Source organism: Centropristis striata, chromosome 3, assembly GCF_030273125.1.
Source record: "Centropristis striata isolate RG_2023a ecotype Rhode Island chromosome 3, C.striata_1.0, whole genome shotgun sequence".
NCBI lineage: Eukaryota > Metazoa > Chordata > Actinopteri > Perciformes > Serranidae > Centropristis > Centropristis striata.
The window spans coordinates 38052666-38341023 of NC_081519.1; the positions used below are offsets into that span (position 1 = coordinate 38052666).

Genomic DNA, 288358 nt, shown 5'->3' on the forward strand with positions numbered 1-288358 from the left:
GTAACAATGTGTTGCATTATGCACAGTGTTGTTGAAAGATGCATGAGAAACGAAACCGCATACGTGCAAAAATAACCTCAACACTGGTTTGACATTCATCCTCCTAACTGTCACCCCCTGACATTTAGATCCTCTGACCACCCATAAAACTCTCTCTCTCTCTCTCTCTGTCTCTCTCTCTCTGTCTCTCTCTCTGTCTCTCTCTCTCTCTCTCTCTCTCTCTCTCTGTGACTGTGTGTCTCTCTCTGTGTCTCTTTGTTTCTTTCCTTCCTCTGAGGTCAGAGAACCACAGTGTTAGTGTTTTCAAGCCGCCCTTACATGTCTTTGTGGTTGCATCACTTCCTCCGCGCAGGTCCCTTCGGCGCTGCTGCATTGACACGTGAAAGTCTATGAAACAGCAATCAAGACATCAGTAGCACCGGGGCCAGAGCCAAGTGAACCCAGTCCCAGAGATCGGGACCCAGAGATGGCCCGTGAAATGAGTTGGAGTTGGAAAATCACCGGGGGGATATTCCACGCTCCGCTGCCAATTTCACTATCATAATCAACCTCAGCTTGTAGAACGATATTAAAGGGCCAACTATTTTCGCTGACACTCTAACTGTGCATAGATTTTTGTGGGTGAGAAGATAAGAGAGCAGATAAGAAATATTGTGGGGGCTGAATTGTAGATGGTGCAAAAAAAAGAAGTGCTGAATTTTTGGCTATCTGATCTTAAATGTTCTGTTAAAATTTGTAAATTAGTTTTATGAGATTGAGGCTTGGTTTTCATGTGTTAATTGCATCCATAGATGCTGACATTGTGCAAAACAGTTTGAGGGAAATGGTATACTGACAGATTTTTTTGCCCATCATTAGTGTCTTTACATCTAAGAGGCCATCTCAACATTTTAAAATTCTGCCCACTCTTACATACACAATAATATACTACAGTAGTCAGGTATCTAGGCATTCCAATTTCAAATGGGGATGGGGAACGAGGTGTCCAGGCTGCAATCTTAGGAGCAATCAAATATATTGGTGTTCTACATCTTCTGACCGCTGTATGAAGCTAGATTGTGGTCGTAAAGTTTCATGAAGCTGTGATTATCTTCAAGGTCACAACAGGTCATTTTATACAGTGAGGTCAAGATTCAATAGTCTCACAATAATCAAGTGGTTACTACGGGGACCAACTGCATCATAGATGAAAACAACTGAGCTCATTGAATCCACAAGAGTCTCACCTTTTCACTTATACACAATATATGTAATTCCAAGACTGTTAAGGGACCCCAGTATGCAGAAATATTCAAATACAATAAGGAAAAATGTTGTACTGCATGAGAAAAACTGACTGTTTTTACCCCATACAGCGTGGGATTAGCATAAAGTGGGCATGTATGTAAAGGGGGGACTTGTAGGTACCATTTTTTTTTCAGAATAATGTAAGGGCAGAGGTCAATGGACACTTTCCATGTCATTTTTTCCTCTGCCAAAACACTGAAGCATTATATCGCCCACTTCCTGACAAGAAATGACATGGTTGATGTCTTCTGGTTTCATATGCTAGAAATATATTCTAAATATCTCACTACAGCTGTATCTCAGGCAAGGCAATACATAACAATGTATATTTGTTCATATGTATCTGCAACCACCATCTAAAAGAAATATTGAAGCTAAATATAGATTCAGGTTTATTGGCACATGTATATCCTGGGACTGACAAAAACATATAAGTGTGATACATCCAAGGCCACCCAACAATAAATATTTTTTTATCAGTCATGGTTGAATTCTAGAAGTAGTTCCTTAATGGAAATATAAATGTTAGATCCCACACTCAAAAAGTACCTTGAAAGTGGTTTGTTTTTCTGTGATGGTAATTCTTACAGCTCTGAGATTTTTTTGTAAACCACAACTGGGTAAAGTTTTAGTTATGATTTCTCAGATTTTAGATTGTTTTTGTTTGACTGAACTCTTGAATAGTTTTCTTAGAATGGGGAAAAACATGGGGAAAATCCCTAAAACATCATCAAGCAGTCCCTTATGTTTCTGGCCCTGATTTAAGAGACTACAGAGGGCTATGTTGCTGATTATGTGACACATGGATGTGAATATTAATGTGAATGTGCTCTGAAAATGGTAATTAAAAGACACGCTTTTTTTAGAATTCAGCTGTCATGGACATTTATAATGACTAATGGTGCATTTTGACCTAAAACTCAGAGGGACACAAAGAAGTAATGGTAAGGTAATTGTGAGTTAATAATGTCCCTAATTGTAAATCAGGATGTTGCACCAATTTTACCTGCAGAGACACAGTAAGCAGTAACTAATTAGTTATTGTTTTTGTGCCAATAGAAGCTTCTGCAGATTATTCAGAGGGAATCTGATGAGAAATTGCTCAGTATGTAGATTCACAGATTTTCAGGAAGTGAACGTGAGATGCTGGTTCATTAAAATTATATCCAACTGTTTGTTTTCAAGAAACTCACCATTATGTCATTAATTATTAATAATAGCTTTGAATTTATCAGAATTTAGCTTCTGATTTGTTCCTTATTCCACATGCTGTATCTGCAAATTGTATGAAATTCTGCTAAAATGTAATTCTTATCTATCCCTCCGAACTCTAAATGTTGTGTTTGATCTACAGGTTTTGTGTTTTCAACTGACCGAAATGAAAAATATAGCTTGATTTTGTGCTGGATTTACAGACACTGGTGATATAAACACACCTTGAATAGCATCTTGGTGGGGATGTGTCTAATTTTAGTGCCTGCACTATAGCAGACCTGTCAATCAGTTTGACAGTGACAGCAGGTTCCAAACATGCTGGTGGATTGACCCATTTGTTTACACTTTAAACCATCAACCTTTTCCTTTTCTTCAATATATATAAATACATATTTTAAAGGTTTTTTATTTTCATCAATTTACATACAACCTCCCTCTATTATCAGCTTTCCATACTGTCACATCCTTTTTGTCATTTGTTGAGCTTTTAGCCACGTCTTAATCTCCACATTGGGTGTACTGTTGTCTTGCCCAACAGAAGTAATGGGACATCCTTTATTTGGACCGTGAATAAGACCTTCATCCTGTGTCTCATCTAGAGCTGTTGAGTCTGAAAAATTAATAGGTTTTCCTCAACTGCTGAGTTCAACTTTAAAGTTTTTTCACCTGAATGGTCGAGAAATCTACTTGCCCTTTACAAATAGATTTATCTACTACTAAAGTGAAATGGCTGAAGTTTATTGTCATGCGTGCAACACATGGTTGGAGTTTCGTTCATATCCTCTAACGTCACCCAACTAAATTTTTGTTCCCAGGTTAATTGAAATGCTCACTTGCACTTCAGCTCATAAACTTGTCTGATCAGTACTGCAACTCTCAACAGAGGTGAGAAAGAAACAAGATGGCTCACTCCTTAACTACTTTCATCATCAGCTCCGTAAAAAAACAATATGTTTAATTCAAGTGAGTTTCTAGATTTACTTGCCTAGCATTTTATCTGACAATCCTGAATAGGCCTTAGATATATGGTGTAAATGCAGATCTTTTGTACTAGCCCAGGGTTTTATACTTCCATGAAAACTGTTTTGTATTTAAACATTGTATCACAAGACTTGAGAATTAAAAAAACATCAAGGCCCAAAAACATCTCCCTGAAATTCCTAAAAAGTTTTCACTATTGATTTGAAAAGGACAAAGATCGGTGTGCGCAGAGAAAATCCAGATCAATATATGTCTATTATAGACTGCAGCAGGAGACCTTTGAAAATCTATGTATACCAGGGAATAAGCTCCTGCCTCAGTGTGTGTCTGCATGTTAGAGAATGGCCTTTCTTACTGTAAATCTCCGGGACATTGCACAGATCTCTCAGACAGCCAAAGCCAGTCATCTTCATTCATTTGCAATGTACATCTGCCTTTGGTATGAATATGGCTGTCAGTCCCATAAAGACCATCACAATAGAACACGCTCATTAGTATTGTGTTGCACTGTGCTTCCGCATCAAGCGCATACCACCCTTGACTAATTTTCTGTTTGTATCGAGAAACAAAAGCTCTCCAAATCCCCCCGTGGGCTCCGGAGTGGCTTTACTGCACATCAAACTATGCTAATTACCTTTTGCATGATTAATTGGACCAATTAGAATTAGCAGAGGAAGAAAATGATTCTTGGCAAGGTGCGAAACATTAATTAGTCATAAAAAACGTTTATTAGTGTTCAAATTTAATCTCACAGAACACAATGGGATTAAGAGGAAAAGACAGTTAATATGTGGCGTGTTCAATCACTCTCGGCTGCAGATGGAATAATGAGTGTCACTGCTTGCATTGTGCTCCATCACACACACACACACACACACACTGACACAGCCTCCATCCCCTACCACAGTTACTGTACTGTTAGAAAACACCCATCTTCATCCATCATACAAAGTGGCAGTTGTAACACAAACATTCCAGCTCTGATTGATGAGTCAAGACCATACAAACGACTTATACACAGTAATCCCATACAAGATTTATGGCCCGAAGGCGATGCATTACGAATTTGCAATAACAAAATCAACAACAATAGCAGCAGCAGCAGCACCGGCAGCTAATGGCGATTTAGCTGTGGCAGCATTTATAATGGTATGGCATGGCATCGGTAATAACAACGTTGTGTTACACTAGTTTACACGCTGTGTCTGTAGCATGGGAAAAGACAGCCGCAGGGCAGTTGTTTATGAGGGTGAAAAAAACAAGCAGGTACTGGATGGCCAGTGAGTGAGGAGCGTGTGGGTGTTTTTCTCACAGTTTGAACATTCATGCAATAAAATAACACAGGGAGTGGCTTCACACCAAACCAAACCTTGACCAATAAAATATAACTGTAATCTGCAAGCATGATATAACATGGTTGCAGACTAAGTGTATTAGAAAATGACTCCAGACATTTCATTTTTAAGTTGTCAAACATCTGCTCACAATCCGTTGTCATCCTCTTTCTCTCTTTGTCTTTCTCCATTGTTCTATCTCTCTTTTTGCTTCATTTCAGGGGAAACACCCAAACAACATGTAAATGAAAAACTGAGAGTTAGAGGTGAAATGTGAAACTTATTCACACTTCAACAAGACACAATCTAACAAGGCAGCAGCTTCCTTCAGTAATGGCAATGTTTCGCTGGCTTATAACCATCATAAGTTTATCAGCAGAATGTGTGTGTGGTTTTGTCAGTTTTTATACTGTACCACAAAAGCAAAATGTTCCCACATTGACGAGGTAACTGTTATGCATGTGTTATATACAGCATGTGACAGAAACATTGTTGTTTTTTTGGGGTGATTATTTGGTATCATAGAGTAAGAACAATACCTTGAACACAAAACTTTTATTTTGGAGGGTGAAGCTTCTATGTGGTCATTGTGAGGTGGAGTGCTTCTGTAATAGAAATCATACACAAAATCTAGAGAAATCAACAAAAAAATGTATCATGAATACATATATTTTATGAATGTCAAATATCAGAAAAGTAACGAATAATGTGCTGCTCAGTGTTTATCTAATTAAAGGCACACTATGCAGGATTTGTCGCCTACTGTTTGTAAACACAACATTGAAACCTGGCCCCTCTTACCATTTCAACCCCAAATACATTCTCATTTTTAGAATGAGCTTAGTCCACTGTCACCTTGCTGTGCTTGCAAAGCGTGAGCAGAATCTCTGCATACACAGACACCACCACACACTTCTAGTAGGACGATGGAGAGGCATTATTCATGTCTGTATATTGTTTTATTCAGAAAATCTGGGATAGTATATCTTTAAATGTCTAAAAAAAACTTTTCTTGAGGGTATCTTTAAATCATGTTTGTTTCCCAACAAGATCTCCAAGCTAAACGACAGAAAACGACTCACATGATCATTCGTGGTACGGAGTGGAGCAGGGCGTTCTAAAAATAATGCACATGTCATTATACATACATATACAGTTCATGGTTATAAAAGGCTGCAGTTTCCTTGAATTTTGGCTCCAAAACCACTGACCTAGGTTTAGGGCCAAAAACTTCATGTGTTATAAAAGAAAGTAGATAGAAGAATGTAAATGCTAGAAGTGATATATTTACATAAAAACATGATGCAGAAAGTGTGAGGCACGGAAGTTCCGTGATGGTTAAATAGCATCGTTCACTTTGTTTCACATGGGACACAAACCCCGTTCTCCTGGGTGAAAGTTTGACGTTTGTTCGACCCGTCCACCACTCCTACCTGCCACAAGAGCAAATTTCGCAATTTAAACTCCTCATCTCCATCAATCATTACTACTACAGCCCCTAGAGGGAAGTCTAAAATGTAAATATGGGTCGTATTTTGCTGCCTGTACAAACAACCTATATGATCGTTTTTCGGGGAGGACAAGTCTCTTGTTTCCTCTGATGTTAACTGCATTCACTTCAGTCCTCATACTGCATCATTAACAAGACCACGAGGAGCAGCCTCATTTTCTTTCATCAGCTCTGGTACAAAATGGACACAAAGAAAAGCAGCCACAGCTTTAAGACTTTTGTCACAAACTAAGATATGACACTTGTCAGGGTGAATAAACAGTTGTTCATTAAACTTGTTTTTCTCAAGTCCAGTGAACTTAACGTAGTTTGTTTTGCATAATAACACCTCATGTGTCAACTTGAACACATTTTCAAGTGGCAACTAGCAGCAATCTTTAACATTGTGGTGATTCTTCACTATAATTTGGTACATTTTGTTATCGATGTAAGTTGTCTTACCGCCTGCATTTGCTCTTTCTTGAATTAATGAGTTCATGTTTTAAAAATGTTTTGGAATATATTTAACACAACTCGAGCTACAGAGAATTTATTCTCTAAACAGACAGCTTTAAGAAGTCCTTTTGGTAAATTGTTTTTCTCTACATAAATAGTCTGGTTTTGAACTAATATGATGGACAAGTAAGAGTTATTATACCCCAATGTAAAAAATACTCCATTACAAGTAAAAGTCCTGAATTCTAAATCCTTATGTGAAGTATTGTCAGCACAAGATACAAGTACAAATACACAAGTATCAAAAGTAAAAGCACCCCTCACATAATAAATATGTCTCCTATTTGACCTTAATACTACTGATGCATCAACGCATAAGCTGCATTTTGCTGTTGGCTTCTTGATGTAAAGCTACTTTACTCCAGTGGTTTCTAACCTAGGGGTCGAGCTCCTCCAAAAGGTCACGAGACATATCTGAGGGGTCGTCAAATGAGTTTGGGAGAAAAAACAAGAAAAGAGAAAAGACGATTTTGTACATATTTCTCTTTTATTTTATTTTTGGACTAATGACTTGACCTCTTTAGTCCTCATCAGTTATTGAAATGAAATGCGAGAAGATGCTTTCTTTGTCAGAGGTCACAAGCCAAAATGGTTTGGAGCCATTCAGTAAAATTTAAAGCTTTTAAGATTTTAAAACATAATTATCTTACATCCATTACACTTTTATTCTGAAAAGGAGTTAAAAAAAAAGGACAATATTTCCCTCTCTGATGTAGCAAAGTAGAAATAAAAAAACAGCATAAAATGGAAATACTTAACTACAAGTACTGGGTGCAGTATTTGTGATTGTACTCACTTTCTTAGCTCCACTGATGACAGAGCCAACAGTGGCGTGATTAAACACTGGTCCAGTTCAGAGTTTTCAGTGAATTTGAATGTGAATGGTCAAATATTATTCCAAATGAAGAAGTCGCTGGTATAGCCCGCCAGCAAATCAGTTCTAAAATCTCATTCCTTTTTCTGTTTTATGTGACTTATATGAAAATCTTTTGAGCAGAAGTGATATAGTAGAGCAATAATGTCCAGCACTAATTTAATACCTTATTACCATAAGCCTGGTGCAATGCATGCATAATAAATTGTTGTATCTTTTACACGGCTCAGGCATATGGTTGGGAGACCGGATTCTCTTCAAACTGCACCAAATTTGCATGATAGGATGTGAGAGTTGGATGGATTTGGGGATTATATGAAACACAGCTTCCATTTCCAGTTCATTGTACTAAGGAGAGGTATCACATTTACACAGATGGCAAGGAACTTGGAAATGCACAGCTTCTGTGAAACACAAAATGTGCACAGGAGAAAAAAAATCCCTTCAAAGACAGAATCTATACTGTTTTTTTTTCCCTCCAAAAGATTTTTTTTTTTTTTTTTTTAGTGCTCTGTATTTTTTAAATGGGCTGCAGCTTTCCACAGCTCAGATGGAGCTGATCAACGTTGTTAGTAGTCTTTAAGCCGCATGGCCACAGTCTCACAATGTGTTTCATGGGAGGTTCTAGAGACTCTGCTTGGACAATCATGATGTCTATTATAGTTAGATCATTCCAGAGGTCAGTCCAGAGAGCGTATTACTGCACGGTTGAGTGGCATCACCCACACAGTCCACAACCATCTAACTCTATTCTGATATTACAGTAGGCACTGATATGCATTGTATAAAAGCAGATAGCTTTCTTTAGGGTGGGTGGTGGGGATCAGTGTTATTCATTCACTGTCCTTAACCATTTATCCCAACTAGTCTTTCATTTGTTAGTGTTAAAACCTTAGATTGTCTAGAATGAGTGCATGTAATGTGAAGCCAATGCAGAAGTGGCCTAAACCTGCATTCTTTCTAACGGCCAGCAGGAGGCGACTCCACCGGTTGCAAATGGAAGTCAGATTGTGTAGACGTATATAAGAAAATTATTCTACTTCTCACTTGATTTGTTACCTCTGTAAACCTTTTTCTAAGGAGTTTATCGTCTCATTTGCTAATTTCAAGTTTTCTTCAATACAGCATGATGTTCATTTAGTAAATTATGGTCCTTTTTAGAGTAAAATAGATGATAAAGTAAGGCAGTGACGATGACCTGTCAGTCAAGACATAGCAGTGCATATCCATGGCACTGTGTACATTTAAAGATTTGTCAACTTTTTTTTTGTCTTACCTAAAACTATTGAAGTTCACTTTGTTAGCAGCAACTTTGCACTGTGTGTCCAGGAGCCAGGTACATTTAGGTTGCTGGTATAGGTTTGGCGAGTATAGCGTCCTTGGGTTCTCAGTCAGATCCTCCCTCTCGTCCAAATATGGTCACTTTTGGCACCAAAAAACCAAGATGATGACGGCTAAAATGCCAAACAAGTCTACAAACGAATAGGTGACATCAGTTTGGCTTGTCACACTTCTATTATAGTCTGTATCTCAAATTACATATTTGTATTGTTTGCTTCAACTAGATTACATAATATGCTTTGCTTCAATGCTGTCAATCAATGAGAAGAATGTCAGCAAATAAAGATGCACTGATTGCCTTCCTTCCATACACTGTAAGAAAAAAGAAATCATTAAAAAAAGCTTTCTACTTTGTTTGCCTGTTATCATGGTTTGTGTTTTCAAAGTAACTGTACTGTGGAATATTTTTATCACACCAAGCAAAAGGGGAGAAAACAACACTGACTCAATTAACTTGCAGACACTTCAGATAGATTTTATCGCTGGGCTTGAGGAGTATGATCTTTACTCTGCCCCAGATTTTTGTTTCATGTTAAGTAAAATAAAGGACATGAATATAAAAAGGTAACCTCTCCCCCACATGCTGTCAGTTTAAATCTTGTTGTTTCTGACATCTGACTCAGTATTCAACCACAAATACCAGTGGCCAGGTAACATTGATTCGGAGTGACGTCAGGGACAGAGGATTAGCCGTGTTAATCAGCAGGGTTTCTGCAGGTGACACTTACGTGTTTCGTTTCGCTGCTAAAAGGTCAGACGCACAGTGGTGGAACTAGCTGCGGTTAAATTTGTTGTTGTTTTTTCCGTTAGCATCCAACAGCCATCGCTTAAAGTTTCTGCTGTGCTGTCAGAGATGGTTGTGTTTTAATGCAAATGCTGTGACTAACTCAAAGCACATATGTGTTGAATTCATCTGAATATAAAAAAAGTATTTCCACTGCTCCTCTCGCTCCTGTTTCTCTGTTTTTTGTTCTGCAATGGAGTCTATGGCAGCCCACACACATACAATTTTAATGAACACATTAATTGGCACATAAATACTGTTCAGCCCAATATAATGCAATCATTTCTTGTAATTGCTTCCTTAGAACAAATATAAACTCATGTTTTGGACTATAACCCTTGAACCTTTTGACACAAATAAGATCAACTAAAACAATGGGGTCATTGTCAGCCGGTAAATTTGGCTGTTTTTTTTTCTTCTCCTTCACTTGTACGTACATGCATTCTCCACAATAAGTAAAAGGTGTCTTTGGGATGCTTTTACAATCAGTAATTGCATCGAACCAGTAGTTTAAATCATCTGGCTGTTAACGGATATACCAAAATCTTGAAAAATATGAGTTATATAACTACATGTTTGTACAATAGCTCAAAAGATGCTTAAATACTTAAAGTGCATGTGGGCATGTGATTATTAATCGTATTTATTTATTTATGTTTTAGTAAAACCATACGTAACTCACACTGGCAATTAAAATGTGCATTAGTCCAAAGGATTAACACTCAACATGTGCAGTTGTGTGTGTGTGTGCATTTGCTCATTATCTCTTATGCACACACACACACACACACACACACACACACACACACACAAACACAAACAGTTTGACCTTGTGAAACACTGACTTCGTATAAATTTGCTTATATAACTGCAACTGTGTTCATTTTTATAACATTAATAATAATAATAATAATAATAATAATAATAATAATAATAATAATAATAATAATAACAATAATAATAATAATAATAATAATAATATTTATTATATAGAATCTTTCAAATTAGTTACAGTATGATTTACAATAAAAACAACAAATTTAGAACACAAAGAGAATGGGATGAACTACCACATAAAAAATACAAAGACTAAAATGAATTTCATTGTGATAAAGCATTAATAAAAAAAAAAGTGGGAGTGTAAAAACAATATACAGGCTTGACTTTCTCAGGCAGGTCTTAAACATGCAGTTTTGTTTTTTTATTTTAATATAATAGAATCAAAACAAATGAATCACATACAAAATTGGACTGTAAACTATCAGATAATGAGCTACTTTATTTGAACCAGTAGCCAGTTGTTGGTTATTTTCAAACCTGACCTTTTTTGGCAAATCAACACAAGAGTTGAATGAAATGAAAGAAATGAGAGAATGAATCAGAGCTTCATGACTGGGCTGCAGCTACACTCAACACATAAACTTACAGTTAGATATTTATTCTACAGACACAGGTCGAGCCAGGGAAACATAAACCAGCTCCAAATAAGCAGCGTGAGACAAACCTGTAGCTGGTGGTGTAGTCCTGATCAAGACATCTTGTTCGTGGGAATAAAACTCTTTATTCCACTTCAATTATGCAGATGACATTGTCATAGTTTCATTTCATATCTACCTCTTCTTGCCATAAGCACTTAGGGTGGGGGTTGGTCTTTTTACATCTGTCTTAAATTACTGTCAGTAAAGGCCACACAGACCCACCATCCAAATCATCAAATTTCAAATTCTACATATGGGTGTTAGGTCGACATAAAAATGTAGTAAAACCGCTGAGCAGTCAGGAACCATGCAGAAGTGTAAATCATGTCAAGCAAATCTAAATATTCAAAACTTGCTTTTAAATTCAAGGCTGTTTTCGCCTCCTTTTTCCGTTGAGACTGAACATGCGACTATCGTTGTGAACAGCAGCTGAGTGTGTCTCTTTCTTTGTCTGTGTCACTGCGTTTCATGTTTTATAATTGTGTACTTCAAGGCCAATCTAAAGCACAAAGCCCTCTAAAATTAGCTTGCCTATGAGTCATCTTTGAAACCATCCCATAAAGGTTACATGATTCTCAACAGCAGCAACTGCAATCAAGGCCTGCTGACTGTGATGGAGGACTCAGACCACAGAGACCCAAGTGCTATCGTGTGTTCTTTCGTATTCTCAGTCAAACCTGGTCAGGTTCTGTGAATGGAGTCAGGTCCCTTCAAGAAAACGGTTTAAAGTGAAGGTTTGTGAGTCAGTGAACTGTTGTATCTGTCATCTGGTGTTATTGTTGTGGTGTGGAGAAGATCTGTGGCAAGGCTTTAATATCTGAAAAAATGGGGGAATGGATTGCTATAAAATTTTGTACAGAAAGGTTGCCAGGGGATAAATCATTCTAAATTTAGTGTTCTACTCACTTTTTACCTACATTTTTAGAACCTGACACCTGACAAAAATCTGTTTATGCCCAAATAATTGAAAAACTAATGAATTCCCATCAGTCTCAGTTGTATTTTATGTTTAGTGTGAAAGCAAATGTCACTGTAGCATCTAACACACTGAACTAAGATGGTTAACATCCCATGCTAGCATTAGCATTAGCTCAAAGCACCTCAATACAGTCTCACAGAGCCATTTGCATGGCTGCAGCATCTTTGTCTTGCTACTTTAAGCATATCTGAGGCTTTATTTTAAAGTGAATGGAGCACAAGTTAAGAAACAGAATCAAGTCAAGTCAATAGGGGAGATTTTACACTGATATTTGTTTGTGTTTCAGTATTAGTACAGTTTCAGTGACAGGGTGAATCAATAGCTCATTTGAGCATAAAAACATGTCTCTGTATTATGTTTTTCTTTGAATTTGTACATTTTGTCCCCCACACTTGTGTCCACTCATCACAATAGCTAAAAAGTGTGTTTGGGAGGCTTTTATGATAAGTGATTAGTGATGTCTAAACCATCTGTCTCTAGTCTGTAAACACATCTGGCTAAAACCAAGGGAAAATAAAGCTGAAATATCATGAAAATAATGACTGGTGTCTAAACTCTATCAAAATGACTTGGAAAGCATAGATTCTCAATGTACAAATGGCAATGGCAATGTGAATGTTCTATGTGTGCGTAGGTGTCCATACACTCATACAAAACATTATTTGTCTATTTAACAAGCCTTAAATATAAACTGTACGTGATGGCAACAATCTTGCCAATATGATGAATATTTTTTGATATTGTAATTTAATTTAATTAACACAGTATAATCTTTAGTTGTTTCATTTTAGTCTGTTGCTTCATGAAAGTGATGAAGATCTCAGAGAAACAGTCAACCTGTAACAATGCCTGTTTTTTCACCATGTTTGTGGCAAGACCCCTGATTGGTTCAGGCTATCTCAACCATTGTGAAATAGATTGCTATGAATTTTTTTCAGACATTCATAGTTCCCAGAGGATACTTTCTACTAACTTTACTGTTACTATACTACTTACTGTACTACTGTAAAGCTGAATTTTGTGCTTAGTGTGGTAGCAAAAGGTAGCATGCTAACGCACTGAACTATGAAAATAGCATGGTAAAGATTCCGTGCTAGCATTATCATATAGCTCAAAGTGCTTCTGTTACTATGTACAGCCTCATAGACCATTTAGCATAGCTATGGAATTGTAGTTTTTTTTTTAAGCATATAGCTGACACTTGTGTTTAAAGTGTATAAGACACCCCATAATAAAAGATAAATAGGACTAGAATAAAAAGTAATTTACAGTATGGGTCTTTTTCACTTGTTTGCGAGAGTCAACACCGTGACAGGGTGAATGAATTGCTCGTTTGAGGGTAAAAAAATGTCTCTGTATCATGATTTTCTGCTGTTTGGGCTATTATTTTGTTTATATTGGGCAGAACTGCCTCTTCAACAATGATGAGCAAAACAGATTTCCTATTGAGTTTAGACAATCTGCGTTTAAAAGAAAAAAGCTATGGGAAAGTAAAGAGAGATTTTGAACGCCTCAACTTGCCAATGACATCAGACATGTCCTCGCAAAGCACAACACAAGCAATCTTATTAACGTAAAAAATACAGGATTAGCTCTATCTATGCAGCTATAATTTAAAGTGCACACAAACTTCCAATACTCGTGTTGTTTGCAGTTCCACACTATTTAACACCTTTCAGAAAGTACTGTAACACCTTTCAAGCTCCTGCAACTATTGGCACACTGGCGTTCCCTCACAGTACCTGCTGTTTTTTTAACTGTGCACCTTGCCTTTTATTTTATTGTTTCTAAAAATGATGTTCTTGCAGCAGAGGGGAGTGGGAAAAAAAAAGACTCGCTGCATGAAGGTAATTCATATGTATTATTCATCTCTGCCTCTTCCATTTATACTTACAGTTGGCTGGCGTTGTATACGATGAAAAAGCCAGCATTCACACTGGATGAAAAGCTGCTTGCTGCACTCTTAAGCTGTTATTCCATGTTTTGCATTTTCATTCCCATGTTACCAGTGCTTGTACTAATAATGATGATGATTACGCTTTATGTTTTATAGGTTTTATATGACATCCAAAGGGATTAATAAGATTTTACAGATACATTATATCCCTTTCTATCCAAATGAGGACTTTGCAGGCGTATATAAAGTGTGTGTGTGTGTGTGTGTATGTGTGTGTGTGTGTGTGTGTGTGTTGTATCTTCCTTGTTGCTGTTTTAATGGTGGCTAACCTCTCTGCTGGAGCATAATGTGGTGTAAATTAGTCATTATTGTAGTTACGAAACAGCAGCAGAGCATGTCCACTTGTTCTTACGGATTTACAGAGAAAAAGGGTCCAAATGTTGCTGCATGGTCTCTGAGCCTGTCATGGAGGAAGTCATTTTTCTGCGGCACCATTGCTTTCAGATGTGGTCAAACGGCACGGTCTCCTGATGCAAAAAAAGAACACACATTTTCTGAAAATGAAGTGTTTCGAGAGAAATGACTTGTGGGGGGAGAGTCCCTTCGTGGAGACAAGTAATATAAACTCACAGAGAGAAAGCAGTGTGGGAGACGAGAACCAGTTTCATAAAGTTTAAAGTTTTCCATCAGCAGGGACCACCAAATACAGAGCTGGCAAACGACCAGTCACATAGCATGTACGTATGCAGCACACTATAGTTCTCAGAGCAAACTTTATTACTCATTAAAATTGTATTGTATCTAAATCTCTGCTCAGGTTATACTAAAATGTTCCACTTACATCAAGCAGATTTAATTAGATTTTTTATGTGAAGTAATGAAATTATGACATTTTGCCTTTAATGCTCTAAAATATTAATACATGTTTTTGTATATTTTTAGTCTTATACATCCTCATTTGTTGTAACAGCTGGCTTTGGGAACAATATGATCAACAGAGCGCTGGGTATTTTCAAGCCTTAAAGAGCAGCCTCTTAAGTAATAATGAGAGTGAGAAATGCAGTGCATTTAAGTGAAAACCCTGATTAATTATGTATGATTAGAGGACTCTTAAAAGCTTTGGGGAGAGAAAAGAAAGAAACTACATAAACAGAACATGAAGTCCAGAATGGCTGGATGGATACGAGATGTGAAATTGTAAATGAACCTTAAGTATACAGGTGACTGCAGAATGATGAGAGATATTGCTTCTGCATGGCTGGACCCTGGCTGACCGTTTGTGTACAGGTCATGTCACACTTAGTAAGGTACTGTCCATTGCTTTCAATTTTTACATCAGTATTGTGTTTTATACTTACAACATTTCTGTCCTATGCTCTAATAAATCATTTTTAATTAAAACGTGTAATTTAATTGCATACAGATATTCTCCAAATGTCCTTGCATTTATCTGAATATACAACTTATATGACGGCTGTTGAGATGCAGTGGATATAAGTGGTGCGGTGTAAGAAGATAACACTGTTTACACGGTGTATTCTTGGAAGCTACATGTATGTTTTATCAAAGAATGCGTCACTGAGCAGAGGTCATTTGGAAATACCATTTCAGCTGGAAACGCATTTAGACATGCAGGTCGTGCTATACGCCCCCGATAACTTCTACAGACCTCTGTTGCTTTTATTCTCCCTTTCTTTTTCCCACTCTTCCTCCCTGTCAGTGGCATCATGCATGTTTTCACCTCTAAAGTGATTGTACCTGATTTATATGACAGGCCTTTAACCCTGCGTGTGCTTGTCCATCAGCATCAGGCAGAAAACACCCAAGGGCATGTGTGAGCAGGACCAAATCTGGCTCTCTGTCATTCAGTGGCTGTAACCTCCAACTAGAATGCACTCCAACAAATCACATTTATTCCTACACTGTTAGGATGTGAGTCAATTGCACAAGGTGAGAAGTGCTGCGGGATGTGTGCATCTAAAAATATACTTCTATGTGAGAGCAACAATCTTACTAAATTGTTTATTTTTAAAAGGAATAATTTCTATATTTAATCTATGTAAATCATGGGACTTGAGAGTATTTTGAATGTAAAATGAGTGGCAGTTTGAACAAGGTCCAACTCTTATCCGTAGATGAGGCACGCAGAAAACATTTGCAAATGGAAATATGGCCTTAAAATAAAAGAGTACACTTGCATGCATGCAATCATTACATTTCTTAAATATTGTAATGAATATAGAGGCCACAAGAGAGTAAATAAAAATGAATGTTGTCTCCATCTGCAGTCAGAAGACGGTAACAGAAGTGAATGCATTAATGCTGTAAGGGCCCCACCTACTGCTCATAAATAGTAGTGCAGGCTAAAATAAGCTTAGGAGGGGTAATTATCATTAATGTTATATCATGTTTAGTAATGTTGAATAAATTAATGGATGATCAACACAAAAAATGGCTGTAGCATCTCAACTGTGGGGATTTTGCCATTTTACTGTGTTTGATACCATTATGTTGATTATCTTTTGGATATAAAGTGCTGGTTGCACAAAACAAGCAAATTGAAGACATCACCATGTGCTTTTGGGAAACTATTATGCAGATTTTATAAATTCAATGATTACTTGGTTAAACAAAATATAATACAAAATCTAGATAATTATTAGCTGGAGTCCTAATATTATAAAACAAGTACACATGACTCACTACTCACTTAAATAAAGCAAAAACTAAATTAAACTCATATTACCAAATATCATATACATATATATTATATTATATTATATTATATAAAAGTACCAGCAATATATATATATATGTATATATATATATATATATATATATATATATGTGTGTGTGTGTGTGTGTGTGTGTGTGTGTGTGTGTCAAAAGTAAAAGTACTCATTATGCACAGTGGTTTATATAACATTACATGACATATTTAATATATTATAGTACATCTATATACTGTGCTACTGTTTGGTAGTTACATTTTAAAAATGCATCATAATTTTAGTTTTTGTTTGTTTTTGGTAAAATATAGAATATTCATAGTATCCTATATTACGATCGATGGAATGAAAAGTACAAAATGTAAGTGTTTGTATAATATACAGATCGGTCCAAAATAGATCCAACTCACTCAGGGAGACTATAGTGGACCAAAAAAATTATTAAAATTACATCTTGTTTCGTTAATTAAACAGTGGGCTCCTATGTAAATAATGTCTCTTCGTATATTTATTAATTTCCTATTTTATTAATTTAATTTATATTTTTTGGCATATTCTGTCTCTAACTCCAGAAAAGAGCAAAACTCGTTTGCATGACGTTTGTATGAAACCGATTATTTCTACCCTCTAACTATTTGATTTAGTTTAGATGATGAGTAAACGACACTGTTCGTGTAGCAAAATATAAATATATTTTTTCTGAAGTCGCCGGAAATGGATATTTGCAGAGATTTCAAAATAGAAGTCCTCGCACTTCGTGATCACGTGACTCCTCTGTTTACAGGCATCCGGAGAAACATGGAGGACACCGCTGGCAGTAATCCCCAATCTCTCGGATTTACAGAGAAATTAAAGTCTTGGCTCTCTTGGTCATGGACCTACGTGTGCTTCATTTGGTTCGGCATGGTGCTGATCATGATCTACGTCCTGTGGAGCCCGCTGAAACTGCAGGAAACTCTTACCTCAGGTGAATTAATGCAAATGCTAGCTAGCTATTGTTAGCCTCCGGGTATCTGGCTTTAGCTGACAGCAAGCGGGAGCTGTTGGTTTGACAGTTCGGCGTTTGACTAATTCAAGCGCAAATAGAGGCGACTCTCTGGTTTAATTAAGCTCGAGTTTTTACATATATATGGTCAGCTTCTAGTTAAATAATTTTCTAGCAGCAGCGTGTATTGTATGTAGTCAGAAATTGGTACTTCATTGCTGTTGCTGCTCATGTTATCGAAAGAATGAATGTAGCTACATACCACCTACTTAACTAAACCCACTGCCAATGTTTTTCTGTTGGCATGTTTTTTAATGTATGGTCACAACAGGAGGACATTAACTTCTCACACCTCTGGTTGCATTATGGCACTACACTGACTGTCTCCTCTTCTTTTCCTTTCAGCCTCAGTGTTTCTGAATACACTGACCCCCAAGTTCTATGTGGCTCTCACTGGAACCTCCTCTCTCATCTCTGGACTCATCCTTGTGAGTTTCCGCATTAGTTATGTCTCGCACCATAAAAAGATATGTTAAATAGTCATCCTTGTGCCAAATTACATGCTTGTGTTATATTGCTTGTGCGTCACAGAGAGGACACATGCCTGGTCTTGTAGAAATGTCTATATTAAATGCAAGGCTGCACCCAGAGCAGTGGTTCCTACTGTGGGGAGGATTAAGCCATTGCAAGGGTTGAATTAATCAGAATCATTTGCATAGCAAGATGTGTGCAGACACATAAATAGCATGTAATATATAAGGCAGATTTTATGACACGGAAGAAAAAATAGTACCCACTATAGGTGGGAATCATCAGAGGCTCCACAATATAATATTATGTTGATACTTAAGTCATGATACAATATTATGGTGATTTTATAGCTATACCTTATATTGCATTATGTTGCAGTACATGCTTTTGTTTTCAACTGCAAATTATGTCCTCAAAAGAAAACTTTGTCAACATAGGTTTTGTCTAATAAGATAAAGTTTTCAGTCTGTTCTTCTCACTTTATTTATTGTTATTGCACAAAAATGTTATAATAATTTAAGTAACAAAAATTGATACTTGACATCAGTGTATCAGTTCAATATCAATTGCATCCCCCACCCCTATTACTCACCAAACAAAAAATTAACTCAACTCAGAACTAAGTTCTTTGTCATTATAGCAAAAGAGGTATGCATCTTTTGTGTGGAAACATTGAAGGACTAGTGATATAATAACTGAGTAACTGGTGTCTTATCATGTACTTTTTTTACCATATGTCCTCGCTGCAGATATTTGAGTGGTGGTATTTTCGTAAATATGGGACCTCGTTCATTGAACAAGTGTCGGTGAGCCACCTGCGTCCTCTTCTGGGGGGAGTGGAGAGCAGCTCCACGACTGGGCTATTTGCATCAGTTAATGGAGAGGCAGAGCCGAGGCCCAGTGTTTCAGGTAAATAAATGCAAACTATCACAGCAATATCACTTATATTCACTTCTAGCACTAATAAGAATATATTCCATTTGGTAGAGTGTAAGGTCTGGAGGAACCCTTTGAATCTATTCAGAGGAGCAGAATACAACAGGTATGTGTATTTAGATATTTACCTGTTTCAAAAGCTTCGAATAGTTGCAGTAGTTAAAACTATTTATAGGGCTGCAAACTGTGTCTTTGGTGCAAGAAAACGTGTTTGAATTTATTGAATTCATTGTGGATCTGTGTATTTAATATTTTACACTACAGGTACACCTGGGTAACAGGGAAGGAACCCTTAACATACTATGATATGAACCTGTCTGCTCAAGACCATCAGACCTTCTTCACAGGAGACACTCCACAGTTAAGACCAGAAGATGCTGGTGAGTGTTAACCACAAACTGACTAAATTTCCAGGCTGGTAAAAAGAGAAGAAAACAGAGTTGTGAAATGTATTTGTCTTTACAAGCGTACAACAAAAGACTGCTAGCATATTGAATTGAAAGAGATTTCTCTGGTTCTTTGTAAATGTTTAGACCAAAGCTGTTTTTTTTGCTGTGGTGCTTTTGATAATTATTAATGTTGATAAGGTCACGTCTGCAATACACTTGAATTCATCATCTCTCATTACAGTGATGCAGAAAGCCTGGAGAGAGAGAAATCCTCAAGCCAGGATCAGAGCAGCTTACCAGGCCATAGAAATGAACCATGAGTGAGTCCTACTCTTTCTCAATTACACATTTCCCCCTGAAATTCTGTATCTTTTTTCCATTTTTTCTTTTTTCTAAACATCTACTGCTGTAGGGCTCCACTGTGGTGTAGTGGTTAGCACTCTTCCCTCACAGCCTGCGGCTCTTCCTTTTGTTTGCATGTTCTCCCCGTGTCAGCGTGGGTTCTCACTGGGTACTCCGGCTTCCTCCCACAGTCCAAAAACATGTACTTAGGTTTAATTGGTGACTCTAAAATTGCCCGTAGGTGTGAATGAGAGCGTGATTGTCTTTATTATATGTCAGCCTGCGATAGTCTGGCAACCTGTCCAGGGTGTACCCCTCATGGATACGCTCCAGCCCCCCCAACCTGAGTGTGGTAAACGAGAATGAATGATTGAATGAATCTACTGTTGTCAGGTAGTTCAAATAGGAGTTCTCAAATTAAGTTTCTGTGACTGTGCATGCTTCAGTTAGGAGCATAAATACACTTATACATTCATATTACAGCCTTTTTTATTTGCACTTTCATACCTCAAATTATTTCCTTGACTTTATGTTTTTATATGTGCATGCAAATTGAAAATCTATGTGCAGATGTGCTGCAGCCTATGTGCTCCTAGCAGAGGAAGAAGCCACGACCATCACAGAAGCTGAACGCCTCTTCAAGAAAGCATTAAGTATTGGTAAGAATGGATCGATATAAACCATTATATCAAGGAATATTTCAAGTTCTCCATGAGGAGTAATCCATCAGGCACAGTAGCAGGAAGATGGCTAACTAATTAAGAACTAACTACACCCACTTTTGGACCTGACTGTGCAACCTGATCCACCGCACCCTGTCTAGTGCAGCACTTCAGAATGTGCAACTGAACAATTTGACATCACAGTCATCTGTAATTGTGGTTATAAATAGAATAGACCACATCTGTTCACACCCACCTGTGATGAATGATGTTATCCCAAGAGCAATATTCTATTAATGCTTTTCCCCTACACAAAACCACAAGATGTAGAATGAAGTCGTATCCTAGACATTAATACAATTTGATCCATGTTATTCATGTTTAACATGTCCGTGGAGTGACACATGTTTGTTTATTAATTGTTTCTGTTTGCCATCCACAGCGGGAAAAGATATCAACTTACTGGTGTACATTAAACGCAGACTGGCAATGTGTGCACGCAAACTGGGCCGGATTAAAGAAGCAGTGAAAATGATGAGAGATGTGAGTTTCTATCGAAAAGCTATTTTGCCAGATAAACACCTCAAAGTGCTTACTGCTGCTATAGTGTGTACATTTCTAACTACTCATGCATCTGAGGCAATGTGTTCACGGTTTTCACAAATGCAATACAGTAGTATTAATGACTGATATTTCCTCTCTTTACAGTTAATGAAGGAGTTCCCACTTTTGGGAATGTTAAATATACACGAAAACCTCTTGGAGGCACTTCTAGAGCTTCAGGCATATGCTGATGTCCAAGCAGTTCTCGCCAAATATGATGGTAACACAATACATTTCATTTTTCTGAAGACATCACACAACATTTGGAGCTAAATTACCTCAATGTCATTTTATCAGTCTTGCAATTGTATGACATATATGTAACCCTAGTGTCTTCTGCCATTTTAGACATCAGCTTGCCAAAATCAGCCACTATATGCTACACATCTGCATTGTTGAAAGCACGGGCTGTATCAGATAAGTATGTGTCCTTTTGGTTCTTATAGTTTGGAAGACATGACATTTGTACACACTATTACTTTGTGTGCAGCAACAGTGTGTCATATTAAGTGTTTTTCCTCAGGTTTTCACCAGAGGCCGCGTCACGGCGAGGGCTAAGCACAGCAGAGATGAACGCTGTGGAGGCCATACACAGAGCTGTTGAGTTCAACCCACATGTGCCAAAGGTCAGTGATAAGACTAACGAGTCTCACATAGAGTCTGACAGATTTTGTGAGCCACGAAAACCCAATTTTCACCTCATGATGTGATTTTGTCAGGGTTCTACGAGTGCTAGAAATCCTTAAAACACTTGAATGCTAATGTTGTGTTTTCAAGGTTAGAATATATTATATTGTTGGTCTGATCACAGAACAAACAGGAAAAGACTTCAGGCAGGTAAACAATCCATCAGACAATTATAGGTTACCTCAGCAGGAATAGGTGAGATCGAGCAGTTTCTTCATTCCAGACATGTTGTACACTGGCTCACCAGCAGGTGTCAGTAAAGGTCTTACTACAGGGGCTCTAAATTCATTTTATTACACCTCAAGTGTCATATTTAGACTCCAAACCTTGGTAGCTATTTGTCAGGTCTTACTCTATATCTGTGATTTGGGTAATTGTTGTATGTTATTAAGTATTAAACAATTCAATACAGTTAAATTGGACACATGTGTATTTGATGTGACCATTCAAGCAGTATTCTTGGAATCATACATGCATTATGTTTTTTTATAGGTAGTTTAGATATAATTTTACATTTGGGTCCAAATACAAACAGTGAACATGCAAAAGATTAATCACAGTTTTGCATAAAAAGAGAGTAGCTCTACATCCAGCTGAGCCAGGGAGAACATGGGACTACAACTGGATATCTCTTTGGCCTTTCACATCAGTTCCCACAGGATTAGATGTCACACATGCACACAGAGTCATACACAACTTGTTGCAGCAGAGTTTTGTCTCAGTTTAGCCTTTGTAGTGTGGTGTTGTTTCATCTCACAGGCTCCTTTTCTGAGAGAGAGAGAAAGAGAATCAGTGTGTTTGGGTGTATGTGTTTGGGGGGTGGAGGTGGGTGCGGGGGTGTCAGCCAGCACTTTGATCCAGCCTTTGATTTTAAAGTGAAGGCCCTCATTTTCAATGTCTTTCCAACTGCTCCCTCCCCACTGTGCCCAGAGGCAGCCATCCTCCCTCCTCTCATCACGTACCCTCATCCTGTTTCTTATCCTCTCATGTTCCCTCATCCCCCTGTTTGAGCCAAACAGAGAGCCTGATGTTGGCCACCACTGCCAACTTTATGAAATATGTAAAACACCTTTCACAGAGGATTATTGGCAGGCTCATCTTTCAGCATTTGACTGGCATCTGGTACTTACTCAGGCCTCATAACAGAGTTGTGTTACATTTCTGACTCTCTGGATGTGAAAATGTAACAGTGGGGAAGGAGGGGGTTGTTGCTTTGTGTTGTTTGGCATGATGAGTGCACCTGTGACTGCAGCCTTTTTAGACACAGGCTAGCCCCTTTAATGAGGATCTGCAAAGGGCTTTTATCCAAAACTTCACTTTATCCGATCTCTGTATTCTAGTGTAGGTTTGACTCCAGTTTCCCAAATAGTGGAAAAAACTTGTTTGAGCCTATTTTTAAGAAAGTCATGAGCCACTATGGGTACTGAAGTCAGTAAGGGTACTGGCAGAACTAGGTAGTGATTCACGTTTAATCAGTTGGTCCGAAACTTTTGGTATCTGAGTGAGAGAATAACTCGGCCACCCTTGCAACCTGTTCAAGTCACTGTGAGTCAGGCCAATTCATAGCTGTTTGTCTGTCTTTAGGCAGAATTACGGAAAAAAAATTGGGCCAGTAGTTGTTGTTTTTTTGAAAGATGAAAAAATCCAATGTTGGAGCCAATCAGAATCATCATCAGTACACAAATTATTTTTTTCACTTTCCTTAACAGTGCGAGATTGGGTGTTTGTGCTGCATTCGTGTGCTGTCTGAATAATCAAAATATAATAATTTCCAATCATATTTCATGGCTCACCCTTTCAATTTGTTCTGCTCTTTGATCTCATGCAAATGCTGGAAAACTGCTATCAACGTGTAGTTTCAACACCTTGAGCAATAAAAAACACATACTATGAAATAAAAATAAAATACAACTTCCCAACTCGGGAAATGGGACTATCCAAGTTGCATGTGAATGCAGCATTGGCCTTAGTGGGGGTCTGTATCATTGTAGTTTACAACTAAAAAAATGCCTTTTTGCTTCTACAAAGAGATTAAAGTACCAAGAAAAGAATTCCAGGTACAGGTCTCTTTTAAATAGGAAGTGGTGTGGGGTTTTTTTTTACACTGCTTAATTTCTACTAAGAGGCAGGAGATCATCAAAGGTAACTCAGTTACAAAGTTACAAAGCTTGTCTGTGTTTGTGTTGCTATAGAGAAGTCATAACAGATACCAGTGTTGCACTGAACTGGAGATAGCAGAGTATAGCAGCTTGAGCAAACGCCTGTGTAAACTTTTCTCAATTCCTGAACCATTATCACTGTACTAGTTGGCTGTGGTGGCCCAAAGTTCAGAGAAATGTGCTTAGGACGTATCCAGTTTCATCCCTGGACCAGCAGGATCAATCTCTGTATGGAAAAGGTGAAAAAGAGTGTTTCCCGTCCCTCATTAGGTGCACTGAGGTGCCCTCGAGCAAGACCTTTAACCCTCAGACTGTGGTTGCTGTAAGTAGCTTCTGGGTGTGAACATGGTATTTTTGTGTGTGTCTGTGTGTGTGTTATCAAGCATGCCAGGGAGATTATATATGAATATTATACTAGGCTATATCACATGAGCTTATTCAAACAGCTCAAAAAGCTCCACACACTAAACCCACACCCACACACTCACACTTCAGTCTGTTGCAGACTGTTTTCCCTCCCTAGTGGGACCTTTTCTCTTTCCCTCACCAGCCCTCCATCCTGCCCCTATTTACCTCCCCCTCTCTTTAATTTTCCTCTCTTCCTCATCTTCTTGTCCTTCTCCATTTCTCCTCCACCCTTTTCTCCTTCTGGCTGTCCATTCCAATCAGCATCTCCACCAGCCGGTGGTTAAGAACCTGACAGTTTGCTGAACGCTTGCACAGCTGATCAAGTGCCCCGGCTATCTGAATCTGTTGTACATTTACATTTACCACCACTTTGGTCCGTACATGGTCGTTTTGAAGCATTCTGGTTGACCCGATCCCATCTACCTTGCTAGTTTACTCCACTTTGGAAGGCGGTTTCTCATCTCACCCCATTTCGGTTGACATGTTTTCATCTAGGTCGCCCATCAAGGCTCAGAAATGCAGACCTGTGCATAGTTTACCTCTGAAATTGGCTTTTTGGTTTGTAAATTGAGACAGAGCGGAGGTCCTGGGTTTGTTCTGAATTAAGATGGATGAGGTTTGACTTAGACGAGGCAAAGGGAGTAGTTGGAAATTGCTTGACCCCGGCCCATGTTCGAATAAATGCTGCAAGACGTCTGCAACTGTCCTCAGTAGAGGTTGGAGCTGCTAGTAGCAGTGTTTACTGACTGAACAAAATTCTTAATCTGCAACACCTGTTTGTCTTTATGCTCTTCGCCGTACACGTGTACGTTTGTCCAACCCTTACTGAGCAACTACAGGGCTGATGTCATTGTTGCCTGTGTGTGCCATTGTGAGAAGCAAAGTGTTGCAGATTAGAATCAGAAGGCAGCTTATGAGTTATGCTCCGGGCTTATGACTGGCCAGGGATAAAAGGAGAACACATGAAACTCAATCCCTTCATCAAAGAGGCGACAGGGAGTAGAGAAGCGAACCGAGGAACGAGAGGGGTGGAGGGCGGGCGGCCAGCACAGAGGACTGAGGTGTCACCAGGTCTAATGCTGTGGCATGCGAGGAAGGACAGCTGAGCAGCCGGCCTCTCTAAATGGTTAATCTTAAAACTCAGAGGACCCAGGCCAACATGGGTGCCATATACCAGTCATTCAGTATCAGCCACAGAGGTAGAAATACAGATTGTTTACAGATTGTCATGATTATCAATTCTGAAGTTCAAAATTCCCCCCAAATTAATACCACTGTACTACTTACACTGAATGTATGTTATTTTATCAGTTACTGTTGTTTGTTTTTGTTTTCTCTTGAGCTGGCTAGCTGCCTCAACACCGGTGTCGGGGGAGTAGAGGATGGTGTAAGGTTTGTGCTCAGAAAAAAAATAGGAGACCAAAGTGGTGAGGAGAATGAAGGCAGACAGTCAAATGTCTTGGCTGGAGCAGAGAGAGCTGATTTAAGTAAGTCAGACAGGATAAGTGAGAAGGTCAAACAAGCAGCTTCTGGTTGTCTCGAGCTGCCGATCCTTGTAAAGACTACAGAGGATGTGGGGATGGAAAGAGAAGTAGCTAGAAGACAGGACGGACTCCACAAGAATGTGAAGCGAAGTGTTCACGCCTGTTGGGTGGTTGGATTGAGCTTTTACCCATGAGGGTTAGAGATTCAGGAGGTTGCGAGTGAGAAACAGACAGCAGAGAGATGAGCTGGGCCTGGCAAACTGAGAGGACAGTGATCTGTGTGCATAGATGCGTAAACTGTCCACAGTAAACAGATTTTCACATCGTCTTTTTTTTTTTTCTGCTGACCCGAGGGAGGCTCCATAGGTTTCTACCTTTTATTCCAAAGAAAAAAGAGTTGATGTGCTTAATGGGATATGGAAAGGGCTTCAGATGTAAAAACGCCTTTAAATAACATGACTGGTCAGCTTTTTTTTGCTGTTGGCGTCTTATCAGATATTCCTTAATTTTCCTTTGTCTCTGGACAGCATGAAACAAGCCATTACTAGCTGACATAAAAGAACAATTAAAACTTAATTTCACCAATTTCTTGAAGACCTCTCTTAATTTTTTTCTCTCTCGTACATGGGTTAGATCGCCATGGTGATTGAGACTCTGCTTTTTAACCTCTACTTCTTCTACTGTATACTGGCAGATTACTTTACTTTATTTTCATCCCTCCTGCGGGGACGAATAAAGTTGTTTGAATTGAATTGAATGACAGCCATATCTAGCCTCTAGCGCCACCTTCTGAAAAAAACTAAGCTTTACATTACATTACATTACATTACATGTCGTTACGTTACATTACGTGCTTTTGTCCAAAGCGTCTGCTAAATGACATGTAATGCTGTAGCCCAGTGTTTCGCTCCAACCCAGTTGATTGAAATGTGCCTAATTCCTATTTCTTTTTCTGCAACATTTCAAAGGTTTCCTTCAATTTGCCTGTCAGTTGAACGTAAACACGACCACTGAGGCTGCAAAAGAGGGACAACATTGACGTGATTGACACGGCCAAATAAGTGAGACAGATAACCAGAGGACATGAGTCCCAGGCTCGTATCTTAAGAGCCAAAGCATGAAGAAGTGTTTGAGGAAGACGGGGATGAGCCAGGTCGAAGAGCCTGTGCAGACTGTGATCATGAGGGTGAAAGTGGAGAGGGTAAGGCAGGGGGAGATGGGTGAGACAGCATGGTCTGGCTGGCTGGCTGGATAGATGGATGGATGGTTGGCTGGCTGGCTGGCTGGCTGAGCCTGTGACCATGGAAGGGATTAGACAGGATTAGCTGTGGGGTAACCTTCCCAAAGTGTCAGTCTGAGATCCAGAGCGCTGTGAAGCTGGCCGCCTGGGAATCCAGCCCAGGGGGCCCCCAGCCCTGCACATGGGCTTTGTTTAACACAGACCCCTGCCACACTGGACACCACAGACATAACGTTCATAGAGTGGCATGTTCATCAAAGTCACTATACACCTGTTAATAACTTGTCTTTTGACACAGCTAGGCCTTAATTAAGTATAGATGGCAGAAAAGCAGCACACAATATGCACATGTTGTTATTTGCAGATTGAGGTTTTCTGTTATTTCAGAGAGCATACCTGTTCTATAGGTTGTAACTCTGGGATGTGGGCCTTTGTCAGCACAGTGAACCGACTGACTCACTGGGACAAACTTACACAGTAGGGGGACAAGAGGAGGGGCGAGCGGGGGATGTTACACATTCATGGAATGAATGTACTGTACTGTAAGAATAACACACACTCAGAGAGCTTTGGAAAGCTTTTCCCTCCCACCTTGAACAATTGCAAAATAAGGCTGTCAACAAATACCTCACATGAAGAAAATATGTGTTCAGTCTGCAGGGAGTTAGCCAGTGGGAATTTCACAATAGAATAAGTGCAGTGCTGACTGAGAAACGAGGAAAAGATGTGAATGAAACCATTTAAAGCTGTATAAATGATGTTTTGACCACAAGGGGCAGACTTTTAAACCAAACGTACATCAGCAGAATTTAGAAGTTACCTGCCTACTCTGCCTTCAGCACACAGCAACAAGAATGCAAATATTCACTTATATTTAAGTTGTGGTTTGGTTTACCAAGGAAAAAACATTTGGGTCTCTTTTGCTTGCTAAATGTTACATATATGCCAGCATTTTGCATTTATAAAATAAAAAAATATAGGGAGAAGGTGCAGGAAGACAAATGTCTTCCAATGCAAACAATGGAGGTTGTAATTACATGGTATTCATCTCTCAGCCCACGTGTGTCTGAGCCAGTTTTCAACATTATTTCACATCTGCATATAGAACTATACTGAACTACTACTATTACTATATACTACTATTTCACAAAAATATATTTGAGTCCACTCTAGCTGACTGCTGGTTTTATAAGAGGACAATAAACAAGCATTCAAAAGACACTGCACTACATATCACAGTGTTTGATGGCAGTATAAAGTGCAGCTTCAAATACAGCCACTGAGAATTTAGCAGTGCTCGGTGACGGGACCTAGGCTTTTAAGTGCCATGTATGGATACCAATTGCAAAAAAAAAAATTCTAACCACTAGGGGGAGCAGTGATGATAGAGGATGAAGTGGTGTACTGCGCATGCAATTAGCTGTATAAGGGGTGATCTTCCCATGCAGAGCATTCTTTCACTTAATTTTGTATCATAATCATGATGATTTGTTGATGATGATGATTAGGTTGTGAAAATATTATGTTTAAGCATTTGGTAAAACATACAGATTGTTGTTTTTATGACATGGTCTAGCTAATGATTATACCTTCTTTTGTGTCAAATAAGATCTGAGAGATGTGTTATTCAACAGAAGCGCATGAAAATAAATGCAATTACAGGTGCAAAATTAATGACTGTATGCTGCATTAATCTGAGCAGCTGACTCTGTTTGCAGTGGTACCATAACAGGCCAAAGGGACAAAGTGAAGCAATGGTTTTCCCTCAAAGAAACAAATGTCTTGACGTGTTAGATTTGCCGAATTTACAACAATGCGCAAATAATTACAAATTACGATTTAATAATTATTTGTGCGAATTTGTTTAGAAAATGAATTCCTAACTTATCAACTCACAAAACATCACACCTCTAATGGATCAAATTGGGTTTGCTGATTACTGTGTAAAATTTGATGGGTTTAATCTCACTAAAATTGTCTTTTTCATAAATGTACTGTACATTATACAGACTTTCTTTACCAAGCTCAGCGACCAGAAAGCATTAAGGTACTGTAGTGTACGCTCATCAGAAACCTTATTTAGTATTTCTTCCTCTTCTTCCCTTTCTGCAGTACTTATTAGAGATGAAGAGCCTGATCCTCCCTCCAGAGCACATCTTGAAGAGGGGAGACAGTGAGGCAGTGGCATATGCTTTCTTCCACCTGCAGCACTGGAAGAGGGCAGAAGGAGCCTTAAACTTACTACACTGCACCTGGGAGGGCAGTATGTATAACTATTACTTCTTCTATTGAGTACTACTACTTTGCATATAAGGACTTCTTTGTGCTTGTCATTTCAGTTTTGAAAACATACTTTTTTCTTTGTTTCTGTTGAAAATCATTACACATAATTCTAAGTCATGATTATACAGTATTGTGATAGAGCCGTGCTATATTAGACTCAAAGTATCTTCGTCATGTGCTGCTCTTCATTTTGAAATTGTTTTGTCACGGGTCATGTATGCACAGCACGCCCACAAATACTCTACTTGTGATTATACAAGGATGAGATCATTGCTCGCACGAAGCCCAGGAAGAATGTTATTGTTATATTTTATTAGGAAGTTAGTAACTTGTCACTGTATATTTTGCTACTTGAATGCTTTTCGGGAAATGGTGGCATCTGTTTAAGTAATGCCACTTCTATTATTCATCTTCATTCAATTTCCTATCTGTGCCTTTGTCTGATTGTACAGCCTTCCGGATAATTCCCTACCCACTGGAGAAGGGTCACCTGTTTTACCCCTACCCAGGATGCACAGAAACAGCAGACAGGGAACTGCTGCCCTGTAAGTACAATAGCTAAAGCTGCTCCCTGTTTGATTGTGTAATTAATCATCCTTAATCATGGCAAGTATTCCATGAGGCTATGATTATCCTAGAGGTCACAAAAGGTAATCTTATACAGTGAGGTCAAGTATAATAACACTAATAACAATAATTTAGGGGCCCAATGTGCAAAATACATGATTACATGAACCAAAAGGCATGTTTTTAACCCATTCAGACATAAGTCTGCCTCAAAAAACATCCTATTAAACCTAAGCATTGTTTCAAAACAATGTCCTCAGGATTTTCTGACAAACTACACAGAATATCAACGTTTCTTAAATCATCTATTTCTCAGCCGCTGTTGCAGATAGAGACATGAAATAAAAACTGTAGAAAGCTTAAAACCTTGGCTTTAACTGTAGAGAATTACCTTTGTCCTAAAATACAATAAAAAAATGTAAAACATGAATAAACAACTAAATTATTACACTGTGTGGCACAGTAAGAAAAAGTTGACAGCCATATTTTCAATAAAACAAACAGTCAGTAGTAGTGAAATAACTATATCACAGTTTGTTCACAATGTACACATTTAATGTATGTCATCATCCTACAGTAAGTACAGTCAAGTCAACAGATTCAGATATCTTCAGGTCAGAGGTCAAGCGAACCCTTTTAAAAATGCCCATTTCAGTTTTTCCCCTCACCAAAAGTAAACATAATTAAGCTTCTGTCTGACAAGATATTGCGTGAGTGTTGGCACCAATGGATTCCTTTGGTCTATTAGTTTTTATATATAATACCAGTACTTTCAACTAGGTTAATGTACCTATTTGCTCCTCATTTGATTCTGTAATTACATCATTCTCTGCTGTTAATCTGCACTTTTTACGACTTTTTTTGCTTCTTTTCTGCTCTCATTTTTGTCCCAGCATTCCACGAGGTGTCTGTGTACCCAAAGAAAGAGCTTCCCTTCTTCATCCTCTTCACAGCAGGCCTTTGCTCCTTCACTGCCATGCTGGCCATGCTCACACATCAGTTCCCTGAGCTCATGGGTGTCTTTGCCAAAGCAGTAAGTACTCCAACCAAACATCTCCAATTCGTCTCAAAAGATGCCGATGCAGACAGTTTACGTTTGATCAGTACACAGGTTTAACTTGTGTGTGGTTTGGCTGACTGGTTTCATCTTCAATTAATCTCTGAATGGGTTTGTGTTTAAAATGCATGTTGTTTGTAACCTGAACCTTTTAACCCCTGTGGTAATTGCTGCGTTCCATCACTGTCAGGAACACTGGAGGCTCATGGGAGTCGTAGGCCTGCGAAGTCGGTGTTTCCCGCCAAAACAAGCTGTAGCTCGACTTCAGCTATCAGTGACCACAGCTGTACAATGCAAGCTCGCCGCCATAGCAAACACAACAGTTTAGTTTACGGCCCTGAAGGTTTAGAAACTTTGTATGCGTGCACGACTTCCTTTTACTGTTTTTTTTATTTATCATAGAAGTGCTTTGTTATCTGTTTTTAGCCAGCTTGGCAAACTCCTCACTTTGGCTTATCCTTTGTTTATGGTCACCCTGTTTATTAGGGCCTGCCTTTACACAGACTTGAAGCAAAAACAAGGCCACAGAGAACATCTAGTGCTCTTCCTTTTGTTATGGGAAAGATTGGGGGCCAGATAGGATTTTTACAGCAGCTCCAGCGAGCCTGGTTTGTGTAATGTTCAGACCAGTGCATGAAAACCATTGAGGGAGGAACACAGAGGACCTCTCTGCCTTCTGAGGAAAAACAGATTCTCTGAGTCTGCTGCTGCTCTTGAACAGAAGATCTAAGCAATGCAAGACAGTGGTGGTGGTGGTGGAAGGCTGCCTCGCCTTTATTTATAGACGCCAGACATGTATAGCATAGTAGTTGAATATGTTTCATGTATTAAATGGGATTAGAGGAGTACTTGATTTGCACTTGTCTGGCCAGGCTGATACATCCACTTATGAGACTATTAAAGTGTCAAGTGTATCAAGCTCACCTCAAGTAGTTTCAGAGAGAAACCATATTGTAATATTTTAGAGGACATTTCACTGTTACCAGCTTACTTTAATCACTAACATGTGCTCTATTATACACATACCCTCTATACCGCATATTATAGATCTTAATCTGAGATCTAAGTGGATATATATCCCCGCTGCTAATCATAAAAATGAGAGCTTGAGTTGCTCATTTTAGGTTCTGATTATGAGCAGATTTTGTCGCATTTGGTAGAGACAAACTTGTTGTTTTATAACTGAAATTAAACAATGTCAAAGAATACTTAATACAATATATGTTACCTTGACTTAAAATCCATCAGTTAACCCACATAAACCCATTTTAGTCTTTTTTTAAGGGTTGGGAGTCGTGGTGACTTTTACGGGGAGATAGCAGGTCAACAGCAGATGCCATATAGGATTGGTATATATATATATATATATATATATATATATATATATATATATATATATATATCATTTGAAAGCTTGGAACCTGAAGATTGATTTGAGATGCAGCTCAGCACTGTTTCATCATAAATCTGAAATAAACATGTTTTGGTTAGGCACCTATTCAAATTTAGAGTGTATAAAGGCTTCAAACATTAAAATGCAAGCATGTGATTGTCTTTCCCGTGCTAAGTTATGTTTCATGAATAGGTTTTGGGTTGGGGCCATTTGTTCCACGGATTTTGTGCAAAATGTAACCATTTGACCACTCTAGAATACCACATTAAGACGTAGAACTAGGAGAGCCACACATCCTCTTAAAGCCCAGGTTTGTTGGATGTTTAAAGGTTGCATAGTTGATCCATTCAACTCCTGTGAAAGTACAAAAGAATCAGCATCAAAATGTACTTTAAGTATAAAAAGTAAAAGTACTCGTTATGCAGAATGGCCCCACTCAGACTGTTTTATACATTACTGTATTATTATTATTATTATTATTATTGATGTATTTGTGTAAGTAGCATTTTACTGTTCTCAAGGTAGGTCTCAACTACTTGACAACTATGAGGTTTAATAGAATAAAAAAAATGTCTACTCACTTTAAATGTATCAAATTTTATGTTCATCTTTATCGAAAAAATATCTTAAGCTGTTGGCTAAATGTAGTGTAGGGTAATAAGTTCCACATTTGCCTCAAAATGTAGTTGAGTAGAAGTATAAAGTTACATAAAATGGAAATACTTAAGTAAAGTACAAGCACCTGAAAATTGTAATTAAGTACAGTGCATGAGTAAATGTACCTAGTTACATTCCACCATCGGTGATAATAGAGTTATGTGAATGCCACAGCATTGAGTTATCCCATTGGTTTATGCTGTGGCCCACCTGCTATTGTTATATGTTAACATTTGCTCTGGGAAGTGATGTGTGATAATGGGCAAAAATGTACAAATAATTGTAAATACATCATTTGTGATGATCATCTTATCATTTATGACAAAGTCACGTTCAGTATTCATTCCTCCATGATTATCGTGTGAACAACTAAACACAGAGGTAAAAAGTACTGAAAGGAAACAGAACTAGACCACCACCAACACACTCACAGGCCTCTGCCAAGGCCGATTCACATCATTTAATGGCTTCTTGCTTGGCCGACAGTGCTTCTGTAATCCTGCTGACAAACAGACAAACAAACCAAACTGAAAACAGAACCCTCGGAGGAGGAAGTGAACATGATTGATTTGATGTATAAAAGTGTGTTGACGTGATAATATAAAGTTTATCCCCAAATCAGAGAAGTGTATTGAACTGTCAGCGCAGTTTCTACAAACAACATTTTAACAATTATAAAACTTGGATAATGCTGCTTTGTTTTTTTCTTGCCTTTACTCTGGGAAGCTTCTGCATCTCATGTATAAATATGTTCAGATGTGGACCGCCCTGCTGCAACTCAAATACACTTTGCATCTAAACTGCATCCTGTCAGACTTTGAGACAGACTATGAAAGTTCCATAACATAGTTTTAGTGTTTTACTACTAAGAATTAGCGGCAAGAAGTTTTACAGACATTTATCTGAAAGCTCATTCTGCTTTTTCTCTCTCTTCCAGTTCTTCAGCACACTCTTTGCACCCCTGGGTTTTTTCGCAGACAAGATGGAAAGCTTCATGCCGTCCAGTTTTTGGCACCAGCTGACTAGAATCTGACCCCATCTCACACACATACACACACGCACACACATACACACACATACACACACATATACATACACACACACACCAATACCACTCCAAACCCTGAGACAAAAAGTGTTTGCTCTCCTGTCTTCAGCATTACTGTCCACTTGCTGCATTGTTACTGATTATGTTGGCTGAGGTTGTATCAACACGGCAATGCCGCTCTTAAGATGCTCTCCCACACTGTTCCAGCAGCCACAGTCTTTCCAAGAGCACATTTAGTGAATGCTGTGTGCAACGATTTCACAGGGTCGTTCATTTGTCATCATGTTAGCACTGGGCAAATGGAAGTATCCCACAAAGCCTGGCTGCAGAATATTCTTTTGTTCAAAAATTAAAGGAATTAAGGGGCACTCCTCCGTTCCACCACAGTAGTGATTAAATCAAGAAGAAATGCTAAAAATGATGTGTTTTTAATAATTCCTTGACTCTCTAGTCAGATGAGTTGGTTTTAACCAGTATTTTAAGGACCACAGGAACCAGAAACAATATGAAATATGTGAACATTAAGAATGTCTTTTGGCGAATATGTTCACCAATATGATCCTATTTTCCCATTTTCACAAAAGATCCCATCAGGTATTTGGGATGGGAACCTTTGTGTCCTATGTCAACCCTTAGCGCCCTGCAGACCTCCTAAAAACAGAGCTGTGATTTACAGCCTCGAAGTGCCTGCAGTGTATACAACGCCTCTGCAGTTCAACAGTTGTTACCATGGCATGACACCTCAGCACTATATCACTCGGGAAACCGCCGCCCCCGCAACATCGAAATGTAAATGGGATCATCACTGGTCACAGTTCGGTCTCTCATGGCATCACTCATTTCTGCTGATTGCACTACAGAAAATCGACCGGCACGGGCAACGTAACTGTAGCTGTAAAACATCAAATTACAGCAGGTCGAAATACACTGATGAGCCTTTGGAGAAGCCTGAGGGGATAGCGGGCAAAATTAGCAGACATGCGCAGAAAAAATTGTACAAAGTAAGAAGGATTTTACTTTTTACAGCATGTACAAAACCACTTGCTATGCCTTAGACTGTGTCCGTTCATGTTGCCAGAAGTGGTACATGTGTTGATCCTACTCTAACTGGTTTAGTTCTGACTTTCTGGTTCTTTTGTGAAAGATTTACTCCACTTGGTTTTAGACTGAGATTCCAGTATTCCCTTTGTTGTGTCGTAAAATGCAAAAACTGACCAATAATGTAAAAACCTGACAGAAACAAATGTGCCTGGTTTGAAATTGTAATCGACGTCTTTAAATGTAATGTAAATTCTTATTAACTACGTAAAATGTAATGATTGATGTTTATTTCAAAAAACAAAAACAGTTCAAAATATGTTGCATCACTTCGTCAAGGATGATGAGAATAAAATGCCACCCAAAATTGTATGAAATAAACAGGTTTATTACATTTTAAAGCATTTACAGGGACAGTTTACCCTTGAATCAAAAATACATAATATTTTCTTCCACCTATTGTGCTATTTATCAGACTACGTTTTGATGTGAGTTGTCAAGTGTTGGAGATATTGGATGTAAAGATGTCTGCCTTCTACCCAATATAATGAAACTATATGGCACTTTTCTAACCCAAAAACTCAACAGAAATGTCTCTTTCCAGATATTACACAAACCTTGTTGTGAGAAGTTTCATCAGGAACTATTTTCTTTCTCAATCATACTTCATCACGGCAGGATGCTTCCTTCTGCATGGTGATTTGCTTGGTGGGGGTAGTTGGGTAGAAATAATCAAATTCCTGCATAAAACTGCTCACAACAAGGTCTGTGGGATATCTTCAGTAACCGAGTCTTGATATCTAGAAAGAGACATTTCTGTTGAGTTTTAGCTTTGAGCATCAACAAGCGAAGTTTCATATAGTTCCATTATATTAGAGAGGCAGACATCGATAGAGCCAATATCTCCAACACTCACCAACTCACACCAAAACAATCTAGATTGATTAATAGCACTACAGGTAACAAATAAAGTGTGTATTTTTGATTTTTGGGTAAACTGTCCCTTTAAGTGCCTTAAAAACTTTACAAGCTGACTTAATTAAGTTATTAAACTTGACATTTTCTAAATTATGGCGGCTAAAATAACACACTGCGTTCATGCCCCAGGATATACTGTTACATCATAATGACAACACTTCATTCTACATATAATAAAAAATTGTGATAATAAAGTGCCTTTTAGTACATCATCACAACAGCTAAACACTCCAATCTGGCTTTTACTGCACAAACAATATTGATGTCAAGTTTAGTGGCAACTTTGTTTCAATTTTGATGGATTTAATTTGATAAATAGATGCCTTCAAATAATGTAATTTGTAACAGAATTGTTGATTGTCCAATGATAAGCATTACTATGTACAGCAACAAAGCGACACTGGCAGAAGCATAAAGGGCAAGCTGGTTATGATGAAGTAGCAAATTAAATGTGTGTAAGTACGGTATGTTGCAAATTTGGGTCATATTTTTTAATAACCTCGATCTTTAAACTACAAAGATTCTGTTTTTCTTCCCACTATGGTCTGTAATCTGTCTGTTTAAATTAGTGACACTTGAAATGTGAACTTTTAAGTGTGCAGCTGAAATGTAAGAGTACATGCTGAAGACAGGAGAATGTTTGAAAAAATTGTAACTACCCTTGGATGAGTTTGAAAGCAAAACTCAGAATAAATTTCTCTTTCAGTGGAATTTGCTTCTGTGATTTTTGTTTGTTGTTGTTGCGACACTCTGTTTTATTGTTTTTAAAAATGCTAAATTGGTATTTTGTAGAAGCAGTGGTGGAATTTAACTAGTATATCTACTCAAGTACTGTACTTAAGTACAATTTTGAGGTGCTTGTATACTTCAATTGAGTATTTCCAATTTGTGTAACTTTATACTTCTACTCCACTACATATTGAGGCAAATATTGTACTTCTTACACCACTATATTTAGCTGACAGCTTAAGTTACTTTCAGGTCAAGATTTAATATAAAAACATTATATTAGACAGACATTTTTTAATTACACCTCATCACAGTGTATTAAGTAGTTAAAATGAGCCCCACCTTTATGAAATTAGAATGCTGCTTAAATATATGCAACAATAATAACAATCCAATAATATATTTTGGGTTATATAAAACAATCTGAGTGGGTCCATTCTGTATATCAAGTACTTTGAAACTTTAAGTACATTTTAATGCTGATACTTTTGTACTTTTACTGAAGCAAGTTTTGAATGCAGGACTTTTACTTGGAGTGGAGTAATTTCAGTGTGGTATTAGTACTTTTACTTAAGTAAAGCATCTTCCACCACTGTGTAGATTAAAGTGTAGTACCGAATGCTTCACTTTAGTGAAAAAGACTGTAAAGCAATTTTTTTTCTCTAATCAAAATCTTTCCAGGCACGGATAAACACGTAATCTCCAAAGGGAATATTTCCCTTTTCAACATAAAGTGGGAGACATATTTAAATACTTTCCTTTTGTCTGGTGGATACAGTTTCCCTTCATATTTTAAAATCACTTTTGTATTGATAGGAAGTTGGTATCTTGTTCAAGGACAAACCGCTCACTCTGCCACCCCGCTGCTGCTCGCGGACTATAAAAAGCCAAGAGCCATCGTTATGATTACACCACTCCACCACCATCAGCGGATGCTTTTATGTGGCATGTTCCGAGTGAACTGCTGGTGCCATAATCATACTCCATACACTCATGCTCAAGTGGCGAGCAGCAGTAATGAAAATCGATGTCTAGGACTATTGACGGGTGCTCAAGTGTTTGCACTCAGTGCCGTAGCGCGGTTTCATGCTGCATGTTGAAACATGAACTGTTCACTGACCTCCGGAGTGCATCAAAGTCAGCGAAAAAGAAAATAACAACAAATACCAACCTGGTCTCACAGAAATCTGTGAAATAGCCACGGAATCGCTCAAATTTCCGTGAAACTGACAAGGATTTCGCTACAATGCAAGTTAATGACAGTCATATCCCGTGGCTATTGGTTTGTTCCAAGTCACGTGACTTTCAAGGTCCCAGCGGTCAGAACAAAAAACATGGCGGACAGTTCTCTCATTTTTAGTGAAAAATCAATATTTTGACTTAGTTTCTGCATAAAAATGGATTTTGATCACATTTCTAGCGAGAAATATATGTTTTATTTTCTAAATCTTCACTCAGTGAATGTACATAATCACTTTGTATGTTGGAATAGCCACGGGATATGACTGTCATTAACTTGCATTGTAGCAAAATCTGTGTCAGTTTCACGGAAATTTGAGCGATTCCGTGGCTATTTCACAGATTTTGAGTTAAGCGAAATCCGTGGTTATTTCACGGATTTCTCTGAGACCATGTTGACAAATACATGATGGAGACAGAGAACAGAGAAGTTTAATTTCTCCTCATGCCCTTAAGACAAAAGATAATACTTCAATGAAGATTTAGAGCATATATACTTATACAAAGCCCTGCAGGTGGTAAATTATGTCCCATACACACTTAAAATCTCCAGTGAAAAGATGCAGTTCTAACCCATAAAATAAGAGTTTTTATGTGCTAATGCCGTGCTGCCAGCCAACTGAGCTCACCACAACGATGAATTAACAAACTCTTGAGGCCGGAGATCTTTGCCAAGCGTGTCCCTAAAGGTTTCTAGTAGCAAAATTAGAATTACCGCCTGGCAGTTGTATGCCTCTTCCAACCAGCCGAGTTGTGTTTTACATCCATTTCTTTACAGAGAAACAACCTACAAATTCTAAAAGGTGGATGCTTCAGAAGCATCTTTGACCTGGCAGCACGGAAGATCTTTACAAGCTCCACAATTTCAAGGTCCCAGGACTAGTCAACTCAATTTCTGACCAAATGTCTCCCCTTCTGTTACTGGGTAATGGCGTTGAATAATGCTGTTTTGCAGAATACTATGATGTCACAGTGAAGTTGACCTTTTCCATTGTTGGATATAAAATGTCATCACTTCATAATTTTATCCTATTAGACATTTGTGTCATAATCTGCATAGAAAATCTTGAGTTAGGTGATAAGATAATGTCAATATATAATGAGTGGGTGATGAAATGTCAATCAATTCATCCTTGAGTCACAGAGGAGTTTTTTTCAATTTCAAGAAATTCCATCAAGGCGATCTTTAAATATCACATTCATGAAAATGGGATGACCGGTCCGACAGACAGACAACAGGCATAAAGCTGTCACCTACATGGATGCATCAGTCCATGGATCATGGATCTGTTTTAGAAAGATCCTTCAGAAAATGAGGTTTGCAATGTGGTGTTATTACATGTCAGTCTGATATATTTTAGGAGATTTAATGTATTTATATTTCCTAATGACCACCCAGTGAGCTATCCTGCCTGTATCTAAGTCCTTTTCTAAAAATCAGCTTACAGACAGAATTAGATGACAAAGATAGGCTCATGAAACGCGCTGCTCTTTTCTCTTTCTCCCACACATTAACTAAAACACTTAAAAGATCCATATACGTATGTGTGAAAGATTTTGAGGAAACTGTAACAAAACAAAAAATACAATTAAAATTAGATTACATTATTTGTAAGACTAGACCACCCAAGTTAAATTGAGCTGGTTCAGGCAGACGGAGAGACAGTGCTATACATTTTATCTGCTTTAATATTGCTTTTATCTTGTATTATTGTTGGTTATTATCTTCCATCTTATTCTGGTGTTATTTTAATAGTCTAATTTAATTTGCCTCACTGCAGTCCTTGTGTTTTAATTCAGGGGCGCAGATGGGATTTTTGAACTGGGGGGATGAAGCTCACCAAATGATTTCAACTCAATTAGTTATTTTTCCACTCCATGCCTTAACCCAAATATGTTTTATTTAAGCATTTTGAAATTATCTGTTGTGTAAACAACAACCAACATATTTACATAAAAGAAGTTTGTACGTGAAATTCCCAAAATATCTCACCTCCTTTCATTACCCTGAACATAGTGCTGGGCATTTTCTTGTCTGTCAGGATTTTCTGACACTATAATGGGGGGACCCAAACAAAGTCCAGGTGTCCGGGGGCATGCTCCCCCAGGGAACATTTTTGTCTTTAAAGCGCCATTATTCCATCTTAATCATTGCATATTTTTAATGAATAATTATAAAGGACAATAGGGTTCTTTTGACAGTCTTTTTGCAAATTCTGTGGTGGACTCTGCTAACACATCCATGTGATCGTTTAAAAAAAAAAAAAAAAAAAAAAAAAAAAAAGTGCCATTTGCTCTTATGTTTTAATCGTGGCTGTACCATGGAAAGCACTTTGTTACTTTATTTTGAAAAGTGCTGTATAAATAAAGTTTATTATTATTATGATTATGCGGATGAGGGCTATAATTATTCTTGCTACACTGTCACATGACATTCTCTACCGGCTGAAGCACAAATCAAACGCAACCCTGTGTGATGGGCGGGTATTTGAACTGTCAGAGCCCTGCACACCTGTTTGATCTAGCAGCTAGCTACCTGCAGCTAATGCCGTGTTTCATTATGAAGCTCACCTGCAAACAGTCAAGTCCTGTTTATGTTTGCCTGGAGAAGTAAACTCACCCGTTAAGCTGCTCCTGCTGGAATTAAACAACCCCAGTTATTAAACGCCATTTTAAGCCGGAAGCTGTTTCCCTGTCAATCAACGACACCATGGCAACTCCGTAGCTGCGTAGCTGCTTCGTTAAAACTGCGTCACTTTACAAAGGTACGTGCTGCTTTGACTATCATGCTAATCTCCAGTGATGTCTTGGCTCGCTTGTTTTTATTAACCTGTAAAAGTGATGATGCTGTTGTTTCCCTGCAGATTTGTGCTTTTATGCTGCTTTCATCTACATTTGAGCTTGCTTTGTTGATGTTGTTTGACACTGTCAGTTATGATGCTTTTATTCTGAAAAATGTCATGCTTGAGTGATTTGAGGGCTGATTGGTTTTGTGGCATTTTTCTCCCCTCTGCTTCTGCTGTTTTGGAGGGGTTTTTTTTGTATCTATTATTATCACCCTGTATGGTCTATAAAGCATGATATTGTATATTGGCTTTAAGAAAATAGCCATTCCTTTGCACACATTGTTTCTGTGTATTATAAGTTGCAGTAGTCTTCACAGTAATGTTAATGTGTATTTTTTCATACATTTTAGGTCATTGCATTCACATTTTCTCCAAACACACTTCTTTCAGCTGAGTTATAGTAAACTTCTTTAAGTCAAAACAATGTGATGAGTTGTGCTTTGCTGTGTTTTCTGTCATGAGCTCCTGTGCTTTGGTTTATGCATCTGCCACACTAAAAAGTTTGCTTCTCTGTGTGTATTTTATAAGAAAGGCTCACACCATTCATTTTTGTCAGTTTGATATGCAAAGCCTGTCTTAATCTGCTGCTGCACATCAAGTGGTTTTTGGTGCTTTTACTACTAATCTTGGTTCACAAGATAATATATTCTCTTCATGGTCTGTGGTGGCCAGCAGGAAAGTAGCCACACGGCAGCTCGTGCTTTGTGGTTTATATCGAACTAAAATGGAAATCTCTGTCTGTCTGATTTGACTTCTTTTTAGATAAATATTCATCCCATCCATTTCCCACTTACCGGGTGTATTGCTGAGGATGTGCAGTGTCCAGAGCGAGTGCTTGAGATCAATGGGACATATTTATTAGTAGTGTGTTATTTACACATTGTGTGGTGTATTGCATGCTGGGTATAGCTCAATCTTTGTTGCTTGCAGTACATTCAAGAACAGAAGAAGAAAGTGAGCCCGGGGATGTTGCGTTGTAGCAAACTTGGAATGAACACCTTTGTTCCAAGAAATAGCTGGCTCCCAAATAGCTAGTTGTTAACAAATGGCGCGTATACCCTAACATTGCTGAGGAAGCAGCTACTTTATGGCAGGTGCATTTCTCAGGACACAAGGAAGCACAGCGTTGAGTGTAAATTCTTGAGAAAGCAGCTTTCAGCATGTTTTGAGTGGGTAAAATGAATTTCACATAATGGCTGGTGCAGTCTGTAATACAGCTCTTAGGGGAAGAATATATCACCACCCCCAATCTCTGCTGTGCTGATCTTGGTGTATAGTTGTGGGGAGTCGAGCCGCGTCCAGATGCCAAGTATCAGTTCTGTACATACTCAGTATTCACATGATAAATCCTTTGCATGTGAGTTGGCTAAATTAAGGATTATGCATTTGATCATTTAATAGTGTGTCAAATGCTTGAGAGAGACACTGAACCCCAATATGCTCATTTATTATGCGTCACCGAGGACATAAGCTTCACAGACATAATCTTGGGTATTGCAATAAAAAGATAATATACATTGAATCGTTTTTAGTTTGTGGGAGTCAGAGACATACAGTATGTGAGCTTTATAGCTGGGTTCTCCCAATAACAAATAGGTATGATGTCACTTGGCAAGGACAATAAATACACTATAGCAGCGATAGTCAAGTCCAATTTCATGTCCACATAAAGCTCTTAATTACTGCTGATGGGGCACCCTGCCTTCCAAGAAAAACAGTGAAACTACTTGGACAGATTTTCAACACTTTTTCTAAATAGTCTGGAGAGCAACAATTTCACAATGTATACATATCAACATATTTCCCATATTGCTGTACATTATAGATATTAATCATATGATTAGATTGAGTACAGTGTTTTTGGACCAGTCAGACGAGTTCAAGTGAAATATTAAACATGTTTAGTACAAAACTGACACAACACTGAATCGTTTTTGACTCATTACGAGCATGGATTACAACATGCCTCCCTTCTGGTTTTCCTGAATGTGAAACATCCGTGTGGACCACACGGTAAGTCTCTCCCTCGGGCCAATTTTAGCTCTGAAATGTTGTCAAATTGAGATGCCCATTTGATATCACTATGATGGCAGAGAATGCCTGCAATGCAGCTCCTGTTATTTTTACAGAGTTCAACTGCATGAAACATTGTGTCATGGATACTCTGACATATTTAGAGATCAGTAAAGTATTATTTATCTACTCTCTGTGTACAGCTTAGCTAATGGCCTCAATACATTTTTTTCTTTATAAAGACAGTCCCATGAATGTAAGATTCCTTTAAGAAAATGTTAAATTTAAACTTTGGAGATGTTTTATGATGTAATTTCTGTTGCTATCTATGCTCACCATCTGCTGCTCCAGTTATGTTTCAGGAAAATATACTCCGGACTTACCTGACTTTGACCTGACTGAACTTTAAAGATGGTTGGTAGCTTTATCCCTTATCCTCTCCCTGCCATGACTGAATCTGGGTTAAAACACAGGAGTGCATAGAAGCTGGAAGAGAACGGAAGACCTCTAATAGGAGTGACAGAGGGTGGATCAACAAGGTTTAATATAGAGCCAGGAAGTTATTTTAAGACCTGCGCTTCAAAGGTGAAAATACCTCCCATAGACAGTAATACAAACTAGGACACTGTTGCATCAAATGCTGACTGACAAAAAGATTGACTTGGAAGGTAACCTCAATTGAACATTCGAAATTGATCCAATGCAAATCCACAGTACAGGTCACTGCAGGCCCAGTGGTTTCCAATATGCACTTAGGAATAATATCAGCTCCTATTTAGAGAGCTAGCAAATAAATAAAGCGTTGCATGGGGGGAAAAAATGCAGTTGCGAGTTGATTTAAAAATGCTAACTTTACCCAACAGCACATGCAACAAGTCACTTTTTTAGTCATTCCTACCTTGTCAGATGCTTGTTTGAGGGGCAGAGTTTGACACAGAAGCCAAGTAGTGTATATTTGAAAATATTGAGGATTAAAATATAATGTGTTCATTTCATGTCACATTTGGGGGCCTCACAAAATGTTTCTGAGGCAGGGTTCAGTGTTAATGCTTTTGGTTGTTTTGTTTTTTTTGTTTTTTTTTAGAAATCTACCCGCCCAGAGTGAATTTTCACTTGACCCTTTACAAGTGTTTTGGGAGTTATCAAATAAAATCAGTGCAACCACACTGTAAAACTTGATGTGCCTTTGAAATACAAGTTTAATTTGCTTGCTTTCAAACTTGCAGCATCCTCTGATGCTTACATACTAAAGCATTTTCAGGATCATTTAAATGCTCGCTTTTGTTTTTGCTCATGGACTTTACCTGCCTGTATCTCTCTGTACTGCATGTCCATAGATTATCAAAAAGTGAGATGGCTCATTTTTAGCTTCTTCCATCATCAGCTCCAGAAAAAAAACTATATGTTTAAATCTGTTTAGGGGTTTCCTAGATTTACTAGCCCGACTTGGCATTTCATTCGTCCCGGGAAATCATGCAATCCTTATTTTTGAGCCCTTGGCCCCATGGGCCGCACTTAAACAACTATGAATTAAATGTTAAATTTCTCTTAAATTTTTCAAAACGGCCGAGATTGTCGGTGTTGTGCTTTATCACACTCAGTAGAACTGGGGAATGGAAATTAATGCATGCCCAGGTTGGCCCACTCTGTATGTGAACAGCTCTCACCTTTCTAATCTTTTAGAAAAACACAGCCAACGTGCTCTTCATTTACATTCAAAACAGACTCTTTTGTTTGCAATTAACTTTTGACTTGTGAACGTTTGACACGGTGTGTCATTTGGCCTTGTTCAAAGCACTCTGCTTTGGCTCCCCTCCTCATTACGTGGACTTGAAAAAATTTGTTGACTCTCAGCATCCACAGCTTGTTGTCAGATTCATTTAGATCTAGAAAGCCCTCTGAGGGTTGTGTCTCCAACTGCCTAGCATGATGTCTGGCTGCATTACCAGATGTTGAAAAGTCAAATTCAGAGTCCGTAGCTACTTCACCGCTCTTTCCGCAATGTCTTGGCCCAGTTTCATGAAATACTTCTCACAAAGCAGCCAGAGCCGGGAAATGTGTGCACAAAGGACTGAAAGCACGGTTGCTTAAGATTGCACTGTAAAATGTTCTGTCACAATATGATGACGGAAGAAATATGCTGTGCAATGAAGACCAAGTGATGAAAGCTGCACTCACAACCTTCAGATCCAACCCACCACTCAGAAGCATACATTGGAGACAGAAGCCAAATATGCACTGAGACACAGTTTTTTACAGTGTGTGTAATAACAACTGGTTTAACAATGGAATCAGGTAAAGATTTAGGCTCTCATAAACAGAAACTTTGTGTTTTAATATTTCCTGTATAATAAGGATCGTCAGCTTTACAGTATCTTGCTGTTCAGTTTAGTTAGAATCTATGACAATATAGCAGCATATACATTTGTTTAATGTACAATCTTAAGCCTGCTAGTTTGAAGGAAGTTGCATGACGTCATCAGCAGCGTTTGTGGTGTCTGTTAAAGCTGGCTGTAATTACAGTGAGGCTAATTAAAATTAGCTCCATGCACCACCATAAGTTACTGACATTATGAAGCTTCATCACATTAACAGAATGAATCAGTAAAGTTTCAGTCCATCAACTGAGACCCAGCAGCAACCAGGGAAAACACAACACATTTACTTGGGCAGAAAGCTCCTGGACAGTGATCTAAATGGAAGTACTGGGTCCAATACCATCTTAACAAAATATAAAGTGTTTTGCACCATCAGTGATTCATTACTTTAAAAGCTAACTTGAACTTTGCACAGAATGTACTGTGTTGTTTAAAAGAGACACAATTAAAGAGTTGCATCTGATAAAGCTTTTAAAGATTTCACCAAAACATTTCCATTTCATTCTGAAGTTTACTGCCATCAAAGTAGAGGCATGAGGGGTGGATGAAAACAAGCAAACAACTATCACCAAGACAAACTGCAGTAGTTAAATCTTGGCGAACAACAAAGGCTGCAGGGATGATGCTAAGCGGGTGTTCAGATCGAAAACAGCTGCAGTGGTTGGGGCAAGTTGTTTAAAGGTGCAATGTGTAACATATTATGGCCCGATTTTTAGTTTAAAAACATTCAAAAAGTTGACAAACAAAGAAGTGACAGTGTTGAGGTTATGTGATAGATGTCTATGTATTGTGTCCTGTCTTGTAATATGTAATGCCACCTCAAGAGATAATACTTAGAAGTTGCTCTTCAACAGAAGCTTTGCATCTGAAACTAAAATGAAAGCCTACACATGGACTGAGATTCTGAGTTTGGGAGACTGTTGTAATGGACGGTTGTGTGGCTGCATTCTGGTGGAGATTACTCGCTCAGCTGAGCGTGCAGAGCCCAAAAGTAGATGATGCAGCCTGCTAGCTCCATGCTATGTCGTGGATGTTTTTGTGCAGCCAGTTACCATAACTCAGCGATCTGTGCGGTGGGCCGCTGGGTCCAGCCGGTTTATGCAGGGCCCTAGCCAGATTGGATCTAAGCTCGCTTGCCTAGTTTCTAGTTCCTCTCGCATTGCCTCCTGAGCCTCCTCTCTTCCAGGCTGTGCACCATGAACTTGACTTAGGAGATGATAACAGGAAATGAGGCCAGATTGGCAATTTGTAAAGTTTGCCATACATTTTTGAGCATATTGCAAGGTTTTTTGCTGTCTAACTGACAGTTACTAACTGTTTCTAACTGTCTAACATAAACATTTTATTCGCTACAAATAGAAACTCTTTCACAAGGTGAAAAGCTGCCCCCTTTTTTTTGGAGCAAATGGCCAGAGTTACACATTGCACCTTTCAAGATACTGGATGTATAAGGTCAAGGAGGGGCCGTTTTAAAGCGAGAATATGAAGACTTACCAGACACCAAATTACTGCACAGCAGTTTGGAATATTATGATACTGGATTTAACAACTCAACACGTCAGAAATAATTTTATCGTCAGTAGACGATCATCAGGTAGAGTACAGTAGAATTTTGTCATTTATATTAATTCATCTAAATTGAATATAGACCTGCATGTATTTAAATTGGCCTACACGGTGCATTGTGTTGCAGCAAATGAAATGAATAAGGGGGCTGTGTTTTTGACGCAGTGAAAACTGTTTGTCTGTTTGACCTAAAGACAATTACTTGAAGCTGTTGGTGATAGCACTGAAACTAGACATGGAAACAAAGACAGAGAACCAGAGGTAGAAATGATACAGTTGTCCATAAGGCAACACAGCCAGAATGAGTTAGACCTTTTCCAGATAGCCAAATATATCGGATATTGTAAGAAAGAAGTATAAACAGTCCATATGAAGCTTCATTCTTCCTGTTGGTGTGTCCTTTACTCCCAGGAAGCTCTGCGGCCACTCGAAGTGAAAGTCCTTGCTTGTTCTCCTGTTTGCCGTTCTTTCAGTTCAGTGTGATTGTCTGATCTTATTCAAGTAGGAACCTTTTCATTAGCTCCCTCTTTTTAGTTCATTAGAGTTACACTCATTCGCAGCAACTGTCTTTTGTACTTGAAATTATTTGTTGCAGTTCGATACAATGACTTGATATCATTTTAAATGACAAGTCAGTGTGTTTACAATATCGCCATCAAATCTTTCTCTTCAGGCTAAATACTACTTTAATTATGATCATCAGTATGAGCATTATGTCATGTTCTCACACAGACTTTACATACAGTAAAATTACCTCATAAATCTGCTTTAAACAAGGGTGCTTTTACAACAGAATAATACGATATTCAGCAATTTTGTATCAAAGATTCAAAGTTTGTCTTAAAAAAAAAAAGCTCAACAAATTTTAGAAACATTTTAAGCAGCACACGCTCAGTAACTGGGCCTACTTTCCAGTTTAGCATCAGAGTTTGTGAAGTCTCTGCTTCCGGAAGTGTCAAAGGATCAAAAGCCAGAGGTATTACAGTTAAAGAGATCCCAATTATATATCCCATAATAAAATGCAGTCATTGGAGCGCAGGTTATTGAGTCAGTGGTGACTTGTGATTGGTCAGGTCTCCTCGTTAGGTTATGTCCAGCCAATCGGGTCGCTTGTGGGGCTTGCAGGTGTGAACGTCGACCACGTCCTCGCAGTCTTTGCACTCCACGGCGCAGCACCACTTGAACTTGCACTCGCACTTGGTGACACGCTTGACCCGCATGGTGTCGTAGCCCCGCCCACAGCACATGACCTCGCAGCCGTCTGTGCCTCTGGAGGACTTGTTGCACACTCTGCCCGCTGTGCCCAAGGAGCCTGCAAAGAAATGTGTATACAGATCTGCATTATAGGGAAAATCATTGTTTTCTTTGCATAATGACTATTAGCCAGGGAAGCTGGTTGACTTGGTGATAAAGATTACTTTTCTAACATCTTAGTTAGTTAGAATTGCCTTAATATCCCCAGTTGCTGGTGTATGATTTATTGTAGTTTGAACGACCTGTACCCTTTCTATTCCACATACAGTAACGCTATAGTCACTCTTGTTCTTCTTCAGTGGTTATTTGTTGTCTTGGTCACATATCAGCACTTAATTCCACTTTGGAAAACCTTCAGGGATGACATACTGTCAGTGGTGGAAGGTAACTCAGTAATTCACACTTTACTTGAGTAAAATTTTGAGTTACTTGTACTTTTCTTGAGTGCTTCCACATATGTTACTTTTTACTTTTACTTCACTACATTGTAGGGGCAAATATTGTACATACTAACTTGCCAGCTTTAGTTACTTTGCAGGTCGAATTCAACATGAAAAGTTATGATAAATTTAAATGATTGCAATGAATGTTTATAAATGAAACCAAATAAAAGTGCATAAAGTAGTTAAAATGAACCCTACCTTGAAGACAGTAAAATGCTCCTTACATAAATGCAATAAAAACATTATAATACAATAATGTGTGTATATAAATATATATATATATATATATATATATATATATATATATATATATATATATGTATATAGATAGATAGATAGATAGATACTTTAAGTACATTTTGATGCTGATCATTTTGTACTTTTACTGAAGTAGGTTTTGAATGCAGGACTTTTACTTGTAGTGGAGTAATTCTACAGAGTGGTTTTAGTACTTTTACTAAAGTAAGCGATCTGAATATTACTTCCACCACTGTATACTGTAGATGACCAGAACTGTTGGCAGTTGACCACCAACTCCAGTGAATATTTTGATGCTGAAAACTGAAACTGAATCATTCCAAAGCAAAATATCACTTTTCCCACACTGCTCGGCGGGGTATTGTCTTACAGACGCGCTGACAGAAAAGTCTCACACACAAACACAAAGGTGTCCATGTACTAGGGTGTAAAATCTAAGCCTGAGATCAGATGCCACGTCTAATAACAGAGCATCCCTGAAGTAAAGACAAAAAGGATAAGAGGAGATATTCCCCTCAGGCTCTAGGGAGTGGAGCCTAATACTGACCAAAGGAAGGATTTGAAAAATAAGCCTGCGTGTATCCTTAGGCTATGAATTCCTGTACAATGGAGATTAGTGGCAAGGAGTCCTAAGCTCCTTTTAAGATCACCTTTTAACAAGGAAAGGCAGCCGTTCCTTTGAGGGAAGACACCTTCATTACCCTTCAGTTGTCAAACTGCGACCAAGCTAACAGAATGGAGGAGTGGAGTAATCTGGTCGTCCCATCCCGTCACCTGCACATATGCACTATTCTGTCTTACATTGTATTAATAGTGAGCTGGTGAGCTGCTTGATGCTCTACTGAAGGGGCTGGGTTGGAGGAGAGAGACCAAGCTTAACAAGGTGGTAAAGCAAACACTAGGAATTAAAGGAGATGTTAAAGGTCAAATCATTGAACGTTAAGCTGTGAAGGAATGCAAGCCTTCAGTTCTCTGAAGTCACAAAACCACCTGTTTGACTCACAGCAATATTGTCTTTCAAGTGAAAACTGCTAATTTGGTGTTACCATATTTTTTGATTAATTAGCATAAAAGTGCTTCATTGAATCTCAGAATGTAGACTGACTGTGATATATTGGTAGGCCAATGCCGAATCTGATCTGGCATCAATGTTTATTTTGCCACAGAAATTATCTTTTGGATCGGGACATCTCTACCACATATAAGTGTGTGAAATGAAAGCAGTTCATAGCAAGGTCTGTACCGGGACATTGTGTTGGTAAAGGGAGGTCTACAGAGTCATAGAGTTCATCAGATAACATGTTTTGGTGCTTTAAAGGCCGTAATCCAAATACTGATAACCTATAATGTTATTCGGTGACAGAAATCTGGTAGGAAACTCAAAAACAATAAATCACCCAGGCCAATATATCTGGTGGTATTGTCCTGTTTCATGTGTTGAAGGATTGGGGATGGGAAGAAAAAAAAACATTGCATAGTTTTTCTCCACCAGAGAGCAAAGCAACTTTTTTTATTATTATTAGAAGTGTCTCACTGAGTATATATCTTGGTCAAAACCAGAAACAAGGCACATTTAAAAGTTCTTGATCCAACATTTTTAACTTAACCAAGAGTGTTTTCAGTTTGTTTGCTGGCCCAATACCACCCTGGTGAAATGGTGTAACATGGACCAAGAACCCATGAACCCATTCATGTTTTTACTGGATTCGAATCAGGGGGCAGATGCATATATTATTTTTCAGTGGCCTTTTAATTTGTTCATGTAACAAAATGAAATGGGCTGATACATATTTGAAGGTTTCCTAAGTGCTCACTCATGGCTACATACCAAAAGGGGTGCGATAGCCATATGTTTGTATCTGATTTGGTGGAACTGACCATTTGAAAATATAATAATTCAAAAGTGAAGAGCACTGTACTCAATATGTGCCACCTTTGTCTTACAGTCTATAATTCCCTCTGTTTATTTATGTGCATCTAAATATTCACTCCGCTGTCATGCATCTGATTCTTGGTTCATTCACTCACCTGCTGTGCGGTCCGTGAGACAGTAATCTGGCGAGTTCTCAACATACACCAACTCGTTCTTGGTGCTTCCATTGAAGTCCTTGTCGGCCACCATGAAACTCGTCCCTCCCTGGTGAATGTTCACCTCGATGGCTGTGTTGTACTTCTTGCGGAGGTAGTCTCCAGTTCGCCTGAAGTCCGACATCGCCAGCCAGCAGGTCCTCAGAGAACAGGAGCCACTGACCCCGTGACACTTGCACTCCAGCTTCATAAAGCGCTTCACTGCCTGGAGCAGAGGTCAAAGGTGACAGGGTGTTAAGCCTATGGTGTCGCCCATGTCATGATGTAGGTGTGACCAGCCCTGCTTCACTCTTACTGGAGATAACTCTGAGCGTGTCTGTCTTGAACCTAAAACTTAAATTTACCACTAAAATGGTTGCCTACACTTACTTTGTTGCCTTCACAAGAAGAATATTGTACTGTAAAGTAACTTTAGCACAAAACCTTACATCATATGTGGACTGCACAGTTAAAATGTTTTGTCATGTTATATGTACTTTACCATATATATTTACCATTAGAACATATTGTCAAATAGTGAAATTTATGGAAATTCAATGGGAGATTGGACCCGCTAAATTACTTGATTAGTCAGTCAACATCTGATCAGCAGTCATGTTGATAATTGGTTAATTATTTAAGCCATTGTTCAAGCAAAAATCATGTAAAAAAAAAAACATTTTAAGGATATCTAGCTTCCTAAATGGGAAAAATAATGTAAACTGAATATCTTTTACTTTAGACGCATAAAACAAGACATAAAACATTTTTGAGTAACTTGCAATTTCATTTGAATTGTGAGCTTGTAGGGACGACACAATAATCAGTAAATTAGGAAATGTATTATTTTTTCCAATCCTGATTGAGATATAGATTTAAAAAAAACTTGTTTGGAATGTCTATTCTTGTGTAATCCAGTTAAATGAATACCAAACAAATAAATGTTGTTCATCACATAAGTGCAAAACTCTTCAAAAATGAACTTAAATGCTGAAGTTTTATATGCAAGATCACCTACTGTACAATGGTCTTAATCAAACCTAAGGTTCACAGGGATGTTTAAAGTGATACTTGATGGAAAATGTATAGAAAACCCACAGTTCACATGACATTCTATTTTGGTGATATGATAGAAAACTGTCTACTGTATGCAACTTTTTATATTGTTTTTATTGCGATGTTGAAAACCAATCCAAACGGCATTTTGACAATATTTACATAGTTTGGACAAACCTTTACGTTCTGTTTAGTATAAAAAAAAGTATATAAAAAAACATGTGGGTATTCCAAATTGATTATTTATTGAATAAGCAAAAAACATGCTATTTTGCGACATGTATAAAGATAGGAAATTACCTATATTGTGATCAAAGATTTTGGCCATATTGCCCAGACCTACATAATAAAGTTTGTAAATAATTGAGTCTTTTAAAAAATTGCGGTAAAATGTGCTCTCGTCTCTCTCTCGACTCGGACACAGGCTAAAATGTCTTTGAATAAATTTTTATTGCAACGGCAAGCAGTGCTAAATCTCAAGTATCAACATTAAAGCAGCTGCTCACCATCCGACCGCACCGGTTGTTGTGCAGGTTCATCAGTGCGCGAGCGTCTTTCACCATCCTCTCTCTCGCGTCTACGAAAGCCTTGGCAAATTTAATGCCGTAGTTGATGTTGTCGCTGCATCCCCCCCAGTCGAAGTTGCCCCGGTCGTCGCTGGCTCGCCCTCGCTTTTGGCCGTCGCAGTTGCAGATCTTTAGCTCCCCCTGACTGCAGGCCCTGGTAATGGCATAGACCACTCCCGCTGAAGAGATGGCGTACACGAACGCCGCCTCACGGCTGCCTGGGTACACGGGGGACAGAGATGAGAAAATAATGCTCTTGCTGCTACTTTATATTGACAGTGTTCAAACATTGTCGGAAACCATGCTGCAACTGTTTTTGTCGGTTTCATTGATAGAACTCAAGCTGTTCAAGTTCGTGTTACTGCTCAATAAATCAGCCTTTTCTCCAGGATGTTCCCGGCAGCAGGAGAACAGAAATGAGTCCATTTATGGTGGAAGGTCCAGACAGAGGTAGCAGCATGTCAGCTATAACATCACAGTCCAGCTGACTCTCCTTTCACCTTTTATTTTGCACAGATGGCAGCTTTCTCAGTCACTGCACTGTGTTTTCATTTCAGACAAGAGGAGATTTTGGGGGTTATTTGGTCTGGCTTTCCCACCCACCTCCTGTTCTCATTCCTACTCACGCAATGAAGCAGAACACAGGCGATATGTCAGGGACTAAAGCTTTGTCTGGCTGCCAGAAACATCTACCCAAATATTTACATCTCCTATTACTGTTTATACATCACCAGTGTGGATCTCTCGATCTGCTACTTGTTTTCAGAGAACATCCACTTTCCCAATCTTGCCTCATTCCAGAGAAGGTAAAAAACCCCACAACACTTTCTCTTTCTGTTTGTATTCTAGGGCAAAGTTGATTTAATAAGACACCTATTAATTCTCTGCTTATCTGGTAACAGCGGAGACATTTACGAGGATGATTAACTCGAGTGTCACTGACATAAACAACCGCTGTCACGCACGGACAAAGAACCACACAGATAGAACTCCCAGCCGGACATGTGCAGACTCACTTCGCAGCATCACCCTGCCAAACACGGTGTGGTCCCGGTCCAGCGTGCTGCAGTTCCAGCGGTGGTGTCTGAACTGGTGCTGGCACTCTTTGATCCACTCTTTGGCTCCCTCGCCGATGGACTGCATCAGGTCCGGGTGCCGCTGGCACAGCTGCCGCTGCTTGTTGACCAGGCCGGGAATGTTGTCGCAGATTACCCGAGCACCCAGCGCCCCGATGTACCTGCAGACACAGTATTGATCATGATAGGTTAAAGGGACACGCCACCAATTTATGTAAAGTTATACAGAGTGTTCTGTGGCTCTGGAGCAGCATGTAAAGTCTGAGAAAATAACCTATGGTGATTAGAGCCCAACCAATATATCTTTGACTAATATTATCAGCAGATATCTGCCTATCAAAGCCATATCGGTATCACTGTATATGATGTCCAATATGTGCTGTTTGTATATTGTATAACAATGTTTTTTAATAAAGTTTTTATGTTCGAGAAAGTATCTCACTATACATTTGCAGAGTGGTGAAAACTTGGTGCACAAGCTACAAAAAAATAGTCTATTTTCATTCCAGCTAAAAAAAGATTACTACATCAGCCGCCATATTGGTTATCAATAAATTTTCCTCTATAATCAGTATGGTCATTGGTCTCAAAAATGTCATATCGGTCGGCCTCTAATGGTGATGTCATCAGGGTTATGTATCTGTTTGTGATGGTAGATTTGCAGCCATTTTGACACTGGTTTGTTGACTTTTGTAGTTCTTTTGACCAAGTGGAAGATAGTATAAAATTTGAAAAATGATAATACCTAAAAGAAAATGGCCTACTTACTAAATTTAAGTGGGATGTTTTTTTTCAATGGGTTTTTTTTTGCTACTAATTACAGTTTGAATGATATGACAGGAACACAGCAGTAGAAACTACACATTTATAACAGGGAGTTGTTTGGCGTTTGAAAGATGTAGTAGTTTCCCAGGCAGGGAAGGTGTAATATCACCAAAGAGTTGCATTATGGGTATTGTAAGGTTGTTGTATTCTAGAGACTTAAAACGTCTGTTTTTAAGATTGCATTACATACCGTCTGCTACATAATCAATGTGTAATGCATACTGCCTACTAAACTAAATGGGTATTCAAGGTTGACATTACCAACAGACTGTTCACACTAAAGTATGTCCTGGATCACATGACTGCATGTGACTGACAGCCCCAGCAGCTCTCATATCTCCAGAAACATTGCAGCACAGTCATTATTTGGATAAACTGACCATATATTGGGAATATAAAAGATGACTTTCTTGTCTGAAATAATATAGAAACTTGATAAAGCACATTTAGCTGTGCTCAAAATCCACAGTTTGGGAAATATGCTCAAAACTCATAAATTGAAACATTTAATATCAAGCCATATCAGTCTTGTCATTGACCTCTCACAGAGAAAATGAAGTATCGTATTTCCCAAAAGTTTCGACCTTTTGCTATCGATCAAGATTCCTTCCTGTTAACATTGCTGCTTTCTTCACATCCATACTCCTTGTCTACTTGAGACTCAGATATTCGGGACATAGAAGAGATTATTAAATTCCTCACGTTCAGTGAAAAGCACGTCTTTCCCTGTGACAGGCCTTTACTTCCTGCTCCATTCAGACATAATCCCTTACTTTGTAGCAACTCTTAAAAGGGCGGATCACATGCTGCTGGTATTGTGACACTGGGGGGGCCTCTTATCAACAGGACATGAGGACAGTCATCTACAGTGCAAGTGACCGCTCAGGCTTTTCCCTCCCAGCCGCACAGATCAACCGTATGCAGACCCCCCTCTCCTCTCCTCTCCTCCCTCCCTCTCTAAGCCTGCACGCTCCACTCTCCATCCGGATATCATTATAGTCCCTAATCGCAGCCACATTTGTGTCGCCTGGCCACCGAGACAGAAACGGACGTAGCAGGCAGTTTCCACTCCCGTTATGGCTTGTCCCATTCCCGTTCTAACTGCGACTATCTGCCTGAGCAGTAAAGCAGAGCAGAAGCACTTCTTGTGTTTATTGTGTGTCGTACATACCGGCTGTGCCAAAAGACCCCTGACTGTCTCCAAGAGGACACACACATAGAAAGAGGGAAGGGGGTCCAGTGCAGCAGCACACATGGTGCTCATCTAAATTATCAGTTGAAAATATGCCCTAACAATACAAACCAGGATTTAATAAGTATTAATCATCTGGATGCAGTACTTCCAAACCTCCCCTGCTCTGTCTTTCCCTCTCACAATGTATTTGCATAAGACAGCAAATTGATTACACAATGGAAAATAGGATAACATATGCTTTAGGCTCTCTTGGGAAATTACCATTCATAACATTATTTACAAAGGGTGCATTTTTAATCTAAATCCATCTGTAAAACAGAGGATAATTGTTACGGGCTGCAGATAAAAGAAGAAAATGTTGAATTAGTGCTGCTTCACTTCACTGCAGTCAGTTAAATATAAAGTACACATCAAATACATTTTGTGACTTGACACATGAGAACAACTATTTCAGGTGGGTGGGATGAGAAGAGGGAGGGGGTGCTTACATCCCTCCATGTTTTTTCTCTCCCTCCTCTGAGCATTTAAAACCTCAAGAGAAATCATCAAGGGGCATTTATTCATGCACCAGCGCCTGCACCTGCCACTTGCTCTGGGCAAGATGGATGGATAGGGGGGATTCCCCCCAACATCATTAATCTTCATACACACATGACACACATTGCTGTGCTTAACATCTCACTTTGCATTGATGTAGTTCTTTTTTCATAAAACATCAGCACAAAAAAAATTCCCATGCAGAGGTGAACTCAGATCTATGTTACCTTTCATTGGACTACAAAGGTTTAAAGTATGGACATAAATTAATTTATGTATATTTTTGGCAGAAAATCAAGCAAATTACTTTATCAGGATGAAAGTTTTAAACCATGTTATTAAAAATAAGCAGAATAAAGTTGGGTATTTATTCCCTTTTGCCTTTTTTGCAGGAATATTTTCCATCTTTATGGAGAAAAACTGGAGAGAAAAAAATCTTTTCTACGTTTGAATCGATAACTTTACTTGATTGCAATTAAAACTGATCAGTTTAAGGATGTCACTCACCACCACGATGAATCCACTCTCGGTGTGAAAATGAGCAGCAGCAAAATAAAAACGAAGTATATTTTCGAGATGGGTCTGGAGTGATGTTGGATCTTTGTCCCATGTCTGATCCCCATAGCCCTGCTGCTGTCTGATGAGCGAGATTTCATCAGACAAAACATGTTTCTTCCTTTCATGTGTTGGCTAAAGCTGCACAATCAGGTGTGAAAGTCCTTGACGACTGTCTGCCGTCCATCATCGGGGAACTAAAAGAGCTTCACAAGGAGGAAAAGTGCTTAAAAACTCCACCAGATTTAATAATGCAGATTCTCTATCAGTACATCCATAATATTCACTGGCGATTGTAGTTAAAGTGTGGCAGAATAAGTCCCCAGACGTCTCGATCAGTCCTGCATTTGAGATAAATTCTCTTTTTCGTCTCAGTTGTTGCGCACCGAATTTAATATCACTCCAGCTGCGGGTGGTAACGCGCAGGATCCGCGGCTGCAACACGTTAGCGAAAGAGGTTAAAGTCGCTCAGAGTGGAGTGGAAGACTCGTTTCCGAGGATGTGACTGACATTGTGCGCACCTTTCCTTCTGCAGCCGGGAATGAAGATGCGCACCGGAACGCGCAGCGCTCCGCTAAGGTGCGTCAGCTGTCTGTGACCCCCCTCCCTCCCTCCCTCCACCCACAGCCCCATCCCTTTGTCTGAATATTACAAATAGCGGTATGTGGATCAACAGACAGCAGGAGAGGAGATGTATATATTTAGTTTGATGGAAAGTAATCTCTCCACTGGGTCAGAATCAACGGATCCAACTTTTTGCCACTTTAGAATCCAACCCAATCCACTTTATTTGTATAGCACATTTAAACAACAAAAACGTCTTCAAAGTGCTGTACATAGGATCATAGAAACAATAAAACAAACATTTCCATAGAACAATCAGCAATAAATAATCTAATAAGTGCATGAATATAAAATTATGCTATAAATAAAACAATAGAATCAAACAGATAAACATAATAGAATAAATAAAAGATGTAGTTAAACTTATTAAAATAAATAAAAGACACAGAGGACCACAAAACTCACACAAAGTCAAAAAGCCAGGGAATGAGAATTTGTCTTGAGACGAGAATAACCACTATAGCACAGCCTTGCTGCTTTGTGATATTGTATATTCATATGCCTGCACTTTTATATATTGTGTATGCAATAGAATTGTGCAAAATTTTCCGAGAGACCTACTGTCTGTGTTACACTATAGGATTTTGTTGATTAGGCTTTCTGACCAAGTATTACCAGGAGTTCAGAACCATTAAGGACTGTGTTATAACCGTGGATGGATACAGAGAGACACAAAGGGACAAATAGCTGTAAAGAGACACAAGACAACTACAGAAACTGCTACAAAATGGGGTAAAACAACCACAGACCAAAGAGCACTACAAAAAGACAAAATAACTACAAAGAGACACAAAACCACAGTAACGACCACAAAAAGACTAAAAAAATAACATCAAAAAGAAGCTAAACAACTTTAAAGTTTGTTTTGCTCCTATGTAGGAAAGATGGTGGGGCCCTTATGATGTTCATGGGGCCCATTGTGTCTTAATCCGCCCATGGTTATAGCACACTTAATGTTTGGAGGTCGTGCAACTGAACCAAGAATCCTCCTGAGATTATAAACAGCATTAATATGAATGGAAACACAGGAGCTAGTTTGGGTGTTTCCAATTAGTAAAAATGAGGCAGGTAGCTTTATTGTCCGTTGGTAGAGAAGAGAAAGTTTTGCTTGGGATCCTTCAGCTATGAGAGGTCAAGCTTTCATGCTTTGACACATCATTAAACAGGAACTTGGCGTCTCCATAGAGATGGGTAATCCTTCCCAGGGGGCATTTTAGACATTGTTTCGTACTGTATGCCTGCTGGTCCGGTGTGATTGCTTCCGATGCTATTGCAATCACTTAAAAACATGTTTTTCTGTTGCGTGGAACCCTCGTAACTAGTGATTTCAACACTTTCACAATCGTTAACGTCACAAATAACGTCAGAAGTTGCACAAAGGTTTTATTAGCCCCTGTAAAACCTTTCAGGCAAATTTGTGATATTGGGCTATATAAACAAAAGTGACTTTAAAACTGTACAACATATGACACAACCTCTTCCTGGAGCATCTGTTTGGAGAAATAAAAAACACATGTCCTCCAAACCATACAACTACATGATGTGTTTTGTTCCTACTCTAAAAAGACCCACAGGAGCATCTTCTAAATTAGCGCCTTTAGCAGTTACCAGGAGGTTAACACGTCCTCATACCTAAATGTAAAGGTTGTCATTTTGAACACTTTTTCAAGTTAGGTTAGGTTTAGGCAACACAACTACTTGTTTAGGTTATGACTAGGAGGTTGGTCTAAGGAGTTAGGATAGTAAATTTGGTGCAAAAGAACTACCAGAAGTGAGATAGTTACGTTGATGACAATGGATACTTACTACTCAGCGACTTAGCTATGCACAAAGTTACTTATGTAACTTAAAATAACAATGATTCCCTTGTTCTGTGTTTGTTTGATCCATCCACCCCTCCTGCTTTCCCCAAGTGAACTTTGTCCTTCTTTATACCCCCATATCCTCACTTCAACCTTAGCTTTAACACTTTGTGACCTGATTTCTGCCTCTGATCCTGTCGTAAATACTATGACCACTAGAGGCTGCCAGCTAAAAATACAAGTAAATATGGGTCTGCTGTCGTTATTGGGAGATGATGGTCTCCTTTAACAGGGAAAAACAAAAACTAAACAGAGGATGGGTTACTTTTCCAGGATGGATAGGCATGCAGTTTATGTTGTATGCACAGAAAATATAGAAAATACAGTCTTCTGGCTTCTGAGATGAGTTTACGTCAAAGCTGAGAACCACAATGGATCGGCAGATATAGTTTAAGCAGATATTTTGCACAAAGCAAATATGCCATTTAAATTTCCTTTTTTTTATTTTTTTAAAGGTGGAGACAACTCCACATATAGTAGAAGTCCTCTGGTTTGCATAGTGGTTGACTTTAAGACATGACTCATATCTATAACGCATGAGTTCGCCAAGTTTGGTATGAGGCCCGATATAGTCCTTTGCCAAAAATGATTAACAAGTTCTAAAAAGTTGCCTTCGTGCCAATGCGACTCAGGGCGGGAGAGTAAATATCTTCCTCCTGGCTCCAAGCACTTGAACCCCTCCTGTAATGCCATCGGGGTGCATGTTTGTAGTTCATCTCATATCAACAGTCTCATCGAGCCAATGTGGAAACTTATGACCCACTTCAAGGACACTTGTGGCTTGTATCCCTGCGACTTCAGTGAGTGGTGGGTGCTGTGTGTGTGTCCAGCAGGTAGAGAAAGACGCTGACAAGATGCAATGTGCATACAGTGTGTGTGTATGTGTGTGAGACAGAGTGTGAGGTCATTCTAATCAGTGCAAATCCAGGGGTGTTAGTTAGAGACCTACGTAAAGGTCAGTAACAATGTGGTGGCCTAAAAATAGCGCAGCACAGACAGTGAATGTAATAGTGTCATCTGTAGGATTTTACAAAGGAAATTGTGTTTTTGTCATTCTTTTTCAAAACAACAAATGCATTAACATATATTTGTGTACTTTACATGGAATAAAGTTTTGCAGGCTTCATTGTGTGTGTCCTTTCTGTCTCTGGACGTTCTCCTGTCTTATTCCATATCACACACACAGACAAAGACACACACAGACCAGCTGTTTGTCCTTCAGTTATGTCATATCTGGATTTGGAGCGACACTCGAATCCTCATTACATGTGACCCTGTCTTTCTTTACCCCAGGACAAGCTATGGATTTTACAGTGACAACTCTATAACAAATTGCTTTACAGGGAGCAGGTGATGGTGGCGATAACACTCATCATCCGGCCCTCCCTATCCTTCTGTCTCGCTTTGAGCCAGCTCCAGCTGTGGTCTTTAAGAGGCTCAGTGTGGGGGCCCGAGCTCCTATTCTAGGCCCATCTCATGGCCTCGGCTAATTTTGGATCGAGAAGAGGGGACAAGAGGGTTGAGAAAAGAAAGAGCGAGAGGATAAGAAAAAGATTGGGCCGCTACACGCCTCAGCACAGATGAGCGCTCGTATGTCAGCGATTATGACGTTGTGGAACCAGTGCAGTGACAGCAGTCATCACTGATACAGACAAGAAAACGGATGGCTCAACGGGCTGCATTTTGCTTTTGTGCAACACGCCTGAAGGTCGTAAATTTGCGGTTTAACTCCTGACAGGTTACGTGCTCCCTCCTTGACATCTCATCTCATTCACACAACATGACACTGCAGCCACGACACCATGTGTCTTATTGTGTGTCGGCTTTTGTGCAGCACGGTCATAAAGTACAGCTCTTACTGGATCCGCCCAGGAGAGACATGTGGCGGCTGCAGCAAGTTCAAGTTCATTTATTTATATATAGTGCTTTATCACAAGCATGTCCCGCACGACCTGACAGAGAAAAGATCCAATAAATCTACAAACTGCAACAACATAAAATATCATGAAAGTCCACTCCAGGAAAAAAACAGGATTCGCCAACTTTCTGTGGTTGGGCACTTAAAAAGAAATGTAATCCACTGCTCTGAAATTTATTCTAAGGGGGAAAAAAGTTAATTATTACCCCTCTTGTCATGTGGAATCCTAACAGAAGAAGAGCCAAGATCCATTCTGGGTCATGACCCGTAGCTTAAGTAAAAAGTTTTTCTGAAGACATCATTTTTTGTCCAAGTCATGCAGCGTTAAGCCTGTATCAGAATTTGAATATTAAGTCAGCACTGGAATATTAATGCGTACAAATAAATTCCAGGTCAGCGCAGGAATATGACGTCCAACTTTTAAATGAAAGGCATAAGTTGCATTCGAACAAAGCCAAAAGAGAAAACAGAATATGTTCAGTGTAAAAGCTGTCATTGATTTTTAGGGTTTCTAACAACAATCACACATGGTTTTAAAAATATGTCTCCTGCTCAGTGTTGTCGATTGTCTCCCAGCTGAGGACAACAGTGGAGCGCAGTGAGTGAGCAGCCATGCTGGCAGTGACAGCAGTGAGGACGTGGCCCCTCACAGCTCATCAACCTGAGCCTGTGTTTATGGAGGCTGGGAAAGATGAGGCTTTGCTGGAGGACCAGGCGTGCCTCTGCTGGATTTGGGATGTGGCCCTGCTGTCCTACACTGGAATGTTAATTAGGTGAGCTGAGCGGAGACGAGGTGACCCGTCCCGTTAACCAGCCAACCCTTTCCCAACAACCAGGAGGGGGATTTAGTGTGACGAAAAGCACAGTCAGTCAGTCCGCGCTCTGCATGAATCTGCTGGTTGTGAATCACTCTACACCAAGGTTATAATAGTTTTGGATTTTTTCATTAGTTTTAGTTTTAATTTCGTTGTGAATTTTTGTTTTCAAATTCAGTTAGTTTTAATTAGTTTTTAGAGTGAGTTTGCTAGTTTTAGTTTAGTTTTTATTTTTTGAAAATGCTTAGTTTTAGTTTAGTTTTTATTAGTTTTAGTGTTAGTTTTTGTTTTTTTGTAATGGGTATGTGCCTTCATTTCCTTTGGTTTATCCATCTTAGCCTCAATAAGGTTATTAATTCTTACAGTTCCGGGTGTTTTGTATTTGGGTTGGAATGTAGACATCCCAGTCTCAGTAAACATATTTACCATGTGTTCCTGCATGTTGAAATAGAAACACTGAATTATGTATGAAAAAAGTTATGAATTCAGTTAGTTTAAGTTAGTTTTGTAACCACACAATACAGTTTCAGTTAGTTATCGTTTTTTTAAAAACTCTTGTTTTTATTTTTATTTCAGTTAACGAAAATGTTTTTTCAATTTTAGTTTTCGTTAACTATAATAACCTTGCTCTATACACTGTGACATTATAGAACACAGAAGATATTTTCTTCATTTCTACTAAATGCATCTTTCTGAAGTTTCTGTGCACTTTCACAATTCACATACTCATTACCACCGCCCAGTTGCATCACTTAAACAGCATACCACTCGAGCTCTGTTTATAGTTGAAGCAACACACAGGGTGCAAAATAACAAACAGTTCAGTCCACTTAAGTTATGAAACCCTTATCTTTGCAACTAAACAGGAGCAAAAGTTGAGATTCTTCTTTTCAGCGACCAAAGATGTCAAAGACCCAACACACACATACCGAAATCTTAAACATACATTCATAAAATGCACAGAATAGTATAATTATGCCACATATACTGTTCTGACTAAATGTCTTTAGTTTATGTATGTGGTCTTTAATTCGTAGCTTCTCAATTAAAAAGTTGTTAAAAAAGATAGCTTCTATTTAAAGTGACAATAAGGAGCTGTACATAACTCGTCTTTTTCAGACATTTGTAGATTCATAAATAATCCAAAGTAAGAAACAAAATAGGGTTTATAAACATTACTTACTTACTGCTGCATTTGTCAGCAGTAAGACAGTAATGTTTATAAGACAGTATGGTGCTAACATATTTTCTGCTGGAAGCTACTTATCAAACTCTGACCTCTAGTGGACATTCTTTGGCAGTACAGCACTAAAAACTTTTCATATCTGTAAAACAGAAATTCATGAAATTCAAAACTTCATGTTTAAAATTCCACTAATGTATTATTCTGCCTGAATATGTAAATTATTATCTGAAGATGATCTGTTAAAAGAATATTTCTGTCCAGGTGCATTTATTAATTTGCAAGAGACTCATTAGTTTCACTTTACACACATTCTCACTATCTATTAGTATACAATTTATAGAATTTCACCTTGAGGCTGCACAGATGAAACAACCAGGAAGAAAATCAGCTGTGTATGTTCATTAAGTTTGTCCTGTACAGATTCTTCAATATAACACAGAGAGGTCAAATATCCTATTTTGTGTGATTAGGATCTTCTTTTTTGCTGTGGTATCAAAAGATTGATCAAGGTGTGTTTTTTTAAAATACTAGTATTGTATCTGTATTCTGCTTTTGTGACAACCTCCTATTACTTTAAAAAAAATGTCTAAATGTATTTTTTTTCTCCAAATCTTAATATATTAAGTTTTCATATATTACTTAAATAATACAAATATATTTTAAATTAATTAACAATCTGTTGTTCTGTTGATACTATTGAACGTGGAGCTCATATCGTTTTAACTGTGTGGTATCAGAAAAGTATCAAAGTGTCAATACTTTTGACAACACTAAATATTTCCAGGTTGCAGACTGAGCAGCTTTAGGGTCATAGAACAATATAAATAAAAATACAAACACATGACACTCTTTGGGATAAATTTATTGTATCTGTCACTTTCCAGCATTTACAGTACTGTAAAGGATCTGATCAAATAAAACATAACCAACACGGCATCTGCGTTATGAAGTGAATCAAAGCCGTGACTGACTATAAAATACTTGAGCGTTTTATAATGATTTCTTATAAATGAAAAAGGCATGACATTCATTAGAAACAAGAGTACAATGGTACCTGCATATAATCTGAGCATAGATTATCATAACAAAGCAACATTAAAGTATTACATGAACAAAGCTCAGTATAACACTGATCAGATTATCTGCTTTGTAAACTATTATACAATAACTAAAGAACATTTATAAAATAAACTATACAGGCTTTTTTTTTTTCAATATAAAGATGACAGCTACGTACATACGAATTCACTGAAATGAGACATACATTGTAACATACATTGGTCCAAGCCTACTTGTTACATTTGGTCTGAAGATTACAGTTTTTGTTGTAATAACAAGCAACATACTAGAAAAATAATATTACATCTTCAGGTGATGAACTGATTTCTTTGGAAATATGACACTTTAAAAAAGACTTGATATATTGTAACAGTACGGTGTGCCAAACATACCGTATCGGCACTTTTGAGGCTAAAACTATGAATGCAACTCTTCATTAGTACCAGCCTGTTGACCACTACCTGAAATAGTGCCTCAGCGCATTAAAAAAAACAAACATCTAATAAATACAATTACAACAGTGTTTGAAGGGACCTCTGTTCAGATAAGGATATAAATCCTGTCATGTACAAAAATATCTCAACAATCATAACAAGGAGATGTACACTACCGGTCAAAAGTTTTAGAACACCACAATTTTTCAATTCTTTATTGAAATTCAAGCAGTTCAAGTCCAATGAACAGCTAGAATGGGTACAAAGGTAAGTGTTGAACTGCCAGAGGTAAATAATAAAAGGTAAGGTTAACCAAAACTGAAAAAGAATGTACACTTCATAATTATACAAAAAGGCCTTTTTCAGGGAACAAGAAATGGATTAAAAACTTAAAGCAGTTCTGCAGCAACGGAGGTTGATCAAGCCTTGAAAGTTGCTAAGTTGCTACCAATTCCTACAGGTGTCCCAACTTTTCTTGATCACTTACAACTTATAGGTTGCTCCACATTTATGGGAACTTCTGCAACAGAGTTGGGAAGAACTTTCTGAAGAATATTTGATTTCCATTGAGTGTGTTCAGCTGTTCTATCTGTTAAGGTGGCTACTTCGATGAGTCAACAGTTTAGAATACATTTTCCTTTCTAAACTGATTCTATGATTTATTTTTTAACTTCAGTTGTTTATTTGTTACATGCATTAATTTCAGAGTACGCTGAGACATTAAACTGCATCATTTTCAATAAAATTCTGGAAAAGTTGGAGTGTTCTAAAACTTTTGACCAGTAGTGTAGATTGCTGACTAATTTATTGACCAGTTAATTAGAAGAGACCACCATGTCCAGTTCTTTGACTCCCTCCTGGCCGGAGGTGAGGCCGCAGCTGCCTGACAGCGGGCTGTCGGAGAAGTGGCTGGCTGACCTGGGGAGCGCTGCCGGGGAGGGAGGGGCCTGGGCCAGACCGGGCTTCTTAGGCGGGATGGGTGGAGGGTTGCCCCTGTCAGCTCTGGGGATGGTGGGTGATCTGATCCCCTGTGGAAGAATTCCCGCGGCCCTCCCGATGATCGGAGACAAGGGCGCCGCCAGGCTGCGGTAGTCTGTACCGAAAGGGGAGTTGTTCGCTGCCGCGAGCTTCGGTGTGGCGCTCTGCTGCACGGTGGTGAAGCGAGACAGCACCTGAGTGACGGTGCTGCGGGCCATCTGCTTGACTGGGCTGGGCTCTGGGGAGGAGCTGCTGGTTGCAGGAGGGACGTCCTTTGGCGAGGGGGGTAGGGCAGGCTTTTCAGCAGGCTGGGACTGAGGCTCTGGGTCCAGCGTACCCTGAAACTTATGACGAGCAGCGTGGAAGCGCTGGTTGATCCCGGCCTGGTAGGGAGACTGGTAGCTGCCGGGGCTCGGGCTGCCTGGCGGGCGTTTGGCGAGGACAGGCGAGGCGCAGGGGGAGGAAGGAGGGATTGTCTGGGTTTGATGAACTGGAGAATTCCCGTTCTGTACACAGATGTTATCTGATAGGGTGCTCTCCATCGGACAGTGATGACCGTTCACTTTTGGCTGCGCAGGTTGCTGCCTTCTGTCTTCTTCAATGTCCTCGACCATTATAGTGTCTACTGCTGTTTTTCCAAGAGGAACTTTTGTGGCCCACTCCTTTTTTTCTGCCTCCACGGGAGCTGTGACTGCCTCCCTAACATCTCTCGTCATATTCACCTCCACCAGTTTCCTCTTCAGCTCTTCTACCTGATCACGAAATGGAGAAAGAGATTAATTTCGACGCAATCTAATTTTCTTCTCACATTTAAATGAGATGAAATAATGTAAGGTAGTTATATTATGCAACATGTGCTGCCACCTGCACGGTGAATGTGTTCAAGTGTTCACACCTGTTGTTGTAGCTGACAGCAGTGAGCTTCCTCCTTCTTCAGACGTGAGCGGAGCTGCTCTCGCTCCGTGTCGAACTCAGCCAGCTGCTCCTCCACCCTCGCCTCCATCCTCAGAGCTCGCCTCCTCTCGTCCTCCAGCTCGTTTCTGAGGGCCTGACAAGCCTCCTTTTCCTGCAGGAGGAAAAAAAAAAAAGTTTGTTCACCCAGAGGGCTAAAATATATCTAGGCCCAACATTCGTAACAACAAAATTAGAATAAATCGGCTAACTTGGATTAGAAGTGTTAATACCTTGTCAAGTTTGCGGCTCAGCTCGGTCAGCCGGTGACCCTCCTCCAGAGCTCTGGTGCTGGCCCACTTGCATTCTTTGGCTAAAGCGCAGGAGAGCTGTTTGTGCTGAGCCCGTTCTTCTTCGAGCTGGTCAGTAATCCGTCGCTGTTCCTTTTCCAGCCGCCGGACCTGGCTGCGCTCAAACTCCAGCTACAAACACGGACACAAGACACAGAGTTAACAAAGTGAACAATGTTGGACAGTGTAGACAGGTTAAGTCATGGTCACCTAACAGATATATTTAAAAAGAAACTCTTATTCTTTTCTCTTCTTTTCTTCTTTAACATATAGCACTCCTTTAGCGATGACAGTTAGCTCTTAAAGTTATGTACTTACTTGATTCCTGTGGTCTATGTCTAGTACCATCAGGCTGAATGCACTTATTGTAAGTCGCTTTGGACAAAAGCGTCTGCTAAATGACATGTAATGTAATAATGTAATGTAATGTAGATGGTTATGGTTTATTTCAAAACTCACTCCTCAACTCTTTTATAATTAAAACCACAAAATATTTACAGTGCAGCCCACGCCACTTTTAATTAGAGGGCACCTGTTGTTGTAAGCGCTCCCTCTCCTTCTCCAGGATGTAAGTGACATCATCTCCCTCGGCCGTGTCCTCAGCGTGCCTCCTCTTCTCCTCCTCCAGATCTGCAATGACCTGAAGCAAACACAGCGGGGAGACAGAGAGTCAGCGATGAAATGATCTCACATAAGTTTGGTCTGCTTGGTATTACGGCCAATATGTTATTATGAAGCAGTATGATTACTACATTGTAAGAAAAAATGTTTATGGTAATTAGGCTAAACAGCAACATAGTTAAGCTCCTCTAGATGAGTTACATGTTCAGTCTGCCTGCCTGCAGAGAAAAGTACAGTCTTCACTCTGTGGTGTTACAAAGAGAGTGCTTTGTGTTTGTACAGTTCCAAAAGATGCAAATTATTATTTTCAGCAGTAATTTGAATATATACCAAAACAATAAAAGGCTTACATGACTGCTTTGATATTCTAACTATTTAGTATAATTCAAACTGTTTATCTTCGGCTTTATATTCTACAAATGTTATTTGTTGAGGTCTTTGTGTTCAAATACTGACATAATACTGATACAAAAGTGGGTCAATCAGCTGTTTTTTTGCTCTCATTAAGCACAGCATAGCTTTAAAATCTACCTCTAGTTACTAATGTGTTTCACATTAAACTAATTTGATACTAACATGAATTTTGTGATTGCACAGATTGGGCATATTGTCCTTGTACAGGCTATATATTAAACTCATAATGACATCAGGTGACAGTATCAGTACTTCAGCTACATTAGTCTATAAATATGAGTGTTTTAACCTCAAGCTCAAATGAAACAAAAGGGGGAAAAATGATGTCATGACCTCAGAGTGCAGCTATTTTATATTTCTTTGTTCGTGTCTGTTGCCCTGCACCTGTGAAGTACTTTGGGATGTGCGTGTGTGTGACTCTTGGAAATAGTTAACGCTGAAAACAATGCTGTTGTTGATTTGTTATTCTGCCAGTCCTGAAAAAAAACAACACATTTTGGAAACAAAAGGTTTTAATGAACAGGAGTGATTTAATCCCATTAGTTTTGTGTACTGCTCTTTTGCTGCCAGCAGTTTTTATTTAAAAAATAGTAATTGCACTTTGCTGGTTCATTCATGTGTGTTTCCATGTTTTCCGACACTGAGGCCAGCTTTTATCTTTCATGTTTCCCCAATTGATTTTTTTTTTTTTTTCAAATCTGCATGAGGAACCAGCTAATTTCTGCCTACACTAATTAAGAACCACACATCCACACCCACCCTTCTGTGCCTGCTTTCCGCTGCAGCCAGCTGGGCCAGCATTTTCTCCTGCATCCTCCTGCAGTGGCTCACCACCAGTTTGAGAACCACCAGAGGGTTGGAGGTAGAGGAGGAACAGCCCGGGTCCTTGTTCTGGTCCCCGACGGCCTCGCTGTCCCTCTGCAGGGCCAGGAAGGGGTCGCTGAGGTTGTACCTGCCGTAGCGCTCCTGGATGAACAGCTCTTTGCGCTGAGCCTGAAGAGGAGAGGAGAGGAGGAGATCAGGACAAGTGGAGAGATGGATTAACTAGTTACATGAGGTCTGAAGGTTATGTGGTAGGAAATGTTACTAAGTGGAACTGCCTGGCTGATTTATGCTGTTGCATGAATGCCTTTGTTTACAGAAGGATTGGCTGTAGTCTGTGAACTCTCTCTTGGATCACTTTTCTGGCTCCTCAGCTGTTACTGGATGCTGACTCCTGCTTACACATTTTCAAAGAGACATCTTTAGCTTTAGAGACTCGTTCACTCCAATGCTTTGGTCCGGACTGAAATATCTCAATAATTATTGGGAGCAATGCTATCAAACTTGGAAAAGACATGCATTTTCCTCAGATGATTAATCGCAATAACATAAGCCATGTTTCGAATGGAAATTTCAAGCGAAATTTTGAAATGTCGCATTAAAGAAAATGCAAGTTAGGGATGTTTCCATCGGCTGGTTTACAGTGAATAAACAAAGCTACATAAACATACTTTCATCTGAAGATGACAGTGTAATGTGTTGCTAATCTGTCAAGAAGTTGCTAATCCGACAACTTTAGCCACCAGCAAGAGATAATGGAGAGAAGTCTTCAGGAATTGGATTCAATTGGGCAACTTAAAATTGTTACGTAATATACGTTGTATAATCGCTACGTCAGAACTGATTCGTAAAAAGTGTTTCCATCTCCCATTTAGCAAATTTTTTCGAAAAAAGATTAAAACCACCTCAAGTGAAACTTTTATGCACACTTTCAAAAGTTTTATCGAATTTTGGTGTTTCCATCAAGCTTTTGTCATGCGAATCTTTGTGTGTAGAAAATTGTAGATGGAAACATGATTAGTGGTATTGACTTGGAACACACATTCATATGGGTGTCTCGATTTAAATTCTGAACCCAAAATCATTGAACTGAGCTTTCAATTTTATTTATCGCTGTCAAAAGCAGGATCTGAGATTCTGTTAAGTTTGACCATATGGCTCTAGTATAGTACATAAAAAAGGTGGCAGTTATATCACACTTTCCATCTACATAGCATATTGCCTTTTTGTGTATGAATCCAAAAATTACATTTTTCAGGGCTAAAAAAAAAGGTCTCTTGATCTCATGAATCAAGTCTTTAGCAAGAGACAAAAATGTAAAGAAAATTTTAAATCAAATTGTGACCTAAAATCAAAATTCCTATTGTATTGAGGAACTATACATTTGTGGCCCCCTCAGGACAGAGTATACCTTTGATAATCCTCTTCTGCTGTCATTTATCTCAAATTTCAACAGGGAACTGAATAGTGAACTCAACACAATGACCAGTAAACTCTGATTCTAGAGAGGTAAATGATCTGTAGATGAAGAAGGGGAAGAGAGGGAGAGGAAATTCATAAAAATGCAAGAAAAGGAGTACTAGCAGGAGGAAGCAGCAACAGATGGTGTGTGTCTGTCTATCTTTAGCAGGACAGCTGCTCTGGATTGGTCCTTGGCCAAGGCAGGACCTGTTCTCTGTTTAACTCATGACAAAGGAGGGATAATAGCAGCAAGACATTTCAGGTTCAGCAGATGCCTTTGGGCCTGCCGTGAAAAGAGGCTGAAGTGTGAGAGTGAGAGAGAGAGAGAGAGAGAGAGAGAGAGAGAGAGAGAGAGGAGGAGGGCCACAGCAGAGTTGGCAATGTGTCTCCGTGAGGTTTCAACAAAGAGGATCAAAAGATTAGAGAGAACAGTATCCACTTTGGCAGGGCGAGGACACAGCTCCGGATGACTGATACCAAGATTACTCCGAGTGTAAAGTGTAGTCATGAGTGTGGATGGGCCTGCACAGCAATATTCAGCCAACTCACCGTTCTCCCACAGCATTTAACGGCTGACAGAGAGTGGGGGTATTACAGCTGTACACATGGCCCTTACCAAATGGCACTTTATTGGCTGAGATCTCCTGCTGTTTTAACTAGGGATGCCCTAATCCAAGTTTTCCTCATCCCTCAGCTCCCTGTATCTACCAATACTGAGTGCTGAGCCAACACCATGCCTTATAGCAGTAGTTCTCAACCTTTTTGAGTCGCGACCCCCAATTTAACATGCATGTTGTCCGCGACCCCCACTCACTGAACACAATCTCACACGCACAATTCAGATCACCCAAAAAAGAAACAAAATGACCAAAAAAGACTCAAAATGACAAAAAAAAAGAAACCAAATGACCCCAAAAGACACAAAATGACCCAAAAAAGAAACAAAATTACCCAAAAAAGACAAAAAATTACCCCAAAAAGAAACAAAATTACCCAAAAAATGACCAAAAATAGAAACCAAATGACCCCAAAAGACACAAAATGACCAAAAAAAGACACAAAATGACCAAAAAAGACTCAAAATGACCAAAAAAAGAAACCAAATGACCCCAAAAGACACAAAATGACCCAAAAAAGAAACAAAATGACCCAAAAAAGACACAAAATGACCAAAAAAGACACAAAATGACCAAAAAGACTAAAACACATTAACACATGAACACTTTATACACAGTGGAGACAGAGCTGACTTCCAAAGTGATTTGGCGACCCCCAGAAATCATCTTGCGACCCCAATTGGGGTCCCGACCCCAAGGTTGAGAATAGCTGCCTTATAGAACCCGACAGATGTATCAGTTAACAGGTATTATCAGTATTGGTTTTCATGATGTCCAATATGTGCTTGTTAAGCAAACTTTTTTACACAATATATAATGCAGAAAATGTTGCTTGGTGTGATTTAGAAATGGTCTTAGCTATTGATTTTTATCCTTTTTTCATAAATAGTCAGCAATTGACTGGAACTGAACAGTAATGATGTTTATTATTTATTTTATTCATAATTATTAGTTATCATTTATAGAATTGGCTGACAATTTAATACATTGTTTACATAATAATGTATAACAATGTTATTTAATTAGGTTTTATGTTTGAGAAAGTAGCTCTGTGAGTACATTTGCAGAGTGGTGGAAAAATCGGGGTACAATCCACATAATAAAAGGTCTATTTTCATTCTGGCTCTTGAAATGACTATCGGCCACTGTATCAGTTATAGATTCATTTTCCCCTCAGAAATCAGTATCGGCACTGGTCTCAAAAATCCCATATCGGTTGGGCTTTAATACCTTACTGTGTGAACCTGATTGAAATTGTTTTTTTTCATATATGTTAACATGAGGGATTGTGTTGCCATTAAGAACCTGCAGCCACTGTGATTAAATGCATGAAGTGATTCAGGAAACACTGAATTTTGACACTGACAAAGAAACTGGCAGTAATGTGTAAAAGTGACATCATGGCTGATACCCAGTCTGCTTAATAGGGTTTGTATCGGATCGGTGCCTTCATAATTTGAGCATAATTTCGTCAAATTGCATATGTGTTGAAAGTTAATCATTGACAGTAGTAATCAAGACATTCTGACATGTTTTTTTTGTACAAAGACGGATTCATGCGAAGCAAATGGAGTTAACCCAGTATGGTGAAAAGAACAAGGAGTGACGACTGATGGCTGCAGATGGAGAAGTTCAAGAAATATTCCACAACAGATCACAGGCTTTGTGATTGTCATCTTCAACAATATAAGCTCATCTGGCACAAAGAGAGGAGGGCAAGGCTTCGAGGCTTTGCTGCTGTTATTTGATCCAGTCCGCTGAGGACCGTGTGAAGGCGGATCAAACAGCATGGAGGGGTGAAACAGGAAAACACAGGTTGCCCAGGAGGATTCAAAAATGCCACTCAAGTGTGGGCTCAATCTGAAGCCCGATGACCATGCAGCTCCTCAACAAAGGTCTTGTGTGTGTGTGGTTTAGAATACGTCATGAGTGTGGCTCATCGTCTTTGTCCTTTCAATGTTTATACAGTACAGGCTTCATACTGGACTGACTAAGAAAAAAAACATGACATTTGTCTGCCAAAGATCTTTTTTGAGCACACACTATAAAGCTAAATATGGAATTCCTTGAGCAAGATTTTATATTTCTGTCCATTTTGTTTTATGTTAGGCCTGTTTATTTTCTCTCTTTAAAAAAAGTAGAAAACTACTTTTGAGGGAGGATCTTCAAAGAGAAATCTGCCTCAGACTTGGCAGAGAGCCCATCCCTGTTCCCGTCAATGCCTGTCTGCTCTGATGTGTCATTTTACAGTGGAAGTTTAAATATGCTTAGATCAGGTCTCCATGCATGACACCTATGTAGCTCAAGGATATATACTCAGTCTGACTTTTATTGCTGCAGTTGTGAGCAACACTAACAGAAAAATACCTAATGTGTAAGCCTTTTCTTGTACAGGAGGAAAGTAAACCAAAAAAAACACATTGAACTGCAGATTTTTGGGAGAGTTCATGGTTTCCTTTGTCTATTTATTCACTCTTCTCACACTCAGATAATTGGCCTTTTAATGCTCATTTTTTTCTAATTCACAAGACCCCTATTGCCCAAAAGTTCACTCATAAACACAGACTCTGTGTCTCTTTCTCAGCTCTCCTCTCGACCCTTCAATGCACAGACAGACTTCCACCACACAAAGGGAGGCTGTTTTCCTCTGCATCAATCCTTCGCTGCTGCAGAGAGCGTGCAGGAAGTGAAAGGAGGGATTACAAAAATACGCATTTCTAACATTACTTAATGCTTAACACCCAAATCTACCAGAGCTCAGTCATTACATCATACTGTACATGAACAATACCCATAAACATTCGGTGCATGGCTGCTATGCATCACACTCTACCTCCATTATTCATGCTTTTGTCTGTTGGCTACAGTTCTTGGCAACCTGTGTGTGCTTTTGCTCGGCAAGTCTTTGTGCCATGGCTGCACTGGTTCCAATCCAGCTTATCTTTTGCTGACACATGCCTGGACTCTTTCAGTTGTGCAACATTGGCGACAAGATCTGCATAATACTGAGGGAAGGTGAAATATGAACTTCTTATTCTCGAATCCGGTAAATTTCAGAGCTGCTTTGGAATTTCAGGGTAATTAGCAGTTTCCCCATGCATGTGAATGGAAAGAAAATGTATGTGTGAAGAATACTATCCATCATAAGCATGTGATTATGGATGCTATAGTGACTGAAACTGAATCCAACCAGCTGATGTATCTCAAAACTACAAAAAAGGTTATTTTTTCCTCATTTCAGTGCTGCCCCATTACCAAAGAACACATATGGCCAACCTGTTTTAAGTAGGTCCGTTTTGAAGCTCTAGTCCACCACACCACGTGAACTCGACAGTTAATTAAAAGGCTCATTTCCATATTTGAGTCCCCTTTGAACTTAAAGACTCGTATTCCTTCCCCAAAGCAGAGGGACTACTGGATCACTGCAGAGCTTTGTGTGCCAAATACAAGCATTGCCAGAGACTAACTTCCTTTTAAAAGCCACAGCGTGAGCAGCTGCAGAAGTGAGTCACAAAGGGAAAAATGCAGCGGATAGTTAGAATGCCATTGATAGTTCTGTAGTTCTGCATAATTAAATATAGAGGACCGTAAAAAACCACATCATTAACCTCACATCCTGTACTTACACTATCTTGGAGAGAATCTGTGATAAAAATATTAGATCTTTTAAAACACTGAGAAAGGAGACGACGCATGAAAAGTTGCCAGTTCCAGTACTTTCAACCAAATGAGCAAAGGCATGAAAAGGCAGTGGTGTCATTACCATGGTGATTTGTGGTTGAGCTAAATATTTCTCACATGACGCTCTGTGTAGCAGTGACACGTCAGTTAACACTGAAATGAGTTGAGCTGACTGGTTTAACTTCTCCAATTACTGTACTGTAGGTCCATGTGCAATCTTATTGATTGAACAAGATTCGTTTTTACAACCAAGCCAGCAGGTCTATGAACAAGATGCATGTTCATATGCTGATGTTTAGGCAGTTTAATGCACATCAGGCTGATGGGAATGAAAAGTCACAGGATCACCAAAGCAGAATTCATCCTCTGAAGTTGGGCAGTGGTGTTATTACCATGGTGATTTGCTGTTGAGCTAAACATTTCTCACATGAGAATGTGTGTAGCAGTGACACGTCAGTAAAGACTGACATGAGCGACATGACTGGACCTACTTCTCTAATGACTGTAGGTCCATTGTTGTTGAAAGAAGATTCATTTCACAGCCAGTCTAGTAGTTCTTTGAGCCTGAACTTGGACACAGCCGTACTTGATGATGTTGATGATGATGTTTTGCCAGTTTCATTTTCAATGGGCTGATGGGAATGTCATCAGTTTCACAGGTAGTCGGTAATAAACTAGGGATGGGCGATATAACCTCAAATCAATATCCCGACTAGGATATTTTTGAAATGAAATAGTGCATATCTTTGTGATTTTGAAGAAATTAACAAAAACACACAGATTTGAACACTTTTGTGGTAATTCAATGCATATTTCAAACTGACATCAAAGCATTGCTTGAAATAAAAATGTCTCATTTTAGTTTTCAAGTACAAATCAGCTTCTCTAAAAGTTTAGAAAAAAATGATTGTACTCTTGCAAAAAGCTTTTACGCAGTGTTTACATTTGACTTTTTTATCTTATGTGTCATCTTCCCTAAAGCCAAAATGTGTCTGAACAACAGACAGGAATTTCTCTTGGGTAAAAGGCACTGGACTTGCTCCATTGGCTCTGTGTTTAAGTTCTACTCCATGTTGATTTCTTGTCGCAGATTGGACGTCTTGGAAAATAATTGAAATAATCGTCATGGGAAAGACTGAGTCAGTTAGTGGTTCTGAATGTCGGTTTCAATTAAATGCCCCATACTTATTATTAACCTTTGGGGATTGTAAGACTCCAACAAAAGTTATTGCTATTCACCTTGAAGGGAATATGAATGTTTGAATCAAACTTGTTTATATTCACTCAAAACCACAAATGTCAACCTCATGGTGGTGCTCGTAGTAAAATCTGGGGATCGCCAAAGTCACTGGGATTCATCCTCTGGGGATAATTAACATTTGAACTAACTCTTGTGCCAATCCAGCCAGACTTCAAAAGTGAAAACTTTGACCTGCTGGTGGCCAAAGCAGAATTCTCCCTCAGGGGACCGTAAATGTTGATGCCAATCCATTCAATAGTTGTTGAGACATTTCAGTATGGACCAAAGTGGTGGACTGGCAGATAAACACTGCTGCAGAAACAAAATTATGCCGTGATATTTTACGGATAACAATCAGCTTTCATGTGAGGGCGAGACCCAAGATACATCACCAATTCCTCAACAGTAGAACAGCAGAACGATATGAAGGCGCATTTTATCTTGAATAACATTCATGCTGTGCTGCAGAGAAGATATCCTTTTACCTCACTTATTCCCTGCAATTAATTTCTTATAGGTCGGTCATTATACCCTTAATTAAAGCTCTGTAACACTGCAGGATGAATCCCATCCCTGAACTGAATGGGTTAACAGTTTGTGCATGAAAAAAGCACAGCCATATTCCCTTCAAGCTCCAGTTAAGGCCAATGTTTATTTGTTCACTCCTACTCTCACTCACATTGAGTCATCAGACACCCAGCGTGCCACAACTCTTCTTGCCTTAGATGGCCAGATCCCAGGAGAGATGTAGGAATGCGGTCTAGACACAACACATGAACATTCAGCAGTAGACTCTCCTGCAGGCCGCTTTCCAGTTCGCTGGCTGCCTGGAGTTTGTTCTTTCAATGGTGCATTTTACACCAGGAAAGTGAAAAGCATTCCAAGAGCAAAACGGCCATAAAGCTCAAATATTAATTGTGAGAATATGTCTGCAATGTTGCAGAAATACCTCAGAAAGTTAGATTAGAGAAACGCTCCATCATTAAGTTGCTTATTCACTGCTTATCTTAGGTTTGTGGTTGTTTTTAACAGCGTCACCATGACACAGTGTTACTGAAGTTTCCAACTGTTTAAATGAATGTCAAAACATCCTTCAGGCCCTACAAATAGTAACTGACAGCTTGAGTATGTGGGCCTGTAGGACACAGCACAGTAAAGGACACAGTGTGGGAAAATAGCCTGACAATCCCTTAATTGAAATGCAGCATTAATCCTGCTAAAGTAAGACGTCCTGAGGTTGGAACTAGCTGCACTGTGTCGAACTGCGTGTGCGCGCACTATACATTAGTGTCTATTTCGAACTGAGTTCAAGTTCGCTGGGATGTGCCGATTCATTTAAACCTATAAAAAAGATTACCCGTGAGACAATGCCCCCAAAGACTCCACGCTCAGGAGGCAGAGACACCAGTTTGCTGCCGGCAAATTGGATAGATCCAGAGGAATACTGGCTTCACAGACACAGGGCTTTGTCCTTTCCAGACAGAGAACTTATGTCACAGGAAATGAGGGTTATTGAGATTAAATCTTAATTGCTTCAGCTGACATTTTTTCTCATTTTGTTGCCAGATCCTTATATACCTTGGGTCCAATAACACCGAAACCAAATGCACAACTGTGATAGGTTCCTGGCATCCATATCTCTACTCTATATCACCATAAGAAAGATATCTTCGCAGGCATCCATAACCATGTAGGCCCACGTTCTATCTGCTTGAAGGTGACTGTGATGCCACAGCATTATATGTTGCTCTGGTGTCCAACATATCCAGCAGGATGACTTCTGCATATGTTTGCCATGAGTCATACTAAGCTCTGATTACATGATTCCGTGTAAATTAATAAAGAGCATGCTGTTTTGGCAACATATTGGTTTGAAAGATTTCTTCTCAAACATGTTTTCTTGCTGTAAAAAACAGCCACTACTTAAACCAAGACGGGATTAGCTTCATTAATAGGTACCTTCAGGGCATCAATGACCAGGTCCCGGGCCTCCAGCTCTCCTTCCAGGATGCTGAAAAGCATCAGCAACTCTGGCTTGGACAAACTCTCCATATTCAGCTTGGACTGTGAGGGCAAAAGATGAAAGAGAAGTTGAATAATTGATATTAGATGTTATGTCTTCATGCAAAAGTACATGTATGGTAATTTATATTCTTATTCGTTAAAACAACTTGACTTGTAATTTATTTTTCCTACCAGATTAGATAGTCAACTCTGAAAGAAAAAACTGAGAAACTATATACGAAACTAGCAAAGTGAACTGATTTCCCACAATCATTTCTCAGTTATTTCATTCCATCTTTAAAACAAAGCCCTGTGTTTTCCAGTTCCCACAAATCAAATATCCAGACAGACGTCTGATATATCTGATCTAGCCCACTGATTTATGAGCTTTATGTGGTTATTATCTTCGGAGGGGGTAATTATGCAGCACAGAACCCGTGTACAAAGTATGAAGTAACTCCGTAAGTTCTCCGCAGTAGAAGAAAGAAACCAGACAGCTTGTTATGGGCTCTGTGCCAAGGTGCATAACCATTTAATATTGCCCATTTATTGTGCTTTTTTAGCTTTATTTAGCTCATATAGCATGTGACTTTATTGGTCCTTGTCTATAATAACTCATATTTGAATAACAATAACTAAGCCATGCTTTACACCAGAATACGCAAATCACCACACAACTTTTTACATCATCTTTATAAAATTACAGACCCTTAGTCCTAACTTTATAGAAGCTATAGAGCTTTGAGTTTGTGTATCCCTGGACCTCTCCAGAATTATAGAATATGTGTAGAAATAAATAAGGTAACTATATACAGTATACAGCTTAAGCTCGTCATCAGGTGGGTTTTAAGAGGATAACAAACCAATTTGAGTAGTCAAGGTGTGCAAACAAAATGAGATTATCTTAAATACAACCATTGTTTAAAAATACAAATGAGTTAAAAGGTATTTTAACATCAAAATTATCCTTCAAGGTTGATTATTTCATTTCAATATATCCTTTTGGATATTTCAGCACAATGTGGTGAGTCACAAACATGCTCATCATCAGGCACAGATGGATCACATATCAAACAGGAGACAGTCAGCTTCCAGCATCCAAGCTGTTCCATCATCTGTGCTAAACACTGACTCGCTGATAATGTGCATATAACTTTTAAAGCTCAGCGCTGAAAATAATATCCTCTTGTTTTGTTTTGTTTTTCCTCGCTGCACATTCATTCATAATGGGTCCCGTGACAGTTATTTTGTGTTTGGAAAAGTGATGTGGTCTCTTTGTAGCGTCTCTGCACTCTAATCTCACAGCTGTGTTGGTTCTGCTGACAAGCCCTGCGGTGTCCACACCTCAAACATCCAACCGCACTCTGGCCAAGAGAACGTATGCGGGCGCCTCTTTGAAATGAGATCAAAGCTGTTGATGTTATTACACTAAGCATCCTTCTCAAATCATCACGTTGGACTTGTAGGACAGATGTACGCTGCGCTGTCTGACTACTTAATAACACAAGTATACTCCAGCGTGAAGCACAGAAATATTCCTTTTGACATGTGGCTTAAGCAAGTGAAAAATCTCCCTCCCCTGCTGTTTACTAGGCAGTGATCCACACCTGAACTAGCACTCACTCAACAGTGCTCTGCTCGGAGCAATCTGTGGTCACCACAACTTTCCACATCATGAAGTCACTCAGAGGGGGTGGGCTGCTGGAGCACTGGTTGCATAATGACAGACAAGAGCCACCGGCTTTTCATATCCGAGCTGGTAGCTACAATATTTCCCAGGCTGAATAGCAATGAGAATATTTCCAGCACTTAAATATACTGTGACACTTATGTAGAGCAGTGTGCATAAGTGAGAAGACCCTTGTGAACTGCACCTACAGCAGCGTCCTCTCACACAAAGAAGGCCCACAGGCTTCTGCCTTCACCAGCACTCATGGTCTGTGGCTTTAACCACAGGGGTAAAATGCTAATTAAACTACAGCATACACACCTCCCTTTGGTTTTGCTTTTACAGGCTTGCTTGCTAATTTCACAGGCCGCTGTAATCACTGTGCCAAAGAGTGTGCGCTGTGTTATGAGAAATGTCTGGGCCCAGTGGGAGTCTACATGTGTCATCACGCTTGTTTAGATCCTCTTCATTTAAAAAAATTATATCACCTAATCCCCCTGAGTTAGAGTTGGTAATCATGAGGGTACACAAACACTAAGGGATAGCATGGGAAATACAAATATTCCCACACGGTATAGCTCCACTTCCGATGAGGAGAGCCTTGTGTCCATAATCCTTTTTTATCCGTGTTTGTTTTAAGCCTGGTCAGCCATGTGCCTCGTCTGCAACACTGTAAACTCATTAAAAACACATAGTGGCTTCCACTGCAAAAAACATGTGCTTTGCTCTGGTACAAAAAAGACTGCCTGAGTGCAAAATATAACTCAAATCATCACCTTTCTCAGTCAGGGAGCATTTTTAAGTCATCTCCTCAAGATGACAGAAAAGTTCTGCTAACAATGTGCAAGATAGTTCACATTACAGTCCAATAGAATCATCTTAAATATGCAAATATGCAAATACTGTGTAATAAAAAGCCATTTCTCCTCTTCTCTGTACCTGTGAGAAACATCATCTTCCAGCTGGTATTACTGGGAAATACAATGTGTGCATAAATGCATATCACAGACTTTAAACCCTCTTTGGCCGACATAATAAGGGTCAACTGAGGGGAAGTACAGCCTGAGAAGTCTGCTGAATTTCCGTGTTGTGCTAATCAGGATGGCTCACCAGATGCAGCATGTCTGTAAATTGGATTTGGTGGCCAACCTATTTTTTTAAGCTAGGTCACTTACTTACTCACTTTACTTGTTTCCTATTAGGTTTTGCTGCAGTCTAGTCTTTAAAAACGTACTAAAAAGCTAATAAATCAAACCAGAGTGTTGACACTGCTGAGTAAATAAGCGTTATTTAACAACTGGAGTCTCTGTAAATCAATTCAATCAGCACCCTCATGAAGATCAAACATCGGCAGTCTGCCTGGAGGAGATGACATGTCACTGTTGCCTTTCTTCTGCGCTGAAAATATGTTTTCAATTATACTTGTTTAAATGTATTTTTGCACGAATAAAACACGCCTTCTTGACATTCAACCTTAAGAAGATGAAGTCCAAACGGTACGGCCTGTAGCCTTGACTACTTTTGCTACATCTTTTTTTCACCCTTTTCTTTTGTACCAAAAATGGCTCAAAACACGGTGAAATGCTGCATATTATCGTCTCCAGCTTTACACCGCCGACACAAAAACTTTTTCTGCGGGTCTTCTTACCTTCATAAAGCCCTCTGAGGTCTTTGAAAACTCCAGCATGAACTTTTCTCCTGTCAGGAGATTTGTTTCACTTGATTTGCGTCCTCTGATCCCAACGCAGCGGAACAGTTAGCGGCCAAACACTGTTCTGTCTGACAGCTCAGGTAGCCAATAGGCGACGCCGAGCTCTGGGCGCTGACCAATGAGCTGCGAGTTTGTAGAAAAAGGGGGCAGGGACAGTGATGTCCCGCCTCTTGGATTTTGGTTGGATTTCTTTGTTTAGTATTTCTTGAGAGCCTGCCTCTTCTCAAGGAATTTCTCATGGCACGTAAAAACTCGATTTTTAATAACAATGCATGTATTTTGCTGGACGAACTTCCAAAATATAACTTATATTGTGTGTTTGGTCCTAAACAGTGACTTTTAGTGACTTTATAAAACTTTTATACCGCATTGTACTGGTGCTCTTATTTTGGTATTCCTATATATTTATATAATACTTATACTTATATATATACATATGTATATATGTATATATATATAATGCATATAAGTAGTTTATATATAAGTACTTATATATAATATATATAAGTAACTCTATATATATATATATATATTATACATACATTAATATGGGTAGTAGTTGTAGTAATGAGAAAAAGCATACTGTATATATAATACTTTTCGCCATATACATTTAAGTCATGATTATTATTATAATGAATAGTAGTAGTATAATAAAAAATGTATTTTATTTAGTTATATAATTATATAATTACATTTATTACATATTGTTGGTCAAATATACTTAAAGCATTATTTAATAATATTTAATGGCTTATGTTATTGTAATAATATTGATAATATTGAACATTTACTGGTCCCTTTAATCTACCTTATACACTGTTGGATAATTAAATCTAAAACAATGCAATACATTTTAGTATTTGATCAAGCTTTGGGTGTCTTGAAATGAAAAGTAATTATAACTAAATAACTAACTGAACTAACTAAGTGGCTACAGCTGTTAGGTGGATTGAACAAATGAGAAAGTCTACAAAATAAAAGTATATGCTCTGGAATGTAGTATATGAAAGGTACATTTGTCCATACTGATAGGATAAATGTTTGATTTGACTTTCTTGTAAAACAACATAAACACATACAGATAAGAATTCAATTACATTCATAACAAAACTCATTAGGTATTTTTTTTTATCTAACAGACATAATGATATATTCATTCAATATTGTAAATGTCACCATACAAACCATCTGTTAAGCCTTTTATATAAAATATTCAAACATTATTAATTATTCCTGTGAAAGCGTCCCTTGCATTGATTCCTGGATTTGTGGGATTACAGTATTATTGACTGCCATCTGGTGGTATAGTCACTGTAGGAGCCGGAGTGGCCTAGTCTGCAGAGCTGGGATGACTGTGTGCTGTTGGAGAAATGTCAGTGGGTTTCTGAGTTCACTTGGGAAATCAAAAGCTTTACAGACCGTAGATGGAGCTAATATAACAGCCAGCTTCAAACTAAAAGCACTGACAGTTCTTAGTAAAGGAACAGTTGGAGGTATTACGGTAACATACCCTGTGTTTCTGAAATCACATAAATAAACTTACCGCAACTTCTGTCTCTTGTTAGCAGCACTCAGGAGCAACATAGGGTTGTAAAGGTTTTACTCTATAGTGTATGGGGACAGGTTGGATACAGCTTTGTGTTTGTCTGGCACAGAGCTCCAGATGCCATGTGACAAAAGTCAGATGAGGTATTCACAGACCTGAAAATTTGAGGTTGTCAAGGCCTGTAATACATAATAGCTGCCAGTAGAGTGCAATGCTCACACAACTCAAGCCAAATTTACTGTAGCCAAAGTGGTTTTGTCACCCAAAGCAAAACCATGCAGAGAACAATACATGGATGAGCATAATTGACAGTCCAGCGCTTTTACTGTAATGTTGCCGATAAAGCTTATTCTACTCATGTACTCCTAAGTCATGTCAGTGATGTGAAGTGTAACACTGCAATCTTGCTGTTAGAAGAGAGCACTTTGGTGTGTTGGACAGCAATTTTGCTTGAAATTACAAGACATACCACCTTGTGTCAGCGCTAAATTGGCACAGTTAGCACAAATACGCTGCATAGCCATACATAGGAGGCTCTCTGTTGTGCAATTTGATAACCGTGTCCCTTTTTCCTGCTATCTTCAGGGTATACAGAGAGCAAAGTCAGAGAATTGTCGCTCCTGATAGGCTGATGGTGCAGAGAGCCTCTTCAGCCCTAATAGAGAGTCTCTATTTCAGGCTCTTCAATTAAGCTGCTCTGCTCAGCCTGCTGACTGGCTTCTGTGGAGATCTCTGTCCTCAGAGTCTTTGTCCTGTGTCCTCGTCTCCCTTTGCCAAACAGTTTATAGTGTTCAATTTTCCATTTTCTTTGGTGTAGTCGGGTCAAGGGTACAATTTGTGAGTGCTGGCCTCTAAAACCAGAACATTTGGCGAGGTTGGTGGAGAATGGATTTTGGAAAAAAATATTTCACAAAATATATTTCCTGCACTGATAACAATACCTGGGCTTTCATCATAAGCTGCATACCCTACTGGTGGAAGGAACTTGATCATTCTTTTATGTGAAAGGCAAAAGCAGACTTTCCTAACTAACCAGCACAGAATATAATAAAAATGTTCTAATTTGCTGAAATGGTATTAAGTATTAAAATAATTAATCATGTACCAGCAACTTTGTAAACAATCCTCAAACTTTACAAGACATATAATTCAGACATAAGTCTTTTAAATGAAGCAACAAATTGGTCAAAACTTGGAGTAATTAAGTGTACAGTGTATAATGTATATAGAATATAAAGATACAATTGAAAGAAAGAGATCGGCCTCTTTGTCACAGATGCTGGATCCAGCTGTTTCAGTCAGTATCAACCAATATCAGATATCAGTATCAGTATGTAGTATCAGTGAATCCCTGAAAAAAACCTCAGTTTTCTCAGAATCATAAAGAATATTCAAAATTGGTTTGGTTTGATTAATGCAACCATGGAAGTTAACTAATGTATATACATATATTCTCTGCAACTCAGAGGGAAATATTATTCCACTTTATGTATTATTATTTTACAAATTATTTGTATTTTTTGCGCACAAAACATTTTAATATTTAAATTTTCCCAACAGCTGAAAAATATTGACATTTGGCTGCAACTGCAACAGGAGAATGCTACTTACACATTAATGCATCAGCTAGAATCTCAAAACATATTATAATTATAAAAATAGTCAGTTTTTTCTACACTGAGTAGTTTTGATATGTTATTTTGATATGTTATTTTGCAATAATTCTTTAGTTCTTTCACTTAGGTCACATTTTAGATGCAGGACCTTCACTGGCTGAATAATAAATACACTATTTTTTTTTTTTTTTATCAAAGGTTATTGCCATTTTTCTTCTTTTTCTTTTAAACACTCTTCAGAAGTTGTGTTTCTTTTTCAGGAATGCCCTGATTGTTAACACTGATAACAAAATAATTCAGTGCTGAAACCCTGCAGTCCTACAAAACATATTCAGAAGAAAGACCTACAAGTCTAAATTTTGTTGTGTCAGCACAACTTTTCTCTTTTGTACTTTTTCACACCAATCTTCCCCCATGCGCTCTTTCTCATCTCTCCTGACATAATCGCTGACTCAGGTGTTTTTGTCAAGTCCATAGCTCATTTTCCCAAAGGTGCCCTGTCTCTCAGTGAGTTCCTAAATCCAAGCCTAAACAGAACAATCACATTTAGCTCAGCACAGCTGGAACATCGTAAAAAAAAAAAAAAAAAAAAAGTGCACTTTGACATTCAAAATAGCTGCTTGAATGATAAAGAATATTTCCTTTAAAGGTCATGTTAAGCTAAAATGGAGGTCTTTTCAGCTGTGTGAAAGCAGTTCCAGGTTTCATCAAAAGAAAATGTTTCCGAAGTTCCCCTTAAAAAAAACTGCTGAAGCCATATTTAACCCCCAGCATCTGGGGCCCCAGTCAGGCTTTGAATGAACACACTACAAAACTTCAATCTCTCCTCCTTGTGCCGTATCATTCCCTGCTTAAGTGAAAGTATTTTGGCATTCAGATTGAATATTTCATCTCCGTTTCACACCTGGCGCTCCGTCGTAGATGCCAGACATAATGTGAAGATGACACACCATGGTGGCACAGACACGATCAGAGGAGGGATGGAGAGAGGGAGCGGTAAATATAGCATCAGAGTCTTGGCAGGAGCCGACGACAATCTAGGACCTAATCTGAGGCAGTTATCAGCATCTGTTGCCTGGCACCCAGTTCTGTGGGGGTTTTAGTTATTCATCTATTGCTCCATATCTGTCACTTTTTTTATGCATCTGATTCCCTCGTACAGACGATGCATTCAAGAGTGTGGGAAGATGTAACCTCTCAATACCCCCCAGTGAGTCAGTGTGTTAGTAATACACACGTGGCTACTGCACTCACCTGATTGCATGCAGAGCTGTGAAAGAGGTTGAGGTTGAAGAAATTGATTTGTTTTGCCAGTGGCCATGTTAAATGTAAATTGCATGAGTGCCTGACCTTGAAGCGGTCCTGATTAGTCATTTGCATATCTCCAGAGTGGTAATGTGTCTTCAAGCAGCAGACGGTGTCACTGTTACCAATGTATTTGTTTTCTAATCATGTGGCAGCAGCTGGATGTGGAATTTAATATCTAACAACTGTTTAGTTATTCATGTATTCACAGTAGGAAAAGTTACAAAACTTTGATATAAGGCATTGATTGAACCCTAAACAGTGTGCAAAACTAAACAGGTGCTCCCAGTCATGTCAGTTTTTCAAGTTTATTTTGACTTCATCCACAGGAAGATGAAGATGATCTCTGGAAGGATTAGCTGAAATAGACACAACCGATTTAATTTATGGCTGAGACAACAAGAAGCCTCTGAGCTTAGACAAACTATAGCCCACTAAGGTATGAGCTGACAAAAATGGAGCCTCCTACAAATCACTGGCTTACAAGAGAACAGAGATAAATGGAGGTTTTGGCATGTTGGATGTGATTTATTGGCACCCTGGGTGATATTTGAATCAACTTTTTTTTGACAAAGGTCTTTTCTCCCCAACTGGAAAAACCAACCCCATCAATTTGGATGTCCGAACGCAGTCTTTGTTATCGAGGCTTGTGAGTTATAAACCAACAGTGTGTTGATCAGCATGGGGTTCTGAGAGTTTTATGACCCTGTCGGAGCTGAGTACACCTCAGCTCATTTTCCTGAAGGTGAATTGTTTTTGTAAACTATTCAGAGAGAAATACATCGGCTGAGTTTGACGGCGCTTTTTAATTTAATATGTCATTTTCGAACGAGAAATGATCGCCATCTTAAACTCAAATACTCTTCAAACCCGCGTCAAAACCTTGAAATGTGACGTATTGAGTCCTTTCTGATGTCGACGGATAAATGAAAAGCGTCACTGCTTTCCCTAATAAAAACAGCAGAGCTAAAACAAGTTTGCTGGACTCAATACTTCACTTCAAAACTCGACCCAATCTCCTTGACTTAAAGAAAGGGTCAGAAGTTTCTTCTCTACAACTGGCAATGTAAGATGATCAATACCACACATGCAGACAACTAAAAAAAATCCTCAAAGGGCATAACTATAAAAGGGCAAAGTGGCAGTCTAAAGATATCATGTCTCTCTCCTCCTCCCAAATGATACTCTAAGTGTCTAAAAACCGCCATTTGAATAAATAATGGCACAATACACAACACCCATATCTCTGTTGGAAGGGGCGGCCTGTTTATCCAGGCAGCCATCCAGGCTAAAAGCACCAGATAGCAAAATTATGAATGGTAATTTAATCACATAATGGCTCCTATTCTCTCCAAAAGTCTAATTCCTTGTGTCTGCTCCTCAGTAACAAGTATGCAGTGTGAATTTTAATGACGGGTATTGAGGACAATTGTTTTATTCCATTTTAGACAACTCTGTTCGTGACTGATGGAAAATGATCTCCAGCAGATTCAATATAATAACTCAAAGGAGAGCGCATGATGTGCATGCCTGATACGAACGCTGTTATAAAACTGAATTAGATTATCTACTTCATAAGAAATATCTAAGCTATAAGAACTCAAAGGAGCCTCTTTATCATTTTCTCTCCTGCTTTGCACATTCCAGTATTTATCTGCAGGGCTAGAGGATAGTCAAAGAGACAGTTGGCAAGATTTTGAGACCTTAAATATTCATAAATATACTGTATTAAATAATATTACAATTGCAATTCCCAAAAAGTTGTGATACTGTGTAAAACGTAAATAAAACCACAAGTTTAACAGTTTGGAATATACGTCACAGAGTAATAGCAAATTATCACATTGTGTTTAATTCACTTTTTAGATGACTCCCCGACTTTTTTGGAACTGGCGTTGTAGCTCACCAGTGCATGAGTCCATTCTAGAAATATTATTACAATTCTTGGATGACTCTGCAAATCCTCTGCATATAAATACAATAGAAATTATTTTTTTAATTTATTTTTTTATTTGCAACTCCAAAGTTTAAAAATGATTGTGTTCTGCAATATTTTTGCACTGTAACTAAAAATAGTTAAGGTTAGTGGAAAATTATGGTCACAATTAATTAAAATGTAAAATGTAATCTCTGAACCCATCTACTGTCTGTAAGTTTTTGTTTTAACATCAGAAGAGTTTTTCGGATAAGGAAAAACTGTCTTAAACTGTCTGGCAAATGTATCTATCTCAGGAAACACTGAGTGGGGAGTAGAAACCTAAACCATATAAGGACAGAGCTGCTTATATTTGCTCTAAAGGCTTCCAGGATGGATTCCATGCAGTGGAAAAAACTAAACAGTGTATTTTTCAGCCCCTTGTAACACTTAATGGTTTTAGAAAGGTAAGAGAACCCTCCAAATTATTTGTATGGTCCCGTGCACAAAGCTTTGTTGAGAAATGTTTGTGAGATATGGTTGCTATAAGCTTTGATTGGACAGTCACTGTTCAGGGTATAGAGTTAACTCAATGGTTGGTTTCTGCATTGGCACTGAATGCTAAGTATGAGACTATAGCCTCTTTAGCCACTGAAATAATCTAGACCTGGTCCACATATGGAGAAAAAAAAAGAAATCTGCCTTAGCTGCATTTTCACAAATAGAATAAAGCTTTCACAAATCAGAAACTGTGTGTTAAAAGTCTGTAGCCTCTCTGGGATAATCTAATCCAAATTTGAGCAGTCTAGATACAGTGGTTTTCTATCTAGACTTGGTCTAATGTGGTCCATGTATGAAAGAAAACTGTTGAATCTGCCTTTACTGCATTTTCACAAATATAATAAAGCTTTCACAAATTAGAAACTGTGTGTTAAAGATCCTGCAGCCTCTCTGATCTAATCCAGTCCAGATTTGACAAGTCTGTGTACAGTGGTTTTCTAGCTGGACTAAAGTGGTCTACAAATGAAAAAGCCATAGAATCTGCCTTCATTGCATGTTCACAAATACAATCTATCTTTCTCAAATCAGAAACTAGGTTTAAAAGAGTCTTTTAGTCCAAATCCGACAAGTCTGGGTACAGTGGTTTTCCACCTAGACCTGGTCTAATGTGGTCCACACACACACACACACACTGGTAAACTGTAAAACACTATATATATTTAACACACACACACACACACACACACACACACACACACACACACATATATATATATAAAATCAGAAACTATGTGTTAAGTCTGTAGCCTCTCCACAGTATTTTCACCATCAGTGTGTTCTAAAGTGTTCTACATATTACATATTTGTGAAAATTTAATATGCCTTTATTGCATTTTCACAAATAGAATAAAACTACTTTTGGTCTTACAGCCACACTACTTTGTTGAGAAATCTAACAGAAGTTATGGTTGCTATGAGCTATAATTGGACAGTCACTGCTCAGGGTATAGGGTTAACTGAATCCTGCATTGGCACTGAATGGTAAGTATGAGGTGCAAAATTACCAACAATGAACATAACATAGGCACATTGGCTGTTGTTATGTAACAGAGTTAGTGCAATTACCTGTGCAGTATGAATCAATATTGATTTAGTTTCATTTCCATGACACTTGGTTAACAAAACAAGCCTTAAAAGCAAAACAGCTTTGATCAGTCACTCTTTAAATAGGATGTTCTCTATAATGTGTATGTTTATCACCCCTGGTGAACATAAAATGCATTCAGTCGTCCTTTTTGCTTTCCCTCTTACCAATTTTGGCTGTAACTAATCGATAGTCAAAGGATAGATTGCTTTTTGAGCAGGTGGAAGTATCCCACAGGACAAAGCGTGGCAGGGTGTTATTCAGCCGGTGCCGTTCTGAAAGCCAAGCACTTTTCACTTTTATGTTGAAATGGTGGCGCTATCGATTCAGAGACACAAGCGGCGAGGGCTTTCAAAGCATCCCTCTACCCCCCTGTGTATCAACGATCTGTTTGAGGGGATTTGCCGGTGTATTCCTGCAAGAAAACCAAAATCTGAGCAAATACTCTGAGATATCAATGAGTGATGTGAAACAATTTTTGTCAGCGAGTGTTTAGAGGAAGATGAGCAGCAGGTAGCAAACACAGTCTGAAAAGAAGACAATGATTTTTTTTTTCCCAGACACAATGATGACCAGATGAAGTATGCTTATTACGCTTGTTTTGAACTCATCAAAACTCCGTGTGCTGAACACAATCAAGCTGATCTGCAGCTGGACTCAAGTAAACACCATTTGACTTATGCAGGTGAGTAAAAGTGATTTTCTCTCTGATGTGAAACAGCAGGCTGTGACTGCTCATATAGTGCAGTGTTTACCTCCAGCTTTGTCATCATCGCTCACCAGACAGATTGATTCAAAGGCCCAATCAGACCATTTGAAGTGGATTGTTTGTTTATACGTTCCTCTAACTTTGAGCATTCTTTGTGCAATGCCCTCTTTCAGTCTTTGTAAAAAGCCTACAATTTCTCACTGTGGCAAAGATCCTCGGAAAAAAGCCCCAGATTCTGTCGTTCATCAGTTAAAAAAAGAACATTAGAAAGTCTGAGATGACAAACAAATTGCATAGTGCAGCGTTTGGAACGGCTACGAAAAGAAACTTGAAGATGGAGGAGGAAAAGTTTTAAAGAATTCCAGCATCATAGCAGAGGAGGGATAAGATGAGGGTTTTAAAAAATGCAATCTTAAACAGAAATGCCAAACGGATGTAGGTATTTAGATAAGGTATTCCCTCCATATCACACACGCCAGGGAGGAAATTGGACACAGCCAAAAATGTCTGAATGCCGTTGCCCAAAAATTTTAAGTACTCAGTCATACTTCACTCTAATCTAATTGAGTTGGAAATTAAAGCACCAGAATAAGGTTAGTGACAGAGCTTTTATAAATGAGGTATAATAATAGCCAAAGAAAATTGGATGTAATGATATCATCGAGTCAGTTTTAGGATTACCAAGTCATATGGAAGCTAAAAAACCCCAGACAGAGGAATGTAAAGTGTGTAATTGTTTTTTGTTGGAAATGACAATCACATGCCAGTTGCACTCTATAAAAATACAGTAACACTGTGTGTGTGTGTGTGTGCGTGTGCGTGTGCGTGTGCGTGCGGCCTCCAAACACAGGCCGCTTTTTTTTCAGTGTGAGTCAAGTATGAAATATAAAGTGTGGCTAAAAATACATAAGTATCTTCTCTGTCTAATATTATAATGATATCAAATAGTTTTGTAAACTCTTTGTGATTAACAGTTTTTTTATATACTGTATTATATTGTTGAAGAGCTATAGTATGTGCACATCTGAATCTGAAAAGAATGTACTGTATTTAAAGAATACCTGCACAGAAATGTCAGAACAGAAATCTTTGTGTGTTTTTTTTTCAAAGAAGCAGATTGAAATAGTTTTTGTTTGTGAAGTCCATCAGGTTCAAAGCATGCAAGTAGCCTTCAAGATATTAACTTTGTCCATGAAAATATCATCAAAATGCCATCACAACATTGAATCGTCTATTCCTTTGTGTATGTGTGTATGTGTGTGTGTGTGTGTGTGTGTGTGTGTATGGCCACTGACCTTTAGTTTATTAGCTCCAGTGTTCACAGGCAGGTACCACTGTTCCAGTTTCTTTGATTTTTATGTTCTTTTACACACAAACACACACTCTCTCTATGTTATTTTGAACCCTCAACAACCCAGACCTTCTGAAGTGATGACTAGCTTAATTTCCATTCAAACGAATTGCAAATTTTAACTGAAAATCTTTGGAGAAAACGGGCCAAAGGAAATGTGATTGAATTCTTGTTTCTACTCGTACTGTTATGTGATTATTCGGCCAATTCTTCAGTTAGAAAACATTGTGCCATTGCAGAAGAGGAGGGCACAACAAGATGACATTAATTAAAGTCCTCCAATGTAGAAAACACTTGTTCTGTGTATCAGAGCCAACTAGCACAACCTGCAGTCCTTTCACATTTCTCACTTCAGGAGACATCACCGGGAGGGCAGCGGACCTTCATGTTAACAGTTGTATCTAACTGGCGACGAGTGGCTGATCCTGCAGTCAGGATGTTACCTTGAGCTATACAAACTTTTCTGCTAGCAAAGGTCTAAGGTCTTTTTTTTTTTTGGATTAACTCATTCAAAGTTCAGTCAATACAATGTCAGAGAATTGTGGAAAAATAAGCCTGATGGAAACTTAGCTCAAGGTAACACCCTTACTGATAATTTGTGGTTTTCGCCGGTTCAACTCCGGCCTGTGGCTCTTCTGTGTGGAGTTTTCATGTTCCCTTTTGTCAATGTTGGTTCTCACCAGGTACTCTGCCTTCCTCCCACAGTCAAAAAAAAAATTAATAATTGTTAATTGGTGTTAATTGGTGACTCTGTGTCAGCCCTGCGATATTCTGGCAACCTGTCCAGGGTGTACCATAAAAGAAAAACATATTTTTTAAAAACAGTTTAAGGGGGGCGTTCCCGGTGGCACACCTGGTAGAGCGCGTACCATAGAGGCATTGTCCTCGTAAGCGGGCGGCCCGGGTTCGAATCCGACTCGGAGCCCTTTCCCGCATGTCTTCCCCTCTGTCTCCCCCTTCACTCTGTCCTATCAATAAAGCCCCAAAATGGCCAAAAAAAAAAAAAAAAAAACAGTTTAAGGAACGACTCACGGTGCAAGGGATAGTTCACCACTTTGGTACAGATAGAAATATCTCAAAAACATTGGATGGATTGGCATGAAATTGAATTGAATTATGATATTGATATTGAATTACACTACGATATCGTGCCAAACGGATGAAAACAAATCACTTTGGAGATCCCATGACGTTACTCCAATGCGACCAAATTTAAACTTGTCATGTAGTTTTGGTTTATAACCGAATAAAAGCTAATAACATTCTCTTTAACAAATCTAAGCAAAATCTAAACTAAGATTATTAAATTAGTAAGTAAACCTGCTCATCATCTGCATTTCAGCATTGTCACTGTGCGCGTGTTAGCATTTAGCTCAAAGCATCACTGTGTCTCAGTACAACCTCAGAGCTGCTAGCCAGGATGTAGATTTTTACTTTCGTTTCTTATTAAATGACCTGATTAAATGGTCAGTTCTTAGAATTTCTGTCATTTGACACACCAGTTTATCAACTTATCGTTTCAGGACGATATGCTTTATTTAGATGTTATTGTGGAATTCCTCAAGATTGTTATTCCCTCCAAGGACAATCTAGTGGCTGTCTTGCGTCTGTTTAATGCTTTGATGTCTCTGAATAACTGTGTTGCAGATAATGATGCAAACCATTATACAGTAACTGGGTCAACACAGGAGAGACCCAGTTGGGCTTTTACATCCTCCTTTTGTCACATTGCCATCTATTAGCCTAGCATTGTGTGTGTGTGTGTGTGTGTGTGGGGGGGGGGGAGGGGTTATTAATTTGTTTGTTAGCACATACATGCAAATGAAAATAATGCAATCTTGAAAAACAAACAAAACAAAACAAATAGATCCAGTCTAAGCCCTTACAGAATGATGTTTGAAGTGGCGCTTCAAGACCAAATTCACTGATGTGTGCGAGTGGTATGCTCACGTAGCTTTTTTTAGTTTAACAAATACCAACTGTAGTGACCCGATTTCTACTCGAAAAAGATTCCACTAGTGTGATGAGATCCCGTTCAAAGTTTTTTACGCGCACAAATGAAATGTCCAGTGTCCGTATATCAATTCACTCAGTTTATTATCACGTCTCCAAACAAAGGTATACTTCCTTCTTTAACAAATAAAGTTAAATCTTCCAATTTATACATCACATTTCTGCAGTCACAAAACTGTGTGCCTCCTGGGCATCTCCACACAATCATTCATACACCGGTGCCTTTATTAACTCGTGACATCAGAACCCATAATGAGCGGGGCAGAGGATCTTTAGGGCCAGATAGCAGGTCAGCAGTAGATGCCACATGAAAAGCTGTCAACCTGGAGATTCATTTGAGATGCAGCGCAGCACTGTGTGTTTTCTCGTCATGAATCTGTGAAACATTGTGCTTTGGTAAGCCGCATATTGAAATATTTCTAAATTAGAGTGTGCTGATTTATGTCTGTTAAGTTGTTGCAGCAATTTTCTGGGTTGATACCATTTGTGTCAAATTTTTACCACTAATCATGTGATCAAAAAATAAATAAATAAATCTATACTACATTCAGAAGGATGCATTTTTTTTTACAAAATAATGCATGGGTCTAGCACAAATTGGGCTGATCTGCAAAGTGAGTCATCAATGCCAATGGACCACATTTGTATTAGTTATCTTGAGGTCAAATTTTCATCAAAATTTTGCTTGAATTTGAGTTATTTAGCTTCCTTCCCAACAAATGGGCACATCGCATGACATGGTTGGTACCTATGGATTAGGTTATTTTGTATTTAATATGATACCAATATCTTCACTCTGGCTTTAACATATAGTCAGCTAGAGCCTCTTGCAGACAGTTGCATGAATATGGGGGCCAGAGTGGAGTCCAGGCTTATTGTTACAGGGGCCCTTTACCCCACTTTCCCCCCTTTGAACCACCAGTGGACGTATGTCACATTTGAACCCATTGAGGTGGATGATTTTGTCAGTCAGGATCTCTATAATTGAAAATATTCATTACTGAATGTAATTTATTACTTTGTCATAAATCAGCCTTGGAGTCCTCGGACCATTCACAGCGCTCATTAGACTTTTAATTAAAACACTGAACTATGATAACGTTGCTATTTTCTGAAGGGCAATGAAATATAATGGGATTATTTTTTTTTGCATTGAAGAGTAGTGTACAAGGTATCACCCAAGTTTAGTTCATTCACTTTATCTTACTGTATTTATATCAGGGACCATGGCCAAAAATTCATTAATCTCAAGGGAAAAAATGCTGTGTACCAGATTTAGCTACCCACTAATTTCCATCTGTAGTCCCTGGGCCGGTAAAAAGGAAAAAATAAAACCTTTCATCAACACTACACATGGAAAAACAACATATTGACATTTTTTCAGATTGCAACTGTCCTTCAAGTCATTTTGAGTCCTGTGTGATATTACAGCATGCTTACAATATATTTGTAGTCAGCGCAAGACACTGGTGAACATGTGGATCAGTATTTTATGTTTCCTGCATGCTAAGCACATTTAAAGGCATATGTTAATCTAACAGCAGAATGTTCTGCACCAGCAACAATGTGAAGGATGCCGTAAACAAACAACTTCCAGAAGGAATCATTTACATTAGAGCGCTCAGTGCTTTAATGTGTAATTGGTAAGTTTAACACACCTGCATTTTCTAGGTCCATTTACCGTGACAAATTAGTTTTTAAACTCAGCCATAAAGCTTTCTATTCATCATTTCGGTTAGACTTATGACAGTGTGTGTATATATGCTAATTCCTCATTCTGCTCCCAACTGACTTGACTGTGTTTTCTTATGAATTTCACATAGGATTTTTTTGGAATGGTGTTTATTTGCTCTGCAGCTTAAAGCTTAAGAGGTTCCCAGAGTCAAAATAATTTCTCTCTCAGTGGTGGGCTTCCATGAGTAAAGCAGCTGCCTTACACAACAACCAGCCTGACGGCGTTGGTCAACACTGCAGTCAATCCGTGTTTTGTCTCCGTCTTTGTATATTTTCTCTGCATCTCCACAACAGGGTCGGCTCAACAGGATTCATGCATGTTAACTGTGGTGTGGTTTGTGTTTTGGATAATGAAGCCTGTGGCGTTTTTTGTAACGTGAGTCATAAGATGACTGCCGCGAACACAATCAATGCTCCTAGCTTTCATCTGAACTCATTTATCATCACACCCACATTTTCTCTTTGGGTCTATAGTCTGTCAGACTGATGGGCTTACTTGCCTTTTTCTTCCTAAGATACACACACTTGTGATTTTTCACGATTCAGACACCATCTTCTTGTTATTAGATCTGTCTTTTGTTATCCTTTTTGTAGCCTCTCAGGCCCACTGCTTCTCCAGCTGTTCACTCTGTAATAGTTCAGAGGACACCTGTGGCTCATGTCAGCCTCTCTACCCTTTACTTCCTTGTCTTGAAAGCCACATACATCCCGTTCTCTATATATATGATCTGTTTTTCTATCCATCTTTCCATCTATGATTTTTAAAATGGGATTCTAGGATTTAACAAAGAAATCCGCCGTCATTCCCTGCTGAATACCCACTCTTATCTACCTTGAATTGCAGTATTAAAGCAGTGACGAATGGGTAAAGGATAATGCCCGTAGAAAAATTCTAACCAGATAATGAAAGGCATCAAACCCTTTATATTTAAAACATTCCTACTCATGATAAATGTTCAATAGACCAGAGCTTGTCAGAAAGATTACATGATACTAAACCAATTGCAATCACCATGGGTCACATAGACAGGGCTGCTTTATACACAAGATATGCAGTGTGAGATGATGCAAGAGTAAATTATGGAGCTATAGGATGTTTTCGGTTTTCATCTCAGCCTGAAAAGAGATTTTTAAATGATGTGAGAGGGGTCAATTTAGTGTAGAAAATAGGAGGTTCACTGTTATATTAAAACTCGCTTCATAACTAGATTTAGGAGAGAAGATCCAAGACTTAAAAAAAGTGAAACACAGATTCTGCAGCCTGTTCTCCCGTCAAAAACAGCAATATTGGTTTGTGTGTACAGCAGTGGTGGAAGATTTATTCAGATCCTTTCCTTGAGTAAAAGTACTAATACCACACTGTGAAATTACTCCACTAAAAGTAAAAGTCCTGTATTCTAAATTTACTGAAGTAAAAGTACAAAAGTATCAGCATCAAAATGTACTTAAAGTCTCAAAAGTAAAAAGTACTCGTTATGCAGAATGGAACCGCTGAGATATATATTCTAAATGTATTATTGGAATATTTGCTTTGATGCATTTATGTAAGCAGCTTTTTATTTCTCATGGTAGGGCTCATTATCTACTTAATATACTGTTATGAGGTTTCATTTAAAAAAAATGTGTAATCACTTTAAATGTATCGTGGTTTTATGTTAAACCTGAAAAGTAACTAAAGTTGTCAGCTAAATGTAGTGGAGTAAAAAGTACAATATTTGCTTCAGAATATAGTGGAGCAGAAGTATAAGTAACATAAAAAAGAAATACTCAAGTAAAGTACAAGTACCTCAAAATTCTACTTAAGTACAGTACTTGAGTAAATTTACTTAGTTACATTCCACCACTGGTGTACAGGCAGCAAAAATGAGCTATGTCTCCGTATTTCACCGACTGCTGCAATGCGTCCGCCACCATCTTGCTGATGAAGTAGCGGTTGACTGCGAAGCGAATTTAAAATGGCGGATTTCCGGTTGGAGGCTGGGGTGGTGCATGGGTCAAACAAGCGGTGGACTTTCACCCAGGAGGGTGGGGTTTGCGTCCTGTGTGAACTTAAGTTACGTTGTTTACTTAAGTTACGTTCTTGTCTTTATGTAACTAACAGTCACGTGACCCACTACTTCACTTACGGCATTTACGTACATTTATTTACTCTTTAAACTGTCCTTTATAACGCCTTACCAGAAGTTTTTTGCCAGTCAGTGATTTTACAACATATATCCACAGAAACTGCAGCCTTTTTACAACCACAGACTGTACATGTGTGCTATTTTTAGAACTCACCATTGTACCTTATATATGTGATGTGAAATGTGAACTGCCCAACATGATCTCACAGGAATCCGTGAAATAGCCACGGATTTGCTTAACTCAAAATCCGTGGAATAGCCACGGAATCACTCAAATTTCCGTGAAACTGACACGGATTTCGCTACAATGCAAGTTAATGACAGTCATATCCCGTAGCTATTCCAACATACAAAGTGATTATGCACATTCACTGAGTGAATATTTAGAAAATAAAACATATATTTCTCGCTAGAAATGTGATCAAAATCCATTTTTATGCAGAAACTAAGTCAAAATATTGATTTTTTCACAAAAAATGAGAGAACTGTCTGCCATGTTTTTTGTTCTGACCGCCGGCACCTTAAAAGTCACGTGACTTGGAACAAACCAATAGGAAAAAATATCCATGGAATAGCCACGGGATATGACTGTCAATAACTTGCATTGTAGCGAAATCCGTGTCAGTTTCACGGAAATTTTAGTTATTCCGTGGCTATTCCACGGATTTTGAGTTAAGCGAATCCGTGGCTATTTCACGGATTCCTGTGAGACCAGGTTCCAACTGCGATACGTGCCTGCGTGCCGTAATTTGTGGTACTGACACACGACCTCTTTTGCGATTTATGTGGGAGAACTTGCTGGATTTTGCATTGCACTTTTTTTAGATTTAGTATTTATCTTAGTCTTTAGGTGGAATTGTTTTTAAATTTTAGTCACATTTTAGTCACTGTTATCCATTTTTCTAGTTCTTTTTCTTGCTGAAAAATACTTTTTTTTTTTATCTCAGCTTCTCATGAAAGATGGTCATTCACAGCTACAGCAAAAGGTACCGTGCAGCGTACACAAAGAGGGTTGGCATCCATTCACTCAGAGTTTATTCTGACTCTAAAGGTGACTGGAAGGTGGCGGGTTAATGGGAATTCATTTTCTTACTCATCTATATTTCTACACATAAAGCATCTCTTTTTGCTTTTAAGTCTTTGCAGAGTGTTTTCCCCTGTGGACTGAATGCCACAGCTGAAGTGCAGAGAAGAAAAGATTATGTTCATAAGTCCATGAAAAGCTGTGAAGGATAGGAGGCTGAACATAGAAATAACCCCGAGATAATAACTTTCTGACATAATGATGATCAAACATCTAAATATAAGATCTTATTGTAGAAGTCTAATCTAATTCAAACGCTTCAGTCAAAATGAGAAACAGCTCACATAAATGGCAGCAGATGAAGCCTGATTCAGGTCCTGTTCTCTCATGGAGTTGCTCTGTGTAAGAGGCTATAACTCAAAACATTTGGCTTTCATCCAATCAGCATGCAGCGACCCAAGGTGCAGGACAGCGAGATGAAAACACCTTAAAAAACTCAGCTGTTTCAATTGCTGTGTAAGATACAAATGCATGATAAACGGTGATAGATTATAGCAGCATTTCTAAATGCCAGCGCCTTAAAAGCAAATAAATTTAGCCTTATCGGTGCATATTTGGATGATCTATTGACCACAAACTGTTTAATTTTTTGTTTTTCGTGCCTTTTTATCAGTGGAAATTTGAGCTGGATAAGTTTCAACAATTAAATGAACTGAAAAGCCACCTGCACATGACCTATTGCAAATAAGCAACAACTCATTTCTTGTTTTTCCTCACAGTTGAGCAGATCTAGTTTGAAATAAAGTTAGCAAGTTACCATGAAAACCCCTGACGAATTAGCAAGGACTTCAGAAAATGCCCCAATGAAGAAAATTGCATTACTTGAAAAGAAACGGCATTTGAAAAAGGGTTGACATAATTATTTGGTTGCAAGAGTTATTTGCAGTTATTTCCCTCTCTGGAAAGTATTTTAGTCTCTTGGTTTTTTTTAGCCTCTTTTCTTTTTTGAATATATGAAAGCCTCTAGTGTCACCCTCTCATGCAAAGTACTGGGAGAAAAAAATGCATGTAAGTGTTCTCTAAAGTTCAACTGCCACCCCAGAGGTTTCAACATGTCACAAAAAGGAGTAAGAGTGGGAAAAATGATCCACTGCACAGAGAGTATTATATCAGCATTTGGCAGATTGAGGCGATACCTAAAGAAAAAAAATACCATGAAATAAAAGACTGAATCTGCTGAAGACAAAGACGGCAATGTCAAAACTTCAAGAATTATTGTTTCATCTTACTATAAGCTGTAGAAACTAATATTTCTTTTAAATGGGTGTATACGCGAGGAAGGGGCTGATGTAACTAAAGATGTCGGCATAGTATGAATTTGTGTCTTCAGATTTTGTCTTTAATGATATGGTGTCAGTGGGTCCATGCGTCAAGTGTAAAAAGAAGTGGTTACCCAGCAGAGAAAATATGTTGTTTAAAAGGGGGAAAAAGAGAAAAACGCACCTAAAAATATTTTCATTCTTAGACTCCACAGTGTTGAAGGACCACAGATGAAACAAAAGCAAGCCTCTTTGTGCGAGACTCCCTGCAACTTAAAAAATGTTCAAAGACTCAATTCATGAATATTTTAAACGATGTGCCAGAACTTCATCTGAACATCTGAATGTACTGGAGTCCATCAATAGCCTATCTGTCTTAACACCCAGGCCACACAGTCTCGCTCCCTCTCTCCCTCTCTGTCTCTCACTTCGCCACTCTCTCTCTTCTAACGGCCGCACACAAGGCCAGCCATTCAAAGACCCTCCTCGTGCAGCCGCAGCAGTCCCCTGAGGTGCCTGTATGTACAGACCACGCTGCCTGGGTTTGAAGTGTGAGATAGGAGGGAGAGCCAGCGGCGCTCGTTGTGTCTCCCTCTCTGATGAGGAGGCTCCATATGGCCTCCTTTGACGCGCACTCTATGCTTTGCTCCAGTTTGATGATGAAGGCTTGTTTGAGAAAAATGATGGCGGATGGAGTTTTTTATTTCTGGTTTAATACAGACGCTTAACACTTGTGTAAGAGACTTTATGGCTAGTTATACATACTAAAAAGTTGTAAAAGTATCTCTTATGAATTGCAATGTTGCAGTTGGGCTTATTTTGTTTCCAGATCAGCTGAATGGTTATTTTTACCTCTTAAATGCCACCTGTCCCCACGAGGGGAGGTATAGGATTAGTGTTATGATTAGATCAAAGCTTATTTGAACTGATGTAGTTTAAGGATGTATCTTAACCACATGCCCAAGAAGCAAATTTTAAGAAATTTTAAATGAAGCCTCATACATTGTGTGTTGATTCACATCAATGGCGACACAACGTCTTTTTCTCTACACAACGCTCTCTCTGTTGCTGTTGTTCACTATAGTGAGGCTGACTAATGCTAATTTTGCTAACTATACTTTGCTAATGGTGTACAGCTTATAGTTAAACAGTAGTGAAACACAGGCTTGTGAACTTCAGTTCTGCATTACATGCGTCAATCTACATACTATCTATCCTGCATATGGCTACATGCACCAGGCTGTAACCTCTGTAATGTGATGGTTCAGTGTTTATTGTGTATATTTGTAGATATGAACATCTGCAGATTGTGAAAACATATATCTATGTAGGTGAAAAAGGGAGGTTTTGGTGTAATCAGGGTCCTCTTAGGGGGCATTCACCCCTGAGGTGTTTGGTCCGCTTGAAACAAACTGGTGCGTTTTCTCGGTCAGTCCGTTTGGTTTTTGCTGGTGTGAGTGCTCAAATGAACACCAAAGTCTGGTTTACTTCGAGTAAGAACCCAGTCCTAATTAAAGGAAGGTAGCCAAGCAAAACATGGCACATTCTGGGTTGAATTTGGGCTAAATTTGAGATTCAACACCAGGCACGGTAGTAGCAGGCTTGAAAAATGTCTTGTGGAAAGACGTGGTCTAATGATGACGTACGTATTGAAATGTGGTCAGACAAACATATATAACAGCTAATGGCTACACACAAAAACAACAAAGTCTTCAAATTATTTAGCGACAGATAGTGGCTAATGGATTTAATCGCACAGCAGATCAGTGCCACAGAAAAGAGTAAAACCTTTGCCAACAATACATCAAATCCTGAGACTTACTTCGAAAAAGTGTCAGCTCATTCCCTCACATATTCTGTCCAATAGACGGACAGTGTCAACAATTGTTTACAATGCTGCTTGATAAAGCACAGTATGAAAGCAAAGCAAACCAAACGAAAAATGCAACAATGTTGCAACTTCACCACTGAATTGCAAGGAGTCCACCAGACTTTATAAGTGAAAGTGACCTTATATTCCGTACAATACGGTGTTTAAGCCTAGAAAAACTGTACATGTTGCAGAGATTTGGAGGCCCAGCACCTCATTTTTGCCCTAAGCCCCTTAAGAAGTTTTATCCGGCCATGGTAAAACCCTTAAAATGGGAATGTTGCTTTACGAGAACCAAGGCAGTTTTCTACCTCATAAAGCATTGATTTAGCGCAGTAATTCTGCACCCTTTGAGTACTTACCTCACTATATAATATATAATTGCACTATTGAGTTTACTAGACTGTAGTGACCTTTTTATAGTCTCCTGTTCACTGTCCCTACCTTTTACAATACCGTGGTATTTTCTGCTATAGTAGGCAGTGCAGCAGCTCAGTGTGACAGGGTGAGACCGTCACATATGATGGTAAAGTGAGGCAGAAGAAGGAGGGCTGATGACAGAGCTGGCACAGTGAGAGAGACGCACATTGTACTTTGTGCCGGAGGAAAAGGAAGCGCGCGGCTCCTCTCCATCACATTTTTACTTTCACGCTGACGGGAAAACAAAGAAGCCAGCATGTAAAATAAAATAAATAAAATAAAAAATCCGCCAGGGTCCGTCCGTAAATCCCGCTACAGACCGTGTATTCCGAGTCTTGTGGTCCCACAGACTGGATCATTCTGCTCCATCATCCGCGTTTTGGGCGCTCTGCTCGGTGCCGGAGTGTGCAGGCTGACCGCCGGGGAGAGGTGCTGCTTCATCCCGCTAGATGGACCCGAGCTCCTCTTCTCTCACTTGTTACTGAGGAAGGACCGGGTCTTTACGGAAAGTCTGATTTTGTTTGGAAGAGTTGGGATTTTGTTCCCCCCCTCTCCACTTTTATCGGTGAGTTTCTATATGTGCTCGATTTCACTCAATATTTCTCTGGTAGGATATGTTGAGGTGCGTTACGTTAGGTAAACAAATTCATTGCGTGTTGAACTTAATAAGCTACGTGCACAAAAAAGTCATTTAAGTGTAAAGATATTTAAAAATAAATGTGTAAAAAGGCAGTCTACCTCTAGATTTTGTCACTGACTTGTTAATTTAGGCTATTTATTGTAATAATTAATATTTTTCTAATTGAACCGACTGAAAATGGTGTAATGATATCTCCACGTCGATCTGGAGCTGTCACCGCCTTATTCCGATGCAACAGGTTTGTTTCAGTCCCTGATAGTCAGCTTGTCTCGGTCGGTCAGCTAATGATGCTGCTCAGGACAGATTGTGCTTTGTCTTTACTGATGCTGCTGGTGTTGTTGCTTTAACTGGTTCATCGCACTGTATTCACTGCACATGTACAGTAGTTATTCATATCTTAAGCACATGTGGCTCTGCTCCAAGACAGAAGAAATGTGGTTTCTTAATGCAACTCAACAAATTTATCTCAGTCACAGTGGAAACAAACTGCTGCAGGTTAAGTGATCAGTACAAATATGGGTTTGATATAAACTTGGTGGAGATAGATCTGAACTGAGACTTGACTGCACCTTTACCTGCCTGTTTGGTTGCCCTACACTTGCACTTTGGTTGTTGCCTCCAGTGGTGTAGTGGAGAGTACACACAGGTTTTTTCGGGTGGTTTACAGTTACCTTTAGCCGTTGAGATATAGGCTACAGAAGAGTTTACACACTTTCTCCTCCCCAACCTGCCCATATACCTAGGAACACACCCATCTCATAAACTACCCCAGGTTGCCACATATCAGCCTTTTTCTCAAAATTGGATACAAACTTTGCACATCTATTTCATGGACAGGTGCGTTGGAGAGGGATGATCAAAAGAGTCCTGCTCACTTGCAAGACATATTTTTATTGCAATGTTTTCAGTAGCAGACCTTCATCTGGCAAATTTGATGTCATTTGCATGAGCACCCAAAACGTTGCAATGAATATATGTCTTGCAAATTAGACAGTGTGCGGGAGGCTTCTCTGTATTTTTTTCTTAAAATTGGATGACATTTTGGGTGGATTTGGACTGAAAGCAGGGAAGAGTGACTGGAAATTTAATGGAGGGGAAACTCATTTGGAAGTCTGAATGTCACAAGCTTTATATGTCATGATGGCAAACTCTGATAATTTAATCATATATGTTTGCTGCTGTTTTCAGCTTCACATTTCCCCTTTGTTGTTGGGATTTTTTTCCTCAGATGTCCGTTGATTTTGAGGGTCGACTTTGAAGGTGAGGATTACATTGAAGACTCTGCTTCACGATGGCGACAGGAGTGGCAGCGTGGCTCCCTTTTGCCAGGGCAGCAGCCATTGGCTGGATGCCTGTTGCCAACTGCCCCATGCCAGTTGCACCAAAGGACAACAGTAAACGACAAGACGAGCTGATCATCCTCAACGTCAGCGGCCGTCGCTTTCAGACCTGGAGAACTACTCTGGACCGCTACCCTGACACCCTGCTTGGCAGCTCTGAAAAAGACTTCTTTTACAATGAGGAAATCAAGGAGTACTTCTTTGACCGGGATCCGGACGCCTTCAGAAGCATCCTCAACTTCTACCGGACAGGGAAGCTCCACTACCCCCGCCACGAGTGCATCTCGGCCTATGACGAGGAGTTGATCTTTTTTGGCATCATCCCCGAGATCATCGGCGACTGCTGCTATGAAGAGTACAAGGACAGAAAGCGGGAGAATTTAGAGCGGCTGCAGGACGATCAGGAGGAGAACAAGGACATCAAGCTGCCCAACATGAGCTTCAGGGAGACCATGTGGCGGGCCTTTGAGAACCCCCACACCTCCACCATGGCTCTGGTCTTCTACTACGTCACCGGTTTCTTCATCGCCATCTCCGTCATCACTAACGTGGTGGAGACCGTGCCATGTGGCTCCACCGCCAACCAGAAAGACATGCCGTGTGGCGAGCGATACACGGTGGCGTTCTTCTGCATGGACACCGCCTGTGTCATGATATTCACAGTGGAGTACCTGTTGCGTCTCTTCGCCGCGCCTAGCCGCTACCGTTTCATGCGCTCGGTGATGAGCATCATCGACGTGGTGGCCATCTTGCCGTACTACATCGGCCTGGTGATGACCAACAACGAGGATGTGAGCGGCGCTTTCGTAACGCTGCGCGTGTTTCGAGTGTTCCGTATCTTCAAGTTCTCCCGTCACTCGCAGGGCCTGCGGATCCTGGGTTATACGCTCAAGAGTTGCGCTTCGGAGCTGGGCTTCCTCCTCTTCTCGCTCACCATGGCCATCATTATCTTCGCCACCGTCATGTTCTACGCAGAGAAGGGCTCCAGCTCCAGCAAGTTCACCAGCATCCCGGCTTCCTTCTGGTACACCATTGTCACCATGACGACGCTGGGGTAAGTAACAGACATATGCACACACCCACCCACCCACACACACACACACACACACACACACTAGTAAATACACTCACACACGTGTAAACACTTTAAGTTTCCCTTATCTCACTGTGCTGCACTGTATCTGTACTTGTTACACACCTAAAACAATCGTTTCTGATGTTAATAGATGCACCAGATGCATTTCTGTGAAAATGTTTTTTTTTTTTTAGAAATTGAATAATTTATGAAAACCACTTTGAATTTCAAATAAGCATTAAGACAGCCTGCCCCCATACTTTAGTACGCTACAGCTTATTTGAGGCTGCCAGTGTGAGTAATGGTGGGAAGTGTGGCATTTCTCTACCAGCACAAACACTCGTGGCATTTTGCTTGCCTCACTTAGAGCTCACCAAATAAGGAGATGGTGGTTGAGATGTCTAGATACTACACTACAGGATGTCTGTGTGTGCACTAAGGACTCCATTGATGTAAAACTGTATTCAGTGTTTTTTTTTAATTATTTTTTTCTTTAGAGATTATTTTTTCACCCTTTCAGTTTCAGCCTTTTGAGAAAATGGTGCACAGCCTGCAGCCTGACCCAAGACACAAAGCAGGGCTGAACAATCATGATTAAATTATACTGATTTTGGAAACAGTTTTGTTTGGTCAGCTTATTCATAATTACCCAATAAACTAACAAATCTGTATCATTTTTCCACCACTCCGCCCTCCTGACATTTAATTGACAAACCTCATTATTATCTTTGCAAGAACGGTGGTTTTGGAGAAAATTATGGTGGTTCTACTGTATTTCTGTCTTTCTTTTTCTCCTCATTTGGGCCACACCAGAAGAACCGTATTTGTGGCCCAGGCACTGAGTGTAAAAAATGCCTTGTGAGAATTAATTTAACTGCATTATAAAGTCGGATCTCTCTGCTGTGAGCCTGGAGGCGAGGTGTCCCACGAGATCTCCTTTGTCACCTTTATTATGTCTCCCCTCTGCTCTTAATCTTTCACACAAGCTCGCTGAGATGCGGTGCCATGAATGGCAGGGTGAACTTGAAAGTGTTCCCGGAGTTTGGCTGAAGGAAGTTATATGAAGGCACAGTGGAAGGAATAGTTATGAGTTCCTGAAAATCACTCATTCTCTCTGTCTCTCTTTGTAGATATTGTTTTATATGTAAATGCAAATCTGTCTTTTGGAATAAGATGGCAGGACCCACAAATAGATCTGGTGGTTTCACTAATTGAAGTGAGTAATGGATATGAATGATTGATGATACATTATATCTAATATGATCATTCAGGAAAGGCATTTTAAGTATGGGTTCACATGAAAAATGTCACAAAACCCACATATACAGTATGTACGTTTATTAGGGGACCAATAAATGCAGAAATAAATTGATAAGCTAATATAAGACTTCAGCAGTCTGAGCTAGAATAATTAAATAGATGTATTTTCAAGTAAAGGTCAGCAGCTGTAACTCATGATTATTTAGCCTACATTTCTGACAAATCTGTTAACTGGTTTTATGACTAATTGGTGTAAAACATTTTTTTTTTTTAATTATACAAAAAGTGCCATCACCATTCCCAGAGCTGTCTTCTCATAGCTTTTTATTTGTCGAAAACCAAGCAGCAAAGTCCAGAGCGGAAAAAATGATGACAGCATGAAAGTGCCAAGAATTGCAGTTCCTCAAATGGCCACTTGAAGCTGGCTCTTGATGTCTTTATTTTATACATATAGACATATTTCATACTATGTCCAAAACCCCAAGACATTCAATTCATACTTTCATAAAACAAAGAACAAGCAGTGTTTTTGTTTGAGCCATTCAGTACATTTACATCTTATATTCTATATCTCTCTATGTTGTACTTTTCATTGTTTGTGGCAGAGTTCGCCATTCCCGGATTGGTTTTAAATTGCAAAACAGGATTTTAACTTTAATAAAGGCTTAAAAAGTCTGACCCTATCCTTTTGACTATTCATGAGAATCTACGCCGCCAGAAAAATATGAAACAGAATATAATGTACGACCCTAATTTACAGATATATGTCTCCAAAAAGGGCCACAGGCTTGCTTTAAAATGTGTTTATGTTGTTTTGAAAGCTCGCCATTTTCCCCTGTGTTGGTTATTGAGAGTAATCTGCTCAGAGAACAGGGATACTGGAGAGGCGTGTGTGTGGGCTGTCATTCTGCACCTTGTTTGACCCTTGACCAGATACGGTACCTAATGATGTGACCTTGGGGCTTTTTTCAAACTATGTATGTTTAGTCGCCCTGTTGTGAGTGACGTGTTTGGCTGGCAGACCAGCAACACTCTGCCTCTATTAAAGCAGAGGTTACAACAGTTTTTTATTCTTTTAGTGTGCCACAGTTTTGTCTTCTCCCAAATAAAGAAATGGACACTAAATGAAAAGTCAAGCACCTCGATGCTAGAATAGCTCTATTAGTCTCCCTATAGCACGAGGGCTGAAAGGGCTCCCTGACCTTACCTGCGCTACCGTATTTGTGTATATGTGTGTTTGTGCGTGTGTTGCAAGTGTCATAAGAGGGTCTTTTGTATCGCAAATACAAAAGGATAGAAATGCCAAGGTGAAAGCATTATGTAAATCCTGAACCCTGAACAATGTGTTTGAGTGTGAAGCCATTATGTTCGACACACAATAAGCAGCAGCACTGAGAGTCTATCTACAGCCCTGACCATAGTGATCCTCATAGCTCACCAAGGACAGTCATTGACAATCATAAAAACTATCTATTCATTCTTTTTCACTCCTCATGCAATCACTTTACTATTCAAATTTTACTCTCCATACTGCCATACAGGTCTGCCTTTATTTGAAAATCAAAAAGAATAAAAGTATGTACAATGAAACTTTCTGTGCTCTTATGGAAAGAAAATGTAGTTAATTATCTGCTTTTTAAAATAAGATGTAACCACATTTTTGTGCAAATGGCACCAAACAAGAGGAAACCAGCTGGTTGCAGCACCATGCACCATAACCTGGTTGGATGAAAACAACCAAAATTATTGGCTTCCCCTCCACAAACTTAGAATAAATGTGTTAAAAAAGAAAAAAAATGGGTACAAGTACAGTCTTTTGCAAAGTGGAGCTTCAACCCACGCAAACAAAACAAAAGCAAGTGGGTGAAAATAAAATATATTCAAATACTGGTGCTTACTACAGTGTGTGCCCTCGACCTCCTCTTTAATGTGCAATGTAAGAGGGGCCAATCTGTGCATAATTACAACTGCAAGTGAACAGCCAGCCGCTTTTCATGAGGCTCAGCGTTCCCTCCTGCCTGTCGCCTGTCGATTTGTTCACCTGCTGAAGGGACATATGTTCAGGTGATGAGGTCACCGGTAACCCATCTGTCAATGCACATAAAGAGCCACAGGGGAATAATCTGAACACTGCAGCACGTATAGTAAAGTATATAAAAAATCAAATCCCAGTGTTCATTTCCAAATCACTTTTTACTTCCATTTCACAAAGAGCTCCAAGCTTTCATCAGATGTTATATTGATGTACCCAAGATACTGGAATATGTTTTTGGCTCAACATTTTAAATATTCTTTTTCAGCAAATCCAAAGCATTTGGCAACACACACACACACACACACACACACTGGTATACTGTAAAACATTTTGCATTTTATATGCATCATTGTAACCCCAACACCCACTAATACATCACCAAACTTAAAGGCTACTTAAAGGGTAACTCTACTGATTTAGTATATGCACTTATTTAAGTCGGGCTGTCTCGAGCTTATGACCCCAAAAACACAACATCCTACACTTCTCACAGTTCAGTTCATTGCAAGTAGTAATTACATGTCCATATTGTTGGAAAGTATACTTCATGAAATCACTATTTTTAGTCTACCTTATGGTTCGACTGGTGCCAGATTTTTTTGAACTAGCTTGAAATTAAGCCAAACACCAAACTGGACCGATATACCGAATGCAACTCCCAGGTGTCGCACTGCTCCTGAGCGTAAAGTCTCACTTATGCTCAACATTAAATTTGTATCTAGTGATCGGATAGTGATTGAGCCTCTTTTCTGAAGACTTACAGATGCAGATGAAATGGAACAGAATCTTGCAAATAGTTTAGGCGAGACTCGACCATAAGTCATGATAAAGTAAATTCTAACAATGGATGAAGTTTTTGAGGATATATTAGAGAAAAAATTCCCCATCCACATGTCACAATGTATTTAACAGCCTAACAGACAACTGCCTCTGCTTTCGCCTCAGCAGGAACATTATGACCAAGCTCCATGTTTATTGTGGATATGTATCTTAACATCCACGATAACATAAAGGATGCATGGAAGTATGTGGGCAGTGACGGTTACATCATTTGAAATGGACGTATTTATTTTTGCATGGAGAGGGAGCCTATGACGATACAGAGAAAAGAAGAAGAAGAAGAAGTATCCCAAAGTCAAGGATCCTTCCTTAGTGGGATCCTTCCTTAGTGGGATCCTTCTTTAGGGTCGGGTCCTCCAGAGACGAGGCCAGAGTCCTTGCTTTCACTGTGATATCTCGCAGATGGAACAGCCTTCAGTGTGCAGGTGTGCGTCATTGCGTAGTTGGACAGTCCTGCTTAAATTCAGCGCCGCAATTTCAAAACCAGTTAACGACATGGATGTGGCTTTAGCATCAGTACTCTTCCACATATTTGTGGAAATGGAAGAAGATGCTTTAAAGTTGAATCCCCATGATTTAGCAAAAAAAGCCAGAAAGTGGATTAAGCCTGAATATTTCACTGATCCTGGCTGAATTTAGCTGCCGTTCAGTTTCATAAAAGCAGCGGCGCATAACTCACAATGGAGACGTGTTTTGAGATTTTTTTTAAATGTAATAGTGAGTAGAGTAAAATATCAGTTATTTTTAAACAACAATAATGGATAATAGCGGACTGTTGGTCCCTGTTAACACAATAAACAAATGTATAACTTTCTGAATGGCATAGCTATATATACTTTGCACATAGCACATCAATAACAATTAATAACTTTAGCCGACTGAAACGGCATCAATTAACTTAACTGGCATTGTATCAAGATAATGTTTATTATCTTTTAGCTAAATATTCTGGCATTTGTTTGTGCATATGTTTTGCTTGAGTTTGAACACAAGTTTTCTAAGTTATGTGATAACAAATATTCAGTGTATACTGAAAGTACTTAATATTTAAATTCATATCGCTGCGTCAGCGTCGCTGTTTCTTTGCTCACAGCTTTTAAATCTCCCTGTAGGCCGGTGTGCGCATTGCTTTATGGGTAAGCAGGGCGCATGGAGGATACACACATGCATCCTTGGAATTTGGGCAAAAGAAGGACTCTGTCCTTCTGAGAATCCTGGACATTGGGACAGTCCTTCGGATATCGATGACGTTGTATCGTTCCTTGACATTGGGATACAGCCTGAGTTTCACCACTTCTATCAGATTTACATCCAAAATGTTGCCATATTGGTGTGTTTTCTTTGAGACCAACTCTGCCATGTCCCATGTCTCCACAGCTTTCTAGTTTACAAACACAACATGCACTTTGCACATCTTTCACCTCTACTGATCTCTGGCATTTTAGCGACCTTGGCTTGGCAGTAAATTCCTCACTGCTGTCAGACAAGTTAGTCGTTTTATGAAAGAACATATTATTATATTAATATTGCTCTATGTCCACGTCAATCTCTCTCTCTGTGTTTCTCTGCTGTCAGTTGGCATCGTTTTTGCATACTGAAAAAAATAAAAGAAACGTTGTCACCAGATAAGTGGTATGTGTGGGAAATACTGTCAGCAAAACATGTTGAATTTAGTCCTGTGTTGCTGTCAGCACAGGCTGCTGATGTTGGCTACTTTTTAATTTGCCAGAAGATGTCTTGATGACAATTTCCACTTCAGTTAGTTTGCAATAAATCACACCAGTTAAAGCTCGTAAAGCGGACAAGACCGACGAAACCTGATATCGACCCAACTCTGTTCTGCATTCAGCTTGCAAAACGGGAGCTGACTTTTATTGTGAAGCAGTCACAGGAAATGTAATGTATTTGACCCACGGCCAGTTATCAAAAATGCATAAAAAAACAAGAAATACTTTTTTGAGGATCGGGTTTAAATTTAGCAGGGAGTAATGGAACGAGAAGAAAGAGCTGTTGGAGGAAGAGTTACAGGCAACAGGCTGCTCACCTCAAACTCCTCAGCAAGACAGTTAGACATGCCGTCCCCACTGAATGCGTGTGTAGTCCATAATCTGTGTCCAAATGTGGCCTCTGGCAGAAGCACACACATTCACAAACAAACAAACCCATTAATAACTCCGGCTGAACAATTTATAGGCCTGAACACGGATATTTTTTTATGCCAGTAAGACATAAAAAAACTATAAACACACTTGACATTTTGGAACAATGTGGAAACTTCTGACAGCTGACGGTTAAGCCTGTCAACATTTTGATCAGATGATTATATATTCCCAAAGAGCACGCGCGCACATTCATATGCTGATTCATTCACACACACACGTACACAGTTATTGCTTTTGATCTTGTCTTGCCTTCATGACCTGCTTCTCTGCGTCCTCCCTGTGTCTGCATGAGCCCAGACAGCGCAGCGCAGCAGTTCTGTGTAATGGGCTGGAGCTGAGGGAGATGATGAGGGGGGCAAAGGGACTGACTGGCTGTATAATCAGCCACTTTCACTGTCCAGGAACAGGGGTGTTAAATCAACCTCAGGTGGCTGATAAAAGGATCTGGATTGAATCTCAGCAAGGTGCGCTCCCCGCGGCTGCCTGCCGCTGCTCGCCGCTGCTGGAGCCGGCCGGATACGCGGCCATTGGCATCAGTGGGACAGGATCCAAAAGATTGATGAGGAAGGAGAAAGCCCTCTCTCCCGCTCTGTTTCTCTCCCTATCTTTCTTGCTCTCCCCCCTTCCTCCCCTCATCCCCCTTGAATCTCCCAGGGGAACAGCTATTTTGAGAACAGGCTCTGTGTGTGAAAGGGAGTTATCTGTTTTAACTATAATCTGATCCAGGCACAATGGATGAGAGCGGTCGTTTTTTACCTGCTTGACAGGTGCACTGGAAGCGAAGGTTTGCTGGCACGCCACCGGCTCTCCCAAGTCTCCCACGCCTCTGAAAACATTATTAACCCAATAATGAGAGAAATATTAATGAGGTGTGCATTGAAATCTGACTCTGGTGTTATAATTAGAGTGATTCTCCCAGTTGTAGAGTCCTGGTCCTGGACGGAGGCTTGTTCTGTAGCAGAAAGTGAGAGAAAATGTTGTTATGCATGTAGGTCATGTTCCCATCTCTGCCTTAATCAGTGGCTATATATAATCTGCTTCTTTCTTCAGAGAGACTTTTAGCTCGCTCCCCTCTGTGTTCTCTGCTCAACATCTCTATTAGACGACGTGGACTGGGCCTAGGGGCCAAAGGCAGGAAGAGGGAGGTCAGATGAGTCGTGCTTTGGGTTCACAAGACCTCTGTGGTGCAGGGTTGGTCAAATTGAGATCGATGTGGCTGAGAAAGGCCAAACAAAACTTTCTTTCTTTCACTGTTGCTTCAGTTTTGTTGCAGCATGCACATTCATCAACCTCACAGTCATACATACGCACACTGTATGCACATGCTGCAGCCAGCGGGTTTACAATAAATCCATTAACCCCAAGTGATCCTTTGCATGTCTGTGCAGCCACAAGGGCCGATGATGTAAATTGTGTAATTTGCATCTTGTCTCTTTACCACGTCAACAGAAGAGAAAAACAACAGCATCAATTATTTAAACATAAAAGCCCAAAACTGATGTGTTTTATGTTCAAAAGACAAGCGGCCTTTGTAATTTTGACTCTTGTCCGTTGGAGAAAGTAATACGATGTTGTCATATAAATTAGTTTGAGTTTTTGGAGGGACTGACATGTGATGATGTCCTGCTGATGGAGGTGTCACTTCAAAAAACATTGTGTCATTCTTGAGGTAGTTACAAAGAGCTGTCATTTATTTGGAAGACCTGTTGACAGAAACCTGTCCACGTGTGTTTTGCAGTATTAACCATTTAATAAAAATAATAATCCAAAATCAAAACATATTTAGTTTACAACTATATGAAACAGAAAATGCAACAAAACTTTACATCTGAGAAACTGTCAAATCAAGTTGATATCCAGCATCGTGTGATTGCAGTTGTAAGGTTTAGTACAGCGAGAGAATGTTACATTTGCTTCATAGTCGGGCTCTATTCAGAACAGACTGGTCTCCCTCCAAAACAACCCGATAGATTGTTTATGCAGGCAGCAAAAAGTGAGCCATATTTACGTTTGAGACTGTCCTCTACCATCCTCTCGTGGCAGTATTGATTATGAATCGAGACAAGGAGGTGTATGAAGCACAGAACTCACACTTGGGGCAGGTAGGATGAACAAACCCCTAACTTTCACCGAGGAGAAAGGGATTTGTGTCCCATGTGAAAAAGTAAACGATATGTTTGAAACATGACTTAACTTCCCTGCCTCACGTTTTTGTACTTCCGGTAGTCACTTCGTCCTTGTAACTACTTCATTTCTGCCATTTACGTACATTAATTGACTATCCTTACCAAGAAGGGTTTTCCCAAAATCTAGATCAGTGGTTTTGTAGACTAAATTTAGCGGAACTGCAACCGTAAATGTATGTGTAAAGATGTGTGTGCTATTTTTAAGATTGAGCAAAGAAAAAATCAAAAACAAAATAAAGCAAGCATCACAAACTGTTTTCCTTCTTTCCTAACCCTTCTCACAAGGTCTCTGTCTGCCTGTAATGTCTGAAAGCGAAGGTTGTGATTGCGTTCGGAGTATATATCTGGCAGCCATGTCTTGGGAGCACAAAAAGCTGCATTCATGAACCAGCGACATGAAAGACAGAAAAGATTTTTTGACATTTGTGTCGTGGTTTTTGGCCTCTGTTTCAGAACAATTTCACTCCTGCGATAGACAAACTATTTCAACACTTGCTTGAATGTATTCAAATGTGTTGACACGCAGACTTTTTTTCAAATCGTGTGCATCAGTATCGTTGCTGTTTAGTTTGAACTTTTGGAAACTGGCATCTTTCAAGAACCGATAAGCTGTTTGTTTGTTCTTTGATTTGAAGTTCGTGTTCCCCATTAATATTTTAGTAAATAAGGTTAATTGTTAGACTTGACCCCTGATCTCCACTATCCACTGATATCTGTGCCACTGTGAAACTACAATAAGAAAGTCTGCAGTGGTGACTGTGGTGACAACAAAGGACCTAATCTCAGGCCTTGGTTGGATGAAAGGCATTCTTAAATGCTTTCTTAGCTCGGCACCTGGTCTGTGTAAAGGGTTTAATCAACACTGGGTAGAACAAAGCATCTCATGTTGGAAGTTAAGTCTGTGTGAGTATTTTAGTCGTTAAAGCACACATGTAATATCTAAAGTATCCTTTGTCTTTTTTTTTTATTAAGATGTGCTATCTAGGTGTGTGTGAAAAAGTGGGTTGGTGTGTTTTTGCCTTTTGATTTGCTTGATATGTGAATAGGATCCTTGTATTTGTGTGTTGTGTTCAAGATAATAATAAGAAGAAGAAGTGTGGAGTTCTGATGGCCAATTAATTCTGGAATGACATACATTGTTTTGTTAATAATTCAGGATCTTTGCTCCACGCTGACGCAGAACTGGGATGTCGAGCTGCATAGTTTGTAAGTGGGAATGCTCCCTCACACAAATCATCAGAGGTTGCATATTGTGGTGTTTTTCTATCGCAGCCTGCTTTCAGATAGAATTAATGGGCTATTTTGTTGCCTTGCTGAACCCCTGGGGTCAAAACGAGTGCAGCTGGTAGGAAATTAGAAATATTCCTGCCTTTATCGGGCCAAGATGCTCTTGGAGCCAATTTCCCAACACAAGGCTCTTTAATAGAAACCTTTCTAATGATAGCTGTGGAATTTAATTTAGCTCCAACACGGGTTCATTTAACACCTAAAGTCATTTAAAAAGAATTAAACTTGCAACGGATAGTGGTGTCTGAAAAGCTTAACGACCTCTGTTCTTTCTTAGTATTTCTCTCTCTCTCTCTCTCTCACTGGTGAGCAAAGCTTTCTACCCATGTAGCCTGCGCTCAATGGGGAGGTTACGATACACTCAACTCACGTTTCAATACAGTTCACTATAGGGCAGTGTGGAGTAGATGCTCCAATTGTACATACAGTAGTGTTTTTTTATTGAAAAGTAGTTATTCATTAAAATCAGAAAGATTGTTGTCATTGTACTCACAGCACTGAAGGCTGAGTGTGCGTGACAATGATCGACAGATGGTTCATTACCTGCCAGGTATTTCTCAAAGTGTCTGCCCTTTTCCAAATAGTTTCCATTGACAGTCACTCACTTCTCAGACAGTCACAACACAAACATTAAAATATTACAATCTCACAATCATGTTGTTATTTCATTTTGGATATTTTAGTGCATTGTGATTGGTTTTTCAATTTTAATCTTTACATTTTTTGTTGATCTCTGTCTTTTTTCAATGATTTTTCAATTATGATGTCAGGATTTTTACAATGTCACTGGTTTTCAATTTCAACTTTCTGTCACTCTTTTGGCGGGTAGAGGAGGGGCTTGAGGGGAGGGACAGGGAGGTTGTGATTTGCATATCATTTACTGTGCAGCCCAGTCAGGCGGCAACCTCCATGTCTGAGCAGGGAGGCAAACCAGGAAGTGCCTTAAGCTGCATTCTACCGGAAATTCCAGCAGGGGGCGCTAAGTGTGGCTGCAAAAACATTTCTGCCCATTAATTTCAATGCAAAATGAGAAAACTTCTCTCTTGATTTATTACCTCAGAATTTTTTTTAGGACAACACTATAGTCTCAATCGCTAGACAATTTGATGTTAATAGTTCAAATAATGGCCACATTTAGAAGAAAATAGAAGATTAGGCGAAAATAGAAGATTAGGCGTGGCTACCTTGGATTGACAGGTCACTAACAAGGCGAGCCGTCATCAGAAGAGAAGCAGAACAATGCGTATCCATGGCAACGTGTCAAAAAAGAACGTTCAGCAGTTTGGTCTCATAACTTTGACCAATTCACACTGCATTTTCACTTAATGACAGTTTATTTGGACGTTTTGTTCAGTAAAAATGTCTTTTTTTTCACTTTACAAACTTGACATAGCTTTGCAGAGAACTTAAATTACAAAGATAACAAACTGTCAATAGTTCCCGTTTCATTGGAGACACGAACTGCTGGGTGAAAAGTCCTGTGTTTGTGTAACATATGGTGGATTAATCAGAGATGTTTTTTGCTGCCTGCTAAGCCTGGAAATAATGCGGATGAGACCGGAGAGACTGAAGCAGATCAGTAAAGTTTGGTGCTGCAAAACTAAAACGATGCGCTGAAGATGCTTAAATGTTTCCTTGAACTGCAGGAACTGTAGACCCCAATGATAATTTGTTGTTTGTCAGTATAATGGACACCTTCAACATTATACATAGTCATATAAAAATATTTATTAGTGCAGCTTTGAAACTACTGTGGCATTTATAGAAATCCCAATAATTAAATTGCAACTTAACTTAACTGATTTCCCAGTGGCTCTTTTCCTCATCCTCTGAAACAGTTGATGTTTCACACCATCACTGCAATGACTTGTGAAGTTTTTAATTCATTTAGTGAATTCTTTTATTTCCTCATTCATCTGAAAACAAGCAGTTCCTGCATCACTGAACAATCCTTGATCCATCTTCACAGCGATCCAGCTTGAAAAGGCCGAACTGTTCACTCTCGTTTTCGGCTGTCACTGGACTCCAATTTTTTTTCTTTCATCTCTTCCCTTTCATCTCTTTTTCTCTTTCTAGCCCTAATTGTTTAGGACTCTCCTTTTGCCAGTAAGGTATAATGATTGTTTTTCATACTTGACTGGGGATAGAAAACACTGAACACTCTGCAGATTGTACAGTAAACACCAGAATCTTTAACCAGTGTGGTATGTGCAAATATATACCTTCACATGGTCTGAATAGAGCAGTAAACACACGACCTGTGCACTGTTATAATAAAACCTTTTCTTTCTTTTTTACCCCAAAAAAGCATCAGTGGTGGAGGAAGTATTCAGATCCTTTACGGTATTTAATACTCAAATAGGTATAAAACATTTCTGTAAAATTCGTTGCTTGAAATATTACTACATCATGCAAGTATAATCAGTAGAATTTACTTAAAAATAAAAGTACTCCATGGTGAAAATGTCCCCTGTGACTGTTATACTATTATATAAAAGCAGTGGTGGAATGTTATGAAGTACATTTAGTCAAGTACTGTATTTAAGTACAATTTTGAGGTACTTGTACTTTACTTGAGTATTTCTATTCTATGTAACTTTATACCTTTACTCCACTACATTTTGAGGCAAATATTGTACTTTTTACTCCACTACATTTAGTTGTCGGCTTTAGTTACTTTTCAGGTTGAGATTTAACATAAAAATCATGATAAATTAAAAGTGATTAAACATTTTTATTTATTTAAGCACATTGCAGTATATTTAGTAGTTAAAATGAGCCCTACCTTGAGAAAATGCAAACACTGTTTATATAAATGCATCAATAATTATATATTTAGAATATATATATATATATATATATATATATATATATATATATATAGAGTATATATAGAGTACTTTTACTTTTGATACTTTAAGTATTTTTTTATGCTGATACTATTGTACTTTTATCTCAGTAAGTTTTGAATACAGGACTTTTACTTGTAGTGAAGTCATTTCACAGTGTGGTATTAGTACTTTTACTGAATTAAGAGATCTGAATAGTTTTTCTACCACTGTATAAAAGTATACATTATATAATTATATTAATATTACTGGTGCAAATATGTAAAGCTGGCTTTTACTGAGGTGGAGCTAATTTTAACTTTAAATACAGGAATGCAAATAATGATTATTTTCATTATAGATTAATCTGGTGATTATTTTGTCGATTAATTGATTGATTCTGCCCGAAATGTGTGAAACCTTGACAATGCTTTGTTTTGTCCAACCGTCAGTCTAAACCTCACAATTCTTAATAATCAGCAAATCTTCATGTTTCTGAAGCACGAACCCTTAACTATACATACACGTATTTTGTGTACATACATTTGCAACTAGATTAAATGTATTGGAGTAGAAAATATAGCATTTCCCTCTGAGATGTTGTGGCGTAGAAGTAGCATGAAAGAACAAAAACTTGAGTACTTACGGTACATTCCAGCACTGCGGACCACTTTGTTTTCCTTTAACTGTGAACCTGTCGTATAAACAAATCTAATGGCGAGAAGGAGAACAGCCTTCAATATTTTCTGCAACTATGTTGGATTTTGTTTCATGTCAGCTTACTTGCAGAATTATTTCTGCTGTAATCAAGAGCTTTTACCGACTTTGATCTTTCTATTTGCTTTCCACATCAAACACAGATACGTGGCTGCTGTGGTGTGTGTTTGGGCTGCCAACTTTTTGTGACAAGGAAATTGTATTTTTGAAGGAAACCACAAATTGACACATTTAGCACCTTCTTAAACATGCTTCTTGGAAGTTTTTCTCCTTTGGTTACAAACGTAAAAGCTGTTTTGTTGCTTGTTTTACAGATTTCTGAAGTTGTCCATGGCATTTTTTTTCTTTATAAGTCATGTGTTTTATCTCACCCTTAGAGAGAGAGAGAGTAAAGTGAGTAGGGGCTGTGAGCAGAGTGGCCTTGGTGCAGAGGCACCAACACTCAGATGAGTGTGTGGGTGCGTTTGTGTGATTGAATGAGAAACGCTTAAGTCGACAAAGTGAGGAGATGTGAAGGGAGATAATATGAACTGTAGATTAAAGAGAAAGTCAAGAAGAACAAGTGCGTAGAAGAACAGCATGATATATGATATAAAAATATCTCGGGAGGAAATGAGAAGAAACAGAGGAAAAGGAAAAAAAGGCAACCAGTGAAAAGGAGAAGGACGTCAAATTAAAAAGAAAAGGAAGGAAGACATAAGGCGTGATGCTATCTAATACAGTTCCCAACATGCTATCTCAAGATGTTTGTATCAGGGCATAAAGGAGAACCTTGAATGACACGGCATGCTCTACACCCCAAATGAGCGGGTTATTTTTAAACCCTTATCTCACTTCACAGCTGGCGAGGGTTTAGCTCAGAGAAAGGTAAAGAAAATGTACTAATAACCTTGGATGTGATATGAAGGAGGATACAGACTAGAGTGGAACTGTGACAGCGTCTGAGAGGACAGTCAAGGTTAATTTGAGCGTACAGTGAAAAGGAAATGAGAGAAAAAGGAACTTTTGATTTAAACATTTTCAAACTGGTGTTAAATTACATGTAAGTGTGTGTATGTGTGTGTGTGTGTCGCCGGCTGTGTGTGAGCGTGTGTATTCCCCCTGTCTACAGTAGCCTTCGGGGTACTTGGTGTGCCTACCTGACATTATAAATAATACCTGCATGTTTATGTTTTCCATTACAGTTTCAAACGCAGCTCCAGGATATAGTCTCATGCCTCCCTTTTCACCTCACCTTTAAGTATCAATTTATATGCAGCCAGAGTTTCTTCAGATGTAACAAAAAATGTAAAGTGTCTTGAAGGTTTTCTTACATTTATTTGAATCAAGTTTTTCATCTCTTTCGATATCCCGACTGAAAGTGACGACGTGGCTTTGTTTCAGTCAAACATTCATGAAGAAAGAAATGAGATCCATTAAACAAAAATGAGCTTTCTGATTGGACGGCAAAAGCAATCAGCATTTGTTAATAAAGGCACACAGTGCATTCATATTCAAGGGTGGGTGTTACATTTATTTAGTGTGTCATTATCAGGGGTAGGCATACAACAGAAAGGTTACTGGCATTGTTTGACTGACTTCAGCAGTCACAATAATTGTCGTTGTTAGTGTTAATTCTGCTTAGATTGGCATCATAAGACAGAACAACGTTTTCTAGTCATCATATCATGTTGAAGCCTGAACAATTTTTACTTTTTTTCATGATGTTTGTAGTTTGATTAATGAGGAAAAGTTGTGTGGAGTCCAGCTGCTGTGAGTTAGAGTATTTTGTATCCATTTATCTCATTGGTATTTTAGAATCATTATTTCAGGTTTTTTTTTTTTTTTTTTTTACTATTTCTTTCGGAATATTTCTAACATTGTTGAAATTATGTTTGACATTCTGGATGCAAAAGCTTGGCAGGTGTAGCCACGGGGCAGAACTTAATTAACTTATGTATAAAGAACAAATTTATCAGAGTTTTGACTGTTTACACCTGTTTTTATTTTCCACGCTTCTTGAAAGTAGGTGAATTTGAGACTGTTAAAATTTCATGAATATCAAAAGGAATCACTTATAGCTAAATGTTTTTGTATGCTGCAACTAGGGTTAGAAAAGGGGTGGAAAATGTGCAGGAAAATGTTCCAGAAACTTTCAATGGGAGGTTAAGCTGGTGAATTTTGGAAATATGCCATGGGAATTATGGAAACTGATGAAAATGTATGGGAATTTATGGGAAATAAGTGGAAATTGGGGGTAATTTAAACTAACTGTATCATATCTAAACATAAATATAAACCTTTTGACATATTTATTTTTAAGAATCATTTTATCAAGTTTTAATTATTTTATTGAACAACAAAGTTCCCCCCAACCCCACCCATTCAGAAATTGAGTAAAATAACAATTCCCCTCCCCCAAAAAAATAAAAAATCGCAAAAAAGTCCCATCATCCCATTCAAAATGTAAAATGAAAAGAGCCCCTCTCCCTCCAAAAAAGACCCATTCAACTTGAAATCTGGTTATTTTGCCAGTTTATTCTCATAAATTTCCGTTAATTTCCATGGAAAATTTCCAAATTTCATGGAATTTTGCAACCAGAACTGCAACAAGGGCAGATCATAAGACTACATGATGTCATGCGCCCAACACATAGGTTCAAATCAATCATTTTTTTAACATAAACATGTTTATTTTAGCTTCCAGTATGCAGCAATATGTGACCATGTACAGTACAGGCCAAAAGTTTGGACACACCTTCTCATTCAATGCGTTTCCTTTATTTTCATGACTATTTACATTGTAGATTCATCAAAACTATTAATGAACACATGTTGAATTATGTACTTAACAAAAAAGTGTGAAATAACTGAAAACATGTCTTATATTCTAGTAAGCAAAGGGTGGTTACTTGAGGAATCTAAAATACAAGACATGTTTTCAGTTATTTCACACTTTTTTGTTAAGTACATAATTCCATATGTGTTCATTCATAGTTTTGATGCCTTCAGTGAGAATCTACAATGTAAATAGTCATGAAAATAAAGAAAAACGCATTGAATGAGAAGGTGTGTGTCCAAACTTTTGGCCTGTACTGTATATGTTACCCAAAGTAAAAGGATGTTAGAATGTGTAAGGCAACATTAACACCAACATATTACTGCACCTAATTGGAGATCTGAATATGACTTGTATACACTTTCTGAACATGCAGTTTTAGCACCTGAACTATCCAAGGCACTTTGCTGATGTAACAATTAATGTCATAAACAAAGTCTTTGACACACACACACACACACTCACACAAACACACACAATGTAAGATGACTGCCTGGCTGCCTGACCTGAATTTGATGTTTGATGCCTCCAGCTGTGCTGTGTGGAAAAGAAGGGGAAAAAAAGTGCAACCTTCTGTGAGCCAAATTGGAGCGAACAATGACACTGCTTTTTCAACACAGAAAGCTCTGATAGGTGAAAAGCTACAGAAGAATGAAACAGATGTGTCTCTTGATGTGTTGCTGCTGGACGTGGTGATTGCAGAAACACTTCGGTAACCTTGAATGTAAAGCACACAAATTGAATTGCAGCTTTCTTTGATGAAATTCAAAGATAGTGAGTGAGAGTGAGTGTAGCAATGAAAAGAAACACTACTTTGTTTTTTTTTTTATCAACCAGTATTTCAGTGGCAGAGAACCTTGACTATTATTTTGTACTTCATTGCTTTCAGACATGCCGAAGACAGAAATGGAATGCACCAAGGTGTGAAGTAACCATATCAGATAAAGACATATTTTTAATGAAAGACTATCAGTGTTATTAGTGTATTTATTCACTTTCTTGCTTGTTTAGTGGTGCATTAGGATTTTCTTTATATTTTTCTATAGAAGCATCATTATGTGATCCTCACAAGAGAACCTAATTTACTGTTAACAACATTGAACAGTATAAACCAGTCTGCTTCTATTTAAAAAAAAAAAAAGGAAAAACCAATTATAAACCTAGTTAAGTTGTCGTGGCTTAATAGAACATCCTCTATGTTTTTACATGAACATGTTGGTTATCTCCACTAGAGTAAGCCTGGAGGGGATCATGCGTTTGGTGGCATGTGTGCGTACGTGTATGTCTGTAGCTATCTCTCATACTACTGCTGTCTCCTCACTCCTCCGCCTGGAAGGGGTTTACAAATGATTTACGACTACTTCAGTTACATAGCAAAGGAGTTTCTGGCTTACAAGATCTCAAACCTAAACGACAGAATAGACCGTTTGGCAATACCAAATATGTTCTAAAAAATAGCACTACACTGTAAAAAAATAATTGTTCAATTTACGGTAAATTACCGGCAGCTGTGGTTGCCAGAACTTCACCGTAATAAAATACAGTGAGGGGTTTTCTACTGTAAATTTAAATATCAGCAAAAACTAATTTAGACCGAATATTCTCGTTATTTTTAAGGTAATTGTGTGATTCATTCACACATCATGGCAAATCTCCATTAACTTTACATGAAAATGTTATATTTTTATAGCAAAACTGTGCGTTTCCTACAGTTCATGACAGTAAAAGTAAAAATTGTGCTCTTCCTTGATTTACGGTAATTAAAAGTGCCTACTACGGTTATACACAATTTTTAATTTTACGCCCCATTCCTGATGCAATTTTACAGTGTTTTACTGTAATTTCTACAAAAATGTTTTACAGTGTAACGTCATTTTACCTACATGTAAGGTTTGCTGTTGTAAGAAACGCTGCAGTCTCAGTGAATTTAGGTTACAAAACCACTGACATAGGTTAAGGGCAAAAAAACGTTCTGGTTAGACGTTATAAAAGGCAGTTTAAACAGTAAATAAATGTACATAAATGCCGGAAGTTAAGTAGTTAAGTAGTTAAGAGGGTGACGTAAGCCACAGAAGTAAAAAAATGGAACTTGCGTAAAAAAACAGAAGTTACGTAAAAAGTAATTTACTTTTGTTTTCACACGGGACACTGATCCTGTTCTCCTGAGTGAAAGTCCATTTGTTCTTCACCTCCACCTCCCCTCCCTCCTGCCCTGAGTGTGATATCTGCCATTTAAACTCATTACTTCTACATCCGCAAGATAGTGGAGGACAGTCGAAAACATAAATGTATGTCGTATTTCATATGTACTTTGACCTTTTTTAGGGGATACCAGTCTGTTCTAGCAATCTGCTAAGTTAAAAGCAAGTCTTGTCTGGTCGGTTGGAGGCCACATTTTGGCCCATGTAGCATGTGTGCATTGTAGAAACACTTGTTTTTTTTATTTTGTGGTCCAACAAGTTTGACATAGATCCATCGAGTTTAACCGCAGGATCACATTTTTTTTATTCATATCGCTCGCACAAAATGCGGCAGTGTAAACAAAACTGCCTTTACTTTTCATAATCAGCCATGTTTAAAATAATGACTATAGCTGCTTTATTCCAGTGTGAAAGTCCCATATACACTGGAAAAGAAAACACTGTCACGCCTGGAATAATGACCTCATCCGGAGGTGTGCTAAGCTCTCCAGGACCTGTGTTTGGATGACTGCCAGTTGGTGGCTCCTACAGAAATAAGTACCCAAAAGAAACAGATTCTGCTGTGATTAAATTGCAATAAACAGATCAGAAGGCAGCCAAATAACTACAACATGATCCCGATGTGTAAAAAGCCTGAATTTAAGCTTCATCTGGGTCTGTCTGCAAGAGCACAAGCAAGCAACTTTTTAAATGCTTGTTTTCTAAGTGGATCGATCGGAGCCATGCCATGTTGGAGATTCTTAACGCCTGGCCAAGATCTGCACTTTTTTAGTTTTACTTTTCTATATCTACAGCATGGTGGTGTATCAGTGCAATTTTCTCCTAAGGTGTAGATCTGAACGCCTGAAAGTGTCAGTAATCAAAAAAAAAAAAAGTGATTATTTTGGTTTGGAGTGCCGTCATTCACTCACAAAGTTCTGATGACACTGTTGCCGAGTGTTTTCTCGCAGCGCAGCGATAACAAAAATTCAAAGCAAATATAAACAACCACTAGAATTTCACTGATTACATTTCAAACAGAGCCAATGCCTCCATGAAAAGCCCCATTCAGAATTGTTATCCTCCATCAAACAGGCCCGCAGCCCTTCTCCACGACGTCAACACGACACATCTCTCTTGAAGTGAATCAACACCTGTGGATGCCAATTATGTTGACATCTCAGGGCTGCGATGACCTCTCTGTATTCGCAGAATATAAAAGCCCTCTCTCGGGCTTGTTATCCGCACATGAGCACGGTTACTTTCTCCACAATTGCCTTTGTGTTTCTAGTTCAGCTGCTGGTGAAGCCCAGTGCACAGCCGTTGTTACTGAACAGAAAATCACTGAGAGAAGCTGTCTCTCTGGATGAATGTTTCTATTCAGCCTCTATTAGACTTAAAGTTTGTATTCTTTTTCACACTTTGTTTACCATAACGACATAGACTTGCTGAGGATAAATTCCGCCCAATAAAACCATAAGAAACAGCATAAATCTTAATCTTGTTTCCCCTTCTTTTTCTAAACAGTCAGCTAAAAAATGGGTTAGGGTTGATATTTAGTTTCAAGATTAATTATAGATATGTGATTGGTTTTAGTTGTTTGCCTGGTTTTCATAATAAATGTACCTGCTTTTTTATTATCCGCAGCCATTAATCTCTTTCTGCAGTATTATTGATTGTATTTTAATGCAGCATCAGCTACTTTATCAAGCATGCTTATGACCAGGACCTGTAGCATCGTTATGTTTAAATATAATATAATTATATTAGGTGCCAATCAGATCATAATCCATGTAAATAAACATTTACCGAGCAACTAATGAATTTACTGCGATTAGATCCTTTGGTTCTTATCTTCTTTACAGATATCGATTTGTCATTCCTTAAATTGCTTGTTTCTTCTCTTCTCCCTTATTAGACAGTCATATTGCACAAAAATAACATTGGCAAATATTTATGTTCACTTCCATTCAAAACAAACACAAGGGCATACAGAACCAGTTGAAAAAATAAGCAACAGCATAAAATAAAATAAAATATAAAATAAATCTGGGGACACATAGTTAGCTAAAAGTACAATAAAAATGAGCAGAATGGAAGTGGAGACCAATAAAGAATATTTAAAAAATAAAAAGTAATAAAGAAAATAATAATAATAAGGGGGCACTATGTATCAACACATACTGTAAGTTAGCATATTTCTTCCTTCACAAAATGGGGAGAGAAAAAAGAAAAAGGTAGGAGTATTTACTTCCAGTTAGGTTCCTTCCTTTATATACTTAAAAAAAAGTTACACCAAGCTTTAAAACAAATTTCCTTGATTATTATTACTACTTAATGAAAAGAGGCAATATCCATCATCAATTTGAACCATTCAACAAGACCTGTCTTTGTCTGGCTTTTCCAATCCTTGAAGATTGTTCTATTGAAGCAGCAATAAAGCCTGCCAGTGGAAGTCCAAAGTCTTGTTTGGCTCTATCAGGTGGTAGGAGACACCGGCCAGGCACAGCTGGGGAGATTCTGGCAACCACTCGCTGATACTGTTAATTACTTATTTCCAGAAAGGAAAGACAAAAGAAGATTCACACATTAAATGAAGAAAAGTTTCACTTTTAGGAAAAAAAAAACCAGACCTACAAAACCTACAAAACCACTGATTAGGCTTTAGGCTTTATAGAAGACAGTATAAACGGTAAATAAATGTATGCAAATGCTGGAAGTGAAGTAATTGAGAGGGTGACGTGACTACCGAAAGTAACATAGTTACGTAAAAACATAATTTCCGTTATGATTAAATCACATTGTTTACTTTTGTTTTCACATGGGACACACACCCTGTTCTCCTGGGTGAGAGTCTGGCATTTAAACTCAGCATTCATTATTATTACCACCACTAGAAGGAGGCGGAGGACAGTGGTAAAACGTAAATATGGGTTGTATTTTGCTGCCTGTATAAACCTACGTGGCCGGTTTTGAGGGGAGAACAGTCTCCTGCATTTGCATGTGTGACTGTCACACTTATACAGTGGCTCCAGGCAGTTTCAGGTCTAATTTATAGTATTGAAAAAATAGAGTTTGGCAGTTGCTACCAAACTGGCATAATGCGATGTCCACATGACACATGGACGATGATTCACTTTTCACACAGACGTTGCTTGGAACAGAAGTGCTTCTAATCCAATGTGGGAAAGGTGTGTGTGAGGAGCTAGAAGACCTCACAACAACATCTTTTAAAGAGACATTTTAGACCACTTTAGAGACACTGTAGTAAACAGTGTCTTTGTCTGTGTGTCTTTTACCTTTACATTTACTCTAATGTCAGACAATGACACATTAAAAATGAATGGAGCGTCTCAGGAGGAGACAGATAGTGGTGCCCACATGTTTAAATTCCTCTGATGAGCAAACTCTTGACAAGTATTGAATTGAATCTATTGAATTCCGTCTGGTAACTTTATTAAATCCATTTAGATAGCTTAAATGTCAAGCTGAAAAGGCAGATAAAAAATGTAGCTAGGAGGATATTAAATCAGCCACAGGCAGTTTGCAGGCCTGGCCCAGCACCGACCACACACACAAACCTTATTCATGTTGCCTATCAAAGACATCATTTTGTGGCTGTTTCACTTGGTTCGGCAATATGTTTTCCATCACTATTATTCAGCAAGTGGGGATAAATTTGAAAAAAAAAATACATTGGAAAATAAGACAACCCACAGAAATTGCATCAAGCCTTTCAAAGCCATTAATATATAATTGTGCATCGGCAGGAGATAATGACAAACTAACTGGAGGAGTAAATTGACCAAGTGAAGTGCATATCAACTTTGTATTCAAAAGAGCTCAGTCCATTTCTGAGCAGTTCATAATAAATAGCAGCAGCTTGGGTCGGCAGATTGCTTCTCCTGTGAGCAACAGAATAATCATGTAGCATGACTGTCCAGTGCATTAATTCAAATATGAGAAGCCAACAATAAAAAGAAACAGGTTTTCACACATCACGTGACACCAACAGACTTCTGTTTAGCTATAGAGAGTTGGAACATGACGGGCACGTCACACAATGTCTGAAACATTGTATGCTTTTATTGTGTAGTAATCAGAATCTTGCAGTGTTTTCATCTGAAATATTTACCTTTAATGCTCTGGAAACTTTACATTGTCATTATCTACTTAAAAGTCTATATTTTAGGCATTATATTGCTTATTTTGGAACGTTGCAATATCAATACTAACATCTTATTAAGTTGATAGACACAATTTTAAATCCCAGCAATAGAATCTTATCTAGAATAATCTAGAATCCAAATTATTTTATCCAGGGACACAGTATGACAACCAATTATTTATATTTAAAATTTCCAGATTAATTTAAACTATATTATATCACACCCCCAAAACATTTATATACACACAATCGCTCAAAAGTTTGGGGTCACACAGAAAATGTCTGTGTTGTTTTCCAAGAAAGCTAACTGTTCTATTCATGAAATGAGTTACAAAATGAATCGAAAATATATTAAATACATTGACAAGAGTAGAAATAATCATTTTAACCTGTACAAATCTCCAACTTTATTGGATACTCAACCAACCTAAGGAAGGATACTTTTCTATCTTTTCTCAAATCAGCACAAAACAGTTTTCAGCTGTGCTAAAATAATGCACAGGTGTTTTAATGATCAATGAGCCTTTCAACACCATAAACATGGATTAACACAATGTGCCACTGGAACACACAAGTGATGGTTGCTGGCAATATATAATAGATATTTCATTTAAAAATCAGCCATTTCTAAATGACCCCAAACTTTTGAGTGGTAGTGTATATAGACTGTAACTCTAAGTTATTATTCTGGTCCTTTAACAATAATGATCAAGTGACCATTATTGTTAAAGGGACACCGCAAAAATCTAAAATAAATATTTTCTGTAGTACTAATAATAAATAAATCTAGTTAATCTAGATTGTTTTGGTGTGACTTGCCAAATATTGACACTATCTGCAGTAGCTTTCTCTGTAATCTAGATGGCAGTTGCTTGTGGATCTCCAAACACCAACAAGATAATCCACAGATCTTATTGTGAGCAGTTTCATGTGGGAACACTTTTCTTTCTAGTACAGTTCCCACATGAAACTGCTCACAATAAAGGCTGTGGATTATCTTGGGTCAGCAGGTCAGGGTTTCTGGAAAGAGACATTGGTGTTGAGTTTTTCAAATTACGTTTTTTGGCGCTTTGAGCAGCTCAAGGTGAGGTGCCATCGAGTTTCATAACATATGATAAAAAGCAGGCATCTTTATGGCCTTAAACACTCTGCAACTCACACCAGAATAGAATAGTCTACACTGTAAAAAACAACAACATTTTTTAAAAAACATTGTAAAAACAAAAAAGTCACACTTACTATCAAAGAACAGTAAGCAACTATTTTAATATAGATAATAAACAAAAAAAAATTGTAATAAAAATATACCTGTTGAATAATATGTTTTTTTTTTTTACTTTAATATGTTTTAACCTTTTTTAACAACTTCTTTCAACATTTTTTTTCATTCAGTTTAAGGTTTTACTGTATTTTTTTTAAAATTGAGCAATATGATGTATCTATTTTTTGTATTTTTGCGTAAAATTCAATGTAATTTTAACATTCAAGACCATTAACCAATTGAATAGTACTGTAAAAATCTACAATATATATATATATATATATATATATATATATATATATATATATATATATATATTATATTAACTTACAGTTTTCAACATCCCTTTTTGGTTAATATTTGTAATAAAAGTAATTTCCTTTTTTAATGCCATTTGCACTTAATGTAGGGGGAAAAAAACAAGAAAACCCTGTAAAAATAAAAAAGTAATTTTTTAAATAATAATAATACTTTTTTTTACCGTTTCTACAGTGTAGATTTATAGGTAACACAGCAGGCAAGAAGAAACAATAAGTATTTTTCATTTTGGCGTTAACTCTAAGGTGCTCTCAGATATATTAGGAATCACAGTAAAAATTCAATAGGTCAGCAACTTTTGAGACCGTCACTCTCTCTGATGGACTTTGCATTCTTCAGTTTGTGGATGGGTTTTTATGCAGCAAACATTTAAAGATTGTATTTTTTCATGAGGTGCTAGCCAGGGTTTGCCTTACCAAAAGTCATCATGTTATACAGTCATAAAGGATGTGTGCAATAACTGACTGACATACAACCCTCAAAAAATGACATGCTGATAATGACTTCAGGCCATTGTTCATCTTTCCAGAGGTTGACATTTTAAAAGCATTCTCTCGCCTTTATCGTTTCCCTCAGATAGCTTGTTTTTTGTTGTCTTGAGTTGTTCTGTAACTGCCTCTCACATGTTGGTTGCAGAGTAACTTTTTGTTCCATCTCTGGCTCTTTTTTCCACTCAAGGTTGCCACATAATGCTTTAAACATAGAATATTTGCTGTGCTAGTGCTTTACAGATGCTTTTACCTTTTAAATTTGAGTAATAGAAATACCCTCGACAGCACTGAGGTCAGAAGAAATGAAGAATAGTGTATATTCTATGTTATTATATACACATATTTAGCTGCTTTTCTTGTATTTTAGACCAGTGTCCCTTCACCAAATTGGAATTTTTACCTCATGGTAGACATACAAACCAACTCATACCAGTAAAACCATCAGATTTGGTTTTAAACCCATCTATCTGCATTCTCCCAGCAGTGTGTTACTCACTACATACTTGTGTCTCATCAGAATGCAGAAGTTCAGCATTGAACTGGAATTTAAAATAGAGAAAATATGACTTCCATATTAGTCTCAGGCTTTTGCTTTCAGGGCCATTAAACATATTATTGGTCTCATTATATTATTGCGTCTTCTTGATTTGCTTGTTTGGACACCACTGTGGTTTCTGAATTTTTCTAAGTGGTCCATAACGAGGCACCAATGTCAGTTGTACTTTTGCCGTAATTTAATGGCAACTCTTTGTGGGTGCTTTATATTTGACCCTCTGCCACAAAGTGCCCCCGCTGCTGCTCACGCGTGTGTGTGTGCAAGCCTGTTTCACTTCCATTTATTCTGCACATGTGCATTACCATTTGTCAATTCTTCATAAAACTCTCGAGGAGATTGCATGGATTTGTTTTCCACACAGCCATCACCTCACATCCAACAGTGATTGCCACTATTGATTTCTTGTGTTTCCATCCTCAGGAGAGCTCATCTCTGCTTGTTGTGTCTGAACCTTTTTTTTGTTTTAATAATTTAAGACAGGGGATAGAGGATGGAACTGAGGTTTATTGAGGAGTAATAACCGTGGTCTTTGGCAGATGTCACTCAGTCGTATGAAATGGTGTTAAAGTTTTGAGTTTGAGAAGTTTGATCGATTTTGTTATGCTTTACGTTAATGTTTAAGGCTTTTCAGTCATAATTACACCGAAGGGCTATTGATATTGCACACAGTGTTTTGCCTTTATACACCTACGCAAAAAAAATGTGATTTGTATTATCATGAGCTAATTGAAGACTTTCACTTGCACACAGTAAAAGCACAACATCCTAAGTTTATCACCGAGTGTTGTGCCCATAGACATAATTAAGACACATAAAGTTCAAGGGACATTTTCACAGTGATTTACTCTGTTGATTATTTTGTCATATTTGTAAGTCTCAATCTGTCCATTTTTCCCCCAAAATCTCACCAGGAATAACCATTTAAAGGGTCATTTTCATTAAATTGTCTTCTGGGGGAGCATGCTCCCCGACCCCCCTGGTGTTGCTAGGTTACCAAATCACAGTCCTGCTGCTACTCAAAAACATAGGGGAAACATTGATGTTACTGTGCATGTTATGCAGTGTAGTCAGACTTAGTTACACACCCCAATATGTAAATGTATGTAAATAAAACCCTGAATGTAAAAAAAAAAAAAAAAAAAAGTTTGGGATGCTGTGTAAAATGTAAATAAAATAAGTTTCCTTTTTTTTTTTTTTACAAACACAAAAGTTGTAACATTTTATGTGTTGTTTTTATACAGTTTTAGATTAAACATATGTAGTGAACCATTAGGAAATAATAAAATATTTTTGAATTAATCTGCTAATAATTGTGCATGTAAAAAATTTAACCAACAATAAGGTTAATCTTATTTGTGTCCCCACCACATATCTGAGATGCATTTTCTTAATCATTTTTGTACTTTTTAGCAAGCATTTAATGCAATACATAGGCATTTCTTAGACATGCATGGCTCTAGTGTCAGTCTTTAGTCCGATCTGACAACAACTATCAGATTGGATTGCTGTGGCATTTTGTACAGACATTCAGGTACCCAGAGGATGAGTCTTAAGACTTCACTGATCCCCTGACTTTGCCTCTGTTGGCTCCAAGCAAGCTGACATTTTTGCTTTTTACTGCAATATTATATCTTATTGTTGGATAGATTACTATTAATATTATACAGATATTGAATGTTTTCAGTGAATGAATCCTAATGGTGTTGGTGATCCCTTCCCTTTTTGTAGCTGTTGAACATCAGCATGTTAACGTTGTCATTTTAAGCTTTGTTACCTGCTTTCAACTGCAAAACTATGCAACAATAAGATGACATATCATAAACAATTCAATGCAGGTCTCAGATTGAATAAATATTGTTTCCATGACATGCTTCCTTGTTTTTTAGTTGCTGAGAATTTTTCATGCAAAACTGGACTCTAATTACTGCGTTAAGATTAAAAAATCTTGTGGAATGTGTAATTAACTGCACTTATGATATCCTCTCCTGTTATTTGTGCAACCTTCTCTGAAATGCATATGCAAAAAGGACATCTGTGCACTTCACTGATAGCACACAAAGTGCGCCTCAGATGTCTCGCCAACTGCACTTCCAGGCTGGTGTGTCTGTTTGATAAATAACACACACAGAAGGGGCAGAACACATCTAAAACGAGACTCAGTCAATCTGGCATTTAGTGGGCACATTTAGGTAAAAGTAAACTCTCAGTTAGATAGTATAGGATTCAAATACATGTGATAATACTGTATGTTTTAACATATTAAATAGTTCACACATGACTCAGGATTTTCTTAGGAAATGTGGAGGCCAGTTAATGTACTTACTTAACAAGCTGCTTTATATAGCACACTACTCACTAGTCGTGTTTCCATCACTTAATTTTTGATGCACATTTTGAAGATCCAGATGTTTAAAGCTTGATGGAAACGCCAAAATTTGATAAAACTTTAGAAAATGCACATAAAAGTTTTTACACTCGCTTTAGGTGGCTTTTGTATTTTTCAAAAAATAGTTAATGCACCAAAGAGGAGATAGATTCACTTTTTCTGAATAAGTCCTGACGTAGAGAGCATTTATCTCACTTGACTGATCAGCTGTTTCCGCTCTGCTGGTCAGGACGAGCTGACATGAAAGAACAATTATAAGTTGCCCAATTGAATCCAATTCCTGAAGACTTCTCTCCATTTTCTCTCGTGGGTGGCCAAGTTGTCCAATTAGCACCTCTTTTTATTGTTGATTTTTCTCTCTGGCACAATCTGTTCTTCTACTGTTTACTGTCAGATCAGCCTACAGGCATACAATACACTGCCATCTTCTGACCAAAGTATGTTTATGAAGCTTTATTTATTTCCTCTAAACCAGTTGATGGTTCCCATCCCTAGTTTTTTAATGCAACATTTTAAAAATGTCTTTGCATTGACTTTAATGGAAACACAGCTAATGTTTCAACAGTTGAAACAGTAACTGAAAATTTTCTTTTTTTCCCTTTCTGGTAAAATCTTCCTCCTCCTCATCCTGTTCTACTCAGCGGCTTTGCTTCTTCATCCTGGAAATCCTTGACATCCTTTTTTATGAGGTTACATGAGAGCTTCAGTCAGCTCTATATTAAGCTGATGCTATAATGACAAATCTGTCGGGCTGACAGATTTCAATTACGTAAACACAGCGTTTACACAAGCACCATAATCTCCAGTGATTTCCCCAGCTGTGGGGGCATAACCTGTTCCTACTGACAAATAGGGACTCTTGGGACTGAAAGTTTGTTGTGGCAACACAGTTTATTTTATCATAAAGTACTCACCTTGAAGCATCCTAATTTATTGTCCTGAGGTCAACTTTTACTCACTGAAGCGTCAAATGTTAATGTAACTAAAATGAGGCAGTAGTGTGTACCAAATAATCCTCACTCATAATAACACATCATATGAAGATTTTGAAGATAACCCTGAACACATGTGCACAAAGATCTAAAGAGGGTGGTAGAAGGTAATAGAAAAGAGTAAAAGCATTTAAAGAATAAAAGCATTTAACACATGAATATACAATAGAGCTGTCACATGTTGGTCAAAGTGTCCCTGCAGGCAGCTGTTGGCCTTCACTTTATACCACTGAACCATTTATTTTGCTGGGAAAAGACTCTCCAAAGTAACAAGGTACCAAATGTGTTTTTTCATCCCAAAGTTATTTCACCCAAGGTGTTGTACATGTGGCAAAAAGACCCACAGCACAAGGACGTTACTTTCATCATGGCAAAAGTCCCAGCGGTCTGCTTTTAAAGAGAGGAATGCTCATGATTAACTCGCTGATTATGAAATCCTCCCATTGCCACGCGTCTTTGTCCACAATCCTCCGATGAAGTCACTCACAAATTCCTACAGTTGAATCATGAAAAGAGCACAATGGAAGTTCAGCATTTTTTTAAAGGTCTTTGTCATTTTTCAGTGCTGTGAAAAACTTTACGGCATCTGACGGTGTTGTGTTTGTCAGAACCGCCGTAGTCCTAGAGAAAACATCCTCTTCAAACATTCAAAGAAAAACTGCATTCTTTTACAGTCATCTCTCACATATTTCTTTTCCAGAGTTGAGGTCGAATCACTATGCAACTTGACTGTAAGTGCATATACCTGCTGTTACCATTATCAATCTTCCGCCTTATATCTCTTTGGAGATTGTTTCCACGTCTATAATTTCAACACCGACAGCAAAAACAGCATCATATTGCTATTTTTGCATACAATACCCTACGTACAACTAAAACACTGGTATATAAAAAAACACATGAGCCAGTCTGTTCTCATCCACTGTTTGTACTTATACTGACAAAAAGTAATGCACTCTAATAGGGTTGGGCAACATCTCCCAGATCATGATGTCCACAGTGAAACATCACAATGTCACTGTTTTTTTATGTATGTACACTACTGGTCAAAAGTTTTAGAACACACCAACTTTTCCAGAATTTAATTGAAAATGATGCAGTTTAATGTCTCAGTGTACTCTGAAATTAATGCACATTTGCAACATTTAAAATTCTTTATTGAGCATGATAGTGTTTTGAAAGTAAAAAAAAGATTCAAAATCACATTTTATGTTGGACTAAAGAACTAAAAAAAGACACAAAATGACCAAAAAAAGACACAAAATGACTTAAAAAAGACACAAAATGACCAAAAAGACACAAAAAGACACAAAATGACTTACAAAGACATGAAAGTAATTCAAAAATGGACAAAATAGCCCAAGACTCCATAGAGTTAAGTTGTTAACCCATTTCTTCTTCCCTGAAAAAGGCCTACTTGTATAATTCTGAAATGTACATTATTTTTCAGTTTTTGTTAACCTTACCTTTTTTTATTTACCTCTGGCAGTTCACCACTTACCTTTGTACCCTTTCTAGCTATTCATTGGACTTGAACTGCTTGAATTTCAATAAAAAACTGGAAAAATTGGGGTGTTCTAAAACTTTTGACCGGTAGTGTATGTTTACGTATGTTGAATAATAAACACTATTTTTTAGTACTTTTGAGCCCATTCACAGGCCATCCTCATTACTCATTTGGTCTTTCCTTTGGCTATTTTTTCTCCGTAATTGTGATGCACAGGTTAGAGTTTTTTTAATATGCACTCAGCCAACCTGTTCTGAAAGCCAATCTGCAAAAATATGCATTAATCAACTGGATACCGCAAACTTTATGACACATAGTTGAACTAAGAAAGGGGTTTTTAAAAGCTTTTTGGGCCTTTCCCAGCTTTATTTGACAGTGGTAGAGATACAGAGTAAAAAGGGGAGCTGGACACACTATGTTGCAAGGACTAAACCTTAGTGGTATGAGCTCTACCAGTGAGCCACTGGGATGCCCCGAGAGAGGGCTTTTAAATCAGGATGATGGGCTCAGTGATGGATGACCAACCCTACACTCATTCATATAGAACCCATGTAATCTTGAGCCAGGAGGCACAGCTTATTAGCACCCATATTATTTGTTGTAAGCCAGCGGCTGTAGTTATTAAGACGGGAACACAGGATGAAGTCAGGTGATGTTGCACATAGAGCGAGAAAGTCCACAAGAAGAGGCCAGATTGGTCAGTTAAAGAACATAGAAACCAAAAGTCAATCATGTGATTTTAACGTTTAAGTTTTAAGTTTTATGTCACGGTCTTTGTCACCAGCATAACTATGTCAAGTAGTTACACTAGAAGAGTTTTTGAGTTAAAATTAAAATAGACCTATAGCTGCAAAGGAACTTAGAGCACCGCTTTCTTTAACACCTAACTTTATTAAAGAAAGTTGAACATTATTATGTATCACAATATATTGCACTGCCAACCAATTCTAGAAATGAACACTGAGACAATATAGAATGAATAAAAAATAATAATGAATGAACACCAGTAATGTATGTTCAGTGTCAAATCAATTGCTGATCATTTAAATGAAATAAAAAAATTCTGGCGCTGACACCATTTCTAAATCTCCTGAGTATCCTATTATGTGTTCAGTAAAAATGTTTCTTCAGACAACATATATGCAGATAGACATCGATAAAGATCTGCCTGTGATAGGTCGATATGTCATTTTACCCAAGATATGAATGTTCCAATAACTTGTGGTGATCCAAATAAGACCTCATCATTGTTAGGTGTTGTCTATGTTTAGGCTTTGTTAAAAATATCTTGTTAGCACCGAGTCAGACTGGAAGAACCAGGGCAGCTCTTCAAAGTGAGGAGTCACCATGGAGACGAACCGACTCCGTCTAGATTGTCTCCTGTGGCCTTTTCTCTTCTGTCATTGTCTCTTCAGACGAAGCGGCAGCACAATGCTTCATTCCCTTGAGCTGTCAGCAATGTGTTCCTCTACTGTCCTCCACACAATAGACAGGCTGTCTTGTTTGGTGCTCGTCCTGGAAAACTCAGATACAGTATCACCATTGCCATAAGAAATGCTCTTCTAGACATCCATTTTCTACAGAAAATTGGCAATTATCTAGTAAATCTGACAGCAAGTGATTCATCCAAACATGTAATGTCTATATTTTTCTATATGAATATGGGCAGCTCCAGGGCTAACAATTTAAGAAACTTCTTGCTGTAATATCTGGGTTGATCCCTTCGATGCATCAAGCCAATAATGTTGACAGCACCTCGGCAAGAGCGAGCCACAAAATGAGCCGTCTTTTCTTTTTCTCCACACTATTCCACCATTAATTACACCAGGAGGATGCATGAAAGGCTTCTCTTTGTGTCGTTTCCTCGTGTTGATAGCCGTCCATGAGGCTCTGGGGGATATTTAGCAAGCCTGACGCAAATTACTGTCAGGGGTGCAAGGTTTTGTCAATGCAATTGTTCAATTTAGCAAGACTACAAATGTAAATGAGCCCAACAGCAGTTCATCTGGAGGGTAAAATCGTGTGCTTTTCTGCTACTAAACTGGAACATTGATTCTAAAGACGCAACTAGTTGTATAATTCATAGAATGAATTCATCATGCAAGAGGAAGGCCACATACTGTATATAATGCCAGCTATAGCATGTCAGCTCAACAATAGAGCGTTTAGTTTTAGTCCAATTTATCTTCTTTGATTAGATTATTATTTGAAACCTTGTAAATGTGTATTACTAGCTGTTTCCATCATAGTCACAACAGGTTGCTGCATGCCCTTTAGGTTTTTTTTGTAGTCGAAGAGCTCCTGCTAATTAACTTTGTGATGCATCTTTTAATTTGCTCAAATGTATTTGTATATTATATTCTGACATTATCTCACACTTTCTCTCACTCTCTGTCTCTACAATACAATTATGAGCTGCAGAACTATTAAGAACTATTAATAAGACTTCTAAGAATAATGATTGCAAGTTGTTCAGCCTTCAAAACCTCAATTATAAGCATTTAATTTATATATTTAGATTTAAAAGAATAAATCAAGCTCTCTTGCTTCGGTAAAAATGAGAAACTTGTAATAGCTTCCAATCTTAATCTGTGTTTCATTACAAAGCACAAAAAAAGTTCTGTTGCTTGTGTTAATAAGTTTGGGAACGTAGTTTTCACGTTGTGTTTACTTTATCCTTTCTCATTATAAGTTATTACTTAGTGTGATTGAATAAGTTTGTCAGTTTGTATTGTTCATTATCACTCTCAGAACTTTTGAAGATCAGTTGACTAAATGTCCAATGGATTGTTTACTTCAGTCATCACTAAGAACTGAAACAGTGGATTTTTTTATTGCATTTTCATTTCCATGTGCTGTTATAATGCCAGTATCATGTTATACATATTTGTTGTCATGGGGTTAGTAGTATTAGAGCTCGCTGTATTTTCATATATTAATTGTCGATCTTTATGATAACAGTGCTTGGAAACACATCTCAGAAATGGTGAAAAATCAATATATTTACTTTTCATCAAATACATGATGGAATAACATTAAATGTATAATAAAACAGTGAATGTTTTAAAAATATATTTCATAAAGATTGTAAATGTATTACCTTAGCCTCACAACCTTTATTATAAAGGACAATGTAACCACTTTGTTAAGATAAGATATTCCTTTATTGATAAGCATGGCTTTAGAGTACAGATATCATACATGTGAAATTATTTCAGCATATATACATAATGGAGTTTTTTTTTTCCATTATTTCAGAACAAGATCGATTTTTTTTTTTTTTTTTAAACTTTATTTTTTCCAGTCAATAAAAACACATACAGAAACATACAAAAACACAAGGGGGTAAACACTACTTTGTCACATAGAGATGCCATTTTGTCCATCTTACAACATATAGCTCTGTTTTAATTCTTAGACTGTGGGTCATTTGTTCCATTGATCGAATTTCTTCTACAATGTCCAGCCAGTGGTTCAGTCCAGGAGGGTCAGTTCTCAGCCAACTTCTTGTAATGGCTTTCTTAGCTGCAAGTGATAGGATCTTGAACAGGTATATGTCTTCTTTACCTATTACATTATCTGGTATCAGTCCTAGATATATACACCGTGGATCATTAGGGATATTATACCCAAAAATTTCACCCATAGCTCTTAAAACCCCTTCCCAAAACAATTGTATTTTCTCACATGACCAAAATACATGAGAATGGTTGGCATTTAGTTGCCCACAATTTCTCCAACAATGTTGTTGCTGGCCTAATTGTTTATTTTTGATTTTGGGTGTAATAAAAAAACCGTGTTAAATTTTTCCAACCAAACAAGTTTTAGAACTTGTTGAAGTATGTTGAGTCTGAAATATCTTCTGCCAATCGCTCCCAGACAACTCAATATCAAATTCTTTTTCCCATTTCACTTTTATATACTCTGTATTTCTCCCCTGTTGTTTCAATAGGCCCTTGTACAGTTTAGAGACAACAAGATCGATTTTAATAACATTGGCCTTAACTCCCTACCTTAACCATAAAATAACAAATTGGACCCTTATTAGACTGTTTTTGTTGTATCAACTTACATAACTTTGTTCAGTAAGACCTTTAAAATATAATATGTCAAAAATAAATTATGCCTAGCTTTGAAAATTTTCCCACACAGAGCCATCATGCCTGCAGTGCCTTTTTTGTTACTTATTTCCTGTGAGGAGACAAATTTTAAATGTGCCAAATATGACATGTCACAAGTAGAGTTATTAAAACTGTTTATTTAAATGAACATAAATACTGTATAACAACAGAAGTACCTTTTTTTAAAATCAAAGCTCCATAAAGTGCACATTTAAATGAAAAAAAAATCTTAAATCAAAGCCACAGTTTGCCTGAAGCAAGGATCACAGTGCAAATTTGAACTGTATCCATATATGCGATATGGTCTAATTCCATATCACATTTAAAAAATATATCGATATATCTTTGATATCGATTTATCGCCCAGCCCTAACACAGCAACATATAGTTGATTTATTTAGCATAACATACCTATACGTACAGTAGAGATGGTTCAACACATTTAGATATAGTGATTCAAAATTCTCCCCAACAGTCGAGCAGATTGGGCTAAGGTTGAAATTGTATCGAAATCTTTCTTTTTATTTATTTATTTTACTTTTTTACGTCCGATACTTCCTCCAATCTTAAAGTATCCAGGACTGCATGTTGTTCCATTTGCTTTATCTTCTTCATCGTGTGTGTTTTGATGCAGTAAGACCCCAGCTATAGTTTATGGTGCTTGATGGTCAAGTGGTTAATGATGATGGCTTGGCCTTTCTCTGAGTGAACCACAATATGAGCACTTGAGCACAATGAATGATCCAGCCTTCAAATGAAATGAACTCGTTGAGTCCTTCTGTCCCTCTACTCCTCCCCCAATCCTAATTCTGCAATTAGACCCATATTTATTCCCAAAAACTGTATCATTAGGATGAGCCAGTGTTGCAACACACTCCCTTGGCAAAGAGGCTCAGAGAGACAGAGCAGCTGCTGTTCAGAAAAATGTTCGATCTGACATTAAGCCTTTCATGAATCTACAGATGTCCAGTTTCAAACAACAAGCGAACAGCAGCGATGCTCTTCACCTTTTAGGGCCGAAACACATCACCTGGGTCCTAATTCCAGCATTTCCAACACTGGAAAAAACATTTTTCCATTCACTCCCTGTTTGTAGGATACGTTCCAGCTCCTGTAGCAACTCTTCTTCTCCGCTCCCTCTACTTCCTCTCCGCTGTTTTTACATTACATTACATGTCATTTAGCAGACGCTTTTGTCCAAAGCGACTTACAATAAGTGCATTCAAACCTGATGGTACCAGACATAGACCACAGGAATCAAGTAAGTACATAACTTTAAGAGCTAACTGTCAACGCTAAAGGAGTGCTATATGTTAAGAAGAAAAGAAGAGAAAAGAATAAGAGCTTTTTTTTTTTTTTTTTTTTTTTATATATATGTTAGGTGACCATGACATAACCGAGGTATTGTTGGAAGAGGTAGGTCTTCAGCCTGCGGCGGAAGATGTACAGGCTGTCTGAGGTCCTAGATTTTTATGCGTGTGTCGAAGAACAGTTTGGGGAGAGACTCATTTTTGAGGTTGAGAGATATATAGATATATAGAGGTATATGACCCACAATCCCATTGTTAAAAAAACACACTGGCAAAAAATATATTGCCTGGAGGTTGGCTCTTCAGAAATCCAGTTTAAGTAGTGAATGTCCACACATGATTTCAAGCTAATGCAGAAGTGGAAGAACTCAGATCTTTTACTCTCGTGAAAGTAATAATAATTGTATACCCTGCAGCATGGCGCTTCCTATTGGTGCCCTGCAGCAATGTGTCTGCACTGTAGCTCACGCCTGGTTTTCACACAGCTCTGTGTATGTATGCAGGTCAACAGATTCATTATTCATTCATACAAAAACCTCAGTGATCACTGATGTGTTTTCACACCCACTCATTCAGTTTTTGTTTGTTTGTTTGTTTTTGTTTGTTTGTTTTTTTGTTTGTTTTTTTTGGGGGGGGGTCAGCCCAGAATATGCATCAAGTACTTGAAATAAATTGCAATTTTATATTCATAGTCAAATTGTAATAATAATAATAATAATTATCCATTTTATTTATAAGCGCCTTTCAGAACACCCAAGGTCACTTTACAACAAAACATGAAATAATTTCAAAACAGTGGCAACAAAATAAAACATGAACAGTATTGAGATGGTGAGTGGGTGACTAGGTGGTGTATGCTTGTCTGAACAGATGAGTTTTGAGTCTAGATTTGAAAAGTGGCAAGGAGTCAATGGTGCGGAGGTTGTATCATCAAACAAAACAAAGAAGTTAAGCTTATTTAACACATTGTCAATTTGAGTCACGCCTTTTTGATCAAATATATGGTAAACATATAGGCTCCAAATACCTACATCGAAGATAAATAAAAGTGGGTTCATTGTTACGGTTTGGATGCTGTGAAAAACGTAATAAAAACAGAATACAATTATATGCAAATCCTTTGCATCCAATATGCATTTTTTCAATATAGTACAATGACAAGATGCTTTTTTTTAATATGTAATCAAATTTGAAATTTGATGCATTTTATTTTGATTTGCTTTTTACAAAACGAACCAACTTTTTGGGGAATCAGGTTTGTACATGGATATATTGGCATATATCAACAGATACTGCATACTACATACACACAAAATTCTCTCCTCTGTGGTGGCGTTTCTGTCCAGGTGTAAAGACATGCATTTCCTTGCTACGAGCACTAGGGGAAGTTGTCAGTATACTATACGAAATTATGAACATAAAACTGTGTAAACTAGGTACTAGAGCTCCTGCAGTGGGAGCTGTAGATCAAGGCGATCATTGCATCATTGTGCGCCGCACTGATCCCTTAAGCCTCGAGTACGTTCTGTATGTCATGAAATGCTAATGTTATTCCACTTTAGGAAAGAGTTAAACTTAACAATGCCTGATGTTATTACATTAAAACAGTGATGCGGAGGAGGGAGAGGAGGGCTTTAATGATAATGATTCTGAATGTCGACATCAATGACAGATGTCCACCCACATCCAAACAGGTGGCCTCCCGCAGGCACAGCCATCACAACCTCATCAATAACATGTTCGCTCGCTAATATTCTGTTTGCACTACAGAGTGTCGATGAACAAAGCCATTCGTATGAAGAGAGAAGGATATACTGTGTGCATATTAACAAACACCTCTACATAAATCAACAGCACAGCCCTGAAATTAAAGTTCAGACCAAACAACGTGACACACATTAGGACCTCAGTCAGGCAACAACATGTTTAAGATGCTCCTGCCATGAAGGGTGAGATCCCAAAGAAATTAGTTCTGTGACCTTTAGTCTGTTGTGTTGTGTTGCATTCAAAAACTTCTGAGACCACCAGGGTTGAGCTTAATATGTGTGTGTGTGTGTGTGTGTGTGTGTGTGTGTGTGTGTGTGTGTGTGTGTGGTTTACTGCAGCACCATTGTTTAATTTGATTTTAGAGGGAATATACTTTGGCTTATTGCAGGTTTAAGTTAGGATATAATTAGTTTTGAGTATAAAGTGTATAGGAGTGTTTATAACCCCAGGGCTCACATTTCTCCGTAGTCATCAAGGTCCACACATAGACAAACATAACACCCATTCTATTTTATTTCACAAAACAAATAAATAAATAAACAGTGCATTTGGGCTTTAAAAACCTAATGAAATAAAACAACAAATAGAGGGCAATCAGGGCTTAAAACTAATGACAGTAAAATCACTGCAACTGCAATTTGAACTAATTTAGACCCCCAAAACGCTGTTGATGATGCCGCCGTTGTTGTTTTTTGGTTGTTTTTTTAAAACACAACAAGTTAATTGGCCCAATAACAACAATAAACAGGGCAAAAAGAACAATTGCTGTGCTGAAAATCAAATAACAGCAGGAGAAGTTGTTTTGAAGGCAGGCTGGATTTTTTTACTCCAGGTCACAGTGATGTGTGGCAGTTAGCTGGCCTGCTGCTGGTACAACCAGGCTCCTCACTGCTTCTCATGAAAAAATAATAGGAGTTGGAGGGTCTCTTCATATGACTGCCTTTTTTCACACTCACAATCCACTTTCCACACATATAATAGACCACTGTGGGCCACCTGTATATACGGTACCTTACAGTATAACCTTTAAAATGAACTGCTGTTTTTCCAGACCCTCCTCATCCAATAAAATATAAGTTACTCATAAGTTGCCAGTGAAGCCTGTCCTGATTTAACTGACTGCCTTAGAAACTCCATGCTGTGTGAGAGAAAGAAATGTATCTAAATTGACAGATTTCTGTGGGGAAACCATCTCGCAGCCTAGTGAGAAGTCACACCTTAACTCATCAAATCACCTGTTGCTTTGTGAAATATTTTCTTTCCTCAGAGAATTCTGTTACTACAGCAAAGTGAATAAAACTCACCTGAACCAGTCAAACCATGATCTTTTCCTCAGCCTTACCCAGTTGTTTTGGTGCCTAAACCTAGCCAAGTGGTTCTTTTTTACAAAGTTAACCACACGTTTAACTGTGACTATGAGACTATTTTAAAACAAAGTCAATATGTCATTTTTAGAATCACTGGCAAACAATCTAGTCAGACCTAAAAGACAGAGAGGGTTCGGTATATGTCAAAACTATCTCCATTAAATGGGCGTTTGTGATTAGAGTGACTTTATCAGTCTGATTGCTTGATTTTGCAGTTTCAGGATGTTTGCAGGAATGTTGATTATCTAATGCTTAGAAAGGAAAACTGAATATCAATGACTGACTGCCAGAGGATTGTAGAAAAATCTGTGGAGAGGTAAAATACATGATCTACTTTATTACAAATGTTACCAAAAAAAATTAAAAAAAATAAAGTCATTATAATCTAATAAGTTAGGGGTTGCAGTTTAATGTTTAATGTTTAATTTGTGCAATTTGCAAAAGGCTGCCTTTAAATCATTTTTTTCCATGACAGCACAAATTAGTTTGCATGCAACTTCAGAAACAATGTTATTCTTATGTAAATACCAATGAATTTTGATATAAAAATAAACATTTGGAGTCAACAGTGCTGCACTGATGTAGTTTACTTTCAAGCTATGCATTTGTTCCTCTCTCCTGTTTATGATTGTAAAAAAAATGAAATAATAGCACGCCATATGCGCTCTAAATTTCATTATGACATGGCTGTGCAGTTGCAGCCAATGAAAACTCATCTTGAATTCCATCAGGCCAAAGAGAGAAACACAATCTCAGAGGCCACATTTGGAATCAGCCATAAGCAGCTGTGAAACAGCCTTCCATAAGACAAAAAAAGATACTGAAATTTAGTTCATGGAGGGATGATAGAACATAAAACTCAATAGAAATCGAAAGCCTCATTGGTGTTAATTAAAGTGTTGCAGCCAAATAGGCCATCTGTTAATGTGATTTTAACTCTGTGGTGGTGGTGGAGTGTACATACGCTATCATGGTGTTAACACAAGGCTCGGGTCCCCTGGGCTGCAGGAAGAGGCTGAGCCAGATGAGTGCCTGATCACACTGCTCTGTAGTCCTCTTGAGACCTCCATGAACACTTGAGTTCATGTAAGTTCAATGTGGTCTGAGTTTCAGTGTGCATTTGCCCGTGACTGCCTGGACCGAGTGCCTCCACCCCTCACAAAGTTAACTCGATTCCACACCAAAATAGATGTTGCGTTTAAGAGAAATTGGGTTTATATCCTGTGTTTTTGTAGATAATAGCACAATACAGCTGCACATGCTTCAGACAATAAAGACAAATGTAACCAATCACATCAGGCTCCCGGTTGAAAATGCCTCTATAACAGATATATGCTGTGCAACCTGATGCAGAATATGCAAGCAAGTGGATTTTATGCTCAGCTTTCGAATAATGAACATGTCAGGCTGAAGTCGAACAAATAAAATAAATGTTTTTGCCCTGTGTGTGAGCTGACAGCAGGCTGCTCTGTAAAGACTATTAAAAGACAATATTCTGCTTGACCCCTGTCAAACCTGGTCAACAGCATTGTGTATTTATTTACTGCAAAAAGACAAATATCATGGGAGGAATGCAGTTGCTGTACACTATGTTTGAGCTGAGATCAAATATTGGAAATGACCAGTGAGGGCATACCTATCATTCAAACTTTTCTGTCTTGAGAATTTCTGAATAGGTACTATAGAATATTGGATCTGAAGTTGCTCCCAACCGCAGAGTGCCAATCAATAGTTGTAGAAAAGTTGCTGAGAAACCCTGGAGAGTTCTGACTCCTGTTAGCTCTTATGGAACCGAATAGACTAAATCAATATGACTTTCTTCTTTCAATGGTATTTTTAGTTGATTGATTCCTGAACATTAGTATGAAGCGTGCTCTGGTCTTAAACTACTTCACTGTGTTTTGAAAGGCTTAATGTGATGTCTTCCTCCTATGGAAAGTCCATTTTTGCATAGAATTCACAACAAATTGTCACTTAAATGGCCCATTTGTGTGACGTCCTGTTGTGAGCATTTACCTCCCCCCCATGTAGCACAACTTTACCTTCCACAATCGCTTATTGTCCTGAACTGAACTTAAAGGCAGCCCCATTCATTTTACAGCAGCTATACAAGAAAATATGTTGGTACTGTTCTTTGTGTTGGAGCTTGATGCAGGAAACATGCTACCAGATTCTCTGCAGAATTGCTCCAACAAGCAACCATGTAGTCAGCTATTGCACAAACCCTGGACATGGGAGTTTAGTGCTTGTGTTTTGTTTTTATCCTCATAGTTTTTTCGAACTTCAGACAGGGATGTTTACTGTACTCTCTCACAGACTGGCTAGTTACATGAGTGGCCACCACAGAAAGACGTTGCCGTTTCTCTGCCACCACTGCTTAATGCACTGGCGCAGCTCAAATGAATGGGAGGACTGGCGTTTTCACTGTTCACTGTACACCTGATTTGAGTGACCAAGTAAGCCAACTTTAAGTAACAGAGCAATGGGTTTGAAGGGTTATCAGACACTCCACAGCTCTGAAACAGAATTTTACAATTCTGGAAAGCTATCATAGTGGCAGTATTGCATTGTTGCTGTGGATATACAGTGTTTGTGCTATGAAGTAAAACCAGGAATGAGCATTTGAATGTATTTGATTGGCCACCACCCGATGATGTTGGGTTGCAGTCTTGCAAACGTTGTGCCAGGTTAAACTTTTTCCATGGATAACCCTGCATTCTGTTGCATTGCAGAATTGGCTGCATATGCTGCATTGGTTGAATTAAATCTGAATGCAGTCAAACAAAGCCCAGGCTAAGTCTTGTGTTGCTATCTTGAGGTTGTTACATGCTGGCTCAGACTGACCTCCAACTTTCAGATACCAACACTTTGTCGCAGCCCTCAATTTCTGATACTGGCACACAAGGTAACCTTTAGCATATGTGGCAGTCAGTGTTGTTGTTTGGACCCAACATGTATAACTACATCCATTAGTTAAGTGCAAAATTAGTTGTTTTTTTCAGTCCAACCCCATTCTTTTACCCTAACCATTTCCTGTGAACACAGAAGTTTATATTAAAAGTCACTATGCATGTTACTAGCAGAAGCTGACCGTCCCTGACACATTCAAAACAACGTAAAAAGGTGACATCTTGAATCTGACAAGTTGGGATGAGAATGCGTTGAACATACTCTAGTGAATCACATTTCTAATACATTCTAGTGCAAAGCTACATGACCCGCTTTAATGATGGGCATTGACTGAAGTCCCACAGGCTTTAACCTCCGCACCCGTATAGTTCAGCTAGAATACACAAACAGATAAGGTTTTACTTCTCAGACCTGCTTTCCATTATTTTATAATAGAGCTGTGTAGTATGTTGAATTTGGACCTTTTGCACACAAACACAGTATAAAAAACAGTTTCAGAAAGTTAATAATTTTGACCACAGGACTCCACAGGGGCATGCCTTGTATTAAAAGAAAGAATGGATTGAATTCTGAGAGGAGATGGAAAGATTATTTCCCCTGTGACTCCCTGCTCTGTACAGTGTGTCTTGAGACTAATTTCTGTTTCCTTGTGTATACGACAACAAATAAGTTATTCATTTCTCATCCTCTGCATCCACTAGAGCTTTGATCTCAGTGTGTGCACGTTGGGTTTTCCACCTGAGAGGGAGGTGCAGCTAAGTGACTAGATGCAATTTGTGGAATCTGCAGTGCTTCTGCTCGCTCTGGTTTGATTGCGGTAAACAAACGTCTCTTTCAGTCGCTGACAGCTGGACACCAAAGACGCCCCCAGACAGCAAAACAAAAGGTGATTTGTAAATTACAGGGCCTTGTTCTAGGTGAATTGCACTCAGTAACCGTGAGTGGTGGCAAAGGTTGACTGAGTTATTTGATTTTCGTTGGTGGCTGTTTGCCTCTCAATGGCGCACAGAAGAACAAACGTAAAGTTCAAATGCTTTTATTGGATGTCATTGTCTATGTTGTAACAATTCTAAGCCCTTTGTATTGTGTCATTACCACTGGCTAAAAGGGTCTCTCTGCTTGTGTGGAAAGACAATTATCCACCTATGAAAGACTTTAAAGGAAAATTGACCACTTGAAACAACAGTTGGATTTGTTGCATTTTAACTGTCTATGGATAACAACGCAAGCCATTCAGACCACCACCTTCATCTGGACTGAAATTTCCCAACAATTATTAATGAAATAGATAGTAGGGTGGTCACCCACTGATTGGTGGGTTGGTGGCCCAATCCCTAGCCATGGCAGTCTACATGTCGAAGTATCCTTGGGCAAGATACTGACCACCTAATTCATTCAACAACCTTGTATTTTAATTAATTTTGCTTAATGTTTTGACAAAAAGCAAAAATTGATTATCTGGCAATTGCCTTGTGTCCATTCCGCAAGACAAGAGCCTGGAAGACAGATTTCAGATCTGGCAGTCAGTTCGTTCGGGCCTTGGTCATGTCTTGAAAGTAAAGAGAGTGAATTAAAAAGTCCCAAATCTGTATTGTGTGTAATATGTTTTGCCGTTTTTAAGGAAAGTTGAAAGTGCTGTCTCATTCCTGTTTATTTTATATAGAGCCTCTCGCATTCAAGCACTTACCAGGTGATGTCAGTTTCAGTCTGTAAGGGGTCGGAGATATTGGGATTGGGCTGTAAAATAAGTTTTATGATCGCTTCACGTTTTATCTAGTCAAGTCCAGTCAAGTCAGATTTATTTATATAGCGCATTTACAGACGGCTGAGCCGCACCAAAGTGTTTCACATAAAAGTGCAAGAAAGTGCAATAAGATACAGAATTGACAAAATTGACAAAGGTAACAAAGAAAACAAAAAACAAAACAAAATGTAATTTAAAATAAATTAAAAGAAGATAGGATATTTTTTAAAAGCACTGTGGGATTATTAGGGTACACTATTCCCTAGCACTTGCCAGAGGAAAAAAAAAAAAAAGTGCCATCCTTTGTTAAAATTTCAATTCATCTAACTCTACAGCCTCACATAGCTTTACATGTAGACTCTTAGCTGTGTTTAACTTGCCATTGAGTTCAAAATGCAAATTACATTTTGACCAGGACTGACCCCTCGCTTTCATTGACTGGACTAAGAACGCTATTTTTTTATGATAGAGGCTTTAGTGAAAATGCAGAGAAACATGCAGCTGATCTTTGAGCTTTTCTGCTGGCTGCTAAAGGTTGAGGTCAGCCTGAAAGGTCATAAGGTGAAGCCTCAAAGTATGACTGGGACTAGGGGGTTAGTTGGGCTGTAGACTCCCCTGCCGAGGACCACAGTGGGTGGAGAGCTCTGAATAGCTTGAACGTGTTCTGTTCTCTCTCACTAACCCCAGCCTCTATGAGATGAAAGCTGGGGGATGATATGAGAGAGACGGGGTGTGTTTGGAGCTTCGGAAAGATCGATAACCCTATATTTCTGACTGTTGTGCTGAAATATGTGTGATTTTTCTTTCCTTTTATTCTATTCCTGGCAGTCGGGCAGGGCCACACATACACACGTGTAACCTTTTTCCTCTTTCTGTTATACATTGAAATGCGTAGACGTTCCACTTATCTTTTTCCTGGCTTGTCATCTCATCTCCTCCTGCCTCCAGCTACTGTGGAACTGATTTGATCAAATCCAGTCTTACAGGTTGTACTTTGTCTTTTTGCCCATTCTCTTCATGAAGAATCAGCTGCATTGCTTTCCAGTTCGCAACTTGTCAGCGAGTTGGGACTGATCTCAAGAGACGAGAACGGACACCTTGTTCCCTGTCACACTTCAAAACAGGAGGCTGGCAGGGTGCCAACTGAGAAAGTTTTCTTTTTATTTCCACTTCACAAGTACCTCAGAACTATAGAGCTAGCCCGCAGGTTGTTTTCAAGGTTCATCCTCTCCGTATTGGAATGACTTGGTGCAAACCATAGAGCATGTAGGTTTTCTTTCTCTCTAATCTCAGCCCTGCTACCATCATTACCTGACCACTGTTCTGCCGTCTGCACTGCTGCTCCTGTGAGTGCTGTATATGGAAGTTAATATAAGTGCATGAATGCAGTTGTTTAGTATCATGATCCATGTGGAACTGAAGATGGTACCCCCTCAATCAAGAAGTAACAGTAACTGCAAATTTGGGTCTTGTCAACAGACCAGTCTGCAGGGCTTTGTAGCCAAACTTGTCCTTCAAAATTGTACCTTTTATCTGATCAATTGCTTGCTAGTTGCTATCTGACTTTGGACAAAGGGTTATCATGACAAAACCTGCATAAATGTGCCAAAACAATTGGTGCCGCTTGTGTTAAGGTGTTATTATATAAAGGTGTTATTATCACGTACTGTCTACCAGCCTTAATTTTACACACACAAAAAACTGAATGGGAACAACTAATATCTGTAAGAAGCAATTAGGAGACTCTTAGCATTTCTCAAATTTATCAAACAGTGGCATTTATCAATCAAATCAGTGGCAGCTGACGAGATGTAAGCAAAAACAAATACGGTGCATGTAACTCCGTCGACAGATAATATGGATGGAGACCCGTGGCAAACTGTTCATTATCTGGTTTACACCTGTTGTTCCCAAGCACAGCAACACTTCTTACTGCTCCTCCCGAGGCCTTTGTCTGCTCATCTAAAAGCCGCTGATGATCACGACTGACGTCAATCACGACACAGAAAACAAAACCATGACACAAGATCTATGGAGGTTGTGTTGCTCTTAAAGTTAATACCAATATCTGCTCCAAATCTCATTAACATAGCTGCATAAAGAAAAAACAATACATTTTGAATACTTATTTCCCCCACTGTTTCTGAATAACCCCCACTGGAAGCATCTCATCCATCCTCATGCCCTCCATTGTTTACGGCACTCTATGATTTTTACCTTCTTCCTGTTCCTGTTTGAGTCCTCCTCTCGTCGCCTGCATTCCTCCGGGTGCCCAGACCTTAATAGCAGCCTGCAAAACACATCATGATGTGTGACCTCTACATGATGACATTATTGTATATAATCAGTATGAGGCAGTGGAAGCATGAGTCACACTTGCACAGGTGCACACAGACACACACACACACTCCATCCTCTGCAGCGCTTTAAAGACTGCATTGGCTGATACAGTACAGTGTAATATGTTCAGGAGAACAGTGTATAGTGATCGGGCTCATTTATCATGTGTAGAGGCATCTCCCTGCATGTTCTGTGAAGCTGCTTGTTTGTCATACTAAGTACGAGTAAATATATTTGGGTATGTCACAGTAAGCAGTTTGTGTTAGCTGGTAAATTCATTCAACTGTGTGACTTGTCTTGTGAAGTGATGAATTTGTTGTTGTACTCCATCTGAATAAAAATTACCAAAGACAGGTTCAAGGTGATCTGAGCCTATTAAGTTTATTAAGATTCACAGCCTGATTTTGATTAAAGTTCCCTCATGATTCAACAATAGTAACATTTGCTGTATTGCATATTGATTGAGACAAACAAAGCCCTGGGTTTGGGACACACATTGACTCATAACTGAGGACTGGCGCTTATTTTTGGCTGACCGCCAAAGGTCAGCCCTACACACAGGTGTGTATGTGACTGACTGACTGACTGACAGAGTGACCACACTTTGGACGGAGCTGTTCGTCCTCTGTCCTCTCCTACATCTACCTGTTTTCAACAACATAGTCTCACAGGAATCCGTGAAATAGCCACGGATTTGCTTAACTCAAAATCCGTGGAATAGCCACGGAATCACTCAAATTTCCGTGAAACTGACACGGATTTCGCTGCAATGCAAGTTAATGACAGTCATATCCCGTGGCTATTCCAACTTACAAAGTGATTATGTACATTCACTGGGTGAATATTTAGAAAATAAAACATATATTTCTCGCTAGAAATGTGATAAAAATCAATTTTTATGCAGAAACTAAGTCAAAATATGGCTTTTTTTTTCACTAAAAATGAGAGAACTGTCCGCCATGTTTTTTGTTCTGACCACCGGGACCTTGAAAGTCATGTGACTTGGAACAAACCAATAGGAAAAAATATCAATGTCATTAACTTGCATTGTAGTGAAATCCGTGTCAGTTTCACGGAAATTTGAGTTATTCCGTGGATATTCCACAGATTTTGAGTTAAGCAAATCCGTGGCTATTTCACGGATTCCTGTGAGACCAGGTTCGTTTTCAAACACATTGTCATTGCCTCATAAGGACAGTGCTTTTACTTCAGTCATTTCATTTCAAAGGTATTTCACGTCCTGAATGAATTTCTAGGTGTTCATGATACAATGGCGTTAATTATTTATATACATATTGCAGGAGTACTTATTGACATTCACTGTAATACATTGCACACAAAATCGCAAAATCACATTGAGCAAACATTGTCAGCCATATACTAGGTTTTGACTTTTTGTTTTTATTAGAAGGGAAGAGTAAAAATTATTTTAGGCCAGCTTTTATAAGTTCAGGTGACTCTTTCTTACTTTTTCTACTTTCTTATTCAAATTATCAATTGGTTACAAAGTTGTCACTCTGCAAAGAAAGCCTTGTTAATAAGTGTTTCTTATTTTTGATGACTTTTTAATTTTAACATCATGTCATCTTAAAGACTTGGTGGGGATAGCTTTACATTACTGTAACCCTTTTTTTTAGATTTGCATAATTAAAACTGACTAAAGGACCAGCGGCTAACATGTTATACGTTACGTAGTGAGTATGAGCATTTAAGCGTGCATACAGTTAGTATGTTAACTCTGCTGTTAACCTGGCTATAATAAGCACACTAACATGCTAACAAGTTACCTATTAGCAGTAAACCCATTTGCAAAAAACTTTGGGGGGAAAAAAAAGTATTTTCATAAAATATAATCATATCATGACAAAATCATATATTGAGAACAAACATTTACATAATTTAAACTGTTAATAACAAGCACAAACAAACTCAAATTTATTAGCAAATCTGATTAAAATATTTTGAGGGAATGTCATTTGAAGATTTGAAGTTCAGGAAAGGGTTCTACTTTTGTTTATCTATAATTACTTGAAACTCATTTTGCACTAATGTTCTTAATTAAATGAGTATTTAATTTTCACGGTAGTCTCAATTACTGGAAGAAAACACATATGGTGATATATAAATAATCATTGAGATTGAGGAGATATAAGATTTTGCTGCTTAGAGCTACTCATAAACTATGTGCATTAATAGAAAAAAAAAAAGCTATAAAGTAAAACCGGAGTGGCAGGGAGTCGTCTTTATTCTACACATGTACAGGATCAAATTTACATTTTATTTCCATATTGGGTAGCTCAAATTTCCATGCTATTACATATTGCTCATACTTCTGTTCACAGCTGAAGGGACTCGTAGGGAGAAAGTGATTGTGAGATGAAGAGATTGGAATGAAACACAATGTGAGAGACAGAGAAAATGACAAAAACACCAACAGCAGACCCATAAGACTGTATTTATACTGTATTTTGTGCTCATTTATTCACAATTGAGTTGTAAGGCGCACACATCACATACTGTATATAGCTGAGGGGAAAAGAGGAATCGACCAGTATGCAAATAATAGAAAGAAAAAGAAATTAACAATGTTTTTTGCTGGCGCAGAATCCCTGCATTATCACCCCCATGGAAAATGTCAAATATAATTTATTCTGCCACTTCCAGGTAGCTTGGGGAAGCTCTGCTGCCTAATATTTAAAACCTATCGCAGCCGAGCAGATGTTTGCCCAGGGAAACAGCAGAGTAAATATTGTTTGTTTAAAGGCCTAGTAGCCTACACGGAGAGACAAGCACAAACAGATGGTAATAGTCTTGGAATTACCTAAATGTACGCCTAAAACTGACATCATAACAGAATTGTTGTCTGGGGTGCAGCTGTTCTGTTCATTTAGCTGGCTAATGCCTTTGTTACTGATTTGAAATGTCTGCTGCCATCACTGCCAACTGACCTCATCTCACTGTGCAGGTTCAGCTGAGTATCTGTAAATTATTACACTGCTCCAACTGCCATAATGAAAATCACTCCTTCTGATTTTCTTAGTGTTAAGTTGCACATATTGAATTTCCGACGGTCTAATCTGATATACTTAAATGTTTCATTACAGTTAAAGTCACCTGAGAATACTGTGGGAAAATCAAATTTGTTTTTTCAGCCTTTATGACTGACTGTTCACATTTTTATCAGATCAGATTTCAGGCATCATACATAATTAACCTCCGCTATCTGCACTGATTGCTTTGGTTAACATGAAGGCTTGTTTATACTCGTACTAGTGATGCGTCTTCTCTCTGCTGAACAAATACACCACAATACAGACTAGAAGATGAAATAGAGAGGTGGAAATGTCCCACAAATATGTGGTTTAGTGTTAGATCTCCATCATTTAATCAAACATCAGTATCAAAGGAGTACGGTTGGGCGATTAAGTTAAATACTGCAATGATATACGATATGCCAGATGTATGCTACATTATACACCATTCAATTCACTTCAGAGTAATGAGCTGTTATGCATAAGGCTGCACAATTTTATTTTCAGCTTTGACACTGTGATGTGCAGATGCAGAGTGAAATTGAAGGACGTGCCATGTCAAGCTTTTCGCTGCTTGATACAAAAAGGAAACTCACACAGTTCTGCTTTTTTTTTACTAATACAATGCTTCCCATTAACAAGACTCGGTCAAAACCTAACAAGTGATAATACGCCTTATCATATAATAAAGGAACAATAGCACTTTTGCAGCACTTGGTGCTTGGACCCTGATATTTTTCTTTGAAATGAAATGATCGAAATAGAAGTCCTGATGTGTAGTCCAATGACAGCCTGTTTGAAATCAGGCGTGCACTGCAAACTTACAAAAGCATGAGCAGCTTTGAGCAGCCACGCCCCCCAAACAATCAGTCACATACAGACCCGTGTGTAGTGCTAACCTCGGAGGTCAGCCAAAAACCTACAGTCTACAGTACGTAGACTTGCTACAGTTTCATTTTACTGTGTTGGAGGATCTCCTTGTGGGACCATGCCACTTCCATCTCTTTTTTTCATATTTCAATTACATAAACAAATATATCACAATGTCAGTTTTTTCTAATATCGTTCAGCCATAGTTGTGAATTACATGTACCCAAACAGTTACTGCATTTATTAGATATTATTTGCTGTGAGTCATTAAAGGGAAACATTGCTGAATGTTTACCCTCTCATCTTTTCAACAGCACCCCAAAACTTTAGGGAAGCTAAACACTGTGTGTTACCATGGCAGTGACAGGTCTATTCATGCAAATTCAACATAAACACAACGGAAACAATAAAAGCCTTTTCCCCTAAAAAAAAAAAAAAACTGCTTGATGTCTGCAGGTTTCACTGGGAAAACATCCCAAGGCCGACTGAACACTGTTCATCTGCATATACTAGCTGCACTGTAACAAAAAGCTGGTTGCAAATTTTCTCTTTAATTTGAACAATTACTAACTGTAAACGGTCAACACAACATGTTTACCAAAGTGGGTTGGTCAAAATATTAGAAACACGGTGTAACATAATCCAATTCAAAAGCAACTCTAACTAAAGCCTCCAAATTGTCAACAGACATCTCTCTAGAGAATCAATATAATCAAAAACAATATAATCACATTCATCAGTGTCGGATTATAGTAGGTTGTTGTACCAGACTGCTTTTTTTTTTTTTTGCTGGGTAATAAATTGGCAGCTTTATAGGTTTCTGCCTGACTGCAACAGGCCCCCATTGGCAGAGTTTAGTGAGACCATCCATCATGACATTCACCCTGATACTAAGTTTAGGGAGTTAGCCACTCCGATCTGAGCTCTGGCATATACGCCACCTTCGAGCTAAGGGGCTAACACCCCCAGGTTTGACAGCAAACACCAGTTCAAAGAGACAAAATCCTGTTTGGGGGTGGGCGGTGGAACGTAGGCATTTACTTCATGTCATCCTCTTTCATCCTCACGCTCAACATAAGAATCAGTTACCACTGCAGTACACGACAAAAACATTTTTTATTATTGTTTACACGTTGTCTGAAAGCATACCTCATATTCTCAGGACTCTACACACAAATCCAAAAACACAAGCTTTTAAAACAATGCTGTCTTCTCAAAATGGTGTTTTGTGTTCAGATGACACACGCACCGTCATATGAAAAGACACTGATGTACTGAAGGTAAAATAATAACAACTTTATTTATATAACACCTTTTATAATAGGAGAGTGGTTAATTACAAGGAGAATGATGCCATGAGGCTAAAAAATATTAAATGAAAAACATAATAAAAAAGATTGTGTCGGAACAATCACAAGACATTCTCAGATAAACAGAATTAGAAGGTAAAAGGAGTAAAGAAGTAAAAAGAAGTGGTAAGATAAAAAAGCATTACATGAAAGCAAGTCTATAAAAGTGTGTTTTAAGAAGTGATTTAAAATAAGTTACTGACTCTGCATAAAACACTATTATGAATAGAAAACATATGAATTCATTATCAGGAAGCTATATAATACAATACAGTATTGCAGTGTTGTATAATCGAATCACCAATTCTTGAGTCTGAGTCAGTCTGGAGTCCCAGTGGTGTTTACCAAAGAAGAGCCTGAGCTGAGTGATCAATACCTGAGTTTGAGTCCAAGTCCCAAGTGCCCAGTGTTTTAAGTCTGAGTCACCAAGACTAGTCCAAGTTGAGTCATCAATACCTGAGTTCAAATCAGTCATGATTCTGAGTCATCTAGGTTAAGGCAACTTCACCTTTCAAAGAGCTGATACACAAATAAAAAAAAAGGCTTCATTAAACACAATGAAACACTCTCTGGCTATTTAGTTCTTCCAAAATCCACCAGTGGTTCCAAAATTCCAAAATCCACAGACATTGAAAAGACATTGACATTAACACTCCAAAATCAACTTTTATAATGTGGTTGTTTCACCTATCTATATGCATTGTTGAGAAATCATTTTTTTAATATGCTTGAGTCTGAGTCATTGTGTGCCAGAATGCACAAGTTCAAATCCGAAAAAATTGAGCTTCTACTCTGAGTCCAGGACTAGAGTACTCCAACCCTGCAATATTGTATATATTGCATCAAGCATAAAGCTAAATGTGTGAAGTTTTCTTCATACAATAGAGACATTTTTTTTAAAAAGCACCACATCAACATTGAAGGCAATGGTACAGTATATGTGGGGATATAGTTCCCAATCTCATGCATATAGTACATGAAACATACTTTCTGTTTACAGTATTTAAGTCAATTTGCAATACTGTACTATACAGTGATCATTTCGTAGGGTTTTGGTAGCACTACAATACTGTAAAGAGAGTAGATTAACCTCATGTTAACTTGTTCACGTTTGGTTGTACTCTCTGCAGCCATTGTTAGACCGTGGTCAACCAAAGTGGTCCAAATTTAATAGGGGATGAGGGCACTCCTCACTCTTACTCTTCTTCTTTCTCATCATCCTCTTCTTAATCTCACTGCTCTTGGAATGCCTCTCTCCCTTCTTAGCTCTTAGTTCTTAGTTTTTTTGAACAACATATTCAACATTAGACTGTAAAGTAAATCTGTAATATCGGCAAAGCTGGACAGTCAGAGAACAATGCTCAGAGAGGTTTTTATGACGGGGGACAAAAATAGGATTTTGAAAAATGAAGGGAGACATTTCCCCCCATATTCCCAAGTAGCAACTATGCCCTCGCGGAAGGATAGGATGTATATTTACTTACATTTGTTAAAGTTGCAATTGCATTTTTTAAAAAGATAAAAAATGTCTCTAGCAAGTGCTCGCACAGTATTTAGGTATATAATTATTAACATCTAAGTGTAATTATATTAACATGTAATAGCATATACAGAAAATAAGTGCCCATATGCATGAGTATGAACACAAATGTATGCAGATTTAACATATTGTAGATATAATGTGAGAAAAATACAGGTTGTGAAACTGGAGAGGCATGAATTATTTTCTTTTTCATTTTGTTCTCCACATTAAAGGTCTGTAAATGAGGGCTTTTTGCATTATGTATCTCATAGAATACAATACCTGTACAAGAAAAAAAAGAAACTCTTGTACACCACAGGGGTGAAACGAACATCATATTCCATGTGTCGGAGAGGCTGTATGTCTCTTTATTCTGTTGTTTCCTGGTACTGACTCTGCTACCACTTTTGTCTTCAAAAGAACTATGCAAGGAGCGGAGGCTGTGTGTTGTTGTTATTTCATCTTGGTATGAATTCAATCAGCCTGGGGGCACGATTTACTGAACCAACAAGGGAAAACAAAGATGCCTTAATTAGGAACATCAGAGGAGAGAAAGTCATTGCTGTTGTGAATGAGCTGAATGGATGCCTGTGGGTGGGGTATACATCTTTATTAAGCCACAGTGAAAGAAAAAAAAAAAAAAAAAAGGATTTGTTCCCTCAGAAAAGACTGTGTTCATGCTCCGGCTAATTACGCACATGCACCGCTCAAATATCTCATTAAGCAGTCAAAGATACCGATATCTGAATATCTTTGAACCACTTGTTTTTGATATCGCATCCATAGTGTAGAATCCATGACTCATTCTGTGGAAAATTATTTGACAGCTCTTTCTTGTGCCGTTTGAACCGAATCAGATTTCTAATACTAAACAAAAAAGCACGGAAATTCCACATATCTCAGAAAGTCTGCTCGAGGTTGGCTTCATGATGAAATTTCAAGCAACATTTTTTTTCCATCCATCTCTGACCTCTGTGGAAGGAACTCACTTAGTGGTATTTTACATTCACACCGGAAAAATGATACTTCCTTTTTTCCCTTTTCTCGCTGCATTAGTGGACCCAAATGCCAGATGATTTCCCTTTTTTTTTTTTACCACAAATCTTTCAATCTAGCATTTTATTAAATTCCAAGTGAGTTTTAAAAAGCAGGGAAATAAAATCAGATTTTTTTTTCACATGGCTACTATTGTATTGTGCTGTTGTTGCTCTCATTTCTTTGTGGACTTGTAGTTCTGTTCTGTTTTGTCCCTTGTGAGAAAAAAACAACTAAGCAACTTGTACTTTTATCATTTAATTAGATCCTATCTTTGTCTCAGAGTTTAATTAAGATATCTTATTAAAGGACCTGTTCTCTTGTTAAGAGTTTTGTTGTTGTTGTTGTTGTTGAAGAGTCCAGGCTGTCGGCACTTATGTCTCATCTAGATTTTTAGTTTTATAAGCTTTTCTCTTAAATGTTAACTTGCTCAGGTGTTTTTTTCTAATGGCACATTTACTCACGCTACATTTATGCTTAGTCACTGTACATTCTTAACCATTGTCTCTCAACAAAAGATGATTTGTCATACCTCGCCCCACATTTCTGTACCAGAAACAGATAGAGAGACGGTGCAGTGATGACACAAAGTAATCACACAGTTAACCTTTCCTGCTGCTGCTGCTGCTGCTGCTGCTGCTGACATGATGTCGTGTGTAGTTTCAATCATAGATGAGCACAGAAATAGATAAAAAATGAGTTTATATTTATTTGGGTGAGTCATATCACCAGCATTGTTTGAGGAAGTGATGAGTGTTACCATGGCTATGACAGGTCTACGGTATTTATGCAAATTGAACATAAACACAAAAGCAACAATAAGAGCCTTTTCTCTTGAATATCTGTCAACAGGCAGTTTTTAAAAATAAAAAAAAACATGGAGATGTCTCCAGGTTTCACTTTATTTGATTTTCTTTTCATTCTTCTTCAAATCAGCAGATTTTTGGTTCCACTTCTAGCTACAGTCTTCAACTTAAACATCAGTCTTGGAACCTACAAGCTTTCAGTCTGATGCTGATTTAGTCTTTATATATTTCTGGGGTTCCGGTTTATCCAGATAATGGATATGCAGGCGAAGACCAAAGCTTTTAGTCCAGATCACATTTTGGCTAATCTTTATAAATGGATATTTGCATATTCATGCAGATTTATTTCAAACAGCTTATGAAAAGCTTAATTGCCATCAGACAACAGTTACTATCCGTAGCTGTTAATAGTAGATGCATTGGAAACGTTTCAGAAATCAAACATAAGAAAACCTTTGTTGCCTCAATTATCAGTAGAACAACGTAATCTTTCTGCACCTCCCAAAACTGTCACAAATCACTGTTGAGAAATTACTTTAAGGTTAGAAAAACATATGGTTTGTGTCAAATTAACCACTACATTCAAGGTTATAGTTTGGGATTTTGGACAGTTCCCCAACCTAAACAACAGTATAGACTGTTTACAATACCACCCATATCATAACATATGAGCGATTTTCAAAATGAGCGTTTCAAGGATAACGGAGCACACACGTCATTTACATACACATATTAACAAAAGCTGAAGTTTCTGTGTGTTTCTACAACAAAACCATTGACCTAGGTTTTGGGCAAAAAAACATTCTGGTTAGGCGTTATAAAAGACAGCTTGAACAGTAAATAAATGTACGTAAATGCGGGAGGTTAAGTAGTTACGAGGGTGTGAGCCACGGGAGTTCCATAAAAAAAGCAAGTTATTTAAATAGTCGTCAACCTTTGATTTCACACGGACCCTGTTCTCCTGGGTGAAACATTTGTTCGTCCGTTAATCATTTCTACTACTTCAGAGGAAATGAGTCATATTTTGCTTCCTATGCAAAACGCCCTATATTGAGGGTTTTTGAGGGGAGACCAGTCTGGGCAGGGTCATGAAGCTACAAGGTTTTACCCAGTCCCCTACAGACCAGGTGCAGTAATATTACAAGGCGCCGTCATTGTATTTCCTGGCTTTTTCAAGAAACAAAATAGTGCCAAGTGAAATTTGTTTCTGGAGGACTAATAAAGGACCATTGTTTTTTTGGCCAGAATGGGTGACCTTTTAGTGTACACGTAATGTTATGGGTCAAAACCTTGTAGTTTCGTGACCCTGCCAGCTTGTCAGAACTATCTATTCTATGATCGGAACCGGCCAGAACTCAGACACAAGAGCTCTGCAAGTAAGCTAATAGCTTTGCATCCACTACTTCATAGAACCTAATGTCCAAAACTGTCCCTTTAAGGTTAGGGGAGCTTTGTCACGACAAAAAATCCCCAAGGTTGACTAATGGTTGGAGATGAACAGCAGTCTCCACTGTTAAAGTCTGGCGTTTTGTCAGACCAGCCATCCTGCCAGACCTCTTTTGTTCCCCTCATATTCACTCAAGCCACTAGAAGTCTTTGTCACCGAACCATAAGCCTTTGTGCGGTTTATCTTCAGTGTCCTTCATGTCTGCATCTCTACCGTCAAAAAAATGAGTTTATTAGTGTTGTATTCTTCAATCAAAATTCTGTCTGCTTGAATCTAAAGCAAATACAAAAACATTTTCAATTTCTGAAGTACCACTCAAACCCAACCAGCTGTTCCACTCAAACAAAACACACCTAAAGAAACAGAGTATAAGTATGCATGTATGTATTTTCTTTTTTTCAAGAGATAAGAAATACCAAGCAGGTGAACGTCTCTGCTATATCACAAGGCATATTAGATTGTAGAGATAAAGGGCCCTTTGATTACTTATAATCAGGTTCGTCTTCTTTAAGTCCTGGGTGGATGCTAATCAAATAATGAGAAGTCTGTGATTAAAGCTGTGGGTTACTGATGACAAAATTACTTTTTTTCATGCAATCCTGCTTCATAACAGCATGCATCTGGTGCCTCACACAGAAATATAATCATCTATTATGAATTCCCTGCTTGATTATAATTTAATTAAAGAAAATTATTTCCGCCTAACTAGCTACTGTAGAAAGAAATGCTGTACATTTTAATGTGTGTGAAATATTTTTGCTTTTGAAAAACTCTTAAAAGAAGCATACAAGACAATTGTTAGAATATTAAAGTTACTTTTAGCTGTAAAGTCTGCTAAAGTTAATGCTAAATAATAGTTTCTATTTCGTTGCCCATAAAATTGTCTTTTAAAAGATAATTTTAATCTTTAGCAAGTGACCATGATCTATGTGAGATGGGTTTCCATTATCCAGCATTTTGTCCAGGAAAACCTGTTACGATCTGTCCGGTGATGATGTGTAAATCATTTCCTCTAAGCTGTATTCTTCACTGCATGAGAGGTAAAATAACATAAACCAGTAATAGGTCATGCTTTCTTTTTAAAATGTTTTATTCTCTATGATGACTGCAAAATTACTTAATTTCAAGATTAACCCAAAAGTATCTGCACACTCAATCAGCAGTCTGCCGGGAGGATTCACAGCGGGTCACAATGGCCGCGCAAAGGCCGAGGAAGGGTTGAGTGGCTCACGGTTTTACAGCATCCCTTGCCAAACCTCACAGCTACCCGAGACCTAGACTCAGTGCTCGCTAAGTCCACTTTCTTGGGGGGGAGGATGGAGAACCCCAGCTTCTGGCGCAACTGTCAATCGGGTTCGGCGATGTCAGCTACTGACCCGTCTTGAAATAGGACACTGTCTTGTTTCCATGCTTTGTGGGTAACACTGCGTAATAATTATTAATTTATCTTTTTTTAAAGTGTTGGTATGCACAAATTTGTTTGCAGGACTAATTTTATTTGGAACATAATATAATCAAAATTAGCTACTTTTCACTACAAAATGTTTTAATTGTAATAATAATAATAATAATAATACTTTTCATTTATAGAGCGTTTTACAGGGTACTCAAAGAGGCTTTACAGTTAAAATACAGGTAAAATGCAGTTACAAATAAAAACAAACAGAGTCAACAGCATTGCTCATACATTAAAAGCAGTTCTGAAGAGGTGAGTTTTGACAAGTTTTTTGAAGATGGATTGATCTGAGCAGTCTGATGTTTTTAGGGAGAGACCTCCAGACAGAGGGGGCGGCTATTGAGAAAGCTCTGTCGCCCCAGGTTGGGTGCTTGGTCCTGGTGGGAGGGGGCAGGAGATTAGCCTCAGAGGGACGGAGGCTGCAGGAAGGGTTGTGATGATGGAGGAGGTCAGGGAGGTAGGAGGGGGCCTGGTGATGGAGGGCTTTGTGGGTAAGGAGGAGGATTTTGAAGTGGATGCATTGTTGAACAGGTAATGGTGTCTTTTTGTTTGACCAGAATTTCCCCCATTTGTCTGGAGAATTGAAATCTTCCAGGACACGTGGACCAGCACCAGTTTATTTGTAATGTGTACAGGCCAGATATGAGTCATTTGCTTTTGCCATCACCCCACTCTGAATTATCTCATGCTCCAGGATGCAGTTGAGGCCAATTACACTCTACCTGCTGCATCACAAATACCACATTTGTATCCGTCTCTTCATGCGGACTCCTGAAGTGGGATGCCACTCCTCTTGAGTGATACAACAGTAGCTCCTTGGGTCTCCCGAGCCTTTCTGGCAGCCTACTTTCTCCTGTAACCTACTTAGGAGGCTTTTTAAAAAGATCCCAAAGAAAGCTTTTTCATTTCTTTCCTCATCTCTCGCTCTCTAATGGAGCCCGATGGAGAGACAGCTGACTGGAGGTTGGACATGAGGAGGGATGTACCATAAGAGAAGGTAGAGACACGTGGGAAGGTGGTTAGTGGCGGTAGGTGATTGGACAGAAGAAGTGTGAAGGCAAACAGCAGCAGCTCTCTGCTGGGAATCCTCTCAGCCAACTGGAGGTCAGATGAGGTGTGAAACAAACAGTGTATTCGTGAAATCAAAGCATTGTGTAACCTGGTCACAATCATTATATAATAGACTTAGCAAGCTCAGCAAAAATGATCAAGGTCATCTCCATATATAGTATAATTCCCCCTGCATGTTCATCTACATAAGAATGTCACTAATATTTGAGGCAGCACAGCATTTTTCACTTCAAAAAACTCTGCTGAAGTTAACAAAGGTTTTTGCTCTTTTTACACACACACGCACACACACACACACACATATGTATATATATATATATATATATATATATATATATAGTCCTGCACTCTATGGAATCAGTACAATCATGGCTAGAAGTGGGAACAACTCAAAAATGTCTTTGGTGTAGCGTTAAAAAAAACCCACACACACATTGAGTTTCTCTGAACTGGGAGAAAAAAATAGTCTCCGCATGCTATACACATACACATAAAACATACACAACCTCTACTTGCAAGCTCTCCTGTCTTTCCTGTCTGCTCTGAAAACAGCCCGCAGTTCTGTCTGATTTTCAGTGAATTTTTGTCTCGTGACCGTTTGTGTCAGCAGAATCAATCATGGCTTCACAGTTCTGTGAGCAGTACAGAATGTGATGTTTTTAACAGTATCTAGTTATTCCAAGCGGTTTATTTACGGCAACGTTTTAAATGAGACATCAAGAAAAGAGTGATTTTGACAGAAATATCAGAAGTTTATTTTTGTCAATCTTTTAAAGAATACAAGCATATTGTTCTGAGGGTTAATGAATAAATTACACTCTGTGCAAAATGCTAAATATTTATTCAAGTGTATATTTTATTACCAGAGCCTGAGGGTGTATTTTATTAATTGCTTTGATTGTTTGGTTTAATTTCATTTGTTTTATTTATTAGGATATTTAATATTTTTTTCACATTCCAATTCCAGTCTGAATATTCTTAAGAATTAAAAGTACATTGCTCTTTGAAAGGGTGTACTATTATAATTATGCTATTATATTACTGTGTGACAATGGTGTTTGTGGGATAATGTGTCCAACAGAAAGTAGTTTATCGTGACAGGTTCAGCATTGTGCAGAAGTTGCATCATGTTGCTACCAGGAAACCAATTTACACCTCTGCAACAAACTCTCAACCTTTTTTTTTCACCTTGTGTAAAGTCACTGACTTGGCAGCCGTACAGAAGTGTGGGATTTTAATCAGCCGGCTGAGTATATATATCTGTGATCTTTTGCTCTTTTACCGCCCGTCACCTTACAGCTGTATAATGTCACAAAAGACAAACACTGTTATAGCTTTCCTGTTTTAATCTCCTGTTTAGGTTTCTTGAAATGGCCCCCTGACGTCCTTGGTTGTGTTCGAAATCCTGTCTTTTGAAGATAAAATGCACTTGAGCAGCTGTTTGCAGAGTCTTGTCCAGAAGGGTGGCTCCAATCCAGTAAACCACTTCTTACTCGCCAGTGATCAGCTGCGTCTGGTTAACCATCTGTGGTGGATAACAGGTCCCACTCTCTGACATGCATCTTCTCATTTTTTCAGTTTCTGCTGCCAATACTTCTCTTCCCTGCGAGTCGTCGGCCTTGTGTATCTTGTATTAATGCAGCTCCAGTGGCTGCCTGGCACTAGTGTGGTGTAGTGGCACAAGGATGGTATTTTGAAAGAGAAGCTTGATAATTGAAAATTGAAACTGTAGAAGCATCATAACAAAGTTTTACCTAGAGGCCCCAAAGACAGTAGAAAATAGGATGTTCTTTCCAGGAGTGGCTTTGCAGCCTGTCAAAGAGAGGAGTGGAGAGTTGTTGGTTTAAATCTTTAAATTGGCTCCAAAAAGAGTGAAGTAAACAAACAAAGCACCATCATGTCCAATAGTACAAACATAGCACCTTCCCTTCAAACATTCCTAGACAAACTCTTGCATACCAATATGATTAAAACAAATAAAGTGGGGTACACAAATTGATACATTTGTCACTATGGATTCTAATAGATACGTACATTAATCTCTCCACACAAGCATTACTGTGACATTTTATCAAGTGAAACCTAATGACTTTGGTGATCCCCTGACTTTTTCTCTGTTTTCTATATTTAGTGAAATGTTCTGGCAACTATTAAATGGATTGCAATAAAATAAAAAATAATGGCACGGACATGAATGTTCCCCTCAGGATGAATATTAATAACTTTAGTAAAACATGAACCTTTTCATTTATCCAATATTTTAGTTTGTCTGGATCGGCTTCAGCTGTAGTTTGTGTTTAACCCTTTGGGCTATTTCGTCCGTTTTAAAAAATCATTCAGAAAGTCATTCTGCCTGTATGTACCAATTTAAAAATGTTTACCATGCCTTATTGGTATCATTTATTTCAGCACAACCTCACCATTATGACCTGATAATTATTTTTTCACTTTGACTTAATGGATCAACATTTTAGACTGAAAAGAAACAAAACAACCCCAACATAAAATTGAATTTTTTCTTTTTACTTTCTAAACACAATCATGCTCAATAAAGATTTTTTTAATGTTTCAAATATAACTTATAAGAGGTAAAATAAGGATAACATCAAGTTCTATATTATTCTAAATATAGCTGACCTTGTCTCTGGTTTTACCTGGACTATCGTCATCAAACAAAAACTGGCATGGAGTTTCAAGCCAGTACTTTAGAGGGAAGTTGACGGCAGGGCTCAAAGACATCATGAAGAAGTAATGCACAAATTTTACTATGAACAGAACTAAACAAAGATGTGAACATACTGAACCTCAGGATGTTAGCTTTTTTATTGTGAGCATGTTGGCATGTTGTAGCCATTTAATTTAAAGGGCAACTCTGCCTAATAAAGGTGTACAGAGGTGTCAGTATCTGTATTTCTTCAACCAATAAATTGATCTGTCTCTGTATCCGAATACAGATAGAGGGCTGGAAATTAGTGTAGTATATACCAGAAGCCATATTGTCTAACCTAATATTGGTTGACAATGCAATGTTTGTGCCTTTAAAGCATCAATTTGATTTAATATTGGTACATAATTCATTATAATGTATATTTCCATAAGCAAATACGGTGCTTTTCGTCATTCCAAGGAACATAATGGCTGATGCACAAACATGTCAATGTCAAAAATAACTATTTGTGTGAAAAAAACACAAATTTTGTGAGATTTAGCAAAAGATCATGGTTTGCATTAAAAAGTTATGGACGAACAATTATGCATGCAAGTTTAAGTAAATCAATATAGTCCAACACGCAGACAGTCCTGTGTTTGTTTGAGCCATTGATCCCCTCCCTGTACGGACTGTATCGCTAGAGGTTGTTGTAAACGTAAATATAGGTTGTAATCAGCTTCCTGGACGGATGTTTTTTGGGTGACGATGGTCTGGTCTGTCTCAGTCATGTATTAAAATAGCAACCTGGTCTCACAGGAATCCGTGAAATAGCCACGGATTTGCTAAACTCAAAATCCGTGGAATAGCCACGGAATCACTCATATTTCCGTGAAACTGACACGGATTACGCTGCAATGCAAGTTAATGACAGTCATATCCCGTGGCTATTCCAACATACAAAGTGATTATGTACATTCACTGAGTGAATATCTAGAAAATAAAACATATATTTCTCGCTAGAAATGTGATCAAAATCCATTTTTATGCAGAAACTAAGTCAAAATATTGATTTTTTTTTCACAAAAAATGAGAGAACTGTCCGCCATGTTTTGTGTTCTGACCGCCGGGACCTTGAAAGTCACATGACTTGGAACAAACCAATAGGAAAAAATATCCATGGAATAGCCACGGGATATGACTGTCAATAACTTGCATTGTAGCGAAATCCGTGTCAGTTTCACGGAAATTTGAGTTATTCCGTGGCTATTCCACGGATTTTGAGTTAAGCGAATCCGTGGCTATTTCACAGATTCCTGTGAGACCAGGTTCTAAAATAGACTCCTCCATAGATAAAATATGGTTGTCAGACAAATCATTAATTAAGTGATGGATCCTTATATTTTTATTGCTCATTAGTGATTGTAAAACCATCATGGAAAGGCAGTGGAGGAAAGATGTAGAAAATATTTTGGCTGTCTAGATGACCTTAATATTATTTGTGAGGCTGAACTTAAAATCTATACAAAGTTTTCTTAATTATGCAGACCGTGTGCTTCTGATTAGGGGCAGCGGAGGATATCAAGCCAGCATTGCTGGAGCCACGCATTTAGGAGTTTTTATTGTCCATTTCAGCTGCACACTAGCTGGTCTGGGATGGCTCTTATTAAGGCAAATGTTCCATGTAAACACATAAACAGAGGCTGAGTTGATTGAGCTATGTCACATTCACAGGCGTTCTGGCTGGCATTAGGTTTTCCCTCAAAATCCAATTGCTGATGCAAAATACTTGCATATCAAAGCAATTTGTAGGACAGTGGGTTGGCATGTCATATCCAGCTGTCCTTTGATATTATGTCAATTTAATCTGGTTCCTGCACAGTCAGTTCAGAGTTTGTTATTCCTCCGCTGGTGGAGCTCAATCACTGAATTACCAGATTGGCCCATTAGGGAGGGAATGACGGGACAGCACTTCCTGCTTATTAATTGCCACATTTTCATTTCCTTGCCCCCAATTCGACACAGGAGGCAAGTTCCCCCAGATTTGCCACTAATTGTGTTGCATTCCATCACATCATGGTTGAGGAAATTCGAGAACCATTGATCAAGAGCTGCAACTTCCACTGGATACACCCCTGTGACAGGGATTAAGGCCAGGAGGAAGACAAGCAGAACTCAAGCAGAGATGAGAAACTAATTGGTTGCGGGTTAAATCGTTGGCTGAAATTATGACTCCTCTTGTCCAACATTAGACTCACCAGATGTCACATATTCACATAGTGTTGGAAAGTTCACTGTGAACCCAATTAGAAGGTAGACGCCATGATAACGTATCACTGGGAATAAATAGTTCCTGACTTTGGGGTCAAGAGGGGACAAGAGTTTATTCTCAATATTAAGTTTTATGATGTATTTATTGAAGAAAAATATACCTTAGACTGTACAAGAGGACACTTTGTTTCACAGTGACACAATGATGTTTACACTGAAGCCAAATTATAGTCTTTATAGTCTATAAGCTACCGAGTCCGCAGCTCCTGAGCCAAATAAGAAGGGTAATTATTCTGAAGTGAATGCTGCAGTGTGTATATGAATTGAATGACACCGTACAAAGGAGACCGCTAACAATAGGCGTGATTCATCAAGAAGGTCAAGAAGTTTTGTACAGAAAGGATTTCCTCTCAAATACACAAGTTCCTGATTAAACCATTTCCTAAGCCTTTGCAAACACTTGGTCAGTTTTTACTCAGTATTTCATCATTTCAAAACATGTTAATTATTCAGCATGGATAAGTCCATCTGCCATTCACCACAGTCGTATAGTACAACACTGTAAATCCTCTGTTCACCAGGAGGAAGACGGTGATTCAGGATAAAGCCTATTGAGTGATGCTGTATTTTATAGTTGTGTTTGTAATCGACTCCGGCAATAATCTGTTATTGTCCCCATCCAGTGAAATGCAAGGTTTATCAGGCTTAATGCTTCACTGTCGTCTTTTTTGCCACAATAAAAAAAAGTCAATACCGATTCTGTTGCCCGGCTCAGCACTGATACACAATTGTTCCTGAAATGTTCTGCTGCCCCAGCACTTTTTCAGAGCTGCAAACGCTGCCACATCTCTGCAGACGAGTTAAACACAAAAGACAAATATGAGTTTCCCGTCACATCCCCAGGACACTATGCTTCATTACTCCTGGTGATTGTGTAGCTGAAATTGTCAATGGAACCTGTCTGACAGCATTGAGAGAAACTCAGTCTATGACAAACAGAAGCAAGAGAGAGCGATTTTTTCAAAGTAATAAACCGTGGGGGTGCAGAGGAAATGGAAATGTGTGCAGCATTGTACTGAAATAAACTTGTCAGACTTTGTGATCATTCAATTAACAGAATTTTTTGCCTTTAAAGAACAATTTTGTATCCTCAATCTCTTTTTCTGTGAGGTGTTCTCGTACGAGTGTCAGATTCAGCAAACCCTGACAATAACTGCACAAACTTGCTTTTTACTCTACCATGGTATATTTATTTGGCAGTTTTGTCTCCTACAATGTAGGCATATCTATCTATCTATCTATCTATCTATCTATCTATCTATCTATCTATCTATCTATCTATCTATCTATCTATCTATCCATCCATCCATCCATCCATCCATCCATCCATCCATCCATCCATCCATCCATCCATCCATCCATCCATCCATCCATCCATCCATCCATCCATCCATCCATCCATCCATCCATCCATCCATCCATCCATCCATCCATCCATCCATCTATAAATACAAGATAAAAACACTATATTTGAGGGAAATTGTCTTGCTGCATGGACAGATAATTTCACTTGACAAGATTTCTTGAATTAAAATTCTTAAATCTAGAAATAAGCATGTTGAACACCTAAAATAATAAAATAACTCTTAAAACAAGATACATTATCTACCGTTTCTAAATCTAAGTTGTTTTTTATCTTGATAAGAACCAAATAATTTGCAGTGTATATATATATATATATATATATATATATATATATATATATATATATCTTTCCCTGGATTGTGGTCGCAAACATATGATATGTACAGCAATCTCCTGGGCGAAAATCCTCTTTTTATTTCTTCCATCTATTCACCCCCTATGTGCAAACATCCACATACTTTGATTAGGAATGTTTTTTGACACGCCAAAAACAAATGGAGATGCTTTTCCCTCTAAACGTTCCGTGCAGTTTAGCTGCAAAGATAAACCGGGAGTTTCCAACCTGTTTTAGCTTGTACACTTATTCAAATACACTGTCTAGTTTGGGCCCTTGTCACATGTAATATGCATGAGTTATTAGCTGTTCCACAAAAGAAGCATTTACTTATAAAGGTCAAAACTTCAATGTTTCACAAACAAGGAAAGAAAAAAGTTTTTTGTATCAGATTATTGTAGGTTGCCTGTCTGTCGGAGGGAATCAGTAGGTTAAAGTCACAAAGGTAATAGGCTGCAAAATTACTTTCTGTTAGTATATTTAGCTTATATGATTTCACTTAGGTATAATTTAAAAGGCAGGACTTCTTTGAGTATTAGAGTATTTTTACATTTCCTTATATTGCTACTTTTACTAAAATAAAACCACTGTCGACACCATCTGTTAATAATCAGGTACGCGTTCATGACATTTGCATAATAAACACCCCTCTAATTACTATGTAAGGCTTACTGATCTTAGCTATTCATTCATAAAAATGTCACCCGAATATAAAAATGTCATACCGTAGAACTGAAAGTCCTGTTCCAGGAAATCAGCACCGTCAGTTGTATAACAGGGGTATGAAAAACTGAAATAATATGACTACAGCTGTCAATGCTGTGTCACCACAGAGCCGCACAGTGAGAGAAAGAAAGACAGAATACTTTAATATGGAGTAAGATGCCAAAATTGTCTTTCTGAAGAAAACGATCCAGAACTTAAATGGCAGACAGTGGATGGATGAGAGAATATATTTCATGATGTTACACAGTTTGTGCAATGAAGACTTGAATAAAGATCTTGAAGCAGCTGTTGGAGTGTGGCAACTTCTGAATTGTTGCCAAGCTAAAATTGAGATCTGTCAAAAAGAACATTGTTGAATCACTCAGAAAATAGGCTTTCAGAAACATTTAAACTCCAAATTTATTCAAATAAAGGCAAAATTATGTCGAAATTTTCCCTGTGGCAAACTTACTTGTACATGACTCATACAGTACAGACCTGATCACCTGAAACACTGGTCAATGTTTGTGCCTAACTCCTACAAGAAATGTTTTCCGATGAATAGTTCCATTGTTTCATATAAAACATTAAAAGGCATCACAAAAGGTGTTTGTACATGCTGACTCACATTTATGTTTAATACTGTCCTCCGCTGCCATCTTGTAGTAGAAAGGATTGATATGCAGTGTAAATAGCAGATATCACACACTGGGAGGTGGATGGGTCGAACAAACAGCAAACTCAAGAGAACGGGGTTCGTGTCCCGTGTGAAAACAAAAATAAATGACTTTTAACGTAAGTTACCTAACTTTTGTCGATTACTGTTTGTGAATCAGGTTTTTTGTGTAACTACTGTAGCTCTAACTGGTCAGTGTTTCCAGGTCTTCAACATCTGTGCTCTTGGGATCTCTGTACCGTCTGTCATTGCAGCCGGGGAATGACTTTAAAAGAGTAAAACAGCACTTTCTACAGGGAAAAATCACCCATAATAGCTTATTAACAAGAAGAAACCAGAGAAATAAACAACAACAGTAACAAAAGAGTGTTCTGAATGGTCAGAAACGTTTGCGTTTTGCTCAGAGGGAATACTTTTACACACATTTACTGCATTTTTTGAAGCTACGGCCACTTTTAATATATAATCTAACAGTGTGACATTATAGAACAGTCGCTGAAAACAGGAGTGTTTGGAGTAAAATCCTACATGTTTGTAAATTTGGTACATTTTATCAAACTGAAAGTATAACGTTGTGTCTACCGGCTTTAGAGAGTCGGAGAGGAGTACAAACACGCAGGTCTCTGTGTCAGATTTTTCCCGAACAAAAGCAGCAGCATCACTGACAGTAAGATGAGGGACGTGATAATGTGAGATTAGGGATGTGGCTGCATGTATCCACAGCAATGCACACAACATAAATCTGTCTGCAGCGTATGTGCAGGCCTCTTGCTCTCCAGGATGGGTTAACCCTGAGTTGGTTGCCTGCTTGTCTGTTAACAGTTATTGATCGGTTAACGAGGGAAAAAAGGTCAAATTAGCATCCCTAATTCAGTGTAGAAAAGCAAAGAGGGTATAACAGCAGACCTTCATGACATCAATATAGCAGAATCTCTGTTAAAAGAAGCTAATTTGTCAAACTACTTGAACTACTCTTCTCTGTATCACAGACTATTAACCGGCACATTAAAATAGGCAAAGGTCAATGTCACACTCAAGTACCTGTAGCTGTAAATCAGGTACAAGTCTCGTTTGTATAAAATCTTAAGACCAGCAGAAAAAAAAGAAAATATATATATAAATTAATCAGAAGACGACTTTACACTGTAGCTGTATGAATGCAGGGAGTTCAAAAGGACAATACATAGACCTTGCCTGGTTAAATAAAGGTTAAGAAAAATAGCCTTCCTTCACCTGTTTTTATTTTCTGCTGCTGTGCAGCTGTTCTTTTGGCCAACAATCAACCTCAGTTAAACCAGCTTTATTCACGCTTTAAAATAAACTCTCTGTTGTTAAGGTCGTGCTCCAGCCTGCTCTCTGTGGCAGGTTAGTTTGCCCTTGATGTTAACTCTCTCTGTCGAGATAGACCGGCCTTTAATTTAAACAGGAGCTCACATAAGGTCATGATGGATGGTGCTTTCTTTCCAGTGGCAGCAGGTCACACGAACTAATATCTCACATCTCTCACGCGCCTCAGAGTGTAATAAGAGACATCAGGTTGTTCCTTTTCCTTCCGTTTAATCCAAACCAACCCCCTCGTCTTTTCTTCCCTCGTTTCTCTTGTTACCCTCCTTCTCTTGCCTCCCGTCTGTAGAAAACAGAAAGGTGAGACTGTGTGTAAATATCAATAGAGCAGGTTGTGTACCCGTGCAGTCCCACTGGAGAGACGGTCAGGGTCAAGCCATTGCTCATGTTCACTTTCTTGAGGTTTAGTAGAGCAGATTGGTTTCTGTGTCTGCTCTGCACCGATGAGAGGGAAAGAAAGGGTCATAAATGTGTCCCGGAGAGTGAAAGAGAGCAATAAACAAGACCACAGTGGTTCTGCAGGGAGGTGTTTGACCTGTGAGTGCTGCTTTACCTCCACGGAAAGGGAAGTGTATGGAGTGATGTTTGATTTTACTATTAGGCAACAGTATTCAGTCCAACTTCAGCACGTAACTTTGTATTAATCATTGTCTATTCTTGTGTATCTGCTGGTCTATGAGTGCTTTACTCAAACTAACTGCTGAGGTCTTGTGGGTCATTATAAAGCTGCGTTAATCAATATTGTCATGGAAACAATGGGCCAAATGACTGTCTAATGTAAAAGAACTCATTCCTCGTTATCAACCAACAGGTAATTCAGCTTGTTGTTTTGGTTTTATGGCCTGAAATGTTCCCACTTTGATTTACTCTCATGGTTCTTCTTGTTTCCAGCGGTGGGCAGCTATTTTCTGTTAAAACAAAATGAATAAAATGGATTTTAAAATGCTGTTCTTGTGGACATTATGGAGACTGGTCTCCCTTTAAAAGCGACCCTAAAGGTTCATCACGTTTTTGGTCAGAAAAAAAGTTCAAATTAGCATCTCTTTGACATTTGTCAAACTACTTGACCTACTCTCCTCTGTATCACAGACAATTAACTGGCACATTAAAATAGGCAAAGGTAAATGTCACACTCAAGTACCTGTAGCTGTACAAGTAGAAGTAAGTAGGTACAAGTCCAGTTTGTTTAGAATCGTTTTTATGAAACTTTGTCACTTCTGTTTGAATTGTCTTTCATAAAGCCTTGCCAGGAAGCCTTAAACCTAAAAATCAGTGTGTTTGTAGCCAATATTCAACAAAACTGCAGAACCGTATGTGTATGTGTGCAATATATTTGTAGAACGCACTGCTCTGTACCACCAAACGATCATATGGGTCGTTCTGGGTGATATTGACAAATGATCTATTCTGTTGTTTAAGTGGGAGATTCACTTTCAGTTTTACCCTCAATTAAGTGGTTTTAAAGCAGACCCTTGTCTGTTTCTTGCCCCATCAATACTACCGGTAAGTATGTTGTTAAGATAACTGGTAGAAATTATAGCAAACATTTCAAAAATGAGACCCAAGTTGTAATAAACTGAATTTTTTCTTATGTTGTGTCCCACTTTGACCACAGGAACTTTGTTCAGAGAACCTTTTAAGGGATTGCATTTCAAATACAGGGCCCAGGGTCTAAATTAAGTTCTAGAGATACTTAATCAACTTAACGTAAAAATTTTCTAAAAGTACAGAAACTTTTGGGGTGGGGCTTGCAGAGATGACAGCACGACTGCTTTATCTCATGCACCATAAAACAAGGAAGAACTCTGGTGTCAATTCAGAACTATTTTAGGATGAGGGGATAGCATTTCTCTGTTTGATGAGCTTAAAAGTAAAGATTGGCTTTCCTGTTTGTTTCCCCGACTCATTTTTAAAAAGATGGAGAATCGGCGAAGCTTTCTCATCACAGCTCTGCCACGCTGTGATGAGAATGAGAGAAATGAAACCTTATTTCCTGATTGTTTCATGGTCGTTACGTTCTAAAGCACTCGCATGATTTACTGTGGAGACAGACGCTCTTTGTTTCATTTTCCTCCTCTGCATTTCATTCATTAAATCCAGCATGCATCACAAAATACTATGGAGCAATAAATGTCCTCGCAGTGAGACAAAACCTGAGGGTTTGGGTTTTTTCAACATGTTTTCTGAACTGCAGACTTCAGAATGTGTTTACCTGCGATCACCAGCAGCCGTATGATGTTGCTTTTTCATGCATATTTGCCTAATCTATCCTAATAATAAAACAATAGGCTGAAGGAACCTGTTATTTCCTTGAAAAGTAGTCCCAGAACTAAAATTACCAGGAACTTCTTGGTGGAAATGTCATTTTGGTAATCCCAACTCTCCCTTCCAACTGTATTTGAAAAACAAAAACAAGAAAGTAACAAGAGTAAAAGCTAATCTTGATAAGATGCAATCGATATTAATAATAATACTTTTAATTTCAATAATAATTTAACATACATTTTGATTATTTCTCTGTATTTCAAATGTTTAAAACTGTCCGCTTTTTACCTCTTTGTTTGGGTTGTTGGTTTGAGTGCCTGGCAAAGTGGATTGACATTCTCCAAACTCTGCTCTTGTATCTCCAATGGGATTATCCAACACTGATTCTAGTGCCACACTTTCAGAGCCACTCAGATTCAAGGCAGATTATGTAAACAACATGCAAAAGATCTCCTGTTTAACCTGCACTGTCACACAGCAAATGTGTGTCTGTGACAAAAAGCAATCAGGATTCTGCAGCTTACCACGTATTCAGGAGATTTATATGATTGCGTTATAGTTAATCCTTTAAAGACATTAAAGTATCATCCATTGTTTAACTAATGGCAATGTTTAATACCTTAATGTGCAAAATCTTTCACCTAAATGTTTCATCGTTTCCTTCTCAAGCAGTTACCGTTATGTAACAGTAAATAACCATTAAAAGTTATTTTGCGAATAATGTCTTTGTAAATGCAGATAATATACAGTAAGTGTAATAAAGTAAAATAAATACATATAAAAACAGAAAAAAACTCTGGCAGCAAAAGTTGAAAGAAAATAAAAAATATACTGTATATATATATATATATATATATATATATATACAAATATACTGTATATACTGTGTATGTATATATATATACATATGTAAGTATATATTTTTACTTTAATATGTCAGTAAGCGTTTGAAAACTTCTGCTGCCAGTTTTTTTCTTTTTTCTTTTTTTAATTTTTTCTTTTTACATTAAATTGAAAGCTTTAGTGTAAGATAACAGAAAGTTGCCTTAATTTTACATTAAGCAATATGATGTCTATTTTTTGTATTTTTACATAGAATTAATTGTAATTTTCAATTCAAGAACATTAAGCGATTGAATAACACTGTCCCATTATATTAATTGACAAATTTCAACATCCATTTTATGGTTAATATTTGAAATAAATGTAATCAACCTTTTTCAAGTAACTAGAAAACCCCTGTAAAATAATACAGTACATTTCTGGAAAATTATTTTTTACAGTGTAGGCTGCTTTTCTTCATTCGGTAAAATCCAGTAAGAAACAATATGAGTTGGGAGAATCCCTGATGACTTCAAGCAATAAATCCATCATTTTGTTTGTCAGCTGAAAATCAATTTCACCAGGAGGACACCAGAAGCATTTGAAGGTTTAGAAAGTGAAATGAATTTCTTTGTTCAGGAATAATGAAGTCAAAGTTGGTACAAAGTGAACATAAAGTTCTTGCCCTTCACGTTCTTTCTTTCTTTAATTCTTGCTTTGTACTGCAGCCAGAGGCGCACCGACGGATCCGAGAGAAATTACAGCCGAGTTCATAATTGGATTTAAAACTTTTGCAAGCTTACACTCCCTCAGTCTTTCTCTGTTTCCTTTAACTCGTCTGTAAAGCCTTCTCAAAATGCTCAGCTTTAAACGTCGGTGTCAATGTGTCATTCATTAATTTTTATGATCTCTAAACGCTTCCAAAGAAAGCTTCCAAATAGTCCATTAAATCAGCTGGACCCTCTTCAGCTGTAGCATCAGCAGCCAGCAGTGACCCTCCATCTTCACTCCCTGCTCCTGCTGTGCTGCTTTCTCCACCACTTTACATGTCATCAGTTGATGTTATCCAGCTGTTTTTGTTTTCCCGAAGAACACTAAAAAAAAAGTTGCACATTTGTGTTTTCTGGACGCATCGATAATTAACACTTTAGAGCTATTAGTTGACCCCACTTATCCCAGCAATAACTCAGATTTGTTGTCACACATTTTAAAAACCAGCTGGTAGATCAAATTAAAACATGTCAACACAAAGGTAGGTGATGTTAAAAAGGACTGCACAGAACACTCATGTGGTTTGTCTAATGCATCATTACACTGCAGTAAAGTCTCGTGTTGGGAAGGAAGATGGATCACTGACTCTAGGACGGGAAATTTAACTAATCTTTTTTTAATATCGTTCATTTTGTTCATTTGAACAAGTGCGACGCCCACAGCCCTGTGTCAATTATTTCAGAAAGTGAAACTCGTATATTATATAGATGCATGTGAAATATTTCAAGCCTGTATTTCTTGTAATTTTGATGATTATGACTTACAGATAATGGAAACCCAAAACTCAAAATTTGAATATTACATTTACATTTACATTTAGCAGACACTTTTATCCAAAGCGACTTACAGGAAGAATAAAAGCAAACAAAGAAGGTTTAGTGCAAAAAGAGCTATTAGTGCATCAATAAGTGCTACCGACAGCATCAATAAGTGCTAGTGACAAAATCAAATCATAAGATCAATAGAGAAAATGGATATTTTTAACACAAATGTCATGCTTCTGAAAAGTATGTTCATTTCTATACACTCAATACTTGGTTGGGCTCATTTTGCATGAATTACAGCATTAATACTTGGTGGCATGGAGGAGATCAGCCTACAGCACCATGTTGCTTTTATAGCAGCCTTCAGGTCATCTGTCCTCTTTACAGCCCATAGACTTATGGGGTTCAGGTCAGCTGAGTAGGTTTGCCAGTCCAGCCCAGTAACACCATTGTCATGGTCAGCTTTTGGTACCTTTGCCAGTGTGGGCAGGTGCCAAGTCCTGCTGGAAAATGAAACCAGCATCTCCATAAAGCTTGTGGAAGCATGAAGAGCTCTAAAATGTCCTGCTAGATGATCCACTGTGTGAGTCCACAGTCAACCCAGCCAACACCAGCAGCAACACTGACTCTTTTTGTTTTGGGTTTTGGGTTCTCACATTTCTAAGCCAGAATCATCAAAATTACAAGAAAAACAGGCTTGAAATATTTCACTCTGCGCATAATGCATTTATGTAATGTATGAGTTTCACTTTCTGAAATGATTGACAAAAAAAATTGAACTTTTTCATGATATTCTAATTTTTTGAGATGCACCTGTATTATAAAATGTGAACTAGTAGACTCATTTCTGCGGCTGAGCCTCCACAGCTGTCATGTGACAAATGAACGATTGACTCAAACTTGAGGACACTTAGACTACGATCACACTGCAGGCCTTGATGCTCAATTTGGAATTTTTGCTCAGATCTGATTTTTTAGTTTGGCTGTTTACATTTATTTACAGTTATTTTTTAAATGTGGCCCATATAAGACTCCGGTGTGAGCTGCTCATGTATAAGAACTACAAGAATGGCGTGGCTCCTTTAAGACGCAGGGCAAGTCATGTGTATGCACATCTGTTGGTTGAGGGGACGAGCGAGAGAGAGAGAGAGAGAGAGAGATAGCAGGTGATATGCAGCAGGAGGCGAACGGAGAAGGGAGTAAAAGTGCTCACTTAAGCAGTAAATGTGCAGTGTAAGTCAGTTATAAGGTAATAAAGTAGCTTCTCAAGACCAAGTTGAGCTCCCGCGTATTGCTTTCTGTTGTTAAAAGTGAAGGGGGTTAACCCTGCAGGAAAACACACCTCCCCCGGGCTTTCTGACCACAGTCGGGGAGCTCGAGTAAGGTAAAGGTCGGATGAAATGCGACATGACATGTTCAGACTGAGGTTGCATAGGACAACATCACATATGTATCCAATTTAGGACCACATATGAAAGTGGCCTTGATCCGATTTGAAGAAATCTGATTTGTGATTTTCAGACTGTCATTTAAAATATCGGATTTGAGTCACATTTGCCTCTAGTTTGAACGTAGCCTTATTTGAGTCCCACACTAATCATTTCTGTTTCCTGTCCTGACTTAGCTTATGCAGCTGCCGTGGGACGAAGAAACATACTGCATGAAAATGAACAAATCACTCACTGAGACTACTCATTACTCCCCAGTCGTTTAAAAGTTAATGAAACGCTCACAAACCACACAGCACTAGTAAATTCATGCAAAAGAATAGGATGTGAAACATTTCTATTAATATCACTGCTTCTAAGAAAAACAATATAGGGTCAATGTAGGCAGTTTGTTCCTTTTTTCCCTGCTATATTCATTAAGTAGCAGCAGCCCATTGCTGTTAAATTATGCCCGCCACTACTTCAGAATAGGGGATTGTGTTATTTTTTAAAATTCTGTAGCAGTGACCACAGCGCTCTCTTGCCGCAGGGACGAGCGAATGGAGATGTCATAACAACCGTAACAGCATGAGCACTCTGTTAGCATTACTCCAGTTTCTGAGTGAGGTTAGACTGCCTGTTAGAGCTGATGGCTAGCTAACTTTACTGGAAGAAAAAGAAGCACACTGCGGCCAGTCAGCCTCCACTAGTTTTCCCGGTGCATGTTTTTACTAAGCGTTACGGTAAAAACGCCTTCAAAATAAAAGCAAACACATGTAGCTTTCAAAGTAAGAGCACATGGACATGTTAGCAGAGTCCACAACATAATTTATAAGAAGACTGTCAAAATAAGATGCCTAAAATATAACTTAAAAGAACCATTATTCTCCATTACAATAATTCATTAAATTATGCGATTAACAATTAACATGGAATAATGGCACTAGAATGTGCAAGAGGCACCAAATTTAGGCTTTTAGGGCAAAGATTTTCTTTGGGGGAGCATGCCCCGGACCCCCCTACTTTGTTCAGGTCCCCCCATCATAGTTTCACACAATCCTGTGGGAAACACTTGTTCTAAAGCTTGTTTTGCAGTCGAGTGTCAATTTTTCTACTTTCTAAATTGATTGATATTTATTCGTGCACACCATCCAAACACTGTCTGCATCCTGAAAATATAACTGTGTGAAGAACTGGTTGTAAAAGATCTAACCTGCCCCTGAGACAATGTGTAGATTTTCTGTGTGTGTGTGTGTGTGTGTGTGTGCATGTGTGCGTGTGTGTGTGTGTGTGTGCGTGCGTGCGTGCGTGGCCTCCAAACACAGGCCACTTTTTCTTCAGTGTGAGTCAAGTTGTGTGTTTGTTGATTGATGACTTACATGTTCGGTAACGAGAGGTCAGTTATGGGTTTTCTGAGCATTTTCAGGCCATACAGGTGATCAATCTTCAAAAAAAAGAAAAAGAAGAATCCAAGAAATAAGTAAAAATGACAAATTACAGCGTAAGCTCTTTAAACCTGTCAGAAGAAAAGCGCAGCCTCTGACCCCGTATGATTAGAAAAAACAACTAGTTTTGTCCTTTAGCTGCTTTCATGATACGCTCCTAATGTTTTTTATCACACCTGTAACAATGTTTGGTCTGGTTTGACTCTGCCGCTTTCAATTCTACCTCCCATAAGCAGGAATCATTCAGCCGGATTGATTGCTTTGGTTTCATCGTGCCTTTTTGATGCAGCACGTCCAATTCAGTTCTGTTTTATTTGATGCCCATCACGGATCTATCAGGAGAGCGCTGCACTCGTCCACATGTTGTGTGAGCTGCAGCGGAGTTTCTTTTAATGAAGAGCAAAACAAGCAATAGATTGGAGAGGATAAAACACATGACTGAATAAATTCCCTCACAATTGATTTTTCCACCTGCTTAGGCCTCTGTTTCAAACTGAGACAGATGGAAAAAGCAAAGTAATGAATCCCCGTAGAAGACCATTTACCGGTGAAATAGCCCGACTGCTGCGCTTCGTGCCTTGTTGCATCGTTTAACTACTCTTTCAGGCTTTCCCTGAATAATTCATTGTTTACTTAATTTACTCTTATACAGCCGTGTTTCTCATGGTAGCACATTTCAGTATATTGATTTAAAAGGTTAACAGCTGTTGTCCTGTTATCAAGGCAAACCAAACAGAGTATTCACCATATTTGCTTCTGTGGGAGACAAAGCACCTCCCTGCCCTGCAGCGTTTTGCATTTTTTATTCACAAACTCATTGACTGCCTAATTAATCCTAAATATTTGAATGAGATGAAGTTTCTTTCTCTTGACATTTCACACTGCAGCTGCCCACTTCTGTGTGAAACTGATGCGGTTTTATTCATCTGTTTATGCAAAATCAGCTATGAGATTAGCTGAAATCTGACACAGTAGTGCAAAAAAAAAAATGCAAACACATTTTAATTGGGGCGGTGAGGAAATGCATGAAAACAGATGAGTCATGTGTGTGTTTTGGCACCAGGGAGTCCATATGGATGCCATCGTTAGTCTATTAGTTTATTAAATGATTTATCAGCCAGCTCCTTTTGGGGAGGATCCACCTAATGTACAAAACACACAGACTATTTTTGATCCTGGCAACAAATTTTGACAAGAGGTTTTCAAGGATTTATTACATTATTAAACTGTCCCAAGGCTGGGGACACTATCAATTTTTAAGGATTCAGTTTCATTCGACTGTGTATTGCACTTGGATTATTTTTTACAAAAGGGTGTCCTTTCTGGAAAAAGACGACTAAAATAGACGAGTCAGTTCAGTTCAGTTATGTAAATGCATGTATGATTTCATGCAAAAACTTTTGCAGAGTTTCATACCATATCCTATAAAATGTATCTTGTGATGACCACTTTTGTACCAACAAGATCTCCAAACTAAACGACAGAATAGACCGTTTGTCAATACCACCCATAACAACACATATGAGCGTTTCATGGCTCGCGGTACAGAGCAGATCGTTCTAAAAATAGCACAAATGTCATTATCCACACAATAAGGTTGTAAAAAAGACTGCAGTCTCTGTGAATTTAGGCTACAAAACCACTGACCTAGGCTTAGTGCAAAAAAATGTCCTGGTTAGCGTTATAAAAGACAGTTTAAAAAGTATATAAATGCAGAGAAAAGTTGTTTACTTTTGTTTTCACACGGGACTCAAACCCCGTTCTCCTGGGTGAAAGTCTGCCGTTTGTTTGACCCATCCACCCAGAATACTACATCAGCAATAGGACAGTCTAAAACATAAATAAGAGTCATATTTTGCTGTCTGTACAAACGCCCTATATTGTCTTTTTGAGGGGAGACCAGTCTTATTCTCCAAATCCAACATCTCAGAAATCGTGATCGCTGTTTTAAGCATCTTAATGGGGTAAAACAGTGAGATTGTGCATCCAAACTACATGCAAATAGAGCTGTTTTAAACACATTGGTGACACGTGTTGTAGACTACGTCACAGTCTGTTTTAAACCTCATGATACCAGTTTTAAATATTTTGTTAAAGCTTCAAAATGTTTAGGATAAGGCAACAAAACCGTGATCCTATGGTTCAGCACCAACAGCAGGGTTAAGCCTTTAAAAAAAACACTTCTGGACATGACTTCCAACACATATTCCAGTGCATTACTTTTCGTAGGAAATCATCATGAGGACAGACTGTGTGGTGGCAACTTTTTAATAGCTTTAGTCCCGATGATTGCCAGCTAAACAGCAGAAACACTCTGTTCACATTACAAAGTAATTTACCAGGAATGTGGGCTTGGACGTACTTGACGAATGAGCTTGCATCTGTGTTTCATGGTACAAAAGTTCAGGCACAGGTGGATTATTTTTAGCCATAAGAACGATCAAATTATATCATCAGCAATTAGGTGGAAACAAGTTTAGGGATGATAACAATTAAAACTATTTTAAAGAGCTGGAATAAAAAAGACAGTCTGGTCTGCTTTAGGGAACCTTTTGATTACAAGATGCATTTAAATTTTATAATGACAGAAAGCGGTTGGTCCCAGCTGGTGATGCAGGGACGGCTCCACATGACCTTCTTTTCTGCCGACATAAACCAAACACAAGTAACAAATCATCGTTTTAGTGTTTTGTCGTCCAGCTCCTTTAAACACGACACCCTGCAAAGAGGTTTTGAATATTCCACGGTATCGCAGTTGTAATGATTTTTGACACTTTATATTGGGTATGAAGTGTCAAACATTATTACAACAAAGCAGTCAGAGACACAGCCAGGAGAATGTCATCTCTCATCGGCTGACAGACAGCGAGCGGAGAGAGCGAACTGTGAAATCATTTGTCTGATTGTCTGGCAGCCAGGAGCAGGACTCAGCAACAATAACAACAAGCCCTGTGGTCAAATCTCCATGGCTTGTTAATAATCTGTCATATTTCTGACTCTCTGCTTTCTGTGCTTGCAGTTCACGTCAGCCTGGCTGCTGTGAGTTTGAAAAACGCAGTGAGAAAAGTTTCACTCAGGGAAAAAAGAAGGAGGAGAGTTTGGAGGGAAACAGGGTTACTTTCTATTATAGCAAACATGATTAATAAGTCTGAGATCCATCATAATCAGCGGTCAACTTATCGGGTATTTACAGTTTTTTAAATTATAAAACAATTATAATTAATTTCCGTAATTTTTGCTGGACTTTGACCAGATTTATTTTTGGGGGATCAGGTAATCCTTTGTCTGTCACTAAAAGAAGTCGAAACAGCGTGTAATTTTATAGTTTGTTCAACTCATTTGTGTCATTAATTGGAGTCTGCGTCATCTGTGCTCGTCTCTACTTTGTAAGAAAAGGAATTAGAGGAAAAGTAATTTTCAAAGAGGATTTGAGCAACATCACGTTCTTCCTCGCGCTCATATTTGTTCAGGCAGAGCAGAAGGCAGGGTTTGTGATAATCCCCCAGCTCTTCAGTTTGTGGGTAGTAAGCAGGAGGTAAGTCTAGCGATTATAGCTCTTTTCAACATAGGAGAGTGGGAGCTTTGGGCCGAAAAAAAAAAAACAACAGTCTGAAAAGTGGAAAGCCAGCACACACCCACGTCTGGGCAGAGAGCGGCCCTCCAGAGACACAGTGGTCAACAGTGCATGGGGCTTACCTGTCAAGAGTCTTGTGTCGAGAACGCACTGGAGAGGAAACTCAGAGGAGCCAAAGAGTTCAAACAGCGAGAAAGAAAGAGAAAAATGGGCTTTTTGACAAGTGCAAGTGTTTTAGTAAAACTTTAAGGATCAAAATCAAACCCCCGTGCTCGATACGTTTTTTTTAAAGTGGCCCTCGAGGAAATCGGTCTGACGAGGACTTCGGTTACAACAACAGTCCCTTATGCACAACACGCACGTCCTCCTCTTTGGTGTCTTCCTTGTATTCTAATTGCTCTATTTTTCTCTCAAATTGGTGCCTATCATGCACCAGCAAGCATTGTCTCCCATTGCTTCCCATCACACTACTTAAACTTCGTCTCTCCAGGAGACGATTTTTCCGTGTCTCTTCCCCGCCTGCTTACAAGCCCGTCCTTGAAGTCTGTATTTTAAAATCAATTTGTTCCACTACGCGCCATCATGGCCTACAGCTTCGGCCAGCGAGTCAACCTTGGCTTCTTGCTGGCCCCGGATCCCACTGGCTGGGCTTTGTTATGCCCAGTCTGAGCCGCACAGATAGCTGCGGTGCTATCTCTCTACCTCTGTCCACCTGTTACGGCAGCCAGTCACCTGTGTAATCGAATTATTGAAAGCCCGGAGGAAGCTGAAAACAACAGGAATTAAAATGTGGAACAAAGAAAAGGAAAGCAGCAAAGTAACACAGTCTGTAATCACTGCCTTTTCACTCACTCACTATAATCTATTTAATGAGACTTAATAGTTAAAGCTGCTCTAATTACTTATATATCAAACCCACTCTCCACTCAAATGTGTTTTTCTTGCATTTTTGTCTCTTAAAATTTAATTTAGAGAGGTGTTTTCACATTATTCTACTGAAGAGGGAGACTTTCAGCACTTCACTACAATCTAACATTCAAATGGAGACCTTGCAAACTAGATTGGGTACATCACAACTTCAAAAAGCCAGAAAAGAAACCTGAGCTTGAGGACAGAAAGTGAAAACACACTGAAATCACATCAAAGCAGATCTTATACTATCTTTTACTAACTACTTTTAGCATTCTGATTTGTCTGCAAGTCACTTATTTAGGTTTACAGCAGACACCTTATCTGAACCTGTGTGGCTCAAACCTGTTTCCCCTATTGGTCAAAACAGACGCCAACGTGACTCTACCACCTGCAGATCACCTCGCACTGCTGTTTCACAGGTCAATCAGAGCAATCAGCAGCGGTGGTGGGCGGGGTGCAAGTCCAGATCCAGAAAGAATAGATGTGCTTCCAGCCCTGATTCAAAGTATTTTCTTCTTTTTATGTGGGAAAAACATATAAAACAAACACATAATCATAGTGTTTTTACATAGGGCAGTCCATGGCCAAGAGGTTAGGAATCGGGCTTGTGACTGGAGGGTCGCCGGTTCGAATACCAGGACTGACAGGTCAAAGACTAAGACGCCCTTGAGCAAGGCACCTAACCCCCCACACAGCTCCTTACATGTGTGTAATAAGGATGGGTTAAATGCAGAGGTTGAATTTCCCCATTGTCATATTAATAAAGTAAGTAATCGTGTCTGGAGGAGAGACTTGTGATGTGTTTGGCTTTCTTTTGCTGCCCACAAAAGGTGTGATTGCAGTGACTTTGTAAAATAAATCCAACAGTGAATTTATTGTGATTATTTATCCATGTTCCATGTTGAAACTGTTAGCCTTTTACTAGCAATCCCATGATTCCTTGGGTTTAGTTTGCCGATAAATCGGACGGTGTGATCCTGACGGGGGATGTGTGTGACAGTTCTGATTTATAATAACATGAGATTGACCCCACACACAAAAAAATTGTACTAATTACTGTGATGACCTCACCAATGCAGTGGCGTCACATGAGCGCGGTATTGCTGTGAAGAAGTTCTTGTCACAGCCCTATGTTTAACTGTATAAGTACTATTTTGCATCCTTGCTGACAGGTGAAGTGTCTCATTACTAGGATATCGTATTTATTAAATGTGTGGTGGGATTGTTGTCAAAACATGCAAATTAAATTACACAAAGTCAGATCAGGAAACTACTTATATATCATCTTATTATTTTATCTTTCTTCTGAGACCTGCAGAATAATTCAACTTTGCTGGATGTTTTCATGTAGAGCAAGTAATTATGTCACCGTTTAAAAATGTATAATTGTATGCTTTTAAGTGTTTTCTTCCTTTTAAAGAAACTAATCTGTCATGTTCTTACATATTAGAGGATGTGAGAAGATTACATAGTTAATTGAGCATCATGTAGTTTTGGTGCTTTGATACATAATGGCAATTAATTTCTTTTCTGATCCATGTGGACCTTGTGGGGTTTTTATCAGACAACAAGAACCACTTTCTTCAATTGCTCCCAGTGTAATTGCCACTCTTTATTCATATTTGGTCCTTTCTGATGAAATGAAAATGAATGTTTTTACACAGTAGCAGACGCAGGCTTTACAATGTCAAAGTGTTTTCAAAAACTCTGCCCTCTCTCCAAAGGTAATTTTTCATGCACAAATTTAAAATGGGCACAAAACAGGTGAATGCAAACCTCCCTACAGTGGAGTATCCAAAGTTAACTCCAGGTAGCTATTTCAGCACTTTGTCTAACGTCTCATCTGTCTCATTTCTAGGTACGGAGACATGGTGCCAAAGACAATTGCCGGGAAGATCTTCGGCTCCATCTGCTCCCTGAGCGGCGTGCTTGTGATCGCTCTTCCCGTCCCCGTTATCGTCTCCAACTTCAGTCGCATCTACCACCAGAACCAGAGAGCAGACAAACGCCGCGCTCAGAAGGTAAAAAGCTGCATCCCATCTGCTCCAACAGGGACATTTGTTTTTGTCGGAGCGTATGAGCATGCACATTACCTGACCATGCACGCTTTTCACTTTCAAAAGGCCAAAGTACCACAAAATGATTAGTTATTATTACTTTAATGAAAATGAATGGGAGGTTAAAGTGTTGAGGAAAAACGCTGGGTGGGTGGCTACTAATGGATATGCCTGAAAAGCCTCTTGAAAGTCTTTTTTTAATTTGTTCTGATCATTAAAATCTGACAGAGGACTAAAAGGTCTTGATGACTGATTACTTTCTCTCTTTTTATGAAAAGGACAGATGACACGTTTTACATTCAACTTCAAAAAAGGTGATGGTGAAAAGGATTGACCTCATTTAGGAATTTTACGTCTGCATTGCAAATCGCTGTCCTTCAACCTACATCATCCCACATTTTTATACACCATCACACACACATAAACACACACGTGGGACATTTTTTGCCCTTTAGACCCACATTATTCATCGTCCTTCCACACATGCACTTACTCCCTGTCTCTCTCTCTCTCTCTCTCTCTCACACACACACACACACTTTAAATCCAAGCACTAAATGTTAGCTATCCACTCACTACACTCGCCCAGCGGGCTTGACCTTTCTACAGGGCGAGATAAGAGCGCTATTAAGTTAGAGAGCAGCTGCTGATAGCTAATTGAGGAGGGAAAAGTCTAGTTTGAATCCATAGTGATATAAGATTCCTTGGTGGCTGGTTTTCTCATTATGTAATGCTTTGAATCAGCAGATTTAAAATGGATTTCTTTTTTCAGTTTAAAGACAATGGAGCCAACTCCTTTTACACCTTCATGTGGTTCAGTTTGGCTCCATTTTATCAATATGCAATGAAGCTGTCGGAGGAAAAAGTCAGTGCAGCAGTTTCATGAAATGTTGGTGTCAGAGGAAATATATAATAAATCAAAGCAGGTTTAGATGCCATCAAGAAAAAGCATATGAATGATGGCAATTTCCTACAAATTGTTTGAAAATAGATGTAATAGTTTACAAAGCTGCATGTGATGAATTGCATAAAACTTGTAGGCCTACTTAGCAATAGGGTTGCAAAGTGGTGGAAGATGTACCGTAAATTTCCAGAAACTTTCCACAGGAAGTTAAACAAATTGGAAACTTTCAATGGGAATTATGGAAATTTATGGGAATTAACTGGAAATTGGGGGTAATTTAAACAAATTGTATCATAGCCATACATAAATATAAAATTTTGTTTTGTCTCAAGCAGACATCCATGCAAAATAATACAATTAAAAAACATGACATTTCAACAGATTTATTTGTTAGCAAAAAAATTAATTGAACAATCAATTCTTTCATTGAACAACAAAAACATGAATATTGCTCCCCCCGACCCCACCCATTTAAAAAATTTAACATGCCCATGCAGGGGGCGTGGCCTTAATAGCCCTGCAGTAAGCAGTGTGCTATGTACATCTGATTGAGGAATAACAGAGATATTCAAGTGTGCATAAAATATAGTTGTTTTTAGTCAAGAAGATGTTAAAATATATGTTCCATAATTATGTTTAAGTTCCCTGTTAAGGGCAAACTTTCCATTTTGTAAATTGCCGGTTTATTCCCATAAAATCCCATTAATTCTCATGTAAGGTTTCCAACTTTGAAAATTCCTGGAATTTTGCAACCCTAGCAACCTTTCCATTGGCTAATGAATCAGAGAAGATCGATTAAAACACACAGAGAGAGCGTGACTTCCTTCCGTGGTCAGGACCCCATTGCTCCACTATATCATCTCATAGTAAATAGTTTTTAACTGCTTTATGTACAGCTGATCCATAGCATGGATGTAAATGCATTATGGATTCTGATGATCTCCCCTAAAGGAATTTTCCTCATCTTTAACAGTGTTTGTAAAATGTGTTTTTAGACCATGAGGGGACAGTTAAACTCCTCAGTAAAACTCAATCTAATGAAGTTCTTTTAGAGTAAGTGCCTGCTCCGGTTTATCAGTCTCATTAAATGAGTGAGGAGAAACTCAGGGAAATATATCCCCCTTTAAATGAGGAATTCATTTGTTGAAGCACTATTGAGCTGAAATGAAAAAGAAATTACATTTTAATGCAGATTTTTTTGTTGCTGCAGTCATATGGGACCAGAAATGGAAACACTGATACACCAGAATCACCTGACCTGATGTGTTTCAAGAACAATAAGTATTAAGATAACTATGAATATAAAAAAATGTTGGTAACACATGAAACAGCAGGTAGACCAACAGCTGTGACTGAGGGAAAGGAAACACACACACTTAAACTTTTCAGTGTAAATTTACAGTAATTAAAAGTTTTTTTTACAGTTGTACTGTATTTTACAAATACCATGCACCACTAGAAATAAATTTGCAGTATATGACTAGTAAATCTACAACATAATACTGTTCAGTTTTGTTAGTTGTTGACAGTATGACATTAATGCAGTAAATACTGTTCAGATTGCATCATACTGAAATCAGGCCGATAATTACTAAAATTACAATGGGTCCTATCTATTCAATTAAATTCTGTGTTTATGTAGTTTATTTATATACTGGATTCTTACTCCATGTAAGCTTTGACTGTTAATTCATCTTTTTTTTTATTTCAGTATCTGTTATTAGGACTGAAAAAGTCTGATAACTATGTTCCTGTCAAAAGGTTCTGAAAGATTTTACCTCTATAATTGAAACCTTAAACACCTAAATACCTGTTGTAAACAGCAGTTGATAAAACAAAAATATAGTTAAAAATATGACTTTTGAATCGCCAGTACTAGAACTGTTTTGTACATTTACATTCACATAGTTCAGATGTATAGATCTTATTTTTATTTTTATTTTTTATTTTTAAATACATTAACTGTAAATGTTGGACTTTATTCATCCCAATAGATAGTTTTTTCCTATAGAAAAATGTATTAAATTTACAATAGGCAATCTGCTAAAACTATAGAAAAGTGCATCTTTGTTATCTATATTCTTTGCAATCTTTTACACAGTTTACAAGATTGCTTTGCCAACCCAGGAAAATGACTGTACACAGTGTTGCTGCTTTACAGACCTGGAGCTCAGTGTGCAGAGGTTACTTAGCTAAATCGCTCTGTGTAATTGTCTCTTCTTACCTTGTATTTTTGCCCACAACTGTAAAGGTTACATACCACCCACACATTAACTGTGTATCTGTGAGCTATTTTTATTCACCACTTTACAGAAGAAGAAAAAAACCTGCTGTAGCCACATGTGCCCTTTTTCCCCTGAGTTTGAGAATAGAAAGGAAGAAAAGTATAAAAGATTTGCTTCGTATTAGCTCAGCTTCCCTCCTATTACTTCCGTTCTCCTGGCCTTCCCGTCTTCTCTAGGTCTCATTCGTCTTCATTCTTCTCTAACAACAGGCTGCTCCGGGCTCCCATTACAATTATGTAGTCATCTGGGGATTTGACTTTACAAAAAGGTCTTCTCATGTACCCATTGTAGCCTCCCAGTCAGAAAATAGAAAGTAGAGAATCTAAATTGGATTTAATGATAGTCGTTCCTTACTAACTACTGTATGGTGGGAGGGGGCTCCGAATAGAGTGCAGAGTCTCCTCTTCATGTTCAGTCACCCACAGATGGCTTAATAGGAGCAGAAACAACCCCTGATACTAATGTGTGAAGTTGAAAAGAAAACTTCCCCGGACGAAAAAGAAGAAGACGGGTTTCTTTTTTTTATTTCTGCACAACAAAGCGGTGCCATCGAGTGTCACTGAGTGTCGAGGCGGTAAATGGACTGAGGTCACCTCGGTAATGGGACAGCAAAGTCAAGTGGAGCCACACTGAGAGATGGCAGGTTGTCTAGGAAGAAAGAAAAAAAAAAAAGAAAAAGGCCGGGGACGTGAGGGCAAAACAAGACGGCAGGAGCAAAAGAGGAAAGAGAGAAAGGAGGTCGGACATGACGGAAAGGGGAAAAGAGAGAAAGAGAACAGAGGAGAGCAGAAAGTCTGAAGGACAGAGAGGCTGATTGGGCTAAAGAAGGGGGAAAAAAGAAATGGTCTCTATATGCAGTAGTTTCAAGGCTCACTTGTCTTGGAGGTGAACATTTCATGCCTTTTCTCCTGGACGGCTGCAGTCTGGCTGTCGGACTGTGGGAGGTAATGTTGGAGCATATAGGCTTGATTTGCTCGGTCAACCAAGACCACAGATATATATATATATATATATTTCTTTTAAAGTAAAATCAGAAGAATTCTTCATCACCGGGCTTCAGACTGAGTGCTGAGAGGCCCATTAGGCCTGTCTCTGAACAGACTGTAATTTTACAGTAATTTAACTCCAAGAAGTTCTCCAGCCATGAAATACTTCCTCGTCACCCTCGATTGTTCAAAACATGTCAGTGAGACACACAGTAGCACTTGGTGACATGTTCCTTCATTAAATGATGTAGTTTAGTTCAGTCCCACAGACACCATCCTGCTGCTTAGTCCACAGGTGGAACTAGTCCTTGTCACATGTACTTTACTTCTGCCTGAGTAACAACTGCAAAAAAATCTGTTAGAAAGGCTCTTCTATTTCAAGAAATTACTTTTCTTTTACCAGACAGGAACCTAAAAATGCCATTGGTTACATGATGGAACTAGCATTTTGAGGCTCAACCCATAGAGACAAAAAGTTAGGATATTTTGGGATCCACTTCACTGATTCACCCAATTCGGATGTGATCACGCAATCAAATGGGCGTTTTTCACCAGTTATCAGCCAAGTCTGGGTGAGTGTAGGGGCAGACGCCACCTTCTAGAAAGGACAGCAGGTCGTTATCTACCCATTCAGTGGGCTGCTATTATCATGCGTTGATGACGGCATCCTCTAGTGGCTGCAGTAATTATGAATGACGCCAAGGCGGAAGTGAAACAAAGAATACAGCAGGGTGAGCAAGACAAACAAACCCAGACTTTCACCCAGGCCATGATTGGTTGGAACTCTGCAGCCACATGGCTCTTTCAGGGATCAGTTTGACTATTTTGGCCGTTTTTGACTTTTCATTCTGCCTGTAGATACAGACTCAACAAGACCAACGGGCAGACTGTCACGCACAAGAACAGGGTTCATGTCCCTTGTGAAAACTAAAGTAAATGACAAAGTAAATGAAAGTTACTTCATTTCCGGCACTGACATACACTTTTTTACACTTTAAACTGTCTTTTATAATGCCAGGATAAGGGAATTGTTTTGCCATAAACCTAGGTCAGTGGTTTTGTAGCCTAAATTCACAGAAAATGCAGCCTTTTTTATAACTGCAAACCATATTTGTATGCATAATGATGTGTGTGCTATTTGCTCCACGATACCATGAGCTGCGAAACGCTCATTTTGACAAACGCTCATATGTGCCGTTATGGATGATACTGACAAACGGTCTATTCTTAGGTTGTAGATTTAATTGACACAAAACAAAACAAACAAAAGTGTTTACCATGCCATGTTGGTATCATCTTTTTCAGCACAACCTCACCTATAAGATATTATCAATATTATTTTACTTTGACTTACTGGATCAACATTTTGAGCTCAAAAACAAAAAAATAAGTGGTTCTTTACTTTCAAAAACACAATCATGCTCAATGAAGAATCTTTCATGTTGCAAATGGTTGCAAAAATTAGGGTAACATCAAGTTCTATACTTTTATACTAAGTATATTTGACCTTATCTCTGGTTTTACTTGGCCTTATCATCATCAAACAAAAACTGGCATGAAGTTTGAATCCAGAACTTTAGAGTGAAGTTGACTGTGTGACGTCATGAAGAAATGTTTTGTAGTTATTTGATCACGTCTGTGTGATCTGTGACTCTAGAGGGTAAATCTTGAATTACATTTACATTACATTTAGTCATTTAGCAGACGCTTTTATCCAAAGCGACTTACAGAAAGAGTAAAAACAAACAATCAACACTGTAAAAAAAAAAACTGTTGTTTTTACGGTAAAAAAACGGCAGCTGTGGTTGCCAGAACTTTACCGTAATAAATGCGGTGCAACTTTTTGTAACATTACGGTAAAGCACTTTTGATTTCACGTTCAAGATTGCCCTTTTATTCCATATTTTACTGTAAAAAAAAAAAATCGCTGTTCTGCCATATAATTGACAAAAAAGATTTTACCATTAAATATTACAGTATATTTCTGTTAGAGATATGGTGTTTAGTGTGCCATATTGGTGCCAGTGTATTTTACAGTGGAGTAATGTATTTTTTTTTTTTTTTTTTTTTTAATTGTAAAAGATACTGTTTTGGCTGATATATACATACACTGTGTTTCATTGTGACTGAAACTGAATTAACCCATTGATCATTATACGGTATTTTACTGTCATGGTTTAGCAGTTTTTCACCGTAAAATCTACAGACATTTTTTACAGTGAAGGTATAGGTATATGACTCGAGACTTTATGACGACACCGATCTGGACTATACTTGGCATTAGATTTTTTTTCTTAAAAGCTTGTGTCTAAAGACTGCACCATCTTTGACTTGCTCACACTTCCAAAAATATTCATAATTTCATCAGCTCAGAGTAAAGAGTTCTTCGACAACCATTTGGGCTCAATGGACCGTTAGAGAAGATGAAATACTCCACACCACATCAGTAGAATCAGAGTTAGTTATTCTTTTATGGGTTTTTTCTCTGTGTCAAGGCGAGCTTTTGATCAATAAGAAAAGCAGGCAGTACTAGACGGCACTTTCCCTTTCAAATTCATTCACGCTTTCTATTGGAGCTCCGTAGAATGAAGCAGTCAACGGTTGTCTCTTCTTTTCCCCTCTTCCTCTTCGTTTCACATACTGTGCACGTACCTACACAGTCATTATTATTACATCTCAGTCTCCAGCCTTCCTCATACCTTCACAGGTATCTACAGCCTGACGGACAATTTCTGAAGCATCCAAACTAATTCCATTACTTTTGATTCGCGTCTGAGAAGCAGATATTGCTCTGCCTGTCTCCTGTTTCTGAAATACATTTATCGGGCAGAGAGAGAGCAGCAGGACAAGGTTAAAGGAATATCTCACCTTACGAGTCCAGAAGCATTTGAGGCCGCTGTATATCGTATGGAGTCGTCTTAATATCCTCTTCATTTTAGGAAATTCCCAATAAGATTTCTCTCTCATTTCCTGTCTGTCTCTCTCTGTTTAGTTATCGCATTTATCTTTTGCTGCACCTTATTGTAGACAAAGAGAAGATGGCAAACTGGCTTTGAAATTGAATGCATTTTAAATTCAGCACACAGGTTTATTGATGTAAACCTCTCAGCCTCTTATGGGCAGAATCGGCACTGATGCAGTAAATCATCCATTAGTTGTGTTTCAGTTGCTGACAAACTGCATCAGCAGGTGGGCTTCATTTTGCAGTTAAATGTGTCCTAGTTTTAGCATTCATGTGTTGTATTTGCTTTTTTTTGTTTCTGATGGTTTATGGGTTAGTTTGAATCTCCATTATCCTTTAAAAAAAAAAAAAAAAAAGATTAAACTGATGTGTGTTGCAGCTTCAAAGAGGCGTTCTTCATTGTTTATATGGATCCTCATTAGCTCCCACTAAGTGGTTGCTGGTTGATATAAAAAATTAATAGAAATAAACGGCAATTGAGAATAACACTGTCAATTGAATGAGAAAAAGACAGAACAAAACAAATATTATCATCAGAAAAAAATGAAAAAAAGAAAAAGTGGATTTTGTAGATAAAACATTATACAATGAAACAAAAAGTCAGAAAAAAGTTTCAAAAAAACTCATCTGTTCACATGGTTTTGGCCATATAAAGTTAAGGTCACCCAAGTCCTTATTATGGCTATAATCAACAATTTTTTAAATGACAAATTAATGGTTCTTGACGGTTTCTTTTAGTTCAGTGTTACATGCACCTCTGCTTGAAATATAATTTTCACAATAAATTGATAATCAAAACAGTTGCCAGTGGACTTTCTGTTGATGAATGGACAGCTGTTGTTGTCATATCCTTTTGAACCTTTTGGTCTGGTTTGTCCCGGATTAGGCTCAGCTGTTAAGTTACAAATGAGCAAAATCCTTTAAAATAGATTTATCGGACAGCAGCATGCTTCCACCACCCTGTGCACAGTTTGGGGAAGGTCCTTTTCTGTTTCAACATGTCAATGCTCATGGGCTTACAATCAACGTCCCAAAAAATTGTTGCTTGGCGTGAAATGACTTCTGCACAGAGCCCTGTTTATCCACATCATAGAAATAGAACGCGAGTAGAAGACGCATTCCCATTTAAATCGGCATAGCAAGATTGTCAGTAAAAAAAAATCTTTCTCCATAGATTTTTTTTACCATTACAAAGAAAATTCAACTAAAAAAGTGGCCTTACATTCTCAGCAATAACAACAAAAAAATAAAATAACGATACAATAAAGGGATAAATAAAAATTAATTTAAAAAAAATCAAAACAACAACAGCAAACACACACAAAAAAACACAAACCTGCACGGCCCATGGCCATCACTTCATCTTTCAATTAAATCTCCAGGTCCTCCTCTCTCTGTATCTCTTTACTGCCATATTTTTTGTGGGCTTTCTCCCTTATAAACTTAAAAAAAAAAAAACGGACAAACAGCGTAATGCTTCATTCACACGTTCCTGTTGAGCGATAACTTTGTTTGCCTCATTTTCTGTAACCACTGTTGCATGAAAGTGTGAAAATGTTTGAATTAGCAGTGTACATTGGTGGGTCGTAGAGTTCCTTTCTCAAACGTAAAGAGATTCTGAAATTGTGATGGATATATAACTGTACAGTAGTAGCTATTTAAATTACTACAGAGTTTGGGTGATGAGTTGGCAGAGTCTCTCCATGAAATACTGCATTAGTCATCTCCTGTGACCTCCCGCCCACCCTGTCTAATACTGCAACCTCTTCTCCTTCTTCCCACGCCCAGAAAGCCAGACTGGCCAGGATAAGAATATGCAAGTCCGGCAGCGCCAACGCCTTCCTCCAGTGCAAACGCAACGGACTGGTCAATGAATTGCTGGAGCTGACGGTGAGAACGAACTCTGACCCTCTAAACTAAGCACCGCCCACAGCAACGTGGGCGCCATGATTACTGGGAAGCAATCTCAAATGTGTTCATTAAAAACGATATAAAATGTCAGAAGAGTGTAATTCAATATAAGAGATTAATCATATCGTTCCTTGTCAAACATCCTTCTACTAATTATTTTAGTTCACTGCAACTCAGTAGTTTGGAAGCAGCAACTTCACATCAGCAGTGTGCGCACGCACGCACGCACGCACACACACACACACACACAAACATCTGCATACACACTCAAAATGACAAACAATTACTGCTTTAATTAAGCAAAGGACAATTTAGAAGTCATTTAGAGGCTATAACAGAGCAGCAGAAGTTGGAGTCATTACATTCTCGTAGCTATACGGGGCAGGGGTGATAGCAGAGGAGTTATGCAAATAATCCCCATGCAGGCGTTATCAGTGTAATCACACAAAGTACTTTTCTTAGTCGTCTTTCAGTCCCAGACTTGATTTAATCCACGTCTGTAAAACCGGCAAAGTCAGACAACAGAGGTTGTTTTTATTTTGCTTGCTTGTTGTGTCGCTCTTGGTGATAATTAGATGGTTAGTGCATTTTTTTAAAAAAAGAGGCTTCAGCAAACTTCAAAACTGCAGCAGTGAACAATGAGGCAGCGGAGGATGCTTAATGTCCACACACATAGCCTTGTTTTCTTACAAAAAGGTACACAATGTTTTCTTATTGTCTGTGATTATGTACAACGGCACTGTTATGTTCTTGTATTTTTTCATCAGCATATCTGCAATTACCTGCAACAATTGATTTTTGTGGCTTCTCTGGGGCATACATATAAAACATTGACATGGTGAACTAGCCATACAGATGCATATTTACTGATCCAGTAGACACAGAGCAATGTTAGCATTCACTTAAAGTCATGTTTTATACTCTCCTTTTAGCTGTTATTGGTCTCTACCTTCTCATGACAGAAATATCTGTCTCTTTAGCTGCATAGTGCTCCACTTTGGGTCTGCTATTTGGTGCAGACGCAGATATTATAGATATTGTAGTGACTTTAAGAGCACATTTTGAGAAGCATGCTTTTTCTCTTTCTTGCTGAGAATTAGATGAGATTGATGCTACTTTCATGTTTGTGCAGCAAATAAGACCTGCAATTAGCTTAGTTTAGCATTCAGACTGGAAAAATGTGATACAGTGAGCCTGGCTCTCTACCAAGTTCAAAAACATGCCTAGAAGCACATCTCACTAGCTCACTAATTAACATGTTTCTTGTGTTAAATATGTACATAAAACAAGTTTGTTTTTAAGGGGAGTTAGTTGCAGTTAGCATGTAAGCCTCCTTTATAAACTTTATATTTCTGTGTGTTTGGATTCAATTTTAGATACAATATTACTGGTAGATTTCAGAGACTAATGTCATGGTATTTTTTAACTGTGGGCAGATCCAGGCTAGCTATTCCCCTCTGCTTTCAGTTGTTATGCAAAGCTAAGCTAATTACCTCTTGGTTCGATACTGTACTTAAGAGACAGTTCACCCATGATATCAAAAACACACATATTTTCCTCTCTCCTGAGTGTTGATATCAGCTGTAGAGATGGCTGCCTTCTCTTGAATATAACAGAACTATATGACACTCTGGTGCTCACTGCACCAAAGAAATACATTTGATGAACTCAACAGCAATGTCTCTTTCCAGAAATCATGACCTGATTACTCAAGATAATCCACAGACTTTGTTGTGAACAGTTGCATGTAGGAACTATTTTCTTTCTACTGAGCCACAACCATTCCTGAACTGGAGGCTCGTGCTTCTGACAGAGATGTAAACATTAATTACATCCTCCTTGGCTGAGTTGCGCTAGGTGAGTTAGCAGTATTGGTTTCCAATAAACTAATCTCCACAAGCCAGCCTCGTCCATGAGTAGATGCGGGTGGCGTAAAGAAAATCATTCTTCAATGGAACATTTCACAACAAGGTATTTGGCTTATCCTGATTTCTGGAAAGAGACATCGCTGTTGAGGTTTTCAAGTGGTGTGCCATCTAGTTCCAATAATCAAGAGAAGGTGATATCTCAACAGGCAGCAACTCACACCAAAACAATCCCATTTGAGAAGAAGGACTGAGAGGAAGATATGTACGGTATGTTTTCATTTTTGGGGTGAACTGTCTCTTTAACACCCAGACATGAGAAATGATTTTCTCATCCAACACTCTGCAAGAAAAACAAACAAGCATTTATTTTAACATGTCTAACTCTTCATTTGAATCGCATGTCCTTCTCTTTATCTCCACTTGCAGACATCAACCAACTTTCTACTTTTTAAAGTAAGCACCCACCACCATGTTCTCTTCCACTTTTATGCTCATCCTTCTCTTTATTTTCAGCTTGTCACCAACATGGAAAAAATGCGTTTGGTAATGCATGAGCAAATTGCCTATATCCTTCCCATCCAGTCCATCACTCTTGCTTCCCGTGATATACTCCCCTCCTTGCAGATGGTTACTGAAATGCATTCGGATCTAATCGAGTCCAGTGTGAAAGCTCATGGGTGTCTGGAAGTGGTTGGAATTATCATATAAATGCCATCTGTGAGTGCTGAGCGACCCACATCCCTCTGCGTGTGTGTGATGAGGCTGCCAGAGGCCTGCCGCATCAAATTACGGTGGTGTCACTGCTGTCAGTCAGTCAGTAGCGCTGTGTGGGTCTGGGGTGGGAGTAAGTGGCGATTTCTATGACAAAATGACTGTTTCTCGCACAGCCTATAGTTAGATTTGAAGTTCTGGTCTGCTGGTCTTTTTCAGTTTACCCTGAAGGCGTTTTAATTTTCTGACAGCCATTTATTTGTTACTCGGATCACAAGCTCATTATCATGGAGGGTGATTTATTGATAATCCTGTCAACTTTTATTGTAACCTTGCATAGAAAGACCTTAAACCGCTTTATCCCTTTAGGTGCTTTAAACTTAATTTTCAATTTTAATCTTACAGGATTTGTTTCTGGTTAGCTCTCATGTTCTCAACATTAGCTCTCAACATCCAATCACTGGCCACAATGCAGATTTTTTTTTTGTGTGGCGTTTTACTCATTGGCACAAGAACCAATCAGATGTTTGAAAGGCAGCCTGAACTCATTAAAAGTCACATTTCCATAGAACTATATGTCATTGCCAATTACGTACATTTCGAGGGAAACATATTTTCTCTCAGATAATGTTTGTTCTTGTTGTATAAAAAAAACGCTTCTAATCGAAGTCCGCAAATATTTGAGCATGAAGATAGCTGTGGTGGATGATTCACATACACACAGGACTTTCACATAGGAGATCTCTGCTCACATAACGTGTGAAATAAAGATAGACTTATTTACATATGCATTTTAGTCTAAACCATGATCTGTTAGTAAACTTAACCATGTTGTTTAGTTGCCTAAACCTAAAGAAGTTATGCAACAAACATATTTATTTCAAGCATGAAAATTTATGAAACAAAACCAAGAATTTTTGTTTCTTACCCTAATCCTAATCCTAATCCTAACGATGACAGTTTCAAAATGTTTACCACATATCTAAAACTGTAGTTAAATCACAACGTTAACCAACTGTAAATCTGGGAGGAAATAAGTTTCCCTGAAAATGTAATCGAGAATGCAGCTTAGTTGCATGGGAATGTCATTTACGAAACGGTGTGGTGTAGGAGAGGAGCAGGTGATTTACAGTCACGTTATCTTCCAATGCCAATACTGGAAAAGTAGTACATTTTCTGGATAATCAATTGATAAACTGTTGATGGATAAAATGACAGATGGGATTTGTTGTTTTAGCTAGTTAAATAATTAATTGAATAAAAGTTAATCACCCAATCAAGTCAATATACCCATGAAGCAATTCTGCAGGGGCTGGGCGGCCTGGAGAAAATCAAATATAACAATATTTTTGAAAAAATGTTTCAATATCCCTGTCGCTTTTTACACAATGAGATTTTTGAGAAATAATCATCAGTAATGTGGGTAAAGGTCTTAGGTCCAGAGAATAACATAATTTATTGTAATGCTGACTTTAAAACCAAGAAAACACTTACAACATTAAAATATCCAAAATCTAAGATGCTAAATAGACTTTTATTACAGTATCTAAATATTGCTCAGCTGTAGTGCTGCTTATTCATTTGCAACATTGCCACAATGTCTAAACTCTCCCAGAGATGTGCTTCCAGGATCACAGTATGACACAGCTTTTATCTTTATATAATCCAACACTAAAGGATTGTTCTAACTTAACTTAAAATAAAGAAAAAGCTCTTGAACTGGTTCCAATTGTGTCTTATTGTTGGTAGCACTGCAAATCAAGAGCAGGACTAACTCATGGCAATTTACATTATCAACATCTATGTGATAAATAACACTGACCCAGGACCATATACTACATACAGTCAATACATAACAGTCAGGCATTTGACTGGGAAAACTAAACATGATTTATTGCAATAAAGAGAGGTCTCCTCCATTTAAGTCAATAAAAGCCATGTAGAAATCATAGATGGCTGATCTGTGAATGAAATGTTCAAGGTGATGAAGACATATTCATGCATGACACAGTCCTGCACACAGGCCATCTGAGGAACTCTCTTGATTTGTCAGATATTTAATTTACTGGCTGAGCCAAAAAGAGACCGTCCCATCTGGTAATTATGTCCCTTATTAGCTTGATATTTCAGTCCATGTCATAATTTATATTTATAATGCAGTGTGAAATTGCATATATCGTAATAAATCCATATCCATATCACCTGCTTATAACATAAGGACAAATTAAAGAGCCAGTCATCCCCATCAGCAGCTGAGAAAACTGACTTATGAAGACTCTAAAGATCCCATTTTGTAAAAAGTAAAATTAGTTATAAAGTAGGACTTATGTGCTACATAAATACTAAGTATCAAAACAGTAAACATGCACACAGTCCATATTTAAACAAAATGTTTTACTTTTAACTAAAATGAAACTGTGCCTTTTAACAAGCCATCAGTACACTTGAATAGATGCAGAAGTCCTGTTAATGCAATCAGAGCAGGCTGGGCTGCTTTTTGGGAGGGGTCTTAAAGAGACAGGCGCTAAATCAGAGCGTTTCAGACAGAGGATAAATAAAAACAATGTGTTTTTTGAAAATTGAAGCATGTAAACATAATCTTGTAGAAACATTAACACGAGTAAGAACCTGAAATTAAGCATAATATGTCACCTTTAAAGTAAGTAAAACTTCCTCTCCCAGGAACACAATTCAGCTGGACTGTATCAAATCAGATTTGTTCTCTATGTGAAGCTACGGTGACACAGGTTTAAGTATCTAGCAATACAAACGTGTCTGATAAGGCCTCTGCCACAGGGTAGATCCACACATTGAGACATCAGAAGGCGTAGTTTTCTTGTGCCCACATCACTGTATTGTTCATGTGTCTGGAATCTGAATGAGAGTCCTTGGGCTGGATCGCCACCCACCCAAATCCTTTGAGTAACAATGTGCGCTGTGGGGAGGGAATTAATTTGTTTTCAGTTTTCATGTTTTTTGGCAGTTGTGATTACTTTGAGACTAAGCTATATTGGAGCCTGAGCTTTGAAACCAAGTCCCGTTTGGAGAAATACCAGGAAAATGGTTCCATAAGTTTCTGTTTCTGTTTTTCCTCTTTCTGAAGCCTCACACATCAATAGCTGTTCAGCCGCCTGGAGCATCACATGACGCTCAGTGGTACCTACTTAGATAATTAAGTAAGAGAGCTGGCAACAACACAGTTTTAGATTTTTATTAGTTCAATAAACTGAAAGGGGAAATTGTTCTGCAGCCTGCTTATGTAAGGAACCAAACTAAAGCCAATTACAGTATTAATGGCACAAAGGATGCACAGTAGAGATGATTAATTATAAACAAACCACTTGCCAAGGCTCGCAGATCAAGTCACACCAAGCTGAAATGTGGTCCACCATGCAGCTTATTGGTTAGTAGGTTTTTGAAAGCAAACAGCAGGAGTTGTTGGCTACCTGCTCATAAGGGAAATTAGTGTGAAATCAACCAGCACGAACCAAGATAGACCAGTTTAAAATGGGAAACACGAAGCAGAACTAAAGAGTCACTTCCGACTTTTCATCACTGATGACAAAGTTTATATCCAACAGTCATTTTGTGCGCCGGGGGAGAGGCTTTAATAAGTGACGAGGATACAACAACAATGTAATTTGTCAACATTCATCAATTTTGTGTGTGTGTTTGTGTCTGTGCGTGTGTGGCTAACTAAGGATACAGAAGAGGATGAGCAGAAGCTGAGCAAGTCCTCCTCTCTGATAGAGAGCCAACACCACCACCTACTGCACTGCCTGGAGAAAACCACTGTGAGTACACTCAAACACCTCTCTGTCTTTTATCCAACACTTATTGTAAGTGTTGTTGTCATGTAAGAAGTTGATTCTGCGCCAGTTAAGTATTGCATAATGATAATAATGTTTTATAGCAGTGAAAAAGACTAAAATACTTGAGCACAACCTGTACTCGAGGTGCTGCCAACTGCAAGATAAACACATAATCAAAAAAAAAAAATGTTGGGGTATAGAAACTTCTATTGGTTAGAGGAAAATTTTTCAATGCAGGAAAATTGCTCATGTGAATGTTATACTATTATATATTAAATCATATTTATTATAATTATCATTACTTGTGCATTTCTATAAAAGCATTTGTAGCTGGTTGAGATGGACCTCATTTTTAACTATTCTGTGAAGAACTGCAACTAATAACTTATTAATTATTTCTTCAATTCATTTTTATTTATTTTTTTAATTAAAAATGCAATAATACCGGTCAAAATTATCCAAAGTGACACTTTGTCACAATGTCGTGTTTTGCCTAACCAACAGCTGAAACAAATAATAATAATAATAATAAATAAATAATAACAAAAGTAGCAATACTCACAACTGAGGAGCTGGAAACTTGAAATGCTTTTACATTTTGCACAATTAAATGATGCTGCAACGATTAGTCAGCTGATCTATTTTTCAATCTACATTGTTACGTCCCCTGTTTCTAGGGCCAGGGGAGTAACCATTGATGTTAATAACCCAGGGTAAAAAGGAAATAAAACAGGTAAACTGAGTACCTGCCAAAAGTAATTACTTTATTTATACAACACATAAAAAAGGTACAAGACAACAAACTCAAAACTACTTCCCCAAAACAGAAAGCGACCATAAACAAGCACAGTATAGGGAACACCTGCCAATCACGACTCTTTAGTCTCCACTAACGACAAGCACCTCTGTCCTCACAACACACAGATGGATCACAACCCTGAAGTGGCTCACAAGCCCCATCTGCTTGGATCTTCCCTCTTTTAACCTTCTGTATCCATTAATCAGTAGCTGACACTCATGGCAACCTGGAGGAGGTGTAGGAGGTGGTACCTAAAAGGAGACGAAGAGAAAACACACAAACACCAACCACTTCAGCCGTAACAGACATAAAAATAATTATTTTTGTATTTGGAAAATTGTTAAAGTAATTTTTCTTGCAAAATGGCAGAAAATGCTGTTTTCAGCCTTTGAAATATGGAGTTTCCCTGCTTTTCTCTATTTTATATCATAATACATTTGATGTCTTTGTGCTTTGGGCGGACTAAACAAAACCTTTAAGGATATCTCCTTGGTCTTTGAGAAACATTTCTTAGGACTTTCTGACTTTTTATAGACCAAACGATTCAGACATAATGAAAATAATTATTAGTTGCAGTCCTGAATCACCAGTTGATTGTCCGTCAAAGGGTTACCCAACTTATCTGTTCAGCAATGTTTTGTCTTTTGTCTTAATTTCACTAACTACGAGTTTCTAAAGCTGACAAATACTTGTGGTGGAGTGAAAAGTACATTTCTCTCTAAAGTGCAGTGGAGAAGAAAATAAAAAAAATGTGTAATTCTTAATTAGATCAATATACTTAGTTTTTTTTTTATTATCTTTATTTCGAACATGCAAGCAATAAAAAAAACAAGTTTAAATATTAATAGATAAATAAATAATAATAAATAAAAAACAAAACAAAAAAGCAAAAAAAAAAACAGACACTTTCTGCATGCTCGAAAGGGAGTAGGAGGAAGTTATAAAACGTATCTAGTCCTGCCCCTTAACAGATCAATTTGACTTGGATAGTTAGTATTATGTTATTAACATGTCAGTATGGTAAAAAGCTATATTAATGCATATATATATGAAATAATGAATATAATGTATATAGAGTTGCTCATGACCACTGGGAACCACACACTCAATCTGCAAAACTATTATATTTATGTGCATTTCCTGCTGTGTTGCTTCATTACTTATTATTTACAGTATTTGTATTTTATTTTGTATTGAACATATAGATTATCTGCAGTGGTTGAGCTTATTTTACACACCTGTGTGCCTTTTACACAACTGTTAATGACTACACATGTAGTGTTGTGGATGTGTGTTTAAACTTTTGACCCCCTGCACGAAACTTGTTGCTCCCCTCAGTGTCAATAAAACATCCTTGATCATATTTTTCGGGGTGCTGGGTAACATTTTATACCACTCCACGGAGTTGCCTTTTCAGGAGGTTTTTGTCGACACCGACTTACCCAGCAGCTCTCAAACCCTCCAGAGCACATCTGAAAGAGTCTCAGGGGAGCTTTATTGCTGTCAAAGACGTCTATCGATGTGACTGTAATGTTTTCCCTCTCATCTAATCTGTGGCTCAACATCAGTCTGAAGCAAGAAACAAAATTCTCGGCAAAAATGACACTTTTCACTCGACAGTTTGTGTGAGGAGAAGTTAATCCCGAGTCTGATTTGGCTGTTCTGAGTCACTAAACTCTTTAAAGTGTCAAATTTTGAGAGCTGCTGATTTGGAAAAGGCTTTGGTGTCAAAAAAATGATTTGTGTAAAACAGTAGTCGTTCTGTTCTCCAGTCAAGTCAAGTATACTGAGGGATTTTGTGCAAGGTTTTACTATTAGTTCATTATTGTTTTGTTGTCAGTATTTCTTAAATTGGATAATTACACCAGACCCATGAGACAGACCCATATTCTGTTTTCCTCTCTCTGCAGTGTGTTTAACCCACCATGCTGTTCCTTTTCTCCAGGCTCACGAGTTTGTGGACGAGCAGATGTACGAGCAGAACTGTTTAGAGACGGTGCTACAGACCTACCCGTCACGCAGCCCCTCTATATCCAGCCACGACAGCTCTGCGGGTACCTGCTGCGGCCGCAGGGCGAAGAGAAACACTCCTCTGCCCAACGCCAGCCTGCCCTCCACCCACCCCGTCCAAACGCACCAGAGCCCCCTGCAGGAGCTCAGCGCCATCCACATACAGTGTGGGGACCCGGCAACTCACACCACCAGGTAAAAGGAAAGCACTGCAAAAAAAGAAAAGTTGGGTGAACTCAAAATTTCAAGGTGACAAACTTCGATAAAATTTTAAGTTGGACAATTAAACTAAATATTTTAAGTTTTGTTTTTGAGTTTGCTCAACTCTGAATTCAGAGAAATGTGCTGAATTGGCACGATTGTAACACCGCTATTAAATGTCAGCTAATGTTGCGACCACAATTTTGGGTTAGCATTGATACGCTAATGGCTACTCTTGTAGCTGTAACAAGCAGCGCCGCTAGCATCAGTTAGCCGCTAGCTTTCGCTAATGACCAAATTTCACCGCTTTCCTGCATTTCACAACAAAGAAATAAGAGTTATCAGAACTATTGTCCCTTGTTGTGAACCCCAACTTAAAGATATAAGTAACAACAACTCACAAACTTGTTTTCGAGCAGACAACTGGCTTCCTTTGTTGTGCTAACTTACAGTATTGCCCTAAATATCAATAATTTATATTTCCAAGTTTTACCAACTTAAATCACTGTTTTAGGCCAAAAAATACAAGTTGGCTTTTTTGCAGTGAGGAGCCGCACACAGCAGCATCAGAGGGGAGACGGAGGCTTGGTATTCAGGTTGCTTGCTGAATTCTGCAAACAGTTTAAAATTTAGTTGGACAAAATATTTCTTCTTGAAAAGGATCCCTTCACCCAAATGACAAAAAGACGTGTTAAAGCACAGCACAAACATGGCTAGAAGTAGGGAGCAAATGAACAAAGTGATTTTAATCAATTCTCACTATTTTAAGCTAAGTTTTGGTTATTCCTCTGGATGCAAGTGTTACATGATTAATTTAAGCACCGTTGAATAGACAAATTTGGAGTCAATGTTATGGCTACGTTGCTGGCAGTTGCGTGTGCAGACTGGTGGCAAAAAAACTCAGAGGAAAACAGTTGCGATCCATAAAAGTAATTTGGGATGTCCAAAAATGACCCCCTCTGGAAAATAAGTCATATTATAGGATGTCGATTTTTGTCAAAAATTGTCAAATTTTAAAATGCCTAAAAATGCTTGAAATGGCCCAATTATAATCTGTTGATACATGCAGTAGTATAGTTTGTTCAAAAATAGTGAAAAAAAACAGCATATTATGGGATGTCCCAAAATGCCCAAAAAGACATATTGTAGTATGTTAATTTTTGTCAAAAATGGTCAAATGTTAAAATGGCTAAAAATGCTTAAAATTGGCCAAATTATACTTCCTTGATATATACGTGGTAGTATAGTTTCTCCAAAAATAGCATTAAATACCATATTATGTGATGTAAAAAAAATGAGTCCCTAAAAAAAAGGGCTAATTGTTTAAAGAAATCATTACTGTTTCTAACTTTAAAACCTCGGAAAATAAAACTGAAATCTATGTGGAGGGCAGTGAAATAAGAAAAATGTTTGCCCTTTAGTTTTTAGTTGTTGTTTTTAAAGGTTTGATATCCAAAATAGTCTAGATAGACATCTCCGTTTCAAATAAGATTTGATTTATTAGCTAATGTTATGTCGCCTGAACTTGCATAAGTGAAGATGAAGTATTTGTTTTTAATTATTATTTGTGCAATGCAATGTGTTTATTGGAAACGTTTGAGGAAAAATATGGCTTTTATGTACTTTATCTTGTATTTAAAAGTAGATGTAGTAGGGATTTTTTTTTCTTTGCCAAGGTCTCTGCACACAGCCTGGGAAAATGAACATTTCAAAATAGCTCATAGTCCCTCCTACTCTCTGTTTTTGTCTCTTTCTTTAGTCGCTCAAATCTCAACCTGAAAACTGACGAAGGCGGCAGGATCAACTGCAAAGGCGGCCGGCTCACCACAGCGATCATCAGCCTCCCATCGCCCCCCGCTCTGCCCCCCTCTCTGACCCCCGACAGCGATGGCCTCCGTGGGCCCTTGCACAGGAGGGGGCCTCCTCCACCCCCGGGGCACCCTGCAACTCCGAGCATCCAGACCACGACGAGCTCAGCCGGCACCAACATCAACATCGTCAAAGTCTCTGCGCTGTGACTCTCTGGCTGATGGATGTAACTCAGCTCAGCAGGAGGAAAGAAACAAGGAAAAAGAAGAGGAGGAGGAGGAGGAGGAGGAGGAGGTGAAGCAGGTAACGCTACCTTTATGGACGCAGCATGTCCCGTCTCACAGGGTCAACAGGAAGAGCGCTGTACTCCTGAGAAGACAGATGATGTGACATTATTGAGGTAGAGGATTGTAGATATGTGAAGCGAGAATCACACACTCGTCATGTCGTGTATGTACTGTAGATATGGACAGAGTCGCTGCATTTCTAATAGTTTCTAACAGCAGTACAGGTGTTTTACAGCAAGTACTGTGGAAAAGATTGAAAGACATTGTTCAATTAGTGTATCCGTACATCAGCAGAATCTGTTCGGCGTACCACAAATTCACAGTAAATTTAAAGTGAATTCACAGTGAAATAGTGACAAAGGATATTTTGTTGACTTTAAACGTGTTTGAAGAAAGGAAAAGAAGAAAAGTGTTGACTGTGTTAACTTGAATTTGACTGGTCTCGTTTGTGTTACGTGTTGTTTGTCTTAAGTATTTTGAGGAAAAAAAAGAATTTAAACAGTTTTAGATTTCTTTACAGCATCATTTGAGAAGTCACGGTACCTACGATGCTGCTAATATCATATCGCTGATATCTGAGTTTGATGTGTCCGAGACTGAAATAATTGTTGGTTCTGTTTTATTCATCATGTCAAAAACTCAAACCAAACTGTGCTTATTAGTTGCTTCATGTTTAAATTTCTGACTGGAGACTGCAGGGAGTGAGGCTGACCCGACAATGTCTTCATCATGAATTATTATTTTAGGTGTTCATACTGGTGAGACGAAGCTGTGGTTCTTAAGATGATAATAAAAACCCTCCAGCTGTCCACAAATTATTGAGTGGAGGGAGTAGAGGGTTGACATTTTCCTTAATAAATAAGGTCAGTTTTATTCTGTTTTTTTCTTATTTTCAACAAATCACATGAAAATATCACAGCCTTTCTTCACACCAGACACAAAGCTAATTTTTCGTACAGTGTGATAACATAAAAAGTCAATACAAAGATGCGAGTTGAGACAGACTTCCTACAACTTGCAGCATACAACATGAATGCACGATGCAAATGCTGCAAATCTTTCTACGTGTCACTGTGTCATTTAAGCCTATCGGCATCAACATTATCTTGCATAGCATAGCTCTGATTGATCCAAACTCCATTCGGAATACAAGAATTTAAAAGTCATTTGCTCGTCACCCTGCAGACACACCTAACAAAGCATGAATTCAGACTTTTTACACATCTGCATCATGTTGTAATTTCTTTTTTTAAACATATATTTATTGTTTTTTGTGTTAATATAACAACATCCAACAACCAAAACTTCACAAACATATGGCAGCAATGAAAACAATAATTAAAATATCAATTTTCTGCACACTTTTAATCTGTTTATGGAAATTAGGTCAAAGCAAAATCAGTTTACTTTGCATGTTCTGCTTGTCCTGAACTCCATTTAGAAAACAAGCATTTTTAAAGTTGTTTGCTCGTCATCCTGCTGTCAGACCTGACAAAACAGCAATTCAGACTTTTTTACATATGATAGTGCCCCATCAGCAGTCAACCAGTTTCCAGGAGAAGGCGGTGAAATTCACTGAGCTGTGTGCACCTCCATGACAGCGTTTGGTTTTCTGACGTATCTGGGACTTGCACAACTGGGACAGAGCATCAATAGTGGTTATTTCAGCCACAGTTGATCACAGAAAGAAATGGCGTCTTGTTCACACTAGCACGTCTTGCGCAATTAACATGAATAAACTCAAACTCGCACAACTTACACATGGTGAAAATTCGATTTGCGTCTGCTGTGAACACCCTGTGAAAACTTTCTGACCTTCTTTTTCTTGGTATTTCTTGACAATAAGAAAACATTGAATATTTCTAATCTTATCCCTCAAAATAACAAAATACATAGAGTATTTTTCACTATACCCGTATATGATCCTGTTTATATAAATGTGTTCAGTGCTTGTTGTTCTGTGGATAATTAAAACTGCAGCTGTAATGCCGCCTCTACCCTCTACCTGAGAGGGAAAATAAAATGCTAATTTGTGTATTCATCATGAGAACGAGTGGGCATTTTAGGTATTGAATGCAAAAAAGGTTGAGCACCACTTTTTATATCGAACAACCACCTGAGACTATTCCAGGAAGAGGGCTGATTCATGTGCGGGCCAGGTTTTTCAAACTAAAACTGAACATAAAAAGCTACATGAGTATTATTCGTAGAGTTCTAAAATGGAGAGAGCAAGGGTAAAATATGATTCTTTTGTCATCTTCTCTCTCTTATTTTTCTTAGAAATTCAAACAAAGCAGAAATACAAATGCCCAAATTGGTTGTACCATTATGTGTTGTGAGTTAAACTGCCAATGAAAAGATGCTATTTCACAGATGAGTGCAGTTTATGAGGTGGCAACTAAAAAAAAAGTCATAATCATTTCAAATAGCTAACCACAGGTTTTAAATGTATTTTAAAACCTCAAAGTTAAATTTCTATGGAGCCAAGTAAATGAAAATACTACTTTGAAAAAAATAATTGTCAATTCAAGGTCCTCTTACTGTCTTTTCCAAAGCTTTCATCCCAGTCAAATAGTCTTTCACAAGCAGATGGAAGTTTTCTGTGAGACAGATGCATCATTTTTTTCTTGAATTTTAATGGTGCAAAATGTGATTCTGGTTGATTGTTGATTGATCTCATTGTATTGAAATACAGACACTTTGGGTCAGAGTTCCAGCCCGGCTACCAACCCAAAGTGTCAAAGTATTTGACAACCTGGGAATGAGACTCAACAATGAACCGGAATCACATGTTTCATGGTTAACCCTTTGGAGTCCACAAAAGCACTGACACATTACGTCTTCATTATGTCATGGCATAATAACGAAGCAACTTCAAGCCCTGACATCGAGTTCCCTCTAAAGTTCTGGCTTCAAACTGCCAGTTTTTGTTTGATGATGATAGGCCAAATATATGTAGTATAAAATATAGAACTAGAACCTCATTTTATATATATATATATTCACATTTGCAACATTTCAAATTCTTACTGAGCATGACTAGTTTTATAATACTAATATACTCCAGTTTTATGTTTTGGGGTTTTTTCTTCTTTCTCCTGGGTTCAAAATGGTTATCCCGTAAGTCAGCGAAAAAATATTCATCAGATCAAATAGGTGAGGTGCTGTGCTATTCAAAAACTGACAAAATAGCCCAAGACTCCAAAGGGTAAAGTAAACATGGATAAGAAATCAGATAACTGCTGTGGATGAAATCACAAACGCTACAGAGCAAGCAGGTAAACAGATCTGTCTTTATTATAACTGAACAAACTCCTCAGCTGATGAGGAACATGTGATTTGGTTGAAAGGCGTTAAGAAGACCTTAAGCTGTCAAATTATTTCCAGGGTAAATTAAGAACATTAAAGCTTTAGAAGAGGCAGCTCAGCCATGGCAGTCTCAAAGACGGTCACTAGATGGCAGCAAAGATGCATTCTGACAGTGAAAAATGATTAAAAATAATTCTTGTTCATGGCCTCACTCCTGCATTGATATTATTTATATACCTACCTGCTGCACATGTGTTCATCTGAAGTTGATAGACGCCTGGTGTTTGGAATAGTTTGTGACTACTTGCAAAGTGTGCTATGGTTATTTGTGTCAAATAAACAATGTGTTTATTTGTCTTTATTGTTTCGCTAAAGTGGAAACTATGATTAAACTTCATGTGTTTTGTTTTTTTTGAGGCACCAAGTGAAATTGTTTTTGGCTGTATCGGTAAACTTTGTGTTGCACTCCTGTATTTTGTCACGTTTTAAAAACCGAGGTGAACGTATTTGTGCCAAAAGGGTCACTCTACCATCCTCTGTAGGGACAACAAAGTAGTAGTACTCTCTATGCTGCTATATAAAAGATTACAAACCCTTTAGATAATTTTTCCTCTCACTGTTAATGCTGAAAATAACAAGCGTCCGCTCCGTCGTAGTGTCCATAACTGGGATTTTGGTTGACACAGTATCTACACATTAGGGCTTCTTGCAGTATCACAGATCACCACCATGCTTCAACAACACAAAGCACTGCTCTCACACTGTATGATGATTCATTGTTGTCATTATACGATGGATTTGACTTCAAAAGGCATTGTGGGGGTCACTTTTTTAAAAGTCTTGGCATTGCTGTTTGTGTTGTTTCTTATCTTTTTATCCTTTTGAACTGAGCTTTTCTGTCTGTTTGTTGTGTTTACAGTATTCTGTCAGTTTGTTATAACAGCTATGAAATGTCAGATGAGAATTAAAATCTGCCACAACAATCGAGTGTCGCCTTTCTTCTCGCTCCAACATGAAAATGTATATTTATGTTGTGTTATTTTCTGTTTCAGTCATGTTTTTTTTTTTTTAGAATTTAACACAGTTCAAAGCTCTAGTGTTCTGCAAATGCATTTAACCTGCAATCAAGAGGACCAAAATGTTGATGTCGATTTTTGTCAAAAATCGTCAAATTTTAAAATGCCTAAAAATGCTTAAAATGGGTCCATTATAGTTTATTGATACATATTAGAGCATATTATGGCCAGGAATGACTGGGAAAAAATCATATTATGCAATGTACAAAAACTGGAAAAAAAAGTCATACTATAGTATGTCGATTTCTGTCAAATTTTAAAATGCTTAAAAATGCTTCAAATGGGTCAATTATAGTCTATTGATACATATTAGAGGATAATAATGCCAGAATTGACAGGCAAAAAATAATGTCCAAGAACTAGGGGGAAAAAGTCAAACTATAGCATGTCGATTTTTGTTAAAAAATGTTTTAAATGACTAAAAAAATCGGTCCATTATAGTCTGTTGATAAAGTTCCAACGAATGGCCTTTTTGCAGCATGATGTCCCACCTCAGAACCGTCAGGTTGTTAAAAAGTTTCTCTCTTCAAACCACCACATCGTCACAAAACGATGTTCCTGTCTGCACATCTGTTCACGTCTCACTGGATGGCAGCAAAACACACAACAACACATTCTCATGAACTCCATGCACACATCCTCTTTTCTTTAGTGTACAGGGGCATTATTAACAAAACGCATCTTATACACTCGTCTTGATTGATGATTGTATTAATATTATTATGTTACTTTATAGTATTATATGGTATTATTTTAATACATTTAGGCACAAGTACTCCAAACATTTAGCAGAATAATATAGTGATTCAATCCAACACCAATGTGTCTAAAAGTACTTTTTCAGGACAACATTTGCTGCTCATCACAGATGGACTTTGGTATCATTCTTCTTATTTGAACAATATGTCAAGAGAAATATTTAAAACTTCAACAATGAGTTTAAGATTTTAAAGTAAGATTCTGACCAATTATTTTTCTAACTGTTATACTTTTTCCCCTTCTCTCCCAGAGAACAACATTTATGTACAGATTTTGCGTCACAACTTAACTAAGCAGTCATGGAGGACTGAAAGAGGGAACCAGCAGGTATTGTACAACCCAGAGCTGTCACACTGCATATAATGCAAGTTATCATATTTTAATGAATAATCACAAATGGATAGAAAACTCATTATTTCTTCCCATGCTCAAATAAAACAACTTCACTTAGACTGAACACAATCCAAACTTTTTATCTCTATCTTCAGTAAGAAACTAAATCCAAACTGTATCCACAAAGTGATGCAACATACGACCAAACCAGTTATGTAAACACAAAGCTGAGCAATGAGAGCCCCAGGCAGAAATCAGCATCTTATGCTGTGACATAATATGCTGAAGAGTCCAAGAGAAGTGATGTTTCTGACACGCCTCTCAAACAGCACTTTCATGTATCTAATCAGGTGTTTCACCATCAGCTCAGGACTCTGATCTTTTACCATCATCGTCTGGCTCGTGACGTCAGAAGGACTGGCTGACTCAGACTAAATCAGTTTGGAGGGGAAAAAATACAAATCCAACTACTTTATAAATCCCAGAATTCATAATTGGAGAATTTTTTTCAAGCAGGGCATAAAATACATTTATTGTCAAACTTTTAAAGTTTTGCTTAAGGGGCAAAGTGAATGTTCAATATTCTGAACTTCTATAACTTTTATTAGCTGCCATTACACAATAAAATTCATGAATTTCAAATGTGATTTTTTAATATGATAAAGAAGCAATGTATATTAGACTGATGTGGAACGGGGGCTGCACGGTGGAGTAGCAGCTGGCAACCCTCCGGTCAGCGTGGGTTACTCTGCCTATCTACCACAGTCCAAAAACATGCACTTAGGTTTAACTGGTGACTCTAAATTGCCCGTAGGTGTGAATGAGAGCGTGATTGTCTGTCTCTATGTGTCAGGCCTGTGATAGTCTGGGGACCTGTCCAGGGTGTACCCCGCCTCTCACCCAATGGCAGCTGGGATCGGCTCCAGCCCCCCACGACCCGAGTGCGGATAAGCGGTTAAAGATAATGAATGAATGAATGAATGATGTGGAATGTGGTGGAAGTTAATTAAGTACATGTACTCAAGTACTGTATTTCAGTACAGTTGTGAGGTTATTAGCCATTGATTGTGGTTCACTTGAGTATTTTCATTTTATGCTACTTTGTCATTCTACTGCAAAGAAAATGTACTTCTTATTTTTATACTTAACCACATTTTTATGACAGCTTTAGTTACAAAATATTTGCATAATCTTCATACATTTATCAACAAATGAATTGTGATAGATTAGATATTAGATACTGCCCAGTAGTATATAAAATATATAAAATTTGCCACACCTTAACCAGCCGCAATATTAGTGAGATGTAATGCATCACTAATTATAATCTAAAAATGTAATACAAATCATTAAGTATTATTCTGCATAATGAGCACTTTCACTTTGATATTAAGTTTAAATTTGATGCTAATACAATTTTTAATGCAGGACTTGTACTTGTAACAAAGTATGTTTACACTGTAGTGTTATTGCTTTTACTCAAGTAAAGTCCTGAGTATTTTTCCCACCACTGGTGACGTGATGATGTGGGACTTCTCTCCATCATTACAAATAAAAATGTATTACAAAAAAAGTGTCATAAAAAATGTGTTCTTTTCATTTCATGCTCACCGACCTGCTGCCACACTGTGTCACAATACATTGGAAATGTGACTTTTTTCATGCTTTGATTTAAGAGCTGACAGTAGAGTTGTGACAGGAAATGAGCAACTTTAACCTGCAGTACAAGTCACCAAAAGTTGCTTTTAACTCCTTAATTACTGTGTCTGCTGTGATGACATATTCTGACCTTTAGATGGCAGCGTACTAACATCTTAAGCAGACAAAGACTATTAAGTCTCCTTAAAAAGGGACATACTGTGAAGATATTGTGCCAAATATCAATAATCAGTCAATATGTTGTTGTCTGATTAACAGTCAAAGATGAGAACAGCAAATTCTCACATTTCAGGAACTGGATGTTTTGCTGATTGACTCGTTACATTGCATAATTTATTGCTGTCTCAGAAGGAATCCAATATGTCTGACTGATGATGTAATAAAAATCATAAGTAACAACTAAATTTTTAGTTTTCTCTTATTCTTCCCATGATCATAATTTTTCATCAGTCTCCTTGTGTGAACAGTTGCTGGTTTGTGTAACAGGATAATATAAAGACATTACTTGACATATCAGGAGACAGATTTTATTACATATTTAAAAGATATTAGAATGACATTTACATTAACTGGAAGACATTGCATCATCACAGTGCCTGCTCCTGTTTCTTTCATCTTCTCTTCAATTATTCTTACTTCTCAGTACAGAGAAGTGACATTACAACAAGCGGTAACTGCTCTCACATGTAAAGTAAGACCATTAATAGATCTCATGCATAATTTAGATGAACTTTAAACATGGTTGACTAGTCCTGAAATCACGATTACCTCTCAGTTTACATTGATCGACTCAGTGGATTCAAACATTACTTTGCGATAACACGGTGGCAGCATCACGTTTTGCAAATGTTTGTTGCTTGCAAGCCTTACAGGGCTCCTGCATGACCATGCATGGAAAGCAAGTATGTTTGATTTTATTAGTTAAACTTGTCAAAATGAATGGGAGAGGAAATCATCTCATTAGAAATATAACAGCATGCATGCTGCAAATTTTGTGCAACTGGATGCACATGCAACAACTGGTGATGACAGGGAAACATTTTTTCAAGTATTCCAAACCAAGACAAAGCAAAGCAGTTATGTTTTCCAATTTTTGGACCAAATTATCAAATGAATTGTTTGCCAAACCTCATCGTTTACGTTAAATCTCTTCTGTTATTTTGCCCAGACAGCAGACAGCTGTAACAGTTTCTGTTTACAACCAACACACTGTAAATGTTTATGTTGTTTATGTTTTATCTATGATTAAAAAAACACAGCACAAGTCATAATATCATAAAGACTGGTTTTACTGCAAGGAAAATAATGTTTTGTCTTTTCTTCATAGTTTGGTCATCCTCACATTTTTGTGTTAAGCCCAAAAATGAAGCCAACGAGTCATAGCACTCAATGGATCCCACAAAGGATCAACAATGTAGTACAAGTCTGCTGATGTATAGTGAGACAGTTGCTGCATGTGCTGCTGAGTGAGTTATCTGAGCAGACATTTCCTTATCCAGTGTGCATGCACGTTGACAGCTGGGAGGAAGTGGACCAATAAAGGAAAAGCAGCTGCAGATCAGAGGTCACGTTTGGGATGAAATAGTTCCGAATCATAAAGCAGCCGGCTGAACGTTATATTACACCCATGTGTCATCATCTCACTGCTGACTGATGGAGATATAAAGTCTTCACACTCAAATGGGCTGATTAAAATCTAGACATATCAAATGCATCAATGTCTTCAAATAATACACTTAGTTTCTGCATGTATTTGTTATCACTAATGTATTAGGTAATGGTGATTAAATGTGTTAGTTAACTGGTTAGATAGATACTTGGTAACCTCTACCAGGGGGGTTGTATTTTCTGTTCGTATTTTTGTTCACAAAAAAACTACTGGCCCGATTTTCATGAAACCTGGTGGAAGAGTGTAGCAAGGACCAAGGAAGAACCATAAACAAATATTCATTATCTTTCTCCGCTTGCGGGGGGCTGGAGCCGATCCCAGCTGACATTGGGCGAGAGGCAGGGACAGGTCGCCAGACTATCGCAGGGCAGACACAGAGACAGACAACCATTCACGCTCTCATTCACACCTACGGACAATTTAGATTAAATAAACCTAAGTGCATGTTTTTTGGACTGTGGGAGGAAGCCGGTACCTGGTGGGAACATAACAGTCACCCAAAGGCAAGGCAAGGTGCCACGGTGAAAGATGGTAGCACCATACACAAATTATGGTGGAAACACAAATTAATTTACACTTTGGTTTACACGAGATCTTATACGAGATAAGGCATGGCGCTCTGTAAGTTGTCCCCCTCTTGTTGGATTATGAAACTCCTTTGAAAATTAGCTCAGTTTAATACCAGTTAGTTGGTCAACTTTACTTTCTTTTTTGTGTATTTATGTGGTTGGTTGGTTGGTTGGTTGGTTGGTTGGTTGGTTGGTTGGTTGGTTGGTTGGTTGGAAAGATCACTATCCAATAAGCTCTTCTCTTTCTTTGTTTTTTATTAGTAAAAAGAACCATAGACATAAAATAGGATCTTAAGCTGGAATCAAAATGATACAGAACAAACAGAAAGAGTCAGAAATCTGCTGCAGCAAAGAACTCCATACATATTCAATGTGCCCATATGACAATAAAGAAGAACAGAATAAAACACACAAGTCAGTAAAATCTCTTCCTCTCTATCAGATGTGAAGTTATCCTAAGATGATTTATTCATATTCCCAGTTTCATTGCTTTTGGAATCAGATCTACTTCCTTCTCTTTCTCTCTCAGCATCCAAACATCCATCTGGGACGCATCACCAACATCAGGCCTGATATTAAAAATGTCCAGATGACAGAAGAAGGTTGGAGGGCACCAAGTCCCCTGTTGACTGTTGGGCTTTTTCTGTGAATTCACCCTAAAGTGAATGACATATAGAGGATAGAGGATTTCCTAAATGTAAACACTGTAATTGTTTATGTTAAAGTGGTTTCCCCCTAAATTTCCTTCCTTCCTTTTCCTTTCAACAACAATGTTATTCTCTTGACATCTTCATGAACGTTTTATATATTGCACATGCTACTTTTTAGAATATCAAATCTATATTGTGAGCGAGGTATTGATAAACAACTTCCAGATTGGGTTCCTTGTATATGAAACTCTTCCTCCTCTTGCTAATAAAGCATTATATATCCGGGTCACGCAACAACAGCCCGTGGCTCAGGTGTTTCCTCTCTAACCGTGGTGCCGGTGGCCAGGAAACTGTCCCTATGGCTCGACTCATGACACATATGGTTTCTTTTAGACACATCCTCCTTAAACTTCCTCCTCCAGTCCAACAGTGGCCGCAGAATCTATCCTACAAGTCTGTCAGTGGTATGATAAAGAGATATTATATATTTTATGCTCTTTCTGATCTTTTAGCCTCTATTCAAAAATGTTTCCAGATGTTTTATTCCCTCTCTCTTCGTGTCTTTGTGAAATCATTACAAGCTGCTGTGGACAGAGCTACTCGTCCACAATAAACCACGGATTCCCGTTTGATCCCAGTTTGAATGAGGTTTAGTCCGTCCTGAGAGGTTCGCTCATTGGAGGAAATTGGATGGGTAACGTAAGCGCTCCTCTTGAATGGGAAATAGCAGAGGGAGAAAAAAACAGGCTGAGCAACACACACACAGCAGGCTGACAGTAGCCAAGCAGCGGCCACTGACACACACACACACACACAGTCTCTTGATGCAGCCACAAGAAGGACCTCATTATAATTTTTGGAGTAAACGCATCTTCGTCACCAGGAGTTGTTGTTTTTGTTTTTTTCAATTACACGATTTGCGTCATTAAGAGCCGTGCGCGCATTCCTCAGCAGGATTTGCGCATCTCCAATCGCGCATTTATTTTCTGCTCTTTTCATTTTGCTTTGCCCAGCAGAAAGCTCTCATAGTCATGCTCGAGCGGCGACAGGCGAGTCGTCTCATCTGATATTCTTGTATTTTTCAAAAAAGAAATGGAACAACAGCTCTCCAAACCAGAATGCAAAAACATGGATTCGTGTCTGAGGCGACTGAAGCAAGAACTGGTATGTTTCTGATCTCTTCTGTCTACTTCTACTATTGCAATCAGCTCTGAATCATGTTGTCCTACTTTGTTCATGTGCATAGTAAACATGCAGCGATATAATATACATAATTAATTAATTTCTCGTTTAAAAAAAATATATTAAAAATAGCATCAATTGTTTCTTTGCATATTATTTGTCCTGGCAGATCTCCCTCATATTCTAGTTTTGTAGCTTCAGTTGGGGGTGCATGCGTGATTTTTAAACCGCATTAAGCTGTGTAGGCTTAAAGCTTTGAGGCATGTGTACATATCCTCTTCTATAGTCCACACATCTGGGACAGATGTTTTAAGCTTAATGAGCCAGAGACAAGAGGCAAGAAGGAAACATTTGTAAGATCCGTAGCAAATTTAACCATGTGTAGAAACAGTTGGAGCTGGAGCGATTTATAGGTTCACTGGAAATTATTCAGTGACTATTTGATTGGTCGAATAATTGTTTGATTTACTTTTAAAGCAGATGTGTCAACAGTTTGCTTGTTCTGTCTCTTTAAATGTGATGATTTGCTACTTTTATCTGTTTAATGTCATTTTAAACTGATTATCTTTGGGTTGGTTGAAGAAAACAAGATGTTTGAAGACCTCACCTTAAGCTCTGAGAAACATTTTATAAACAAAACAAATTATTGATTCATCTAGACCATAATCAACAGATTATCTGATAAAGAAAATAACCGGTAGTTACAGCCTTGCTGCTGTGAGCTCTTGCTTTCACGGGGGAGTGAGTGAAATTGGCAGTCACAGTGAGTTTCATCATATTATTATGCCCTAAATGAATATGCTCACATCTCCTCTCCTCTAATAAACAGATTTGTTTGATGGTGGCAAATTTAGAGTGCTATCTCTTCCCCCCGTCCTTGAGATGCAAAAACAAAAATCTGTAAGCTGCACCCTCACACCCAAATCACTTGGCAGTGATACACTGTGTAGACCCGTTTTCAAAGGAACCTTAACTGGCAAAGATTTCATTTGGAATCATCTTCAAAGCAGACACAGATTTTTTTTTCTTTCAATCCAGCCACTGGCCCACAGAAAAACCTCGCATGGCTGCGTGTTTTGCAACATGATCTGCTCTGTGACTTCTGTGAATTCGCTTCTCCAAATTAGCCACACGTCTGTGAAGTGGCACTCGAGATTTCAGGGGAGTAGACGCTGATGCCAGGAGGACATGTTGTGTTATAGCTGCCATATCGCAGTTTGGTAACATAATAGAAAAAGTGTTGCGCCATGCCGCGGATCAAACAGGAGAACAGAGAGCAGATGCCGGTTAAAAAGCCGAGGCAGTCTCCCCCTGCAAAGGACCATGTGGGATGCAATCTGTTGTTCAGAAAAACACGGGTTGCCTATGCCAAGGTTGTCACTTTTCTTTTCACTGTGACGGGTTTTCATCCAGTGCCCACTGGAGAGCGGTAAACCGGCTCCATCTGCAAGGCAGAGATCACAAACATCTAACAGCCGACTTACACCTGCTGCAGAGTCGAGAGATTCTTAACATCTCTTCAAACACTGAGATGTCGGCTTTAGCAAGGACCGTCCCAGTTGTTTTGCATGTTTGAGTCCATTTACTAGAAATCACATACAGCTTTAATCACAGATTTGCTGTGTTAAAGACATTTGTCAGATCCTTTTATCTCTGTATTGTATGAAAATCAGTTGGCACACTGTTGAAATGTGCTTGAGTTGTGTAATCCATCACACTTAATATGGAGTCGCAGTTAATTTTGTCAAAGATACATCATCGTCATAATGCAGCCTAATTGCAGATTGATTCGACTGCACTACATTACCCCTGCTGTAATAATATAACTGACTATAATTAATACAGACTTGATGTTCATTGTAATAACTGAACAACTTTCAAAGAGCCGGGTGAGCAGACTGAATTGCCTTTTTCAATTTACTGTCTTTCTCTGTGTGACATTGTGTTAGTTTGCGGTTTTATGTTTGGAAGGGGTCATTATTTTGTCCTAACCTTTCCCTGATCAATAGTGAGTGACGTAGTCATCCAGATGATGTCATTTTCACTCGCAGAGGAAGTCTCTAGGTGGAGTTTTCATATCAATCAAAGAAATATGAGGCTTTTAAAAGCTCTATAACTTAACATACTATAAAGAGCTGTACAGCAGAGGTGCAGTGATAATAACTATTTGATAAGAGGGAAAAATAATCTGAAAGTAATTTTTTCACACAGAAATGGCAGAAAACACTGTTTACAGCCTCTCAATTATGGAAATTCCCTGTATTTGTCTGTTTTATATCATAGTACACTGCAAATTGGGGGGGTGGGTGGCAACAACATGGACAAACTGATTTATTTATGGACCAAAAGATCACCCTGGTGCACCGATCCCATCCTCACTTTGCATCTTTTTATGGCCATTTTTCTGTCTCTATATATCATTTTTTGGCAAGAAGATGATGTCCTCATTTTAAACCCATCTTCAAAGCTGGGAGCCATTAATGAGCACAACACCAAACCTATTTAAAACACTTAAAAATGAGTGATGGGGGCAGCAGTTCAAAGATTTGGAAAGCAGAGTCTGCTAATTGATTTTCATACCGTATGGAAATGTTGAAAATTGGAGTCTAATGGCTGCAGGGAACAGGTGTGAAAACACATCCAAAGACCTTAAACTGAACAGCATGCATTTGAAAATGGAGTGGGACTTCGTAGAGCACACGTGATGTTTAAATAAGGAGCTGAAAAAGATAGTATGGTCCTTTCACCTTATAGTTTAGTTTTCCGTGTGTGCAGCAGTATAGAAATGTGAGGCATTCACAGCCTGTTAAAGTGCAAAACACAAATTAAGACTGTGAACTCAGTGCTCCACAGTAGAAGCCTGAAACCAATGCACTATCGGCTCTAAAAGAAGAAGAGTGTCGCATGAAAGTGTGAACACTGTGTCAGGGGGCGAGAGGTCAGTGTGTGTGGGGTAGTGTAAGGTCACGCTTGAACATTTGACCCTTGAACCGACATGGTCTGGGGCTATTTTTCCTGACCACATCCAACATGCCAGTGCTGCTAAAACTCAAAGCTGACTGATAAGTTGTCTAAGTCCTGCATGCATCATTGTTTTTCATCTTTCTACTAACTAACTCTACTAACAGGCTCCCATTTGTTCCTATAAAAAGCCCTGCAAGTCTCCATAGAAATCCAGAGGATATAATGGTAACAATGAAATATTTTTAAGCTCAGGCATGACTCATTATTCACACAACAGACAAAGACTCATGAAAAGAAAAACAACATAAGCCCTTCCTGCCTGCTTAAGACTGGAAGAGACAAACGCTGACATGCCTTTGACTCATCTTGTCTAAACGTAGGGTTCACACCTGCATTTTCAGACACTAAAGCATAAGTCAAACCTTTTGGTGTCATCACTGCTAAAGCTGATTTTATATGCATCATACTCCTTTATCCTTCTCACACCTGAGGCACATTTTCAAAACATGACTGTCAGCTTGGAATTCAACACCAAAGCCAGAAAGCATGAGGTCATGAAACGGGAGAAAAATGGAGTATAGTGTCGTCTGGAAAGCTCGTGTGCCTGAAAGTTGTACGTTCTTTGTTACCTTTAGGGTGTGGGATCAGAAAACTGCTCACAACACAAAGAAGTGTAGTGATTTAACTTTAAGCTTGTTTGTTCAGAGCCTCCCTCACGGCTCCTGTGCTCCAACCTGCCCTTCCTTCCCCTCGGCTAAATTTGGTCCAGCTCTTGGTGGCAGCTGTGGGGTTTTGCATGGGTGCTCATTGTGTTTGAAATGGAACCACTAACATTTTAACAAAGCCTGTTTATCATTATGCGGGCACATAACCTGCTTTATCATGGATCACAGAATGGAAATCACCACTGATGACGTTCAGGATTTACTGTTTCAGGAGACAGTCGAGTGGTTAATTATGTCGCTGCTGCTGTAACCACATGTGACCCCACTGGTCTGAGGCCGAGTTGTCTCTCTCTGCTCCTGTGTCGGCTCTTATTTGAAGAAAAATAGGTGGATTATTTCTCAGGGGTGTTGCTCTTGCTGAGGTTAAGGTCAATATTGAACTCTTTCATGTTCTTGTGGGCTTTGGGGGCTTTAAATTACATTTTCTCTTACATTATTGCAACGGCCAAAAGAAATTGGATTTTTGGGATTGGAAGATGTGTTGTGTGATATCGTACCTTGACAGTAAAACGTCCAACTATTGTGTCGCACGGGATGCTCTTTGAATCTGTTAAATATGCACATGTAAACAAACTATGTAGGTATTTATTAGTTATCTCCACCTCCAGATCATAGTGGAGACGTAACCACTTCAAAGATAGCAGAGTACTATCTGTCTGCCTACGTTTGAACTTTTTAAACAGAAAGCACACATTTTTTTAGTTTGATTTTTACTGGAAATGACAATACGATATAGCCAAACAGCAGGTAGGTTATTTATTAGAGGGTTTAAGCTCTCTGGTGGTCTCCCTGGCATCTTATGTGGGTTTTTGCATTGAAATAATGAGGTATCGCAAATATAATAATAATATTATTATTATTAATAATAATAATAATAATAATAATAATAATACATTCGACTTTTATAGCGATTTTAAGGTAAGGATTTTAGGATTTTAGGTACTCAAAGTTGCTATAATTAATTGAATCAACTGTATTTCATCCACTGTGGTACTATAAATGTAAGTAATAGGGGTCAATAGTATCAGTATGTCCAACAAAGTTCAGCTTTATCGTGCTGAGTCGCTCACAGGACTTTCCAAGAAAAACAATGCAATTAAACTGATTTTGTTGCTGATACTCGATTATGTCACATTCAGTTTGGACACTGTTTTACATTAAAAACAGCTGTAAACACAGCTGTTTTGTACATGTAGATGTCTATTTTTATATCCAGCAGATACAGCTAGTAGCATTTATTTAGAGTCTGAACACAGTCAAGTATTCACCCTTCTTTTAGCTCCGTCTTTGGTCTCCACCAGCTCCTTTAAATAATATCTGGGGCTTCAGCTGCTAAATGCTCCACTATGAGGTACACGGGTGATGTACAGTGTGTTTATTTTCTAAAATCAGCTGCTGGCTGGGAAATAAAATGCAGTTTTGAATGATAATTCTCTGGCATTCAAAAATATATAACACAGTCATTTTGATCTGTTGTTAATATTTTTTTTTAAATGAGTGCAGCTTAAAAGATGCCCATTTACTCCCACTGCATTAACAACACAGCACCTGCATAATGGAGAAACTTCCAATTCCCAAAAGCTCTGTATTCCACACTGCACAGCTTTACATATACACATTATAATGTGCATTACATACAATGCATTAAAAGCTTAGGGAGGGCCATTCACTCCCATTAAATCACTGGACTCAATGAGCTTTTAAATGCTCATAATGCTGCACAAAAATCAAGCCACTCATCATGAAAGCTTTTCATGTAAGACTAAGAGGGGGTAGGATCCGGAGTCTCTGCAGAATTAACGTCACACTTGATGTTACAACTGTGGGCTGAAGAAGTGGCTGTGCACTTTCACTGCCCACACACACACACACACACAAGGTTCTGACGTCAAACTGCTGAGCTATCACAGATCTGACTAACGATCATTGCTTCCACTGAAGATCTTCAGCCAGGAAGACAACAGATTGGGTCTCAGATTCTCCAAATATCATCTGCCAAAGACGAAGATACGGACCCTAATCATCCTGTGACTCCCACTGCAGCATCGTTTCTATGATGGCGTAAATGAGCCCTAGCAGGAAGCAAGACATTAAACCACCTCCCGTCTCTGGAAAGGCCGTCAGGGAGTCTTTGCTGGGCAATGGATCATAGAAACAGAGATACATTTGGTTTCAATAGAATCTTTTTTAAAAGGGACAGTTCACACAATCCTGCAGGTCCACTTAAATCTTGCTTTATTGTTTGAGTTTTATTTGCCAAATGCTTCGTATATCTGTCTCTGCGATTTCTGCTGCTGCCCCAATACAACAGGAGGTGAATGCAATTTTAAAAATGCATGATCATCTCTTTCCAGAAATAGTGTTCCCAGTCCTCTGTTAACCCACAGAGCTCAGTGTGTATTCTCACAGGAACTCTCATTAGAAAAGTACATCCAGCAATGAGTGTTCACATTGAGGTCTATATAATCAAAGAAATCCTCCAAAAGTTTTATGGATGTATGATAATACCTGCTTCTCATAGCCAATACCAATATGATAACCAATCATTTGACCTTTTTTTGTTGTTTATCCAAACCTGAGGGTATGAAAGGCAAACATGTAGAAAGCAAATATGGATGATTTAATATTGCATACTCTGACCTAACCAAATTTAAGTGATATCACTAGAAGTCAGGACGATTGAAGTGGCATTTATTGTTTATTTTGTGTAGATATTTATGAAATTTCACCGGTATTTGACTGCAAAATTTCTGCTATAAGCTCTACAAATATACAAATAAATAGAGTAAATATTTTTTGTAGTTTATGTGAACCAGCCCTTTAAAGTGAAAGCCTTAAAGAGTGAGACATGCAAAAGTTGCATCAAAACATTAAATATAACAAGTAGAACATTCGGGTTATAAATATGGACCTCTACACTTAACGACCAATTTGTCATGACATCATAAAGGGGTATTTGTGTCCAACTCTCCTTTGTTGAACATAATTCACACTTCTCCTCTCCTGAACGTGACCCTGAGGACACAAACCGAGTCACCATGTAACCTTTTTCGTCAAAGAGGCATTCATTGCCGTGTGCACAGTAATTTATTTCTTTCAGTGAATGCTGCACAGCTTTATTGCCCTGTTGATCGCGACCTCGGGGCTGTCCACAACGGTCTGTGGCATGTCCAGCAGCTCAGTCACAGAGACCCTCTCTGTATTTCCCCCGGACAGAGACCCCATTCCTGTCCTTGACCCACACAGCCCACCATTCATTTTTAATTAGGGGGTGGAGGTGGAGAGAGGGTGCAGTACACTATAGCTGCTTCTGGCCAGCTCCTTCTAAACAGGAAGACCTTTTGGGCCTGATAACCTTGGCCTCACTGTTTCCTCCCCCCCTCCAGCCAATAACAAATAAACAACAACAGTGAATGGCCTGTATTTCACAGCGGGAATAGAGCGCTGCTTTGTCTTTCAGCTCGCGTTTGTGTGTTTATTTCTCACCATACAATCCAGTTAATGTAGATCAGTGAACACAACATGCAAACACACACATGCATGCCTTATAAAACGACACTGACTTCATTCAAGCGAGGCATGTTTGGACGTGTGAGAGCTCAGTGTGTTTGCACAGTGAATTTATTTTCCCCCTCCATAACTGAGGTAATATCAAGGCTGCAATAAAGGCAGAGAGCTCGATCTTAGCAAAGGAGGAGCATTGATTTATTTCTTCTTTGTGGTATTTAATTCACTTGCGTGCATATTAAATGGTTTCTGGTTGCATCCTGAGAGTAGATGGACCTTGACGTGGGAAGATAACATAAAGACTCGCCAATCACCAATTTTTTTTTTTTAATTAAAATGGCCAGAACTTTTTAATAAGCTTCCATTCAACATTAATTCAAGACTGCCAGCCATTGTTCTTAAACTTTAAAGCATTCAGGCTTTAATTGGCAATTATGTCTGGTTGGCTGGCATCACTGCAGCCAAAGAAGAAGTGGAGGGGGGGTGAAGGGGGGACTCTGGACAGCCCCTGTTTGTCCTTCTTTCATTCACTCAACAGATTTTCTCTCCGCTTTCTTTCTTTTTTTTCTTAAAATGATCTTTTTATAGAAATGCACGCTTGATGGATTAAATGGCTGAGATAGTTTGAAGGCTTGAGTTCAAAAAGAAGATTTAACTAAACTTAACAAGACTGGGTTAATGATGCCAGTGTTTCTGGACAGAACAGAAATTCCCCGCAGCCCCAATTTCATCCCGGTTCTCTTGTTAAATTAGATTAGACAGACTTTTTTTCCTTCATCTTTTTATTTTCTTGGTAAGACCTTAAGGTGCTCATGTAGGTCCTGTCAGGTCTGCATCATCTGGGTCTTTGTCCTAATGAGGCCCCGAGCTGATTCACACATTGTAAAAGTGACACATCAGGATGAACATCTGTGTTTAAACTAGAAACCGCCGCGGGATGTTATTTTAGAGTTAGCATCGTGCGCAGACGGCAGAATGAAGGTTGGAATGGCTGACATATTTGGGCCATAAAGTTCAGCCTTTAAATGGCAGCGGCGGAGCGCCTGCAGTTCTTTGGCTTGGTAAAGGTGGAATAATGGGGTTAAGTTTACTACCGTTCTTCTGTTTGTTCCGCAGGGCACAATATGAATTATTAACGCAGCCTCAGAATAGAAACGCCAGTAAACAACTCAGTGTTTTTAAATAACCAGGGGAAAGGCCAGCGTTTTCGAGGATGATGGAAAAGTTGCATGTGAGTGTTAAATTAAGGTGTTTTTGGTTAGCGAGTGCAAACAGGTGCAGCCATTTAAGACTGCATGAGAATGGAGCGCTCGGCAGATAATATTTCAAAAACAGATTTAATACATTTAAGTGGTCCAGATCTCAGCAGCAGCTCAGAGTGCGGTAATCCCTCAGCTGATCCCTGCATAAACTTCACCGAAGCCACATGTAACGACACAATACATAACTCTGCACGTCATCTTGTCTTCAGACTTGTTGACCTTTGATGTGGAGGAAAGTAAACTGTAATTATGCGCTCTCTCCCAGTTTCTCCCAGGACAGAGCCAATTATGTCTAATGAAGTCAGCCATATGTGGAAGGCACAAAGACAAGAGACAACCTGATTGTGCTAATTACACGTACCTTCACTGCCTAATTTAGCGAGCCAGCGGGAAGCTCGGAGGCTTTTGTTTCCAGCATGTGCATTGATAGGCTTATTATCTGATCTTAGAGGCTGTTCACGCCTCCGTGCACCTACTCTGCCATATGTTATCGATGAGGAGCCTGTTTTAACCTAGAGGTTTAATGTTAATAGTGCAGTTTATTGGGTAAGTGTCAAGATAGAGAGAATGTGAAGTGGCCTTGAAGTATAGACTGCTGAATCAATTAACAGAACATTAATTAACAACAATTCTGAGGCTCAATTAAGTCATTTAAAAGGGCAAATGCTAAATATTCTCTGGTACCGGCTTCTCAACTGCGTTTTCTCAGTTTGAATATAATATCTTTGTCTCTGTTCAGACAAATTATCATTCATTTATTTTAAAGCAAGATTCAGAGTCTACAGTTCGTTTAGGAGCTCTGTGAGGCTGTACTCATCATATGCTATTTGGATTGTTTTTAGCAGGTATAATGTACCATGTTCACCATCTTAGAGTAGCATGTTAGCAGGCTAACATTCGCTAATTAGCAGCATACAGTTACATACAGTTTGCAGGTATTTGTAATCAAACTGTTGAACAAATTATACTTTTTACCTTATGATTGTGCAAGTTAAAAATGTAATTGATTATTAAAGCGATCAGAAGGACACTCAAAGAGCACAGACTCCACTTAAGCATATTATATTACAATGTTGTCATTTAGACTTGAAGGGGCACTCACATGAATTTTCAGTCAGGATGTCATGTTTCCAATCCTTCTGGCACCACATGAATTCAGAAAAATCTTGCAATGTTATCACCAATGAAAAGTCATTTTTGTGCACACCCCATGATTGGGATCCACTCCAACATTGAATGTGTCCTTTCTAGGCTCATTCTAACCCTTCCACCAAGTTTCATGAAAATTAGGCTAGGATTTTTTCCCCTTGTCGTGCTGACAAAACGCACAGGTCAAAATCATTCATGACAAGGGGGTTATAAATGTCCCAAATTTCAAGGCAGTTCAATCAATAGTTATTGAGACATTTCACCAAAAACCACAAATATCTTTTGCCATGGGCTAAAAGAAAAACGAGTGAGTCATCCTCGGGGAAACATCGGTATATGTGCAACATTTAATGGCAATCCCCAAAACATTTGTAGTAATACTTCAGTTTGGACGAAAGTGGTAGACCAACAAACTGACAACGTCCCCAAAGAGTTCACTTCAGAATTTTGTATCAATTAAACATATTAACAGGTTATATTTACTAATTTTCATGGCTTGATTTACATTTTTAATCTCAATGCAGCACAACAATTTGTGCTATCTATTCCATGTGTCTGTTTTCCCAGAAGAAGAAAAAAACACATTCTGCAACAGTCTCTTCTCTCACGGTGCTTACAGCTCGCTTTGTTTATGATGCCGTACTGTCAGTTGTCGTGCACAGCTACTTTTCCCACCCTGGGGGACAACACAATCACTGCTCCCTCAAGATTAAGTATCACAGCCTGGTGATGTTACACCTACAACCAACCCCCCACCATCTCCAACCTCCCTCATGTGTTCTTATGGTGTCATCCATAATTAAATCCATCAACAGTTTTCTCTTCGACATCTAAACATATGGCGCGGGATCCCTCCCTCACACAGCCCTCCTCCCCCCGTCTTTCCATCCCTACTCATCCGGCTGACTCTCACTCACTGTCTCCCCTCTCGCTCCTCTCATTGTCAGTCCGTTTCCGCCTGAGTGACCCCACCCCCCCTACCGTTTGGGGATTAGAGTCTAGACGGGCAGCACTGATTGGCTGTCGCACACAGCGGTGTCCACCGATTGGAGAGAGATACATATAGGGTCTGTGAGACTGATCCGTTTGAAAGGTGAGAGACGGTGACAGGCTGGCTGGGTGCAAACTAACAAGAGAGAGACAGACAGGGATATCTATAGCTCCTGCTTTGTGACAGTTTATAGAAGGTAAGGTGTGGGCTTTGATTTCTAAAGAATTCTAATATTTGCTTTATATAATGAGTCCTGCAGGTTCTTGTTTTAATTTTTAGATATTCCATTATAAAAAAACGATCAAAAGTAGCCGTTTTCCTCATGTTTGAGGCCTGTTTTATGTGCAATAAACTGCAGTCTAGTTGACAGTTGTCTATGTTGTTGCATTTTAACATATAGATCCTGACAGACAGCTTGGTTTTCGTGTTGATCAGTGTTGCGTGCTCCAGGTGTGCATTGGAAGTTTCGATCCAAACTTTTTCCCACAGTCTCTTGCACGTTTTTAAAAATTCCTGGCATGCTTCCTCTTATCTTCCCATAATTTTTTTTTAAAAAAGGGGTAGGGCTCTTGGCAGGTTTCGTCTTCAATCAGTTGCTACACTTGCCAACATGAGCATGTGCTGAGATGAAGAGAAACCTGTTGTCATATCAAGAGAATGATTCAAAAGGATGGGGTCAAATGATTCAAGCCTACAAGTTAAGACACAGGTCAGGATGCTGCCTCGGGGCTTTCTGTCTGCCTTCAGGAGTAGACGGTTAGCCAAGGTCACATGACACGGGCTCTTAGACAGATGAGAGCAGAAAGAGAGAGGAGGAGGAGCAGGAGGAGGAAGATAAAAGCAGAGTGTATGATTACTGCTGCACAGAGGGAAGTGAGAGTGAAGACAAAGAGCTCGGAGGAGAGAGCAAATATAGATTAAAGTAAAGGGATGGAAAGCGGAGATAGAAAGTAGACTGAGGGGAAAAAAAGAAAAGCTGGTCTGTTTTACAGCTGTCATTGGTTGGATCCTGTCTCGTACCCAGGCCATATGGGACCCTGGGCCTGTCATCCAAAACTAGGTCACATGACCCATAATTAAACAAGGTGCACAGCCTGAGCGGGGTCTAACCGACACACTGATTTTTATTCATGAATACATGTATTTAATGCCTTTGATATTGCTGGCTGATGGTGTGTAATTGGATTTGTGCTGGTGCTGAGATAAATGATGAATAAGAGGCGGGATGGCGTGAAAATCAGTCTTTGATGGATGAGATTGGTCCGGCAGGAGGCTGAGGAGTCAAATGATTGAATTGATGACCTCTACAGGGTTTTAAGCTGTTAAACCGAACTGGACATTTGTAGTTTTTTGTCTCTCATCATCATCGTCTCTTTATCTCTCTGTCTCCCTGCAGCTGTGCATGAAAGAAGCCGGAGATGGCCTCCATGAGCAGATGAATTCAATGATGGGAGCCCTTCAGGAACTCAAGCTTCTTCAGGTTCAGACAGCGCTAGACAACCTCGACATTTCTGGGCGGCCCATTAACAGAGGACTCCCAACTCCAGCTCCTCCTGAAGCATCAGCTCTAGCAGCTCCAGCCGCAAGCAAGGATTGCAGGTCCCGCTTTAACCAAATCATGCCAGAGGAACCAAACCCGAGCCCGATGCCAAGCCCTAGACCGTCGCTGGAGAGCAGAAACACCTTCAGCCGAGATGATAGGAGCCTGCCGCGCAACAGGAGCAGCCTGGGCACATCATCTTCCTCCTCATCCAGCCTCGAGAGTGAGAGTGAGGGGAGCGGACAAAGTGTGAGAAGCGAGAATGATCTAGCGTCTATACCCAAGAGGTGGTCAGGATACTCTGCACCACAGGTGGACTTCTACGGACCAATGGTGGGAAACCCTCCACCGGAGCCCTACGCTCAGCCACAGGCTCCACGTCGTGCTCAGGCGGTGGACCTGCCTGGGATCCTGTACAGCCTCTCCAGAGAGGGCCCTTCACTGGACAGTGACTACTCCCAGGACAGCACCCAGGACGACGCCAGCGACTGGACTTCCTCGCTAATGAGCCGCAGCCGCAATCGTCAGCCCTTAGTGCTGGGCGACAACGTCTTCGCCGACCTCGTGGGCAACTGGCTGGACCTGCCCGAGGTGGAGAGGGAAGAAGCAGAAGAAGAGGAGCGAAGGAAGAGGAGAGAGGAGCGGATATCGAACGGAGGGGCGGACAGGCCGGACACCCCGGCTCACCCTCTCCGTCTCAGCCGCTCGCAGGAGATCTGCAGGAAGTTCTCATTAACCACAAACATCTTCAAGAAGTTCCTGCGCAGCGTGCGGCCCGACAGGGACAAGCTGCTCAAGGAGAGGCCCGGCTGGATGGCGCCTGAGCTGACAGAGGGCGACCTCTTCAAACGGCCAAAGAAAGTGGCTCCTAAAAGTTCAAAAGGCAGCTTCTACCTGCCCTTCTGGGCAAACGGACAGCAGGGCAAAGGCAGGCCGTGTCCTCATGTAGCTGAAGTGGAGAGGAACCACCAACACTACTTCCCCCAGGTCCACCAGCAGCCATTTGCTGGGATTTATTTAGACAGGAGACAGCCAGAGACTGGTGTGGAGAAAATGCAGCCCTTGTTTGACTACAACACAGCTGTGTGGGTCTGACAGTGAGTCTCGGGCCAACAGACTACCAGTGATGCCAAACTGAGTGAGTGACAGGTGCTGGGGGGATTTGGGCTGTGCTGGGGGGAGGGAGGGGTTGAATGAGTGACTGAACAAGAGGCTGGGTTACAGTTATCTTCCAAAAATGAACCGATTGAACTTCACACCCACAACGAGATTATCAGGGCAACATTTTGTCTGACAATCCTACAAACCTAAACCTCGTTTGCTGTGTGTCTGGTTGTGTGAGTGTGTGTAAGACAGAGACATTATGCTGCAAGTTTTCTATTATTCAAATTTCTTCTTATGCGAGCGTGCATGTGTGACTGCGTTCTCTGGATGTCTTAAAAGACGGTACAATGAAACGGACATCTTTCTCAGAATGTCATACAGAAATTCATACAAAAATTATCCACAGACTTTTTTCACCGCTATACTACAGGACTCTCATATATATATATATATATCACATATTTGCATCTATGAATAGAAACACCAACTGTTGGATTGCATGGTTACCATTTTTATAAGTGATGCTACAAACAGCTCTAACTGAACGCACTGCCACTGAACACGGTCATGAGCTCATTTTTGTTTCCAACAGGCCTCGGCGCCATGGAAAGTCAGGTTTAAATAAACCCGTCCATCTCATTCACCTCGCTCAGGGAATGAATGTCACACAGGAGTCAACTATGAGACACTGATGCATCTAAATGGATTCAAATGCAGTTTAGAGAAGTCTCGCCTAATCTCATCTTGTCTAGAAAGATGTACCAGCAATACAGTGCATGACCAGTTCAGGGATTGCACATTAAACTTTGAGATTTTTCTCTCATAAACAGCAAAGGCCATTAGGCCTGTCATGATAACTTGGGCGATATATTGTCTCAGAAAAAAACATTTTAAGACCATATCATAGCATAATAATACAAGTACACCTTTTAAAAGACCAGATAACTTTTAATTCTAAAGAATATTCAGACATTGGAATGTGAAATAAAATATTAACCCTCTGAAAGGTATGTTTTCTTTAACAGATAGCCAAAGATACACAGTCTGTCATAGAAAAAAAACTGTAAAACAGGCATTATCCCTGAAATTTGAACTCTCCAATGATTCTTGAATGGATCATAGCTTACGACCGATACAGTTAGAATTGTGAAATTTCTGTCAAAAATCACTTTATTCTGCATGTCTCATTTAAAACATCAGCAAAAAGAAACAATTTGGAATGACTAGATTCTGTTAAAAACAGAACACAAATTCTGCGCTCCTCAGCAACAATGTGAAGCCATAAGTGATTCACACAGAGAGGACAGGAGAGGTTGTAAGAAGAGCCATGATTGTGCTGATTCTATAGAGTTGCAGGACATAGTGCAGTGAAATAGAAGGCTGCAATGAGTAAAATGTAAAAAGAGCAAAAAAAGACCTGAAACGGCTTTGGGTTCAGAGGGTTTAAACATCCAAATAAAAGATAAAATAAAATATTGGGCTCTGTTAACAAAAAATTGCATTTCAATAAATGTTAGGTACAGTTGTTATGAAAATAAACATGCATGTAAGGTAAACACAAAGGCCTAGATCATAGGATATATGGACATGAGCTGGAAAACTTTTGCTGAGCATGATAAGTGGATTTTGTAACCATCGTGACAGGCCTACTCTCCATCATGTTAGAAATGCATGGTGCTGTGTAGACATGGCACATGTTGAGTCAACTGTCAGTCCGCAGAGAGAGGAGGAGGTAAAGATGGCACAGCCGACCACGAGTTCTGACTGACTGACTGACTGACTGCCATCTGGTACCCGGTCGTTATGTAAAGCTCATTCGCCACAGCCTCGAAGAAGATGCAGAACGGGCTCGTTTAATCCCAAAGCTCTGAGGAATCATCTGAATTATGACGATGGTGTTATACTATATATATATATATTCACACAGGGCTGAGACAGTTGAAAGCGGACATTATCAGACAATGTACAGAACATTGTACATATTCTCCATCAACAGCAGCAATAAGAAACATTTATGGTAATATCCCATCGCATGGCTTTCATTATTCTGCACAGATAAATATGTCACAGTAACATTGAAATAAACAACACCACGTGTGTATTTAAACCACAAGCTGATGAGTTAATCTTACAGTATCTATTCTCTTGTATCATAATAAACTGTTTCAGTGTGTTTTCATTTCAAGCAGCATCATAACAAATAAAAACTAATTACAGCTTCCTTCATAAATTCACAGAAATATCAGGATTCCCTCAGGATTATAGAGGACACTGCCCACTTGGACTCAAAATACTTTTTATAGAGGACCACTGTTATGCAAGGACAATCTGATACACTAACTTATTATTATTATTATTATTATTCTGAAAAAAAAAAAGTCAGTTTCACTCAGTTTTAAATAGGATCCCAGACCAATCAACTTAGCCAGCAGGGATTAGGCCTGAGGTCTTTTGAGTGTCTTGGCCAGTCGATCCATATGGTGTTGTCTCAGTATTCAGGTCAATACATAGTGTACATTCAGAGGGTCCAACTCACACACACACACACACACACACACACACACACAGACAGTTTCTGCTGAGGATGTTGTGCTAGGTGGCACAGTCTGAGATGTCATATCATACAGTATGTGTATGTAAATGTAACATTTATTTCTTCCTATTTACAGTTGTCTAAGTGTCATTTTTCAGCACTGTTGTTGATATTTTTCATCAGGGTTCTGCGAACCTTCAGTAGTGATTCTGTGTCATGTGCACTGTAAAAACTGTCACTGACTCTTTGTAAATTAAATCTGTTTTCAGAAAGAAATGTTGCTGTGTCTTGACTTAAGTTTTGTGTGTCAAATGGTGAAACTGTCAGAGTGTGTATGACGTGTTCATGAATGTATAGGTTTGCAAATAATTAACACGAATGTAGGCAGTTTTACTGCACCCTGCATGCCAGCTCTGCTAGTGCAACTGACAATTAATCTACCAATGCTACCGTTCATGTGAATATTTTAACCCTAACCCTATGATACGAATATGAATATGAATATGAATATGAATATGAATATGAACAATTTAGCACAGATTCCAACTGAAAAAAAATCTCATATTGTTACATGGTAAAACATACACTCACACTGGTTCTTCTTGGCTTTTACAGGTCATCACTGTCTGTTCTATAGTACGTAGTAACAGGGCCGGGTCTAGGCAGGGGCAAGAGGGGGCCTGGCCCCCTCAAATAAATGTTGTGCCCCCTCAAACTAAATCCCCCAAAATATATTATATTTCATATATTTTTATTATCTCATGCCTCTCTCCTCCGCTCCACTTCTTAATGTCTTAATGTCTTGCTTGCCCCCTCAAATATAAAATATATCAAGTTGTTTCTTGTGTCATGTTTCTCGCCTCCGCTCCATCTCCCCTTTTCGCTCTGCTCAGTGTATCGGTCTGCTGCCGGCTCGCTGTGAGGGATAGCTGTCTGCCCAACTTCCAATCACCCTTCAGTATGCAAATGAGCCAGTGTCAGGTTTCTAATAGCAGCTTGCAGCAGTAAACTGCGAATGCGAAGCAAAGGAGCTCTGTTAAACTCGTTCATTGTGTTTTGTGTAGTGACATACTTAACCCTTGTGTTCTGTTCATATTTTTGTTACTCAGCCAGTGTTTGCGGGTCTGGTGGACCCGCTGCATTTTTTGGTTTTTAATTCAACACAATCAAACAATTTTATGTTAAAATACTCTACAGATGTTTACTTTATCCCAATTACAAGCAATATAAACAGCATACATGATTAATATTTGCCCCTTACCTTTGTTAGATCATATTTTTGCATTAAAGTGCTACTCGTTTTTGTTTGTTTTTTTAAGAAAAATGTAATTTAAAAAAGAGAGTTGAAAACATTCAACAAATTTACAATTTTATTTTAGTTATATTAGAGATTTAACCCTTTCAGGTCATGTCAAATGTCCTGCACGAGTAATTGCCATCTGTGTTGGCTGTTTTTGCATTCTTATCACATTGGAAGCCATGCATGGTGGATCATTTCTTGGGCAAAAAGACCATTCCATTTTTTGACATCCAAATTTCTTCACTTGCTAGCTGCTGACAGGGGCTCACCACTGCTCACTGTTTGGTGCCGGGGTTGCTAGCCTTGTGGTTTGTCTTCATTTTGCAACTAGCTGATGCTAAATCTCATCATCTTCTTCAAAATCACTGTCCGACTCTGAATTTTCAGAAATGTGATCCTCATATTCTGTATCCTCTTCCTCTACATCATCATGAAAAGCTTCTCTGGCTTCCTGTACTTAGAATCTTTTGCCCATTTTGAGCAATTGTATTGTGTCAGTTGTCACTGGCAAAGCTCCATTTATTGTGCCCCAGCCCAAATTTGCAGCTAGGATAGAGTAGCCTATGTGGAAAAAAGTAATTTGTATTATAAAAATAAAAAAATAATAGTAATAATAAAAATAAAAAAATAATAGTAAAAGTAATTTGTATTATAAAAATAAAAAAATACAAAAAATACAAAAAAAAAATACAAAAACATCCTCCTGAGGGATTGCCACCTTATCGTGGTCAGGAGGTTTGAGTGCCTCAGTGACCCTAAGGGCTAACCCAACAGAAGCTAGTCTTCATAGGGACACCCAAGTTGGGCAGGTCTTAGGGTAGAGCCCTGACAAAGTGCAGTCAGTTTAGGTTGAGGGTAGGACATACAACTAACAGCAACCCAAGTTCATATATTGTTAGTGTAACAACAATAACTACAATAAAATAAGTGTGTTAAGCATTTGAGACCACAGTACTTTACAAGGCACTTGTTCAGTGTACCTGCATCCGAGTGAGTGAATTTGTCAGTTAGACATGGTAAAAGGTGCTGGAGCACAATGCCCCCTCAAGATTTGTGGCAGCCCCCTCATACATGCCTGTCTAGACCCGGCCCTGCGTAGTAAACATTTATTCATTTAGTTGGGAATTGGGCAGTGGCAATAATCAGGGACTGAAGATGGAGGAGTTCCTACTGAAAACAATAGCTTGGTGCGAATATAAAAACAAAAAAAAGTAATGTACTTTAGTTTTTTTTGGAACTGCAATTTAAGCTCAAAACTGAAAATCGTTAACTAGAAACATACTTACAGTGTCCAATTCTTCATTTAAACATGTGTGAACTAACAAAACACTGCTGCTATTGCTGTTGTTCTTTGCACTGAAACTGAATCTGAATTGTATTTTGAAATTGATTTTTTTAGTTTGGAAGTGAACATTCAAGTCTCACAATTCAATTTCAGTTTGCAAAACTCAATTTCAAGTTTATTCGACGAACACCAGGGTAGTTGAGGCAGAGCAATCGAGGGCAGATACACAGAGCGCCTCTTCGGTGCCTCTGTTTTCTTTTGTAACATTTGTTGCCACCCGGTTGCCATAGCGCCTCTTCGGCCAATCAGCACATCCGTTTTCTGCACTCGATTGCTCTGTCTCAAAAATTAAAATAAATTAAAAATTTAAATAGAATTTTGCGAACTGAAATTGAATTGTGAGAATTGAAATTGAATTGTGAGAACTTAATGTTCAGTTCCAAACTTATACATTCTATTTCAAATTACAAATCAGATTTTCAATGCAATGATTCAAATTGAAATATACAAATTCCAAATTATGTGATTCAAATTCAGTTTTTTAATGCAATTATTCAAGTTAATCAAGTTAGTCAATTCAAATTCAAATATAAATAATTGAAATTCAGTTTCTGGTGGCACATATTTCAGCCCATAGGGACATCTCTGAAACAGACACATATTTTATATACTGCATTCGTCCATACTGTTATTTTTGATAAAATGCTGATTAACTGTTCAGCCCCATCATACAAGCCAAGTTGTCTTAACATTCTGAAATGTCAGCTATAACCACATTTTAAACAGCAAAGCGCTTGTTTAAAAGTTTAAGGGTTTTTTAATAGGAAAAAAAACAAGAAATAAAATAAAATGTCAGATTCTAGAAACCAGCTTTTGCTTTCAGCCGCAGCTCTCAGTGTGACGTGTTTCTGCTCTGCATCCTCACTACAGTAAAGTGCTGCTGCTGCATGACTAACAGGTTCATTGAGGCCAGAGCCAGCAAGTCACTCACTGCCTGTGCATCAACTGTGCACTAAATTGATTCTAAATCTGTACAACAACAACTCCATCAGGGCCTTCAATAAATAAACAAAAGCAACATGAACTCTGCAGCGCAGCAGTTCATCACAGGCTCTTCGTGACACTCAATCCCTGAGATGCTTTTTATGAGACACACATCAAACCACATCAATCAGTTCATCTTTCTGCCCCGAGCACTTCATTCAAGAAGAGCAAGTAATACCTACTGCAGAGGTCCTGGCTGTGGTAGCACACATCTGCTCTGCAGGGTAGAAATAACTCTCTGACTTGATCTGCTGCGGCTCCTTTAGTGCTGAAACAATTAATCTATCAAGTGATTAATCAATCAACAGAGAGCTCAACAGCTATTTGTAGTGACTAAAATGCCACATGTGCATTGATATTAGCTTCTCAAACCTGTTTTATATCACTGTCAACTGAATATCTCTGGGTTTTGTTTGTCGGTCAGACAAAACGAGTAATTTGTTGGACACTGGGAATTTGTGTCAGACATTTTCTTTGAACTATTTCCTCACGTTTTAGAAAAAATGACCAATTGGTCATTGGAGAAAACAATCTGCAGATTATTCAATATTCAAAACAATCATTCGTGGCAGCTCTTTCATACTTTTATGATATGATTGTTTGGAAAACATAAGCAGACTTTTCTCTCTGTGTGAAGTCATTTGAGACACTAAGTGACACAAAGAGCTGTATAAATAAATGTACTTAAACTTGAAATACGCAAGCAGAAAACAAGATGTCTTTATAAAACAAGCCTTCCCTTCTGCAGTTAGCAGGTTGTGCAGAAACTGGCGTTAGTGTGACATGATTGTATTTAACTCAGACTGTTATTTATCATCAGTCAAACACAATCCCATGCTGATAAATAATAATTTCTGTCAACCATCCAGGAAAAATGGCAAAACTCTCACAAGTCCAAATCACCAATATGTGATATTTTACTGTTTTTCTGGACTATTGAGATGTGATCTACAGAGGTGCTGCTCCCTCAACACTAAGACCTCTGGACTCTGTATACTATTCTTCTCTTAGATTTATTACTGGTGATGGCTACAACACTCATCACTGCATCTTATAATAAAGTAGGCTGGCCTTTTCTGGCAAACAGGCCAAAGAAACAATGGTACCTATTGATCTTTAAGGCCATTACCGGAAAAGTACCTCCCTACCTAACTAGTCTTCTTGATTGGAACCATGGATACCATATAACACCATCAAATACTTGGTTTACTCTCACAGTTCCCTATGTGCAGACTGAACTTTGGAAGTCAGCCTTTTATTTTAATGCCAACACAACCTGGAATGATCTTTGATTTACACTGAGGATCAATACGCCCATAACATTTTTTCAATTTCGTACTATTGTGTTTGCAGACTTTCCTTCAACTGTCTGCAACTGTTTTTAGCTTGGGTCATTTTAAATAGCATGTATTTATTTATCTTGTCTGTTATCTGTATTTCCAATTTGTATTTCTGTACTATTGTACACTAAATATCTTTGGATTTTGGACTACTTGTACTACTGGACTTGATTATAATAATATGATTATTTTTATTAGTTGAAGCCTGAGGAGCCATAACTTGTTAATGTATCATAATCTGAAATCTAATAGACTGCCCTATAGAGTGAAGTCTATATTTCCCCCAAAGTGAAATACTAATGTTTATCTGCTCCCAAATGTGTTCAGATCAATATTCTCTCAGCTTAAACAACAACAGGGACACATTATAAGTTTACATAACACTGCACGAACAGGTCAGTGAGCATTCAAGATTTAAAAAAAGAGCCCGGGTTAGAGATAGGCTAAGAATAATTTGTGTGTGTGTGTGTGTGTGTGTGTGTGTGTGTGTGTGTGTGTGTGTGTGTGTGTGTGTGTGTGTATAACAACAGCTGCAACTGTAGTCCCTTCTCTTCTGGCTCAGTTTCCCTCGGGATCCCAGCAGTGGACACTGACTGCTGTCTGACCACCCCCCCCTCCTCCTCCCTCCTCCTCCCTCCTCCTCCCTCCTCCTCCTCCTCCTCCTCCTCCTCCCTCTCCTCTCTGGTCTCAGCTCGTCAGCTGTCGCTCTCTCACAGCCTCACTACACTCCCACCCCAAATCTGGGGCACGCAATGCCTGAGTGCAGCACAGTTGTACAACTTTACAAGTCTGAGAGTCTTCATCGCTCAGATTCAGGCGAGGACCGAACACCAAGCCCGGGTCACGTTACGATTCAGCATTCAACTGTGACTTATTGCCTGAACATAATGGTGGGATGTGTGTGTGTCTGTGTGTCTGTGTGTGTGTCATGATCGTATAAAAATGGGATCATAATTAGTGGGGGGGAAGGGGGTGGGGGGGTGAAGAGAGAATGCAGTGTATGTGTGTGCATGCATTTGTCTGTGACCCCTCTGGGTCCCACTGTTGGCTAATTTCCTGCTAAGCTCTCATCTTTCAATAACCCTCAGCTGCGTAGCCACACAGCTCTACCTTGGCCGTCAGGAATGCGCTCACGTTTCACTTTTTATAATCGTCAGCAACTAAAAGTCCAGAATCGTTGCTCAGTGCGGCTTTCTGTGAGGAGTTCCCACAGGAAACATGAGACCTCTTCACACACACACACGCACTCACACATGCTAAAGCAAAACCATAGGTCATTGGTAGTAGCACATAAACACCCTCGCTTTTGGAAATGAAAGACTACTTCTTAAAGCCACAAAAGCAGAGACAGATTTGGCAGAGAGATAAATGCAAGAGTTAAATCTAGGGCGAATTATTTGGGATTTAACATCTGGCCTCTTTGCGGTGCAATGCTTATCGTACAAGATAAGTCTCACACTCTCTTGTTCTGTTAATGCATGCAAAGTGGAACTTCACAGGCACGAAACCATGTTGCATTAAACCTCATTAACCCGGGCTTGTAATGAGGTGAAAGGGGAGCAGCTTTACACCACAAATGCATTAATAACGCTTTAAAAAAACGTTCATTGCATGAACGTATGCCCTTAGTCATTATATGCATGTGCAGTTAAACATGTTTGATGTTTGCACCCGTAAAATTAATGTGCTAGAATGTAAAGATATGGGGGTGAAGTATAGCCTTTGCATGAGATAAACAAATGGACGTGAATTTGTAGATTATTACAGATGTTGATTTTGAAAATCTTCTTGCTAATTACACAGTTTGGACATGTTGAGGTGGTAACAGCGCACATTTCTGTTAATCAACTTAACCATGCCTGAGACAAGAGCTGCATGCAGACTGGTGTCAGCACTGATTTTAAACAGCATAAACCACATAAATAGTGTGCACATTTACCCTATGTTATGGTAAGTATACTAAATATAATCTAAACATGTTGAGGGTAGAGCTGGGAAGACTGAAAGCAATATCACGTGATAATAAGACCATCCTTCTGGGATCAATATATGGCAAATTTATGAATAAATACAAAATAAACAAGAATGTTCAATGTAATGAACAATGTACTGCAATGTTTTCTCATGAAGGGTTCATAAAATATTGTTAAAAAACGAATGCACATGATTTGCATAAAATCCTACGAAATAACGGTCACCGTTTTAAATATTTAAAAATTTGTCACAAAACGGATAGCTAAGAAATCCTGCACATTACTTTTTGTAGGAATACTACGAACAGTTAATCAGCCTGTCCACTGTTATGCATCACATCCTGCAACAGATAATCGGCAACTCTTGTGATGACTGATTTATCGTTTTAATAATTTCTCAAGAAAAAATAAATTAAGCAGTTACTGGTTCTAGCTTCCCAAATGTGACAATTTGATGCTTATTTGTCTTTCAGTTTGACTGTGAACAGAACAACTTCAGGTTTTGGACTATTGATGACACAAAACAAGCAATACCAATACATCACCTTTGACTGCAGATTCCTTTCTTTTTTTCCCCCATTGTCTGACTTTTTGTTTTTTAGATAAAACCATTGAATACGTGGTGAAAATAATAAGTTGTTGACATACAATATAATAGGATATAATTGAATTATTGGCCCACCTTCATTGACATTCTTATACTATAATGTGCACAGGCATCATTTTTGCCATTTAAACGAACAGATGAAGGAGGCAGCTCTGTAAGTGGCAGTGCAGTAAATCTACAGTATTTCTTGCTGGACTGCAGCTTGTGAACAGAATGAACCCGTTGACCTTCACTTCAGATGATAAAATGCACCAAAGCGGCTCTCTGATGTTCTTCACAAGTGGGAAAACTTTGTAGAACTCTAGCAGTGCCAAATAGTTCAACCTGACGAAAAACAGCCCCAATTCTTTATTTATTTTTGGTCAGACTGCAACATGAAGCTCCCTGCAGACCGCCCTCCTCTGAAGCTGTGACTGATGTCTTTAGGTGCTCTGACAGGTGAACCTAATACGCAGGAATGCTTCCACGCTTTGATCTCGGGCCTGCCTGCCAGTGTTTTATGAATGTGAGGAATTCAACGTGTATTTGTACAAATGCAGTCTGACGTTGCCCTAACTCCACCACAGACTGGCAGAAGCAAAGTGCTGCCTGTGCTGTTGTTTCAGGGCTGTCGGCTCTCCGACTCCTGCTGTGTGCTGCCTATGTAATCTTCTTGGGGGGTGGAATCAGAAAGAGTGATGGGTTGCATTTTGGGCTTTTATCTAGAGCTTAAACAGTTGGTCTATGCATTTAAAACATAGATTTATTATGGTTACTGTAAAGGGGTGTCTGAAAATATCGATACACTTGAGTATCGCAATATGCTGTCTGATAATATCGTTTTCAAAAAAGATTTTTTTATTAATAATTACCATGCAAGGACTCCTATTTATTTTGTGATGTCTCTAAAAGGCCAACTGTTCGGTTTGCATTAAAAAAAAAATGTTGGTATATTTTTATAACAATGTGGTATATGTTTGCCCTAACCTGAGAATTTTTGCTAAAAAATGTATATAAAAAAGATTTTGAAAAGAAGAAATGACTGAAATTGTACGCATATAGTGGTCTGTTCTTGAAATTATGACAGTTTTCTTAAAGTTAGATGAAAAAAATAAAAATTGCAATATGTCACCTTGCTTACAATATCGCAAAATATCCCGATACTGAATTGGAAACCAGTATTGTGACACGTATTGTATCATGCCCATACACTTTCCAAGTTATCGTACTTTTAAATAAGTCAACTTGGGAACTATGATGTATTTGATCCCTTTTCTGACATTTTATAAAGCAAACGTGAAACCAGCAAATAATCAGCAATTATTTATAGTCCTAAATTGCAGGAAAAAAGGAAAAAACCCAGTAACCATCTAGCTTTACATTTGTGTCAATGTGGGAAAAGACAGCGACTAATTTGCTTCTGTTTATTCCATTTCTGTCACCACAAGCAGCGTGAAGCCTGCTGCCTCCCACACTGACAACATCACAACATATCATTAAGTGCTGCTTCCATTCACTGCTTCTCAGCGATAATTTAGGAGATCATCTCATCGCAGAAGCTCCAGATCTGAGCGCCTGCAGAGCCGCAGCATGGAGCTTCTTCTTTTTGATGATTTTTCATCATTGTTAAACAGGAGCTGGTTTCCTGCCGCCTCAGTCAGAGGGGGAAGACCCTGCCTTCACCAACCAGACCAGCATGCACTCAGATTAGAGGTGACCCCCACTAATGGCTCAGCGGCCGCCGTTTAAACTTCGCCGCCCCCTTAGCAACAAAAGCATCAATTTTCATGAAGCCTATCCAATCCCTTCCAACTCTCTTAAACCCTTCAAACGGTAAATAATTGAGCCTTGTACTCAGCCGGTCTTATCTCTGCAGGGTGTTGTTCTCATGAAGTGGCTGTTTGCACTCACACTCTTTTAAACACCAATGGTTAGGCTGCACACACACACACAGACACACACACAGTCCTCCAGCCCTTGCTCTATTAATTTCTTCCTCCCTCTCTCTCTATTTCTGTCATTCCTGCACACACCAACGCCCCAGGGGGTCTGCCTCTTCCCCGCTTTCATTAAATCATAAACTGCAGGCCAATGGGGGCTCTTCGTCATCATTAATCCAGATTAAACACAAATCTGCAGTTCTGACTCACACCCACAGTTAGTTAACGATGCGTCCTGTTACTCAACACAAGTCATCAGCAGCAGCTGTTTTGTACGTCGGTTATTGGGACTAAATATGTTTCAATACCACAACTCAAGGTTTTCAAAATCTCTCCTTCTCAGCCATTTCCTCCCAAACTGATCCGTCTGACATTCAAAACAGTCTCCAAACCCGACTAACCAGCCTGTCCCTGCTGTCTCCCCACATTTTCCTCCACGTCCGTCTCAATGCCAGAGGAGATTTTTTAAAGAGAGGAATGTATGGAGTGGGAGAGAGAGAGAGAGGCGCCTGTAGTTCACTCCTCAACTTAATGCATTTACAGGCTGAAGCAGAGCGCTGCAAGGATTCTTGTTCAGTTGTATGGTTGGAGTTTACTGTTCACAGGAAAATGATTAAACCCTGAATCAGTGGTGCCAAGTAACTAAGTACATTTACTCAAGTACTCTACTTAAGTAAAATTTTGAGGTACTTTACTTGAGTATTTCCATTTTATGTAACTTTATACTTCTACTTCACTACATTTTGAGGCAAATTAAAACACTGCTTACATAAATGCATCAATAATAATAACAATCCAATAATACATTTAGAATATATAAACAATCTAAGGGGACAGTTTTGCATAATGACTGTACTTTTACTTTTGATACTTTAAATACATTTTGATGCTGATACTTTTGTACTTTAAGTAAGTTTTGAATCCAGGGCTTTTACTTGTAATGGAGTAATTCTGCAGTGTGGTAATAGTACTTTTACTTAAGTAAGGGATCTGAATACTTTTTCCACCACTGCCCTGAATAAAAACGAATGGAGAAACATAAAACGTAGATGCTTCCGTGCACCAGGGCTCACTGAACGGTATGAAAATGATATTAATCAAATGCTACGGCCCTGACAGTCCACAGATCTCAGCCTAGTTGAACACCTGGAAGATTTTGGACCAACACGTAAGATAATGTTCTCCACCACCATGTCCATAACCGTAAACTTTTATCTTCAAATGTATTCAGTTATGTCTGTGATGGACTCAAAAGCAGATTCTGGTCAGTTAAAAAATGAGCCCTGATACCAAGTCTTTGATATCGGCTCGTCATCCCTAAGATATATGTAGACCAAAAACACTTTCAGTCATTGCAAGAAACAGATAAACACAGGACTCTAGCAAAGATTTCCAACACAGATGTTCCAGCTGAGGAGTCACAGGTTCGAATCCAGCTTACAGCTCTTCTGTGTGGAGTTTGCATGTTCTCCCCGTGTCAGCGTGGGTTCTCTCTGGTACCTTCTGGCTTCCTCCCACAGTCCTAAAACATGCAGCTTAAGTTTATTTGGTGACTCTAAATTGCCTGTAGGTTTGAATGAGAGCATGAACAGTTGTCTGTCTATGATGTACAACGTTGTACATGTATGTATGTATATATATATATATATATATATATATATATAAGGTGATGTGTACCTTATACTATGACTGTTTTCTGCAAGATGTGCTTTAAAGAAATGTGTAATATATCATATTGTTTACAGGATTACACTATACTGACTCAGAACCCCTGTATAAGATTATATTATTCCCCGGTTACTCCTGCAGATCAGGGCTACTACTGAAATACTGAATGTACCAGCAGCAGAAACTGTAGTCCAGCTATCCACGTGTAATTATGAAAACAGTGAAGACGTCAAAAAACCACACTGCTCACTTTTGCTCCACTGAAGACAGAGTGAAATTGTTTTGACTACTAATACTGTTTGTGACCAAGTGTCTCATGTGGCCACTATAGCAGAAAAATAAAAATGCAAATTAACAATGTGCAACACTAAGGCATGTTTTACTCCCTACAGCAGATAAACAATATTACTCTCTGCTGTACAGCTGTCTGTTTTACAATGTGGCAGTAAAAAAACACTCCCAAAACAACTCAATATTCAGCAGCAGTCCAGCTAATATCACTCAAACATGTATAATACTTCAGCAGCATGTCAGATCATTAGCATGAAAGCATCATAAGTCAATGCGCCATAAACAACAATAATAACAACAACAACAACAACTACAACAGAGATGCAAACTGCACATGTAATTATACAAGTAAAAGGAAACAAATTAGCAGCAAAAAAAAACAGCACATCAGCACTGACTGATATCATCAAGTCACGAAATGCACGTTAGCACAAGCAGCTGTTTACCTGAGTTATTGTGCTTGGAGGGGATAGTGCATTCAGTCTTGTGGTTGTAGTGATTCACAATTATTTTAACACATCTTTGCCTGATCTGTTTCACCATTATTGACCACTGACTCCTCTTAACTGGCCTGTAGTGGTCAGAAGTCATTACCAACTGCTTCAGTAGCAAAGGGAATCAAATACAAACCTTACCTGGTCTTTTGCATATGACATTTTGGCCTTTTACGTGTCTCAGAAAAAGACAACCATGGAAAATTTGGTCTAATTTGGAATAAGAGTACCTGCACAATAAGTCAATACCCTGCAAGTTCAGATCCACACAGCAGGAGGTAAATAATTATCTTTGGGGAGACACGCTGGCTGAGATCTGCACTCTACTGAGTGCACTTTTCCAGTTTATCCCATAAAACTAGATCATATTTCATAAACTCCTCAAACGTGTCATGTGGTCTGTGTTTACAATCTTAATTTGCAAAGTAACTAGCAATACACCTCTTTAATGAATGTAGTGAAAAGTTCAATATTTCTCTCTAGCATGTCCTGAAGTCAAAGTATAAATAGCATAAAATGTAAATACTCAATGCAGATGATTTGCATATGAGCATAATTTATATCCAACAGAATAAATTATACCAGGAAAACATCATTCTTCATGCAGCTTTTCTTTTTCCTCCCATCCTCTCCTCTCTCACCTTTCATGTGGCCTCAAGGGAAGGACTCACTAATCATGGCCTCAATTCTGTCTGGTATCACAGCCACATTTTCCCGACATTGTGTGGCCCACAAAATCCAAAGTCTTCCTCCTCATACATGCTGGGATGTTGGTTCTGCATCACTGACTCTTCTAATTTGTGAGAGAGAGGGATGAGGATCAGAGAGAAAGAAGGGAGTGAGAGGAGGAATGGATGAACCTCTTAGATATCCCAGATGTTTAAAAAAGGCATCTTTGCAGACACAAGTTTATTATACACAAATACATACAGATTAGCATTTACAGAAACCAAGATATTCAGAATTTTCCCCCTAAACCTCTGTGTATTTCCATCAGTGTGACTCAGCAGTTTTTGTAACCTTTTGAATCCTGTTTATTCACTCTGCCTGCCCTTTAGTCCAGGGCTTCATTATTCATAGAGGTGAATCAGAGTTTTAACTCTTACCTGGTTAAATAATGGAGGGATGTCCCAATTTTTATAGCACACAGAGACAAAATATTCTACTCTCTTATTGGCTTTTTTTATTTTAAAATTCACCTTTCCCTGCTCTTAAGACCTGCAGCTGACCCACCTACAATATGCACACCTCCCTTTCCTTTCATCCCTGATCTTTTACTTTCTCCTGCCCCCCTCTTATGCTTTATCTCCACCCACCTCCAATTTCCTCCTGCAGCTACTGTGTTTCTCCTCTCTGCCTTTCCTTCACTATCTCCTCTGTTCTTCATCTCAGTGACAGACCATTGTGCTTGGTAGCACGGTCGCCTCGAGTCAAAACAACACACACAAAATGTCTCGGCTTCAGTTTGATGAGCGCTGATAGTCACAGCTGAAATGTCACGGGCAGAGCTGGCTGCTAACTCTCAGCACATATTTTCCTCCCCACTCCACGCTGAATAGAAAGTAAAATTGAGCTTAAAGTATCAAGCCTCTGCTGCACAGCGAAGTGCGCGTCAAGTTCTGAGTCTATTACATCTGAGTAGTTTCATGCAAATGATGATGTACCAAATTAGAACGGCTTAGTGGAAACTGCAAAGTTTGATAAAAATGTCTTTTATATTCCCAAGATGTATTCCCACATGCTTAACGCTGGAGCAGATGTCTTTGTCTTGCAAATGGTGATGAATAGACATTAGCAGCATTAAAATAGAAAGTTCTTCATGTTGTCTGTCAGGGGAGCTGCTAAAAATGAGCCATAAGCCCATAAATATGCAGATAATGGAGAAACAGTAACATTTTTTTGTACATTCTTGTGTTTTTCTTTTTTATAAGTTTGAGTTTCACTCAACATTTTTGGTCGGGGCTTTGTATGATGCTGTTAAACCACATCAAGGGTCAGAGTCAAACTAAAACTTGTGTTTTCATGTCTCTCATCATCTCAGCTGTACCCTACAGGACCTAAAACATCATCTTTAGACAAACAAACACAGAATAATGACAAACACTTTGTTGATTTGACTGAAGATAAAATAATTTTGTGATCAGCCAGTGCAAGAAAGAGAAACAGATCAGGTGAGGCATTAAATATGATCGGGAAAGTCATGTTTTCGAATAGTCTGACAGCACTTGAATGCAGCAAAAAGGCCCCATCTCTCAATTTTAACATAAGTGAAAATAAATGAATGCATCCAGGCCATGATTTGGCTCCTCTGCAAAATTGCATGGGTTCTTCCTTGGCCCACGCTTCATCCTTCCACTAAGTTTTCCAAAAATCTTCTTTTTCCATAATCCTGCTGACAGACAGACAGACAATCGGTTGGTTTTGGTAAATTAGCAACTGGTCTCCATGCAGCTGTAAGGCTACATATACATTATCTGCAGCTTCAATCCTTAAATAGCAGTAAAAGGCATCACTAAATGATAGCCTTCTAACCCAGCTTGAGTGTGAGATTGTTTAAGATCTAACAGTCACTGTGTGCAGACGGTCTGAGTTTGATAGACGTGTTGCTAACACAACCCATGTGTTGCATCAGTTCAGAAGGTGAGAAATCGTTTGCAATGATGTCGTGAACTTTATAGTCTTTATTAAATTGAGTCCTGGTTCTGGTGACCTGGAACCTGCTGTAGTTTTTAAGCGAGAAGCGTAAGAAGAGACACGAGTGGGAGGAGAAGGGAGGGAAGCATCTCTGGCCTTTATTTTAGTCTGAGTATGAGGAGGGAGAGGAGGAGGGTGATGGGATGAGATGAGATGAGACATCCAGCACTGCCCCTAAGGAGGAACAGCAGTACTGGGGAAGCCTGATGAGAAGTGGAGGGCAGAGTGTGTGACTGTATGTGTGTGGGAAAACCTACTACTCTCCCTACTCTAAATTTCATGCCCATTGATGAAATTAATGAGACTGAATAAAACATTTAAAAGTGAAATTGTGATTTTCCACATACCTTAGTACCTATGCATGTGTGCAAAAGAAGGATATCTGTGTAGGCAAGCATGCACATATGCATATGTGTGCGTGTGTGTGTGTGTGTGTGTGTGTGTGTGTGTGTGTGTGTGTGAGAACAGGGTAATGAATGGCCCTCAGTTTACCTCAGCGTCTCTCAGCTCTGTGATTAACCAGCCCAGATATATCTCAAATTAAAGATGTGGGTTTCAACGGTAACCCCCGTCAAGCAGCTCTGCACGGCACGGTCCCGCCCAGAGCCGGTGCAGCTGTTGCGGCCTGGCGATTAGAGGGCACTTTGACTTGAGCCAAAACAAACCCAGCGTGGTGAGGCTGTGACTAAAGTAAGAGAAGGATACTGCTAGTGAAGCCCCCCAAAATACCCATGACAGACTTAAACAGTACTCTTGTAAAGTGGACACAATGTTTTAACACAAACAGTTTTAATGCATTTGCAAGGATGCAAAAATATACACAAGTACCATACTTTCTTGTCAGTGAATTCAACTAATATTTCCATCTTCCTGATATAATATAAGGCTTTCTTTTTGTTCCTATTTGTTCCTCTGTTTGAAAAAACCTACTAGACCAACTAAATCTCTGGTGACTGTTTTAGGCTTTGATCTGTAGAGGTTTGGGAGCGTAACAATCATTCTGCGTTACTCTCTATATTTCTTTTTTGTTTGTTTGTCCACATTGCATTACTGTGCTTTTATGAGTTAAAGTCAAATCCTCAAGGGAAAAGATAAAAAACAGATTCTGCAGCTTTGCAAGTTGAATTCAGTGTTGGTGGATGTTTGCATGATAATAACAACTTTAATTTACAGTAGCAGCTGTAATTTGTCAAACAGCCGGGAGGAGCTGCATCTTTACAAGTAGGTTCAACTTCGAGCTGTTTTTGAGCAGAGCTGTGGTTCATTATCATGTGGTCACAATGCTGTTTCACAGGCTTCCATACTGTCAAGTAAAACACCAGACTTTATATAAACTGTTCTGACAAGCTTGTATAAAGTCAAACCGTATAGTTTTGCAAATCCAAAACAGCTCTGACTTATAGCATGAGCTTTAATAATTAGGTTCTGATCCGGATTTGGGATTTCTGCCATTCAATGACTTTGGGGGTTTAGGGGGCATGAAAAAGTCTCATACTCTGAATGTCCAAGTTGGCTGGTAAAGCTCAATGCACTAACTCTGTCACAATGATACCAACAAGTTAGTGATGGACAGCTGTTTAAAACAGTTCATTTTTAGGATAATTTGAACTGTGTTGAAAAGTTTTCATGAGAAATCATATGAACCCGTTCATGTTGAGAAATACAAAGGGATACAGAAGCTGCAGCTCTGATAATTAAACATGGAAACTCCTGTAATTTGACATTCAAAGTTTCAGACTCCACAACAGTAAGTGTGTGTCCACTCAAAGGAATAAACCATGCCAAAGGAAATGCAGCTGGCTGGAAGTTGTTAAAAAGCTTCAGTTAAATGTTTAAAATATGAATGCATGTTATGAGAATGTATTTTTAATTTGTGTGCATGGTTTTATGTAGGCTATATAAATTAACCAGTATGATAGTATTTGGTAAAGTATTTTCAGTACTTAGGGAAAAAGTGACGTAATTATTTCGCATAAAGTTAATTAAATCAAATAAGGTTTATTTATATATTCTAAAATTAAAAGTTTGTCTCAATGGGATTTCCAATCTGTGAAACCCTTGATTCAGATCATTAAAAACTCAATACATAACATCAAAGCATGAGCAAACTCTTGCACTTTTGCAGCCCCAAGTTGTAGCAGCATATAACTTTAAAGGTTTATATGTTTAAATGTTTGATGGACTTAATAACCCAGAAATCATGTAACATGACTTCAGTAAAGAGCACAATCCTTAAGGAAGCACTTTCAGCGAGAATATTTTGAGTTTTGCTAATTCATTTCAACACATCACTGCCTATGGAGAGAGGAGATTAAATGCTAATAACCCAATGCTAGAGTCTCACTTTAGACAAATGGGCGAGTTGTCACATCTCAGATCAACTTCCTTATTGCGAGGGATTTAGCCTTATTTATCTGTCTATTGTGTCTGTATTTTGTGGTGTTGGTGTTGGATAGCTTATGTAAAGATTGAGACCATTTATGTCATGTAAATGTCCACCGTGTGTCTTCTTCAGCTTCTTCCATTCTGCCCTTCATCTAATCCCTTCATCCTGAAAGTTCAGCACAGCAGCAACCATTAAACATTTAACGGCTGACTTTTACTAGTTTCTCAGAGCAACAAAATCCTTTTCCCTCAGCACATGAATATGCAAGGAGGCTCTGTCATTGCATGAGCGATATGAAGGCAGACCAGGGCACGGTAACACTGCTGGCTGAAAGCCGCTGTTGTGTAGCCTTACATCACATCATCTCCTGGTGCAGAAAAGCACACTACTGGAACACTAACCCATTAGGCTACAATCTCTGCTGACTTTTTTCTGTGTCACGGCTTCCTTTTCTGTGTCATCGCAGCTGGAATGCATGCGCTGGTCCCCAGATGGCGGAATCTCTCGACTTAGATGCAGAAACGTTCATATTTCTGTCACTGCAGTAGGAATCCAACACTTTGCATCAGTGACAGGACTTTTCAGAAAATTCTTGGTGATGTATGAATGACCCGATGAACACTAGATGTCTTTTTATTTCATGTCATTGCTGTGGCTTCCAAACAGCTCAGAACACTTTAGACAAGGTTTGTGCAAGAGACTACTATCTGACAAGACATACTGTAGTTTAAGATGAAGACATCACAACAAATATCTCACTTTTAACCCTAGCTTAGGCTCATTTCAACCTTCACGCCTCAAATCATTTAGATCTCTTTTAAATAGTTAATTCACATTGCTCAGTAGTGCAGGAAGCATGATGAGCTCCACTAGCAGCTCTGTGAGGCAGTGTAGCAATGTTTTGAGCTACATGCTCACATACTGTAAGCATGCTAAAATACACAAAATGACTAAATGTGCTGAGTTTTATCAGCTATAACGTTTGCAGTGTTATTAGTTTCGCAGGATATGGAGGTGCCAGATAGTTAATCTGAGAAGCTGTCATTGGAAAAGGACAGATACTTAAAAAAAAAAAATACCTGGGGCGTCTTAGTGAATCATCGGTAGAGCACATACCATTTAGACTTAGTCCTTGCAACGGTTTGAATCCGGCCCGGAGCCGTTTCCTCTCCGTCTCCCCCTTTTCTCTCTGTATCTCTTGCACTATCAATAAAGCTGAACAAGGCACACAAAATAGTAAAAAAAATAATAAAAATAATTTATAAATACCTTGCAGGTGATTGGTTGAACTATCTGTCTATCACAAGTGCCAGACGGGAGAAGAGCGAAAAACATGTTTTCCATTGAGAGAAGTCTTCAATAAAGAAATACTCTCCAGTTTTGAAATAACTGATGCTATTGTGACGAGCCAAGACTTTAACTCTTGGTAAATGCCTGGCACAAGGGACCTTCAGAAAGTGGCATCTGGATCACAGCAGAGGTGCTGTGGCTTAGTTGGTCAAAGCGCCTGTCTAGTAAACAGGAGATCCTGGGTTCAAATCCCAGCAGTACCTGATTTTAAAGGAGTTCAACTTTTGTACGGACTGTTTTCCATAAATACTCCCCAGTTCTGAAATAACTGATGCTATTGTGGCATCTACGCTTACCTCTTGAGGAGCTGCCATTGTTTAGATCTGTTCTCAAAGACACCTTAAGCTCTCCAGGAGGTCCCAGTAGCTGTTCACAGAATGCTGACTGGTATGAACCGATAGCAGTGAGGCATTATTTGAAACCTGACAAGATGGATTTTTGTGTGATTTTGTATCCTGGGTAAAAAAAATAAGTGTAAAATTAAGTAAATTACCTGCTTGAAAGTGTGTTGAGAAATTTCTATTTGGCCTAATGATGGCACTAGATGAAGTCAGGGATGGGAACATGAACTCAGTCCATCCAACTCGACATTTCACTCGAAACTTTAAATTCCAATGTCCAAATGGTGATAGAGGGAAAAATCAGGGGGTCATTAAAGTCATTAGGATGCATCATCTGTGAAACATGGACATCTGTGCTAAAATTTGAGCCAATTCATCCAATTCATCCAATCTTTAACAAAGGGATAGATTCCAAGATCCACTGCGCTGGTAAGGCATTTAAAGAAATCCAAAGCAACATGGAGTCCATGCTTGAGTCAAGTGATTATACTTTTGACCTCTGATGTCCACGCAGTGTAAAGCCCAATCTATATTATGTACAGTACCGAAGAGTCTTGTGATCAATAAATGGACTGCTGGTGCTTTACAAACAAGTCGATGAATTAGCGGATCCATCAGCCTGGAGAGTCAAATGAGCCTCATCGAGCCGCAGATGTTGAAAAACCGCAGTGACACAGAAATCACAAACCACAGGACAAATTAAGGTCAGTTACAAACATCCACCAATGGGAGCTGCCCAGCAACATCATAGTGCTATACTGTTGTGTGACTTGCTCAAAGGCACAACAGTAGTATTCCCTGTGGGAGAGCATTATTCATTCATACACTCCCCCAGTTTTTTGCCAGTTGGTATATACATCTCTGTCACAAGCCCACTTTTCTAACCTGTAGGCTCATGTTGCCCTATTTGCACAAGAAAAATGAGTCAGGACATTTGTGTTCTTGCTCGTAGCGGATTTTAATTAAATATGTAGAATGTAAAGAGCTGTGTGTTTGTGTGTGTAGCTTCCACCAGCAAAGAGCTTCATGACAACAACCTAATGCTCCATGTCACAAATACATCTCACAATGAAGCTCTCAGCTCACAACAAAGATTTTCAAATGAGACTGTAAAATCTTGTCATCTCTTCAGTTTTCACGTAGCGACGAACTAAAATCAACCAATCAATCAGTTATGAGTTTGTTGTTTTTGATATGATACTAAAATCATATTTTGAATAATGAATGGTTTTAAATTATTATATAAATTCAGTGTTTTGCATTGTAGTATTTATGTTATCATAATTTTTCTAAGCCATGCTGGTGGTCGGTCCACCACATTTATACACAAAATATACAGATCTCAGCAACTACTGGACTGATTGTCATGGCATTTTGTTTCCTTTTATTTTTGTCGAAAACAAAAGGAAACAATTCAAAATTAAGAAGGTGCTGTGGCTTATTTGGTCAAAGCTATCCTGGGTTCAAATCCCAGCAGAGCCTTGTTGTCAGATAGAATATCTTTAGACAAAATTAATTTTATCAGAAGGTGAATATCCTGTTTGTTTCAGTACAAGACTACATGTCAGAAATAATTGGATATTTAAGATTAGAGAAGATGACATTTAAGCAGGGGCTGTGGCTTAGTTGGTCAAAGTCCTCTCTAGTTAACAGTAGATCATGGGTTCAAATCCCAGCAGTGCCTGATTGTTACAAAGCTTGACATTGATGACTCCTCACATGTTTCTCTGGCGCAACCAACAGGCTAAACACAATTAGATTTATTCCAACACATGTTTATGTTCCTGGGAGAATAAATTGTATTATTTCTGCTGACAACATGGAGGTATGGCATCAGTTGAAACACAGGATTTGAAAGTCGCTGTAATTAAGGTCCATTCAAATTATTTCCCCCCCGAATGACTCTTCTGCAGAGGTGAGCGATGAGCAAACACATAATCGGTTTTCATATATTTCTGCTGAATTTTTCGGACAAACATCTGTCTTTCTTGAACAAATACCTACAATGGGACTTCCACTGCTGTTGTTTGTGTTTAGAGCCAATTATCTGATGTTAACATGCTAATATGCTAAACTAAAGACTCTTCTTGTTCCTTAGTAAATATCTAGTAACTGGAATTTTTTCCCTAATTTTTAGGAGGGCATTTTTGAGCTGTGCACAGAGGTGCTTGAGGAACTACAAAAATAGCAGCATCAGGCTACTGTAGCACGTGTTATCTGATAAAAACGCCTCACAGGCATTTTTATCTCTCAGGAGCTCGAGTCTTAGTGAGGTCAAACACTTTCCAGATTCCCAGGTTAAATTCCCTCGCAGGTGTCCTTTCCCTATACATCCATTTAAGCAAATCTTTGTCTGAATTCTTTTGTGAGCTAAAATAGAAATATTCAAGCCTCACCTGGCCTGAGATGCTCCCAGCTGCTGTGTGTGTATGTGTAAGAGAGAGAGAGAGAGAGAGCTTTACCCACTGCCTGCCCACGGCTGCATGGCTTCATGAATGTGCAAGTGCACAACCATGTGTGTTCACTGCATGTCCGTGTCTGTCTCTATGCATGTATGTATGTTTGTATGTGTGTGTGTGTGTGTGTGTGTGTGTGTGTGTGTGTCAGAGGAGGAGGAGGCAGCCGGTCCCCAGGGGGCTCGTGGTGTAACAGACTGTCCTGCTGCTTTTATTAACCAGTTGCTCCTCAGGGCCACATGAAAACACAGTCCAGCTTGTTTTCAGCAGACAGAGCGTCACAGAGTCGCTGATGTCGGACTGCCGGGGGGTCTCACCGCCTCAAATCATCTGTCCCCAGAGACACGTATTCGTGTTAACATCGTATTTTATAGACCTTGGACACTGTTGCTTTCAATGCAGGCCCAGTATAATTTTTTTATATATCTATTTTAGGCATCTTTATATTTAATCTAACTTTATTTGGGAGATATATTTACTAAGATTGCATACAAAACACAAGATTAGTTTTGTAGCTTATTATAAATCGTCAAATATTGAATTACCCAACAGTATTTTGAGTAGGCCTAATTAAAATGTGTAACGCTTTGATTAATTAGTCAACAGAAATCTCGACAAGCTGCAGCATGTGAAGGCATCAGTAAGGATAAAACAGTATAATAATAATTAAAGTATGAAGTACATTTTGAAAGGGACTGTTCTGCAGAATGAGTATGCTGATGATACTGAGAATAATACAATTAAGTGATTATATGGAGTATATTTTACATTAGAAAAGGATCTTACCACTCTCCACTCACCCTAATCTATAAATGTTGATGCTTTTGTCTGTTATCCTTTCTCATACATAGCTGTGTGTGTTTTTAATTCCCACTTTATCAATGATGAAGCGGTCTGATAGCATTTGTGCATCATATTTGGACGGCAGACGGGTTGCTCTCGGTGCTCATCATGTCTCCAGCAACACTGGAGGAGAGGAAGGTGATTGTAGCACAAGGTGCAGAGAGGACATGTGACAGAGTGTAAAAAAAACCCTGTGGCTGCTCCCTTCCCCCCTCAACGCTCCTTCAGCCTCTCTGTCTGAATTAAATGGGGCCTGTCTTCTTCCTCACAGCTGTAGCTGAGCTGTAACACTGTAAAAAATGAATGACAGGCGCACACATTGTTCCTCACTCCGAGTGCTCCCTGTTGTGCTCAAAAATATTGTGTCATTTTGTCTTCTTCGGTCCAAAAACATTGACTTAGCAAGAGCATGTGTGTTAATAATAACAGCGTGTTGTCAGATGTAATTATTGCTATTAACATTTCTTGTTTTGAAAAGGAGGCACAGGGTGTGTTAAACATGACAAGTCCTCTGACTGGATACACTCAAGCTATTTCTGTGCCTGTCTGTGAAATCATTTCAATTAGGTTGCAGGGAAACCACACACACACACACACACACACACACACACACACACACACACACACACACACACACACACACACACCACAAAATGCTTACATGCACACAAGCACACTAATAGACACATACGTCAACTAAAACATTAATTAGACCCACAAAAAAGTCCCGAACTCCACTCGCATGCAGATGCAAAAGCGCAGATTCACATTCATTAAACACACACACACTGAAATATTCCCTTTGGTGAAGTAAAAGCAGAGCCGCGGCTGTTTGGTATTTATTTACAAAGCAGGAACTCGGGCCATAAACTCAAAGCCCAGAGGCCCAGAGAAAATGACGAGGGGTCTGTGTACCTCTTTGTTTCTCATCCAGTCCTCTTTCATGTTCACTTGTATTCGCCTTTAACGAGGCAAATACCAAACGAAGGTGGTAACTCCGAAAAACACTCAATTTTTTTATAAGTTGAAGTTCAATTGTGTGTAGCACTCCCTTTCAAGCCACGAGATTGTGGTTGGTGGATTGTTCCGGCGCTGTTTTTTGGCTCTGCTCTGATGATTTTACCAGATGACATAGTTTTAAACATCAGTGCATCTTCAGCAGAGACACACGTGCACGCACTGAAAGGCGGAGAAGCATTCATATGCTTATGTGGGCCACTAAAGCCCCCAAAAAAGAAAGAAAAGAGGAAAAGAAATCAAGTTTTTTCTTTCATGCCCATCGAAGCCAATTTGCATTCATGAACATGAAAAAACACACTCATGAAACCGGAGAACACAGACACCAATCAAGGATTTCCCCCAGCAGAGCCAGAGCTTCTTCATGCTTTAACATTCAAATGAGCTTACAACTGAACTGTCTGAAGCAGAAAGTGGCCATTTCCCCTTTAAAATCACCCACAGCATGTCCACTGTGCTCCCAAAGTCCCACTAACGTTTACTGTCTGAGGGCGAGCAGCAGGGTTTGTCTCTACATTTTACATTATTAAATGAGTCTTCAGCTTCAGGAGGAATGTGCACACAGTTGCACAGACTGAAATGCAGCTTGTTCTGTCCAAAACAACAACTTATGAATGAGTTGTTTTTTGATGTAATGCTACATTTGTTTTTCCACCAAATTTATACAGAATAAAAATATGCAGAAGGTGAACATCCTCTTTGTTTCTTCAAGACAAGACAACATAATATTTAAATCTGTCTCAGTCTATGTCAGAAATTATTTGATGTTTAATATTAGAGAAAAGCACGTAGTCAGAGGCGCTGTGGCTTAGTTGGTCAAAGTCCCTGTCTAGTAAACAGGAGATCCTGGGTTCAAATCCCAGCAGTGCCTTTGATGTTTTATCCCTGCTACCTCCAAGGGTGACAAACACTGTAAAAAATGTTTGTAGAAATGACAGTAAAACATTGTCAAATTGCATTAGAAATAGGTCGTAAAATTAAACATTGTACATCACCGTAGTAGATAGTTTTAATTACTGTAAATCAAAGAATAGCATAAAGCTTTAAATTCTACTGTCATAAACTGTAAAAACACACAGTTTTGCTGTAAAAATATAAAATTTTCATGTCAAATTAATGGAGAAATACCATTATGAAACAATTATCCAAAAAGTAATGGGATTATCCAGTATAAATTACATCTTTTGCTGATACTTACATTTACATACACTCACTGTAATTTTTACAGTGAAGTTCTGGCAACCACAGCTGCCGGAATTTTACCGTAACTTAAATAGATTTTTTTTTACAGTGTAGCTTCTGTCAAAGCATTATCTCATTTATGCTGAAATAGAAGGAAATGATCTGATCAAGAACAGGCGCTGTGGCTTAGTTGGTCAAAGCGCCTGTCTAGTAAACAGGAGATCCTGGGTTCAAATCCCAGCAGTGCCTTGCTACGAATAGAAAAGCTTTAGATGAAAAGCATGAATCAGCATCAGAACATCCTCTTTGTTACAGACAACTGTACAGATCATCACAATGTCAGTGATATTTCCAACAGAGGGCACACAGATATCTTTGGACCTAAAAGGACCAATATAATTGACTTTGACTTCCGATCTTTTGCTTTGGCACCACCAACATTTATGGTTGTGAGGGAAATGTTGTGACCACATGGATGGATTCCAAAATGTTTATATTCCTAAGAGAATAAGCTGTAAAATATTGGTCTTCGTCAAGCACCAAAGTAAGAATAAAATGTTAATTTTCTTTTCATTCCTCCCTTTCACCATAGTGGATATGAACGCACCAGGGGCTTCAATGTCCAGACATTACTTTTACTCTATATTTCATCAGCATCAGCTACCCAGTTCAAGCCAGTTTCACTCTCATCTCAGTCAGTCAGCTTAACATATCTTTCCATTTCACCGAGAGATTACGAGCTTTATTAAATTTTGAATATTCTCACTTCAGCTGGTCTCAGTGAATGCCTTGCTCAAAGAAACTGTACACAGCAACTTGGTAACTAAGAGATGCGATGTGGCTTACTTGGTCAAAGTGCCTGTCTAGAAAACAGGCGACCCCAGGTTCACATCTCAGAACCTTCTTCTTTATGCACTTTTTGTTTTTTGCTGCAGTTTTTTCTTGATGGGAACGTCTGTTGTCTTTTGGTTAAGGCATCTGTCTTCTAAGCAGGAAATCCTGAGTTCTTGTCTTCAGACGATAGTTTGTAGGCTTTAACTAAAGAAGAGAGTTTCAGGAATAATTTGTTATGTTTCGTTCTTCTGGAAAAACATGTCTCATTTATTTGGAAATGAATGGATATGGATTTTCAGAGAAAGGCTCTCTGGCTTAGTTGGTCAAACCACCTGTCTAGTAAACAGGAGAACCTGGGTTCAAATCCCAGCAATGCTTAACTCTACCAAAATTTGTTTTTTTAGAGACATTACTCCTGACATGCTGGACTCAGTGAATGCCTTTGGTCCAGGAATCTTTGGACCTAGAGACGCTGTGGCTTAGTTGGTCAAAGTGCCTGTCTCGTAAACAGGAGATCCTGGGTTCAAATCCCAGCAGTGCCTTGTTGTACCCTAATCAATGTTTTAGAATGCATTCAATCAGCATAGATGTCCCTCTCTGAGATACTTTGACACAGAATAAAGTCTTATAGTCTTATTACAGAACTTACTTATTTACAGAAAAACTATTAACATATCTTGTTATTACACTGGGAGATTAATTGCTCAGACTGTAGAGCAGTTTGTAGGCTTTTACTGTAGGGAGTTTCACAATGAATTTGGTAGTGACACGCTTTTGGAAAAACACTGTCTAATTTATGTGGAAATGAAAGGAAGCAATGTTGTTAACAGTAGGTACTGTGCCTTAGTTTGTCAAATTGCCTGTTTAGAAAACAGGAGATCCTGGGTTCGATTCCCAGCAGTACCTGTTTGTTAAGGAGTTCACCTTTTGTACAACACCAAATTCTTGTTCACTCTGTAGAGATTAACATTATAGCAACAAATCATCAGTGCATGGCTGTAGACTCTTAGTGTGATTTGAATATCCCAGATTTGTTTTGCACATGTAAACATCATATTACAGGTTTGACGAACCTGGAGCACTGAGATAGAAACTTTTGACACCTCGTCCACCATATCCTGAATATGATGAATATCAGGATTGGAATCTGAATAGTGATTTTAATGTGAATGTAAATGCACTCATTGACTGCTGCTTCTTCTGTATGTGTGGACAGGTGTGTGTGTGTGTGTGTGTGTGTGTGTGTGTGTGTGTGTGTGTGTGTGTGTGTGTGTGTGTGTGTATGTGTGTGTGCATATATGTCTGCCTGCCAGAGCAAGCGTATTCATTAGAGTACCTTCAGCCTGAACAGAGCCCCGTATCTCATCATTATAAAGATAAAGACGTGATAGGAGTAGACAGATTGACGGGAAGCCCTGGAGGCACAAATCAGCATCTATCGACCTTCAAACCACAGAGGAGGAGCAGCAAGCTCACCTGAACCCACACACAACCATCTATCCATCTATCTATCCATCTATCCATCTATCTATCTATCTATCTATCTATCTATCTATCTATCTATCTATCTATCTATCTATCTATCTATCCATCCATCCATCCATCTATCTATGAATTGATTCATGAGACATTTTATATTCCAAGCTGTTCTATATGTTATTAGCAGGTTTAACACACACACACACACACACACCCATCACACTCATCAGTATGCATGAGTGCACACTGCAAGCATTTATGCTATTGTCCACAGACACACACACAGACACAGACATGCACACACACACTCTCCACAGCAGGTATCTCCAGAGTTATTACACACAGAGAGAGGGGCCTGATGTTGGTAGGTCGGCTCCAATGGAAGCAGATTTGCTGCACCTTGATACAACGTGTCCAAACATTCAGACAGCATGCTGGGCCCTGATATCAAAGCTTGGCCTCCATTAGTAAGTGAGAGCCGCAGCAGGACGGCGGGACACAATAACAGCATCAACAGTGTTATGCAATCCAGTGCAACAGCCCTTTGAGGCTTTATCATGGTGGATATTTGTTGTGTCAGAGAGGATTCCTTTTATTTTGTCTATCCGTTAAGCAGCACCACTGGATCATTGGACCCAGAGAAACACATAGTCATACACAAAGAAAACATACTATTACTTTAAATTTGTGGTTCAAACCCACTTCATAGTCTGACTCTTCCTATGTAGACTGTTGTGCTGCATTTCATTAGTTGTTCAGCATGCCCTACAATTTGCAGCAGATCTATGATAGTTGTGGCTGAGAGTGCAGAAGGACGAGTGCGCTCCGTTTACAATTCCCCTGCTCCTCCCCCGACCGATGTCGCTCCGCTCTCCAAATGTCCTCGGTATGACGTATGCTGTTACGTAAAAGACAAGTGCTGGAGGGAAGTGGCACTACTTATGAAATGCTGCAATAGAGTAAGCCTGGCATTGGCTTCAGGTGAAATTCTTCTCCAACTCCATTATGTATTTGATGTCACAGTGTTTAGATAAAGTAGAGTAAGGTGCTGTGGCTTAGTTGGTCAAAGCACCTGTCTAGTAAACAGGACATCCTAGGTTCATATCCCTGCTGTGCCTTTGATAATTTATCCCTGCTACCTCCAAGGGTGAGATAATAGTTGAGCTACGGAAACTGCCTGAACTACCCGTTGTGGTCATGGTTAAAGTTGACTGTCGTCCTGTTTTCTAGACAGGAGAACCCTGGTTCAAATCCAAACAGTGCCTCAGGAATTTACTATAGAACATAAACATTTTAGGGCAACATCAGAGGGAGGGAAGAAGAGGTGATGTCAATTTCCAGGGGTAATTCAGTAATGCCTGGTTGTTCCAAAGATTACCTTGACTCTAAATGTCATCAGCATCAAGTACACAGTTTACCTCAGCATCACAAGCCCCTCAAAGCACTCCCACTTTCTAAAAATATTCTTACTTCATCTCAAAGCAGAGTAACACACTGTTTGTTTAAAGACAGTACAAACATTTCACTCTTCAACCTTCACCCCTTCAGATATGTCTTTGATATGATTGAAACTTTGATAGAACACAAAAACTTGTTTAATAAAGTGCTGTGGCTTAGTTGGTCAAAATGCCTGTCTAGTAAACAGGAGATCCTGGGTTTAAATTGCAGCAGTGGCTGGTTGATTTACTTGCATGTAACTTGAAGCTGAATGTATACCGTGCCCAGTTTACAGATATTCATTGTGTCTCTAATGTATAGGTATGGGTTCAAATCCCAGTGGTGCCTTGTTGTGCCAGACACACTCTCTTAGATGGCTATGGATGGATTATATCACCATTAAGCCTCTCTGTTTCATTGTGAAAAAATGTTCTATTTCACCAGTAGATTACACTTTTTATTTAAATTTGAAAATTTCTTCTTAGAGATCCCCAACATGCTAGTCTTAGTAGAGAACTTGATCAAGGGAACTTTAGACAGAGACTTGAATATTTCATCTGTGGTGCTGTGGCTTAGTTGGTCAAAGTGCCTGTCTATAAACAGAAAATTCTGGGTTCATATCCCAGCAGTCCCTTTGTTATAGAAATACTTCCTTTTTTTTTTAACCTAAATCAGCCTAAATATATGACACAGTTGTATAATTCTGGAAACTAGGGTTTTGAAATTTTAACAAGTTTGGTCAGTTTATAATTTATATATGCTTTTAAATTGGTGTATTGTTTTATCCAGTTACAGTAGCTCCATGATAATATAATATAGTTGTTTTGTCATTCAAATTTGTCCTGTCTGGACACTTTGGTCTTTGGAACGAAATGGCTTAAAACCTGCACAAAACCTTACCAGTACTGTATGTATTGTCATTTTGCACACGATTTCAGTTAAACTGTGAGGTGCTTTGCACATGCGGTACTATGTATCCTTGTGACCTGATTCTTCAGGATCATCTATCAAAATCCTTCCCTCTCCAGGGCTCCTAAGTGGCTATCCAGCAGCATTTTATACAGTCTTGGTTACACTGCAGGAAATTAGGTCCACTCAGGCCACTTAACGCACAGAGCAGCTGTGGATACTCAATTCTTGAGAGTCCCTTTTAAAAGATATATCAACCTGCACCATTTCAATAGGCACAAGGAGAGGCACGGCGCTGTGTTCAATTAGTTATTGTTGTGGGGAAATGGCCGTTCATCTGGGTGATATTTAGCTGCGGATCCTTTGGTGTGTAATCATGCTCCAATAAGCAGCTCAGTATTCACTTCAGTCATCTCCGGTTAGCAGAGAACCACATGGGGACAAGGAGATGATATTCTCATTTATTGTGTGTGTGAGTGTGTGTGCGTTTTTGTGTGTGTGTAGGAGTGTTGATGAAGACTGAGCTCTGTGATGAGAAGCCAGTTGGCTGTAACCTTCCTCTTCCTCCCACCCTCCGACACATGGTAGAGACACGAGAGTCCAGTGACGGATTTCATATAAACGGATTTCTTCAGTCTGATGTTGACTAAAAAAGGAAACATTTTTAAAACGTCCTCTTTGTTTTATTGTTCTACTGTCAGCCTAATTTGTCATGAAATTTATTGGTTTCCACTGTGTCACATCGATTTTGTTTTTTAGAGGAGGCCACCCGTTTCTCACTTTTGTCCGCACATGCTTTTCTCCACTGCCTCTATGTCTCTTCACAGGATACCTCAGTAGGCTATTAATGACTGCACATTGACGTCATTATTTGGTGTCCTGTGCCTGTGTATCGACATCCCAAAGAATTGGGTCATTTTAACCAAAACCACGATCTTTCCTAACCATGTCTTAACCACAACACTGTCACACCATAAAACACATTCATTTTTAAGTCAGCAGTCAGTGGACTCCAGTTCTTTTAAAAAAGGAGGCGCTGTGGCTTAGTTGGTCAAAGCGCCTGTCTAGTAAACAGGAGATCCTGGGTTCAAATCCCAGCAGTGCCTTAATTAGGATATCTCTAATTGAAAATGCATTTTATCTACCAACTTTGCAGACATCCTGTTTGTTAAATACAACATGTTTCAAGCTTGAACAGCATCCAGTGAGCAATGAGCAGTCCACCACAGTTCTTCGCCATTTTTGGAACAGTTTTTCTTTGATTTCAGACATAAGAAGAAGGAAATCAGCTTGCCGCATTAGTTGATTTTGCATGGTGTGAAGGGACAGCTGTTGCTGTCAGATTTTATGTGGCTTTCATTAGTTTATGTGTCTGAAAGGTGGAAACATCAGATGAAACAGAGGCGCTGTGGCTTAGTTGGTCAAAGTGCCTGTCTAGTAAACAGGAGATCCTGGGTTCAAATCCCAGCAGTGCCTTACAGTTTTATCCAATTTGCGCAAAAGGTCAAAACAAAAGGATACAATAATGTGGTGCAGAGGTGCTGTGGCTTAGTTGGTCAAAGCAAATCCCAGCAAATCCCAGCAGTGTCTGATTGAACTTCAGCTAATTCAACTAACATGAAAATGTTATTTTTACAATGAAAAAAAAAACACTTGAACACTGAAAATGCACTTATGATATTATGCTAAAAGACTGAATACATTTAATGAGAAGTTGCATGAAAAAGGGCCTGTATTTTGTAAAATGAGCACTCACCAATGTGTGTGGCAAAAGTAACGCTTGGTTGGGATTACTGCTAATGCTAGCTACTCTGATCTCTGATGTAGCCTCCAGTATCAGCTACCTAAGTACGTGCTATTGTGATGGTTTTTATGTTGTTGTTTTTTTATACATAACCTGCAATCCAATAAAACCATGTAATATAAAAGGCCTTTTGGTTTTGGAAGAAACAATAATTTACAGTAGTAGGTGGTAAAGCCTTACAGCCAGATATGCCAGTGTTTGCAAATTATAGTAAAACAGACTAGTATACACATTGAACTATTGTGGGTTTTTGAAAATGTTACAGACATTACCCTCGAAGTCTGTTTAATTACATCAGCAAATTAAGCTGGAATATGTGGTGGATCCTCACAGTAAAAATAAACAAAAGCAATCAGAATAAATTATTGAATGTTAGAAAGAGATACCCATAACACAACAGCTTGTCATTTTCAAGAAAAGCCTTAAATTTATTAAGCGACCTTAACATGCTGAAGGGCAAACACTCTTCAGTCAATTCTCCCATAATTTAAAGTGACATTTTTTCATTGCAGTACACCTTTGCTGGTGTTTTTGTTCCTATTTCACCGAAGGCACAGTGTAACGAAATGGCAAACCCCAGGTGAGGACTGGATTTGTAAGCCATTATACCTCAAAATTATTTTCTGGGGGCTGATTTATCTCGACTGTGCACAGAGAGCAGATTATGAAACCCAGTCAGTGCACAATAAAACCCCCTATTACACAAGCAATGAATTCCATCAAGGAGTAGAGCAAAAAAAAAGATCCAACCATCCATCCGTAGAGTCATAGAGTCTACCTTGTGTTGAGCTGCAGCGAATACAGAGCAGCCCAGGGAAGCCTCACCAATCCCAGGCAAGATATTCATTACAGCCACAAAGCTCCAAGTCAGCAGAACAGGAGAGCAGGACTCAATGAGAGAGCAGCCATCTCCAGTGACTCTGATTTCATGCTCCAAGCCGCATTTCCCCGGTTGCGGAAAACCATCCCCCTCCTCAACCCCTACCCTTGTTTTTCCATTGTTCCAGCCGTTTTTCCACTCCATGTCATGTCGGCCCACAAACGTGACTGCATGCAGAAAGTGGCCATCACACTCAGCAGGGTGAACCTCTCCTCCAAGAGGAGAGGGATAGGATTTTATCACCTGACAAGAGCTCTATTTGTGTGTGTGCCACTAATGTGCTTTCATCCATGAGGAGAAATGCTCCTGTATCACTATAATATGAGGCCGTGTAATAATACAAGGTCCCCTCTGCTCCCTTGTTAGAGTTTTAAAATCAATAGCAGAGTGCTCTGCAGCCCTGACTCCATTTCAAGGTAGGTAATGGCACAGAGATTCATCACACACAGTCCATTATCAGCTTTCCTGCAATATTCATTGTTTTTTATCTTTAAAGCACTCGTTTTTTAACCTATTTTGTCTAAATGTCAAGAAGGTTTTATAGCTGAGGACTCCATATAAAACTACACGACTAATATCAGGGATGCATGTTCAGACTCTCTGTCTGCAGACGGCCAGATGTCAGCAGCTGCGTCATGAAGAATGTGTTTCTGTCTCCAAGGCTCACCTCAGGGTCAAAGCTCATTTATTGTAGTGTCTGGCAAAAAAAAAAAAAACGTAATCGAAAATCATGCAATCAGCAAAATAAGGACATCAGTGAGTGTAGCACCAAGAAACAAACTGTATTTTTAAACCCAACTATTTTACAATAAAGAATATCAGGGAGGTTACAGAAAACGGAAGACATCTCAAAGAGAAAGCTCTGGTTTATTGAAGCAGGATTGTATGAGTTATTATCCATACACAGTGTTTTACCATCAGAAGATGGCAGATGGCATAACCCCAATTTGGAGAAACGGGCAGAGTACTGACACAGAAGCTAAGCAATGTATTAAGCAGCTAAACATATTTTAGCCACACACAGAAATCTCTTTATAGAGGTGCTGTGGCTTAGTTGGTCAAAGCGCCTGTCTTGTAAACAGGAGATCCTGGGTTCAAATCCCAGCAGTGCCTACAGAGTGTGAGTTATATGTATTTAAAGAGCATGTGAACTACCTTCTTTGAAGACTTCCTGTTTGTTCAAAGACAACAGAACCTAAAAAAAATCAATATCTGTTTAAGTGTACGCAATATTTAGAATATTTTCTTTAAGCCCTGATTAAGTTGACAAGGGAAAACTGAACTGTTCTATGCACTCATCAAAGCCACCAGTCTTTATTGACAAAAACAGTAATTTTACTTCGCAGAACATGGGAGTTGCTGATCTACTTCTGCCTCGATCATTAACATTGTTTGTGTTATTGTGTGACTTAGGTTACTCCAAATAATCACACTATAACACAATACTGTTCTTAGTGTAAACAATAGAGACAGCGCTACACAAACAACTCTCATGTACTGGGGGGTAAAATTAGTGTTTTTGCCAGTGGAGTCTGGTGGCTTTAATAAGTGCATAAAACAACTTAATTTACCCCTGCAGCAAACAGGGCTGTCTTACAGCAGGTAAAGCTGTGAAAATATTCTAAATATAGCGTACAGTTAAACTAATATTGACTGACCTTTTGCTGCAGCTCCAATTCTTAGTGGTACTTAGCTTAGCTTCGATCCACCATCTACTGTAGTTAATACACTCAGTGCGTTTACATGCACAGTTTAATCGAGCTATGCTTAAAAATCGATATTGGCGTCTAATAGGACTTCTGTCCTTGTCCCAGTTCACATGCAACTGAGGAAATCGAATAACTGACGTTTCCTCCTCCTCAACACTGGGTGGCGATATGCGTCGTATCAGCAGGTTAATATAGCCCCCTTTCCGGTTGACCTCAGTTATACATGCCAGCGAAAATCCTATTCCAATCGCATTATGTGGGTGTCCTAATCAGAGTTGGAGAACTGCGACATCAGTCAGACTAACACGTTTACATCCACTTCAGTTGTCCAGTTATAGTCAGATTAAGGCAATAATTTGTTTTTTTCAAGTGTCATGTAAACGTACTTACTTGAGTATCGATAAGTACTTCATACAACCCCACTTCAAAAATTACAGACGATCCCTTTAATTCATATAAATGTATAGCACCATAAAACATCTGAACCCCACTGACTAATCAAAACAAACACAACAATTTAAAAAAGACAGACCAAAATAAAATAAAATGCTGCTTATTAAATCCCTGATTAAATGTGATGACTGAGGTTGAACATTTAATCTCTTCACCACCTTCACCTCCTCCACCATCATGAATAACGATGCGGGCCAGTGACCCTCTACTCCATCACAGGGGGGCGAGGACGAGGTTAGATTAGCAAAGAGGGGGAGCAGCAGAGAGTCTGGGCCTTGGAGTGAATTGATATTGAAACATCATTGCAGCCATCACCACCTCTCTAAGGACCAGGCACACACACATACACACTCATTGTGGTGTGTAGCAGGCATGTGGGGGCTGGTGATCAGGAGGGAGAATGAGGTAATGAGGAAAAAAGCTCAGTGACAACAAGAGAGGAGAGCCCTCTCTAATGAGCTATTGACATTTCCAGAGGGTGAATTAGAGGAGACGCGCTTCAGCAGCTGGATTGAGAAAAACATCAGTTTCTAATTAATTTATTTGCATTGAAAATGAAAAGATGCTCTGTGCATTAGCATGGAAATACAGCAGGAAAACTATGGTTTTACCTGATCAAATGAGTTGGGACATTTCAGATGATTAAAGTGGAGATGAGAAAATAAAAAGATCACAAAAGCAGAAGATTGTGTTGCAGAAATTCCACAGATAAATCAATAATTAGATCATGCATCATGGAGGAGGAGCAGCTCCATCAGATAGTGTCAGGGTGTGCAAGATCTGATTAGAATCCCAAATCTTTCCAAAACATGTACAGTAATGAGCATCACAAATATTAACTGCACAGGGTTGAGAATCCCCATTGGGGCCATTTTAATGCCTCTACAGTACAAGCATGGTGGTGTCTTGAATAATCATACAAAACACTGTACGTACTGTATAATCAGCATCAGTGAGGTTGTTTTTGTTATGAGGTGCTCTAATTTAATGAAGAAGAAGAAAGAGAATTGCACACAGCGTGTACCACAGAGCAGGAGCTGCAGCTTCCTGGAATTATTACTGGAATTTGTGTGAAGTTAAGCCTGATTACAAACATTATTAATTACAGTATGGATAAATTTGTCTTATTCTTTAAGCATTGGGAGAGTTTAAGCTGTGTATATATTCATGAGTCTGATGAGTTGCTTAGCAATGCATGTTGTTTGTGGTTTATGTTACTAAAATATCAGATCCTTTATTATATGGTTTTGTGGTTTTGAGGTTTTAAGGTAGCTGGCAATGCTAGGGGTGTAACCAAGGCATGGTAATGTTGGTCCTCCACTTTAACCTAGACTGAAATATCTCAACAGCTACTAGATGGATCACCATGACATTTTTGGACATTCATGGCCCCCAGAGGATGAATCCTACGGCCCCTGGTGACCCTTGGACTTCTCCTCTGAGGCCATCATCAGATGAGTGAAATTCCTCAACATTAAGATTAAGATTAGGATTCCCTTATTAGTCCCATAAAACCAAGCATTTAACCCATCCTTTTTACACACCAGTGAACACATCATGCATAGGAAGCAATGGGCAGCACATTTCTGTGTTCTGTGTGTGTGGATACATTTTTATGAAATTAAATGCAGACAATCATGTTCCCCTCAGGATGAATTGTAATTACTTAAGTGATCCATCATTTGTTAGTATAGTGCAATCATCATACCTTGATTTATGAACACACTAAACTGATATGATGAAACATGGTAAACATTATATCTGCAAAACATCAGCATGTAAGCATGCTGACATTGGCATTTTTCTCTCTGCTGTGCAGCCTCACAGAGATGGTCGCTTGGCTCTGGACTCTGGAAGTCTTGTTCTGGGTTCAGTGTGCAGTCACGACCACAGAAATTTGTGGTTAGTCTTTCCTGTCTTGTGCTGTAATTTAATCTTTTGGTTGATCCAAATGCTTGTATTTGTAAGTAACTGCCCTCATTTCTGAGAAGATTTGTCAGAAAATACTACATCACATGGCCTTCATCAGTCTTGGACTATAATTACTTCCTAAGGGTGCGAGGAGGAAATTATAGCAACTTCTGAACTTCTCCCCAGCATCACGTGGATCATCAGATAAAATTTGGTCAGACAGATTTTCACAAGCAAGAATTAAACTCATGTTTGGCAAAACATTGCATTAAGTTGTTACAGTTGTATGGGTGTAAGGAAGCAATCATGATTAAAAAAAAGAATATATATCACCTAACTTATGACTTATATATCAGTGAATGTTATTAGGGTAAAGTCAAAGGCTTTGTCTGAAATGCAGCAGGTGTCAAGGTTACATTATGTGTTATTTTTCCTCTTTTATGATTATTTTCAGACTGTATATTTGTTGTTGTTTTTTAATATCTATACAAACAGCAAGTTTGAAGTGCCTATAACCAAAAGTTGATATTCACAGTTCTGAGTCCTTTTTTTCTCCTGGTTATCTACAGTTTCAGGAAGACATCACAAAAAAATATAGCCTTTTAAAAAGTAGCTTTCTCGTAAATAATAGCTGCGTCTGATGTCTGACGAAACCACTTCATGAAGGTGAGATGACGGGAGCTATTTTTCATTGACTATCAGATGCTGTGATGCATTAGCACAATCTCTAGACAGACACACAGAGCTGCTGAGACATATAACTAAAAGTAATTGACTGGAACTCAAGACAACAGACACGGGAAGGTCTCCGAAGAGCGGCTGCCACTTTGGGTTTTAAACACATTAGCATTGATTTTTCAGTGTTCTCTTGTCATCACAAAGTGTACAGGACATGAATCAGAAAGCCATGTCAGACAAAGCTTTCTCTACAGTCGAAATGCTTTATGATGTTTCATATATCTAAAAGACTACCTGAAGTGTGCAGCAGTTCAAAGGATGGATGAGTAACAGACCAAATTAACAAGTCAAATGCAATAATAGTAAAAGTAATTTTAGTAACTTTTATTGAAGGAGGACCTGAGAATAAAATGCATTAATTATTACTTATACCACCAGTATATAAAGGGTAGCAGTCAACAGAATAATAAACATATTCCTGAATAAAAAACAATTCCAAGAAGCCAGTACTGACACCATGTTGCTTAACCCTTAATAGGGCACTCATTGAAATACTTGCAAATTCCAAATTTCAACCCTAGAGAATATTGGAGGATATTACATACTGCCAGAATGTGTAAAAAAAAACGTACGAAAATAATATTTTGAGAAAAAAAATTAAGAGATTAAAGTGGCAAATCTATGAGAAAAAATGCATAGATTTATGAGATTTAAAGTGGTGAATCTGGGAGAAAAAAGTTGCTTTTTTTTCGCACAGATTTGCCACTTTAAATCTCTTAAATCTGCAACTATTTTTCTTGTAGATTTGCCAATTTAATCTAGTAAATTTGCCACTTTTTCCTCGAAATATTACCTGAAGTTACCAAATATAGTTCTTTGCCTGATTAAGGGTTAAGGGCCACACCGTACTGCTGGGCCCACTGTAGGGAAGGAAAGAACAGAAGAACCAGAACCAGAACCAGGACTGACCGAGGCAGACTTTCAGACCAAGCTGCAGTACAATTAAAGGTTTTCTGAAGGGAGTCTGGTCCTCCTGGAAAAGCCTTTATCCACAGGGGCCACCAAACTGAACACAAAGAGAAAGTTATGAAATGAATATGAAAGGTTTGCAATGGAGCCAGATTCACATAAAACTGTATCATCTGCATAAAAACAGGATTTGAATTACATGTTAAGAAGAAGAATATTATTTATGGATAATGTAAATACCAATGGTCAAGGTCAAGGTCACGTTTATTTCTAGAGCACCTTATACACAACCATGGTTGACCAAAGTGCTTTACATAACTGAATAACAACAAAAAATCCAAAAGATACATAAATGAATAACAATAAACTAAAAATTCAAAATATAAAGACAATTTCATCTAATAATATATGACCTGAGATGTACAATACAACATACAGAAACAACTTTCTTCTCACGCAGGTTGGAAAGCCTTGGAGAAAAAATTAGTTTTAAGAGAAGATTTAAAAATGTCCAAAGTCTTTGACGACCGGATATGCAGCGGTAAACTGTTCCACAGCTTCGGGGCAGCCACTGCAAAAGAGCGATCGCCTTTAGTTTTTAGCTGCATTTAGGCACATCCAGGTAGGACTCATTTAGACCTCAGAGCTCTGGTCAGTCTGTGAACATGTATGAGTTCAGCCAAATACGCTGGAGCCAATCCGTTTAAAATTTTAAAAACAAACATCAGGATCTTAAAATCAATTCTGAAATGGACAGGAAGCCAGTGCAGAGAGGCCAGAACTGGGGATATGTGTCCCCGTTTCTTTGTGTTTGGTAAAATGGTACAAGAACAGACCCCTGTGGTACACCATTACTGATGAGCTTGATTCTGCAAAACCTGCCACAACAGTGAGCCATCTTTATGTAGGATAAGCTTTGAAATAACTGAAGTAGTATCACTGTGCTATGAAAAGAATAAATGTAATGGTATCAAATCAATGATAAAGAGAGAAACATAACACTGGAGAAAATGCCATCAATTACTGAAACTGCAGCTGTTATAATCCAATAAGATATACAGCAGTACAGCAGGTTAAACTGTTACCACATACAGGTTTTAAGTATTTAAAATAATATCAAGACTGAACTATGATGGCTCCAGTTTTCTGCACACCGACTGTCAGATTTAAAGAGTCACACCGCTGTCTAAACAGTGAAGCCACAAACCTTGCAGCTATATATGTGAGTGTAAACAAACAGACAGACTGCCTGTGTAAATACAGGTGGAATTTGCTGTGAACAAATTGACTCTTATTCCTTATGCAAACATAAAGGAATACCACAGGGGGGAAACATCATCCGTTTTCAATTAGGTGCCACTGCTAATGAGAACTGGAGCCCTTCATTTTAATTACAAAACTATGGGATCACAATCACAGCCAGGCAGACTATCCATGTTAATAGAAAAATTATACATTCAACAACGCATGGAGGGGAAAACAAAGATATTTAGAAACAGTGTTAACCTAGTAAAAGATATATACAGATTATGATTAAGAAAATGTATTCCAGAATAAGTACCATCTTGCAAAGGAAAAGTCTATTTAAATCTCATTACAACCCAGATTTCAAGAAAGTTTGGAGGCTGCAAAAATTTTACTTACAGAGAGTTATATTGTAGCATATTATGTAAATAACAACAACAATGAACAGACAAACACTTTAAATGATTGCATAGACAAAAGACAAAGAAACAATATGAAGTACTAATTTCTGTAAGCCAAGGGGAAATCTAGCATAAAAATATATGGAATATTAGCATGAATGACTTCAAAATAAATAAATTACAGACAGGAAATGGCAGATGATGAATCCTCTGAGGGCAAACGTAACCTTGCACTCCAAACTGTCAATATTCCCCCGACAGTGAAGCTCATGTTCACTCCATCTCCAGAAAATGCATTAGACACAGATGATAGCCTGAGCCCGGGCCTTCAATCTACCCCACACAACCACTAATCTGTTAATTGATCTGGCGAGGGGAAGGAGAGAAAGGGTGTGTGTGTGTGCGTGTGTGTGTGTGTGTGTGTATGTTGGTGTGTGTGTGTGTGTGTGTGTAGGGGATGACATTACAGAAGAAATATATAATCTTTTATAATAGGTTCAGGGACCTTGAGTGGATGAAAGCTGGCTGTTGTTTTTAGGCCCTCTTTAAGAATTCATCCATTCAGCTTATCGTTGCAATCTCAGACAGCGTTTTATGCTGCCTTATTACAATAAATATTCAGATGCTTAAAGGATGTGATTTCTGACAGATAGCACCACCCGGTAAACATATTTTCCTCCAAAGAAAAAGTGGTAGATTTCAAAAGAAATATACATCAAAGTGGAACTTTACTTGTATGATTTGGTACTACCGTCTCTGTTTTGATAGAAATAAACCAATTCTAAGGGTGGGGAGGAATATCTGTAAAACTTTTCTTTGCAATTTATACAATAGCTGTTGTATGTGATTGTGAGTGTCTGTTAGTACAACGGAGCAGTGAACAAAACATTTTTAGGTGACCAGAATGTTACAGATAACTTCCATGAGGTCAAAGGTATAAGATCAAAGTATATGTGTGTTGTGGTACTGACCTGTCAGTCATGAACTAGCCACAACCAAAATCATACCATTAATGCTAAATTAGATCATAATTTATCAAATGAACATCATGCTGTATTGAAGAAGACTTGAAACAAGCCGTTGAAACCACAAACTCATTATGAAAATGTTTACTGAGGTGACAAATATCATGACAACTAGTGTCATTTTCTCATAGACCTCCAAACTGACTTTTTGCAACAAGTGGCATTGCTCCCTGCTGGCTATTATGACTGACAGGGACCCTAAAAAATATTAGAACATCGGTAAAAAATGCCAATATTATATAATATTAACCTGTCACATTAAGAGAATACTTTCTTCACAGTGTGCTAATTAAATTAACTGTTCCTTAATTCAGACAACCTGTGTATTGGATGCTGTTAGTATAATAGAATTGTATTTAAGGATATATTGTCATGTGCTACAGAGCCTCTTTAACCCTTTATCAGGCAAAGAACTATACTTGGTAACTTCAGGTAATATTTAGAGAAAAAAGTTGCAAATTCACTAGATTAAAGTGGCAAATCTACAAGAAAAAAAGTTGCAGATTTAAGAGATTTAAAGGGGGAAAAAAAGAAACTTTTTTCTCCAAGATTCACCACTTTAAATCTCATAAATCTGGGCATTTTTTTCTCGTTGATTTACGACTTTAATCTCGTAAACTTTTTTCTCAAAATATTATTTTCGTATGTTTTTTTTTTTTTTACACATTCTGGCAGTATGTAATATCCTCCAATATTCTCTAGGGTTGAAATTTGGAATTTGCAAGTATTTCAATGAGTGCCCTATTAAGGGTTAAAGTGGTGAATCTGGGAGAAAAAAGTTGCTTTTTCCCCCACTTTTTTCTCGTGAATCTGCGACTTTTTTCGTGCAGATTTGCCACTTTAAATCTCTTAAATCTGCAACTTTTATTCTAGTAAATTTGCAACTTTTTTCTCAAAATATTACCTGAAGTTACCATATATAATTTACCTGATAAAGGGTTAAGTGACGTGGTTTTGTCAGGGAGGAGCATGAAAGTGGAGGATGAGGTGAAAGACAATGCCTGCAACTTTACCAATGCAGATTATGAGGATGGAGCAAATGAGATAAGAGGAGGAGTCAGAGAAAGTTAGGATGTTGATGAACAAGCTGGAGATTGTGAGTTATGTGGAACAGGGTGAGTGTAGTTTGCAGTAGTGAAGTGGTAGGGCTCAATGTGATGTTTTGTCATGGGGCTCAAAATCCCTGACGGCTCCTGGTCATTAGAAATAATTTAGGTTTAAGGCACTTCAGCGTTGGCTTCTTTTTTCAGGCACAGCAGAGAGATACATCTCTTTTATACAGTCTTAAATCAAGAGCAGATAGAGGTTTTGGGAAACAACAGATAATACAAACGAGGGACAGGTTCAGCCCTGACAAAAATAATAAAATGTTTACTGAAACAGCAACAAGTAGGCCCAGGGTGTATTAACTGTTGTGTCTGGATATGTCTGCCTGCTCCTGATGCAGACTTAGTTGTAAGAAAGGATGTTTTCTTAAGTACACAGACATGTGAGGACAGTGGTGTACATTTACTTTTATCAGTAGTGTAAAAACATGTAAAATATTAAGCCTAAACCATGTTTTATACAAGCTCTAATAGTGGTATGCTGGCTAGAATCACATTTTGTAACACCCAGAGAGAGAAAGACGCTTTGATTTGACTCAAGCCCACCTGGTACCCAGCAGCCTTCCTACTTTTCCGAGGAGACCTGCAGAAGCTGAAGAAACCTCAGACTGGGGGAGTCTGGAGGATGACAGCAGGCATTATTTCACAGAGAGGATAATGAAATGCAAAAGTGTTTTGGTGTTACTGCGCTTCTCAACCACTAAAGGGATTAAGGGCCTGATCAAGGCTGCAGTGTAGGTGATAAGAGTCAAAAAAACAAGAACAAGAAGTGAGTCACACGCTCTAATCCCTTCTCCACCGTTCTCACCAGAAGACATTTAGCATCCTACTCTGCTCGACACGTCCCCCTCTGAGACATAAGGAGCTTAGATGATGCAGCATTTTTTTTTTTCTTCTCTGGTGGAAAAGTGTTTTAAAAACTTGAGGAAGTGCTGCTGCTCATGGCCTGCCCAGTTATTTAGACTCCAGACAAAACACATACACACATACTTATAGGTAAGGTTACAAAATTGAACATGTATTTGGTCTATTTTAAAATATATATCTTAATATGACATATATTCACCATACATTTTACCAGAAAATGTATTTTGTTTGCTTTTTTTCCTTTATCCAGTTTTTTAAATATAAAATTTCCAGAAAACATCCAATATCACAATTTAACAGAACATTTTGAACATTGGATTTGACACTATCTTATGTGATTGTAAACCTAATATCTATTGACTTTAGACTGTTTATTTATTTTTTGTTTTGTACTATTTACATATTTTATTTTTTCTTTACTGAATTATTTTATTTTTATTTTATAAATGGTATTATCATGATGATGTATTTATTTTTATTATCACCAAACAAGTGAGAAAAAACATTTAAATTAGCTTAAGGCTTAAGGAAAATCGTGACTGTATTTCACTGAAGCCATCTACAATTTCACAACTCACAAAACAATCTAGATCAATAAATATCACTACAGGTAAAAGGGAAAAATTTGTATTTTGTCCCTTTAAAGTGTAACTTTGTATCTCCTGGTATAAAAACACAAGCTTAACCCTAACTCATCATGTAATACAACAGTTCTGGGAAGAAAGTATCTCCAACATACAGTTTAAGCTGAAATCAAAGTCAAAGTTATGGCTGCTGTTTAGGTGGTACAAGCATTTACCTTTTCCCCACCCCCCAACGTTAATATTCATGAAAACATGGTCTGTTTTCACCAAACAAAAATCATGTTGAATTTATTTAATGTAGCCTTCAACCTTTCATCTATTCAGATTTTTAAATCCCCCGCTTTCCTTTGCACTTTGCACTGGAAATCGGTGAGAGGAGATTACAGAAAATCCTGTCTTTCAGGTGAGAAAGTGGAATTAATCCAGGCTGTGGGGGCTCAGTGTACAAAGCGCCGCAAACGCTGGGGTTTGCAGCCTGTATGCCATCTTCGCTCTGCTTGTTTCCAATACCCACAGAGTTTGTGTGCAAAGAAAAATTATCAGGAAAAGGTCACACTAATTTCATTGTGATTGATTGTCCCATTATATAACTAAAGGTTGGGGTGCAGGCTTTAAACCAGTTCACTCTTTGTGTGAAAGATTTCTGTTCATATACTGACACCTAGTGGTCATTAAAAGTAAAGGCACCATATATTTAAATAAGCTAGTTGTACTGTAATTCAATACTATCCTCTCTGCCATCTATTGATCAATGAACAGACTGGTGCACTGTGTAAAATTGAAACTTAATCGCAGACAAAATGTCGTCATGCAATTTTCATTTTTGTTACAGATAAACCCTTTTCAACCCTTAATAAAAATAAATAAATAAAAACACCTTTTAATTTCACTCTTCTCAAATAAGTCAAATCTGCTTTGGATAAAAGTTTAATTCACAAAAATACATTGACCAATATAATGAAAATGTACTAAAATGTACTTTAATAATCCATAAAAGCTGGAACATCATTGACAGAAAAACACAAGAAGCATTATTAGAGTTGGTTTAGTATAATATATTTCAGCTTCAAGAGACATAGAAATCAATCCTTATTTTTCCCCATATTTCTTCTATAAAAGACCCATTTTTTTCTGAAGCATTATTATGCAAAAAATGGCATTAGAATATATTATGGGAGCTATGAAATCCCAGTGACTGAGTATAAAATTAAGTCACATCAGAGAGAGATATTCGCAGAAGAGAAGTCCATGAACAACAGGGCGAACAAAGAAAAAAATATATATAATAAAAATAATAATACATATTATAGACCTTGATCTATCATCACTGACATGACAGGCATGGAGAATAGGTGTATGGCTATAAAAAAATTCTCACTTTTCCACTTGATTTCACTTGAAAACATCTACACTTAATAACTGATGCATTTTTTTCATGCTCGTTTTTGAAGAATATTTATAATCATACAACTAAAAAGAGGTCAACTTCCATGTCTTTCAAATACGATATTGATATTGAAAAAGATGAAAAATACTGAATCCAAGTTCTAACTTTGTCTTCCTTCTTTTTAACGCTGTTATTTTCTTTTTGTTTAACTTTCAGAAAATTAAAATAAGGGGACTGCTCTCTGACCATGTAGGCGGCTCATGGACACTTTTTTTTTTTTTAACGTTCAGAGGCTTTTATCATCATCATCATCATCATCATCATAGGTTTGTTGTGTTTGTTGGAAATTGTTTGTTGTGTTGTTGCAGAAAATGGAGACTGTCCATTTAGGGTTCACACTGAAACTGAGACACAGAGGAAGGTCCTCGGAGTCGAGAGACCAGAGTCTTCTCTCTCTTACTGTCTTTCTCTCTCTTTTCTCTTTACTCTCTCCATCTCTCTCTCTCTTTCTCTCTCTGGTGTAGATCATCCTCATCTTTGATAGGAGCAGTTCAGTCAGCTGATTCACCGTTTATGGCTGATGGAGGGAGGGGGGTGGGGCTGTTGGAATGCTGGCACGTTCCAATCAGGGCAACAGTTCTTCATTACAGCATTTCTGAAAAAACAAAACAGTGGTTAAAGTGCTACTGCAAACTGAAACACGTTTTTGAGCTGTGCTTAATTAGAATTATATAATTATTTATGCTTAATTATATAATTGTACTGTCGTGAAACACATTGATGCTATTGTTAGTATGGACATTTCTTGCCAAATGTATACAAATCTGCATTTTATGGATTCAAATGGCTCAATATGCCCTCTACTGTCAATCAGCTGACATAGAGTCCACTGGTTGGAGGTCTGTGGGTGAGGTGACACTTTAAATTCTCATTTCATGGCCTGACTAGGATTTCCAAAACTACAATCTACAATGTGTCAGCGCCCTCTTGTGGCCAGTCAATGGCATTACATATGTGGGAGGAAAACGTAGGAGGAGAAACAGAGAAATCAGGGCCACTATAAATATGAATGCTATTCAATAACATTTTAGTCCCAAAGCTAAAGATGCTTCTACAACACCCTCGATACAGATAAGAACAAACTCCCCCAAAAAAACCTTTAACAGGGGAAAAAATCTGAGAAAACCTTGCAATGGACAGAGATGCAATAGAAATTGTGTATACAGAATACACCAACACAGTAAAGTTTTAGTATTGACACTTTATATGACAAAAATAGAAACATTTATGCATGGCAACCAATTATTCATATATGTTTTCAATTAATTACCAGGTGTTAAGAAGTCTCTAGTGGTGTCCTGAGTCAGTCACCAGCACAGGCAGCAGCTACACATCTTAAGGATTTTGGACTTCTATGATAGGTGTATAAGAAGATACAAGATATGTGCTGATTTCTACGAGGGGGCTGCAACTGTGAATTATTTTCAATATTGATTCATCTGCCAATAGTTTTTTCAATTAAACGATAATTGTTTAGTCAATAAAAATGTCAGAATGTCTGATTTTGTTCGACCAAAAGTCCAAATACCCCAAAATATTTAGTTTACAATGACTTATACTTGAAGAATGACTAACAATTGATTAATTTAAAGTTTTTCTGTTGAACAACTAATCAATTAACTGGTTTAAGCTCTAACCCACGCTGCATGCTTATAATCACATGGATGGATGGATTCAGTGTGTATACACATTTTGGAGGATTTTCTCTAATGTTCACATTAACTAAATCTACATAATGGGCACCAGAAAAGTATTAACTGAGAAGTGAAGTGCAATAATTTTATTGCATTTAGAAGACAATGAATAACAAAAATTGAGGGCAGTTGACTGGTCTCAGTGTGCTGAAGTGGTGGAAAACTTACAGAGCTTTTTTCACAGCAGACACGCTGACTTGTGAAAATTACAAAGCACGCGTTATTAGCAACATTAACGACAGCTACATTCCAATTAAATGACCCAGGGCCATGCTATTATGCATGCTACTGCAGTAGTCTACAGGCATGGCCAACTGGAGCACTTGAATGGAAAGCAGCCATAACTAATGTCATCTGTCTCACCTGTGAGTCTGCTATGAAAGGAGCTCAGTGTGAAGTCTGTTAGAAAGTTGCAAAGAAAACTCCCAGCTGGAGTCACATACAAGTTCACTTTGAGATTTCAAAGTTTTAAAGACAACCCAAAGCTTAATTACCAAGTCTGTAAAGTCTAATTGCAAAGTCACGTATCGCGGTGATAAAACAACATGTGGGCACATCTGACTCAACACTGTGCCAAGTTGAACACGGAGGGGGAAAAGGCCACCTGTTGCTGTCAGGGCCTAAAAGAGTGTAAAAACTTGAAAGCCTGTAAAGCCGAACCAGATTTTTTTCTGAAATGCACAGTCCGTGGCCTAGAGGTTAGGAATCGGGCTTGTAACTGGAGAGTCGCCAGTTCGAATCCCAGGACTGACAGGTCAAGGACTGAAGTGCCCTTGAGCAAGGCACCTAACCTCCCTCCACTGCTCCTTGCATGGTGTGTTCATTTGTGTGTAAAAAAAAATAAAAGGATGGGTTAAATGCAGAGGTTGAATTTCCCCATTGTGGGACTAATAAAGTAACCTTCTAGTCATATTTAGACCTTTAAAGACAAACTGCCCTGTTTTTTAACCCTCCTGTATTCAGTATGTGCTGCAAAATCTCAAGTTTAAATTAGTATACAAAACTACACAACTGCAAATACTAATAGTCTGCACCCAAATAACCCATATACCATGATATCAGGTTATAAGCTTCCTGTCAATTGCCGTCCCAGTGAATACAGTGACAGCTAAAATCAGAGAATGACCGCTCATGAGGTCAGCAAACTGGAAACTGGCCATGTTGTACAACGTGAAATGTCCCATTAACTCACTCTCTCTGTCCCATCTGAGGCTGGCACTGTAACCCCTCTCTCTCTCTTACAGTGTATGAGCTTGTGTGTTGTGAGCAGTGGAACAGTGGGGCTGTAATCCCATTAGTGCTGGTTCATTGGGCTGGCCGGCGTGTGAATGAGAGGGGGGCGGACAGACACCGCCCCGGGGCCTGCTGACAGAGGCCCCACTCTCACACACACTGGACCTCTAACTGACCAACACAGATGGATTCAGACGAGGAACGCAGTGGGTGGTTTAGTGACCCTGATGTCTGGGCTGGGCACAATGGTACCGTCTGTTTCACTAATCCTGTGTTATCTGTCATATCAAAGTTTTATTTCGCCCCACCCTGCAAGTTAAAAGTGAAGGTAGATATAAAATCTCTGCTGTTGGCAGGTTTGGCAGCAAAGTTTTGTTCTGACAACACAATGTGTTAACAGTGAGTAGGGAGGGACTTCACTTTGATCGAAGCTGTCGAAAAACTCTTGTAAACTAGGAGTTGTTCAGCTACACCCATTTTAATTTCTAAACAACAAAGTGCCCTACTAGTGACACCAAACCCACAACTTTCTATGTTGCATCTGTACACTTTTAAATAACCATTTATCTTTTTCATTCAGTGCTAGAACACTGCTCAGATCACACAGTCTACTGCAGCATCAGGATGCTGACTAGATTCTAGGGGATAAATTATATGATAATACCAGAAACAACAGTCTCACTCCTGCTGCAGTAACTAGTATTGACCGAGAACAATGCAGGAGATTCAGCAGAGGACTTCCCTGTTTGGATACAGTTAGAAGATAAAATAATTATCATGCTAATGTGATCATGACAATGTGAGATCTTTGCAAAGAAATTATTTATCTGCACTGGTAAGCTGCTGGAAGGGAGCTGTAAACATGGTAAAGAGTCTACATGTAGGACACTTCATCATGGTTGAGAGCCACAGAAATGTCAGCCTGTACTGAAGTCCTCCAGTTTAAGGACAAAGTCTCCGTACGTTCACCACCCTGCTGTCCATTAGTGTCACTGACCAAATGCACAGAAATATCAAAAAATGCAGGCAGCGACATTTTGCAGAGAGGCTCCTGCATCATCAACTAGCACGGCCCAGTTCCCAAAGAGCTGATGCCTTAGTTACAGTTTCTGTAACTCTGCACTGACAATCACAGCCCCAGGACCAGCTTGAACTTTCTTGTGTTGTTCACGAGCTAATGGGTGACGTCATGGTGACTGCACTTTTACACAGTCTATTGTGTATGCTGAACAGTTCTTTCCAAGCATAGTGACCCCTTTAGACTTCTTATACCTTCAATGTTTGGAAATACTGATGCCCAGCTTAGTAATCTCCATGTGAGGCTGGAGACGCATCATGAGATCTCACAAGACTCGCTCAACTAACTGAACCTAAACCCATCTTTCAAAGGAAACTTTCCACATCAGGGTGGAAACGTTCTTTATGGGATTTTCAAAGTCTGTGAGCGGTGGGTTAACTGGGGTTAAATCTTATCAGGAGCTCAGAGTGACCTTTGACCTTGAGTGAGTTTTTCAGCAGCTAAAATTAGAAGTGGGCAAAATAATATATATACTGAGAGACATCTGTCTGTTATTGCTGAAATTTTGCAGGTAGCTATGCCTTTACTATTTCTGTCTATTAAAAGCTACAATGGGCATTGTTAAAAATCAAGAAGCATGACTAATGAGGTACTTTGTTTTTTTCAGGTATTTAGAGGAAAGTGGATATATCATGACAGAAGATCTTGTCCACATTGCTAACCTTCAGATAAAAGATGCAGCATATGTAAGACACCTGAAATTAAATGTCCTTACGATTACAGCAGAAGGAAAAGAATATGCCACTACCAATGTTTACAAAAAGGGCTGCACAGATTGTAGCTCCAATTTATCATGATTATCATCCCACACATGGTATGGATGATAATCATTTATTGCATCACATAGAGTAAATATCAGTCAAGACCAGTTTACCATTAATAAACTAGCTTCTCTGTTTAGAGTGAATAAGCAGACTTGTCTACACAGCATGTCCGACATGCTCAGTGAAAAAGTTTGTTAAAAATGAAGAAGCGATTCTACATTTTCCTGGGAAAATAACCTGGTGACAGAGCCGGATTTCCTCAGACTCAACCAGCTGCTGCAGTCTGCAGGAGGTTTGTGTTTAAATCCAGCCATCGCACAGTGACTCATTTATTCAACAGCAACAAAGATGCAAAAAAATTGCTAATGAAAGCACTTTGCACTTTTGAAGGCTGACTCAGGGGACGTTAGCATGCCCCGAAACATTTACTGGATCTGTAAATAACCAGCATCAAAGGCGTGCTATTCATTGTCAAAGGACGACAACTTCAGACTATTTTAGAAAGTGACAAGACATTTCCCACACATGCAAAGTATGAAAAGGAAGTCTGACTGATATCTCGTCACATGGGACAGTTCCTCTTCAGACTGCTCAATTCCAATAAGTTGCACTGGAAAAAATATCATGTCAGTTAATTTGGAATAAACTGACCAAGCAATTTAACTCGAGTTTCTACACACACACACACAAAAAAGTTTTGTAACATTTTCCCACTGATAGCATCTGTTGCACCCACATCTGCCTGGAGGGGGGGCTCTCTGTCTGACTTGCACCTGACAAGGGGCTCATGTTCTTCCAAGAGAGCCCAAGAAGAGACAGTGACCACTGTTGACACAATACAATATCATGCTATACAGATTAATTTGACTTCACTGAAGGCAAACATACCCATAGTAGACTATGATTAATGATTAACTGCACCTGATGTGAGCAGGACCATCTAGGATGACATGGCAAGCTCAAAGCTATTATGTAACACTAATTAACCCGACAGCCTGTTCATGCATCATGACCTCATGAAAAGGCAAGCTGCTGGGCCTTCATGACTTATGTGTTATGAAATTTTAGACACACACACCTGGCTCAGAGCTGCTGCAGGGGCTGGAGGGGGGTCTTTAAAGCAGGACACAGTTGGATTTCTTTTTCGCCTTCTTCTTTTCCACTGGCGTTTTCCTATTTATCTGTCTGACCAGGTCATAGAAGATCTAAAAATAAAAAAAATAAAAGACCATAGAGCAGCAACAAAAAAAGAGAAAACTGTTAGTGATGTAAAGTCAGAGGAGATAGGGTTTTTATATTGTAATTCAATTGGTCTGAGAGATAACTAGACTTCTGCACCTCCTCCTGTTTTCAGGATTTACACAATCTAGCTTATGAAGGAGATTTGGCCAATCACAGGTCGGTCTGCACTAGAAATGCAGATGCACATGCACATCCCTTCAGATCATGAAAGCATGATTCAGTGGTGGAAAATCTTGCAGAAATAGCAACATTCCTGCAAGATTTTCTGGCTACAACTACTAACACTGCGAAGCAGGCTAAAGCATTTGAGAGATGATGAGAAAATGTGGCTAACAGTTTAGCCTTCTGCTAACTGTAACTAGAAATTCATGCCTGCAGATAATTCAAGTTAAAGTTTATGTAGCTAGCTAGAGAAAATGGCTTCATAGGCCACACATTTGTAAAGAAGACATCCTGTCAGGACAGGATGTTAACTCTCATTGAACTGGTGCTATATAACAGCATCAGGATAACAATCACAACTGCATGACTTAAGTCACTGATTAAGCACTAGAACAGGTTATTGTGTGAAGCAGGTGCATGTGCCCATGCTGGTGTGGTGGGAGTGGTTATGAACAAAGAAGAGCTGCAGGAGGAGGGCCGTATTTTCAAATTGTCTTTTTTCTCTCACTCTCTCTTCCCTTTTCCTAAAAAACTGCCTACCCCAGCTTTAACATTTGTAAAATTGCAAAAGTATCATTCTTCTTTCATATCAGGCAGGTCCTAACACACTGTGGCACCTTTAGGCAATCACTTGAAGCTTCATCACTAAATGGATTGATGCCGGCGTTTACACACAGTAGGTTTAACAAGGGTGTAACACTGAGTATCGGGTATAATCCAGCTGAGCTCATTACCACCTGCATCTTGGATAACCCATACTGGTCTTTGCTAACGCATAATAAACTCTGATGAGGTCACCCTTATAATTAGGTCAGCTTTTAAATACTTCCCTGAGAGATAAATGTTATACTGCAGCTGGTCTTTGAGGCCTAGTTGTTTACAAGATGAGAAGTGCCAACACTGGTTAGTTTCTGTGTGTACTCACATCGAGGACGTTGATCTTTGACTTAGCAGAGGACTCTAAAAAGGCACAGTGGTTCCACTGTCTGGCCAGGTTCTGGCCCTGTTCCTTCCCCACCACACGCTCATCCTCCAAGTCGCACTTGTTCCCCACCAAGATCATCGGCACCTAAAGACAAAGATGGTAAACTTTAATCCCTTTTAAGGCATGTTTGTGTTTTTTTGTCATAAAAATAATAGACTTCACTTCAGACATGCAACTAAAACACTGCATTCCCTCTTTTGTGATGATTAAGTTATACAACACTGTGGCAAAATGAATACATCAATAAATACAAAATTGTCTGCACCTAACAGAGGAAACACAACCCATTGAAGCAGTGAAAAATGCTAATTAGACACAGATGTGTCTGGTATATATTTTAAGTGGTAAGCATAAAAATAAAGAAGAGGGAAGAGAATAAAGGAACATTTGGTGAAAATGAAAAGTAGACGATAGAAAGGAGAACAAAGTAAAGTATGGGTTTTGAGCAGAAACTGAAATTAAGAGATGAGAACAGTGTTCTTGGAACAGCGACTGTTAAATGGTTTCGATACTAGTGCTAGGTACAACTCACAAATGCAATGTTTGCATTTTGAAGATTTGCATGAAAAACAGAGCAGAAATGCCAGGAGATCTACACAAAGCTTAAAAATACTGCTTGGCAGGGAAAATGAGGTATATCAAAGTCTAAATGCAATACAAAGTCATGAAAAAAGATTTGAATAAAACGATAAATGTTTGAAAGAACCATTCATGTAACCTTATAGGCTGAGCCATAGTCGGCACTCCTCTGCTGAGCACATTGGTGGCATTAAAGTCTTAAAGGGTCCAGTGCCATGAGTGGACATAGGACTGGGAGGACTAGAGATTAATAGTAGGACAACATTTGTCAACAAATGCTTAACTTATGTGCATCCTCAAAGTACTAAAGCGGAGACATGATTATTAACGGCTAAGTAGTCCATTTGTTTCAATTTGAAGCCTGGATTACAGGGTCACAAAGGCAATCGAGAAAATCAATCCATCCCTGTGGGACGGCAAAAAAAAGTCATTTAGGTTACACAACAGTGACAAAACAGATTAAAGAATCTATATAAACTTCCAACTAACAGTTTCTTTTGGTTTTGTTTCTTTAGAAAATAAATCCTAAATTGAAAACTCAACAGCGGAGAACAAAACCACTGACATGTGCAGCTGGTTTTGGAATCTCCCAAATACCCAACACTTCTTCTTTCTTGCCCCGAGTCAGACGCTTTAACAGCCAAGGTCAAAAAAACAAAAACTCTCTGAGGAAGAGAAAATATTCTGGACAAAACTTCAGCTCTAACTGTCATAGTGGGCATAGTCGGGGCAGTCAGGGTGTCGGGATGCGTCTCATCCTGCCTGCTGTTTCCTGACCGTCTATCTGGGGAGCATGCTGGCCCGGAGGAAGTCATGGCATCCCCGCCCAGCCGGGATAACATCGCTTTCCTTCCTGAATGTTTTCGAACATTTCAGCTAGATTCCACGCTCTGGCTGCTCTCTGGAATTACATGATAGTGTGAGACTGTGTGTGTGCATGTGTGTGTGTGTGTGCTTGCGTTCATTAGGCAATTAAACTTGCCTTCACTATACCAAGACTGTAGGACAACAGAAAGAGGCTAAAAAACAGAACTTTCTGGTCTCAGTTTTCCAGATGTTTACAGGATATTTGTTTGTGGTGCAGCTTAGCAAGCAAGAGACATAATCAACTCGTGGAAAATTCTGCAGGCAGCACAACAGGCGCCAATAATATATCAGCTGGGGAAATCTATTTGTGGTGGGACTGCAACAAATAAATCCATGCATGGGAAATCCTGCCTTCGCTCCCTTCTCCTGGTCCAGAAACTGCACCCAGACATGTCTTGTGAATCTGGAAAAACTGGATATCTGTAAGCAATATGGAAGTCCCCTGACATGCGCTAACTTGCTCAAACTTGAGACCTTCTCCCACCCACAATTCTACCGTTCAGAGGTCGTTTTTGACAGCTGTATGGCCACACTCCTCCAGAAAATGTAATACTTTTGAAGGCATGGGATGAATACTGCAGGCTCCTTTTTTCTTTTCTCTCTCTGGGCTGTGGGGCAGACGACAGGAAGCTGCGATGTTTAGATTAACCCCATGGAGGTTGCTGCTTGATGTTTGATATCCAAACAAGCCCTCGCACTGGACTGCTGAACGACATTTCTCCCAGGGGTCCTGGGAGAACTAGTGGTATGCCCTCCCATCACAAACTCTGAGCCAAGATGGGATGAAAAGGATGGAGAGAGGGCATGGTAGGATGGAGGTATGCAGGGAAGAAAAAATGTTCAGTGTCAGCAGCACACAAGGCAGCATTAGCCTACTTAAAGAATCCACGCAGGCCACAGAGAATCTGTTCAGACGCGGTTAACATGCTACAGACAGGTCCTGTCCCGCCCACAATGGCATGTGGGAGATTGGATTGTGGGGAACACAGAACAGGAGAGTATAGAGTAGCTTAAATGAATGAAGCCAGTCCTTCCAAGTGGAGCAGTGAGTCACAAGCATGGAGTCAGGCATTAGTACCAGCAGTCACACAAGCAGAGACGGAGATGGCCCGGAAAAGTCATAAGACCTCTCTTACATAAGAACTGTGCAAGGCAGTAAGGGAAGTGAGCTTTTAATACGCTGGTGACTGCTCACTCACTTTATTCTTCTCCCCTAACCACTTTTTTAAGGAGATGGAATTTGGCCCTACTGTGTTTAATGTACAGTCATTAAAAGCCTTGTTAATTGAGCTTGGCAATATAAAGTGCCTGTACAATTTGCCAGCGTTGCACTAAATTGTGCGTGGAAGAGCTGAGAATGAGAACAGCTGCAGCAGCGACTAGAATGTCCGCCTTAGCAGTAGTTTGAAAGCCTTCTTTCCGAATAAGAAATCTGTCCTTTTGATGAAAAAAAAGAAAACATGTTAAGCATTTCCTTTGGTCGTGCATTCCTGCAAGGGGCTAAGAAAGATAAACAGATGTCACAGTCATCACAGGTACAGGCTTAAATCACCCGTGGACTGATAGCTGACAGAGTGGCTGTAATACCCAGATAAGCACAAACTGGGGATATATTCAGAAGGAACACAGTTAGAGAAGAAGAGGGACGTCAACTGTTTTCTTGCACGTTGAGGAGCCACTGATCCTGCAATCCATCTGTTAGCTTGAGGCTAACCTCAGTTCCCTAACCACGTAGGCTCTAATGAAGCACCACGGCTTCG

General features: G+C 38.7%; 6 protein-coding genes and 7 non-coding genes across 16 annotated transcripts in view; 10 read left to right on the top strand and 3 right to left on the bottom strand.

The window, feature by feature from the left end:
* Positions 1-17687: 17687 nt before the first annotated feature.
* st7l (suppression of tumorigenicity 7 like) lies at positions 17688-37056 on the top strand. The gene is made up of 15 exons (XM_059329730.1): positions 17688-17871; positions 18295-18377; positions 19170-19329; positions 19408-19462; positions 19621-19736; positions 19987-20065; positions 20658-20746; positions 21192-21292; positions 21458-21572; positions 21701-21773; positions 21876-21978; positions 29443-29593; positions 30066-30158; positions 31074-31213; positions 34225-37056. The coding sequence occupies exons 1-15, from the start codon at positions 17703-17705 to the stop codon at positions 34318-34320; spliced, it is 1623 nt and encodes a 540-aa protein (XP_059185713.1). The 5' UTR covers positions 17688-17702; the 3' UTR covers positions 34321-37056.
* Positions 37057-40879: 3823 nt separating this feature from the next.
* On the top strand, positions 40880-211379 carry LOC131965453 (potassium voltage-gated channel subfamily D member 3-like). 2 transcript variants are annotated; one of them, XM_059328500.1, is made up of 9 exons: positions 40880-41084; positions 89902-90026; positions 103776-104941; positions 186342-186504; positions 195466-195567; positions 197883-197909; positions 201869-201961; positions 204724-204983; positions 206749-211379. In XM_059328500.1, exons 3-9 carry the CDS (start codon positions 103839-103841, stop codon positions 207005-207007), a joined length of 2007 nt encoding a protein of 668 aa, XP_059184483.1. In that variant the 5' UTR covers positions 40880-41084; positions 89902-90026; positions 103776-103838; the 3' UTR covers positions 207008-211379. The 2 variants fall into 2 exon arrangements, with proteins under 2 accessions (XP_059184483.1, XP_059184484.1); XM_059328501.1 differs by lacking the exons at positions 40880-41084; positions 89902-90026; positions 197883-197909 and adding an exon at positions 102163-102472.
* Positions 47238-57492, bottom strand: LOC131965496 (protein Wnt-2b-A-like). Its single transcript, XM_059328503.1, has 5 exons — positions 56907-57492; positions 53783-54003; positions 52707-52984; positions 51106-51370; positions 47238-48434 (listed from the first exon to the last, which is right to left on the bottom strand). The coding sequence occupies exons 1-5, from the start codon at positions 57080-57082 to the stop codon at positions 48205-48207; spliced, it is 1170 nt and encodes a 389-aa protein (XP_059184486.1). The 5' UTR covers positions 57083-57492; the 3' UTR covers positions 47238-48204.
* Positions 64206-81355, bottom strand: LOC131965480 (CTTNBP2 N-terminal-like protein). Its single transcript, XM_059328502.1, has 7 exons — positions 81249-81355; positions 77887-77991; positions 68866-69099; positions 67604-67711; positions 67015-67203; positions 66726-66896; positions 64206-66582 (listed from the first exon to the last, which is right to left on the bottom strand). Exons 1-7 carry the CDS (start codon positions 81285-81287, stop codon positions 65668-65670), a joined length of 1761 nt encoding a protein of 586 aa, XP_059184485.1. The 5' UTR covers positions 81288-81355; the 3' UTR covers positions 64206-65667.
* A 6569-nt stretch (positions 211380-217948) lies between the features above and the next one.
* On the top strand, positions 217949-232685 carry inka2 (inka box actin regulator 2). The gene is made up of 2 exons (XM_059330373.1): positions 217949-218273; positions 230286-232685. The coding sequence occupies exons 1-2, from the start codon at positions 218202-218204 to the stop codon at positions 231522-231524; spliced, it is 1311 nt and encodes a 436-aa protein (XP_059186356.1). The 5' UTR covers positions 217949-218201; the 3' UTR covers positions 231525-232685.
* A 19861-nt stretch (positions 232686-252546) lies between these two features.
* Positions 252547-252620, top strand: trnat-agu (transfer RNA threonine (anticodon AGU)). Its single transcript has one exon. It is a non-coding gene; the product is annotated as a tRNA-Thr (tRNA).
* Positions 252621-257871: 5251 nt separating this feature from the next.
* trnat-agu (transfer RNA threonine (anticodon AGU)) lies at positions 257872-257945 on the top strand. Its single transcript has one exon. It is a non-coding gene; the product is annotated as a tRNA-Thr (tRNA).
* A 486-nt stretch (positions 257946-258431) lies between these two features.
* On the top strand, positions 258432-258505 carry trnat-agu (transfer RNA threonine (anticodon AGU)). The gene has a single exon. It is a non-coding gene; the product is annotated as a tRNA-Thr (tRNA).
* Positions 258506-259558: 1053 nt separating this feature from the next.
* Positions 259559-259632, top strand: trnat-cgu (transfer RNA threonine (anticodon CGU)). Its single transcript has one exon. It is a non-coding gene; the product is annotated as a tRNA-Thr (tRNA).
* A 4315-nt stretch (positions 259633-263947) lies between these two features.
* Positions 263948-264021, top strand: trnat-agu (transfer RNA threonine (anticodon AGU)). Its single transcript has one exon. It is a non-coding gene; the product is annotated as a tRNA-Thr (tRNA).
* Positions 264022-264317: 296 nt separating this feature from the next.
* trnat-agu (transfer RNA threonine (anticodon AGU)) lies at positions 264318-264391 on the top strand. The gene has a single exon. It is a non-coding gene; the product is annotated as a tRNA-Thr (tRNA).
* Positions 264392-266638: 2247 nt separating this feature from the next.
* On the top strand, positions 266639-266712 carry trnat-ugu (transfer RNA threonine (anticodon UGU)). The gene has a single exon. It is a non-coding gene; the product is annotated as a tRNA-Thr (tRNA).
* Positions 266713-277460: 10748 nt separating this feature from the next.
* LOC131968328 (ras-related protein Rap-1A) overlaps positions 277461-288358 on the bottom strand; it is a 22747-nt gene continuing 11849 nt past the window's right edge. For all 3 annotated transcript variants that reach the window (XM_059329151.1, XM_059329153.1, XM_059329152.1), the window contains exons 6-8: positions 285093-285236; positions 283842-283968; positions 277461-278589 (exon numbers count right to left, since the gene is read on the bottom strand). In XM_059329151.1, the coding sequence (XP_059185134.1) occupies positions 283879-283968; positions 285093-285236 (234 nt within the window). In that variant the 3' untranslated portion in view covers positions 277461-278589; positions 283842-283878. The remainder of the gene's footprint in view (positions 278590-283841; positions 283969-285092; positions 285237-288358) is intronic.

Coding starts and splice junctions, on each gene's coding strand:
- LOC131965496 (XM_059328503.1), bottom strand. CDS start 57,082: ATGAAAGGAAGAAACATGTTTTGTCTGATGAAATCTCGCTCATCAGAC. Junction 52,985..53,782: donor TGGCAGGGTGATGCTGCGAA/GTGAGTCTGCAC, acceptor CCGTGTACCCAG/GCAGCCGTGAGGCGGCGTTC. Junction 48,435..51,105: donor TCTCACGGACCGCACAGCAG/GTGAGTGAATGA, acceptor ATTTCTTTGCAG/GCTCCTTGGGCACAGCGGGC.
- LOC131965480 (XM_059328502.1), bottom strand. CDS start 81,287: ATGCTGGAGTTTTCAAAGACCTCAGAGGGCTTTATGAAG. Junction 69,100..77,886: donor TGGTCATTGATGCCCTGAAG/GTACCTATTAAT, acceptor TCTCCTCTTCAG/GCTCAGCGCAAAGAGCTGTT. Junction 67,204..67,603: donor GGGAGCGCTTACAACAACAG/GTGCCCTCTAAT, acceptor CCGTGTTTGTAG/CTGGAGTTTGAGCGCAGCCA.
- LOC131965453 (XM_059328500.1), top strand. CDS start 103,839: ATGGCGACAGGAGTGGCAGCGTGGCTCCCTTTTGCCAGGGCAGCAGCC. Junction 195,568..197,882: donor ATGAATTGCTGGAGCTGACG/GTGAGAACGAAC, acceptor CTCCACTTGCAG/ACATCAACCAACTTTCTACT. Junction 197,910..201,868: donor CCAACTTTCTACTTTTTAAA/GTAAGCACCCAC, acceptor TGGCTAACTAAG/GATACAGAAGAGGATGAGCA.
- st7l (XM_059329730.1), top strand. CDS start 17,703: ATGGAGGACACCGCTGGCAGTAATCCCCAATCTCTCGGATTTACAGAG. Junction 20,066..20,657: donor GCCATAGAAATGAACCATGA/GTGAGTCCTACT, acceptor ATCTATGTGCAG/ATGTGCTGCAGCCTATGTGC. Junction 21,979..29,442: donor TCAACCCACATGTGCCAAAG/GTCAGTGATAAG, acceptor CCCTTTCTGCAG/TACTTATTAGAGATGAAGAG.
- inka2 (XM_059330373.1), top strand. CDS start 218,202: ATGGAACAACAGCTCTCCAAACCAGAATGCAAAAACATGGATTCGTGT. Junction 218,274..230,285: donor GGCGACTGAAGCAAGAACTG/GTATGTTTCTGA, acceptor GTCTCCCTGCAG/CTGTGCATGAAAGAAGCCGG.